Source organism: Gambusia affinis, linkage group LG02 (assembly GCF_019740435.1).
Source record: "Gambusia affinis linkage group LG02, SWU_Gaff_1.0, whole genome shotgun sequence".
NCBI lineage: Eukaryota > Metazoa > Chordata > Actinopteri > Cyprinodontiformes > Poeciliidae > Gambusia > Gambusia affinis.
In genome coordinates, this window is record NC_057869.1 from 14,129,661 (window position 1) to 14,418,018 (window position 288,358).

At 40.3% G+C, this 288,358-nt stretch overlaps 6 protein-coding genes across 10 annotated transcripts; 4 read left to right on the plus strand and 2 right to left on the minus strand.

The window, feature by feature from the left end:
• The first annotated feature begins 14,505 nt into the window (after positions 1-14,505).
• gse1b (Gse1 coiled-coil protein b) lies at positions 14,506-195,133 on the plus strand. Of its 2 annotated transcripts, none has more exons than XM_044137379.1 (18): positions 14,506-17,302; positions 65,908-66,040; positions 166,041-166,238; positions 174,802-175,010; positions 180,778-180,944; positions 181,231-181,431; positions 182,779-182,946; positions 183,065-183,195; positions 183,226-183,381; positions 184,541-184,871; positions 186,114-186,757; positions 187,633-187,745; positions 187,842-188,112; positions 189,042-189,155; positions 189,347-189,721; positions 190,731-191,078; positions 191,556-191,659; positions 191,971-195,133. In XM_044137379.1, exons 1-18 carry the CDS (start codon positions 14,792-14,794, stop codon positions 192,109-192,111), a joined length of 6,315 nt encoding a protein of 2,104 aa, XP_043993314.1. In that variant the 5' UTR covers positions 14,506-14,791; the 3' UTR covers positions 192,112-195,133. The 2 variants fall into 2 exon arrangements, with proteins under 2 accessions (XP_043993314.1, XP_043993303.1); XM_044137368.1 differs by having other exon boundaries at positions 14,673-14,683; positions 14,768-17,302; positions 183,065-183,381.
• A 948-nt stretch (positions 195,134-196,081) lies between these two features.
• Positions 196,082-198,772, minus strand: gins2 (GINS complex subunit 2). The gene is made up of 5 exons (XM_044137393.1): positions 198,558-198,772; positions 198,203-198,317; positions 197,347-197,446; positions 197,123-197,249; positions 196,082-196,462 (listed from the first exon to the last, which is right to left on the minus strand). The coding sequence occupies exons 1-5, from the start codon at positions 198,645-198,647 to the stop codon at positions 196,334-196,336; spliced, it is 561 nt and encodes a 186-aa protein (XP_043993328.1). The 5' UTR covers positions 198,648-198,772; the 3' UTR covers positions 196,082-196,333.
• A 1,379-nt stretch (positions 198,773-200,151) lies between these two features.
• emc8 (ER membrane protein complex subunit 8) lies at positions 200,152-205,606 on the minus strand. Of its 2 annotated transcripts, XM_044137414.1 has the most exons (6): positions 204,269-205,606; positions 202,518-202,732; positions 201,634-201,710; positions 201,472-201,541; positions 201,303-201,397; positions 200,152-201,211 (listed from the first exon to the last, which is right to left on the minus strand). In XM_044137414.1, the coding sequence occupies exons 2-6, from the start codon at positions 202,728-202,730 to the stop codon at positions 201,052-201,054; spliced, it is 615 nt and encodes a 204-aa protein (XP_043993349.1). In that variant the 5' UTR covers positions 202,731-202,732; positions 204,269-205,606; the 3' UTR covers positions 200,152-201,051. The 2 variants fall into 2 exon arrangements, with proteins under 2 accessions (XP_043993349.1, XP_043993340.1); XM_044137405.1 differs by lacking the exon at positions 204,269-205,606 and having other exon boundaries at positions 202,518-203,015.
• Positions 203,029-206,954, plus strand: LOC122843022. 2 transcript variants are annotated; one of them, XM_044137427.1, is made up of 5 exons: positions 203,029-203,163; positions 203,869-203,945; positions 205,664-205,828; positions 206,375-206,506; positions 206,624-206,954. In XM_044137427.1, the coding sequence occupies exons 2-5, from the start codon at positions 203,870-203,872 to the stop codon at positions 206,758-206,760; spliced, it is 510 nt and encodes a 169-aa protein (XP_043993362.1). In that variant the 5' UTR covers positions 203,029-203,163; position 203,869; the 3' UTR covers positions 206,761-206,954. The 2 variants fall into 2 exon arrangements, with proteins under 2 accessions (XP_043993362.1, XP_043993373.1); XM_044137438.1 differs by having other exon boundaries at positions 203,134-203,204.
• Positions 206,955-208,188: 1,234 nt separating this feature from the next.
• On the plus strand, positions 208,189-222,298 carry dusp22a (dual specificity phosphatase 22a). Of its 2 annotated transcripts, XM_044137451.1 has the most exons (7): positions 208,189-208,535; positions 209,331-209,364; positions 210,996-211,078; positions 211,437-211,486; positions 215,748-215,822; positions 216,797-216,968; positions 221,571-222,298. In XM_044137451.1, the coding sequence occupies exons 1-7, from the start codon at positions 208,515-208,517 to the stop codon at positions 221,739-221,741; spliced, it is 606 nt and encodes a 201-aa protein (XP_043993386.1). In that variant the 5' UTR covers positions 208,189-208,514; the 3' UTR covers positions 221,742-222,298. The 2 variants fall into 2 exon arrangements, with proteins under 2 accessions (XP_043993386.1, XP_043993396.1); XM_044137461.1 differs by lacking the exon at positions 215,748-215,822 and having other exon boundaries at positions 208,190-208,535.
• A 3,889-nt stretch (positions 222,299-226,187) lies between these two features.
• On the plus strand, positions 226,188-230,089 carry irf8 (interferon regulatory factor 8). Its single transcript, XM_044137475.1, has 9 exons — positions 226,188-226,650; positions 226,790-227,001; positions 227,256-227,439; positions 227,549-227,649; positions 227,877-227,934; positions 228,387-228,434; positions 228,540-228,932; positions 229,068-229,183; positions 229,318-230,089. Exons 2-9 carry the CDS (start codon positions 226,831-226,833, stop codon positions 229,513-229,515), a joined length of 1,269 nt encoding a protein of 422 aa, XP_043993410.1. The 5' UTR covers positions 226,188-226,650; positions 226,790-226,830; the 3' UTR covers positions 229,516-230,089.
• The last annotated feature ends 58,269 nt before the right edge of the window (positions 230,090-288,358 follow it).

Genomic DNA, 288,358 nt, shown 5'->3' on the forward strand with positions numbered 1-288,358 from the left:
AGCTCTCAATCTGAAGAATGTGTTGGCATATACAAGGGGCGCCACTGAAATGGAACTTTAATTAATTTACACGAAAAGCTGAACAATCGTAAAAGCAGACCTCAGCGCTGACAACTAACAGCTTAGGTAATCCAGGCTGGAACATAGCTTCCTTTAACCTGAGAATTAGACTTTTACGAGGGCTTGTACTTGAAGCCTATTCCTATGTGTAAGAAGGGGAAGATAGCAGCTGAGTGTGAGTGTGTGCCTGGGCGTCAGATGGTAGAGGTGGGCTGTGAATGGGCCTTTGATCTATCCAGCCAAGTTTCCCCTGTGGACAGCAGCTGTTATGATACACACCGTCTAGTAGCAACAGATCCTCCCAAGATGCTTCCCCAGCGCTCCTCTCAACTCTCCTATCCCGTTTTCTCCTAAGGCAGTGATTAATGAAGGGGAAATGAAAACAATAGCCCAGTGGTCGTCCTGCCAACCTGACAGCAAATCAGAGAGAGCAAAACTTTAGGTGAAATCTGTGATGGAGCAGAAACTGTTTAATCTTTTTATGAGTTTAAACAAGGGAGATTTATTGTGCAATCTAAACTGATCATTATGAGGGACGTTTACATACTTAGTATGGTTCTTGTTTGCGTTACATCTACAGAGAGAAAAATGATAGTACAGTTTAATGGGTACATGTTAATACAAGGTGCTCTGTCCCAAGGAACCGCTTTTTTTTTCCCCACCAGGGGGTCTTTTTGTGGGCTCTAGTGTCCCTTATTCAACAGTAAGCTGACAGGAAAGGGGTAAGGAGAGGGGGGAACACATGTGGCAAATGTCGTTGGGTCCAGGAATCGAACCCGTGACGGCCACGTCGAGGACCAAGGGCCTCCAAGCGTGGGGCGCGCTACCCTCTACGCCACCGGAGCACGCCCCAAGGAACCGCTTTTATCGTAAGTATTTGTAAAAGATGTAGCAACTCCAGGATTCATTCTTTCATATTCTATACATTTTTGTGACTTATTTTTTTATTAATATTAATAGTTCAAATACAATATTTCAGACCTACCACTCTTTTCTCTTCTAGCTTGGGCATGACTGGGTCTTCTGAATTGCCAAATTAGTTACTAAGTGGCTTAGGGACTGGCCGTGATTCTTGTAGCCCTTCCAAAGCTCTTGTTTCACTCCCATAAATCTATTTATGGGCAGAGAAAGGTGGCCTACAAATCTGACTCAATTGCACAAGTTCTGTCAGGAGAAATTGACCAAGAAATGGTTCATCAAACTCATGTCATTGATGCAAGTCATGCAGTTCTGTGGCAAAGCTATCTTGAGATAACAAGCTAAATTTTAGGGAGGTTTGAAAAATGTCCAGAAATAATAGTTTATTGTACTGGCATTTTGCAATAATTTCAGTTATCTTACCTGTCTGATTAAATGTTGCAGGTTTCTAAACTCTGTACTTTATGTGTTGCACATCTCCTTCCTGGAAGTTCAACAACAAAAAAATTTTGTGTATCAGCAATTTTTCTAAATGTACTTGTGAAGTTGGCCTGCACCAGTCTGCCGGATTTGCAGATCCTTTGCATCTCTGTGCAACTTTTCCCTGTTTTTCATACTCACTTTAGGGGTTGCAAAAGCTGCTCCAAGCCGCATATTGTGCGCAAGCGATTTGATGGACAGGAGACCACATGCATTGATTTGGTCATCATTTACATCACTCCAAACGACAATATTTTAACCACTGCAGTGGACCAGCGGACATCCCACTGCTACACAGTGTGGCATCGCATGACTATGAGTTTAACCTCGAGCAGCAGCAGCAGGAATACATGCATGCATGATTGTGCTTGGGCCAGCAATGAATTTCTAAAAGACAAAATAGAATAAATGGAGGTATTTTCCTCCATCAAAACCACAAACTCAAGGTTCTCCATTCCTGAATGTTGCTGCAAACATCATCATCATCAGAGCTATAAGACCACAGGTTCTGTGCGCTCACGGCCCGCCCACATTCCTGCCTATGTTCACGGCCACAATAGTGAAGAACAGACTGCAATGGAGATGCTCCAAACTGGGGTAGAACCGAACCAGACATAACCGGCTAGAGTGAGACTTGACAATGAAGAAACGGCGTACGTGTGTCTGTAATGCTCTATTTATCGAATTATTAGTCTCAGAAAAACTAAAACAGTAGCTCACTAAAACAAAGACAAGCATTAACCAATGCAGTGGACCAGCGGACATCCCACAGCGGACATCCCACTGGAATGTAGCATAAAATAAAGATCTGACTTTGATCAATCATTGTAGATTTTAGAGTGAATTAAAATTTGATTTCATTGAGACTTTTCCCTCAATTCCACATCTTTTTCATGCTTTAAAAGTGCAGTTATGTAATGAAACTAAATACATAAACTCTACATAGAGGTACAATAAAAATTTACTTCAATAAAAATTTACTTTAACTTTTCTTTTTGTAATTTTCAAACACTGATGTGCGTTATTATCAAATTGCTTTTAAAATGAAATCTTTGGTTCTCTGTGTTGTGGAATGAAGGTTTGTGGAGCAAACACACGTGCAGTGCAGTGTGGTCAGGACAGGGCCGAACCGCAGGCACCCATGTGAAATGAGTCAGTGAACAAACCTTTATTCCTCCTCTGTGCTGCTCTGCTATTAAACTACCTCAGCAAAACTCCCAAACTGTGGATAATTCACCTTTGCTCATTTATTCTGATGTGTATTGACGCAAAAAGTGGCCGTTCTACCTGAACACTTCAGTCTATTCTGTGACCTTAGAGGGAACTTTCTCAGTGTGGCCTAATGCCAGGCCAAGGGGTTGGAGCACCGTTTATCCCTGTGGTACCTGTCTAGCACGCCGATTGGGTTACTAAGTGTGTGTTGGGTACTTCCTTGGCCATTCAAGAGTTCTGGCTCTGCAGGCGTGTGCCTACAAAGATTCATTAACATGTTCACCTCTCCTTGAAGCACAAGTTTGAGATGAGGTGTGCGTGTACTTTTAAATGTTTGCTTTCATTACTCAAAGAAACCCAGACAGGCATCTCTTCCTGTAAAACAATCACTTAGTTCTAGAACGCATCATGTTCAGTATATTTAAGAATCCACGAGGCGTTTACTGGAGTGGTTCGTCCAATAGAGATGCGTCTTTCTCTCGTGAAGCAAGCCTAAGCATGACAAATGTGTTGTGAATAAATATCGTGTTGCTGGTTCACCCCATCTCTGTGCATGGAGTTCAATGCCTCTCCACTTTACACCCCAAATATACATCGTGGTGCGCGCATACACACAGACACAGCTAAAGCCCCCCTTCGGGCATCAGTCAGTGAACCAATCCATCACGGGACATTTGTGCTGATGTGATGAGGTGGGGAAAAAAAGTGTAGCTGAGTGAGGAAGAAAAGGACAGATGTGGGGTTAAAGATGAAGAACAAGGCAATGGGGAAAACACTATAAAGGGCTGATCACAGTGATGGATGAGGGAGAAGATGGTGGTGGATAGTTACCCTCCTTCATTCATTAAAGTTTTTCTCAAGCAGGAAAAATGGATGTCTGAAAAAAAAGGTAAAAAGAAAAAAACTGGAGAGAGGCTGAAGCCGGTGGAGTTTAAAGGGAGTGGAAAAAGAGAAAAATCAAGACAAGCGAGGTTTCCCCTGCAGGGCTGTGTGGCTGGCTGTGTGCTCCTGTTCTGTTAGGCAGCCGTGGCTGGCTAAATAAACAGTCGTAATTGGCTGTGGAGCCCCACTAGTCTGGGGTTTCACTCGCTTTCATCCTCTGGAAGCTGCTGGGAAGCTGTGGGAGAGGTGAGGTGAGGCATCATGAGAAGCACACATGTGCTCAATCATGCGTGCTCACGGGACCAGCGGACAGATGTGAATACGGTACATAGGTGAGCTCTGAACATAAAGAGGCTGTGGCTTCAATCCGTCCTCGTCCTGTCTCGACATAAATTGTGCCACACTGGAATGTGTCAGTGAGCTGCCACCATCTCTTCCTGCATTTCAGCTCAAAGAGCGCATTATGACCACCTGCTCAGCATGTCAGGGGACACAACACGTATACGGGCACTTCCTTATGTTTCCTCTAACAGATGATCACTCAGATAACATTAACAGCATCAGTGATGGGCATATTCAGAGCTTTAAGGAAAATGATCGAACTGAAATCGACACAGTGGTGCAACAATAAGGCAGACATTTTTGTGGTTGGTGGTTGAAGAGGAAATACAAAGGGAGCTATGTTTTGGTTTGTTAGATACAAATCACCCAAATCGAGTGGAGTTGAGTAAAGTCAAGATGAGGCAAACAGGTACAAATGGGACAGAAAGCCAATTCTCTAAAAAAAGATCTTGGCTTTACTTTCAGCAAGATGTTCCTCTGACCTGTAGATTCAGAGGAGCTCAATAAAATGCATATAACATTTTTCAATTTTCAATTATTTTTTTAAAAAACATTTATTCCTTCAACTTCTCAATTATGCCCTACTTTGCGTTAGTTTTTCACATAAACACCATGATAAAATACAAAGTTTTTAGCTGTAATGTGGCAAGATGTGAAAAAGTTCAGAGTTTGAATACCTTTTTAAGAAATTGTAAGTCATAATAAAATAAATGCCATATCTAACTGCCATGTGGATGTTTAAAGTTGAGACTTAGAAAGACAATAAATTATTAATACCAGGCTTCAAATAATTTTGAATCAACTCTAGAGAATAACAAGTTTTTCTTCCCTCTCTTTTCCCACGGCCAGACTTTTCTCCATTGTTGGTTCCATTTGGTGAGAACCTGCCAACAGAGGGTGTCCTATGAAAAGAGAACACCTATAAATACTGAAACTGCATTCTCAGTGCGATGGAAATGTGCTGTCTTAGTAAAAGAAAGTGGAATATAAAGAGACTCTCACTCTCACCATGCTGGCCCTCGTCCCAGAATGACTGGAGAGAAAGTATTGTGAAAGAGGTTGTCATGGTAGAGAACAGTCTAACAGAATAAAGGAGAAGCACTAGAGGGCGAAGAGAGGAAGATTTGCTGTCTTGATTTCTTTTCTGTGCCTTGTTTTTTTTATTTGGCTTGAAAAGCAAAGCAGAAAGGAAGAGACAACATGACTGATCAGAAATTGCTTTATTGTGTGGCCAAGTTGCACTGCAAACCCAGCACAGGCCTTATAAACAGCATTTGATATAAATTGTTCTGATCTGCAACAAACAATGTCATTTGATAAAAATGTTGGTGCTTTGCAAAAGTTTAACATTGGGATTGTTATTGTTTATTGCCCAAGTCCTTTTCTTGCTGGATTAAAAAAAAAGGGGAAAAAAAAACTGCAGTCACAAATAATAGTGGTTTTATCTTCAGTGTTTTAGATTATAAATCCCAAGCAACTAACTGATGGCTGTAGAAATAATGCAACTCACACATGTATGTTAATCGACTGTGAGAATGCTTCACATAAAGTTGCAAGACTGAACACAAAGTGTTTTAAAAGACATTTTCACTGAGCAGATTATCTCTGTTCCTTATTTCATATAGTTATGACTGCACTGAATTATATGCTTACTAAAACATAAACGTAGACATTTTATATCCACTTTCTATCATTTTAAGTATTGAAATTCACTCTCTGAAAAGGATGGCTGTTTCCCACTGTGTTTCTTAGCATCTCCTGAAAATTAAAAGGTTCACAGTGGGATCATTTTTTGGCACAGGAGACCCTGATTGTAATTTAAGGAGCCGAAGGCGACTCCGGCCTGAGATCAGCACCCCAGCCTCCCTTCATCCCCACTGAACTTCTCTCCCTTCAACTTGTACGACTGCCGACTCTTACATGGCTCCTCGCGCAACCTACACACCCCAGGAATCCACGCGAGCCATGAGAGGATATTCTGTGTCCGAATATACACATGGGCGTGCGTGTTTTGTGGAATCAGTCTCCTTATACAAGCTGTGCATGTGTCAGGCACCTCATGTATCAGACAGCACCTCTGCTTGCTGAAGCGAAATGAAAAAGAGGCAACCGGTTTTCCTATATCTGGCTCATGTATGCCGCTCCAGACCCAGAGACACATGAAGAATCGAGTTCAAAGGTAGAACATGAAAAGAAATTTTTTTCCCTTTGGAAAGCTAAAAATGTACATATGAATATGGTTGTAAGGAGTTGACAGTAAGCGCTCCCCTTTAAGGGCAGAAAATAATTGATTGGTCTGCCGATAAAAATGCGAAGCCACACAGAGAGCGACGGAGGAAATAAGGACGTTATGGGATCGTTATTGAACAGTGAATATATCTGAAGATGTAGAGAGCAGACAAGGTGCAAGATTATTTAATACGGGCAAAAGCGGATGGCAATAACTTTTTCATAAGAGCTCCCTGAAGATGACATTTTATCAGCAATTCCCTTGCAGCATGAAAGAAAGAAAGATGGAGTGGAGAGAGAGCTTCTTCCGAAAGCGGCAGGCAGCCAACAACAACAGCCGACTCCAGTAGGTCGGCACAGGAAGGGGGAGGAGGGGGCAAGAGAGTGGATCTGTGAATGTGTGTGTTTTGAGGGAGAGTGGGGGTGGACGGGTGGGATGTGCTGTTAAAGCCCTTATGTGTGCACCCTGCTCTCCTCAAGCGTTCCCGTTTGTTGTCGGCGAGCCAGAGGGCCTTCGGCTGGACCCGGTCCCGTGGGAGTCGTTGCACGGCATTCCTTTCCCATTATTCCAGGCGTCTCTTTACGAGCAGCACCATCCCCGGATTCGGCCGGCCTTCCCTCTTGCCCCTGATGTCCTGTGTTTTCATCCTTGTCATTATTTGTTGGTTATTAGCTGCTGCTGCCCAGCTGAATGATGGGGATGTGCCAGAGAAAAGGAAGAGGGAGGGAAGGAGTGATTTTACGCACTCTGAAACCTTCCCCGGTGTTAGAGTGTGTGTTTTCCTTTTTATCATTAATCAAAACCGACAGCGGGTCTAGGTTTTACAAGGCCGAGAAAAGCATTTTAAATATGTCTCAGTAACGCTGCCATCCGAACCTACAGCAGTGAGCAGGTGTTCCACGTGAATTTTTTACTTCATCATGCCTTTGGTTCTCCTCATTACCTTCTGTCCTCGGTCCAAGTTCTTCAGTCTTCCTCATCTGGGTCTCGGTGACCTGGCAAGGGAGGAATGCTCAGATCAGAATGTCATGACTTTAAAAAAAAATAAAAAATTTCCACCGGGAGGGGTTAGAGGCCTTGGGCCTGGGAGGGACCTCCTGACTTACGGCTGACTGACAAGTACAGGTGAAAGCAGTTCAGGTCGTCCTTGTGTCAATGAGGACAAACACACACATTCAAACACATACACACATATCAACAGGCTCCAGCCGGGCTATGCCTTCTGTGGGAAAGAGGGGAAAGATCAACCACAGCTGTGACTGGGTTCACTGCACGGGAAAGTAGATGCTTCCTGACCCAGAAGTCATGTGCCGATATCACATGACTAATTTTGATCTGCTTTGATCTACAGCTCTCTCTGTTTTGAATTTACATTAATTTTGCTTCCACGTGGACAAAAAAAAGCAAGATGCCCGTCACAAGGCTCAATGACACGTAACCAAACAAAAAACAAAACAAAGACTGACAAAAAGGGGATTAAACTAGAAGCCAGGGCTTATTTAGCTTCTTCATCATTAGCTTCTGTCAAAGTTAGATAACCCAGGCTGAACTAACAAATGGTTTGAGCAACGGCATACCCACACTGTATGGGTTTTTTTCTTGTACAGAGGAAACACATTCCTCAGCTGCACCTCTGACCTTGGAGAGAGTGAAGAGATCCTGCAGAAATAAAGGAATAAATAAATAACAAAGAGTCCAGGCTTTCCTCCAGATGTTACATGAACTCTCTCCCTCTTGTGTGAGCACAACAGGCTTCATTTGCAGAGAAAAATTACTTGGCAAAACTTTTTCTCTGGCAATTTTGTGATGCCTCCTTTTTCAATCTAGTTGTAGACTTTGCTTGAAGGTTTTTGTAATTGGGAACCTACTCCCAGCTCTCCTTTAAGCAACTGAGCTGCTGTTTCTCTGGGTGGATTCCCTCCTTTGCTACCTCACTGTTTCATGGCATCTGCACCCCGACTTCCTCCATGGCAGGATGCAAAACTGTTGCTGGTAGCTAAACATTGCTGTTATTTTTGGCATCAAAAATTATATTTCGCTTATCACACCCCATCCGCCTTATTCTTGTAACCCACGACAGGTTAGGTGAATTATGTTTGTGACATTCTGACACGTAAACAGATGGTCTCTCACAAGTCAAAAACAATTTTAAAAAAATGGTAGAGAATCAACTTTTACACCTTCATCTTTAGAAGGTCTTTGGTTTCAGGGCCATTGTCAAGAGAAATAAAAACAAGGAAAAAAGTTTTACAGTAGATGGTTCTTAGTGGTAACCTTAAATTCAGATTCTTCAATGACCTTAGTTCTTGGTTCCTGATCGGTTGATAACCAAGAGCAGTGGAACTACGTATCACAGGAATAATGTTCAACCAATGAGCTTGATGAAGTTTTGCTAACTTACGCGCAGCAACATTAAATACCAAACCTTGCATGAATATTTGCGTGAGTTTGTGATTATTGAAACAGACAAATATAAATCAGCTAGAATGTAAATTTGTTACTCATCACACAGCTGACCTGTCTGATGATAGAAACATTTACATGCAGCATCGTATGAAATATGTACAAGCTAACATGCTTCTTCAGAAATTCTCTAAGTGTACTCTTTAAAGGATGTTGTATTCCATTGTATACTGCCCACCTGCGGCAGCATTACAGAAAAAGCAGCATGGATGAACTTCAGGTCGTGCACAATAATGGCATAAGGATGCTGCGTAAGGTGCCGCAATGGAGTAGTACCAGTCAGATGTTTGTAATTGCTATTGTACCAACTTGTACTGCTGTGGTTTGAAACCTTATGATCAAAGTATATGTAGGTTAATAGACTCTGTAAACACAATCATACCCACTTTGACCAACCCTGTTCATGGCTCAGTTAGGCTCTTCTCTGGTTTGTGGAGAAGAGCCTAATGCTTCTTATTTTTATTGTTGTTTTATCTGTTTTTGTTTATTATGGACCATATACGCATATGTCTGACTAAAAAGGCTTGACTGATTGATTAAAACAAATCAATTAAAAAAACAAGTGTGGGAAAATGAGCAGCCATGCCTCTGAGAAACCTTCATTGTGTGAATGGGTGCATGTCTGAAAAGACTTGAAATGTAAACTTGTGTTTCTTAATTCCTGGCTATACTTTGTTGCCATGTACACAGAAAATTAAGGTATTAGCAAGCTAATAATTGAAATGAGTTTGGGGCTTACACTGGGAGAAAAAAAAGGCAAACCAATAAAGGGCATCAAAGAAAAAAAACATGACAGAAAAGGGAAGAAAGTAGTAGAAAAATAGTGTAGCAAAAGGTCACAGACAAGTCAGGGCTGTCAGTCAGGCTTTGCATCACCATGTTGCTTCAAACATGCCAACTCAATGCAAGAAACAGTGAATGCTGCTCTGACATTTGACCTGGGGGAGTACACTTCACAGAAATAACTACTTGGGAACTACAGTAAATACTGTATTCTATGAGCCTTCACACTAGATGACAACTGTGCGGCAGCTTAAAGACAAATCAGATAAAATGTGAGCAGTCTTTTATCTGCTCACCGGGTCTTGGCTAGAATTTTGGCATCATGTTAGGAACAATGTAATCTTCCCCCTTTTACACAGTTTTGAAACGTTCCCCAAGAGAGAATATGGCAGATGGTGTAAGATAGTGTAATGATGGAGTCTTGGGTTTACTTTGTGACATAATACATTTTATACAAAACTAAGGGTGTCCTGATATCAGCCAAAAAAACAGATTTTACCGCTCTGCATCTAAATAGAAGCAATCCATTTCAGCAAATAGTTTGGCCCAGATTTTTTGTTCCAGCAAATAGTCCACCCCAGTGTTTTTATTCAGTAGTGCTTGTATTTCTCATGCAGAGCAGACATGATCACAGCAACAGAATTTGTTATCAGAGTCGTAGATGTCACTAGAGTCGAGGCGAAGGCAGCTTAATGGCAGTACTTTTCCTTAAAGACCAAAAAAGATATTACAGCTGAATGCAAAACTTGTGGCACAAAAAGAGTGAAGCTTAATAAGACCAACCTCATTATGCATTTGAACCAGTGTCAAAAAAACATAGAGTGTGTCACGATGTGTTAGCTGAGTGAACCCAAATGCAGACAGGCTGAGGCGAAGAGTTGATTTGAGGATTTAATGAAGAATAATAAAAAAAAAAAAACCATAAAAATCACAACAAAAAACTCCACAGAGAACACAGAGAGTCAGAGCAGAACAAAACATTCACAGGAACCGCAACAAAAGGGAAGTAAAAGAATTTCACAGGATTAAATAAGAGGAACCAGCAAGGTTGACTACTGAACAAGCAAACAATGGCTGATTAGAAACAGGTTGCAGGTGTGAGGGGAGAGAGAAAGAAAATGGCACAGGGGCAAGGGAGAGTACATAAAGGTCTAGGAAATACATCTAACACTAATGAATAACTACACCTAAGAAATATAATTAAACTACAGTAGCAAGGAATAACTAGAGACAAGGAATAAAAATAAACTGAAGGACTAAACTAAAGTAAAACAGAAACAAGACTGATCGAATCAGAGAAATAGACTATGAATCTAGCAGAGTAAATCTAGAATCAATAAATCAAACTCCAAAACAACTCACCAATCCAAGATCCTAACAGGATGAGAATTTCCGCTTGCACCAGGCTAAAAAAACGAACAACAAAGAACAATCTTTTGCATTACTGGAGAGAGTCAACCAAGGGACGACAGGTATTTTTTATTTTTATTTTTTTTATCACAGCCTTCATTGATGAGCCCTGGAACCAGCTCAGCAGGCTTTCTTCTTTTCTCATAAGCAACTAATTGATGTGCATTACCGCCACCTACTGGAGCCTACTATGCCGTAGTACTTATCTTCAGAAGAAAAAAGACAAAACAAAGTTGACATTGTACTCAGGCTGCAGGGAGAGGAAATGAAGCAATAGTAAATGTTGCCATCAATTTAGCTAACTGGCACTTTACCTCTTGTGGTAGTTTGGAATAATCTTCTAATTCATAGCTGCATCTTCACCAGTCCGAAAGAGTCACGCTTCTGGAAAATTTAATTGGGTGTTTGAGGTGGGATTGTTTTAGAAGTGTGCTGCAAATGCGTAGCACATTCAGAATCTCAAGAATTTTAAAACTTGGCATTTGGCAAATAGTAAGAGTATTGCAGCTTCATGATTATCGCTATAATTTGTTGCTGCCCAGCCATGTTTAAACAGGCCATGGGAACCATGGCATGGTCTCACACTCCTGTGTGAAGGGACTATAAGTGTAAGCTGAACTCAACACCATAGTGCAGATGTGGTGAATTAAGTTCACATAAACACACTGCTGTGTGGCACAGCTGATACTGAAAACCAGTTGCATATGTACCCAGTGGTGCCAGCACTTCTCATATGGATCTAGGTAACCATGAACTCTATGTGACACCACGTGCACAGGATTTGGTTGTCATATTTGATATTGAGAATAACGTCAAGTTAATTAAATGGGAATTGATCATTGGTTTTTAAAAATGTTACTTTGTTCTTTAAAAATAACCACAGACATCTGCTTTTCATGGGCTGCTTGCTGTATTCGATGCTGGTCTCACTAGGAAACTAAAGTTCAAAATGAACTTGGGGAATTAAAACCTCTACAGATACATGCATTTTGACTTTAGCATGTTCCAAATTATGCGGTGCAGTGCTTCAAAGACCATATTATTTAACCTTTATTTTATTTTATTTGTTTATTTGCTCTAGTGGCCTTTATTTGAGAGTGGTCAGACAGGAAAGAAGGTAATGAGAAAGAGGGAAGACATGCGGCAAGGGTCATCAGGTCAGGACTCAAACTTGTGACAGCCGCATCAAGGGGTAAAGCTTCCATGTATGGGTTGTGCTTTACCCCTGCTCCACCACTGCACCCTTTCTGTAAATGTTATAAAAGGTTCATAGGCTTTTTGTGAACTGTTGCTGCTTGATCAAGTCTGTTATTTATATGTGCAAAAGATAAAGTGTCTGTTCTTAATATTTCCTCGGACAAGTCCAATTTTCAGGGGGTCTCTGTGGCGAGGTATGGAGTCCTGTGGTGTAACTGTAAAACAATGCCTCCCATATGGCCACGGAAAAAACCAAGCACATACAGTACCTTGCAGTAATGACTACAACCAGACCCTCAGACAGTGCCTACACAAATTTTAGTACCATGGTCATATAATGTGAAATCAGACCCACTTGTGATTATCTGTATAAGCAATTTGCAAATGTGACAGGAGGAAAACAGTTTTTGTGAATTTTGCCTGTACCTCCTGCCTTAGTTTTGTGCATAGTTATATATGCCAGTTTTTGTTTCAAAATGCGTCTTCATATCTCTTATCTCTGCAAGCTAACTTCCGCATTTTTTATTTTTTTTTTACAGATATGCTAATACCCTACCTTAATTTATCTCTTTTCACACCAGAAGCAAAAGGAACACCAGCTCACTTAAACCTCAGGCTCTTTATTATATAAAAATACAGACACATTTTTACCCTCTGCTTCCAATATAAAATTAGTAAAATAAGTGTTGAACATGTCAATGTTTTTCTTACTAAATATATGTGAAATAGTTCTATTGGCATAACATTTACTCCTAGAAATGTACCTATGTGTAATAAAATGCAACAGTACAAGGAATAAGTATACAACACATTAAGAAATTAGTGTACAAAAAGGTATAGAAAAACAAGAAATAGACTGAAATCTGTCAGTATTTAGAAAGCATCACTGTAGATGTATGCAAAGTGAATTCAGCTAATTTAATGGCTGCTGGACTATTTGTAAAATAAAAATAAAAAAACCTTTGCAAAAGATCTTACTATTGAAAACCATGCAAATGACAATCTAATAGATGACTTTCAAAACTTCTGCACCCTTCAGTGAACAGCAGTAGAGCAATAATCCATGAGTGAAAATAACATAATTTCACCATAAACCAGCCATGATCATGGCACCCCTCAAAAGGTCTCATGTATCTGACCAAAGGGAATGTGTTGAGGAGCTGTGCAAAAGTAAGCCGTGAGAATGGCCCAGTCAATCACCTGACTTATATGAAAATAAAATAAAAATGTCAACAGACATTTAAAAAAAATAATAATATTCAACTGCAGTATGCCACCACAACCCTCAGGTAAAACCCATGACAGCTCTTGTGTTTATAATTACAGTAGTTTGTAGTGAATAACTGCATGGACAAAAGATATGAGCTGTGACTAGTAGAAGATGAGAGAAAAAAAAAATCAGTTGTAACATATCTGAAGCTAGTCCCAAGAAAAACATGAAACTCATCAGCATCTCTGATGTATTGAAATCTGGCATAATACCAAGTTTTGTCAGAGCACAACAGTATTGCAAAAGTGGTTTGATTGTTCATTGTCAGACCTGTACTGTGGCTGCAGTGTGAATTAAAAAAAGAACATGACATTTCAGCATTAAACAGCAAAGCTAAGTGTACTTGTGTCCTCTTTCTACTTCTTTCTAGGTGAAGCGGAAATCAGAATCAGTTGTACTTTGGAATAACTACTGAATTATTTATCAATAATCCAGAATCTAGTAAAAAGGTGAGACAGACTGGCTAGTAAGTTGCCAAGAGTTAGTAAGTTGTTCATAGTTTGGATGTGCTGAACTACGAATTATGAACTATAAACTACTATAATAAAACTGATTGCTGGAATCAAATCAAAAGACGCATCAACAAAACTTCAGTTTAAGGGTATGAAGGTTCCAGCAAGCAAGATACATCACATTTTTATTCATTTGTATTTCTTCTAAACAGCTTTGTTTTCAGTTAAATTGTGCAAGAGAAATGTAATTTTTAATAATTTTAAGTTTTAATGGATTTATTATTTAATATCACATAAACCTGATATTTGTGGTTTATTATATAATTAACAACCATAGATAGATAGATAGATAGATAGATAGATAGATAGATAGATAGATAGATAGATAGATAGATAGATAGATAGATAGATAGATAGATAGATAGATAGATAGATAGATAGATAGATAGATAGATAGATAGATAGAATATAATTCTAAGTAATGTGTACTTTTTTACTGAGCAACAGTTTTCCAACTATTTTTGCTCATCACTCCTTAAATGAGTCTTATGATAGCCGTAAGAGTTTTGTCTGCAGGTGATGCATTGTTGCTTTTATTTGACAGTGATTCTAATCAGGAAATCTAACATCTAAACTAATACTGGGGGGTTGGCTGGGGGTGGAGGTTGTCTTTGGGGTGTCTGAGCGGGTCCCATGAATCGGGGATGGCGCTGTGTACAGTGAGAGTGAGTTTGCAGCCAAAGTTACACAGCGCAGGCAGGAAAGTTTTGCTGGATACAAGAGATCTCAACTTCTGTCATGCGGACGTTCAGAACAAACACGTGGACTAAGGACTTTAAAAAATAAGGACTGTCGTGCAGTTACATGGAAGTTTTGAGGGACTTTCTCCTTGTCCTTGCGGGTGAGAGCAACGCTTAACGGGACTGCTGGCTTCGCTGCTGCACGCTGTTTGTTTCAATGGACTGCCGCGGGTTTTATCACTCTGTAAGTTGGACAAAAACTATTGCATGCTCGGAGACAAGTGTTCAAGACGAGTATGACCTAACTTGTTGACGTTTTGCTATGTAGCCTAGCCTCGGGGGTTTAACAACAATGAACTCTCCCCGCGACCAGGAGCTGGCACCCTTATCTCGCAAACACCGGCTCATGGCTGCATCAATGCCCGGTGAGGACAGCGCGTTGCCCCGTAGCACTTCCAGGGCTGATCGGAACGGATTGGGGGGTCTTGTTCACTGTTTTATATGCGGGAGCGGGGTCACACCTGGGAAGGAATTAAGGCTGCAAGTGACATATCAGAAAGAGAGGTCGCCTTTTTTCCCGTTTCTCCAAAATCAAGAGCCAGCCCCGGGTGCGTGTGAACTCAGCCCCGATGGCTGTGCGCTGGTGTGCGCCGTGTGCCACTGCTTCCTGACGGAACAGTGGAACTCATTTGAGCGGAGCAGGACGCCCATCGAGAAGCGCATGTATTGGCTGAAACGACCCTACCAGTGCGACTCCAGGCGGGTCCCTCAAGAGTGGAACATCTCCTACGATCTGGAAAGGAGAATCAGCGTGGGCAGCCACAACTACGACGGAGGCGCAGAATCTGATTTCTCATCTTTTTCTGAAAACGAGAACCTTTCAGATCAGGAGATGGATCTGGTGGAGAGAGTGGGCAAGGACAAGTGTCTGAGAGCGCCCGTCAAATTCCCAAGAGACAGTAGCAGGAAAAACAATGTCATCAGTATTAAAAGCAGCCCGGATTCACAGCGGGCAGTGCGTTGCGCGGTGGGTGTTTATGACACTCGGGAATTGCCTAAAGCTGAGAGTGTGCAGCCGGCAAGGCGCGGAGCTAAAATTGTGAATGTCAGTCAGTCATCAGAAGCTCCGCTGAAGCCCCAAGAGAGACTCCCTCAGCGGTGCTGTGGCAATTCTCTAACTGACACACCTGTGCGAGACAACGGGGTCATTATGCGCAACAGGCGCTGGTTGGAGGAGGAGAGTGTCAGACATGTGGAGCAGCGTCAGATCCAGCGTGTTGCCGACAGCAGCTGCGCTCCGTCCAGACATCCATCTCTGCTGCATCGAGGGAGAGCCGAGAACAACTCCAGCGCTGCGCTGTCTCCTGTCATCCCCAAATGCAACTCGGCTGTTGCGAGGGAGATCACCTCTGACAACTCCGGAGAAGACGAGATAAACATCACAAGTGATGATGAGCGGGACATTCCTAGTCTCAAACCAGGGCCAACAACTCAGCTAAGAGCTGCGTCAGATCCTTCCGCCAGGAGGGTCTCTCATCACACTGCAAGCTCCTCTCCAGAGGAACGGGTTTGTTATATCTGTGGTACAGGACTCAGAAATAGTGCCCATTTCAAAATCAGTGTTCAAAAACAGGAGAGGGCGCAAGGAGAGCCCTTCTTCCCCTTCCTGTGGCTCCACTCAGCTCCCCGAGGTGCAGTGCCCATCAGCCCCTCAGGTACAACCATTGTTTGTGGCAGTTGCCACTCCTCTCTCATGCAGCAGTGGGAGAGCTTTCAGTTGGCTGATGTGCCTGTCCTTCAGCGTCTCTATGTCGTCCCCTTGAATCAAACTTCCAGTGCTTCAGGTCTCCATCCATCCCAACACAACACACTTGACAGAAGAACTCCAGGTTCCCTGGAGGTCACACCTGAACCAAAGCCCTCCCATGAAGCATGTTTCCTCTGTGGTCAAGAGGGTAGAGGGGATTTGAGGGTCGTGTATGCAAAAGCTGGTGTAGGGAAATCCCGTGCTGTGATGTACTTTCCTTTCATTGGCTTGTTGCCTTGCCCACCTAACGCTCAAGCGGTGAAGAACGGCTGTGTGCACTGTTGCCCACAATGCCACGCTATTCTGCAGGATATCTGGAGCGCATATCGACTCAGCCTCAGTGAAGACCTTATCACATCTGTCAGCTCCTTTCTCGTTCGGTACCATTCCTCCTTGTCCGCCGATGGGTCCGGACCCGTGCACTCTCAGGTGGGGGTGGTCTCTCGCCACAGCAGCTCTCTGTCGATGTGCTACCTGTGTGGAGCTGAACTGAGTGCAGGTGCAGAGTACCAGCTGCATGTCAATCCCCCCAGTCGTTTTGTGGAGAGGGAGCCTTTCTTCCCATTTCTCACAGTTTACCCACCCGCACCAGGTGCTAAACCAGTTGATGCCACAGGCCTCGTGTCCGCTTGTAAACTTTGCTACCACGACCTGCACTCTCAGTGGGCACAACATGAGAGCAAGGCCCTGAAATCCTCCAGCCCTTCTACCTCTGGCTTACCTGGTGCTAACTCTCACCCGCCCAGCTCCCAGTGGGCCCGCCAGTACAGCTGTGAGGCCTTTGTGTGCTTCTTCTGCAGGCAGGAGCAGCACAGGCAAGGCAGGCTGTGCGCTGTCACTGTGGCTCGGCTACCTGTGTTCCTGTATGCGCCTCGCAGCCCTCGCATGCTCCTGGTAGATGATGGCAGGAGGCTGGTGATAGGTTCATGTGTGGATTGCAAAGCGGTGGTGCAGGTGGGACAGAGCATGCAGCAGGATGGAGCCATGCCAGGACATGGAGCCGCACTTGGAGAGAAGAATGATCCTGAATTGGATTCCCCAACACATAGACATAAGGTAAGAACAAAACGAAGTAGTACTTCCCGGGTTGTTTTGTCCATAACCTGCAATAATTATGGTTTAAAGTAGCAATATAATATCAAAACTGCTCACTGCTCTGTGCGATACTTGATTCTTTCCTGGACAGAAGAGTAATTCTCATGTGTGCGTCTCTGACTGAAAAGAAAAGGAAACCAAAATCTTTTTTTTTTTTTTTTTAATCAGAACTCACGTCTGTAAACAAAAGAGGGAAACTATGGGGATCCGGAGGCCATGGCCAGTCCAGTGTTTGCTCCGTTCATGTGTTTATTTGAACAAGCATGACTGAGTATGTGTCACCTGGTGCTAAACAGTTTGTTTTAGTTTGAGCACACTGAGGAGCATTTTCGAGGAATGCAGTTTAAAGCTAACTTTTATTGTATTTATTGTGACAACGTTGAAAAATCTCTTTGCAAGGAGGTGAAAGGGTTGAGGTCAAGTTAATCCTTCAGAAATAAGGCTGGATTTGTACCGTGTCCACATTGTGTGTGCATATCAAAAGACGTTTGGCAGTAATTCATGTTTGACGACAGGCCATTACATCTCAGCAGTTGTTCGGGCTGTTTTCTTATTTTCCTTATTTAAATGACAAACTGGATGCATTTTGGTGAGTTATAAACAACCTTTTCAGAAGTGCTCCAGATGGGCTGGCTCAGTCAACTGTACGTGCACACACTTCCTTTGAGGTTAAATCATTCATTCACTTGATTTTCTTTTTCTTTTTTTAAAACTTCCCTCAAAGATATACAAATTACATTTCAAAACAGATTCTTGATTTTTCCAGCAGATGATTTACAAAGCTGAAGAGTGTGTGGGTCTTTGTTGAGCACACCTTCTGGGCAGTCAGGGATGGGTGATGTGTAAATGAAGAGATGAGGAGTGTTTAGACAACCAGCTGCTCCTATGAACAGATCTCTCATGCAAACAAACACTGACTGTCTAACCGCGCTGGACATGTGAAGAACATCTGTAGACGCCATTCACACGGAGCAGCCTCTGCTTTCACAGCCTCACACTCTTCTGTGTGGAGCTGTCCACTTAGTTCTCCTTCTGCTCCTTAAATACGTGTTGGACAGGACCTCATTTTTATTACACCCCAAGTCAAGCCTTTATTATCAATCAGACTTTGCACTTATAAATTTTTGCTATGATCATAGGACTAGTTATCCATTCTGCCAGGGTTATGGGGCTCATAATAGTTGGGGGGTTTCGGCGGGGGAAGTTTTAAGTGACTGCTTTGGACATTTTTGGCCTGAGTAAGCAAGTGACCTCATAGCTGAAAAAGGAGCCAGTGGTGTTGGGAGGAGGTGCTGCAAAATAGCCGCAGGGCAACAGGTGCTTTAGTGCCATGCTTTTGGCTGGAGAAGGTCTGTCATCGCTGGGGTTTGAGCTGTCAGTAGGGAGATCCCATCTGGTTCCCTTTAGTGCCCTGTGCGCGCACATCCAGGGTTTGGTTTAGGTCGGTTGAGTTCAAGTCGAAAGCTGCACGGCAAAATGTCAAGCGGCTGCAGATTCGGACTTTTCCGAGAGATTCATAAGAATTAACTTTGAAAAATATGACGGTAGAAGGTATTAAAGAAAGAAACATTCAAACATCGATTGAGGCTTATAGTTAGGTTGATGTGTTCACAGAATAAATGAGAGATTCGAAGACAGTGGATTACACGGCCTTCATATTTCCTAATTGTTCATATCAAATCCAAAGAGTAGCACAAGAAGTAGTAGCTACTGACACAATCATAAGTCACTTGTTTTCCTGCTGTATGTTAATTTAGTTTGTTAAAAAGTATAGCTCTAATCATTTCACGTTCAGCTGGAAATTATGCTTAGTTTTATTAGAATTCTGTAAGCAAACACATTTTGAAGGTGTTGAATGTTAAAATAGGAACAGCAAACACTAAAGCGTCCATAAATGTGTATTGTAACTGTTCTGTAAAGACTTTTAACTTCTAATGCCTTCTAACTTATAATAGTAAAATAAATTATTTAGGTATAAATGTGTTAAAGCAATAAAAATAATAGACAAAGCAATACTCAGGATACAGAAAATTGTTACTTAATAAGGATAAATGTCAACAGAGCACGTTTTGTATGTTGAATTAAACATTTTGAAGGAATAAAATATTATTTGTTAAATATTGAAAGACAATTATTAAATTAGTCCTAAGAGTAAACTGCCCAGGACTTTAATTTCTAACTGGCTGAAGTACTATGCTGTAAGCAGGTTTGCGCTTGAAAGGAAAATATTTATTCTTGTATTTATTCAATGATATTATCATGATTGTTTCTGGCAGTGATCAGGAAAAAAAAAAAAAAAAAATTCCCTTTCTGGATTTCACAGTTCTATTATTTTCTGGTTTTACTTGAATTGTTATTTTTATTATTTTACTCATTTGTTCTCAGCATGTGTGATTGATGTTAACGATTGAGATTTAGTCTTCATCATTTAAAGAATGTATTTTATAGTTTCCCTAAAAAACATGTTGAGATGCTTCCAGATTGGCACGAGAAACGGAAAAAAAAAAAACAACAACAAAGAAATTTAGATGTGATGTCAGAAAGGGTGACAAAAAGCTGCCAGGATTAATTATTTGAAGGTGGAAAGAAGAAGATTAGTGGGAGGTAAAAAGGATCTGTGGGGTTAATTGGCTTCAAATTGCAGCTTGAAGAAAATTAAAGAGAGGATTTTTTATTTCATAATTTAATTATTAAAGCTAACAATACAGCATGGAGTATCAGAAAGAATATTTAAAGATGTTGTGGCCATGAATATGATGTTTTGTGTGAGTATGTTTCATAAAAACTGTTTGTATCGCGTGTAGCGTATAAAGTTGCTGCAGCTGTGCTCCGCTCTCAGAGCTGTGGTCTGACAGACGGCCTCGCGTTTCAGTGGGAATTCTCTGGGATTTAAAGGGGTTTAATTTGAAAGCTGTTGAAGGTGGGTTTTGATTAGCTCTCAAAGCTTTAATCGCTCTCTTCCCGCTAGTCTGACTCTGTGCTGCATTCCTGACCACGTCTCAATGGAGAGGTCAGACCATTCACAGAGCAGATGAGACTGAGGTGTTCTAGCTTTTCTTGTCTTTTCTGTCATACCTGACTGGTGGTTTAGCTTCATCCTATACACGAGGCTACCTGTGATAATGCTGGTCATAGTACTAGAATAAAACTCTTTAAACTAGGTGAAGCCTTTGGTTCTGCTCCAAAAAAACGTCCTTCAGGGTTTATATTTTAAGCAAAGTTACATTTCACTCAATAGTTTGTTGCTGTGCAATGTGGTGTCTGTAATTTTTTCAGTACTCACTGTTGTTTCACTCAACGTTAGCTTAAATTGCTATCTTCCAAAGAAGTTTACAGTAAAGTTAAAATGCGACTAAACACAAAAGAAATAAGGTTTTCATTGTCATTAAATGAAAATTTCCTGGCAGACAGCTGATGTTGGTAAATATTTAGGAGAGAGAGAGTGATTAGGTTTTCTGCCATCCTTTGCTTGTTGGTGCAAATTGACATAAAGTATGTAGTGGTGAGTGATCTGTGAGAGAGCTGCTAGGGCAAGGCTGTGTTTAATTGTATTTGAGCAAAAGGTTTTAATTTTGAAAGGAAAATACATTCAACATTGACTGAGGAAGTTGAGGTTTTTGGACAATCTGGTCCATAAACAGACGAAAACAGATTGGCCTCCATCATGAGATTCTGTTTCAGAAAATGAGAATTTTATGATCAATTAGTCCTGTAACCTGGTTAAATAAAGGTTAAATGAAAATGAAATCATCTGCTGTTGCAGAGAAAGCATTCTTTTTACACTCCTATTACACTCTTAGACTTGTAATTGTCACATACAGAGAACATTTGTAATTCAGTTTTAATAAAATGTCATTCAGGTCTCTGTGCCTGCCTGTCTGCATTTGAGCTGATTGTAGACGTAAAGCAAAGTGCCATATGGTTATATTTTTGAGATTTCAGATTGTTACAGTCTAACATGTTGATTTACATCAACATGTTAGACTGTAACATATTGATAGGTTATATTTAACTACATTAATTTTTATTAACACTTTTGTATTACAATCTATTGAAATAAACCTGTAGAATGACTCCTTGCTATTTTCTCTTAGTGAATGACTAAGTGTGGTGAAAAGCACTTTCAAGTCTTTTGGACTTGTTAAAGAACTATGCAAGTACAGGCAATTTACCTTTTAGATATTATTTTAATAATGTGTCATAGGAGGGACGACCGATTTGCTCATCTTCTCATGGGTTGTGGCTTATTATCTTATGCAAAGGTTTGGCATAAGGTCAGTAGGTTATGGAAATAGTTCTCAAATGGACACTTCTCTTCAAGATGTGACTAAGACACTTACTGGTCAGTCAATGTGAGAATCGTTTCCAGAGATGTTGCTTTTGCACCACCCATGCCTGGGAGAAATTCAAAGCTTTATTGCACATTGAGTGCTTCAAGAAAGATCATGGAAAGTAAGGAGGGGATGAAATAACCCGAAATTGAAGAATTCCAAAGTCACCACATGGTGAGAAGGAGCCATACAGCTGGCCTTTGATTCCAGGCCTTGGGGGCTTAGTTACCGGGGTAACTTTCAGGATGGTGTTGGTGTTGGACCAGGTGTGTTCCTGGTCCAACACACCTGAATCAAATAGATCACCTCCTCAGTATACAGTCCAGTTTTCCAGAGTCCTGCTAATCACCTGATTTAGGTGTATGGAAGCCGAGACGGATGGAAACGATGCCTGACACGGGCCCTCAATCCCTGGAGTTAAAGACCCCTGGACTAAGTTTATTACTGTATGACAGTGAGACTGACAGATGTTCATGATTTTTAATAATATAAATGAAGGCCTCTTATATAGATGTTATCTTTATGATCTATGTTAACGTGATAACATAAGACTACAACAGACTGAAGTTCAATGTAATTATGTATAAACACTCAAGCACTCAAATTTCCTCGGTTTAGATTATGCAGATAGTCAAATTTGTACTTTACAGAGCAAATGTTGCACTAAAATAATGCTGTGACAAGATATATTCAAAGAAAGAAACAATGTTCACCTTTTATGATCTTTTCTATTTGGAAAAAGCACTTTTAGCTCATCTTAGTAAGAACACCATATTATCCCACCGGTCACAATTGTGACCGATCATAAAACACACTTTTTCATATATTTTTAAAATTATTTCCCCTTGATTAGTTCAAAGGGGCTATCAATGACATCTGATTTTAATATTTTTATGTCTGGGAAAAATTTTGGTTTAAATGGGTTAATAAAAGACATTTCTTACCCTGGATACTCACTGTTTGAGCTCCTCCAATCAAGGAGACGGTAAAAAATTATAAAAACAAAGACAAATCCCACAGCGGTTTTCACACTTAAAGCTGCGAATACATGGCATAAGATCTGTGAAAAAAAATGCTGTTTGTGTTGTATATGTTCTCATATGCTTTATTTTGTGTTTGTTTTTGTAATGCACTGATTGGATAACAATTTCATTTTATTGCAAACATTACAGAGACAATAAATCATAATTATTTTGATAATTGGTCAGTCTCCCTGAAGCCTAAACAAAGGAGTTTTATGGCCTAGTTGTAAATTCTGATCTTCAATTGTAGAGGGGAGGGTGAGTTCAGCGTTACAGAATCGTCTGAACCCAGCACCAGATCCTCGACCAAAGAGCAATTGTGGTGCATTATTATCCTCCAAGTTCAGTGTGAAGTTTTATGATAAACTTCATAAAATCCCATGAATTCTGTCTTCTTCGTGGGATTGACATCCCTGCTGCTCTGTTCTCATTGAAAGATCACGCAAAAACCAGTGGGGTGCCAGCCTAGGCCCACATTGTTGAATGTCTCGGTGGTTCCTTGTTTTGGATGTGGAACCTGGTTGAGTTAGCCTGGTAAAAAACAGCTATTTGCTCCATGCACAGGGTTTGGGCTCTTGGCTATTGAGAAACAATTTCTTCCTGGAAGTGTGAACTTTGCTGAGGTTTAAAACTTTACCCAATTGCCCCAGATGTATGTAATGTGCCAGTTGAATGCCAGAAATTGCTCATGCTGTGAGCGACCAGCCTCTGCTGAAAAGAATGAAGAGCCGAGCTGAACGAAGTGGCTGTTAATGTTAATTTAATATTTGGAAATTCAGACTTAACGGCTTCGTTCACCTCCTCCACTGCCTTTGCTTAAACTACAGGCAGACCACAATACTAAAAACAGCGCAGAAATCTGTGGTCATTGCTCACAACTTCTTCTGTTCAGATCGGGCCGGTAGAAATCTACAAGAGGCAAACTTTTAAATGGGAAAAAGCCCAGACTGTCTGTGAACGAGATTTTAATCAAGCAGAATACAAAGGAAAGCAATGGCCGGGCTAAGGTTGATTAAAAATTGCAATGCTCAGCTGCTGCGGTGGGGCATACATGGCATGTATGGGTAGTCCTCAATGTGGCCATCACAGGTTTGTGTCTCGACCCGATGACCTTTGCCACATGTCTGTCCCTCTCTCATTACCCACTTTTCTGTATGACCACTCTCAAATAAAGGAGCCGTTAAAAACCTTTAAAAAAAAAAGAAAAAAGAATGGCGATGCTCTTAATGGAAGCCACAAATTAACACTGAACATAAAGGTGGATGGAGGAAAACTGAAATCTGCCAATTTTACACATTAGACAAACATAAAGTAGTTTGTAAAGATTTGTTATACTGCAAAAGTATTGAAACCCCTTGAACCTTTTCACATTATAACCACAAACTTATATTTCATTGGATTTTATGTGATAGACCAAGACAAAGTATACATAACTACGAAGTGAAAAAAAGACAGTTTTCACATGTTCATATTTATGTAACTCCTAAATGAACGGTAGTGCAACTAACTCCATTCAGAACTATGGAATTATTAAATAGGTTCCATATTCGTGCCATTTCATCTCCAGCTGTTCACAGCATTAAAATCAGAGATAAACTGCTATAAACGTTTAAAGGGGGGTCTGGGTAAATAAGAATACACCAAGCTTTGAACATTTCTTGGAGCACTTATCAAACTATCGCCGTGTAGAATAACTGCAAAGCTACTAAGACGTGTTTGTCTATTTAAACTGACAGACTGAGAACAGAGTGAATAAACCTAAGAGGCAACAATGAACCATTTACACACTGAATCTGATCTTTATTAGCAAAAAGAAAGTCACAAGTCACATTTTATGTTTGTTAAAAGCCCTGTAGGGACACAGCAAGACGTTGCTGTACAGTGAGTTGAACCTTTTGGGCTGCATAGAAGAACGATGAGTTTCTGCAATTTGAACTGTGGAACAAACTGAAGATTACACTCCAGAAGGCTGGAGATCTTGTTTGTTGGGAAACGCAAAGAAGTTTGCTTAGAGGTAAAGTTTAGCATAGAACCTATGCACTTTGCGCAATTTGGAGTGGATCTCACCTGGTGGGAAGAGGAAATGAAAAGACAGGAACAACAAGCAAGGAGAAGGAAAAAGGTGGAGGTGGAAAATGAGAAAAAAGGTTCCACATAACCCTAACTACAGTAGTAGTTTAGATTAAATAATATTAATTTGCTTATTGGGAGTACTAACCAAAATCCAAACGGGCAGCTTTGTTCAGTTCTTTCAGTCTGTTTAGTCTTTCAGCACAAAGATGGTGGTGAGACAAACTCTAAGAAGACTTGTAAAGCAGCAGAAAGTGTTTCTACTTTTTTTTTTAAAAAAAGATTGAAAACCACCTACCATTTTTATACCATATATAATAAGCTTTTTCTGGGCATTGTGTGTTGTGGCTGAGTATCCAGTCATTAAGGCTTGAATCTGCTAGAGATGAACAAATGTTAGACTAGTAAGGTGATGACAGTTCCTGTCACATCATCTCTGGTCAACCATGTGATAACTGCTGACCTCTTCCTCCACACATCAACTCCACATATTGCTCCTAATCTATCTTGTGTGCTTCCCTTCTCTTTTCCTCTTCTTTAAATATTCATTGGGAAAAATGGACAAGAGCATTTCTAAGGAATTTACTGATCCAGATAGACACAATGATACAGAATAAATGATTTTTAGTTATTGTATTGAAGAAAAAAAAGCTTTTAGAAGCATTTTTCAAGCCTGTACAGAGGAGAGGCCTAAGTTCTATTTTTTCCGTATAAGCACACTTCCCATGCTGTACATCTGCCCTGTATTATACCCTTCCACTGCCATCATGGACCGAGGCATAATGTGGTGGTATCATAGCATGGTTATGCTGTAAAAGCTGCTTCTGTACATTCCTGTACTCTTTCCTCAGTAGTAGTAAACCCAGGTTCACTGTGGCAATTATAGAGAACAAGGTTAATACAACAACAGCTCAACCTTCCCCCTGCCAGCTGCCATCTGGCCTTAACACACACTTTACACATTGTCCTGCAAATGCATATTTGCAGACTTGCACTCAAATACACATACATAAAAGCTGTGTAACCTCTGCTATTATTGTCATTAAGAACATAAGGACAGCTGCATGCATGTGTGTGCTGTGCATGAGTATGTTTTTTTTTTTTTTCTTTGCACGTGCGTATCTGCCAGGTGGTTAGAGCACTGGCAGGTGTCTGCTCTCTCTCTCTGGGAAACGCAGCTGCATTGTGCCACAGCTGCACATATGTGTGCTCTGTGAGTGTGTGTGGTTCTGCATCTGGACCCAAGCAGAGGATGTAGCTGCACAGTAGCTAGCAGCAGGCCTATTTTCTTAACCAGACATTTAGCATGTAATTTCTGCGCTTGGCTTCATTTTTCATTGCGATTAAGTGCTTTTCATCAGTCATGCTCTGTGTAGCCCCTCCCCAAATGCGGCTGCAGGTTTTTGTGAATGTGGGTTTTCGTTCTTTAGCTACTTTAACCATTATTTGCTTCATTCCACTTTGTTCTTGTGTCGTGCTCCTGCCCTCCTACTTGCCTCTGCTCTCCCTGACTCTTGTGTCAGTCCAACTGGAGGTCAAAGACCAAATATACAGCAGAACCACCAGCTCTCACCAGCCATTTGCATGATCTCTTCACCTCTTTCTGTCCTCCAACCAAAGACGAGCAGAAGATGAGCACTGCCGATGATCTTCCGGGGGCTTATTTTGGCAGAAGAAGACGTTCCCTTCTTGGATTTCTTCCTCTCTCTGTAATCATCCTCAAGCATCGGCCCTGACCTCCACACACCCCTAGCTGCCCCCTTGCCACCTGGTCTCTCACATACTCAGCTTGTCCTGCCAGCCCCAGGACAGCTGGGAGGACTGAGACAGAAGGAGAGTTTAGCTTTGTACCGAGCCTCACATGACACTAGAGACTCTGATGACTCTGGAAGAATGCAGACGATATAGTTACTCTGACTCATTTAGCATTATGTGGGCTTTGCACTAATACACCAAAAATCCAAATTGGAGTGACTGGCTTAGACTTTGAGGAGGTATTGCCAGGGTTTTTAACATTTGTCTTTTGGTAATGTTGATCCTGTTTCCTCAGTGTTATGGCCTCAGTGACTAACCTCTGAACACATACTGCGACAATGAGACTTTTGAAATAGTTTCCAAGGGTACAGAGACATGACCATGCCATGAGTCACAAATAAACTGATACAGTTTATGTGCTGCCGATAGATCCCATAGATTCCATTACTCATAATGTATTCTGTATCCCTTTCAAGTGTGCCATCTGCTGTGGTGACAAGTTATTAATATAGATTTCAGCTGGTCATTCACCATGGCTGCTGATGTTTACAACTTATTGAAAGCAGACCTGGCTGCGCTCGACGCTGCAAGACTTGCTAGCAAGCTCGGTCAGTGCCATTTCCCAACATAGACTTGGGTTGTGTACAATGTGTTAGTTACGGTTAATGTAAAGACTCTAGTATGGGTTTAAATGGCATAAGCAATCTCAAAACATTTCTTTATTGTAGAATTGGCTTCATGGTGCAACATCAAATGACTATCTAAATTATAAAAATCTAGAGCAGGGGTCCTCAAATCCAGGTCCACAGGGAGACACTTTTAGATGTGTCCAACATACCTGAGTCAAATGGCTGATTTACCTCCTCGGTAGGCAGTCGAGTTCTCCAGAGTCTTGCTAACGACCACATTATTTGACTCAGGTGTGTTGAGGTGGAGACACATCTAAACGCTGCCGTACACCAGCCCTTCGGGTCTGGAGTTGAGGACCCCTGATCTAGAGCATAAAATGATTAAGTTGTTATGAGAGTCCACAGGCACAGAGGGGTCCTAGATGTTTTTATATTCTTCTCTTCTCCAGGGGGTTGTAAAAATAGCACTTGGCTCAAGCAGAAGTGTCAGAGGTCTTCTTCTCTTTCTCTCCACTTTTTCATTCTTTCTCATCTTCCCAGCTGTGTCACCTCTCTCCTTGTCTCCCCATCACATCACTCTCTTCTCCTTTTCTCACTTTTCCCCCTTTTATCCCGCTCTCCTCTCATCTTGCCCCTCATCTTCATCTCCCCCTGTGGTATTAGTGGGGCCACATGTTGCTGGCCCTCTCCTGGTGGTGTGAGCTCCATGGCAGGCCCTGGCTCCAGGCTGACGCATAGTTCGGCGTGTGTGTGTGTCTGTGTGTGGATGAGATGGAGGACTGTAATGTGTTCCTGCATGCCTAACAGTGAGTGCGTGTGTGTATGTGTGAGGCCGCTAACACAGTAACCTGATAGTGGTGCGGCTGAGCTGTACACAGAGCGGAGCAGTGCTGTGATTTATCCCGCGGGCCCAGCAGATGGCTGCAACAGGAGTTTGTTTAAGTTTGCTTCAGAGCCGGGCAAGCGGCCAGGAGCATGGAGGAGGCTTGCCAGAAAAATGTTCACTGACTCTGGATGCCTAACCACATTGCTCCCCCCCCACCCCCACCTCTCTCTTTCTCTCTCTCTCTTCAGCCTCCCCCGAACCCTTCCACAGCCCCCACAGTCCAGCACACACACAGACACACTCACGCACACATGCTCTTGCAGACTTTCTGTCGCTACTCTCCTTTTACCCCTCTCTAATTTCTCTTTCCTCCCATCTGCTCGACACACATGCCTTCATACATATGCACACTCTCCTCCACTTGCACACACACACGCACACACGCACGCACACACGCGCACGCACACACACACACTGGTTTTTTTTCGCTTGCTTCTCTGTTCTGTTGGCAACATCCCTGTTGCAGACATGATCTCACACCTCAGGAGGGGGGCACTGAAGACGGAGGACGCGTCCGTTCTGCAGGGGTCCTGTGAGCACAACCATATGACCGGGACTTAGCCTCCCACACAAGATTAAAGATGGATCTCCTGAGCATAAACAGCAACAGATCAACACACGTTTACCACGCACACACACACACAGTAGATGACTTATAAAATAAGATCTAGTTGGACTTTGATTTGCCTGCACTGCCCTTTTTCCTCTCTTGTACAGACGATCCAGGCTCTGTGTTGAAGAAGGTGATGACAGTTCCTGTCACATCACCTCAGGTCAACCATGTGATAACTCCCGACCTCTTCCTCCACACATCAACTCCACTTATCTCTCCTAATCTCCCTCGTGTCCTTCACTTGTCTTTTCCCCGTCTTCATATATTCATCTTGCAGACAGAGTCTAGCCACATGAGAAAAAGGTCAGTGTGACTAAATCCGTTGAAGAAGTGGACATCAAAGCAGAAAGAAGAACATGTGGTGGTGAATAGATGTTTTTGGAGAAGCAGGTTGTAAATTCGTCCATTTACTTGTTGATAAGTTTCTGAGAGGAATGTTGAGCAGAAACCTTTTTTTTGTCCTTCTATTACATATGTAAATCTCCTTCAGCACACTTTAATCTAACACAGCAACACGCTGAGGAGGTGATTCAACCTTTTGATTCAGGTGTGTTGGTACACTTCTTAAAGATGCAGGACACTGACCCTCAGGAGCCGATGTTTGTCACCTTGGAGGTATAGAAATTGTGCGATAAAGAATCCTCAAAGATTATGCTCTCTTTATCTTCCAACCATGTCAAATGCTAAGGTTGGATTTTCAACATTTTTCACAGCAAAATCAGAAAACTGCAATTAAAAATGATTTTTTTTTTTCAGAGCCGTTTCCAAATCTTTACCAGGCATGCCAAAAACATTCACAGCATCTTTATGTTTCTGTGCTTTATTTATTGTTTTGTAAGTCTTAAATGTTGCAACACACAGTAACAAGCTTTGTCTTGTGAATAGATTTAAGAGCTTGCAGTTGTGTTTGTCTTTAGTATTGCTTTGTTAGTATTTTTGTGCTTTTATCTTCACCCACCTGTACACAATACTTCAGCACAGTTCCTTTCCTTCTGATTATTTCTAAAAGACCAGTTTTTGGTGGCTGCTTCCTGTTTCTGTTTAAGTTATTCTTAAATTTAACTAAGCAGGAGGTATGAAAAAGCTGATACATGGAGTATCAAATCAGACATACACAAAGACCATTGAATGAGGTGACATCTTCCATGTGGTTTTCTGTGAGTGCCTGTCAAGACCATTGTGTTTTGGCACAGATCAGAATTTCCTCTAAACCTTTTAGAGGAAATTTTTTCAATTTGGTTTGACATTGAAATGCAATTGTTTAAATGGAATAGCAGTAAAATGTTTAAACTGCTCATTTCATTTGCAAGTTTCTTTGTTCCAATGTCGACTTTATGCTTGTATTTATCTATTACCCGTTTCATATCACTGACATGGAAAAGTATTACAGTTTTTGACGCAACGACAGGAATGTTTTTGCTTGTGTGAGAGTAGTAGGCATATTACTGCTCTCAGGAGGGAGGAGAAATGTCTTTTTTGTAGCAATTAGGATGCAGTGATGCGAAAAAACAACAATTGCAGACATGAAGAACTTTTTATGACAAAAATGGCAACTAAACATACGACAGTTTTTGCATTTTGGAAAAGGAGTCTGACTAGTTAGACTTATTTGTATCACTCTGACTATAAAACTCTTAACTGCTGCTGTGAAAATATTAGCATATTAAACACATGTGTGATTGGTCACCTTTATGTTCAATCAGCCACTCACTAAAATCCAAACAAGCCCATTTTTGCTAGACATTTAGGAAAAAGCTTCTCCTTATATTTAACTGCAGCAATAAATAGGACCACATTTTTTATGTACTTTTAAAATTTAAGACAAAGAACTAAAACACCATGTGAAAAAATACCTGTTATTCTCAAAACTGTATTTGTCAAAATTTTATAACTTGTTTACTTAAATCCCATAAAAAAAAAAGAAAAAATATTCTGAGAAATCTAAAAAAATCTAAATGCTTATGTATGATCATAAGCTTTATATTTTCCAACATAAGCACTGTACACTAATTAATGTGAGGGTAAATCTATATCTATATGTCTGTCTGGATGTAGCATGAGAGAAATGAAAACAAACAGTTTCGGTATCTTAACTTTTTGCTGTTGCTTTAGCCGATTAATGAACCGTATTCATTAATCTTCAACTAACCCCCAGTTTGTTGTCTTCTTCAATAAAAAAGCACAAGTATTGTTGTGATGTTTGAGTCCTTTTCCCTGCAAAAGTGGAGACAGGTGAAGGGGACAATTCAGCCGGCTTCTGCTCTCCTGCTCAATGGCCTCGATGGAGAGGAAGTGAGCGGGTCACAAGTCAGGTAGATTAGCTGCCTGCTGATGAATATTTATCGGTCGAGGTTCCAGTTGGTTGACCCATATGTTGCTCTCCCAGACTCATTACATTAAGTGTGCTCGTGTTCACTCATTACTGTCACATGGCGTTCACCAGCTTATGCCTTAAAATCAACATTGCAGCTTCATTAGAGAGACTCAACAAAACATTCCCCTCTAAAATCCTTGAAGAAACTGTATGAAGGGTATAAGATAATTTTATTGTTATATATTTTTCTTCTATACATTTAGATGCCCTAATTGTTTTCAGATTCATCGTGTTAAACCGCAAACTTCAATGCATTCATTGGGATTTTTGGCTGGCTGAAAAAAATCAGCCTATCAGTATGACAGGCCGAAAAGTTATTGTGACGCAGAAGAAAACCTAGAAATGATTTTAATGTTTAAATCTGTGATTTTCATTTGTTTTAACACCACAGATTCTCAATTAAGTTATTTCTCATCCTTTTTAATGCTGTGGCCTTTATTAGAAAGGGCCACTCAAAATAATCTAAGGGATTCTTTGAGTGATAGGTGACTTCTAAAAGTACCTGTGACACAAACTGAAAAAGCCTAAAGTTTATTAATACTTTTACAAGGCACTGCAGGTATCAAGTGTGAGTTGCAGAAAAACAAACTCTAAAATATATGTATTACAACAAGTTTTGTCTATTTATTGTTATTTTGCTCTCGAATGCCATACTAACTCAAATGATAATGGTAATTTACATTCTCTTGTTGTCGTTTTTAGAAGTTTCATGCCTGTGTCAACAGTATTGCAAGCAGCTGAGCCTCTAATGGAATTACTTTGTAACAACTGAAGCGATTGTGTCATCCCAATCCAAGGTTTTTTAGATGAATTACATTGTGTGTTGGTGCCAAGAACATGGTTGTGTCTGTGGGAACAAAACAATTTCACATATTAACTCCTTTCCTTGCTGTCATGCGTGTGATAGCTCTACTTTTTGCTCCGGACCAGGTGGGGTTCCTCAGGGCCATTTGTCGTCCACCTGCTGGTTTCCCTCCCCCAAGGAGAGCAGCAAGCAAAAAATGTTCTACAGACTGAAGCCTCAGACAGACTGACGCTGGCTGAGCCCTGATCAGATGCTGTTTGACTTCCACTCAATGTGGAACATGTGTGTGCGGGGTTGGACTGATAGCTGGCCTTGGATGGGCTCCCACTCTGCACAGATCCACAGGTGCCAGAGTTGTTCAAAGTTGCTGCATATGCTTGTGATTGTCTGAGAGAGACAGTGGAAGCTATCCACACACACACAAGAAGGTTTTGATGGACGGAGCCTCCTGGAGGATCTGTCAGAATAGATCAAAGAATAGATCTTTCTCTGTTGTTTTCCTGCTCTTGGCTGAGTCAGCTTTATGCAGGCAGTCTGAGTTGCTTTTATTGAGTGTTGCTGAGCCGGTCAGTGGTCTGAAGCTGCAAGCATGGCTATGGTACTGTTGGATCTCTGTGATAGGTTGTTAAAGTTGACTGACGGCTCCGCTTTACAAGCTGCTATACATCAAGCAGTAGACCTGTTGCAGCCGTGGGAACACAGCCCTATCCGTGTGTGTTTGCGTGTACGCGCGTGTGTGTGTGTGTGCACACTTTGGCGGCGAGCAGAGCAGAAACCGGGTCTGCTGCTGAATGATAAGGCCTGCTGACCTCGTAGCCTCAAGCCTGCTGCAATGAGGTCATCTCAAATTACACCCAACCAAATGTTCCCTGTGTGCAGCAGGAAGGTTTTTGGAAGATCCCTATGATTGATGACAGCTTTCTGACCAACTGACTGTCCAGCACTCCCAGACAAATAGACCAAAATGACTAACAAATGCGGGAACACAGGAAAGGACTCATGTAATGATGCTGTCACAATATAATTATAACCTATGACGATTTGGAGGTTTTAAGTCCAAAAGGAAAAATGTTTTTTTTTTTTTTGCTCTATCATAAAACACCACAATAAACAAAGAATTAAGATTTGTCTGATATGTTTTGGTCTGGATTGCCAAGTTGAAAATATCCATATCCATTAAAATATGAAATACTAGTTTGGACAAACTGTGTAGAATCAATAGAAAGAGAAGTCCATTTCCGCTGACTGACCATGTGTACACCTGGTGTGTGTCAAAAGGAGTTATAGTTGAGAGTGAGGGCCGTGTGGGGAGAGAGGGGCAGAATTCCTGTGTGTGTGGCATTGCGTAGCTTAGTCCTAAGGTAAATATTTGAGAACTGCAGGCACCACTAGGAGAGGCTCTGTGTTTGATGGGGTGAAATTGTGTGAGGCCGTGGATGACGTCAGCTTAACCTCGATGGATCGGAAACTGAGGAGAGAGAGAAAGACAGAAGTTGAATTCTTATCTGAGAGAATTCTGACTAGCGCAACATAGAATATGGTTCAATAGTTTTTGTGTGTGTGTACCCTTATTGTCTAAAATGATTCATCTTGCTGTACATTTTTCCACTGGTATCACCTGAGGGTGACTTTACCAGATACAGACATGTCAGGAATAAAGCCGTCAAGAAGATTAAAACTGTTAGATTATAACACAACAAGCTGTAGAGCACTCTTCAATTCATCATGTGAACATGGAAAAAGGACGTCACACATACAAACATAACAAGACATGTTCATCCTCTAACCCAGTGGTTCCCAAAATGTGGGGCACGCCCCCTAAGGGGGGCGCAGTGCCATTGCAGGGGGGGGGGGGGGGGGGGCGGGAAGCGGTGTGGATGAGTAAAAAAAAAAAAATAGTTACACAAAAGTGTTTCACTGTAAAGATGGTTTGTAGTTTGTTTTGTTGCAACCTGAAGTGTGAAATAAACTTCATTGGAGCTTGAAATCAAAATATGTGTATAGGTCTGGTTGAACGATGTGTGTGCCCAGTTGATTCTTTTTTCTTTTTGGGGGGAATTTTATTGTAATCCATTGAGGGGCCATACAATCTTTGGGAACCACTGCTCTAACCTGAGAGCATAAACAAGGAGAACATTAACAGCCAAGAGGCCCGTGGTAACTCTAGAGGAGCTGCATAGAAGAATCTGTCGACATGACAACTATCAGTTCTTCACTGTCCAAATCTGCCCTTTATGAAAGAGTGGTAAAAAAGTCCCTGTTAAAAGAAAGCCATAAGCCGTCCAGACAGTTTTGCAAACATGCGCAAAGCCTTATTTGTGTCAGAAAATTTACTCTGCAACTCAGCGTGACCACACCGTTCCCTCTGTTAAACATAGCGGTGGCAGCCTCATGCTCTGGGGATTATTTTCCGCTGCAGGGAAAGGAAAGCTTATCAGGGTTGAAAGGAGGATGGATGACGCGTGATGTAGGTTAATCCTGGAAAACACACTTTCCAAATGAGCAAAAGACATGATACTAGGGCATCACTCTCAAGGTATTTTTCTTCTGCCTGTTCCTAGGATCACATCAGAAAAGGTAAACGACTACTTTTTTGTAATGGAATAATTAACGAAATAATTAAAATTTTCGGAACTATGTGTGTATGAGTTAATATCTCAAGTGAACATCTCACTTTATACCTTTTGTCGAGGAAATATGATTTGACATCATAGGAAAACCAGACCCACCGTACTCTTAGCATAGGTTTCCAGGATAAGGCACAACATTAAAAAAAATAAATAAATCATTCTTTCTTTCAGCAAGCATCTGATTAAAGTAATTTTTATTTTGTACCCGATTTAAAAAGAGCAGGAGACACCTCCTCCCAAGTAGACAGAACATTTTGTTCCCAATCTTGATCCCCAATCTTTTTTCTTGTCTAGTTTCATTCTTACTGTCAACTCCAAATCTTCCTCCTCCACCTCCTTATTCTTCTCTTCGTCTTTCTCCCTTTCAGCGTGAAGCCAGCCAATGTTTCCGGCGCCAGTGCTGCTTCTTTATTTTCCCCACCGGAGGAGTCAGATTTATTGGCTCACTGTTTATTTTTCAAACTAATTTTAGTTTTTCATTTCTTATCTCTCATCACCAACGGTTGTTTCTCAGTAATCAGTGGTGAAAGGTGGTCAATAAAAGCTGCTCATCGGGTCAAATCTTACGGATCATGTGTTTCTGCTTGTCTGTGTACATGCACGCGTCTGGAAATGAACGAGTGTGTGTGTGCGTGTCCATGCACAATCCAAGCACAGATGTTCTCAAAGGCTTTTCGGTTTTAGGCACCAGTTCTCCCTCTCCCCTTTCAGAAAAAAAGGGAAGTGTCTAATAAAAGGCGGCCGTATGAGACGGCATGAGTCATACACACTGAAAGAGTCGGCTTCCATCGATCTCTCTGAGGGTGTGTGTGTGTGTCAGCCAAATGAGAGAGAGAGAGAGAGAGAGAGGGAGATGGAGAGGGGAAGAGAGTGAGGCAGGAAGCAGGGAGGGAGGCTGTGCCAAGCTGGAACTGAATTCCTGCCAAAAGTCTACTTGTTTGCTCGTCTGGCTGGAGCCAGAGGCTGACCTTATTAGCTGTGAGGGCAGCCGTCTTATTAAAACACATCTGGCGCTCAGGGAGCCCAAATAGTCCTCATATTGTCTTCCTGCTTGCTCCTGACCTTGCGTTACCTAGCAGGAATGCTGACAAGGGCTTCACGCATCTGTTGAGAGTTTCACCAGGGTCTTTCTCCTCCTCCCCTCTCTTCCACCCTTGCTGTCTTTACTGGCGCCTGCACGGTAGCTCTGTGGGACCTGTTTTTCTTCCTCCCCCTCTCTCTTTCCTCTTCCCTCCCACCTTTTCCACCCACCACCCCTTAACATCACCACCGCTCTTTGGCATAATGTCCTAATACCCCCTATGGAGATGCTTTTGCTGTTTAGTTTTTTTTTATTTTCTGCTGCCCTCCAGGTTGCTATGTTGCTACAGTTGTTCTTATGTTTGCTTTCATATAAAAATGTAACTTGTTTGAGCAGCTCTTTGATAGTTGTTACAAAGTGTGTGCTCTGTCTTATACTCTATTTGGAGTGAAGGACTTTTTATGATATACACAATTTTTACTCAGGACAATATGTACACCAAGAAAACTTCTAATGCAAGAACCAGATTCTCTCTGCGAATCTTTAATAGCATTAAATATAACCAAAACAAGTATTTCTAAGGCGATGCTAACAGGTGTTTCGGCTCTGAGAAGATGCCAGGAGAAGGTGGGATTATTGTTTAAAAGAACAAGATGAATATTCAGTTCACAGAGACATAGTATTGTTTGAGTTAAATTCACAGCCCCAAAGTGAACTAGTTCATATTTTGTGATAAATGTTTCATAAGATGAGGTCATCCATAAAATGTTATTGATTAGTGTATTAAGTCTTGTGTTGAATACCATATTTGGTATTTTATCGATGCCTAGTTTTCTCTTTAGCATCCAGTTGATTATCTTCCATTGTGTTCCTATAGAAACGCAGCCCATTAAGTCTACATTTCTCATCGCGGTCATGTTGTAAAACCCACTACCAGCTATAATAAAGGAAACTTGTGTGAAGTAATTTTCATATCTCCTTGTTAGGTTTGAAAACAGACTCACACACCATCTCAGTGTTTTGCACTAAGTTCCACTCTGGAGTTATTGCTTTGCACTGTCTACGTCTTTGGATCTGAATGATTTGCTGGCAGAATTATGCGAAAGGTAAACATTTTTAGTTCAACTTTTGCATAGCATGACTCCCAGTGGTAATATTCTCATGTTGTCAATCGCTGATCTTGGGAAAAATAGGAATTATATGGCTATCCAGAACACCTGCCTGGATGGTGCATCAGACAACTTGATCCCTCCCCAAACATGAAAGATTCGGCAGGTTTTTATGTTCATTGAGTTTGTCCTTAAATCCTTTCAGATTGTAGCCACTCATTCTCATGTGGAATCCGTTCCAGGTCACATTTGTTGGTTAAAACAATTCACCTTTTTTGTCAGTTCAATCAAAAGATATTTCACTTATATCTTGTATTCAGCTTGTTTCCAAAAGCTCATAATTTTGTTTGAGCACATTGCCTTTTCTATGCCAAACATTTCTAGTGCTGTAACCTTAACATCAAAGTGCTTTAATCCATGGTTGTTCTTAAAAAAATATTTTGCGTCTTTTTACACATTTATTTATTTATTTTTTGCTTAAATGTTAGTTACTAACCTTATCACTCTGAGCCTTATTCTTTACTATTGACTGTCGTCCATTTATTAATTACATGAAAAGGTTAATAGGATTTAGTTTTGGTTTGACTGCTTGTAAATTATTAAGATTACAAACACCATTGATACATTTATGTTTCTTCTTAGGTTTTTCATAAGCTGAAAAAAAAGTGTTTATGCTGAGAGCATCAAGTCTGACGCATCTGTTATGGAGTCTGGACTTACTCATCCAACTCACAAACACAATCACTCTTTTCTTCTTTTTTTTTTCTTCTCTCTGCCCTCAAGCTGCACCGGACATCTTGCTTTCTTTCTCATTTTGTTTATTTGTGCGTGCTGACATGTGAAAGCTTTGCATATGCGCATGATACAGCACATGTGTGGTTTCGCTCTGTCTCCACACCCATCAGATCTGCCTGAGTCATTTTTTTCCCCCTTTTCTTTAAAAGCAGCTCTTTTCGTTCCAGTGTGGATATCAAGGGACACTATGTCCCTTGATATGTTGCCTCACCTCATCCATATACTATCTTTATTCTCTGTCTTATATAATGAAGCTATAATGATGCTCATCTGCTCACTTGAGTCTGTTTGAGTGCAGATTTATTTATAGTTCTTGCCTGCTCTCTGACCTGAACTCGATGCCACTCTTGACTGGATGCCAAAAGCTGCGCTGCAAGGTGAACCTGTCTCTTGACAATGACGACTGGGGTATAGCGACACCTAAGCAGCACTACATTTTGTCACTATGCAATGTATCTGGTAAAGCCATTGGTGCTCTTGACCGCCAACTCTTTCATCCCCTCCATTTAACACACACGCGTGCACACCCCAGGGCCACTGGTAAAAGCTTTGTTTTATTTGTTCCCAGGCTGTTAGTGAACTTTATTGCCTGCAAATCTTTTTATGCTTATCTCAGCTGCTGTGTTCAGGCTGTGTGCACGGCAGACACATGCATCATCCTGCAGAGCGGCACCTCTGAGCTGTGCTGCTAAGTAATACCCCATTACATAGTTGCATATGTTTCTTGTGCTTCAATGTGCATAGGAAGAAACAGGTCCTCAGGTGCATAATGTTTCATTATTACCCTCCTATGCATTTAATTCTATGGGATTTGTTATTAGATAACTAGATGAATTAGGTTGCCATGGATGTAAAAAAATGTAAAAAAACCTTTTATATGCCTTATGTGCAACACATGTTCGCAACTGCTAGAGTATTCATACAACTGATACTTAGATATTCCAGCAATAAATGAATAGCAACAGTATTTAATCCCATGCCTATTTACTCATTTGAGGTATTGTCGTCAAATGGTTAAAAGAAGTGAAAAACAAAGAAAATGCATCAGCACCAGTTTCAGGTTCTCCTCATGAATTTTATTGTTTGGCTTTATTTAGGCTCTGACATTAATCTCCAGCATCTGAAATCATACTGGTCTTATACAAAACTGACAATAAACCTACACTTCATTCGACCATACCGTAATAGAGCAGGTCAAACCAAATAACACAATCTAAACAGAGAAACAGGAATAAGATTATTAATCTAATTTACAAACTCATCTACATAACTAAAGGTTTTGCCAAATAAAACATTTAATACAGGGCAACTCAAAGGTTACTGAAAAACAAAAGCAATATAAAAACAGAAAACCCTCCATTTGGTAGAACCCAGTGATGCAATCAGTGACATCATTTAAACAGGAAATGCTGGGCCGGCCCCTCCCATACACCTGCTCAGGCTTTAACATCTAACAAGGAAAAACAATGGTGAGTGAAAAATAAAAAAATTATCAGGAATGTACCTTGCAACAAATAAAACATTCATATTCATTCAAGAGCACCAATGGCAATGGTCCAGAAGTGTTAGCTTTTACTAAAACACTTACATAGATGTAAACTGCAACATAGGTTGCATAGTATCAGTTGTATGAATGCTGCAAACAAACCTGGGACAGTGAGTGAAGCAAAGTTACAAACAGGAATGCTTAAATTAAAGACCGTAGAAATTAAAATTTCTATGGTCATCATGACCAACCGTAGAAAGATTAAATCAGAAATATACACAAACTGAAACACTTTGTCTTAACTCACATTAGCCTGCTGAGTTCTTGAATCTGAAAGTGAAAGCAGCCTTATTTCCTTAAAGCAAATAAATAACTGACAATTTGATGACACTCTTAGAGTATTTAATTTCATGTTTTTTTTCCCCTGAAATATGGGAGACAATTCTAACGAGATTAGCAAACACACAATTGAAAAGTGTGATCGGTTGAGTTTAGCAACTTGACTGTAAAATCCAAAGCAGGGGAGAAACGACAGCTCCTCTATCTACCAAAGGACTGTTTGAACAGATCATCCTCAGACAGACAAACAGTCTTTTAAAAGTTTCTTCTCAAGGTCAGCACTCTTAGTATGTCCTACTAGACTCAGGGTGAAGGCACATAGCTTTTGTGTGTAAGGTTCTCAATGACCACATAGCAAGAGATGAACAGGTCTGGAAGAATACAAAACTGGCTAGATAACTTATTGCTCATGTTAGCTCCTCAGTCATGTTATCTTTTGGTTAGACTAGCATCTGTTGGGTTATAGAGATATAAAGATGGTTGACTGGACAGACTCTGCGTCCTCTGGGTAGATTCCTGACATTCCTCCACTTCCCCGCACACTACAAAGGGACCGTTTTTGAAAGGGCACATCACAGTTCTGCCTTGTTACACAGCGCTAGAAAAACAAAGTGCTCTCTTTGGAGTACGCTCGTCAGAGGTTCAGTGATGCAAACGTTGTGCTGTTGCAAACAAGCAAATACTGAAGCTGCAGCTTATCTAAAGCAGGAAAGTAAGGATGTTTTTTTTTTCCTTTTTGTTTTAGTGTGGTGATTTTGCGTGTGTAAGTGTTTGCCATGGGATGGGTTGAAATGTGGAAGGCTCTTCCTCCCTCCATTGATAGAATAAATATAAGCTCTTCCTCCCTCTGCTTGCAGGCTCTTCCTGTTGTCCCATGTTGGTGTGTGTGCAGGTGTATGTGGAGGGGGCAAAGTACATGCCACTTCCACAGCTCTCTTACTGTCCCACACTTAATCATCTTTGCATCCTTGTATCCCCCTTCTTCAGTCTCAGTCCTCCATTAAACCTTTCTTTTTACATATATCTTAAGGAAAGATGCCCTCACCCTTAAATTTAGCAATTTAGCTTACTAAATTACACACACCCATATATATATATATATATATATATATATATATATATATATATATATATATATATATATATATATATATGTATATACATATATACACACACAAGCAGTGCTTGTGATTATGTTAGCTGCTAACTAATTATACCTGTATGGCTTTACAGGAAATGTGTGGTGTGTGTGTGTGTGTTTTTGTGAGTGGTTTGTGTGTGGTGGCCAGGCCCTCAGCATGGGAACAGCTGTTCAGAGCTGCGTCGGCCACACACACATGTTTCTGATTAGCACTTGGTGAGTCCCCCTCCTTCTTCCCTCCTCCCTCTGCCCTCCCTGCTCACCTCCCTCCTTTTCAGCAGGGGCCGCGGCATGCTGGCGGCACCAATAATTTTAATGCCTAGTCTGGGTCTGCCAGAAACACAAGCTTGTGTGTGTGCATGTGTGTGTGAGAGAGAAAGCGTGCCCGCACACAGACAACGGCGCACACACACACAGCGGCAGTGTTGCCAAGAGAGGGAGCACAAAGCTCTCATGCCTTGATCTGCTCTTTTCCTCTTTCCTTCCTCTCCTCTTTCTGTTTCTCTCTCTGTTTAACCCTGACCTTCCTTTTTCCCTCCTCTTCACCCCTCTCTCTCTTTTTCACAGATGTTCTACCTTAACAACTTTGGAGTTGACGTGTATGGATTTTCACGTCTTTTACTTCTGATCACAAATCCTTTTAGAAACGCTGTAATAATTAGTTTTTCTGTTTTTATTTTTTGGTTGGTTGTTCAGTCTTTTAGTTTGAATACAACAATTTAATGACAGGAATGTTAATTTTGCATGTCAATAATATACGGACATGCAAACTAGAAAAATTTCCTCCTGGATCAAATCAGAGAACTGGTCTAATGTTTTGGTAAACCAGGATGAAGATTTGTGTTGCAGGCTAAAAGAAATAAAGAGGTGGTGAAAAGGCTAATACACTTGTGTTGAAGACCCAACTAATGCAAATTTATTTATTGAATGAAAAAGTAACACAACTTTTGAAGATATGATTAACTTAGAAATAAATATCCCGGAAGATTAATTTACAAGATTACAAGAAAGTCTGGCTTCCCCTTGGAAACAAGGACAGCAGTGATGATTCAAGACATTTGCACGTAACTGCTTCTCTGCAGTTAACTGAGTCTCAATCCTACTAACAGATTAACAATCACGTGATTGTCAACAATAAGAAAATAAAAATTGCAATGTAACGTCGTTGGGTTAATTTGTTTTTATGTATTGAACCAACACAAATGAGTGTACATTTTTATGAAACAAAACATACATTTAATTTTTTTTTTTTTCACAAAAAAATAACTACAAAAAGGGTGGTGCATGTTTCTGTTTGGTGCTTTTGTATTCTGATTTCCATAAATGAAATCTTGCACAAAAAATATCTTACCACAATAGAGGCAAGTGACGTGCCTCTCTTCAGCAGGGATAGGGAAGTTGGTTAGTGTTGAAGACAAATGGCTCTATAAATACAAGATGAAGAAAATCTGCTACAGGCTGCAGGAGACTCAAGACTGGCTTCACTCTCCAGCAGAACAATGACCCTAATCAGACATGCAGAGCTATAAGAGAGCGAATCAGATCACAGCATATTCATAAGTTACACTGACCCAATCAAAGCCTTTCCTAAATCACGTAAAGTGTTTGTTGTAGGACGTGAAATTGTCACTCAGAGATGCTTACCATCTTGGCTGCTTGAGATATTTTGCACAGAAAAAAGTGCAGATATTTCAGTTTGTTGATGTGCGAAAGCTGGCTTCCACAAACCCCAAAACACTTGCTGCTGTGCAGAGAAAGGTGTTTCTACAAATGATTGACTCAAGGTAACTACATACAAATGCATAAAACTCTATTTTTTTCTTTATCAAAATTCATATAGACCCGATGTTTTGTTTTTTTTCCATTGACTTCCCAGTGATGCATAACTCTATGTTGATTTATCATGTAAAACCCCAATGAAACACATTGAAATGAGGAAATGTTTTTAATGGTAGCACAACTTTTGCAAGACACTGTCTTGCAAAAGCGTCTTTTGCAAGACACTTTTACAGATACTGTCACAAATTCAGATAAGGCCAAATATGTATTTATGCACCAAATGGGTGGGTTTCATTAAAAAATGACAGAAAATCAGCAGCTTTTAAACCAATAAATTTTAACTAGTAACACCCAGGTCATTCCCTAGTGCATTTGGTTAGGGCAGCGTGTTTCATATTTTGATACTGATGTTCAATAAACCTACCACTCGTTCTTTATTTCTTCCTCTATCTGTACTTTCATCTCTCCTTTTTTCTGTCTCTATGCTGGTTGTTGTACATTCTGTCCAGAGGTGCCACGTGAATGACAAATATCTAGGTAGAGAACAGATTTTGTATTTTGTGATGGATTCCAGACATTAAAAAAAAACCCGGCGTCAGCCATTATTGTTTGATTTGTTCCAAATGACCACTGTCTGGAAATATTCTCCACTTGATTTCCTTCTGCCTGTCTTGTCTTGCTCGAAGACAAAATATTATTATGTATTCCTGCTGATACTTTTATTACAAAATGATTTAGCACTAACAATGCTGTTATAATTTGTCTAAGAAATCTAACTGTTTTTGTCAGAGAACATCTTTTAGAGTTTGTAATTACATTATTAGCCACCAGATGGTGGCAATGCTCCATTCAGTAGAGGAATAATCTGGATGCAAATAAGGAGATCTGGATCGCCTCTTAATAAAATAAAATTAGAGACAGACGGTGTGCAATAAGGGAGTGGGTCCAGGTACTTTTTCAATCAGATTTTACATGAATTACACCCAAAGGCTTTTCTGTCTCTATTTGTGTTTGAATATCCTTTTACGTGTTTCCAAATGAGCCTACTTGTGCAACAGCTTGAGTCATTCTGAACTACTTAAAAAGTGTGCACAGAAAGTACAATATGTGTGGTTTTAAGAGTGGGCACAAAGAGTGGCTGTTTAAAAGCTTTGTATGATAATTGGTGTGGTGTGCTTGTGTGTGTGGATGTATGTTTTTACATAGATGCATGCGGTGTATGGTGTCATCACTCAGGCTCTGTTGTGGTAGACTTTCGGCTCCACACACCAGCCAAGTCTGTAATTACTCAAAGCAGTGCACACACACACACTGACACACGCAGACATGTAGCTTGTAGAATATGTGGTCCTCGCTTTCTACCGACTCAATTCCTCCTTCACCCAATCCATTCATCTTTTCCCAGAGTTGTCTCGGCTCGGGTTTGGCCATGAGATCTGTATCCTGTGTTTTGAACTCTGGAATGCATTGATGCTTTTCGATAATTCATGTAACACACTTGCATATACAGAGGCGCTGCCAGTAAAGGAAAAATACAAACGACTCTGTTTAGATACCTCTTAAACAGCGAGCTAACACATACCAGGCAGGTTTGGAAACTGTCCGGTCAGCATTGTGCCTCTATGTCAACATGAGCGTGCACATGTTCAAACCAGCTGTCAGTCCAACTCAGGCAGCACCTGGGACTGCAGATGTTTGCCTGCAGCAGGTTTGACCTCTGACCTCCCAGGCCTCAATTTAACACAGACTCCTACAGCCCGAAATATCTTTCTCTAACTCGAGCATCAACATCAAACGCTGCTGTCCGTTGGATTATGCCAGTAGGGGTTGTGCTTGCTTGTGTACCACTAACACCACTGTTTGTTTATGTGTGCTTTGTATGTGTTCCTGTGTGTGTGAGTGTGTGTGTGTGTTTTTCCCAGCAGTCACTGGAGGACAAGCAGCTCAGCCACATCGCCACCAGATTTTGAGCCTTCCTATCTCTGCTTGCACAGACTGTGTTTAGACAAGCAAGAACACACACAGATACAAACTGCTGCTCATCATTTTCAGATTAATTTAAACAAAAACACTCGGTTACCATGCACTCCATTAATCTACATTTCTGATTTTTACCCATTTCTCTTTCTCTATTCTGTATCCTTCCGTTCTCGTTCACACTCGCTCACATCCCAGTCATACACATAAACACATTCCCACTCCCAGGGTGGCTAAACTAGATTAGTGTGTATAAAGGCTCATAATCCCTGCTGCCTCCCCAGCAGGCAAAGAGGAGCCTGTCCTCCAAATTAGGTTGGCCTCTCCAGTGATGAGTGGCTGCCAGCGAGGATTCACCGTATATGTGTGTATGCTTTGTTTTTTGTGCATGTGCTGTGAAGCGTGTGATTGCAGCAGCAATGTTGACGCACGCAGAAGACACCCACTAAACGTATAGGACTAGAAGGGATGTGGCGGGTGCGTTCCAGTGTTTGGTTACCTGTGTTTATATTTGTTCAACTCGAATATCACATTACAAAAGCTGGCAGCTGAATGTGCAACAGATGAGTAGCGGAAGCTAAAGAGCAGGTTTTGCTTAGGGTGTGTCGCAATGTAGTGTCCTCTGGGCTAGCCCATTTCATTTGCTTTTAATGCAAATTATACAGAGCATGCTGGAAAACATGGACCCAGCTTGTGGTAAATGCTATTAGCTAATCGTTTGTCTCTTTCTGCTGAAATAATTTGATGCTGGCATGCTAAGGAGCATTAAGCAAGAAGGACATCCACATGTTCATAGTGCTACTAATAAATATGATTTTTGCGTGATTTTTCTAGCTTAAGTATGTAAGTGTAACACAATAATGTTGTGGATTGTAAAGTCTGTTGCTGAATATCTTCATAAATCCTGTTCCCCACTATGTTGTTGGAAAAGTCCGACCACTCTGTCTTCTGGAACGCAGTTTGTGCTAGTGACGGTCTATGTGGACACATAATTTTATCATGATATTTAGTCTCTCAGTGCTGTCGCCGCCCAGTCAGAGTGCAGGAAATTATCTAAAATTTGAGGTGCGAGAAAATGCGATGCAGTTCTACGCAAATGAGATAGATTGGTTCTATTTATTTTATTTTTTTTAGTTCTTATGAGCCACCCGTTTAATGCTGCACCGGGCAACTGCCCATATGACCCGTATCAGACTGGCTCTCGCTCAGTGTTTTTTTTTTTTTGGCCATAGGTTGTTGGTCTTTGACTGACTGTCACGGCAGTCAAAGACCCACAAACAAATACTGGTGTCAAGAAAATTAGCAAATTGAAAATTTGTTTTCAAATATATCACTTATTGATGGTTGCATAAACCCAACTGTGGAAAAATAGTACCGATTGTGTACCTGCCCATAAGGCCTGTAGACAGACAAGTCTGAATAGATTGCTTTGGTTCCACTGACCCAGTGATGGGCTCAATATGTACAACTACATGTCCAGATCCATGCAGACACACATAAGTATCTTCAGACATTAAATGCTGTTAATTTTTTTTTATTAGAATATGTTATAAAAGGTTATTCAATGCCTACAATAGTACATTATTCTGACTTTTTTAGAGAAGTTTTAACCTAGCCAACAGGATGACTGCATACTATCAGGGCAAGGGCTGAAAGAAAAAAAAAATGAAAGGACTATTTACAAGTGGAATGTCATGAATGCACATTATTGCAGGCATCCAATTAAGACTTTATCATACAGTGAAATCTCTTTAATTGACCTTCAAAGAAAACGTTTTAGTTGTGCTAGAGCAATAAATTGTAGCTAGATTTACTTGCACTTTTAATATTCAAATTATTTTTTGTTATGACACTTAGAATACCGCAAGTGTTCTCCTTGTCTACTTCTTATCATTGTGATTCAGCTGACTGACTCCTGCACTAAGGCTGTATTAGCTGTGGAGCAGCACTCTTTGGGGTCTTTAGTGTGCTAATAGTGAAGGGCCCATAGGGAAGCGCAGTAATTGGTCTTTATTTATGCTGAGTGAAGGCTATGATTAACTAATATCACCCCTGAGTGTATATGCGTGCACATATTAACACATGGGCTTTGTAAACTCGTGCAGCACCGCACACAAACACTCTCACACACGATGTAGTGGCTTTCTTATAGCGTGTTTAGTGATGAGATTGAGAGGAGAGTTGGAGTAATCCCCCGTGGCAGTCAGATCGCTCTAAAGGCCCTGACTGGCACTAAAAGGAAGCCATACTGCAGTTCAACAACATATTTAATTGCATCAGTATTTTAGCATAGCTGGTTTTGGAGTAACTAGTTTAGTACTGAATAATTTGCATAATTTATTTTCAATCTGTTTTTTTTTTTTTAAATATAAGCATTTGGCTTACCCTTTTTTTCCCCTACTGCCGAATGCAAATCCACACAAAGATCCAAAGGATGTCAAACATAAAAGACAAAAGCAGCATGTAAATATGTTTGCATATAGGCTTTCTACCTCCTTTTCTGCCACTGCTAATGAGCTGAGGGCAGCAGGGCCATGCTTTGTCTTTTAAGGCAGACAGAAGGTAAGCGGGGAAAGTAGTGAGTGTTGGGCTGCAGCCTACTAAGCTTACACACTTGACAGCATCGTGTTGTTCATGTTCCGGCTGTGTTGCTTTGTCACCTGTGTGCGTGTGTGTGTGCGTGTGCATGTGTGTTTGCATGCATACTGTCAAATCCCCACAACAGCGGTGCTCTCATGTGTTTACTCCAAGCCCAGAAACTGTACACCGCGGCTGTAATCAGAGCTGTAGAGTGCCTCACAACAACAGTATTCCCTCATTATGGCTCCAGCGGATCACCCTCACCTCCCGGGTTTGTGATTATAGTTTCTTCTTGATGTCTATGCATACAGCGGTGATGCATATGGATGCAGACAAAGGGATGTGTCTGCACATCGAATTTCTTCATCTAGAAGTAATTTCAGTGAAGTGGATTTTTTTTTTTTTTCCTATTTTGATGGTTGAGATGAGAGAAATCAAAAATAAAGTTTTGTATTTTTTGCACACGATTTGCTGATCGCTTAGTTTAGTGACTCTTCAAGCGATAGCTTGCATTGTTTGGGTTGGTGTTAAGTACAGTAAGTAGACAGGTGTTTTGCTTGAGCTTCGTTCTACTTGCTCAAGTAAAACAAAGTTCAAGTACACGTTTTGATAATAAACAAGCCTCTTGCAATGCATAGTACTTATGTAAAAACTGTATAACAGTAAAACAATGTTTTTCCTTTTGCTTAAATTATAATACTCTTGCATTTGATCAAAGTTCTCCTGAAGCTCCTTAAATTTTTCTTTAAGTAATTGTTGAATCTTAATTGAGACCCATTTCTCAACAAGCTGCTCCTGCTGAGCTCTGAGGCACGCAGGCTGCTCAGCATTAATATAAAGTGAGATACACATCAGTTTCATCTGCATCAAACTGATTCCCATTATGGAAATTATAACATGCAGGGCCTCTTTTTTCCCCTCCATCACCACATCTCTTCTTGTTTTCTTATCTTACGAAGACAATTCCTGTGGTCAGTAACGAGGCAGTGACAGATTACCCACAGCGAAGCAGAGGCTGTCAGTGATGCTCAACTTGTGCACCACATGGGAATCATTTAAACGGACTGAAAGGTCATTTTTTGGGAGGTTCCGTCATAGGTGAAAGTCTGTGCAAAACGTCCTACATGTCCTTCTGTGTTTAATTTTCTGGATCTTTGTTTTTGTTTTTTTTGTTTTTCTGGTTCCATATCAGTTAGACATCAAGATCTTGGGTTATTCTGCTCACTTATTATGCGGTTAACAGCACATACACACAGACACACATGGCTTTGGTCTTGTAGTGGCCTGCTCCGCCCTCGGCTCGGCTCTGTCTCCGTGTCTCAGAGCACACATTCATTATCTAATCTTCCTCTATGTTTAATTTACAGCCTTTGCCGCTGCTGCCATATGCTCCTTTTGTCTCTCAGCCTGCTAACACACAGACAAATACACACACACACATTTGCTTGCATGTGCACACTGCTCAGCCCTCTGAAAAAAAAAAAAGAAAAGGAAAAACGGTAAAAACAAACATGTGAAAGGCAGACTGCATCCACCTTCTTTTAGCACCACTTCTTAACCCTACCACAAGCTTGCTTTGACACAGACGGAGGTGTGTGGGTCTGATTATGTCTCCTGCTGCTCGTGCATTCACAAAGTGTTGCTCCGAGGAGACAAACTGACCTCTTTGAGGTGAGATACCTTTGTAATGTTCCCCTTTTTTCTCCTGCCTTCTTTCTCAAGCATGCCTGCTTGCCCTTTTCATTGTCAGCAACCTGAAGAGGGTGTGGCGTTTTGCATTCGGAGCCGTCACCTTCTTTGCTTTTTCTTTTTTTTTTTCTTTTTCTTCATATTTTTCTCTGCTGAAGGAGTGAAATACACACACATCAGAGTGTCTGTATATCTGCATGCAGAGCTCTGTGTGCCGTCTCTATGCTTGCTCATCCAGGGGCAGCTAATGTAGTTTTGTTGTGAAATATAAATGGAGCAAGAGCAGCCACGCTGTAGATGAGCACTCCCAGGCCTTTTTATGCATTGATGTTGTGTGAAGAGCCCCTATCCTTATTCATTTTCATGGCTCTGTACTCCCGCTATTGACTTAAAGTGCAGCAATGCTACCACCTACTCTGGCGCTTTTGGGAAACATAATGAGCCACAGTGAAGGGAATTTAAATGCGATGGAGTGGGTGAGGGCAAGGGATGAGAGAGGCTAACACAAGGGGAGCAAGAGGGTATGTTTGTATTTATTCCCAGTGAATTTCTGCATTGTTCTTTTTTTTTTTTTTTTTTTTTACTTACTTTTTTTTTTTTGCCTCCAGGAGTTTCTCTCTGTTTTTAACATCCCTGTTTCACAAGTAACTTCCCCTGCTCTCTTGGCCAGGAGCACATGTTTTGAAATGACGTATTCACACACTGAGACACTTTCAGCTTGCGTGCGTGCGCGTGCCCGTATGTGGGTGTGTGTGTGTGTGTGTGTGTGTGCGTGTGTGTGTGTGTGTGTGTGAGACAGAGAGTTTGTGGTTTTCAGGGCTTTTTCTCTGGCTCCAGAGACCCTGGCCAAGTCAGTGGTGAGGTTTGGCTCTTTTCTCTTAACACAGTGCACACACAGTCTTGAGCTCATACAGACACACATTTCTTCCACTCTTACACCGCTTTTTTTTTTCTTCTACCACTTCTTTTGCAGACAGCGCGTGCCCACCTTTTCTACCTTCTCACCCTCCCTGCAAGTACAGTAGATCCCGGCTCATTTTAATAGTCTCCCGGAATAAACCTCCGTTATATTGCAGCACACCTCTAAAGCACTAAACTCCTTTTTTCCTTCCCTTTTTGCCTCCAATGCAATAAACGCACCCTCCCACGCTGACACACAAAGAATGCATCTCCTTCCACTTCTTAATGAGACAAAGAACCATTGATTTAGCAAGGAGTACAAGGAGTTAGAGGTGATCGATCTTCTTAGGCCTGTGGACAGACTCACGGGGGCTGCAGGGGAGGGAAGCAGACTGGTGTGATCAGGAGATAGCATCCCTTTAATGTGGTCACAGGGGCTACAATAGGTTGATCTGAATGTGGCCTTCATGACATACATGGCTTCCACCCTGGCAGATCAGGACGAGAAAGAGCTTTGATAAGGTGGCTGCAGCTGAGAGAAAAAGAGAGAGAGACAGAGAGAGAGAGAGAGAGAGAGAGAGTGGGGTGATGAAGGAGGGGGTGATGGGATTGAGATGGAAGTGGTGCAGTGATGCATGAAGTCTCGAGGAGTCTGTGTGTGTCTGCGTGTGGTGAGGAATTTCATGGTGAGGCTGAGGTCTGCCTCTCGTGGTGTGTATGAGAGCCAGCTGTCAGCATTTGTGTCTTCTGAGGTTGTAGTAAATATATATTTGTGAGCTGACTTCCCTTCTTCCCTGCCGCCATTTAGAAAAACATGTGAACAGTCAAACAAATCCCAAAAAAACTAGCTTAGAAATATCTTTAGTTTCCTGTTGTGTTTGGACAATGCAATATGAAGGACACCTTTTTTTTTTTCTTACAAGTTTTATAAAAATGTGAGTCTTTATGGTCTGTGTGATGCTCAAAAACAAAACGAAACCTGTCCTTTGCTTGCAGGTAGCAATAAAGTTTTACCTTTCCCTTGGTGCCACTGACGTATTGGGTACATTTGAAGTTTAATATTGGCTTGTGGTTTCTAGTGACCATTTGTAAAGGTAACCCTTATGTCATTGTTTTTTGAAATCTCTACACTGAAAGGGGCTTTTTTTTTTTAAGTTAAAAAAGGAAACTCCAGTTTTGTTTGTGTGTGGATGAAAGGAGACCAAGAATAACTTCTTGTTTCTGGAAAATGTTCAGCCTAGTTCTGTGCATTAGTTTGCATAAAGGAATGTGGTTTGAATTAAATCCCAGAACACCCAGTTTGGTAAAATAGATTATTGACAGGAGGTAGTCAAAGTCAATCAAACCAGCATCACTTCTGGACATCGTCTCCAACTCTACGTATGCCACGGTAACAGCAATGAAAAGCTATTAAAAAAAAATGTTTTTTTTAAATCTTGCGTTTGACAGCTTATCCTCACAGATTCTGCATTCTTGCAAATAGCCAGTTTTGTAGGATGCCACATCCCTGCCAAAAACTAGAGGAGTTTATTGAACAATCACAACATCGCATTATGTTGTGCGTGATCAGAGCTCATAGCTCTGATCTCGACGGCATTTTGATTTATTCACAGGCCCATGAATGCAGCAAAGTGAGCAGTAAAACACACTCTTATTAATATAAGTGCTGTTGTGATAGCTTAATATGCTCCTTGGGTTTTTGGCAAATATGTGGTCCTACAGTTTTGCACAATATCATAGTTACAGGTTGGACAGATACATTTTATTTGAGCATGGATCTAGATGTTCTCTTTTAAATACTTTTTAAGTTTCTTTGCTGTATGGTTTTTCTAACTCATGATCTTTGTTACTGTAGAGATTTTTAAATTCTTATAAATACCTTTATTTGAACTTCTGCACCTTTGTGCTTCTGTTTGGATCACTGGGAATTTCCCTTCTAGAGACCAAATGAACAATTGTTTTTCATCAAACATACCATGTTCCAGTCCAGTTTTAGATGATATAAGATGATATAATTATTCAGACATCCGTTGTTACTTAGGTCTACTCTGACTAAACAAAGTTGCTTCTCTGCAATCAGAAAGTTGTGGGTTTCATCTAATTGAGCTCAATTAGAAGGTGTGTCCAAACCTTTGGTCTGTACTGTATATCCTCCATCACGTGCTGATGTGGCAAAGCACTGGGACAATGTGGATTTAGGGTGAACATGGTTTGAGTAGTCAATATGACTACAAATAATTTAATTTAACTTAATACACACGCTTATTATTATAAGCGTGCTATTATTATAAGCATTGTGTTTGGTGGTAAGATGTCTTTTTATACAAAGACCAAGAATGAAGATTGGAGGAATGGGAGTGATGTAGCTTTGGAAATGATGGGGAAGAGAGACAGGGAGCTGGTCGTCTCTTTTCTGTCATCATGTTACATCTGCACCTTCATGTCTATAAAACTAACACAAAACCATCTGCTTAATGTCCTGGATGTTGTACTTAACTACACTTTCGGAATTCAACATTTGCTTTTCAGAGCTTTCTCTTTTGCATCACTGTTTGCACAGAAAAATACTGCAGATGAGTGCATGTAAACATTCTAATCACTTCATGGTTAGCCCTGAGAGGATGTCATAATTTGCTGAATCCTCCTCACTGACTCCTTCACCCTGCCGCGCAGCATCCAAATGAGAGACGGAAAAGAACATGGGGACATATGGTACGAGGCCAAATGATTGCAGACGTGTGAGTGAAATGTGTGATACGCTTATTGTGGCTTGGCTCTGCTCTCCAAAAGTGGTTTGGAGGTGGTTATTAGCTGCAGCCTGATGCTTCTCTGTGGAGCAGAACCTGGCAGTCGCTGAAACCGATGACGACAGAGTTCTGCCCAGGCCAGGACCTTGTGACTGGCCTGAGGTTTTGAAGCTACCCCTTTCCCAGCATGGAGACCTTCCTCCCCATGGTGCACAGCTTGGCTCCAGGTTGATTGGCCCTGGACCCCGTTGATATTGCATAATGATCTACACTGAGGTTAATGAGTAGTCGTTCTAATAGATATTAATCCATTTTAACACTTCAAATTTTTAGAGCAAAATATAAAGAAATGATTTGAAACTGACTGAATCAAATAGCTTTGGATTTACCAGAGATGGATGTGAGCATGTTTGTGCCCAGAGACGCACCTAAACCTTGCACAGCTGTTACATGTAACACACACTCACAGACGCGCATCATGTTGAATCCATCATGGCCCTTGTGTCCTGAGCTGCCAGCTGCTCACTGCTGTGATACCACAATTGTCCTGTTGCTACGATACACACGCGTTCACAGAGCGCCTCACCCCTTGTCACACACAGTCTGTTTTCCCCCATATGTTAACAACATGCCACTGATTGTACGCATACAAATCAACACACAAAAACACACAATGGACTCCATGTTGAGCTCCACATGCCTGCTCATATTATACATGATCAGAACTCATGGTTTGTTTGTTTTTTTGTACGACATTTCTATACTAGACTGTTGGTATAACAATCCATATTTCATTTGAAAAATTGAATTTTATATGTTATTTATGACCCTGATTGGGATATTCTGAGCATATTTTTTTGTGGCTCAATTATGACTACATATTTCTCTTCTGCTTTTAATTTGATCAGCTTTTACTTTTGTGTTTGCTGTGTGGTTGTGGCCACAAATCTCTTCAATGCTTGCGAATTTAATTGGGCTGGAGGAAATGATAAAATCTATGTCTTTACGGTCAACAGAACGGTACAGTGGACTAGGAGGAATGAATTAGGCCTTAATAGGAGCCTTCAGCTGGTCTGCATTGTTTGGTCTGGTGTCTCTCAACATCCCCTTGATGATACTTCATAGATTCTCTATTGGCTTTAGATAAGGAGAGTTTTCTGGGAATCAAGCTCAGCCATACATGGACATTAAACTGGTACCTTCAGCCCTGTGTGCAGATGCCAAGTACTGTTGGAAAATGAAATCAGCATCTCTATAAAGCTCGTGAACAAGAGGAAGCACGACGTGTTGCTGGACTTTGGACTTTATAAAACACAATGGACCACCGACAGCAGATGAAATGGCACCAGAAATCCTCCCTGACTGTGGAAACTTCACTCTGGACGTAGGGCAGCGTGGATTCTGTGCCTCTTAGGCTCTGTAGCCTTGGTTTCGAAATAAAATGCACAATTGGTTGTTGAGGCGCTGTCTACGAACTTTTGAATAGACTTTGCTTCACAATTCTTTGAAGACTGAGGTTTTCTATGTAAAGTAATGTTCAGTCAACATTACATTAAGATGCTTCCACATAACCCTGTGTGGAAGACATAATCACAAACACATCACTCTTTGTGCAATGAATCTACATGATATAAAAATGTACTGTTTGAATTGAATCACCAATTAAATACATTACTTCATACTTTATGCTACTGTATTTACATTTAGTTTTTTAAGGTGTGAACATGCAGCCATATTTATTATATTGGAATATGATTTTCAATTAGGCTCCTTTATCAGATTAACAGTACCTCTTGAAAATATCAGCCTATTAGCAGCTCTTAGTCATACTTTTCATTAAGTCCATATTTCTGTATCAAATGTTGTCTGTTTTTGTTGGTTTTGTTGTGATATTCTAAACTTAAATGTCATCTTTTTATGATGAAAATTATCATAATAAACAGAATTAAGTGCTTGGAAACCTCAGCCCAGGCATTTAATCTATCCGTGTTTCTATTAGTGAATTGAGTTACTGAAATAAAGGAACTTTTCTATTATATTGAAAATGGATATCTTGAGTTCAAAATTGTCTGTACTTGCAATCATGGACCAGATGGGGCAGAATTGAGGGCATGTGGTTAGTTCATGACAACCATTAGAGGGTGCTATCTGCCTGCTACCTTCCTCACTGTTCTGGTGTGGCATCACTTTATCCTTATCAGTGGGGATGGCTCGACAGCAGCTCCTGCCTGTCTTCTCTCTCATCACCTCCCTGCCTAGCTCTCCCTCTCTGTTGTCTTTTTATCTCCTGCCTCCCTGCTCTTCCCCTGCTTTCTCCCTCTTCCTACCTTTTTTTCTTTTAATCCTTACCACCTCTCACTTCTCGATGACTACCTCTGCCTCTAGTCACACCTCTGCCAATTCTTGGCCTCTCACATTGTTTTTTTTTTTGTTTTTTTTTTATTCTTCTTCATTTCTTTTGAATGTTCACCTTCCCACAGCAGCACCAAATGAGTGCCCCCCTTTTTCAGAGCCTCACTTTATTTCTTCTTCCCTCCCCGTTTCTGGCTCTCTCTCCTGTGCTCTGCATCGCTCTTGCCCCCTCAGGGCTTTGTTCTGCCTTAATCAGCAGCTTAAGTGTTGCATTCTCCACAAGACAATGTCTGCCATTTAGCCTAGCTCTTTGTAAATAGGTGTGCCCTGTTTGTGCTCCAGCGGGCATGCCATGCCAGCCTTTGTGCGGTAGGGGCAAACGGACCTACACCCCTTTCCCGGCCCCCCTCCACACCCACTCGAAGCCACAGGAGGGTGAAGCCTTTGCATGCTCGTTGTCACAAACACACAGGCGAACCTGCAACAGCATGAGGTTTGGGAGCAGACTCTTACTGAGGGCTGTCTTTGAAGAGCTGCCATACCAAGCTATGTGCTTGGCCAATTTGAGCAGCAGAGTGAGGGATTCTTTTTACAATCAGCCATTCTCGAATTTAGTCTCCCTCAGCTTCTGACATGCAGCCTTAACCCATTTGTTCATCAGAAGCTGCCTTTAGTTTAGTTTACCCGTGTTTGGTTATGAAAGAGCAGCGGGAAGATTCTGCACGCAGGAGACCGGCAGCCCGTCTCCCTGCCACCTGGCACGCTCTCTCTAGAAAACACTGAAGGCCTCTCTGCCCAGCTGGATCATGCTTGCTCTCAGACTGGTGTGTCGTATCCAGCGAGCCAGCTTCCTTCCAGCACCGACCATCTGTCTGCATCCACAGTGACAACCTACCTGCACACAGAGGGAGGAGCAAACGGGGAGGAGCTGACAGGCAAACTGTACCGATGCCTGAGCAGATACACAAAGCATCCCTTTTACACGACATACAAGTCTGTGTTTGTGCACAAAAAAAAAAAAAGTATAGCAAACCATAAATCCTAACATTTTGTTTTTATCTTTCAAATTAAAGATCAATTGGGAACTAAAGAAAACACATGTGGATAACTATATCAACCCAGGACAGGCGAATGCAGGAAGAGGGGAGGAAAGTGAGCGTTCCCGTACTGGTCCATACTGTCCATGCTATCTATCCTCCTCAGATGGCCATTTGGGCTTGTTAATCTATCGCCTGGTAACAGAGACAGCCTATCAACAACAGCCACGCCCCTCTGCACATGCTCATAGAGAGAGGCTCATTTGGATCCTTGAAGAGAAAACATACACACACACACACACACGCGTGCGCGCGCACACACATGCAAAACTCCTCTCAAATCCTGGCCTGTCATTGCTCTCCATTGTGTGGCTGTGGTTGCTTTCTCCTGGTGTGACTGCCAGCAGATGGCTACCATGGAGCTGTCAGAGACGGCCTAGGGCCCCCACACACATGCAGGGACACACACTCGTACAAAAGGAGTCTTATTGCATACAGAACATATGCACAGTGCCCCGCTGAATGGTTCAAGTATTGGCTGTGTAACATTTCTCCAGGTCTGCTCATTCTTTAGTTTTCTACAGTACGCTTTTATGCTGTCAGAGTTTTTGCACACAAACTCACACAGAGGCTTCTGATGGACTCTGGAGCCACAGGTGCCCCCCATGACCCTTCCTCTGAGATGACTGTGTAATCTCATAAAAGGGCCGCCCTCATGCATTAACATGTCAAAAGCCCGTTGTTTTTTTTGTTGTTGTTTTTTTTTCCGTGTGTGAGTGTTTCCACTTATTTTGAGTTGTGCTTCTGCCTCTATCTTTTGCATCTTTGCTTCCATGCATCTGTTCATCCGTATTTATGTGTGTATTCCTCAGCAGTGCCATGTGAGTAGATGGAGGCGTCAGGCCTAATGGAGTCCATCACCCCAGTGTAAAATTCAGCTGCAGCAGCAGGGGGGCTATCTGGAGGTGAAAGGTCAGGGCTGGGGTGAGGAGTCGGCTGTAGTAACACAAGATTCCTGTAGTCGCTAATCATAGCTCTGATGAACGGCTGTAAAAAAGGGGGCAGCTGGTGGACAGGAGGCAGCGTGTGTGGCAAAAGACACAGAAAAGGGAGTGAAGGGAGGGGAGGGGGATGGAAAGAGGAGATCAGGGATTCTTTACCTCGCAAATAATTACCCACACACAGTTAGGCAAGGAGGCAGAGGGAGGACAGACTGTGATCCTGGAGGAGCTGTATATCAGAGACGACCGGCACAACAACAAAGGGTTCTATCAATGTCCTAAACTCCAGAAATATGCACAAAGCATTCACATGTGCCAAGAGAAGCACCTGCATGCTTCGTCACTCCGTCTTCTCCTTTCACACACACATACAGAGATTGTTGTGTCTGCAGAAAGCTGGAACTAATGACAGACTCTGTGTTGTGCGTGCTCACTCATCTGCCCCCTGGACACACTTTACCCACCCAGCAGAAAACAGCTCTGTGTGTTCTTTCTCTCCCTCCTAATTTCTTTTTCTCTCTGTCTTGTTCTCCCTGGTTCCCTACTTTCTTCCCCCTCTTGAGACTAGACTTGTTTTTGCTGTGCTCTACTGTATATATTACCCACTGTATATCTTTTCCTGAGGCCTGAAAACAGATATATAAGTACAACATCGGTTTTGGCTGACACCAGGTATTCCAACCTTCCAGGTCCTAGTAAATAAAGTTTGCATGCAAAAATTTCAGTTAGTTATATATGGGGAAAATATTGAACCTCCGCTGTGATATGGTTATATTTAGCATCTCTTAACGCGTCAGAATTGCAGACAAGTATTGTCTGCAGTTTCCAGGAAACTAAAATGGCAAAATATTTCCTGCTGCAAAACTGATATTGTAATGATGCTAACCATTTCAAGGGCAGGGCAGCATTTAAATATAAGTTGAAGTATCCACTGCTGTGGTATAAATTATTAGGGCTGTCCATTCTTATTCCATTCTGCGTCCATTCTTATTCCATTCTGCAATAAGATGCTGCAGCTTTTTGCAACATTTTGGGCTGTTGTAAATCTCCTAAAGTTGGTTTGTCTGTCATAATAACTTAAAACCTAGATAATAAAATAAAACCCTCTGTTAACATGAACTGTTAAAAGCTGTAAGTAATATAGTCAAAGAACAGGTTGGAAGATTTAGATCATGTTAAGGATTTTTAATCTGAGGATTATTTTTTGTTTGCTTTAGTTGTGCGTGTGACAGGTGTTTTCATTTTGATGGCTCTGCCCTCCATCTTTGTCTTTGTTTTTTAATTACATGATCACTGGCTAGTCCAGTTTTTTTACAAGGACAGCCTTTGTTGGTATATGTCTATGTACTTACTCTTTAGCATGAATGGGCCTTAAATCCGTCTGCTTGTTGATCTTTCTTGACAGTTTTGGTAGATGATGCAGCAGTTTAGCAATTCCTGGCAGGATTTGTTATTGGTACTTAAGAAAATCAAATCTGCCCATTTCAGTCTGCCTTGGTTCTATTCATTCATCATTTCAAAACATTTATTTTTTGCCAAATTATCTGAATATGTTTCTAGCATCACAAGGTTTTAACTTCACTTGTACAGAATGCAAGTAAGAATTGAAGAAAAACATTGAAGAAAAATACAAGTAGTCATACTTTGGGTGCAAAACAAATTGACAAACTCTCCATAGAGTTTTGCTTTATAGAGAACAAACTGTGTTTACCTGAGTTTGATTTTTAAACAGATTCCAGTTCATTTAATCTTAGAGGGTTCAAACCTTTCTAGCATTTCTCACTAAAGACACAAAAGTGCATGTAAATTTGAATTGGCTAAAGTGCATTCTCAAATTCCCGAGAAGCAGAAAATCAAGAGTGATTTATGTGATGCTTATATTAGGTCGGTGGCTGTGTGTTCTTACATTTAGTTGGGAAACAGGCTGAGAAACAGTCAGCTTGTTTCTGCTCACAGCTGGACTTAGCAGGAAGAGGCCAATCGATCGCACTCTCCCTCTTCCTGTTGAAGCTGTTAGTGGACTTGGATGGAAGACACGCCTCTAGTGGTTTCCAGCTGTGTGTGTGTATGTTTGTTTTGTGCATGTTCCTTCATTGTGCATGTGTTAGCAAGAACATATTTTTCTTAAACTAGCATGTTGTCTGAAACCAAACAAAATTACGGACACTTTCCTAATTAATATGTATTGACACATATCCTGGTTCTTTGCATTCACAGTTGGCAGTTTACCTCAAGGTTTTGTCAATAACAGTAGTAAATCCAATGTATTAACCTTGCATTATCTGCTACAGACTGAGGTGTATATGTGACTGTCAGTACAATAATGTTTTGTGTTCATGCAGTTTTAATGTCTCCCTCTTCCTGGTCTGTGTGACAAAAACCTGCCTTGAAGGAGGACACACAAAAACCTTCAGGGGTCAATAAAGTATTATATCTTTGTTGGGTCACTCGTGTCCTTGCATCCTGTTCCCGGGCCAAAACAAACCCAATGAGTGACAAAATGTTCACGATGACACTTCAGATTTAGTACTTTGTATCCTTTGAGCCCAGTCCTTCAGGATACACATGTTTGTTTTATCGACGACATCCCCGGCAACCGAAGGCCGGAATAATATCCAGGGGTTAGTTGCATCAGCTTTCGCTTTGGCTGATCCCCTGACCTCTAGCATCCTGCACTGCTAGGGGGGTTTACTTTAGCTTGTGTACACCACCTACAGTGTATAAGGGTCTGCTGAGTCATTCTGAAACCTATTAGCAATTATAATGTTTGCTAAGGTATTACTTTAGACATGGAGCTGAGGCTGATGATGGTGTGCTCCAAGGTCAAGTCCACCATCATTTATGGAGTTCTCTTGAAACCTGGCCATACTGTATAATCCACTGTGTATCAGTTCTTGTCTTACAGAGGAGAGGCTTATTGAGCGATAAAGTGAATTTTGATTATTTACTATACTTTTTAGCTTTGAGGGTTCTAGTATCTGTAAGTGGGCATGCAGGTCAAGTTGTCTTTCTTCATAAATATTAGAAATTTTACAAGGTTCAGCCAACATTGAAATTTTGTCAGCCTAAGGACAGCTGATAGAATAATACAATAAAATAATTGTATGCTTGTACACTCTTTAGGTTTGTTGAGTTTGTATGTGTCAAAGTGTATCCATCCAGCCAAACCCCGGATCAGCCTCAGTGGAGAGATTGCTTCTGTGGGGCTTCCTGTGCGTCTGCCCTTGACTGACCCAAATGTGACCTGTGTTTGGCCCCTGGGCCTCCTCTGAGCTATTGTGGGGACCTCTGCCTTTGTTGTGAGTGTGCACATAGAGTATGTGTGTGCTTGTGTTGGTGGTGTAATTTGAGTTCCAGGTTAGGACAGGACCGCTGTATGGTTCATCCAGCCGGAAAAAAACAAGACACAGGAGCCTTGGGTAAGGCAGGGAAAGGAGGAGCAAAGTAGTGGGACAGCTTAACGAGTAAAAAGTAAAGAGAAAGGGACAAAGAGTAGCAAAGCTCTTTTTTAACTCTGTGTCTTTGCGAGAGAGATGTCAGTATGTGTCAGTTCGCTCCACTAACCAGCCTGTAGCATGAGAAGCAGCTCACTCCCCTTCCTTCTCACACATTCTTGCTTCCCTTCTTGGCAACTATCTCTCCACTTTCTTCGCTCGTATCTTTTGGTGATAGCTTTTCTGCCTCAGTTGAGAAGAAGCGAAACACTCCGCGGCTCAGGGGAAAATGACAAGACTAAGTTAGAGACCAAGCAGTGAACCCATCATCTCTAAGAGGCTGGCAGTGCGGAGTGCAGGTCTTCTCCCGATCGCTCCATGGCTGAATGGGGAACGGTTGCTCCAATTGCAGCGGGGACCAGGGCCCCGAAGGCAGGGCCGCGCTTCCGGCTCTGCTCCACTATTCTCCTCGGTGCCGCGAGGAGGGCAGCTCACAGCTCTTCAAACACAGACGGGATCAAATCTTCAAATCCCCTGGAAATGTCAGCCACGTTTGAGGAAATGTCAGCAGAGCCGAGAACACACACAAACACCTATCGACCAGAGCATGCACGCACACAGGCAGTCGCGGCCAACGCCATGAAAGAAGAGCACTGGGATATAAGGCATCCATTCCCTGTGGGTAAAAATAAGTCTCATGTCCTTATTTTTTAGAAAGCCCAAGGGAGAACTTTTGTTTGCTGGTTGTTGTTCACAGTTATGCCAAACTTCTAATCTCTAGCACATTCTCATGATTAAACATCTGCTTTAGCGCTCACAAACACCAAGTGATGCAATGCATAAGTCAAACACGTGGCAATACCAGCAAAGTGAAGACTAGAATATTTTACATTAAAGCGAAACTGTAGACAGCAAGACATTTACAAAACAAAAGCATAAAAATGTTGGAAACTGGCAATAATAAACCAACATACTCAATGTATTCAAAAACACAAATATTGTAGAGTGAGGTATTAGCTCAAAAACAGTTTCTGAACACCTACTTCCTGGTTGATTATGGTGATACGAAAGGAGATTTCCATCAAGAGTTTTACCATTTCTGCTCTTACCTTTTCCCATAAAACAAAAATATTGAACACCACGTGAAAATACGGTGAATCAAAAGTCTTCAAACATAGATCTTCAGGTGATCTCATCTTCAGGCAGTGACATCATGCCGGGGTCGTATTGATCTCTCCTCACTCCTGCTGACTAACTTATCGACATCCTCAAGTGTATTTCCTGTCTGGCCTGTCAGCAGTGTTTATGGATGGCACTGCTCCCTGGTGACACACTCACACATACGCACAGAGTAGAAGCTATAACATGGCCCCCATGCAAACAGGAAGTGTACCCCCAAGACTATGTTACATCATGTTATAAAAGCAGAGACACACGCATAGATGTTCATCCCCGCCACTTCTTATTGATGTAGTGCTTGATCCTGGCCTCCTCCTTAATGAATCTGGCAGGTGCTGACCTGCAGGTTCCATGGAAGTATTGACCGACGTGGACCTGAAAGCTTCAGGTCAGAAGGATCAGAGGAGAAAAAGTAATTCTCTCAAGGTGCATGCCTTTTTGAATGATGTGCTTATGAATGATGCTCCATCATTCCTCTGAGGTGGCAACGAGTCTAATACCTAGTTTGTGTGAGCCGAGATGGTGTCAACGCCGTTTCATGCAACTGACAGGAGAAATGTTGGTTGTGAGTGCCTTGACTGAAAAAAACAATATAGAAGACAAAAACAGAAAAAAAAAAAAACAGAATCACGTACATGTTACTGGTGAAATCTGCAGGCTGTCTTGATGATTGTATATTCCTGTCAAGGTCGGCACTCGGCTGCTAATGTCTTGTGATCCTTTAAGGGCACACACAGTACTCCACACCGCTTTTTAATTCCTGCTGGCAGGCTCCCTACATGTAGTGCAGCATCATCCATTACCAGCTTCCTCCTTAGCGATTAGAGAAGATAATGCTGAACTGTGGAATTAACCTCAATTAGTTCTACCTCTGTAGATCTTTCTCATTTCACCTCATGACTCCAGCTCTGCATCTTAAATGTCCCTGGTCTGTTTCTGGTCTCTTGAGAGGGCATTTGTCAGAATGGGAAGTAATATATTAATAATGTAATAATATGGCATTACTTTATTTACTCGATGCAGAAGATAAAACAATACAGATACAAGTAGTAGTTATTCTACTTGCACCTGTTGGGGTTAAGGTTCTTAACCCCAACAGGTTAATATTAAACTTTGTCGCATCCTGAAATCTTAAGTGTTTAATGCCTTTTGAATGTGCATAACAGTTAAAAAACACTAATACCAGTTTACTTTTTAAAGTTCTTAATTGCATTCAATGCAAATGTTTAATTTGCAAACATTTACAAAGCTGCATACTGATGTTGAGTTGGCCAGGGGACTAAAGCCTGAGCTGCTAGGTAGGTCAGAATTAAACTTTTGTAATGAACAGCTGCTAAAATTAATTCCTAAACTGCTTTGCCATGTGTGGTTTAATACAATTCCAATACTATAAAGCAGTTGTAGTAATTTTACTTCACACCCTAAGAATTTTGTTTTTTATGCCAGTAAAGTGAAGATTTCATCTTGATCTTACAGTTTAGAGATTGTTGTCCAGACAAAACAGGACAACAAACAATGATTTTACAACTTGTTAAATTATCCATTCTGAAGTCCAATTATTGACTTTATGACCTGTAGTTGAGGTGACACACAGAAGTGTGTTTTCCTTTAGCAACCACTAAATAGTGGTTGCTACATACATGTTTAATATAGGCATCATGGAGTAATTACATTTCGGAAGAGATGGAAAGAATTTGAATTATTGGCCACATGTAGTTGTAAATACAAGAGTGAGAAACAGGGGAATTTAAACTTTTTAAAATCTTTTACTGAACTACAGAGTGTTTAGTTAATTCCTTGTGCAAATGTGTTCAAGCTGAAAAAACTGAGGGAGTTTCTATGAATTCTCTTAATAGATGCCTGTGTGCAGAATCACCTGCTAATTAGCAAATTAGCATGCTTACATTAACATTTAGCTCAAGTAACTACTGTGTTGCTGGCAAAGCATCTGTTGTGATTCTCATTTTCTTTCGTACTCAACAGGTGTCTGAATATTTGTCACTTTAACAACTCCATACAGGGCTGACATGTTATACCACTGCTAAATAGTAGGGATCCCTACAAGTCAGATGATGCATTAGCAATGTGGATGCTTTCAAATCTCAAATGTGTTACTCTCCACCATCTGTTATGTTGATTTGTGGATACGTTTTGTGGGCTTAAGTTTCTCCTGTGCCAGAACTGCTGTTTAGCAACCGTGTCAGTTTCACTTTTGTATTTTAACCCTTAGAATTTGAGTCACTCATTTGGCACTTCTGTTCATAAAGAAAAGAAAAAGAAGTGGTTGAAAGAGCAGAAGAAAACTTGTAATCAGGTTTGTTGTGTATTTTTCTGAGAGTGTAGCTATAATCCCCTGGGTCAGACATGACTATTTGCGTGAAAGGTTGTTTTTTTTTGTTGTTGTTTTTTTTTTTTTCACACATGAGGATGTAAACTGAAGAGGCACACCCAACCTGTCAGGTGAGGAAGATAAACAATGAAATTCAATAAAGTGGAATGGGGAGTACACTGTCTTCCTGGCAACTCTTAGTCACACAAGAACCCAATAACTGTGTGGCACGGCAATTACAGTGCGTGGGAGAAGTGGATCATTACCTTGTACAAAGGGTGGGTTTACTGTTAAGTGAGGTCTCTTTAAATGCGTTTTAACTGCTGGTGCTGCTGTAAAGCAGCTGTCTGGGCTTGAAGAGAGGGCAGGTGGGGAGGTCTGAAAGAGGCCGTTGAGACAGAATAGAAAAAAAAAAAAAATTATTCTCATGACCAGTTGGTGAATTTACATACAGACCAACAGCCGAAATGCTTGTGGTTTTTTTTTTTTGTGTGTGTGTCACAGTTACGGTTGTGGGTTTTGCCCACTCTTTAACTGGAGGAAGAAGCATTCATATGCCCTGATTTTCACAAACACCTGCAAACATATGATCACATCCCTCCACTCTTCAGGAGGAGTAAATTAGAAATTTGTGTGTGTGATTTATTTTTAGCAGAGTGTGTTTAAGAGAGGTAGTAGAGCCTTGTCAGTCTTCAGGGCTCTCCTCTGCTCTGTAGTACAGTGTTTGTAGCGCTTGCTGAAAGCTATGTATATTTCATAAGCCCAGGGTGCCTTTTTGTCTTAAGATATGATGCACCTCCCCTGCCTGTCTCTCTGCTGATCGTCAGTGGAGGGAGCCATCACAGACTTTTCCCTTTTTTTTTTTTATCTACCCCATTCCTCTCTCTCCATCTTGACAGGCGCCCTCTGCTTTTCATGGTCAGCTTGTCTCTGTCGTGAAGTCTCATCCGGCTTTCCTCTTTCTGTTGTGGAGCATACTGGAGTGGAGCACATCCAAAACGACCGGTTCTGTCAGGCAAAGCCATTCTCTCAGTGTCTCTCTCCATCTTTGATTCTGTCTGTCTGACTATTTTGCAGCTCTGTCACTTCAGGGAAGGGGCACTTTTTCACCTGGAGCTGCATCCCCCTTCAGTTGTTGTCTTTTTATAGCAGGAATCAGAGTGCTTTGACAGTAGCTAAAAATGGTTGCACCGCTGACAAAACAAATCTGCAATTAATGGCTATATTTGCAACATCAGGTTCTATTTATGGTGAGAGATTTTTTTTTTTTCCTTTTTTTGCTGGCTTTGCTTTTTCAGCCCCAATAATGCTTGAAAATCACAGAATCCCAATTGGGTTATTTAGTGAAGGGGTTGCATTTTGAACTAATTTCTTTTAGTACTGCTGATAACTTGCATTACTTTCTGTCCTCTTAGGTAATTTATGCTCAATTTTTGTCCATTTACAGTGCCATGAAAATCTTTCGTCCCATTACACATTGATTTTGTCGCAGTTAAATGTGACACAGTTTAATGCCATAGACAAAAAGCTGTGATGATTTCATTTAATAAACTAAACAGCTATCCAAACTAACCCACATTTATGTGAAGAATATAATATACTATAAGTATAGTAATATAATCATGAAATGACTCCAATTGTCCAGATTTTTTGCTTCAGTCTCACAGCAACACCAAGGCCTAAATTGACATCCATTAGTCAAAAAAGGGTTTCAGAGTAATTTTTGAGGCTTTTAGGCTCGAGCAAACCACTGCGAGAGTCATTTTCCTCAAATGAAGAAAACATGGAACAGCTGAACCTTGCTGGAGTGGCTGGCCTACCAGAATTACTCAAAGAACACAGGAGGCCACAGAACAACACAGAGTAACAACTAAAGCACTGCAGATCTCACCTTCCTCAACTGAGGTCAGCATTTATGATTCAACAAGAAAAAAGAAAACGGGCAAAATGGCAGAGATGGGAGAGATCAAGGGCAAAGACTATTGCAGACTAAAAAGAACACAAAGATCCATATTTATTTTTGCCACAAAACCATCTTGATAAAGAATAGTTTAGAAAATATTCTGAAACTTTTTGAAAGTTTTACAGTGACCTAGTCAAAGTCTGAAATGCCATGGCATGATCTGAAAAGGTCTGTCAAAGTGACTGAATTAAAACTGATTTGCAAAATAAGAGTGGATCAAAATTCCTTCACAGCAATTTGAAAGACTTATTAACTATTGGCTCTAATTGTTGATGCCAATCATGCAACAACCAGGTAATAGGTTTAGTAACTTTTTAAATTTGGGTTAGTTTGGATAACTTTTTATTACATTAATTATCTTTGCTTTTTTTTTTTTTAAGTATTAATTTAGGTTGTATTTGGTTGATGATCAGACACATTTATGTGCGACAAAAAAGACAAAATAAATCAGTGCCACTGATCACACTTTCACTAATGTGGCTAAAAACAAACTTTGGACGTAAGACTTATAAATTGATATTTTCTGCAAACAGGTTCATCTTTTGCACAAAATAACCTCTAATTTTGTTTCTTTATTTTTTATATTTTTCCAGGCCAGTGCTTTGGTTTCAAGTAGCACTGGAGCCACTACAGAGACAGACTCAGGGCCTTCACGACCTGCACGGGATCACACTCCTTCATGCCCTGTGACCTTAGCGCCAGAGAGAGGAGACGCTCCACTTCCCAGTAAGCGCTAAAGGCACAAATGACCTCCTTTTTCCTAAATTCGACCTTATTCATTTCTCTTTTTGCCTGAACTGCATGTTTGGTCTATTTTGTGTTATGTGTTTGCAATATGAATTAAAACCTTTACCACTCAGTGTTGAGATTTTCACATCCTATCAGAGAAAGTTATTTCAAGTTGTGATCCCTGTCGACTTGGCGTTGTTCAGTCCTGATTCTAAAATGAGAGTATTCCAACAACAGAAGAGCTGCTGCTTCTTTTCTGCAGAAGCCTCAGTTTGAGTAGAGAGCCTTTGAGATTTTACTAATTCTTCAAGCAGAGTGGTAGTAAATACGCCTTCCAGAATTGTAGAATCTGTTAGTTTGCATGTTATCCATTGATTTTGCTTCCCTCACTGCATTCCAGTGAGATGATCTAAGATCAACGGCCCACAGCAGATACATTAACATTAGCTTTTTTTTACCAGCCAGAAGCAGCATGTTCTCACTTTAAGTGTTTATTGCTGTGTTGTTGGAACCTGTTTGTATTTTGTTGCCATGACTTTAAAACAGACCTCTCTGCAGAACATGCAGAGGAAGTTGAGTTTTAACCACTACAATTAGTCATATACACACACACACACACACACACACACACAAAAAGTCACTCCCATCAGTTAGCACTTTTCTGACCCAGCTGCGTGGAAACTCAAGAAATTGCGAGTCCCCAGAGAGATGAAGCAACTCAAAAAGTCACAAATAATAGTTTTGACGCTGTCTCCTAGACGTGTGCTGACGTGTCAGCTTTATGCATCTGTTTAGCCACGCTCCATCACCTCTATATATTTCCACAATATCTGCCACTTCCTCAAACAAACTATGTTAACTCAATATGTCGACACCCATCCTGTCTACACTCTGACTCAGGATGGGACAGTAGGGATTTGCCTCTAGTTTGCTTTGCAAATATCTGGTGCTCCTGCTTGTTTAGCCAGCCTTTGACTGCATTGTTAAGCAACTGCTCTAAATTATTACTATTTCAAATCTGCCAAACCAACCACAACACATACAGAAAAAAAAAAAAACAACCCAAAAAAAACGTAACACATCCAGTCAAGCTGTGCTTTTGATCAGCGAAACGTTAGAGATCAGGAAAAGATTACAAGTTAAACTGTTAGCAAGGCTTTATTTAAAATGTATATCAGATTGAGGTAATGTGAACCTTTTTGTGATGCTTATTCCCAACCTCTTGGTTACAAACATGCTACTTTGTACTTCATACACGCGTGCATAAAGGAGTCTGTCTGTGCCGTGGATTTTAAGAGTGAAAAGTGTGATGTCTGTCTCCTCACATCAGTGTTGCTGGATGACTTTTGGTCTCTTTCACTTTGTCTCTCTCTTTTGTGTGAAGTTTAAATTTATTCTCTCCACCGTTTGCTTTTAACTTTGCTGCTTCAACTCTTTTGCTCATCGCTCTCATGCTCAGGCCTCATTTTCCCTTTTCTCTAAGGCTATTTCTGTTTAGCCATGAGGGCCCCCCCTGTAATTTACAGAAACTCATCTCAAGCTCCCTTTTCAACAGATCCCTCACATGTACTGACACACACACAGACACGCGCACTCCCACACATAGGGACACTCTTGCACAACCACAAAGTGCTTGATTAAACAGTCATGACAAAGGGGCCACCCCTCAATAAACAGACACACAGGCATAACACTGAACGATCCTCTCAGTGGTTCATTGCGGGTTTGAAATGGGGTTTTCATGAGTTATTTAAGTGTTCTCCATCATGAGTGTCTCGCTGCAGCTCCCACCGACATGACACGGACCATTTCCCCCGCTCAGGCGAGAAACATGGCATAACGCATGACTGTGGTGTTTGCACGAAGTGGAATAGAGAGGTAAAGGATCCAAGAGGCATAGTTTTATATGATTTAGTCTGTGAACACTGAATCTATAGAAAATATATGTCTGTTGCTTACCATATCATGTATGTTTTTTTTTTGTTTGTTTGGGTTTTTTGTAAGTGAACCAAAGTTGGTTTAAATGATCTGACATGTCACAGTAATTTGTGAGAGTTTTCACGATGGAGCCGCAGCAAACAGATTTGCTGAATATCATTTCAGAAGGTTTAAACCAAAATCCCATCCCTGCACGTTTTATTGACTGTGAAGTAAACCTGGTCTTTACCAACCACACATTTACTCAGCAGTTAATTACTTACCTATAAATAATTATTATTATTATTTTTTTTTTAAAGTGAATCAGCCAAAATGGCAGTGACTCACTTTATTAAAGGTGCAGCATGTAACTTTTACATATTTGTTAAAATTGTCACCATGTCGTGACTCGTGACGGTAATAATAAGAGCAAGTAATCTGTTTAAACAGCGAGCTCCTCCACCACTTCCCTGTGCTACAATTGCCGTTTGAAGACATGTGCCGCTCCCAAACATAAAACAGCCAATCAGAGGAGTGTCGTAGCGCTGTCAATCAACCTCACGCTGCTGCATGCCCTGATGGCAGAGAAACCACTTCCTGCTCCAGGAAAATAATTTATCTGCTCTTATGGATGGCCAGGCTAACTGGCTTGAGCAGTTACGCTCTACTAACAGGGAGAAACTGTTGAAAGTGGGAGGTTGTGAGCAGTGCATACACAATGATGATTGACAGAGCTAAAACCCTCCCCTTGGCTCTGATTGGTTGTTTTCCAAGGAGCGATGTAGCTGTGCAGATGACAGCAGGACCACTGGTTTATTGAACATGACAATGAGCTCACTGTTCTCCAGTAGCTCACAGGTCAGAATTAAATTGCGCACCGTTCACTTAATGTTGAACAGGAGGCCTGCGTAAAGCACCATGCCACAAACAAATCTGATGTAAATGCATGATGTTGTCATTTGAATATAGACCAAAATCTCAGAGGAATATGTCCAACAATTTGTAAACTCTATGCCAAACAATTGGGCAGAAGAAAGGCGGTCCAACTTGGTACTATTAAAATCGCTGTCCGGGGTACATTGTAAAAAAGTAAATGGTTAGGAAAACGGTGCCATTCTGAAGTTCTTTATCTTCACCCATACCTTCATCCTCACATTTAGACATATCAATATTTTCGGTATGCTTGTGTTGTAAATGTGGCCTGGCAGAGAAATCACACATGGCCATGATGTGATTGTCCCGAGTGTGTGTTTTGATTGTTGTAGCACAGCTGGACTTGGCAGACTTGCCAAAGTTAATCACTTGGACGCTGGCCAGTTCAATACAATCGCAATTATCCTCTGCGGGAGCCTGGAAAACCGCTGAAGAAAGGGTACGGCTGAAGCCTGCGGCAGGCTGAGGTTTCATAATGTTTGGCATACCACATCTGGGACGAGGGGTGGTCTCTGTTGATTTAGGAGGTTTGGTAAAAATGTTTAAAAAGAGAAGAAGCTTGGAAATTGGCAAGTTTTGTGATGCTCCAGAAAACACGCAGTGCAGATGTAAAACTTATTTTGTCTGTTGGGTTTAGCTCAGAGCAGCAAGTGGGTTCATAGAAAAATGGGCACAAGGTCCAGGGACTGTGAGTGCAGGGAAGTGGACTTTTTTTGGGATAAGACTAAAGGATGACTGAAGACGCACAGTGTGGAATGCCACTGCTTGATCCCCCTCCTCTGCTCCCGTCTTTTTCATCTTTCCTTTTGTCCCCATCAGTGGGGAAGTGAGGAAGGGCGGGTTAGCCTCCGGTGACACTGACGTGCCTGCGTCGGCTTTCTGAAGCGCAGCAGATGGAGGAGCCTGTTTTTGTGTGTGTGTGTGTGGGTGTGTGTGAGTGATTAAAATGCCGCTGAAGAACATACTGAACCTCTTGGCATCACCACACTTGGCTCAGCATAACCTTGCTACCCTCTTTTTCCAAGCTAGCAGAGTATGCGCGTAGGTGTGCACCTTTTCGTGACAGGTTTTAGCCGCAGCCCTGATGAGCAGATATTAATTAACAGCGTCCCTGTTGTCTTTCACAGACTTGATTTTCTTTGAGTGGCAGGAGTGCTGCATGGCCTGTGTGGCTGTGTCTTCACTTATCTGTTTGAGTAACTCAGTAATGCACTGATCACAGGATTTTCGAAAAACAGACCTCTGTTCTGCAGCGTGGCGCCAGTCCGGGCGGGCATGTGGGAGTTAGTCAGGAGACAGTGGGTTTGGCTCTGTGCCACGGTTATTAGCCACTCACGGGGTGGGCATGGGCTTATGCCTTGACTCAATCACTGACTTTGTTTGTGTTTAATGTGTTTGTTGGTGTGCATGCGTGTGTGCTAGTCTAGCGTTCAAGTTGGGGATTCTCTTATGGTTACACTGACCTTATTGTGCAGTCACTCCTGGTTGATTTGTCCCCTCTCCAACACATTCCTCTGCCTGAAAGGCTACGAAACAGACTATTAACCCCGCTCCCTCCGCTTCAGTCTCCATCTCTTTCTTTCCCTCTCAACTTCTATCACTTTCTCCCATTTTACATCCACATGAGTTTGATTTAGCGACTTTGGTTTGAGCCTTGGAGCCTGGCACAGTACGCTTACGCAGAGGCCCATAGATTCACAGCCAGCAGAGCATATCATTACTTGGCCATAGCTCATCACCAGATACATCAGCAAGTCGGAGCTCTAATAGATGCGAGCTGTCTGCATTCAGGAAGTAATAAACCCTTCATCATCTCATCCCCTTAATTATTTCCTCCTCACACTTTGCATAAATTGCAGTAAACGATGACAGGAGAAAGTATTTCAGAGAGAGTTTTTGTTTGACGAAAGCAAACCACATATTTTAGAACAGTGTTCAGTGTTCATTGCATGAGGTCTGCCTTGCAATGAATGTAACTTATGTGTTACATCTGTCAAATGACCCCAAAAAATATGAGGTCAAAATCATGATGAGCCACCCAGAGGAACAAAAAGATGACTTGCAGTATCTAGTTTCGGCTTCTGCGCAGCTCTTGGCATCATGATAGGAAATTGTAGTAAATTATTTGAGAGATACTTAGAACAACTTACTAGTCAACTCCACAGAGAAACTCTACATAATTGTACTGAGACCAATTAGTGCTGGGGGTGATCACACCTAACCTGATGTGCCAGATGTTTTTTACTCGGAACCATCTGGGAAACATGCTATTGGAAAGTGTCTGGAAAAGCAGTTTTACAGGTGATTGGCTAAACCATATATCACAGTCTATATTAAGCAAACACCAACAAAACAGTTCAACAAACCATAACCAGAGGAACTTGTTTCTAAATTAATCTCCTGTAAAAGCTATTTGGAAAGGAAAATAAAGAACAAACAAGGAAAAAGCTTCCGTTTGGTTTTCAGCCATCAAAATGAAGAATTTCACTTCTTAACATACTTAATGTAGATATAGTAATTGACTGTAGATACTTGTATTGAGTTCTTATTGGACCAGATCACTATTCCTCCACAAGGACGAAACTTCAAGCCAGGCAAGGTGATTTGCTTATATAGATATTTATGCAGCTCGAACAAAAGTCAGCATGCGTCTTTGAAAAGTATTTAACAAAATGCATCTTTGTGCAACAACTTTAATTCCTGCTTAAATGTTTAATTTAGGCTTTGTCGAGCCTTGCTCTGACTTTATCGCTCAGCGTTTAACACCGAGGTCAGGCTGGAGACCTGTCTCAGCAGGAACTCTGTCAGACATGAGCAGTCAGGAGAAGCTTCCTGACTCTGACCTTTGACACCCCTTTCACCAGGAAACAGGTTTTTTAGCAGGATTACTGCTTCCGAGCTTGTAGCTTGCGGCAAATTATGTCACAGCAGATAGAGGAAATTGAGCCAGTTTTATGATGTTGTGATGTTCGTTATATAGATTAGCTATACATTCTTTCTACGTCTTACAAGTGTGGATTAATTTTGTCTAGTGCTTCTTTTAGGCGCTACTGTCAGGTTTTCTTCCTTTCCACTCATCTTGCCGCCCTCTCCCTCATGACTTTATTTCTTCTTCCCCTCCAGCCTCCCTGTCACCTCCTCATTCTTGTTTTGCTGCTTCTGTATCCCTCTCTCCTTCGCCTCCTTTTAAACCGCCCTCCACTGTCAGGCGACTCAGCCGAGACTAAGTGCTTTTTGGTGTCTCTCTGCAGGTGGGACTGTAATAAAGCATGTCAGCAGGAGGCATGGGTCGCGCTGTCACATGCTCTTTGCCTCCCCTCTTTAACTCCCTCCTCCATCTCCCTCCATTGCCTGACCTCCCACCGCCACTCTCCTCCAGCACTCTGCGCTTTCACTTTTAGTCTTTCATTTCTCTGTCTTTTCTTCTCCATTTTGTCCTGCTCTTACTCGACATTGCACTCCTTGACTTGTGTCTCGTGCCCCTGTAGCTCTCTGGTTTCCTTGCCAACGGCACTTTCAGGATGGTGATGAAGAGAAGCAGCAACAGGAGACACTAGTCTGTTTGTAACAAGCACACACAGAAGCGCAGAGAGGCACAGACTTACAGGCAATCCATGTAAATGACCCCAGGTGAGGTTGCATTGTTTGTCCAACTGCCCCTGCTAACACCAGCTCATGATCCCTCATAAAGCAGCAGGTTGCATGGAAATCAGCTTCCTCTACACAAAACAGTTCTTTCTTTTTAAAGCCATGTGCTCACTGTGCGTGCTTGTTTGTCTTATTGTGAATGCTCGTCGCACCCTCACACAGCTTTTATAGGTAACAGCTCATATTCTATTTGCTTGCCGAGTTTCCAGACGGGTTTAAACCCATTTTCTTGTATGAGAAGGCTTTCGCATTGTCTTTCTTGTTGTTGCCACAGGATGGCAATACTGAGCCCAAAGGGAACCAACCGGCTTTCATTCACACACACATTCTCCCACTCACGCACACACACACACACATGTGCAGCTCTCTTTGGTTCATGTTAGCCCGGGCTTGTGTAAGGTGACAGAGCGCTGTGAATAATTTAGTCCTGTCCATGTTAATGGCTGACAGCTAACGCAGCCTTTCTCCTCTGCAGTCGGCCCATTAACAGCACTTTCAGTTTCGCTTGCACTTTCTTCCTCTCTTCATGTGTCATCTTGTTGGTATCCACACATTTTTATTTATTAATTATGTTTCTTTTTACTAATAATTATGCATTATATAACTTATGCATTAGAAGAATATTGAGGACCCATGTTTTATAACTATCACATATGAGTATATTTTAAAACTTTCAAAAGTATGTCTTTTACTTTAGCATAGGGCTGGCCAATAAATCAACGACAACATGCATCACAATAGACATGTGATCAATATCAATAGATAATACGTACCATGGGATTGTCACTAATTTCACTGAACTGCACAGCATTCTGGGAGATGTAGGCAGAGGAAAGGTTGTAGCAGCTCAACCTCTCACAGCCAGCTAAGGTTGGTTGGTGGTATCAAGTAACTCACTCTCTCTTTGGTTACCTAGCAACAACTCACTTACTCACTCTTTGGTTACCTTGCAACAACTTGTTGAGTAACTTGCGCAGCAGGAGTTTAAGGCTTGGCTACAGTCCCTCGTGCTTAAAAATAAAAACAGCGTGGCGTGAAAGAAGAAAATGAGTACGACTGAGTACTGCTTGTATTATGATGCATTTTTCAGCCACATCGTCCAGCCCTAGTTGACCATGACTAAATGTCAGTACGTAGGTAAAGGAAAATGCTGCTAAAACCTTTTTTCACCTTGTTGAACACATTTTCTACTTACTCACCAGCGCCTCCCTATCTCTGCCTCAGTCTAAAGCAGAGGTTCCCAAAGTGTGGGGCGCCGTGCCATTGCAGGGGCAGGGGGGGGGCACAGGAAGCAGTGTGGATGAATGAAAAATATAAAACAGTTACACAAAAGTGTTTCACAGTAAAGATGGTTTGTAGTTTGTTTTGTTGCAACCTGAAGTGTGAAATAAACTTCAGTGGAGATTGAAAACAAAATATGTGTATACGTTTATGTCTGGTTGAACGATGGGTGTTCCCAGTTGATTTTTTTTTCTTTTTTGGGGTGGGGGGATTTTATTATAATCCATAGGGGGGCCCAGAAAATCTTTGGGAACCACTGGTCTAAAGGCTTTTGCAGCTTCTAACAGTTTTTGTGAAAGAAACCTCTCCATTCTTGAAACTTCACCCTCCCCCCATCTTTACCTCTGACCTGTTGGGTGTGTGACTTGGTTTTCATGATGCAGACCATATATTAATTTGTATAAAAAAATCATTTATCATTGTCCTTTTACTTCATAGTTGTTTCTTTGCATCTGTCACATAAATTTCCAGTGAAATACATTTGACTCTTTGCTTGCAACATGACAAGATGAGAGAAGGTTCAAGAGATATGAATACTTTTGTAAATCACTGTGTGTTTATGTTTCTATTTCACTCTGAACAGAACTTTCATTTCAAGAAGAAAGTAAAACTATGTGATTTAACTGTAAACTAATTTAGAAAGAATTTGTTGTGAGAAAGGGGCTTTTTTCACTTGGACTTCTTGGAGCATGAATTATCACATTTTGATCATTGGGTTTAATGCAGACTTAACAAAATCATTCAATTGTCTCATAGACATTATGTATTTTACAGAAACAGACGTCTTTCTTAACTAATCTGACACAGCAGATGTTTTTTTTTTCTTTTTTTTACACTGAACCAACCAGAATGTTGTTGGAAATGTTTTGAAAAAGAGCCATCACCTTCAGATATCTCTTAGCATGTGATTACATAGACCATCTGTCTTTACCTGTCATTTTGAAGCTTTAACCAATCAGATAAATGGAGTGGATCCAGTTGGTATGTCGGAAAAGTTCAAAAAAAGTGCAATGAAGTAAACATAAGCTGTCAGTGTTCTGTACTTTAGTGCTTCAGCAGAATCCATGCTGCCTTTGTACTTTATTTGGATTATATAAGTGAAACAGGACAGATTTCAACCTTTGAATTTCATCTCAACAGATCTCATGAAAAAAATCATGTAAATGTTTTAGTTAGAAAGTTAAAAAAAAACATCAAAACTTTAATCTCTTTTAACATTTTAGAACAAAAATGACTGAAATTTTACAAGTTAAAGTGAGTCCTTCACAATTAAAAAAATTTATAAATAAAGGAAACGGAACATGGTTGTCATTGTGTGTGTGTGCGTGTGTGCGTGTGTGTGTCTTTTCTAAGCGCTTTATTACAATATTGGAAAAAAAAACAACAACAAAAAATGGTATAATCACCATTTTATATTGCCTTATATATATTTCTTATTTCGTTTTCTAAGAGCCTCAATAAGTTATAAGACTCTTGTCTTAGTTCATCACTTCACCATCATCCAGTTGTTTTTATCAGCCATATAGAGATTCACAGGAACAAACACAGTTCTGGTGTGTGTGTCAGGGCCAGTGGGGTGCATGTGCAGGACCGACCGTCAAGCAATATTAATGTTATAATTGGTCCTTTAGGCTTCAACACGGCTTGTTTGTGACGTGGGTGAACAATGTTATGACCCTAACAGTAATGAGATCATATGCACTAAACAAATTATTTCGGCCCCCCCTCTCTCTGTATTTCTCTTTCACCCAGGCCAAATGCAGGGATGATTTTGCATGTGGTGTACATGATTTGCAGTTTGTACAGCCCATGTGTGTTTTCAGAGGGTCTGGCTCACTCCATTTTCCGCTGTGATACAATCAGTGTGAGTGTTTTTGAGGTGGTAGAAGCCCAGCTGAGGCCTGGCCAGGCTCTTGAGGAGTAAAAAGGGATTGGCAGTGACGTTTCTGGGAAGAAACTCCCAATGATTTGGATTTCCCCCCCAAACACTGAGATCAAGATAAAGGACAGAAATGGAGCAAAGCATATACATGTCAGAGATGCACCCATCAGTCTTTTCCTGACAGATTTCTGATTTTCTTTGAGCTCTGACCTGCCTGTTTTAGGTCAGATTGCTGCCGATGTTTTTTTTTTGTTTGTTTTTGTTTGTTTTTCAATGCATGAAACTGATTTAAGAAAAATAAAAAGTTCAACAATATTTTATAAAGAATAGTACTACGAAACGTAATTTTTCAGCCGAACCTGATAGGAGTTCTTGGTTGTGACAAATTTAATGCACATGGGGAAAAAAGGTACTTGACCAGTTTGTTTTCAAGGGACGTTTTGACCAATTCCAATTTAAAAAATGATTTTTATCCTGCATTTTTGCATCGCTTGTATAGATGATACTCTTCCTGCTGTAATAGGGCATCTTAAGATTAAAAGCTCTGACTGTCTTCTTAATATGAAGAGAGAGCAGTTCTCTACTGCTATTGATAAAAACACACTACATGTTCCATTCCTGCTGTTCGGCATCAATGAAAGCTAGTATCATACAGTGCAGCACACATCTCTTTCCTAAGAGCTATGATAAAGTTGCTAAAAATATCAGTATGTATGTATGTTTAGTTATAACAGATGATTTTGCACCAATGTAGTGCACAGGAAATATCTAGACAATATTGCTTATTCCTCACCTGGTACATTTTTCTAAGAAGGGTAGCTTTAGGCAGTGGAAAGAAACTTTTAGTTTAGTCAGAGCTGGTCTCTGTATTCTGGCTGATAAAGTCCAGCTGGCCCAGCAGATAGAAAAAGCTCCCGTCTCCCGTGTTTCTACTCCCTCCGTTTGAGCATCTGTCTGTCACATGGTTGTCTTCTCATTTCTGCAGTCGTTCTTAGCATCGCTCCTCTCAACTCTCCTTATTAGCCGTATTTCTACCCCCCTCCCCCCCCACACACACACACCTCCTCTTTTCTTTTTCCTCCACCACTTAGCACACGCATTAACTCCTCTTCCATTTGTCTCTCACTCTCACACACACGCACACACGCCCGCGTACACGCAACGCACACCTCCAAATGCCTTGAAGAGGGGTCATGATTGAGGCGTGCTGTTAATTAGTCGGCAGTGGTTGTTGTAGTAATGCTATGGTAGGGTGTAATTAATTAGGTGGCATGTGCACAGTGGGAGAAAAAGAGGGAGACGAGGGATAGAGGGAGAGAAATGCCGGCTATCAGTCCTCCTTTTATCCTCTGAGCTTAGATGAGTTCCCCTAATGAGAAAAAATGAGATACTCCCAACCGGGGAAGAAAGCATTTTGTCCCTTACATGTTCTCTCTGCCTTTCTGCGGCTTGTCGTTCTGTCACTGCCTTGTTCCTGTTTCATCTGCCTACCACTGCCTTGCCTTTTGCTGGTAGGGTGTCATTGAGTGGGAGTCTCCAAACACAACTCCTGTAACTCATCCAGACACACTCTCGCAGCTACGCCACCAGGCAAGGATGCCGTACGGTGTGCGAGTTCTCGTAGTGGCGCTCTTCATGTGTTGTACGGGAAAGAGAAGGAGAGAAATACGGAGATGGAGTGATGTCAAAGGGCCAAAGAAGATGTGGGAGGGGAAGCAAGAGGTGCGCAAACACTCAGAGCTCTATTGATCCTCTCCTCAGTTCAACTGTCTCCTTGACCTCATTCTGAAGCACCTCTGGATGCGCATCCTTGTCAGCCAACGTGTCTGTGCAAGACCACATGTCAAAGGCCTTCACATAAATTAGAGTACTGCATCTGTTTACTGTACTAGAGAACAGCACGTGGTGTCAACCTGTCCATTTTCAGCACCACATGAATATGTAAAGGTGCCAGCAGATCCCCACCCTCACTCCTCCTGCGGAGCATTGAGATCTTTTAGTCGACTGAGGGGGAGTTTTTCTTCGTGGCCTATTTGATGCAATGTGATACTATATTAGAATGATTAGCAAACATTTTAAATTAAACAGAATATCTATTAAGCAGTGAAAAAAAATCCTTTAATTAATGAACTTGGAATTATAATTTCATTAGAGGAATATCAAAAAATATGCTTATTGGCTCTGAACAAAGAACACCAAAGTATATTTTCTCATTCATTAAAAATAATCTTATAAAGAGGGGTCTTTCTAAATGTTCATACATGGGAAAATGAAAATTTGGCGACCTTCACTGGAGGCAGTAAGTAACTCATTGTTAAAATAACAATTATGCAATCAACATTGTTTAGGCGCAACAAGGATTTAAACCCAATGAGACCAAAATAATAATGCACAATAATGAGAGCCTGTTATTGCAAACTGTATGGTAATTCAGCACATTAACCCACATGCCAAACAACAAGCTCTTTTTTAGGTGTGATGCTTGATCTGCATGATTGGGTTGGAAAAATAACTAAACTGGACATATGGTGTATTAAAAAAATTATTTTAGAAAATATGCTGCATTTCTTTTTTCCAAACATCCCGATTTGACACACAAACGTAAGAATCACAGGCCTCAAACTCTTATAAACGCGTTTACACACACTGTTTCGTTCCTCGCGTAAACTGATAGTTTAATGGTTGCCTGGCCTCTCCTGTGCCGTGTGACTGAAAGTGTCCAAGGTGACAGATTTATGGACAGCTCGGCAGTGTCAGTGGAGCAGCACACAGCTATTTACAGCCCGGCGGTAGACACTTGGGGCACTGGCTGTTAGCATAAATCCCTTGCTTGGATCAGCTACCAAATAATGTGCATTGTCAGCCATGCTCAAATGTAAATTACTGTATGCACACAACAAACAATCACTCAGTCAGCCACTCTGTCCTTGCTAACCTCCCCATCAACATTCAAAAATACCTCACATGCAAACATTACAGACATGCTGCAGATCTGCATCTCGGTTATTTACGGCTCCCGTCTGGTGTAACGTTAACAACCTCCACTCACCTTTCCTCCTTCCATCTCTCTCCACTCTGTATCACAGCCCCCTCAACTATCATTTAGCTTTACGAGATGTCCTAAAAGAAGCCTGAGGTGAGCATCTCTTACTCTTCCCCTTAATGTCAGAGATGTTGATATCCTCCATAAGTCAGACACACCTCTCTGTGTCACTGAGGAGAAACTGATGACAGAAGGTGAGTGGTACCAGCAGGGAGCTACAGTAGCTGGGATCATATGTGTGTGTGTGTGTGTGTGTGTGTTGGTGTCTGGATTTAAGTGAGACCAGGACTCTACCAGTTGTGGAATTATTAACAGGATGAAAGAGAAGTTAGGTGGATTTCAGCTTAAGCAAATGATAAAATGAGGAAATGGAAAGAGATGGAGTCAATGGACAGATGTGGAGGAGGGGGAGTGGAGCAGATCTGTTTGTGCCTTTATGAGTTCTCTCTTTGTGTGATCCCATCACTATAAACAGAGGTCGACTGAAGTGTGGCCATTTATAAGGTCCATCTCTCAGAAAAAAAAGCGCATCAAAACAGCAATAAAAATGTGATCGGCATCTCATTTTGTGTGTGTTTGTGTATAATCTATCAGAGCCTTTACTCGTGACTTGCCTCACTTTCTAAAGGGTGACAGAACTCATTTTACGTTCTGCGTCACGCTGTCTTAATCTAAGAGGCTTGCTGATGCATGCAGTTGGAGTTGCATCTGCATTATTGGATTTCAAGGCTAACGTTAGTGAAGCGCAGACGTGTAAAGTTGTAATTCTGACTTTGGAAGGCGTTGGGGGATATTTTTGTCTGATTTAGATTTTGGAAAAGATTAACATATTCAATGTTGCTGTCTCTCATCACATTGTATACCTGGTTATGCTCATTCTCACATTTCACAATGTAATCTGTTTTTTTAAGTAGAAACCTTGGAGCATATGGGGTCACAGTCAGAAATTCATAGGAATAGTCCAGCTATTTATCATGAGAGAGAAAAAAATTACTTTCATTCATCAAATTCATATTTTCACTATGTATGTTTCAAACTAAATATTTTGTTAGTCAAAGTTAAATATTTATTTGTAAATCTTAAGGTTGTTTTTGTTGACATTTCTTTATTGTAGCCAAGAATTTCTAACGGAACAGTTGCACACGACTATCAGTACCATGAGGTACATGTGCCTCAGAATGAGAACTTACTTTCACCTTGTACTGTTGGTGAAAGGTTTTGTCATGCCAACCTCCTCAGCAGAGATTTAGCCTCCTCTGATGAGACTAAATGATATAATCTCTGAATGTGCGTATTTCCTTTATAGATTTTCTGTCTGTATTCCTCTCAGTGCGGGAGCATAAGCCTCGCTCTGCACAAAGTGCTGGTGTTTTTCCTTTTTTTATTTATTATTTTGCTCCTCTGGGGATAAAGAGAAGGTTTGTTTGATTAATTAATGCTGTTAGACATGAATGTAAATGATCAAAGGATCACATTTGCATTTTGTCTTAAATTATTCATGAGCTGCGATTGCTCATGAATTAGGACACCTGTGAAGGGCTACTCCTCTGTAGCTCAGACACTCACCCCTGCACACGCACACACACATACACCCAAACACATCCTGGGATGTGACCCGGTGTGTTTAACCAGACCCGCTCATCACCCCTATCTATGTGCCACGCTGTGCACAGGGATCCAGGTCACTGCAGGTTCACGGCCGTATTATTAGGTTATGCAGCCGCTCTGGCCGGGGTTCAAACGTTCTGATTAGGTTACCGCGTAGCGCTAAAGCTCAGCCTGTCACCCTGACTGTATGATTCATCTCCATGGAGACAAAAGAAAAGCTCTGATCTAATTACCCACACTGCTGCCATCTCAGACATGAGGAGAGGGCCGGGTGGTGTGAATGAGAAGTGAGGAGCCACATATGAATAGGCACAGGGGCACAGATAGGGGTAACTGCGGATAAGAGAGAGAAATCAAGTGCGCCAACAAGAGCGGCCTCGGACGCTAACAAAAGCGGGCTTGATAACAGGTATTATTTGTTTTTGCTCATCTCTCCCCTCATCATAGGCAGCATCCTACTGCTTCATAAATGGGCCATTGTTGCCATGGATATGAGCAATGGCTCTCCCGCTCCCCTCGATGGGGCACAGTGATAAATGGTGGGATGTGTAGGAAGTTAATAATTTATCCTGGGGAGGGAGCGGCGGTTCCGAGGAGTGTTACCTAGTATAATGGGTTAAGTGCGGCAATTGCAGCACACCAAGCGATAGACTCGAAAGAGACATTGTATAAAAAATGAATAAAGGCTGAGTGGAGCCTGCTGGGAAGGAATTGTCATGAGACTGTGTTGGGCTCTGTTGGGAAAGGGGGGTTTGTGTTGTGTTTGGGGGAAAAAAAAAAGCTTTGTCTTTTTTTTTTTCTCTTAAATTTATAGGATTGTCAGGTAAAGATCGGTGCTAAATTAATAGAGCTTTCTCAGTCATTCTGTAAAGATCTCCTCCCACTGTACTTTTACTAGAAATGAACAGCTCAGTATGCTTTGGGCTATAAAATATGACAGCAGTAATGACGGATGAAGCTCCTGCAGAGGAGCGGTGCGAGGCCTGGCCGTACATTCTGTGCTGTCAAGATCAGTAATTCACACACACTCGTGCTACGTACACAAAAAAAACCCATTCCTTATAATAGAAGGGAAAAAAAACACTTGTTTGTTTGTGTAGCATTTCACTTTTCTTTGATTCTTCTGACGGCATTACATTTTTCTTCAGCTTTACAAGCATTCATCCAACACCTGCGCCACGTCGTTTATGTGGTGCAGCTCTGTCTTTCACTCCCTTCCACTCTCTGACTCTCTCTTCATCCATGCCATCTCCTCCATCTTTCTCTTGGAGGCTGGCGGTCACTAACCAGGTTTATGCGAAGGTCACACCAGTTTAGAAAATGTATCCAGTTAACAAAAGCTACTTGGAGGGATCTTCTCTGATCACTATGAGAGAAGAAGCGTTGGCTCTGTTCTACAAGGTCCTGCAGCCTTGCATTTTGAGCATGACAAGCTTGTGTTTAAACAGAACAGAGCACAGCATCACCTCCCACTGGCTATTTGATGGGGTTTCTCGATGCTCATGTTCATGTCATATGTCAAGTGTGTGAGTGCAATACCCAGAAAAACAGATGACTGGCGCTTTCTTGTCATTTCTTGATTCTTTCCTGCGTCTCTCTCTGTTCCCTCCAAGACAGTCTAATTCTGTTTATTACATTAAGTGGTCAAAAGTGATCTCTGTGTGGCAGGTCGACTAATTGCATCAAGTCATTGACTTTGCAGCAGCTCCTCTTACTTAACGAGCATGTGGTAGCAGTGGATAGGAGCTTCTACCATTCACCTTTTAACTGTCACCTTCAAAATGTTTGCATGTTATCCAGTGGCTCCATTGGGACAGTTAATGGAACTTTAAAATGTTAGAAAGCTTCAGAAGACAATAAAAAAATGACTCAAAACAACAAAGGGCCAATTAAAACGCATAGAAATAAAATCAAAGTCTTAAAAAAAATTACCTTTCTAAAAAATCTAGTCTCATTGAAAACAATGGGGATTATATTGATGACAACATCAATACTGCCATCCTTTTGGAATGATGACAGTATTTGCAAAAGTTTACTTCTAACCCTTTGAATGAATTTGAAAAGCTGGTGACAGGAGGAGCAATAAGAGACAACCAATAAAAAGTTCATTTTAACATGCAACAAAATTAACTGCCAGACATGTACCTTTGTGGGTTTAACTGAGGTGTTCAAAACACACCAACACTGATTGTAATTTTGACCTATTTCAGATGAGTCCATTTAAACCAGAATCACAGATTTGTGTTGTTATTTTTATGACCTTTCTTCTAATTTTCTAACTTTTACCAAAGCCCTGCAGAAATCCCAAGTTTTTCTGCAAAAATGCAACCTGCCAACGGGTAGTCAAGCTTTACATGGCACATAAACTGACGGCTCCCTAAAACCTCCACCCTGTTGTACATACTTGTGGATGCACACACATGTAAAGTGATCAGCTTCAAACAAGCAAGACATGTACAGAATTGTGCCACCCCCTCAACTCCCCGACCATGGTTGCCTTTGTTCCCAGCATCTGTTTCCCTCCATGATTAATTGCAATTAGCACGAGGTTTGAAGGCCTGTGGACGAACACAGCGAGAGGAAAAACATCAAGATTAATGAGGGGACGCATTCATCAGAAAGCAGAAGAGAAAGAAAATACCGAGAGGGGAAAGAAGGAAGAAAGGAGAAGGGGAGAAAGAAGAATGACATGATATTGCAGGAGAGGCCGAAGGAGGAGGAATGCTTTGGTTGTAATGTACGCTTGATGGAGAGAGCAGAGGAGCGTGACACACAGCGAGAAGGGAAAGTGACTGAACCCTGAAAGGAAAACGATGAGAGCCTGTTTTCAAAACTCAGGCCACAGAGGAGCACCACATGGGGCTGATTAAATATGGAAATGATAATGGCTAATTGACATTTATTAATCAGAGCAGTCAGAGGATGGGGTTCACTATATTTTTTTACTCTGTGTGTGTATATATGTATAAGCACTTAGAGCGTATTTGACTTTATTTTTGCTTCTGTCTGCAAGCCTGTTTGATCTCCTTTCTTTTGTCTCTAAGAGCTCTGTAATGTTTAAGCGCTGCATAAGTGAGAGCTGTGGGTACAGTATCACATGTGTGTGTGCGTGCATATAAACCGGGTGGTAATGAGAGTGTGAGTTTATTACAGAGAGCTTTGGAGGGTCACGGTGGCAACTTGCTCTTTATTTAACCAGATGTGCCATCATTTATTCACACATGCACTCAGATGCTGGCAAGTCCTTTCACGATCTTTATTCCTTTTCATTTCTCCTTTGTGGCTTTTTTCCTTCCTTCCATCCATCCGTTGTCCCTACCTACCTGTCCTTGCAGGATCTTGAAGACTAGAGCAAAAAAAAAAGACTAGTAGGAAAAGACTAGGACCCTTTTTCTTAATGGGTGAGAAGAAGGATACAGCCTAGGTAGGTCACTAGTTCAGCATAAAAACAAGAGAGCAAATAAATATGCACAACCTCATCCCTAAGGGCAGCTTAGAGACAATTTAATCCAGCAGTCATGTTTTTGGACTCTGGGAAACCTTCACACGCACAGGGAGAACATGCAAACTCCATTCACAAGTAGTCCAGGTTTGGCATTGTACCCAGAAACTTCCTTCTGCAAGGCAACAGTCTCTGTCACTGGCCAGTCTACCCTCATCTTTGATTTCTTTAATTGTTTGTTTGTGAATCCCTCACTTTCTGTGCCATTCTGTATTCAAGGCATGCAACCAGAGTTTATCTGCCTTTCTGGGCTCCGTGCGGTTTGAGTCCCTCATTTTATCAGTTCACACACACACACACACACGCACCCACACGCACGGATGTCAGTCTGCTTGCCAGATCACACAGATTTGATTAGAGACTCCCTAAATTCATTAACCCAATGTGATTTAGCCAGCTGTCATTAGAGCCGCATGTAAACTGGTCTGAAGTGGACTGATTTGGTTTGAGCTTGTCAAATGCTTCAGATCCGTCCTGCAGGAGCTCAGCAGGTTTCCATCGTTTGAAATCCACAAATAAAACAGTTACTTCCTTGCCACTTGCACACCTTTTAAAAATAATTTGTTTTTGTTTTTTTGTTTTTTTTTTTCTCCCATTCCACTGGGAGAAACTTAATCATGGAGATTTACCTTCGTAGAGGGGGAGGGGGCGGTGTCTTGTTAACAAAAACAAAAAGAACTGTGTGCTTTTCTTTCACCTGCAGAAGGTTTTTCATGACAGCTCCTGGGATTCAAGGTGGCAGCTGTCTGCACCGCTCCTCTTGTTGCTGCTGCTCTCCCACCTTTGAATTTGTATTGGGAGATAGTCGTCTGCAGCTCTAAGGGCATCTGCTGAGGGTGTCTGTCATTTCTGATCCCCAAGAGACACAGACGGTGGGGGCAGGAGTGTGGAGAACTCCACCCCTCTTAGCCCTGGCTCCTCTAATCCTGTTAGCTCAGCACAAGATCAGACCGCCGTGACTGGCCTTCTACTGCACACACACTCACACGCAGACACACAACCTCAGGGGTTGGATGGGGCCTTGGGGGGCCTCAAAGGGACAATTGTTGCTGGGTACAGAGGTGGCGGTGAAGGGTCAGCAATCAGAAGGGAGGGAATAGGAGACACACATGCCTGAGCACCATCACTATAGCAGAAAAATGCCTATGTAAGACGATAAAATGACTATAAATGAAAGATCTTTTGACTGTCCCATCAAAATGATTTCTTTTTATTTCTCAAGATTAAGATTGGTTAAGAATTAACACAAAAATCAACAAAATTCTAAGTTAATAAGGTTTAAAAAAGGGTGCATTATTGCTTGCATTAGGATTCACATCAAGTGTAGTTAAGAAAAGGAACCACAAATCTAATTAATTCTATTCTAACATTGTAGATTAAAGAAAAGATTAAGGGTGAGGCACTGAACACTCAAAAGAAATATTTTATTTTACTTTGGCAAGTCATGACAAATCGTCAGATAAACTCTCTTTAAGCATCAGAATAAAAAAATTGTATGCTTATCAGATTTAGATTCAGAAGGACTTTTTGAAAAAACACGTAGCATCTGTTCGCATGCCCTTCCTATAATACACATTTGATCACTTTTGTTATGCTGTTTTCTTTTTCACTTTTTTTTATCCGGTTTCTAAGAAAGGAGAAACAGATACGTGTTGACTTCACTCACCTACACACACCTACACACCCACGCACACACGCGCACACACACATGCACACACACAGCTTATGCTGAACTCTCAGCACACAGCAGACTGGCTCAGCCTTTTTTTGTGCATTATTTCTCTTTCGCGCTGTTAGTGAAGAACCCTCCTCTCCTTAGGGAGGGTATCGGGTGTCAACAGAGCAGAGCAGAGCCTCTAAGCCTCGATATTTGATTGTTACCATTCTCCTGCTGCTGAAGCGCACAGCAGTGTCCAGTAGAGGGCTCCTGGCAGAGAGGGAGAACTGGGGTTCCCATCTCTTTTTGTCATGACTGGTGGCTTTACTGCTCACCTATGAAGGAATAATGGCTGAAATCACGCAGTGTGCAATGCTAATGGCATTTGAATTAGAACACTTCTAAATTAATTAGGGAAGTAAAGTATGCAACAATCAAAATGTCACTGCTGATAAAGCTGCGTCCCCGTAAGCATCCTGAGGGAATCGACAGACGGATTTGTTTCGTGTTATCAATCTGGGTTAGGCTTTGCTAGCTCTAGGTTGTTTCATCCGTTTGGATGTGTTAGTGTGGTTACTTTTTTGAGTGTGTGTGTGTGTGTGTGTGTTTGTATTTACCATTGAGTATGGGGAGACAGTTTGATTGAGCTCTGTGTTGTAAAGCTGTCTGTTTGCCAGACGGTTTGTCTCCTGGCCAAGACTCTGCAGTAGAGAAGAACACAATGATTATCTGTCACAAGGCAGGAGCGTTCTTCATCACTCCGGGAAGAGAAGCAGCCTAGACTGGCCTCTGACCACACACTAAATCAGCTTCAAGAGTTGTATAACTTTAAAAAAAAAAAAAAAAAAAAAAAAACAATAGCCGTCAAACTGAAAATGCAAGGCTGTGAAAAGTCCAACAGATCTCTTCCGATTGTGCTTCGCAGTCACATTTACATGTTTCAGATGAACAAACAAGTTTTAAAACCGTTAATAAATAATACAAGTAAATAGAAAATGTATGTTAAATTCAGTTTTGGAATGATAATAAGAAGTGAAAAATCATGACTTTTGGGAAGCTGAGTTTTAACGCACAAGACCTGATTACTGAGAAACATGCAGAATCAAAAAAATCAACAAAGTGGGATGAGATCTCAAAAAGCATCACATCATGCCTTAACATACAAACAAACCAGAAACAAAGTTATTGCCAAGGACTGAAAAGATATTTCTAAGGTTTGGGGACTGACACACCACACTGATAGCCATTAACCACTAATGGAGAAAACATGAAATGGATGAACCTTCCCACAAATGGTCAGCCTTCCAAAGTTACTTCAAATGCCCATTGGTGACTCATTGAGGCGATCACAAAAGAACCAAGAAGTACATCCGAGGCATGGCAGGCCTCTTATGCCTCAGGTCAGTGTTCATGATTCAACAATAGAAAAGAGACTGGACAACAAAGACATATTTGAGAGAGAGTTCTGGGCGGAAAAGCAAATGGAGATACTTATTAGCAGGACAGAAAGTACATCTCTGAATAACAAAAAATAAATAAAAAATGCCAAAACAATTTCAAATCAAGAACATCCAAAACTATTTCCAATCAAATCATTAAAAACAGTTTTCTTTAGTATTTACACAGGTTATATATATTCTGTTATTACCTTGATGATCTAAAACACTGGATAGTATGACAAAACTAAAAAAATAAAAAATAAATACACGCTCTGAAACAAAACCATTTTCACATCACTGAATCTTTTACTTGTAAATTTGTCCCGACACAGCGATCTGACTTTATCTGCAGCTTTCAGATTACAAGAAGTGTCTGTGAGGAACTCCTTCCTTTGTGGTGGTTTTTCCGTGTGTGTGCCTGCGTGTGTGTGTGTGTGTTCAGACAAGAGCGCGAGAGGTATGTCAACAACCTTTAACCTCTGGACCCATTAATGTTGGGAGTGTGAGGTGATGATGTGGTGGCTGGATAGTTTGTGTGTGTGTGTGTGTGTGTGTGATTGTGTCAGAGCAGACATGATTTATAACGTATTGGGAGGCAAAGAGGAGGGGGCCACTGCGCTCAAAAGCCTGGGGGCACAAGGTCTGGTCAAAGATCACGAAAGGTCAGATCGCTGAGTGGATATCAAAGAGCACCCCGGGAGCTAGATATGCCTGACTGGGGACTAGTTAGACTTGCAGGGGCTGACTTTTTTTTAGACAAAGACGAGTAAACACACACACACACATACTGTAGTAGGCTGGAGCAGGTGGACTGCATTGAAGTATGTCACCAGGATCAAACGTCAGAAAAGTTGGTCAGAAAAGCTCAGCAAATGGTTTGCTTGCTTCTTCTACCTCCCTTGCTTGAACAAAACAGTGCCCCAGCATAGGTTACCTCTTGACAGACTGACTGGAAATATGTTCTAAAATACACATCCTAACTGAAGCGTGCTGGTACACCCAAACAGACATGCACAGGCAGACAAAGCCCCACAAAGGCAGCTAATTTCACACTGGCTCTGCTAAGGCCCGGTTTGGGCACGGCTCTGAAGCACAGACAGAGAGACAGATGGTGCAAGGCTGGCAGGGGGAGCTTCTGCTCTTCTCTGCGTGAACAGCCATGTGTGTGTGTGTGTGTGCGTGCAAGCATTTCCACATATGCATTTGGATGATTGTTTATGCAAGCTTCTTGCTGGTGCGCATGCATACTCCTGCGTCTCTCCTGTGCATTTTTCAAACACCACTTTGTTCTCCACACACCGCCAGAGCTGCGGCTTCAGGCTACTTTAGGAGAGCATCTCTGCAACTGCTTCCCGTTGCCAAGCGAGGTGTCAGAAAACCTTACTCCCAGTGTAACCTCTTCATAGGCGCTTCTCAATCCAATCACAGTGCGTTGTAGCAGTCACTTCCTTTCCCGGAGACAGGAGAGCGGAGACGGCGCATAATAACGAAAAGGAGGACCTGTTTGAAGTTTAATGCATCTGGCAGAGAATGAAACGAGTTCTCGTATCTCCGTGTTTCGCTGGAGGTGTTGTTTTCTGTTGCGTTGTGCTCCGCTCGTGCTTGTCTATTTACCTGCGTGTCAGCGTTCATGTGTGGCTGCTTGTAATTGAAATGACTGGTTGCCATGATAGCTTGTGCATAGCCGAAGCTTGTTAGCATGCTTGGCTTGGATGAACTGTGGCCAGAGGGTAAGGGAAATGTGTGTGGTGGGGGGGAGGGAAGTGGGGGTGAAGTTAATAGAAAAGCAGGTAGAGAAGCGAGAAAGAATGATCTTTAGAGCGACGACAACAGCAGCCTTAAAAGAGGTGAGGAATACAGGTGGAAGAAGCAAGCTGTTTTGGCAAATTGATGGGCTAGCAGACAGCCTGGCAAGTGAGGGGAGGGCGAGGTGGAAGGGAGGCAGACAGGCAGTCAGATGGATGGTTGGATGGACAGGCTGACAGCCAGTGAGCCAGCCAGGCAGACAGAGAGCCAGTGTCATCCCACACTGGGAGAACAGGAGGAGGGAGAGGGGATCGTATTCCCCAGGACAGGTGGCAGAGACATGCCACTGCTGCCACCTGGCACTCACCACCATGTGTCCTCTCTTTCCTTCTCTGAGCAACAATATTGTTGTCAGCTCTTGACCTGAACTTCCATCGTAATCCCTGCTGTAGTGGAGCAGAAATCTGCACCAGTTTTAATAACTTGGAACATTTTTGCCCTCCGAGTGAAATCCGATTCGCGATCTCTCTCATCCTGCCTGTTTGGAGGTCAGAGAAGCTTGCGGCTAAGCTCTCTGCCCCCTCATCAGGCGTGGCTGTTATGGGCAGGTGAGGTGGTGGCAGAGGACACCTGCTCTCATTGACCGCTCCATGGACCCGTCTGACCACAGCCCCACCAGCACCGCAAAGGCTAATTAAACTCCGTGTGGCATGTGCAGTTTTACTCCCACTCCCACTGGGAGACGCACAGCGCGCGCCAGCTCCAATCAGCAGTGTGAATTCAGTCACACAAATAGACACACACAAATGTAGAATTACCAACCCACATCCTTTGGATCGTGAGGAGACAAAGTGAGGATTGCAAACATTCTATCACATGGGGATCGAAACAATTGTAGAGCATGCTTATACACAGACTCACAGCGACTTCTCGCTGCCAACAGACTAACCCACTTCGGAGTAGGAGTGTTCTCTCCGGCGTCCGCCCACAGCTCTCCTTTTCACTCCGTCGTTACTGCTGTTTCTCTTCTGATTTCAACACATTTCGTGACAAGACTGTCATTTACGTTAGATGGACCAAATCATCAGGGTCTTGAACAAAACGTCTCTCTTTCCTCAATGCAGACAAAAAGAGTAAATAAAACTAAACACATCACATCTGCACATGGTTTGCTTTGTTGCAGATTAATGCTCCTTCATTCGACTTGAATGTGGAGCTCTTCTCTGACATTCTCAAGAGCTTTTTGAAGCAGCACTTTGAGTTTACTCTTATTGTTCCCACTAGACTCACTTTTTTAGTTTTTAAATTTATTTTCTTGATTTTACTTTTCATAAAAAAACAAGGAATAAGGCCATATTGTAGCTCTGGGGGAGTTCTGGACGCAGAAAATGGAAAGCTGTCTGCTAATCCAGCAGACAGCTTTCCAGAGAAAGCTAACTTTTCTCAAACATATTGGGGAAATGGGAGTAAAGAAGAGGTAAATACTTTTGGGTTGTTTTTTTTCAGGGTGTGTGTGAGTGGTTGTTGGTGGAAAAAAGGAGACAGTGTTGGTGAGGGGCTCTGAGAGGTGTGACTGTTCACTAAACTGATTTAAAGCCCAGGCCTTCCAGGCCCCGTTTGCTTCCAGCGTGCCACGAAGAGTTGTCCCATAATCCTCTGTTCCAGGTAAACAGCTTTCCCCTCTCCAAAAAAAAAAATAAATAAATAAATCCTGTACCCGTCTCCTGCACTCACAGAATCAAAGTATGCCTTCAAGAATCCTTTTTGCTTAAACGCTCGGGGCTCCTTATCTTTAATAGAAGTTAGAATGCACAAAGGTGGCTCTGTAATTGATGCAAACTAGCCCCGTGTTTGTCGATTTGTGGCCGATGAGGGGATTCAACTAACAACAGAGTAGATCAGGGTGAGGCTAATCTGGTGTGTGGCTAAATATTGAGTCACTGATATGCTTTATGGTCAAGCATAAGTGGGTGAAACATGATATTTCAAAGCATGTAAAACATTGCCAATAAATCTAACCAAATTGCAAAGCTGTAGGAGTATTTTAAAGATTTAAGAAAAACAAAATGCTTTTTTTTTTTTTGTGTGTTTTTGCATCTCAGCGGGACCCCAGCATCCCAGGTTTTTTTTTTTTTTTCTTGTTCCGTCCAGATGTGGAGACAAATCTAAAATCCAGCAGGTGACACATGACACATACTCAGAATTAACTCTGCATGTTAGCATTTCTTCCCGCTGATGAGGTTCAGAAGGGCCCTAAAAAGCTGAATCCTCATTCTACTCTTGATTGTGCACCGCCAACCTGCACAGCTGCATGATGGGCAAAGCTGTTTTCTCTCCATCTCCTTCCCCTTTTTTCTGGTGTTTAACAAAGTCTTTCACTGCACAGCAGAGAAACTCCTCTGTTTACACTCCATCACAGACACTTAAACACTATTCCCTCGCCTCTGCCTCCCATTTCGCGTTTAATCTCTCCCTCCTCTCTTTTCTTTTCCTTTCTTTATCCACTCCATTTAGTCATTAGGTCGGCTCTCATCTGCATAAGCTTTCGGTTGTAGCACTCGATTGTGCTGGGCTCCAGCTCATGTTTATTAAATAAGCCTGCTTGTTGTGTCAGCCCCACAGCTTGCCCTGCTCTCGTCCTCTTACTCGCTTCTTGCTTTGCTCTCTCTCGCCTCGCCATCTCTCCCCCTTCTCCTCCCATCCCTCTGTGGTTAGCTGTCCCCACCCCTCCATCTTCTCTCCATATTCCTCTGTGGGGGTATTAAAGGCTGTTTCTGTTGGCGGTCAGTCTTCATAAGCGGTGTCTTGCTCAATGTGTTCGCTCTGTTCCCTGCGCGGGTGCACCTCAGCGCCCCTCAGTGCGAGCTCTCTCTACAGGCCCCACTCAGAATGGAAATGAAGGGAGTCTGTAATGAGTCCCACTCAGCCAGGGTCCCCGACCCTGCTGCCATCAGCCGGTGTAGCAGGACAGAATCACAGAGACGGAGAGAGGGTGGAGAAGCGAGGGGTCAGAGACGAAGGGAAGAGGAGGCTCAGGGGAAAACGCAGGGCTTTTTTTTTCCCTCCCCTTTTTTTTTTTTTACACCCCCAGACCTCTTTTAGTAGCTGGTTGCCAAGCTGCGACAATGTTAAGCTGGCCTTTCTTTTAGTCTGTAGGGAACACTGTGGGATCGCCACAGGAGCAGGAGAGGAGAGAGATTTAGAGAAAGGGAATGCTGGAAGGAGGAGAAGAACAGCGGTGCAGAACTGAGGACAGGACAACAATGTCATGGGGAGTATTTCTACCATCAACATAAGTGTGATCTGAATGAATTAGAACAATAATAGCTACTGAAAATCTGCCCCTTGTAACAAAATGTTTTTATCTCTTAAACTTTTACTCATTTAGCTACAGGACACAAAAAAAAGTTATTGGGATTTTATTAAATACGTTGGTATATCATAGAGATCCACAATACAGATATGGATATTTGTATCGGCCCTGATATTGCAAAAAAGATCGGGTATCATGGCAATTTTTCCAATTCATAAGGGCAGATCTATTCAGTCTATTTCTATGCTTTTGCTTTACTATTTATTTTACATTGTATTTAGAATTGGTAAATTAAATTTCTGAACCATTCAAAAGAATGTGTTTCAGTTTATTTTTGATATGTTTGACCAACCTTACCAACCTATTGTTTTTATCACTTTCAATTTCTTTTTTATTTATTTTACATTGGCTGTTATAGTCCTAATTGGACTGACCGCACATATTAAAGTTGACTTATTACATGTCTGACCAAGCTTGTGAACCTTCTGGTGTATTTATTTATGCTGTACTTGTGCAAAGTTACCAAATAAACTTGTAGTTCAGTATATTTTCAACTCTGTTTAAAAACCCCCAAATATTTTAGATCAATTCCTAACTGTTTTTCTGCATCTGAGCTGTATCAGCCAATACTACACGTCAGATATCTGAGGTGGAAAAAAAGTAGATCACTGCCTCCCTAGTACATCATATATAATTTGATCCACAGCTCCGGTGGGATATTTCACCTGCAGGGCAGCTACTAATTGCAAAATCCATAAGTGTGGACTTTATGACAGAGTGGCAAGAAAAATGCCATCGTTGAAAGAAAGTCAACAGAAAATGTATTTTTAAGTTTAACAAAGACAATGCAGGAAACCCATCAACTATGTGGAAGAAGGTGTTAATTTTTTAAATCTAAATTTCTGATGCACTCCTCATCATCCTTAACACGGTGCTGGCAGTATTATGCTGTGGAGATGGTTTTCGTCAGCGGGGAATCTGGTGAAGGGAAGAATGACCTCAAATTAACAGCCAGAGCTACAATGGAATGTTGTAGCTCAAAGTCTGTGTTGTAATGGTCCAGTCAAAGTCCAGACTTAAAACAAACTAACACACCGACTTCAATAGGCATTTACAGATGCGCTCCATGGACTCTCACTGCTCTAGAGTTTCAAATGAGACATGGTGAAAGATTTTACAACTGGTAAGGAGAGACTCTGGGAATAACATACAGATGTAAATGCAGTGGCAAAAGATTAATGAAAACCATGTATTATGTCCCATATTGATAATTATGCAATACATTGTGTTTGTCTATTATATAAAATCACAATAAAATGCACTGAAGTTTGTAGGAGATTGGAAGCATGTTGCACACAATACTCTCTTCAGTCAGGACAATTCTTCTGGGTTTAGTATAACATTAAGCTCAGGGCCAAAAAAAACTTGGTCACATTTTTGCTTGTTTGTAGTAAGTTTGATGTAGTATTTCAGGAACATGAGGGTTAAAAAAATGCATCATTTTCATGTCATCCAAACTTGGCTCCGTTGTGACTCAAAGCTTCTCTTATTTACACGTAGCTTTTAACCTGTAGCCTTAAGCAGTCGGCTGGAGAAACTAGAGCCATGTCAGCACAGAGTGACATGGCCTCCTGCGAGGTGTGTGCGTGCACATGCAAGTGGGTGATGCAGTGAGAGTTGTGTGGTGATAGGTGAGACACGGCTGATAAGGAGATCTAGGGTTGAAGCAGTCAAACAGTGCAAAGATAGAGACAGGCTCAGAGTGTCCTATCTGTTCCTCTCTTTGTGTGCGAGTGTGTATTTCTTGCTGGGCTGGCTGATTGTTAGGAGGCAGATGCCTCACTGGGCATGACGCCCAGGAATTGTGTGTGTGTGGGCGTGTGCGTGTGCGTGTGTGTGTTCCAGTGAAAGAGGGTAATGGCTGACTCTACACGGCCCCTGACCCTGCTGGGCAGCACAAGTCCTCCTCTGTTTCTTCTCACACTGATTAGAGGGTCAGAGCTTCAACACACACACACACGCACACACACAAGCACTTCAAAACATGCACACTCCATAGAGTGTACCTCACTTGGCTTTGCTGTCAGCACAGTGGAAAGGAGAAAGAGGACATCCAGTAGCACAGAGAGAGCGGTTAGGTCAGAGAAGAGAAGAGAAGAGTCGGTGGAAGGCTGAAGATGAGGGGAAACTCTGCACAACACGAATTTGCACAGATAAGCTGGAGAAGAATAGATGGGACTTGATATAGGCTTAGAGGAGGCTGATATGCTCAAACAAAGATAAAAGAGAGAAGGGCGAGAGCAATATACCTGGTTATTAGAGGCAGAAGAGCAAAGGATGGAAAGTGAGGATGGGTGGAGTCATAGTAATAGAAAAATGAGGTCTGGGGATTTTTTTTCCCCCACCTCTCTCTCTTTGTTATGCCTTCATTTCCTCTGACTCTTTGAAGGCAAATCATTCATTCCAATCCAAATGCCCTTCCTCCATCTTTAAATCTCGTCCACCTCACCTCGGATTTTTCATATCTGTTCATACAGAAAGGAAAAGCAGAAGCACAGCGAGTCTGAGAAGGAAGGAGACGAACATCGACAGTTTTAGCTATTGAGTCTCAGATCCGTGTGTGGGCCACACTGCGGATGCTTCAGCACATATTTGCCGTTTGCATTTATGTGACTGTGTGGACGCGCCGCAGCACTGACCCCTGTAAAGAGATGGTGAGTGTGGGCCTTGCATAATGGATGCCGTTTCTGCCAAAGACACACGAGTGTAGAGTGTCACGAGGAATTCCCATCTCAGCGCGCCTGGCTGAATATCTGCAAGAAGACAGAGAGGCTGACAGACAGACAGACAGACAGAAAGAGAAAGCACTTGTAACATCTAGAACGCATCATTACAAACCACTTCTGTAAGTCAGATTAGGTCTCAGCTTTATCACCTTTCTCCAGCAGCCTGACCCTCTTCTCATTTTTCTTCTTTTCTGTGCAGTCGCTTTCTTCTCCTTCGTGTGGCTCTGATTTCTGTGGCTTTCTCCATGTGTTTCATCCACCCACTAAGCCCTGAGGTACAAAACAGTAAAAAATGCAACCACACAAAAGGGAATGCTATTATTTTATGAAAGATGACAGTAAAAGTTAAAACATCTTGCCCTTCACAGCGAAGTTTGAAAGAAAGCCCGCTTTTGTTTGAAAAATGAATATATTTAAAATCCAAATGTATTTAATAAACCTCCTTAAGTACACAATCTGAATTTTACTGGCTAATATTAACATTTGATAATGACAGCCATTCTTATTTTGAGTAAATACTATTCCACTTACAATATTATTTACGTAAACTGTTCCTTTATAGAAATGTTAGGTTTTAATTAAACAAAAATCACAGGCTTATTTTTCTAATAACCCACACAATTCAGAACAGACGGTGCAAAGCAGAAAGTTTGCTTTTAGATTTGATTCATTGGCATCATGATTCATCATGACCCGGGGGGAAAAAAATGGTCAAGGGAACAAAATCCAGGCCAAAATTAGGCATATTTAGCAAGAGTTTCTCTCGCATAAATGTAAAAATAAAATAATGTTAAACTTTGAAACTCATATGAATTTCCAAGTTACTCAAAGTGGTGAAACACACAAACCTGTCTTTTTTTTTTTTCTCCATCGTACTCGCTTAGCCGCACGCTACAACAAATGTTGCTTCGCCTCTTCCTGCTTCAGTCACAAATCTTTCCTGGAGGAAGACGTTTACCGAGACATTTGAACAAAAGCCTTACATAACTCACCTGACACTGAGTGATTTGTAATTCAACTGGCAGTGGCTTTTAGGAAAACTCACGTTTTTGTCAAGGACAATACGTGCGGTATGTAATTTATTTATTTTTTTTTCTCCTGGGCTCAAAGCTCAAGCAGAGACGAAAACAGGAGACCAGAACTGGAGGTGTCAAAATGTCTGGTTCCTCACAATGAGCGACGGAGTGCAAACAGGGTCAACAGATGAAGAGGAGCTTCTAGCTGAAAGATTAAAGAAAAAAAATAGTCTTTTGTGTCCTTTCTCCTTTCTGCCTTCTGTAAACAAAGGTGACTAAAAATAAAGACAAAATTGGAAGTACATGAGGGGATCTTGGTGTTAGGTAAAGTGAGGAGGAGGGAAGGGGGCTTTCTATTATAATGGTGAGGTCAGCGGTATTGGTGCCATTGCAGATTGAAAGAGGCCCCAATTAAATGACTTTGTAGAGCAGACAAGCTGGAACAATATGTGTGCCTGTGTGTGTGGGGGGGTGTGCGTGTGCGTGCGTGTGTGTGTGTGTGTGTGTGAGCTATCTGCATGTTTCCCTGTGTTTGTTCTGGGTCTCAATGCTTTTTGGAATGTGTGTCTAACAAGTGTGCGTTTATCTGCATGTGCACATGCACTCACGCTTTGTGGTTCTGGGGCCGGGAGGAGAGGGGGGGTACGGCAAGGCGCTTCAAGTGTCGCCATGGTACTGTAATTAGTGAGCGGAGGTCAAAGGTTGGCCACAATTCTGCCGGCCGGGGACAGGACCTCTCTTAACAGCAGGACGGGGAGGGTGGGGGGAGGCCTGGAAGAAGAGATGGCTTCACACAGCAGTGACTGAACACCCCACAGAAGGAAACAGGAGAGAATAGAAGCCATTAAGCGGTGTTAGTTTTGTAACGGTTACCCTGCCTGCTTCCCGCCTGCTGGCTTACATCTACATGTTTACGGCTGAAAGGTGTTTGTTCAGAAAAACCCAGGTTACTTGCTTCCATTGTAGCGTGAATCTATGCTCAAGTTGTTCACTTATTCACTGTAATAAGAGACTGAAGGGCCTTTAATTAATGCATAAGAGAACCTGTTAAATTCTGGAGAAAGGTAGTAAGACTTACTAATATTCAGGCAAAAGTATCATTACCACCCTTTTAAGTTAAATACATCTCATATAGACATTTCTCCAGCCTTCCAGGATGCCTCCTTTGGTACATCATCACCACTCTGCCAGTGTTGCTCCTCGCTGCCATGTTCTGCTGAACTTGGCATACCGGCAATTGCAGCCTGAAAGCAGAATATGAATTACTAAAGCTACAAAAAATGTTTCTCTCATCTCAGAAAACCTCCAGTAAATGTTCTATCAGATCGGTCATTGAAGAGCAATGGTACAAAAGCCCTCAGTGATAAACTGCCACAGGAATAATGCTCTTCATGTTGCTTTTTTGAGTTCAGCCCGCATAGAAAAGCAGTAGTTTCTGTATAGATTTGGTAACACAAGGCTAGAGACGCCAAATATAGGCCACGCCCTGAAAGTTGGCAAAGCATAAAGAAGTGATCATGTATTCCTTATTCATCAAAGGGGTTTTCAAAGGTGCGAACTGTTTCTGTGAGTAAATATAGCTGCCTACATATGGGATTTGCAACATGGAGGAAAATACATCTACGATCACTTAGATGGCACGGTGTGTGGGTGTCAAACACAGAGATTGTCAGTTGTAGGAGACATCAGGCGTCTCTTTTAGTTGGCATATGGTGACTTGCGCACATGCCGTGAAATCTGCCAGTGACATGTGTGAAAGGGTATGTACGTCTCTGTGTGGGGCGAGCGTTTTGCCACCAGAGAGCGGAGTTGGAATAATGTGTTTTAGGACGTTTCACTTTTTAAAAATTGCTATTTTGGCCTCATAATTAAAGAAGACACACATGACACTGAAAACACTTCCAAACTTAGCAATGTTAGTGCTGATAATACAGTAAAGTATTATTGTTATAACGTTCATCAACTCTTGAATAAGAAATCTGTTAAGATTTCTCCTAGTTTGTAGTATTTACTGTTTAATTTGTTTTAAGTTTTTTTCTTGCCTGTGGCCATTTTAATTTATTTGTACATTTCAGGTCAATAGAGGAGTAGTTCAGAAAATGTACATCATGTTTTTTGATTTAGAGTACCGTAATTCAACCGTAGCCTCATTGTGTCATGATTGTTTCAGTTGCACTCTGGCATCCTTAATTTCAGAGAAAATGCTGCATTCTTTCTCTGGATTGTTTTTACTAAACAGAAACAAATTTATGCACAACTGCAAAGTGGAAGGAAAAAAATGTAAGGTTTATTTATTTTTATTTTTTTACAAACAAATCTCTAAAAAGTGAAGTGTGTTATTGTTTCCCACTTTATGGTAAAATTACCTTCAAAGGTAAGCTAGTTGTGTGTAATTTCATCTATCCATAAAGTTCTTCCACAAAAATTTCTGTGTTTTTTTTTTTAGAGAACAATGGCGAACAAACAGCCTTATTAAGAGCAAAGAACACAGCAGGGAGGTCAGAGAATATTTCTGAAAAGTTTAAAGTATGGTTAGGTTAAAAAATGATGTCCCAAGCTTTGAACATCACACAGAGACCTGTTCAATATATAATTTAAAAGTCTAAGTAGCATGGCACAGCAACAAGCTTACACCATCTCCCTGAAATGACAGATACAACAAAGAGGACAATCGAGCACCAGGCCCATGGTAACTCTAGAGAAACGACAGATAATTTGATGACAACCCAACTGTTATTTATTCACTGCACGATTCTGGACTTTATAAAATAGTGAAAAGATTTTTAAACTGTCGACCGACAGCCAGGACAAGTAGTTTACCACCAGCCAAGAGGGGACAGCAGACTTTTGACAGAAGGGGGCTCTGATTAGACAAAAACTGAAACTTTTTTGGTTTGCATGAAAAATGATGTGCACAGTGAACACAGTGTCCCGAATGAAACACGGTGGTTGCAACAGCAAAGGATGGCTTTCATAAGCAGGTTTGACCTGCTTATGAAAGCTCTACAGGAGGCTGTTTCTAAACGCTGCAAAAGACTTGAGAACAGAACAGAAGTTCATCTTTCAGCAGAACAATAACCCTAAAGATACATAGTAACTATGGGATGGTTGAGATAGATGGATAGATCTGCTAGAATCTAGATCTAAATCTAATTGAGCATTTTGGGCAATCCTTCAAACTTAGCAGTTCATAGATTCTTTCTCTCCAATCTGACTGAGTGAGCTATTTTGCAAAAAAAAAACAACAAAAAAAACAAAACATGGGTAAACAATTTCAGTTTCTTACAGTCCGGATCTTCAAAGCTGGTAGAGAGAAAAAAGGCTTGGAATCATAATTACAGTGAAATATTCTATAAATTATTGATCGATCAGGCATGGATACAAATGCACAAGACACATTTCCTATTCATTTTTGTACAAAATGTTTTTACTTCCACTTCACAATTGGTTTGCGAACCTCAAGGATTATTGATACTTCCAGAGGCAAATATGAATGACTTCCCTTCGTTTCTTCCCGTTTGGTTATTTCCCACAAATGTTCTGCCATTCATTTGTGTAACACAGCGAAGATGTTGTGTTTTTTGAGATTTTGAGCTGCTTGTCTTGAATTCACCAAGTGGCTTGAGAGTTGGTTGTGAAATATAGATAGGAGATTGTGTGCAGAGAGGCTCTCACAAGTACACTAAGACAGACATGTGTGCAGGCCTGTTATCTTTATGCATGCACTGTGCTCTTCATTGAGGGAGAGCACTGTTTACTGTGAGCCAGCTGGCAGGAAGCCCTTGGCAGTGAGCTGGCATTCGTGTGCCCGCTCTGCTCCTACCACCTGTCTGGTCCCTGGAATAGTCACGGGTCTCCTGAAGGGAGGGCCTCCTCTGTGGGTGAGTGTGAGGGTGCGATCTATAGAGTGTCTCGCCTGGGAAAGAGGTGTGTTGGGTGTGTGCTTGTGCTTTAGAGAAGACAAGGTCAGGAGGAGTAGCTGGTTGTTCCGTCTCAAGATCTACACGAAGGGGTTGTGCTACAAAGGCAGCCGTGGCCTAGTCTGGGTGCTTCTGCGTCCAAGACCGAGGGAAAATCGGCCTGTCGTTCCCTCGGTCCATCTGTCTGTCTGTCTGTCCATCTGCAACCTGAACTGGTGTCCCCGTCCCTTTGACTGCAGGCTTGCCTCTCTGAGCCCCCCAAAAAATGCCAAGAAAAGGACGGCGAGCTACACTGAAACACTGAAATAATCCTATTTGTCTTATCTTTTTAAAAAAAAATAAAATCATAATTTAAATATTATTAAACCCAAACTTTGTCTTGTCTTGCTGATTGTAACTAAAGTATTCAAAAGAGCAAAAAAGATGGCAAATAAAGGGAGAAGACGAATTCAGGACATTTGATGGTTGCTGTGTGGGGGAGCAGTTCGGTTATCCAAAAACCCTTGTACTACCTGTCAGCGAGGGATTGTGTGAACAAGTACTTGCTCAATAATTCAAATACTGCAAAGAGTGGCTGTGACTAAATAATGAAGGAGCTTGGCACTGATGATCAAGATCATGTGAGCTCATGAAGGCGTGTGTCTGCGTGGATCTGTGCACTAGGGACAGGCCTTTTTCCTGTTCTTATATGACACCAGAGCCCATTATGACCACAATCAAGGCCTAGCTGGCGCGTTTTCATGACAGGAAGAGTGCTGAAGAAAATTATCTGCGTATGGTAATCCTCGGCTGCAAGGCGAGAAAACTCCTCCGTGGACGCCTGCTCTCATGAGATCTATCGAGGTGTAATCAACACGAGCAATCAGCGATATAGACATCTTGGTGTTTTTTTCATTTTGTTTCTGCCTCCAAAATAAAGCGGGATCAAAAAAAAAATCGACTGCCGTATACCAGGGCTGCTGCGCCTCATGCAAAATACAAGGCTGCATCACATTGTGGCCTTGTGCCTTTGCCATCTCCTCTTGTCAGGTTTGTAATTTGGCATTCATGATGCTATTGTGCTGCTGCCTCTGTGTTTCCACTCAGACATAAATCTTCCTAAATTACATAAAAATGAGGACCTTCCACAGGCTGTGGTGACCTTTGGCTCTGCCTCTGCTCAGGCTGCCTGCTTGGGACTCAGACGTGCTCACGGTTCAGGTGCGGGGTTGTGTTTCTACGCCAGCAGGGTGAAGGGTCAGATGCCATTAAAGCCTGCTGTTATCTAGAGGTTGTAGATTGTAGCGAATGGCTTTAGACCACATGTCTGCTCGCTTTGGAGGCTGCAATTTGACCTCTGAACCCTACTGACCTGAATGGTCCAAGCAGGAGGCCAGACTGTCACCAGAGCAAGACCCCTGACCCTTAAATCAATATGGGGCAAAGGTCAAAGGTATGGCTAGCTTGATGGTGCTGTGTGGTCGTGCTAGTGCTCTGTTCTTTTGAATACCTTTGGTATTAATTGGGATCCATGTTTTCCTTGCACACTATAGACCATATGTTTGTTGTTACTGTCTCCGGATTAACAAATGAACAGTTTCCCATCTATCACAGATGTTTAAACTGATCGACTTTTTCCTGATAGTGCACATGAAAAAGTAAAATCCTGCTAATTGTTTACCCCCATGACCTACCTACTTGTTTGTAGTCGTTATTGATACATTATATCGATGTACCACTTCTCTTTACTTGTTTTTTTGTTTTTTTTTCCTGTTATAGACATTTTATTTATTATCTATTAGCTCTATTTTTTGTTTTGAATCTGAAATCTCCACACACCAGCGTTACGAACGCTGTCGCATCACGTGTTTTTCTTTATTGGGCTTTAGCTAACACATGATGAGCAATGCATGAAAAATCCCATCGGACTTGTGTGAACATGTGTGTGTGTGTGTGTGTGGTGGAAGTATCAGCGAGAATGGCTGTGAGAAACTTGGTGCAGCGAGGCTGTTCTCCTATAATGCAAGCAATCCTTCATGTCTTATCTGAGGCTGCTAATGTCTGGGGCCAGCGGAGGCTGGAGTTAGCAATTCATGGCTTAGACCTTGGCTTTGTGAGAGCAAACATCAATAAACTTCCCAGGGTTCAGCTCCTGCTGCATCAACTGCATCATCCTGAATGTGTTCGGATTATGGGTGGGTGTACGTGTGTGTGTGTAAGTAAGAATGCTATAGACAAGGATTAACCAAACAATTGTGCTGAGGGACGGTAGGGCAGTAAGGAGGGTCTGTGCTAGTGGCTCAAAGGAATCCCTTCCCCCCCCAACAAGCTCACATGGTGGAATACATTCTAGATCTTGATGTGATATGTTATCAAGCTGACAATAAACCAGAACATGTTTTGTGCAGTATACTGATATTTTTATAGATAGATTTATGCCAGTGGTTCCCAATTCCGGTCCTCAGGGCCCCCTTGCCTGCATGTTTTAGATGTGCCTCTATACCAGAACAGCTGATTCAAATGATTGCATGACATCTTCTGCAGCCACCAAGTACTGCAGGAGCCTGTTAATCACCCAAAGATTCAATCCAGGTGTGTGGCAGAAGGGAAACACCTAAAACATGCAGTCAGGGGGCCCCGAGGACTGGAATTGGGAACCACTGATTTATGCAATACTTCCCTTGCGTAATTGGTATTTCTACGAAATTCATTAGTTTCAGAAAAAACTTTTCCCACTGAAAACTTTCCCCTTTCATTTCTTCCTCAAAAACATACAGAATAATCAGCAGTTGTATGATTTTGTAAGAACTTACAAAGAAAGCCCTTATAATCACAAGATTTTCTCCACACAACTAGATATAAGGAATTTTGTTGTTACAAAAGAGCTTTACTAATGACATTCCATAAAATAGACATAGACATCTCTTTCTCTCTTGCCCAAGTCTGTCTGTCTGTCTGTCTGTCTGTCTCTTTCTTAAAGAGATGAATTTATTTTTAGTTGTTTATTTCCACTCAACAAAAATAAAATGCTTCCAAGTTATTAAACCAAAACGAGGACATCAACTTTCTTTGTACCAAACATAACATCGATCGATAAATTCAACAATTATGATGCAGTCAATACACAGCCTGATACATATTGCTTAGTGGTCTCAGAACTAATATATAACATGTTCTGTTTACCACTCATAGACCTGCTGCGGTTGTTTACAGACGAGCAGAGACAACAAAAAGCAAACCAGACACGGCTCAACTGACGTAGTTGTATCATAAAAAAAAATATTAGCTTTCACATTGGGTTTTTTTTTGTTCTCAGTGTTTGCTTCAGCCACTCAAGGAATATGTACAATAAGCATGACAGTAATAAAGATCCCATGTTGTGAAAGCATGTTAATGCATCGATTAGACTCAGCATAAATGGAAACGCATTGAGAGAAAGCTGGGGAAATGGATTCATTAATATAGCATTTGTTTTTCTAAATGAAAAAGGAGACAAAGCACTTAGAGACAAAGAATCTGGTGCATTAAACAGAGGTAAACATCATCTTCCTTTCTCATTAGTCTGTAATGTAGCCCTTAATGCATATTTTACATTTCTTTTTAGATCACAAATTATGGTAAGCCAATAATGTCATGAAGTAAATATGGATAAATGAAGGACAGATTAAATGATAGAGAATGGAACTGCAGTGAGGGACTTTAGACTCCTACCAATTAGCATAAATACTATTTTAAATGCAAATATTCAAGGATTGGCTGAAGAACAATTGCAATACATTTCCTTGGTGTGTTTCATACGCACCAAGGTAGAATAATAGTGTCACTAATATATTTCCTCTTTTTGCAAACTTTTTGTTTGCAAAAACAGCAAAACAAAAAGTTTTTATTCAAAACTAATTTTCAAAAGCAATCAAAGCAAATACCCAGAATGCAATTTCTTTCATGAAATTACTTAACAATGCTTTTTTACAGAAGAGCACATATATTTATGTGTGTGTGGGTATATAGTTTTTGCTGAGTGGCAAACGAGAGGAAATGTCACAAGAGACGCTTTTTTGTCTTTGAAATGCTCTCATGCTAACTGATCCACACTGATACATTTTGTCAAAAGGCTGCGAAAGTATCATGTTTCTCTGATTGCAGGGAAAAAGTGATGCGCCTCTTTCTGCTCTTATAATAAGGTGACATTTTACTCTGCACAGCCTCCAAATAGGAGTCTAGCTTTTTTACTCTCTTGCTGCTTCACTGCAATTGCTGTTCTCTTGACTTTTCTTGGATTTCTTTCTCTCGGTCCATTTAAAGGTTGCTGCCTTCCCATTTTTGACTGGATCGACCCGGTAATGACAGTCCTGTAAACTAGAAAACCTTGTACAGATTATTACTGCCAAGCAGCTTTCTAAGAATTGACAAACCTTTAAAATGTCTTTTAGATTTATCTTGCTAAACAAGATATCACTTTTTCTGCAAAGCTGATTTACTTCTCATATTCTCATCTGTATCAAGAGGTTGGTAAGATGCTGTACATTTTCCTCAAGACAGCATACTAGCACTTCGTCCTCTACTACTGTAGCAATAAACACATTATTCATCCTCGTGCCTCTTCATCCGCTCCTTTCTGTTTTTCCTCTCGCAGCCATCCATGTGTGCAGAAGACAAAAAAGGGAGTTGTTTAAACAGAGTAGCACTCAACCCTCTGCCCCATTAATTAGCTGAGTAAATGCTGGAGAGAATACAGTAAGGCAAGTGAAGCATAGAGGTAAGTGAGGGATAATGAAAGTGAGTTAGAGAAACATTATGGAGACAGAATAAAAAAAAAGTCTTAGGGCTTGTAGAGAAGCAGATACCTTCTGATTGGGTTTTTACACCCAAGAGGGCAGGGGAGGGACAGAATGAGTAGGAGCTGAGAAAATTGAGGGTTATGTGGGTTGAAAAAGCAGGATCTCTTTTCTCTCTCTCCTGATAGCATATGTGTATCTTATTAAAAGAATAATGAGAAGAAAGACACCAAGAACACATGGTGAAAGCAGACTGATTTATGCCTCGGCTTTAGATCAATGCACAGCCTACACTCCAGCCTACGCAAGCAACCAATGCCGTTGTGAAGATTTATCCTTCACGCTGCTACGTGCAACGATATTCCCAAGGAATTGTTAGACACTTACAATAAGGTGTTGGCTCCATGCTGTTAGGATGTAGAGTCATTAATTAAATGCAAGGCTAGCTTCCAAAAGGTTAACTGGCTAGATATTTCTAAGTTGTTTAAGCCTTTTTCACAAGTTCTTAATCACGAGGCTCGTGGTGAAATACTTGTGAGACATCATTGTCTTGTTGTTTTTGCCTAGCAGCAGCACCAAACTATTTGTTTTCTCCTTCACTATGTTATGCAGGGTCACCTTCAGAGCATCCTGTTTTCACTGGTGTACCAAGACAGTTGCTACTGGTTTAACCCCTTAAGCTATTGGCTATTTTTTGAAACTCCCAGCTGACAAAGTAACCTCAAATTGAAGAAATTCTGATCCAGCTCCACAGCTGTGAGGCCAAAGAGAAAAACACGGGGTTCTACAAATAAAGATACACTTGGGAGCATTCTTAAAACAATAAGCATCAGTATCCTGTATAATCAGACCAGAATGAAGTTGTAAAGCTTTTTATATATAGTTTGAAATATTGGTGATTCTAAGCCTTACAAAAATCATATTCACCATGCTTCAGTATTATAAGAGAAATAATGTACCATAATTATTTCAGTCATACTTGCCAGAAGTTGCTTTTTTAATGTGCTAAGACTAGAAGCCCTTGTAATCCACTTTTGAATTGTAGCCCTTTCTTCCAGATGAGGCATGCTGACAATAGTTTTATGCAAGTTATATTAGAAGTTTAAAGTTTATATTAGATAAATTTTAAAAAGGACATAAAGGCCCTTTAGGCATTTAAATGTTGAAATTGCACAGTGGTTATATGTTCTGATTTAAATGTACTTTCATAAATCCGCTGACTCTGAAGGCACTGCATTTTATTTAGAGGTATGTAATATAGCTTTTGTATTTTAACAAATTTAAAACAATTAAAGAGAATGATCAGTTGGGGAGAAAGTGACAAGACTTTTGTTTCTGTGCAGCTCCACTTCATTTTCCATTCTTCAGCTATACTGAAGTGAGCGGATCTCACTTGACCTTCATTAGTTCGGATCAGGCTCGTCATCATAGTAGGCAGCAGCCTCCACAACTGGGCTGTGTAAATGTCAACTCTATGCAAAATAATGATGTTTTCTTGCAAACATACCAGGTAACACATTCTGAATACTGTTTTGCAAATAGACATAATCAAAAAAAAAAATAAATAAATAGAAGTCCTTTGAATCCTCTGATACTAAAGACAGTAATTGCTAATGTTAGTCACAGTACATGCTTATGTTAAGGTACAGATGTTGTGTTCGACATGCTATGTGTGCATGTTTCTTTCGTTTTAATGCTACATATCCCTCATGCTCCCTCTTTCACCTCAGCTCCTTTGAGCAACTTGCACCCTCTCAGCTCTACCTGCCATTATGTGCAGCCGAGGTGTCTCTAATGGCCCGTGGCGCTCCCTTCCTCCACCTTTCCCCTTTCATTTTCTCATAACAAGCCCCCTGCCCTCTCTCACTGGAGCTCAGACAAGATTATCCCTACGTTATTTCCACCTTCCACTCCATCCCACACTTCCTGGCTCAAGCATGACCCCACAGCAGCAGGAAATGGGCATTTGCAGCACTCGTTTCTCTCTTCCTCGCTCTTCCTCAGAGCGCACACACTTGGAGCAGGTCACAGATCATTTCGAGCACCTTGAGTGTGGCGAGGCAATTACTCTCCCTTCTGGTCACCTCCAGCTCCCCGCCGCTGCCACTGCTTCCTGCGCAACTACGAGAGGGCTCCTCCGCTATTATCTTCCATTCCTCACACGGTGGGAGACGCCAGTAGTGGTATCAGCCCACATCTCTACTACTGCTGGTGTTGCAACAGCCAGACTATCCGGCTAAAGATCATCCTTCTGCCTTTGGTTTGCAGCGGCATTATCCACACATGCCACAGTGTTGGTTATCTGTTTCAGCAGAGCGGACAGGAAGATAGAGGGTGGAACCAGGAGACATACTGCCGTAGCTTATGTTCATCTCAAACTGGCTCGTTGAATGAACAGAGTCATCCGTCATCTGTCTCCACGCTCCGGTTGTTTCCCCTTCATCACAATCCTTCTTTGAGCCGCTCCTCATCATAAGTCCGTTGCAAGCAGACAGCCACATTTGTGTGTTTTTGTTTGCATGAGTCTGATTTACAGCAGGTATGTTTTCAAGCAGGAACTGGTAATAAATCCGGTGACATCATAGCAAGAGGGGAAATCGAAATGCTGCTGCACTTACTCATATCTACTGCGCTCCAGTCTTCTTTATGGCGGTTATTATCACCGTCACTGCACAAAGGCTTACACACACACACACACACACACACACACCTAAAGACTGCTCTGGAAATCTAATTGAAGGTGTGATCGTTGAGGTCTGCTGTAAATCCTGCTGCACTGGTCACAACAAAACGGGCTTTGACCGATTTGGTTGTTAGTTTTGTTTTTTTTATTGACAAGGACAGGAAATCACTCATACACACACATCTTGTGCTTCATTTATCTGAACAGAAGTGATCTCAGCCACAAAGCTTTAAGCTTGCAGAGCTCCATTCATTCATTCATCCATCTATTTTCTATCACCTCTTTATCTTTACTCTATGGGGATCCATGGGGTCTTGTTTCCTTCTCCAACGGTCAGTGGTCAAAAAAGCCACAGAAACCAGGTGATATCAGATTAAACCTATAATTTATTAGAGGTAAGCTAGAGGGAACAACTTAATCTCTTTTTTTACCCCATAATGCTCTTTTTTTATGCAGCTGGAATACGCAGTTTTACATTTATCAGATGCATTGTAAAGTTACCCTAGCGGATAGACTCTGCATGTATTAGAACAACTGTGCTGTGACTATTTGATGAAGTCGTATAATTTTTATTACTTGCTAAGAGTCTGATAAGAAAATTTACCCACTAAGACAAGCTATTAATCATCTTTCAGTTAGAAATTAAGACCACTTTGCCACTTGGTGCCGAATGTTCCTTGATAATTCATTCAGTGAGACCGATCAAACAAATTTTGCAGAAACAAAGTCATGCAACAGGAGCGGCTCTGTTTTATCGTGCCCACATTAGTGGAGAAAAAAGGAAAATAAAATCTTTGCAAGACTTTGATGATCGTCTTTAACCAATTTGAGAGGTCCCTGCTATGACACGCAAGCTGTTTCCATCTCACTGTCAAGAAAGATTTACACACACTGGGAGGATGCTGCCAAACAAGTGAAATAGATGTATTTCCATCTTACGGGTTGTGGTGTTAATCAGTTTCTGGAAGCGGAGTGGATAAGTTGTTATTTTATAAATGCTTGAGGAAGAGAGCACATGTTAATCTAAACAGTCCTAAGATGAAATGTGTGACATAAAATGCAGGCTTGAGAGGTTTATATTTTACTTTGTTGCTGTTCACACATTCTTTGCTTCTCTTGTTTATTGATTATTTCAATAATTAATGGCGGTAAACAGCAGGATATTGATGTACTGTGAAATTAATTGAATATCACAAGATGCTTTTATGTATGCCATGAACTCCCGACTCGAGAGGTCCCCGGGTAGCAGCCCTCCTTCACACATTACACAAAGCTCTGCAGAAGGTCTGTTCCCACAGTGACCAAGCTTTGTAGCACCATGGTTACCGCAAAACCCTTTAAACCACCTCGGGCCCCCCTTTTCAGCGTCCCTTGATCCCTTATTCCCCCTCCATTACAAATCTTTAGCAAAGGAGAAATGTTTCGACCCCTTTCTCAGATGATCATGGTCTACTAACAAGCAGTAAAACCACTAAAACCATGTCTTTAGAAAGTGCAATCTCCTCAGTATAAACTATTGTTTTGTTTTGTTTTTTGTCACATTTCTGCTCATGCTTTGGCTCACAGTGGCATGTGTGCAGCAAATTCAGGTTTGACCGTTCACTGATCAAAGAGCCACATTTATTCCCATTTGGGTTTTTTTTCTTTTTTTTGTGTGCATCGAGTCGCTTCGAGAGGCTTTGCAAGATTTATCTCCTTTTTCTGTCATACATAAATGAGCCGCACAGAGCATTTCAACACGGCAAGCGCAGAGATTTATATGGCTGCCGGACAGATTAATCTGCGGAAAAATACAGAGAGGAAAAGCAAGAAAAGAGGATTCTTGGAAGGCCTTTTCTCCCCAGGCTGGTAGCGGACCAAACAGCTCTCTGCTCTACAGGATGAGTACATTTTATGTCAGGTGACTACCTCTCCCTTTTTTTTTTTGATATTTTCTTTCTATAAATTTCTACAGAAATAACACCCAAATACCCACGGCTCATGATTTTCATGTTTGAAACCAGAGGTGCATGTAAATCTTTATGTTTTTGGTAACATTTCACAGCTTATGTCAGAATAGTTTAATATGAAAGGGATTTGCACAAGAACTGCATACATTTTAATTGATTTTTACTGCATCCCAGTGCTCTTTTGGAAATCTGCATGACCAAAGCGGCCTTGAGATTAAGATCATGAACTGATGGTTGACATTCTCCTGGAGGTTTTTGTCTTTAAATAGCAGAATTCACGGTTCTATAGGTTTTGGCCAGTTATCCAGGTCTAGAAGCAGCACCAGACTGTTACACTACCATCAACTCGTGTTTTCTGAAATTCTGCTTTAGTTTTTTTCTCAATGTAACAGAATGCACATTTTGTGTTACGACTTGTTTATTAATGCCTCTCACTGTGATTCACTGGAGTTCAAAACCTTTGAAATGGCTTTTTAATCCATTACAGAATGATAAATAAGACTACATTTCTTTCTCCTTTTTCATTTCTTTTCTTGGCCTTCTTCATGTACAAGTTCTGTGTAGGACTGCAACTAACAGTTATTTTAATAATTGATTATTCTATTGCTTATTCTGACAATTCATCAGCTAATTGAATAAAAAAATGTGCCCATTCGGCAAATTTTTTATTTAGCCACTAAAGTAACTTTTAAACAATATTAGAAATACATGAAAAGATCCAAATAATCTTTTTTTAATTAAGAAAATACAATCCTGCCCGAAAGGCAATGAACATTTGAAGCAAAGCATGCATCTGGAGCTAAGAAACTGTCTACTAATCTGTTTATTTTTTTGTTAATAAGTGGATATTAAAAGATGCTTATAGGAAACTCTTACTACAGAATTTGAACCAGGTGAAGCTAAAAGGATACTTGAGGAGTTCTGGGTTACATATAGGGAATGTTTACATTTGTTCTTTCAGTAAATGGCCATTTTTAGTCTGTATACTCCAGTTAATGATTAATCGATTACTGAATTATTATTAATTTGATAATGAAATTAATCATTTCAGCCTTAGTTCTGTGTAAGGAAATTTTATATTCTGTAGTATTTAAGCCTTGGAGTGAGTTGTAGAACTTGGCAAAGAATTTGATTAATCAGAGTTAATTCATGATTAAGATAAGATATAAAAAACACTTTTATCCAGAGTGACTCACAAATAAACATGTAACAATGTAATCAATATCAAAGCTAATAATGTCATGTAATAGTTAACATTTAAACCAAAAACAGATCAAATCTGTCAAATACTTTTTTACATTCCGGTAAGAATGTAAAAAAATAAAATAAATGTAACCACACACACATCACCAAAACAAGCCAGTGAATTTGAGGATGTAAGCACTTGTTCTCATGTACGCATATCGAAGTGTGTGTTTGAATGTATAAAGGCGCATCCTGCTGCTTTGGCAGGGGATCACAGATTCTTAATTCAGTTGTTATCCGTGTTTGAAAATGGAATTGGCTGCAGTGTTTGTAGAGCTATGGTTGCTGGTGTGTGTGTGTGTGCGTGCGTGTGCGTGTGTGTGCGGATGTTTGGCAGCAGACTGAAAGGTTGCTGTGGGTCTACACTGGCGTAGTTGGAGCGGGAATTTGATTGGTGGGGACAGGAGGCCAAAGGCCGCCCAGGCTGGCGACTGCCACTTGGTAAAATGCCCCATCTAAACGCACGCCAGATCTGAAGACATTCCTCTTTCCTTTCTGCCCATCTCTTATCTTTAACATTTAATCTTGTCTTTCTCATAAAAAAATGAAGACAAACCCTCACTAAGAGCGGCTGCTTTCCTCTGAACCTTTTTTCTGTAATTATATTCCTTGTTCTAATTACAATCAGGCAATATCACAGCCAGTGTTGTTGCTCTCATCAATGAGAGGGCTCCTACTTAAATGCCGTAATGTAAAATGTACTACCACACAGAGGCAGTTAGAAGCTATTTGATTCCCCTCTTAATTAGATGTTTACTTTTTACCTTAGAGTACCCTTGTAAACTGGCAGTCTGTTATTTGAGCTCGTTATCCAGTGATGGGGTTGGGGGGCGGGCATCATCTCATCGCCAGAGAGAAAACAGTCAAATCTATGTGCATCAGCAAGCTTTGAAGAGAGAGGAAAAAGCAAAAGACAGAGGGATGGAAGCAAAGTGGAAACAAAGAGAGATAGCTAGAGAAGAGGAGAAAATAGAGGGGAAAAAGACGATTAATCCAATCAAGCCTCTTAGAGTTTCATCAATAGGCATTGTTCTAAGATGGCCGCTTCTCTGAGGCTTGGGCTGTGGGCTGCAGCTAGGCTAACACCCGAGCTAATCCCACAAATAATACAGAGACGAGGACGACACTGAGGATAGGGACTGTACCGGCAGATTAGCACCAGCAAAGGATTCACACAAACAGGGGAGAGGCAGTCACAGATTGAGTTAGGTGCCTATTGGATTGTACAGCTTATAGTTTTATCCCGTGTGAATGTGTGCTGGCGTTTTCTGTTGTCGAGTGTGGCGGAGCTGAACTGAGCTGCTGGCGATTCGCACAGTGCGGCGAGGTCATGTGTGAATACATCTGTGGTCTTTCACATGTGTGCGTGTTTTGGTTTGAAACTTCATGTTTCTTTATTGTTCAAAAATGGGGGTCTGAGAAGGGATCCTGAAGCAAAAGGGAGTTCATGAGTTGGGTGCTCATGAACTTGGTTTAAGGCATTTGAATGTACAACGCATCGTTAAGATGTGCTGCCATTTAAAAGATGTGTTTATTAAAGGCAAAATATTCACTTTCTCTTTTTTTTCTTCTTTTTTCCTCGTCGCTCGACATTTCCTTTTTCATTCTTTCCTGTGTTATCTACTTCCTTCGGTCCCCCTGTCGATTTCCCTCCCTGCTCCCCCTCCGCCCTGCAGCATTTTCTGAGATGACAGAAGGGTGTTTTTCCTTTGTTGTGGTGCTGCTTGCACATCCTCTCCTCTGTTGACAGGTAAAAGACATGAGAGATACTAAAAGACTGAGCACGATGGAATCCTCTGGGGAAGAAGAGAAGAGGCAGGGAAAAAGGGAGGACTGATAGCAAAGTGAGAGAGCAGGAGGGGAGGAGTGCGTGTGTGTAGGGGGGGGTGGGATGCAAAAATGACTGCCGAAGCTTGGCTAAAGGTAAAGCATTTAGTGAGAGAAAAGGAAGGATTGAGTCAAAGGAGGAGAGCAGGGAAAGGGGAGGAGGGTTTGACAGTCTCTGACCTCGGGTAAGTCTCTTCGACTGTGTGCTGATGCGTGAAACCTGAGCACACGCAGTATTAGCACGCCTCACTTACCAAGCACAGCAGAGGTCTGACACAGGGCAAGGCAGCTTTACACACACACACGCACGCACACACACACCAAACACGCACTATTAAAAACACACAGCTTCCTCAACATACAGACATTACAGCCACTCATGTTCACTTGTTCAGTTCTTACAAGCCTCTCTCACACACACACAAAGCTGCAACCTTGCAGAAGAATAGCATGTTAAAGCGGCGTACACAGCGAAGCGTGGTGAAGGTCAGTTCAAGCCCTGCAACGAGCCCCGAGGTGCCGGTGCCGTGCTGCCCCTTCAGCTGCCCTCTGCTGCCTTCATACATGTGCAGTGTGTGTGCTGGCTTGGCGTCCGGCCAGGGCCCCCGTGTTTGTTCCCTAATACAGTTGTGTGATTCACATCCCGCCTCGGGCAGGTCCAACTGTAATCCAGCTCTCTCTCCAGCTTCCTTTCTTTCTGTCTTTCTCTTGTGCTCCTCCCCGAGTGTAAGTTAATGGGTTAACCATCTCTGTCCAATAAACAGGGATAATTGAGACAAACAAGCCAATGAGGAAATGTCACAGGAGAGCACAAGTCAGGCGAAAAAACACACTGCCAACAGCTCTTTGTGTGCGTGTGTGTGTGTAGATGCAGCCTTGTGTGGATGCGTGAACGTGATTAAATATTAAATGCAGTGTATTGAGCAATGCACGTAAAAAAAAACAAAAACAACAACAACAAAAAAAGTGTGCCGTGTCATTAGCTTTATTCTGGCATGTTGCTGGATTTTCCCGCTGGGTTTGCTCCCCAGGCTTCCCGAGCTGCGCTCGCACACCTTACACCTGCCCCTGGGCGATTACACAAACGCACAGCCACACATGGCAGAAGAACACCCACCACATATGTGTACACACATTTGTTAATCAAATGAGTTCCGCTTTTAAAGATCCCCCTCCTTAAATCTTCTGCGGTTCATTATGCCGTGTCTGGTTCTCTGCTCTTGCTGTCTAATAACAACGGAGCTCGCCGAGATCTGACGTGTTTGATGCGGAGACAGATGAAGAGTTGGAGGATGCAGCTAAGAGAGCTGAGTGACAACAAAAAGCCTAATCAGGGCAGAGCTGTGTGGTGCAGTGTGTTCCCTCAGCTGTGAGCGGGGACGCTTCTGTTGTCTGTGCTAGAAAGCAGGTGTGCCACAAGGCATGGTGGGAGTGGATATGATAAGACTCCACATCAGCTTGTCAGCTTTGGCCAGCTCTTCCTGCACCTGGTTCCCTATTCTTCTTCTTTCCCTGCTGTCTGATAGTGTTGGAGGATGCAATCCACATTAAAACAGGAGGGACGGGAGCTTGATGAGGGATGGCAGCTTGATTTAGAAAATCAAAATGTAATTTTTAAAATTAGAAATTAGAAGACGTCCCTTTGGTTTTTGAATGGAGTGCTACTCGAGCTCGACTTCACCCTGAGTCCGTGTTCACTTCCCAGTGCTGGTGGTAAACAGTACTGCATTTTATATGCGTTCAGTTTGCAGTGATTCATGCTAATTATTACCATGAACTACTGCATTAATGCAGCACAGCATGGAACTGATCAACCTGTCACTCTGCTGAACTGCATTTTTAGGTCTGGTCTTCCTGGTGTTTGTCTTGGCAATATTCCATAAATTTCCTACAGGATTTAAGACAGGCAGGTTTGCTGATCAACGAAGAACAGTAACATCATAATAGATAAAACTGTTACTGGCACTAAGGGCAAATCCTGCTGGAAGAATAAAATCAGTATCTCCATAAAACTTCTCAGTCGAGGGAAGCAGTAAATGCTCTTATACAGTATTTTCTGGTAGATTCTGTAGTAATCTTTGGACTTAATAAACCAACACCAGCAGATGATATGGCTGCCTCATTCTTCACTAATTGTGAAAGCTTCAACTGTCTTGAATTGTGTGCCTCTCCACTCCTCCTCCAGACTCTGAAACCTTCATTTATCAATAAACGCACAACTTAATTTATTTTAAAATAGGATTTTGGACAGCAGAGCAAGAGTTCAGTCATTGTTTCTCCCTAAACCAGCTTCTGACATGATCTCTAGTTCACAAGTATTTAAACAAAAGGAAAGTCACTGTCAGAGCCGCTGTCTTGGCGTTGTGTCTCTTAAGACACAGACTCAAGCTGGAGCTCATAACTCTTTCGTCAAACTCTTAAATGGACTTTACTTTAAATTCCTTTCAAGGTTGTGGTTTTCCTTTCTGCTTGCCCACTGTATTCCACAACACTTTCTTCTTCTACTCAACCTTCCATTAATATGCTTCGACTCCGAAGCGTAAACCTCTTTTGCAATAACCTTCTATTAGGTTTCATTCTATCTGCTGAGCAGCTGTCAAGTCAGCAAATCTTCCCTATGGTTCTGTAAGACGTGTCATGGCCTCACATCACATCATTGTTAGAAATTATTTTTTTTTAGTTTCCATTAGCTGTAAATCAAAATGAACAGCAATAAGCATTTCTACTATGTTTTTAATTTAAAAAATCTTTGGAAATTTGTATTGGAGGGATTTGGATCAGTTATTTAGAAGTAAAAAACTCAACCTGAATTTGAACTCTCTTCAGAATCACATGCTGTTCAGGAACATTGAGTGCTTTTACGTTACTTTTTTGTGTGTCATTTTAGTTGATGCCCCCAAAAACACTTCTGAGTTTCTACCTGCATTGCGTGACCACTTTCTTTCTCTCAAACAAATTCCCTTCTCCTTTCTCCACTCAAATAATTGTCATGCAGTTTTTTTTAAAAGGCAGAAAAGCCCTATTTGACATCTTTCAGATTTCAAGGTCAGACCTGTTGAATTCTTAGTAAGTTAAAGAAGAAGCACCAAGCATTTTTCTTTTGCTGTTTTTGTTGTCACACACTACGTGTCTGCACCGGGTGACGGGGGGGCCAGCGTCAGAGATGAGTGTATGTGCAAAGTGTTGAGGAGTATCTGTGACAGCAGCACGCTCCGAGATGACTCAGTGTCCTCCAGCAGCAGACACAGAGACGTGTGACTGAGCGAGAACCAGATTAAGTTTTCCGGCGTGTGAAGTGGACTTGGAGAGCAGGTGGTTTGCAGTTATGAAGTGATCGAGCAAACATTTAGCCTTACAGTTCATTTGATCTTTAGAACGACAAGCGATTCAGACATGATGTTTTAGGGCAACCTGGTAATGAGCAGTAATTACTCCCTGACCACCTGACAAATCACTCAGCTGCTTTTGTTACAAGTGTTTCATTTTCACTACGTTAAGTGCGAGACTACAAGCAGAAGTGAAATAATATCAAGATAAACATACATAAATAGAAGTTTGCCAATTTCCCAATGTTTGAAGATCAGATTGTTGTCAGCTTTTCAGAATGTCGTTCCTGTTTGTTTGCTGTTGCAATTATTAATTGATAGTAACGGCAACAACAGAGACATGAATGAAATTAAGGGAAATAAATGCTGCAAAGAAAGTGTTAATGGAAACAGTTGTGATAAACCAAAGTTGCAAAAGATTGAGAGAAAAAGTGCTAGAATATTTGTATAAAACTTTTTTGATAGCAAATCAGGAATTAAAATAAATAAAAGTATATAATATTTTTGGAATTAAATAATATATATACGCATTTAAGGTAATTGACACATTTTGAATAGATCATAAAAACTGGCGAGTAAATAATGAAAACAATTCAAAGATTTATATTTTGTGACCATTTTGGCAAAAAGAATCAATATTTAGAAAATAGATGGATCTTTTATAAATACAGAAAACAAATGTAGATTTTAAAAAAGCGTTGCATAACTGCAGGTGTTTTTAAAATATATTTCTGAGTATGTGAATATGGTACTGAGTCCTGTGCTTTTATTGCATAAAATCAGCATCTCTCCTGATTCGGACTGTTCAACGCATAGCATCTGGGTTTTAGATTTTTTTTTTTTTTTATTTATTCTTGGTTGTGTATGCCATAGAATCAGTCCATTCTAAATATAAATTTACAAAATCATTATAGGCTGTAGAAAAACCCTTGGATAATAAACAATACAAGTCCTCCAGCTATACAAGAATACATACAGACGATAACAACTTCATGTCTTTCTTTTGTTTTCTTCCATGTTACCTTTGCACCATCTCTCGGCTGCCTGTCTCCCCACGTCTCTTCACAGGTAAGTGCCTGAACTCTTGCACACACATGCACATTGCTCAACTGCTTTATCTGCAATCTGAAGGCTCTGTGTGATGCTGTTGGAGTTCTTAGCGAGGCCACACTCCTGGATAATGTTGCTTAGAAACAGAAGTGAGTGAAAGTGCGCAGCCGACCTCAGTAGCTGTCCTATTGACATGGAGGTGAGGGGCTGTGATTAAACTGTAAACACTCTGACTATACAAAGAATTGTGTTCATTTTGTTCACTCTCTTCCTTGGTTGTAAAGTGGGATGTTGCACTTCTCAAAGTGTAGCTCATATTAGAGCCTTTTTCTCCCCTGTTTACCCCTGAAGAATCTGCGTGTATATAATGTGTTGGCGTGTGCTTGAGAGTGTGGTGCTCAGCTGGCCAAGCGCGAGTTGTGTAATTGCAGGGTTATTGCTGCTGAGCCTGATGGGTAATGACACATTTGCAAATTAATTCTCAGTGCAAGGCTGTGATTAGCATACGGAGAGAAGCATTTTGCACACAAAGAGCGATGCACATGCTCACACATTGCGCGGGCCTCTAATCACCAGTGAGAGGTCAGGTTAAATGGGTGTGTGTAGCGGTGGAGTGGGTGTGGGTCTAAGCAAATAGGGGTGAGTGAGGGGTTACCAGATTTTATTTCTTATCACTTTTGATAAATGCATTCGCACGGAACTCCAGCTCATTTTTTTTTTAAAGGAAAATCTCTCATATTCTCTGTGAAGGCCGTCTATTTGGTCTTTTGCAGAGGCCGCATGAGGTGGACCGTCTCTGAGTGCTATATGTAAATCTAAGCTGGCTAACGATAAAACATTAGGATTTGTTCTCTTTCCTAAATATCACGTTGTTAATGTATTCTTGTGTTTATGTTGCTATTGTGTCAGAGTGCAGCACGGACAGGAAGATAATAGTGATGCTTTTGTCTTTGCCTTCCCTGCTGTTGAGAAAAACACCGTTTCAAATCCCTTCACATGAATACACAGCTAAACATACACACATTGCTTGAGGGCTGATCATATAGGGAAGACAACTGAAGTTGGCATGGTGGGTTGTTTGTGTGTGTGACTGTGCTGTCCCACCGTTTTCATCCCTCTTTAACATCCTCATTTCTCTTGTTTCGTTCTCCTCTTCTTTCCTTTAGTCGTTCATCAGTGTTTTCAGTTTCACACACAACCTTGGTCTCAAAGGGGCATTTTAGAGAGTAGGTCTGAGCTGTGTGTTTTTAGGCCTGAGGATGTGTTTATGCTTCTCCACAAACCACGTCAAATGTGACTCCTTACATTACCTTAAATAACAAAGGACAATGGCGGTCTTGTGTTTTCGGTGTCTTAATAGACACAATCTCTTGAGAAATGCTTCAATTTTTTTCATAGTTTGGATGATTATAATTTACAATCCAAAATTTAGCTTACATTTATTAGAATATGAACAAATGCAATGACCATGTAATGACCTACACCATCAATGGAAAACCTGTTGACTCGACAGTTCCAGTAGAAAAGAGATTCATTCACACCTTTCATGGCAAAAAGTTTCTACAAAGGCAGCTGCCTGTTCAGAGTTCTGCATCCCAGCATATTAATGGGGTAAGTTAAGTGCAGATTTTGCCTTTCTTTTGGAAATTAAAGTGAAGTTTCCGCAGTCAGAGCTGATTTAGGGAGCCTTATCATCTGCTGCTACTGGTCCACTGTGGTAGCCGTCTATCAGGTAATCTTAGAGCTCCTCATGCTTTCATCTGCTAATAAGGTTTACAAAGATGCTGATTTAACTTTGACACTTACCAAACAGTACCAGGACCTGGTGTATCCAACATGGGATCACTGTGCTTGATTGGGCAGCAAACTTTCTTCATCTGAACCCCATAGAAACTTAATGGAAGATTGTCAAGAGAAGGATGAGAAACACCAGTCCCAACAGTGCAGACAACTACAAAGTCGCCATTAAATCAACTTAGGCTTCCCTAACACCTCCACAGAGCAACAGAATTAGCTGTAATCCCAGAAAAAGCAGAATTGACAAAATAATGAGTTTTCATACAAAAGAGTCCAAACACATTTTCATGCCTGTAGAGTGCAGTGACTTTAAATATTGAGATGCAAAATTAGTGAACAAAATCATTACAGATTGTTTTTGTACAAAAATATTGAGCATGGCCTTTAGCAGAATCACACTCTAGCACGTGATGAGCACTGCTAGATTTGTGCATAGTTTTCATTTTTCTTGTTTTTAAGATACTCGCTGACATACAAAAGGACATCTATTCAAACTTTCCAGACTCATGCATTGACAATAACAATAGGCTTGGGGCTTTCAATTTAATTAAAAAACTGAAAACAAATTCAAATATATTTGCATTAGCAAATCTGTTCCTTTTGACTGAGTTGTTCCTCTCAATGTAATGAAATACATGCCAGAAAATGTTTCTGAGCTTGTACACCAGGTTCTCTTTGCTGCTTGAATCTTTTCAAAACTTGCTCCTGGCTTCCTGTTCTCATCCAGTCCACCTTGCAGAAGCAGGATGCTGTTCTTTCAGTTGTCTTTCTGTCCGTCTCTGTCTGTCATCGTGTCGTCAAACCTGCAGTGCCTTGAGGCGGGAACTGCACGTCACCTCCCAGCCTGTCCAACAAGGTGCGAGACGCTTCGACACCTGCCTCACACACTCACCTGAACAAAGCGGCACGGAGGCACGCTCATACCTTTGAGCGATGATAATGTGGGCCGTTAGCACTCATTCAGCCTCACTGGGGAGGTAGAAGAGAATGCGTTGAACTGTTTCGCTTCATCTGTCTCTGTGTTGTGACGTGCACACCTACTCGCTGTTGCCACATTAAATATCTGCTGATTTCTTTGTATTACTAAAAAGGTCTTTGTTCCTAGAATAACTACCCCTCATCCCCTTCCCTGCTTCTATCTATATCGCGATTTGTGGACACCCCCATCCTCCTCCTCCTATTCCACACTTGATTTCTGCTCGTTTCTGTCTCCTTCTCAAGTCATCGGTCCCTATTAGCGATTATTTGCCCCATTTGGTTATGAGCATGCCTTTCACACTCCCACTCACTCTCGCTGTGCTTGTTGTGCTCGTGGAATGTGTGTTTTAGTTTTTTTTTCCTGTCCTCTGAGTCTTCCTGAAGGCATTGGACCCCCTCGATGTGCCCCGCCACCCCCTCCTCTTCCGCACTGAACTGCTGCCAATCTCCCATGTCCTTCTCCCCCATAGAGTTTTCACAGAATGGATTGGAGAGGAAGACGAATTGTCCCCATCCAGTTCTTTTCCCTCTGTACCACTCCTGTTATTTTGTGAGCCGGCGTGTGTTTGCGTGTGTGTGTGGTTTATCATGGACGCTTCCCAGCAGATAGTTAACTCCTCACCCTCTAACTGCCTCCATCTCAGTAAGGTTTGTGTGCAGAGCAGGCGGTGGAGTAACACAGGATGTTTGTGTGTTTATTTAAGATTGTGTGTGTGTGTGTGTGCTCCAGCATTTCTCACCTTGTGAGACCCATTCTTCCAACAAATATTACCCTGTGAGGATCCACTGCTCTTATGGGGCCCAAAGGCTGGACCCCATAAAAAGATGTGATATTTTCGGGTTAGGGGTTCAGGTGTAAATTGAGCTGAGCAAAATGGTCAGGGTTAGGCTGTAGAAATGAATGGAAGTCAATGAAACGTCCTTGTTAAGATAGAACGACATCCTATGCGTGTGCGTGTTTGTGTGTGTGTGAAGGGAGAGAGAGAGAGAGAGAGGATGGGGGATAGTCGGCTGTCGGAGCAGCATGGTGAGCAGTCTGTGCACCAGCCTGCACTAGCCAAGTTTCCTAGACGGACACACAAACGCACCCACACACTCGCAGACCGAGACGAGGACTCTCATTTTCAGAGAGGAGAACGGAGGCGGGGGATCTTTTTTATTTTCCTCCTCCAAACACGTAGCTGTTCTATTGTGAGCTGCCCTTGAAGACCCACAGCCCTATCTATCTCTTTCTGTCTTTCTCTCTGTATGTTTGCTGTCGGTCAATCCTTTCCTACTGTCTGATACAGTGTGAACAGATGCTCTCTTGATAGTCGTTGGCCTCTCGCTGTCACCGGGGCTGTGCAATCAGCTGTCACCCTGACTTCAAATTGAACTGTGACCGCTCTCCTCCTCGGCTGAAGCATCAGCCCTGGCTGGTGGTTCTTTCTCGTCCCCCCCCCCCCCCCCCTCTATCTCTTTTTCACTTTACCTCCACTACTCCTCTCACACAAACATACACACGCGCACGCACACACACAGACACACACCCTTTCTCGCTTTCTGCTTGTGTTGATGCCTGGAGGGAGTTCATTCTGCCCTCCTTCCATCCTCCTGTCCTCCACCTCCTTCTCTCTGTTTCGACAGAGAAAGAGAGGGAGGGAGTAAGAGGGAGGTGGAGAAAATCACAGAGCAAGAAAGGGAAAGAGAGATAGTTGCAGCGGTAGCGGAGGAAGCATCGTCCCTTTGATCATCTTTCTTGGACAGAAGGATAAAAGACAGTCCCTGGAATCAGTGGCTTGCTCCTATCTGCTGGATTTACCCAGCCTGGGTTTGTTCCCCCTTCTACCTCTGTTCTCCTCCTGGCTCTGGACCTGCCTGCTTTTACATCTCTTCCCCGACTGTCCCGACTCTCTGGGTGTGTGCCCGTGTGGGTTTATGAAAGAAAAGGCGACAGAGAGCGAGCTTCCTGCTGCCGCTTAGAAACGGACAGCGAGTGCGTGACCCTTTCCCGGGGGGATCTGGGGCGAGAGCGAGCGGGTCGAGAGTGGGGGCGTGATCGGGGGCTGACCCTTGCACCGCTCTGTCTGTGTGCATCCGTGTGACTGTCTGAGGGGGGGTTGTGTATGTGTGTATGTCTTCTTAGCCGGCTGGGCGGTCCCAGCCTCACGCTTGGTTAGCGAGGACCAGAGAGCAGGGATGACAGGCTGAGCTCCAGCCCAGCCTCACCACACACAGAGCCTTGTTTCTGGGTGTCTGTGAGGGCACCGTACCTCTCCTGCTCACTCATCCAGGACAGGATCGGTTGCCTGCATGTTTTAAACAAGTTGCTCTCGATACATGACACGTAAACAGTGACAATGTTCGGACTAAAAGCACCGCTTTACTATTTACCAGGTAAGCTAACTTCAGTTTTTGCACACTTATATATACTTCAGTGTATTTTAGTTGTTTTCTGCTGTGGGAAAGGGTGATGAAGCTTGTGAGTTCATGCAGTCTTGCGTCTTAGACACATTCTTCTTTGTGCTGACAGTCTTGAGGTCTGAACCTGAGCACTTGTAATGCTGTATGACAGGAGCACTCACTCTTTTCCTTTACACCCTGAGCCTTTTACCAGAAGTCAGCAGGTAGACAGGAGTCTGACTGACTGTGTGTCTTTTATGCAATACAGCCTTGCAGCAAGAATCACAAAGGCTAATGTATGGGTTTTTAAATGCATTTTTATCTGTTGCCTGTTTTTTCCTGCCTTTGCCAGTGAGTGTGCATGCGTTCACACATGCTCATGTGTAGATCTGTGGTTATCTGCGTGTGTGTGTGTGTGTGAAAAACTGAGTGCTAAGGCGGCGTGAGGTTACCACCGGTCGGTGCTTAAGTGCGTGTCACGGCTCACTGGGCACTGATTGTGGAGAGGAGAGCCAAGAGAGAGGTGGTGAGGGAGAGAACGAGAGAGAACAGACTTGAGAAGAAATGGAGAATCAGACAGAGATCAACTTCATGGAAAAAAAAAATGTTTTCTCTGTCAAGCTGTCTGATTTACTTGAAATTTGTTCCTGCTTTTGTATAAGAAAATATCCATAAATGTGGAAAAGCCTTAACTGTTTTTGATTGGTATGTTCGCTGTGCACACCTGTTAAACGAAAAATGCATTTTGCATTTGCACTCTACGACAGCCAGCTTTGTTTTTGGTCTAAGCTTTTGATCCAAGAGATGCTTAATATAATTTACAGTATTGAAATATTTGCTTTAATTTTCATTTCCCATGTAAGCAAAGACACAAATCCCAGGTAACATGCTCTTATTTATATGTGATTGTCTGAGTGCGCACTTTGCTCTTTAGTTGTGTTGGATTGCAACGTAGCAACATATTAGGAAAAACACACGACTGCAATTTTAGTGTTGAAAATTGTCAAGACCACATTGAGAACATTTTCCTCAGTCTTCTCTTGCTATTCCATTATCACAACTGGTCCAAGAAACTCAGCATGCAGCTCCAGAATACAGGGAGCCTTAGCTTTCCCTGCCCACCCAATGTTGCATCCGGCCAGGTCTTCATAATTGTGAAGTGGTGAAATTTGATGCTCAAATGTCGGCTGAGATTTGATATATTTTGCAGCTCTTGATCACAGGCTCTGTTGACCAAACAGACCGTCAGCCTTTTCTGACAGATCTGGCATCTTTCAGAGCAACAAACTGCTTTTATCTGCAATGTTTTACGTCTGAGTCTTTGCCATGTGCTTTTATGTATGTTCTGTAAAATTAATCTGTTACTTTAGATCAGATTTCAATTACATCTTTTTTTTTTTTTTTTTTTTTGCAAAATTTGATACACTATTTTTTTGGTACAGAACTGTGCACTCAAACTGCCCATTCAGTTGAGTTACAGTATTTAGACTGAATATGAAAATTATATAAAATTATATTAAAGTAATATATTGTACTGCTAAGAGAAAATGTTTTTTGTTTACCTCATAATATGTTGCTCCGCAGAATAGCTATTTTTATGGCAAAATCAAACTATTTCAAAGAAATTGAAGTTTCTTTAGTAAATGACATAATAAGAAGTCATGAAAAAGACAAAATCCATAGTTATCATGTGTAACATATTTGAGGAAACTTATTGCATAACTGATAAATCACTCACCAGTGCTTAATATTACAGCAGGATAAGCCAGCCAATCCTTGTCTTTTTCCAACTTTTTGAGCTTTTGGGCTTTTTTATTTTTCTTACGGCATGCATTCCGAGTCCTACTTCACATTTCTGTTTTTCAGAAAGGGGTTGGATTGGGGGAGGTTTAAATGGATATTTGCTGCTAAAGGCCACAGAAATCCTGCTGTGCAAGAAATAAAGACATAAAGAGTCGTGCAGAGGTGCTAGTGTCAGAGGTTGCAGACAGGGACAAAGGATTGAATGCAGCTCTCTTCTACATGTGTCTAACCCTCTGGGCAGACTGCTCTTTACCCTCAAGGTACTGAATACTCAAAACAGAGTGGTGTAGAAATCAGTAAAGATATAAGTATGTATATGGTATATGTATGTATAGAGTAATAAAACTGAAAGTGAAATAAGAAATGTATGAGTTTGTTTTTAGATAAAATAAACAAATTTTCCATCACCTTAGGACTTCTACACCTCATTAACTTCTACATCTACCTCTTCTAATCCTGCTGTTTGATATCTATAGCCCCACAACCCACTCTTTTTTCATCTTTTTTATTTTGCGTAGTGTGTGTAAACCTGTGACCCCTCAGCCTTCCACACCAACCTGCTGTAGGAGAGCCACACAGATTAGAGACACAGAGAGATGGGTCTCCGTTATGACAGAGGCCAAAGCTAGTCAGGGTTGCGTGTGGGTGTGTGTGTGTGTGTGTGTGTGTGTGTGTGTTTTTGAGAGAGAGTGAGAGAGAGAGACCGACACTGTGGGTTGCTTCTTCTCTTCCCCCTTCTTTCATTCAACCACTGAATGAGCCCCTGCCTGCCTTCCCGTCTTAACCGCCGTTGCCTTGGAGACCATGTCAGACACATGCTAGTTCCCCATGATTATTTGACAACAAAAAAGGTTGGGTTAAATAAAGAGGAATGGGCTGTGCGTGCATTTGTGGGAGGAGTGGCCGAGGTTTTGATGGGAAGAAAGCGGGCGGAATGCAGAAAGAAATGTATTAAGGTCGAACAACGACGCGGGGCGCAGAGATAAAGGTGGAGAGGAGAAGCACTTGAACTTGGGTCGCATTTACATCACAGCTGAGGGAGAGCAGAGCCAGAGAGCAACCACTTCAAAATGGAGGTGGTGTCAATGTTTCGACGTATTTCTCAACCTCACCTTTTCACACTATTAATGTTTTTTATTCTTTTTGCTTTAGATTCCACCCACTTCATAGTGTACTCAAAATTCTCTTTATTTTCTCACATCCATCCTCCACATATACCTTTATTTGAACCATCCCTAGATGTGCCAGCTCCTTTTTTTATGCGTAGTTCCCTTTAAAGTTGTTTGTTTGATCAGTGAGAAAGAGAAAAAGAAGTAAAGAAAACCATATGGAAGTAGGAGTAGATTTCTTTTCATTCCTTTTATTTTATTTAATTTTTTAAACAACATGCCACCGAAGTAATAAGTAAAGTGAGGTACAAAGCAAGAGGTGCTGGTGTCTTCTTACAGCAAATCACAGAAGGAAGTAATGACTTTGAAATGATATCCATCAGACTTTTTAAATCAAGTCTAATTTCATATAATCCGATCCTCTTGTCAGAATTGCATCAATCAACCAGTCAAACTTTATTTTTATATTAGCTCCCATTCAAAGTTGAAATTTTCCTAACAACAAACAAAACATTTAAAAGTAATTGTCAGAAGACATTTCACTGTATGAACTATTACACTGACATGAGAAGAATAGCTGTGAAAGATGTTGTAATTTATTTCAGTAGAATATACTAGAAAATAAAAAAGAATTTATTTGTTAAAATAAACAAAAACAAATTGAATATAACATATTAAATGAATAATTTGTAACTAGTAAATGAGGCAGTGCACATAGATTGTAAAAAATAATTTAACAAATATATAAAAATAAGAAAATAAACAAAAAATCTAATTCAAATGAATAAAAATATAGAAACATACTTTTTAAAAAGCTGTAAGAAAAGGAATATTTTGACATTTGCAATGCAATAATGCATGTTTTGCATTATTGTCAACATTTTTCCCTTCTGTTTACTGGAACTCCCCAAAAAATCTTAGTTTTGCATAAAAACTACTTGTCAAATTAGCCTGCACATATTAAAATTACTGACTGCAAGGTGCACATACAGCGTACTTGGGGTTTGCACTGTTGTCTCATAACAGTAAAATCCCAGTGAGGTAGTTGTAAATAAAAAAGTTATTTGGTGTACTGTGGGCACACAGAGAAATTCAAACCAGGTTTACATCACTTGGCCTACAAGTGTGCATCAATCTCCAGAGCATCATGAAACCTGAGAGTTTCCCTCACATTGCTAAACTCTGATCAGGCTTAGTTGAGTCTGGTGATGCAACATAACATGCACAATAGAAAATGAGAAATAAACATATCAAACATCTTTTAAAATGCACTTTCCATGCCTAAAAATGAAGCTAGGGAACAAGAAACTCTGCAGCCAACCCACTTTCACTATTGCTGTGCACCATGTTCCTACCTCCCTGCCTGTCTTTTGTAATCAATTCGCAGAGAACCAACAAGATGGACAAAATATCTTTCTTCTATGTCTAAGACAAGCTCCTACCAGGGTAATCAATATGTGTGCGAGCGATGCTGGGTGTTAAGCCCTGGATCAGAGAGTGGACTAATCACTCATGATTCTCAGCTGAAAAGAAAGAAAGGAGGAAAAAAACAACAACTCGAGTATTACGTGTTCATACAGTGTAAGGGTGAATCTGAATGTGCTGGTAACATTAGTCACAGGAGAGATCCCATTGATGAATCCGCCAGAGGAATCCATACTATGTTAGAAGATTATCTGTGCAGCAGTGAAATCATTAGATCCAATTAACTACAATATCCTTCCTTCCCTGTATTCCTAACTGAGACCATCTCCTCCAATCAATTCCCACAAATCTCCTTCTCTGCATCTTCGGCTCTCTATGCAAGCATCTACTCAAGTGTCGGCCATCTCTCTGTGTCCTTCTCCTCCTCCCACTATGCTTTTATCCCTCACTTCACTCTATCATTGTATCCATTTATCTGTTTTACCCCCTCTCTGCCTTACTGTCCTGCTATCCTTCCATCTCTCCCGCTCCATGTGCTCAGACAGCTCTGTCATTAGATGGCAGGAACGGCAGTAAAGCAGTCACAATGATAGACTACCAGCTCCCTCACCCTTCCTCCTCGCCATCCTCCCCCCTCGCCTTCTCTCTCGCGCTCTCTCTCTTTCTCATCCTGCCCTTGCTATAAAAGCTCTGACCCATACACAGTGTGGCATCTGTTCCACGTCAGTCCGCAGGTGGCACTGCCTCGGTCACAGCTGTAAAGGTCGACGGTGGCTCGTCACACCGGCTGCCCCGTTAACCCCCTCATAAACCCAGAGCTGTTAAACTCCGACCCTCCAAACCTGCAGCCCCTGAACAGTCTCTGGGCACAAGTCACCACCAGAAACTGTGTCGGAGGAGATCCAGAAACAAACACACACATTTGTGTGAAAACAATAGATACGCATTGATCTTGTTTTTTTTTGTTTTTTTCTCATTCATGTTTTTGCCGATAATATTTCTGACCAATTCTGATTTTCTTTTTTTTTTTTTTGTATTCTAAGAGCTGTGAGCATTTAAAAGGCAAAGTAATCCACTGTTGGGTGTTTGATAGACATAGCAGTTTTGAATCTAGCAAAATCAAAAAATTTGTAAGATTGATAAATAATGCATTGAAGCATTTGTCTCTGACCTTAATGGATGTTTTTAAATTAACTCACAAAATATGAGGACATACCCTCTGATTATCATTCAGTGTCTGTGCATTTGATTGGTGCATCTCTAAAAATAACTAACACAACAAAACTTTTATAAACAACATATCCTATTTGAACAACCTCAATGACAACGTTAATAAAACTTAACTCCATATATATAGAACTGATGTCTTGGGAAGAAGAACAGTTTCTGTATTTGCTTTTGGATGAGAATTAGAGGGGAAAAAAAATGTCATGCCCTGCCAAAAGGTACAACAAAGTCGCAGCACATTAAAACCTCATTAAGATCTCACACCTTTCTTCTTCTTTTACTGGACGACTACGAACAATCAAATATTAAACACGTTATCCTCTCACTGTACAACTTTTTACTGGTATCTTTTCTGTCAAGACATTGAATCTTTCTGCACAGTGAAAAGGGGAGATTAAACAACTATTTTAGAGTTATCATTTACTGTGGTAACAGGTGGGGATCTGTGGGGGGGGCAGTTAGAGCGGGAACATGGGGGGGGTAAATACTGGTATCACAGCAGTGACTATGATTTATGGACCACTGTCAGTCCTCCCTCTGCCTTTATGTTCCCTGTTGTAGTCTTGTCAATTTGGCACCAGGGAGACGCAATGCAGTTTGTGTAATGCATTGTGCTGCATGTGGGTTTGTTTGTTCTGTTCCTCTGCGGCTGTGGACAGAGTACACACACACACACACACGCACACACGCACACACACATTCAGATGTATAGACGGATCAGCACTGGGCTGGTAGACGATTTATTTTTTTTTTGCAGCCGTCTCAATGTGAACATATCACATTTGGCGTGCTTGTCAAACACTTGGACGCTCACCTCTGCTCTTCTGGGTTGAGTCACTGTAAACTCTCGTGAACCCCCTCGAGTGAAATGTGAGAAACCAGAATGCAGCCTTTTAATATGTGTGTCTGTGTGTTTGTGTGTGTTTTGTCACTTCTCTGTTGAAACATTATTCCAGCAGCAGAAATAACTGAGCCCTAATTGCCTTCATCTTCTTTCACTTCCACTAATCAAATTAGACTATAGAGAACACTAATTAAGCCCTCCCTGCATGCAATGATGCTCACACTTACACACTGACTCAATGCAAATTATTACATATTAGCACATCTAGATGTACTGTACAATTTGTGTTTTTATTTGTGACCATCTTAGAATAAAAATGGATGATAATAGCGCCTACTGTACATTGAATAGTAGACATGAAGTGAAGACTGATGAGGTGCTAGTGTCTTTTTTTTTAGGTGAGAACATTTTATTGATTTTGACCTGCAGCACAGTCACTGCAGAGAATCTCTGTAGGATGCTTGACACTTTGTTCCCCAGTAACACCAGGTTCAACAAAACTCTAATGAGTGGATGTCAAAGTTAGACTGAGGATGGTGGATGCATGTCAAACAGACTATTACCCCAGACAGACTGGGGCCACAGTCCTCTCCATTCATTTGTCTGGCATAATAAATGAACATAACATAAAGAGGCCATGCTGTATATGCCCTTATCTTCTGTAAAATGGGTGTTGTCTTCGTCCTATACTTTTACAATCTATATTAGACATATGGTGTTTATCTGATCTGCTTCTTGTATGCACAGGTCACATCCTGTGGAAAACTTTACTTTTTTTAATCACCCATCAGCTTTTCAGATAACTTGGCCTATTGCATGTAAAAACATTAACAAACAAGTAAATACATACAGCAAACAAGGCGAGTGAGTGATGAAACTGAATGGTGCTTTTGTTTTATAAATTTTTATAAATTTTAGAAAACCTCTTGACATTTTCAAATAATCCTTTAATCAAAAAACATTTCTTATTAAGCCTTGTATAATTAAATATTACCTTGACAAACTACTAGACTTTTTTATCACTTAAATATTTATATTTGTTGTTCATATTTGAATATATTCAGATGCGAGTCATAAAGCCTGAGTGGTTCGACAAAAAAAAAATATATATATATATATATATATATATTCCTCATGTCCCTCCTAGCAGACGTGTGTAAAGATGACTCTGATTATGCATAAAATTATTATCAATAATTCCGTGATGATCCCCATTTTACTGGAAAAACAAACATCCCAGACCCATCAAGACATGGCCTCCACTGCACCCCTGAATGTGTGTCCAGGCAGTTCCAGCTTGGACGCTTATTGTTGCTGTTTTGGCGATACAAAAGTGTCATCTTGGGCATTCTGACTGGTCTGGATCTGCACAGCCCCAAACTGTGAACAAATTGGCATAAACTGTGTATTCTGACATCTTTTTATTAGAACCAACCTTAGCTTTTAGAGCAGCTGTGTTGGTCACTCATGATCACAACTGTTCCTCCTTTGAACCAAGTCTGAAGATACTGACCACTGCAGAGTTGGAATCTCCCACAACAATTGCGGTTTTTGGGGGTGTCCTTAATTGAATGATTACATTTGCCCATTTTTCCTACTCTGAGCAGAAATTGTTCAATTGATGCTCATAACGATGATCATTGCCATTTAATTCACCCATCAGTGGTCATAATGTTCTGCCTGATCATTGGATGTTCCAGCAGTTACAGGTTAAGTGTCCTTTGCTCTGCTACAGAGCTTCAGTAACATTTTATTCACTTCCTCCCTGGCAAAGCACCTGCTGTCCAGACCGGGGCCAGGCAGTTAAGTCGTCACGCCTGACCGTTTTAATAAAGCCTCTCTCACTTTAATGTGAGCCCTCTCAAATCAGCACACACTCCAGAGCTGACAAATGTTGATAAAATTAGATCTCCCTTGCCCTTTTTTTTTTTTTTACTGCACAATAAATGAACCTTCAGTTGTGAAACAAGCACAAAAACGACATAAATGGGATATAATAACTAACTTCCTGTTGTAACTAGAGTGGGGTTTTGACAGAAGAGAAGTGGTATTTTTTTTGTCTTTGTATATAATTCTTATTCTGATTATGATGATGACACTTGCCCTTTCAAAACCTGTCCATCTCTATTCTTTCTCCTTTTACAGATATTCACCCATGACCTCTGTATACAGTTTATGTTTTCACACCTCCTTCACAGATAACTTTCCACTGTCTTTGTTCCGTAATATCCAGCCTTTTGGCCATTTGACATATGATAATTATTGATGTGGGGTGCGTTGAAGTATCTAGAGTCTATAGGAGGAAGCAGAGTGGGGGCTGTGGTGTCTATAGATGAGTTGGTAAATGCCCATATCATCATGTGACAGTGTCAAAATGGGGTTAAAGCGAACAGCCAAAGACCTCGTTGTATTAGCGAAAGGTGTAATTTGGTACAGTCATGGAGTGTAATGAATGAATAACCTCTGTCTCCCACTTAATTTGCAGAGGATGCTGCTGTCTGAGTTGTGCTCTTGTTTGTGTGGATGATTGGTGCCGAGCTACCATCCTTTCGGCACACAGGAAGTGGAATTGAATCATGGGAGGCAGATTAAGAGAGCGGCTGGAGCTCATCACATCCTGTTAATGACAGGAGATGACTCAAGGCGAGGTCTCTCTTTCTCTCTCTCTTCTTTACCCCCTCTCTCAATCTTCTCCTGCCTCGTCCGCATCTTCCTTCGCTCACTCTTCCTCGCTGTCTGTCGTTCTTAGATGGTGGCTTTGAATGGGGCAAGGACTGGATTTAATATCCTATCAGAATTAGTGCTGCACAGGAAATATGCGTTCGTGCTGAGTGCGAGGCCGAGGCCGAAAGGCTCGACGACGGATGGTAGAAGATGGATGTGACCTGAATAAGACACTCTAGAACCGGCCAGATGATTTTCTCAGGGGGAGACGGATGGATAATGAAGCGAAGGCAGAGGATTACAGCTCTATCATTTTCTGTTTATGAAAGCTTTATAAAGCAACCACAAAATAAATAGCACAGCATCAGGAACTACATGTAAATCTCACTCACTGCATTATATAAAATTATAAAATCTTGCCTCAGAAATCTAAAAACAGACCCTCTCTGGAAGAGATAAAAGGAAAGTAAGTAAATAATGTTAGCATGTAGCACATTTCACAGATGAAACCACAAAATACGTTTCAGTAAAAGGAATATATTAAAAACCTAGTCAAGATATAAGAAATCACATTTGTTATTGCAACAAAACTTCACATAAAAAAAATAAATGAACAAATTTACAAATGCACACAAAAATCCACCTACATCGACACGGTTTTGCAAATTTCTGCTCCTGTTCTGACCAGAATTTTTATTTTGTTGTGTACAGGATTGCATCAGCATAATCCTCCCAACTATTGTGCCACTGAAATAGCCTGTAGTGGTTATGCAAGTCTTGCTTCTCTTTGTTTGTGATAGTCAATACCCACCCTGGAATCATGCACAGAAGAGCTATTGTTGGTGACACAACACGTTTTTCTTTTGTTGGAAGTTTTGATCCAAGTTGTTTACTGGTGTCGGTGCATGAATACAAACACACTCTCCACCTTGCAGTAATGCTGTGGGGTTAGCTGCTGGTGACAAAAATCGGCCTATGTCACTCATTTGGAAGCAGATTTCCAAGTAAATCCCAGATCACCACCAGTTGAGGGATTATGTATCGATCTGACACTCACTTCTCCTGCACTCCTGTTCAGATGGATGTGGATCCTCAGCCTGATTGTGGCCGCTCTAGTCCCTGAGTCTCATGTCAGTGAAGGTCTCAGAAAAGAGCTCGACAACTGGAGGCCGGAGGGATACTCGAGAGAGTATTGAACATCAAATAAGGGTCAGAGAAGTGCAGTGTAAGGTGAGAAAAGGGATAAATGAGGAAAGATGTCAATGAGAGAGAAAGAGACACACAAAAAGGCAAGAGATGAGTGTGTGTGTGTGTGTGTGTGTGTGGAGGAAGGGAGGACAAGTGGTGGGGTGCATGAACAGATTTGGGGAGGGCCGGCCAGCTGAATCCTAGTGGGGAGTGGCAAGAATAAGCTGGCACTGCGGAGGCGGGCATATGGAGGGCAGGTTGGCACTTTGGCTGCCACCGGAGTGTGCACCTGCCGGCAGAGGGAGACACTGCCAGGAGGGAACAGCGAGGGAGGAATGGAGGGAGAGCGTGTGTTTGTGGCAGCGAAGCTGAGTTTTGGGCTGCTCTAAATGGCCTCTGTAGCGTTTGGCTGTTAATGAGGGATCTTAACTGTATCCGACAACTGCAAATACCCTACTGTGCATTCTCACATTCTCACTTTCTGTACAAACAGCCACACCTCTAAAACACACAGAGCTATAGATGCGTGTTTAGCTAGCTCTCAGTCAAAGATAAACATGGTTTCCTTTTATCCAATGTTAGTCAAAGTTTAGAAGCCAGGTTTAAGTGTCTCTGCAGGTTGAAGCAGTAATATATAGCCTTGATTATCAAGCTAGTACTTAAAATGTGCAGTTCCTTACACCACAATACACACTTTAATTGGACTCAACTGTTTTGCTTCTAACTAGCTGCTAATTAAATCTGACTTTTTCCTTCACTGCTGGTTCTCATATTTCTTCTAACTAGTTAAATAGCAAAATGCACAAAAACAATTCTTCATATCGCACAAAAAGAGTCAACTCTATTATTAAAGCCTAAGAAAGGACAATAACGGTATAAAAGTTTTGAAATGCTTGTGTGTTCTTGCAAACTTATGCTTTTGCCAAGCTGCGTGTTTGTCTCTTGGCACCTCAATACTGAAACAGATGCGGGACCCACAAGGTAATGGCCTTGTTAAGCCTCTGTCAAAGAGGGTTTCTAACAGCCTACTGGACCCCATCTGTATTCTAATACACGGATAAACACACGTAAAAATTAGTTCATGTGTTTTTTCTTCTCATCATGTTTTTATGCGCATTTCTAAAGCTGGATTGGAATAGAAACGCTTGTTTTGAGTTGTAAGTTTTCTTTTATTTTTGTTCAAATACAGTAGGAAAAGTGGAAGATTTCATTTAAATGCTAGTAGCCTAAAGAGAATAAAGGGTTTGGCATGGTTCCCATACAAAGTCATTGGGACTTTGCCAACTTGCAAATGCTTGTATGTATTCGTGGTCAGCTGGATCAGACCGCATAGTGTCATAGGGCAGCACTACAGTCTAACATTGGGGTGGAAAACTCATTTTTTGCAAAAAGTCCTGTCAGTCACTGTGGTCATTATTCATTTTAATACATTGGTTGATCTCAATTTATTCAAAATATGTTTGATGAAAGACTCAAACAATCACTATTGGCTGCTGTAATCATACTTGTTGCATATGAATAATGATAAATGAAAGTATTTTATTTTGGTTATTTTGATATTAATCACACACTATTGTTTCTGAGAACAACAGAGTGTTCCCCACTAAAAGAGCCGCTGTACCTTTGACTTCAGTGAATAAAGACTTTTTCAAGAGGATAGCTGTACAATAATAGAAAACTGAATTAAAAACATTGTTGCTTTTAGTGCTCTCTGTGGTCTTTAAAATCATGAGTGCTGTCATCTGTGCCTGGAGAGAGACTCCACTCAGCAGACCGAATATCTTATTGATGTGCAAAATGTTTATTCATAAAAATCCAAAATAATAACTGATAAATATTACAATAGAACCAGCCCTTTGCAAACACTAATATTGTGATTATAGATTAAGCAGTCCTTGCTGCATTCTGTATCAGAGTCTCTTTTCATGCACTTGCACACACATAAGGATATTAATACAGCTACCCAAGCAGGGGAATGACATCAGTCAGATTCAGCATTATTTTTTTGGATTTGCATGTGAAATTAACAATTTGTACATGTTTGTTCATGGATTCTCTTTTGGCAACAAGCTAAAGGACCAGGGTCTACAAACTGCCCAGGTCTAACAGGTGGCCATAGAGCACCTAATGTTTTATTTTCATTGCTGTACTCATAGTTCTACTTTTTTGGCACTTTTTTAACTGTAATCTACTCATCTCATTGTGTGCAGTCTGCTACCAACCATGAAGAGACCCAGGAATGTAAATTACATTTATGTTTAATTCAGAAGTACACTGTCCTGAGCAGGTGACAGACTTCAGTATGGGAGTACTCAAACCAATGACTGACTTTGTAATATCAAAGTCCTCTTGCACACACTGGGTTGCTATTTTGACTTTAGTCTGTGAATGTTTATGACAGCATCGTGTCTCCTGTTTAGATCTGACACCCAAATGCATCCCAATGGAAGAAAACAGAAACATTTTAACCGATATTTTGGGATTATTTGAAATTGCGACTCAGAGCAGATGTCTTTTGTTTCTCTCTGGCAGGAATCCAGAAGAAAATACACCATGTATAATGACTAAATAAATCCTGCGTACTATTCTCTTATCATCTGTAATAAAATCTATAACTGAATAATTATTGTAGTTGTTTAACAACAAGTTTGATCATTTCTTTTTTTGTTTTGTTTTGTTTTTATTTTGGTTGGCAAACAAGCTTGAATTTATTAAACTTGCATGAGATTTTTTTTTTTTTTTTTTGCAAAATTTAGATTTTCAAATTAAACTGATAATTAGTTTAATTTGTGTGCTTCAGATGAATGCTGCTCCTCCTTTATGCGTTATTGTGGATGAAAGTGCTTGTGATGTTCTTCTCTGATCAGTCACCCTTGCTCATCGGAAATCCACAGAGGAGGCTGTAATGGGGGCAGCAACACTATGGCCTTGAGGTGTTATCTCTGCCCCTCGTTGTGTTGGAGTGACTGTAGATGGGATCTAGAGCACGGTGAAGAGAAAAGGGCCGTGGGGCTTGACTGCAGTGCAATCCGCTTCTCTTTATTATTATTTTTTTTCCCCTTGGTGGAGCAGGATGGCAAGCAGATGGTCTTGTTACCATCAAAACAAAAAAGAGCGCGGAGAAATTTGCTCGTGTTAATTCCTTGTCCCCCAGGTGAGATGTCGAGGGTACGCCAACCGGTTTGCATGCATATCGCCGACACATGCATATCGCCGACACACAGGCAGAGACTGTCCCTGCTGGTTTTAAACACACCATCTGCATGGGAAGAGTGTGTCGGAGGAGTGTGAAGTGTGTGCTTGGCTTGAAGAACGTGTTTCCAGTGTTCGTAGCCATAGCTTATGTTGCTTTGGAATGCAAAGTGTTACAAAACACTTCATGTATCAGTCGTCAGTAACCCAGTTGTCCAATGATAGTGGGTGTTTTGAGGGCACACTGACTGAGCTGAAAAGTGGGCTGAATTGGCGATCAGAGGCAAAAGGGATGCAAGAGTCTGTTCTAACTGAGAGGAGGAGATGGCATGTTCATCCTTTAGATGGAAGCTAAATCCCTCCATTCTCTTGTCTTCCTCCCTCCCTCTTTTCCCCTGCTTGCTTAGCACCGAGACGAGAGCTTCTGCTGTGTAACGTCTGCTTCTTCATGTTTTTTGTGTATCAAGGATCTGGACTAGCCCTTAGCTTATCCCTTTGAGTATGTGTGTTCTGCAGGGGATAGAAGCGCCTTAGCCTCCCTTATCGTCTTACAGTACCGTTCTCACTTTGCTGCCTGAGCCCCTAGGGAGAAGGGAAGTCAGGCAGGGAGGGGTAGTGAAAGGACATACCTACACCAAATGTACAGTTTCCTTATCTTTACACGTGCTTTCAGCTTTTTGGAGGCACTAGGGCTAATTTTGCTTGTAAAAGCAAATTTATAGTAGCCCCTTTGCTAGTACTGCTAGCTCTTTGCACAGCACAATGTAAGTCCGACATTATTATGTTCTGTTGTATGGTTGTGTTTTTATCAGTTAATTAATTCAATGTCTCAAAAGGAAGAAAGCAGCGGGCAAAAAGATGCTTCCAATAGCTGGAGGAAAGATGCTTTACCCAGCAAATGGACCTTCAATATTTAATTAAATGCAATAAAAGGGGCATAAATAGATAAAAAGTAGGAAGTACAGGTAATGGAATAGGCTTAAATTAAAGAAACTTCTACTTTTTTCTTAAACTGTCTTTGGCCCTGAGCAACTTTAAGGGAAGGTCCTGAAGCGACCTCTTAAACAATACACCATCTACAAATGGTGTATTTAGTGGATTATCCTTGAAACTGATTGTGATACTAATGAATCCAGATGCTCCCATATTGTGCTTATATAGTCACGTCACAAATAAGGTATGGTGGAAAACTCTGTGGCCACTTCTTGTACTGCAGCATCATGTAGATAAACTCTAAACTCGTGTTACAATTCTATGTATGCATAGAACATACACCAAGTGTCCCTGTAGTGTTAACAACAGGTCACTGTACTGCCCACACAGAGCATTGTTAATGAAATGAGAAAACGCTTAGCAAATACAAAGTAAAGAAAAGAAATACAGTGAAAGAGTTGTTGCTGGAAGTCTCAGAAATTTCTGGAACAATTTAAGGTATGGGTTACTTGTCTGTGTTTTTTTTTTTTTTAGTTTTGTTCTGCTGTTAAGACAAAAATAAGATTAGGAATCTGATTTGTATTGAAGTAGAACTAAGTGTTCGCCGGGTTTCACTGTAGCTGTTTTTAATGATTTTTTCCCCTTATCCTTCTTTTCTCTTTAACGTTTCTTGCATTTCTTCCCCATTTGTGTTTTCTGGATTTAAATAGCTTTGTTTAGCTCTTATAACTATGTACTTTTAGATCCCCCCTTTTCAAATCAGTTTGCTCTAGTTAAAGGCGCTATCCAGTTTTACATTTTTCACTAACAAATGTACAATCACAATGAAAACAGTGTTTAATCAATTTAAACTGCAGGATTTAAAAAAACTGCCTAGTCCTAAAACGGGTCAAAAGCTGATGCTGCTTTCTTTTTATTTAGGATGATGACATCACAAGGGCACAGGAATAAAATTCGTCCTCTTGCACTGGTGAATGTTATAGTAGAAGAGAAATGTTTGAGATATTTTTACAGATTCTAAAGCATTGGAGGATTTTATTTTTATGTTTTAAGTATCCCAACCTATCAGTTTTTGAAATGGTTTGACTCTAAATATATCTAAATATTGTAGGGACTTAAAAATCCCTTGAATGGAACTTATTGATCAGACTGTATGGATTTTTTTTTTTATTTTTTTTTTTTTTTGGTGACTTCGCTCAAGATGATATCCAAGTATGGATCCTGGGTATTGAAATCTGACAACTCATGTCCACTTCATAGTATTTCAGTATTGTGTCTAAATCCATACATTGTTGTCCCATTGGCTCAAACCTCTACAGCCAAACAAAATACAAGTGAACAACTTTAAAAGAGAAATTTGTTTAGAAATATCTGAACAAAGAGCAAAAAACAAACAACATAAAACTATAATCTAACGAACTCTGATCAGAAGCATTTTAACTCTTGTGATGTCATCAGAACCATTTGTGCCGTGGAAACATGTTTCTAGAGGGTAGATTTCACCTTAATTAACAAATTATTAAGAGCAAAATTAAAAATTTCCGGAAACACTCACAGTGACATGTGAAAAACTGTATTGAAGGTGAATCGGGTTGATTTTACAGAAAAGTCTTGCTAGTAGCTTTAATAATCAACAATTCTTTTCTCAACTTGCAGAGAGAGTGACATACATGAACACATGTACAAACAGGCCCAGGACATCAGTAAAGTTTGACTAAATATTTGGTGCCACAATAGTTTCAGTTTTGTCCATGTTTCTGCCGTTCATAAAACATCTTCTTTTTAATTTCAAAATGTGTTCTATGCATTACTGATCTCTAACACGTTGTTACAACATTTCTCATAAGTGGTCACCTTATGTAACATCTGCATGGCACATTTGATCATTTTCATTCCGTTAAACCATTAAGTAACCACTAATAGCTTTAAATGTTTTTTTTCTGGAAAGGAGTCACTCCCATCAGAAGAAAAAGAAATACAAAAAATAAACATCTGCTGGTTGTTGGTATTCCCTTCAAAAAATGAGTCACTGGATCCACATTTGAGCAACGTGCCTCCCGCAGCTTAACAAAGCTAAACGACCTCTTATTGTAAATGTAATCATACTAGATCTACACAAACTGCATATGCTCACTGATTTTTTTTTATTTTTTTTTTTATTTTTTTTAGTTTGTTCTCTGTCTTCATCAGACTAAATTGTTTTTCAACAACTTACCTCTGGTACATGCATTTATCTCTGCCATGAGGAGTTTACTTCTGAAAACCTGCAATTTAATCATTCTGTAATTTCCACAATTACACCCTGCATTGGCATTTTCATTACACTAAGGAATGCAGTGCTTTTGCTCATCCTTACACAATGTTTTCATATTCATCATCGTCAATTAGTTTGGACTGGTAACCACATCAAATGCTCCCGAAGAAATGTACTTCAACTGACCTCACTGACACACCCAGTTCCTCAAGGTTTTGTTTAAAGTCAATTCCTGGTCATCACATATGTTCTGTCTGCCATATGTCTTGCAAATTTAGAATCAGTTTTCATTTGTATTCTGAAAACACCCAGCTTCTACACATAAATACAGGAACAGAGTGACAGACATGTATTAGCCTGGAGAGGGTGCCAAACCTAGCTTTATATAGCTTTATATATATATATATATATATATATATATATATATATATATCGTCCTTAGCTGCCAACAACGCATCACTTGAAAACCCTGATACTCTTACTCCTATTTTTATTTTGTTTTGTGCTTGCTCTTTATGATTACCATTAGTGTTTTGCAAAGCAGATATTTATTATTATTGTGTTTCATTTTAGACAGTATTTACAGATGTCTCTTTCATAGATCCAAATGCAACCGTTCCAGATCCTGTTCAGAAACTAGACAGACAAACAGTGACAAAAAGGTTCTGCCATCTGTGCTTTAACATGCAATAAAATTTACTGGACTTAGCATTTTATGACTTTCGCAAATCTCTATTACATTTTAACTGGTTAGGTGTACTATAATCAAGCATGTAACCTTACATATATATGAAAGCATGCACAGCAATTTATCCAGGCTCCTCCTTTTTTATGACAGATATGTAGGTACAAAACTCTTGTGCATGCAGACTGACACTCTGTAACTGTACACAAACAAGCCTAAAACATAATTTGTACACCACACACAATAAAATCTACCTCATCTCCTGCTGCTCTTTAACCGGTGTGGTCGGTTGTAGGATTCGTCGGAGTCCTTTATCTGTGCAGAAGAGTGATGATGAGCTTAATGCACTCCGTCTCTGTCCTGGACGTGACCACCACATTAATATAGTACTAATGCAGCGCACTGTCTGCCGCATGCTAATTGCTTACTCTCATTCTCATGCAGTCTCTCTCTTGTTCTCATATTGCCTATTGTTGTACAAAGAAAAGGAAAGACGGACCTCTACAGTGTTACTAAATCAATGCTATCTGTCTAATTCAGTGGTTTTCCATCTCTCATTACTGCGACTCTATGATCTCCTGTGAAAAGTCCTTCAAGGGTGAAACACACCTTGACCTACAAGTCATAGTTTAATGTTAACACTTGTAAGGCTTTCAGTTTTCTTACACTTTGTTCCAAAAAAGACCCGGCTGACCTTTCGTGGCACCACACACAGGCACTTCTCAAACTGGATGAACTCGGGGAGCCACTTCAAAGCAGCTCAGTTCTCAGGCCAGATGGCGGAAAACAGTTTCTCCTATGAAGGAAGGAGAAACTGTGAAGCTGGAATGAAAAAGGACGTAGGGATGTGTAGGCATGACCACTAATAATGGCCTAATAATGTATTTGTCTGTTTTGGCAGTTGTGAGAAGGGTGAAGAGGAGCAGGGTGTTGAGGGAAAAGGGGCTGACAGCTTGTCACAGCTGGTTAAAAGCAAACTGGGAGAGGAGGAAGGGGTGGGGGGTGTTTGCAGGACTAAACGCTGTAAATAACATCAGAGAGTGCAGCTAAATGGAAATCAATGCAATTACCCTATTAGCATAGGCTTGAACTCACCCTGGCTCCTGCTACATTTATCTCTTCCTCCCTTTCTTCATTTCCTATGTATTTACCACTCTGTGCTTTGTATATAATAATAGACAGAGATTGTGAATATATCTGCTACTAAATGATGAAAAACACCACTTACTATGCTCAGCCTTATGATGTGTAAAAGGTAACGTAAGGTGACTCATTTACTTTGCTTTGGCAGGTTTGTCTTGTAGACAAAGGAGACCAACATCTATTTAGATGTGCAAGTAAAATAATCACATACATAAAATACCACAGAAGTGAAGCTAAAATACTAAGCTACTCATAGAGCCTGGACATTTATCTCCAAAAAAAAATAAAAAATCCAATAAATGAAAATGCTTATAGTCAAAAAACATTTGAGTGGAGTTGATTTACCTAACCTCAAGTTATCTGCCCAACATGAATACCCAACCTAGACAGTACAGCGGATTATGCTGCTAAGTGATAAGTCATAATTAGACAAATAATTGGTCTGGTTTCCATCATCCCTGTGCCATCTGTCTCTGGGTAAGTGGGCCTGTGGGAGTGGGTGAGAGAAATGGGGAGTTTATGTGAGAAGGTGGAGATAATTGAAAAGATCTGCAGGTTTTATGGATTACATATACATTTTTTTTTAAATTACAAAGGTTATCCTTGGGGGTTTACATAACACTCCGTCTCCTCTGTCTCATCCATTATGGTCATTAATTTAGCCTTTCTTGAAATCTATCGGAATAAAAGACAAGAGCATACTTTACAAGTTATTCTTTACAATAAATGTTTCACCACTTACAGCTCGTTCATCTTTGTCTTTTTCTCTCTTTTTTGCTGAATTGTAAGCATTTTGTGCTGCATCCATAAAACAAAAAACATCTGAGACACACATTTCTTTTCTGGGCACCTCCTCTGTCTTCAGAGTTTATTTTGGTCCTTTTTTTCTGAAACCAGGGCACATCCATTAACATTGAAAGTTGGAGCCTTCCAGGTTGCTGCCAACCCTGTGGTATTTAGATCAAAAAATAACTTAAACAAACAGCAAATTCAACAAAGCACCATCAACAATTATTATATTTTTTTGTGGTAGTAAAACCAAAATATTAATTTGATCCATCATAGATGAGGACAGAAATAAACAATCATGAAGAAGAAAGCAGAAAAAGTTGTTAGTATCTTTTTTGATTGATTTTTTTGCCTTTGAAATCGGTTTAATCCAATAATTTAACAGTGATCAAGTATAACTTGATAGTCATTGACAGGTGAAGTGAAAAAAAATAATAAGAATTTCATCATGGCACCTGTTAATGGGTAAATAATAGGTAGTACATGAACATTTGATCCTCAGAACAGATGCGCTAGAGGCAGGAACAATGAACAAGCATAAGGGTTTAAATGTGTTTGACAAGAACCTAGTTGTGACGGCTAGATAAATGGGTCAGAACATCTCCTCCTTTGTGGTGTTCACAGACAAGCTGCTGTAGTCTAAATCGGTGAAGAAGTTATGTAAAAAGGTGTATGAGTGTGCAGTGCAGTGCAGCTCGATGCTTGCAGCCACGCACCTGTCAGAATGCCCAGGCTGAATCTGGGCATGTGAGATTGGACCACAGAGTAACAGAGGCAGGTGGCCTGGTCTGATGAATCACGTTTTCTTTTATATCATGTAGATGGCTGGATACATCCCATACCTGGGGAACACATGGCACCAGGATGCACTGTGAGAACCAGGCAGGCCAACAAAAGGGGCTGTGGCACTTTGGGTCATGTTTTGATAGTTACCCACTTGGATAGACATTTCACTGCTAGCTCCAGCCTAAAAGTTTTGAAGACCATATATACATAGCCTTTCATATAAACTGTATCTACTGAATCCTGCAGGCTCTTTCAGCTGGACGATGTGATATAGCACAAGAAATGTTCAGGAATGGTTTTGGTATCGCTAAAGTTTAAGTATAAGGTATTGACTTAGCCCATCCAGGATCACTCCCCAGATCTCAATTCAATCAAGCAACTGTGGAATGTGCTGGACAGCTTCAATCCACTTTGCAGCCTCCATCTGCTTCCAACATCTTGGCATCAGACAGCACAACACACCTTCAGGGGTCCCATGGAGTCCATGCCTTGATGGGTCAGGGCTGTTCTGGCAGCAAAAGGAGGGCCTACGCATTTAGGCATGAAGGGGTTTTCTGGTCAGTGGACATGGCTGTTGAAATGTAAAACACGAGGTTGTTATAACCTTGCTCCCAACATTTGCTTAAGTAAGAAAATTGAGTTTATTTGCATAAACATAACTCAGCATTTGCATGAAGTCCTCCTCTCCCTCCTCTATAAATTGTCCTCTTCTGGTGCCTGTCAGGTGTGTTCCTGTTGTTACCACCTTTTTTATGGCATGGCTCTACGTCTATCCTTCCCTCACAGTTTTTACTTTATTCAATTTTTCACAGCATAAAATCTGGTACCTCACCTGCTTTACTGCAGCAAGTGATGCTTTATTTATGCCATGGTGATAAAAGCAATTCAGTCTAATTAGCAGCTCATAAAGACTTTTCTCTTAACCATCGGCTATGATAATTAGAGCACAACCTGCATCCAGGTACATGTGAACAAGACAAGAAAGTGCAGGAAGTGTGTTAACACAACGTACTGTAAACCTCTTCTGGCTTGTGCTGCATGTGTGGACAATGTGCATAGAGAAGGGTTAAGGGTGTCTGTGTGCTCTGAACATTCACGATGACAGCTAACAATTAGCTTATGCCAGCGTGGCTAATAGAGGAGTGTACATTGTTAATTACATCACGGCAGACTGGTGGAAAGGTGAAATACATTTGACTAATATGACGAATGATATAACAGGCATTGTGATTCCTAATAACGGATATTGGTGTGTCCACTCTGACCCAGAGGCCTGTTGATGAACATTCAGGAAAATTAAAGACACAAGACCAACCTGTCTTCCTTCTGACACACACACACACACAGCAACACCGATCTGTGTGTGCCTGAGTAGTGTGCGCCTGCCTGGTTTTCCAGATCAATGATGTGTGGTTGGGTGATCGATGTGAGGGCTTAGCGGACTGGAGAGAGCTAATGGGCAGGTCAGTGGCTCAGACACATCCTGGCTCCCCATGCCTATTATCGCTACGTCTGTTAATAGGCCTCACCACACTCCCCTGTTGCTCCCACACACATATATATATACACACACACACACAGACACGCAGATCGTTGGACACCGGTGGGAGGGAGTGCACATTTTCACTCCACACAACCTCATTCTCGTTCCTTGTTAAACTCGCATCTTTGTTGCACTTCTCCATATATCTATCAGGTTTACTTCCTTATTGTTCTCGTTGTGCTATCTCTGCCCCGGTTTAACAGTAAGCCTTAGCCTGCAGAAACACAGCATGTGTTTGCAAGTAAATAAGGCGAGGGGCAGATAAGCAGCATTTTTACAGCCATGTAAAATAAACATGAAAGAGATTACAGCGCGACACTCATCTAATCTCCTCAAAGACGTCTTGAGCACACACAAGCTTGGAGACGACCAGTCCTCTGCTATTCTGATGAGTTGAAGCAAACAGAGGTGACTTCTGATTGGCCATGTGTACTTGTCAGTTAGAATGAACCTGGGGGGTGTTTGGTTTAGAGGGGGAAAGGTCTCGGTTAAATCAGTACAAAAAAAATGTGTATTAAAAATGTTTAATACACATTTTAATACAAACTGATTGTTTGTATTAAAATAAACAAGATATAAACAAATTAGTAACAACATTATTCAGACCATTTTAATTCCTCGTGCATCTGTGTAGGACTGCTCTGCTAAGATGTATGATATCAAAAGAGTGAGCAACAGTGCAGGTTGTTCTTCTCACTGTGCTGCCTCTGTTTTCCAGTTAACCTGTTACATCTTCAGACCCTCTTCTTTCTTCAGTGCAACATCTGATCTGCATGTTAATTACCTCTTTCCTCTCTCCTTAATTTAATATCAGGCTGCATGAAAAGAATTTAGAACACGTTCCTCATAGGTATTGCTTATGCCTTCCAGCCCTCACTCACACAATCTATTATGCACACAGCTGCTGGTCTTTGCTTGCAAAACCAGCACATCTTTCATCGTAAGTTATCTATAAAGGGGGTGGATGAAGTCCTTTCTGGCCTGTCCACTCTGCCTTTGCTTCCCCTGTGGCAAAGGCTACATAAGCTGCCACTTGTCAACAGCATAATGGAGGCAAGAAAAGACGTAAGGGGCCGTTGTTCTGCTTTTTCTTCTTTTTTAAAAGATTCAAAAACATTTTTGGCAGGGAGTGTTTACTACGTCAAACACACATTGCTTTCTAGAGCCATAATCTTCGATATATGTACAAATTACCCATGTTGACAAAAACGTGTATTCTGTGACAAGCTGCACAGTGACCTTTGCTAAACATGAGGTTTTACCCGCCAGAGCACGAGGCAATAGAGCAAGGAGCATGATTCTGCTGTGGCTTTAATAATTAAAAGCAATATTAGTATAACTTCCCCTTTCACACAGACACACGCCAAGTACACATACACATTTGCTCCCCTTCTCAGCCATGCAACAAGGCTGTGTCTCTGGTGGCTGATAGATTGTAATGAATGTAACAGCAGTCAGATCCTTGAAAAGCCTCTCAAAAGCTTAAGCCCCTTTATTAAATTAAGCTAACGATGCCTAAGGCCAGGTCCGCTGCTGAGAGAGAGGGAGTGAGCTGGGGAGAGGAGAATAAGGGAGGTGGTGCAAGAGGAAGCAAGGGCTGCAGAGGAAGAGGAGGAGGAGGGAGCAGTGTTGAGATTATGTGAAAATGGCGAGTAGTTAAATGAATGAGGGATAGGACGGTAGGAGTGGGTTGGAGGGTGGAGATCAGTGTCAGACGAAGAAGGTGGAGAAGGTGAAGAAGAAAGGCTTATACGGGAGAACGCGAGGAGGAGGAGAAGAGGAGGAACACCCTGCAGATTCCTGTAGTTAGACAGCAGTACACCTGCAGCTGAGTAATTAAGCTGTGAAAGATCCACAGTTTAAATGTGTGTTTTTGAAAGTATGCCAGAAACTGTCGGCAAAAAGGCAAATGTTTAACCACTCGGTATCTAAATGGGCCAGGCATTTCAAAGCTGTTTTCACACTCCTTTAGTCAAATGTTAATTACGCTTCCTGCTAAATGCTGACTCCTTGCAGTTATATGCAGCGAGAAGGAAAAACTGCACAATAAAATCAGGGAATGGGGACAATTACAGATGCAAAATCACACTTTGGATTATATAAACCTACACTGTACTTCTTAATGAAACTTTTTGTCTCTGCTTGGTTTGTTCCGGGATTGGCAGCTAAGCTTAGTGTCACTGTATCTTCAAAAATGTATTAGTAAATATAATTGAAAATATAATTATTTCAGATTATTAGCACATTTATGCATGGTGATTTGACACTCCTCATACAGCAAAATGTGGTAATGAATTGCATTGTGATGCAAGAGATGATAATTTAGCATACATTCCTGACAGAAAGATCTAATTAAATAACTGAAGGCTAATACAATGTAAGCGATTTGTAATATAAAAGAAGAAACATGCATGTATACAATTGGACAAAAATATAAAATATATGCAATATTTGTTTTATATGTTTACCTCATTTTTGGTATCTTTGAGTACATAAACTGAAGAGGGAATTTTATTTGTCACTACACTGAAGGTCCATCAGAGCTCTCAGCTCCATTTTTATTTAGGATGTCTTGTTGCAGCTCTTTCTGTCACTCAGTTCAAGTGGAGGTAAAGGATATTGTACAAAAGCTGGGAGAATCCAGAAGGTTCAAAACGGATGTGTGCTGCGTTAAGAGGATTGCTGTCTTAGTTTAATGATGTTTGCCTATCTCCTGCTGTGCTCGCAGTAAATTCATAAAATTCTAATAGGCCAGGGGACACAAACAAAATGCAATTAAGCTCACATTTGATCCAATGCATCATGCATTTAGCAAATACACCAAACAACGTACAAAGGGCTTCATCCCACCTCCTTACTAGTCATTACCTGCTTAATCCCTATATTTTCATCCTTGGCATTTGGACAAAACCCTGCATTTAGTGCTTACAAGTGTGGCTTTGATTTTACAGCCTGTGCAGTCTCTGCTATCTAATCCACAGGAAAACAATTGATAAGCCACACAGAGGTTCAGACTCAGTTGAAAACTCTGTGCTTTTTATAGCAGACTGTCCCCTTGTGGACACTTACCAGAACTACGCTTTCCTTTAAGCTACTCTATTGATGGCTGTTTGTCCTTATCTGTTACAAACCAGGATATAACTTTAGGATCAACCCAAAAGTGATGTAATTTCCTGTCATCCTCACATCATTGTTGTAGATGTCCTTAATTCTGTGGTATCCCATGGTATTGATCACAGTTGATAGCTGGATTGTGGGTTTGAAATTCAGTTAAGTGTAGCAAGATAAGGATAAACCATAGACTGGATGTTGGACATTCTCACAAAAACGAACACTCTTGTTTACAGACAGAACACAGCCGTAAGTCTTTGGTTGGAGGGAGCATAACTTCCTCCCCCCCTTAATTACAACTGTATTAAAATATAATAAATAAAAAATCGTCCAAGATCACTGTTGTAATTTCTGCTGGTATGCTTTTGGTTGGCACTGCCTGCGTGTTGAAAAGCATAAAATAAGCAAAGCATAAAATATGAGGATATAAACATAAATAATTAATGTTGCCTGTATAAACATCGGTAGAACACACATGCACTTTTAAATAATTCACCACGCTTGATGAATGTGAAAAATTTATTTCTTATGTTTCCTGTCATTTGTCATTAGGAAAGCCTAAACTTAGATTTCTTTATTTAAATGTCCAAGAAGTGTCTCTATTCTTTCTGGCTTTACATGGGTGAGGCATTTTGTGAATAAAATGATGCGGGAAGAGCCCTGTGGTCTGGGGAGGGGCAGCAGGTGCTTCAACCCTGCCCCCCCAGAGCCCGCTCCGGCCACCGACTCGTCTTGTCTCCCATGAGTGTCCGGCCCCCGCCGGAGCGGAAGCTCCACCTCCCGGCTCCCAGCAGCCGGCCGCCTCTCTTCTCCTTTCCTCGGCGGTCTGCTGCGCTCTACTCAGTCCCTGTGGCCTCGCTGGGCGTTGGAGCTTCTTGCGTGACAACAATAAGTCCCGAGTGGTTGTTCTCGACGCGGAGCAGATGGATCCGAGCTTTGACTATTAACAGGAGAATTTTTGTTATGATTATTACTATTTTTGTCTAATTTATGAACACCGGCGGAATAACCCCATATTTGTTTGCGGTGAGTGATTCTGTGTATATCTTGTTACTTGGGTTGTGTTTTCTAACCTGGAGGTTGTTCGTGTGAACGAGCGAGCATACGGCGGGGGTTTTGTTGAGGAAGTCATTACTATATCGAGGAAACGGGTGTGTGTGTTTCCGAAGGTCGGTGCATGAGCCCTTGTCGCGCGCGCGGTCTGACGTGTGAAAGAAAGAGAAGCGATAAAAAAGAAAGAAAGAGCCGCTCCAGTGCCTTCAGGTGACCATTTACACGTTTATATTTGACGTTTTTCTGTCTTGGCGCTGAGAGTTTTCATGTGGTCGTGTTTAAAAGCGCAAAAATATCTAAAAGGGGTTAGAAAGAATAGCGGGCGACCCCCACCCTTCAAATTAACTTGTAACAATGTTACCGGTGAACTGTGCCGATTTATATGTTAAGCACCAGGCCAACGGAGTGTTTTTTGCCTTTAACTGTCTGTGCTTGTTCGTGTAAAAACTGTATTGTTTGCCTTCTTGGTAGCGCGGAGACTCCAGTCAGGCTGGCTCCATTTAAATTGTCTGGTCTGAGGTGCTCCCACAGAGGAGACGGACAGGGGCATTTCCTCAGCGTAATTGTGACTGACTGTTTCAGTGACACGTTTTGACCATTTGGTGCTCCCAGGATGCGGGATTTGACACTGGGGGTAGAAGCTGTGTGTGCGTGTGTGTTTGTCAGGCGCGTGCGCGTGGCAGGTGGACCGTGTTGAATCACTTCCCACGCGCTCCTTCACTTCTTTAGAGCCGCAGGCGCGTTCAACAGCTGCTTCTGTAGTGAACACACACCGAGAGCGAGAGACCCCACCACTCATCAGACTCGTCACACACTCCAGGTTTAAAACACGGACTACAAACAGCAGCGAAGCAACAGGCGTTACTGAGTACACTGAGTTTTCCTGCAGCCAGGAGGAACTTTATGTGCTTTAGCTCCTCCAGATGTGGAAATTGGAGCCTTTTCCTGTAGGATTTCAATAGGTTTGTTAACAATATTATTAAAACGGTCTTATGTTTGTTATTTTTTGCTTAAAAGAGAATTAAAATAGCTTTCAAATGTTGCCAAGCTTTCAAATGCCTGGGCTACAAAATATATCAGGTTAAATGCTGAAATACTTGGATAATTTAATTTAATAATTTTATATTTAAACTTGTAAGAAGTTGCAACCAAAACTCCCCCCCACCCTCAAAATAAAATTGCTTTTCAAATGAAGGGGTTTATATATTTTTATATGTTTGATAAGTTATGTGGTTTAGTCACTGGAATAAATGCCAGTTAATTCAGTGGTTCCCAAAGTAGGAGTTTGTGTTGCAAATCAGTACATGGATTGGGATCTAAAAGTTCTGCGAAGAAATCAAGTTGCGGAACAAAAAGTAAGAAGTATATTCATGCTAAGAAACGTACAAGTTATATTTAAAAGTAACACTAATGAAAACACTATATTTGTATTTGACGGGGTTTGTACTGTCAAAATACCCCTGTTAAATTTACTTTTTAGTATTACTTGTATGCTCTCAAAAAACACATCTTACAAATCTTTCATTTTGGTGGCTAGAAACTGAAAGGTGTGGCAACCACCGTGACTGACTTGTAAAAGCCGTTTTGCTTAGTGAAAAGTCACTTTCATTATTGTAGAATATCATAGTTTCACCCATGCAAACAGCAGCTGGGAATATTCTTTAACAATAAAACCTGGCTATGTTGCTAACAGGAATGAAACAAAAATAATAAAGAAAGGTATTCTGAATTTTTGAGGGCACAATGCAATCAGTAGCATAATCACCCATCAAGTATTTGGAGCATAAACAAAACACCTATCACAACGTCCTATTGTCATCCTCTTTTCTGTTATACCTGATGGGATTTTGTGCTCTGATTTTATCTATCATTTTGTAAATGTACCTTAAATAATTTTACATCCTCCTTTTAGTCAGAAGCATGAGGTAGAGAAAGACACATTAAAGGTGAATTAATAAGTAATGAGGCGACACCTTTAATACTGACAGCACACAGCGAAGGACGATGACAGATTTCCTGTTTCATCTGTTCTAAGTATAAAAGTTCAACATTAGAATATTTTAACTTATGCTTTAAATATACACATATATAACATACATGCATTATTGTTATCAAAGGAGCCTTCTGTTGTCATTTAGCAGTTTGTGGTGTTTCAGTGTGAATTTCAGTTTTTTATTGACACCTATCTGTGGTATGAAGAACTTTATGAAACCATGTCATGATTTATTTGCAGATGAGGTCAAAATTTGATATTGGTTCTCCCCTTTGCCACAGAAGTCATCCGGTGGCCCTGCTAGATTATTTTGTTTTCTTTCACACAGGAAGTTCCTCATATGATAAAAACACTGAACCTGGCATCTTACACTACACCAACAAGGTGATTTCTTGATAAACATCTTTCTGGAAACTAACAGCGTCTTAAACAGTCTTTAGAAAAGTAAGTGGAAGCCATTTAATGAGTTTGAGGAAACAAACTACAGTTTTCTACCAGCTTTATTTATGTATTGATGATATTTTGTTGTAATTGTTTGTTGGAATGGAAGTCTCAAATTGTGATTTTGTGGATTCATGTAGTTGGGGTTCAGTTTCCAACTTTATATACATACACAAACACTGCATTTTAAATCCAAAATTTTCATATGCTTGTACAAATATCACCGTTTAATCACATTCTGTTAAGTTTCTGAATTATTAAATGTATCAAAGCTGCTACGATACATGAAAGGTGTAAGTAAACCTACAAAGCTCTCTTGTTTTAATCAGTGTGCTACTGCTGATGATATAGTGTTACAGTTTTTGCAGTTTCATAAAATGGTTTGTTGATAATTTTGATGCCACTTGAATTACCTGTACCTTTGCCACATCTTTGCAGTTGTGGTAACTTTGTAATCTTTTGTGCTTCCGTAGGCAACGTGGACCAACTTTAGATTATCATGTTTGAAACATTACAGGCTTGTTTGTCTGTTTCATTCTGCATATTTTATCACTAGTTTGTATTTCATGCTATTTGCAGCATATCCTAAAGGCCAACAGTCCTAAATTGCATCTTAATCAAGAGTAATAATATAACTTCTCTCTGCAGCAAAGTTATGACCCTCTTCCGACATTCATGAAGCTTGACCTAATTTTAGAATATGATCACTTGATCATAGAAATTACATCTGCAAATCTTTGAAACATATACTTTAACTTCTGCCTACATTATAACTGGCTGATTTCTTGAATATCATCTCATGTCAAACTCTTTTGTCCTGTCCTTCTGTCTCTTAAATGAAAAACATCTATGTGCTCTTTTTAAGATTGGGGATTATTGGTTGGAAGATCATGAGTCTGTCTTTTGGATTCGTCATGATCCAAGGCCTGAGTCACAGTCTTCCTCACAGATGTAGTTCAACTATGTCTATTAGTCTCTTTAACTTAAGATTCAGGGGCTCACTCACAATATTTAGCATGTTTTTGTTTTCTTTTTTAAACAACATGAACCCCCTCAGCTGCAGGTCAGCTGGTGAGGCTCATGCCACCTAGATATGCACCAATCTGTGCACAGAAATTGAGATTGCCTGTTTTCTCTTGATACACTCTGACTGTTACTGAAAGTTTAGACATTTTTCTACTACCAGTTTGAGATTTAAATGGACATATTCTTGTATGTTCTTATTTATTAGATTTAAATCCACTCCTCTTATTTAAGAACCTGCAGCACATTTCTCCTCATGCGTTTATATACCTTTGGGTTTAAAAAATAAAACTGAACCTGCACACCAGACTTTAAAGAAGACAGGAAATCAGTGTTAATCTGGAAAAGCCAGATTCGTGCATGTCTAATATCACTGCTACCTCGAAGCAGCAGTATTTGTCTTCTGTGGCTCGTTATTTTATAGAGCGGTAAAGCTTCTGGGAAAGTCAAAGTAAGGGAGTTTGGAGCTCTCTTTCATTTATGTAATGATGGACTTTGTCAAAAAGTCAGATCAAGATAAGTGTCATCTGTATATCTGCGAAACATAGTTATGAACTGAGTTAAATGGTTTGAGTTGAATTTCTCATCTTTCTCGTCAGACTTTCATGCATTTGCTAGGTCTGCATGTGAGGAGAGTATAAGTAAGATAAATTAAGCAGATTTTGCACAGAGGTGCAGTTTCCTACTAGCAATCTGCCGTTTGAAGGTTTTTTAACCTTTAGCACTGCAATGCTGCTTTTTACAAAGCTGGCATGTTTTCAGGTGTCGTCGTGCTGTGGTAGCCTGTGGTGCTGTGATGTCTGGGGGCTAGACAGCAGCTGTGCCGAGCAGAGTGTTGGTGACAGTTTGTCTGTGGCAGCAGCACCTGGCTCTGTTTAGAGAGTGATTAGGAGAGTCCCAAGCAGCTCCCTGTTCTGTTTACACAAGGAGCCTGGAGTTAAAGGTGACCCACTTTGCATTTTCTTATCAACAGCCCACATTGATAGCTTTGAATAGCACAGACTGTAGAAGGACTTTTGCATGGGTTTACATAGCTCTCAATTGGAAAGAATGGGATGTGTTTGACTGGGCGAGGCTTGGCTTTGACTACTATTATAACAATGTCCTTAGGTGGTATGAAAATGTGGGAGCGTACACTGCTCTGTGTGTGTGTCATCTCAGGGTTTCTGTGTGGTCTGGTTGTGTGTTGGAAGAGAAACCACTGTAGGATGTTTATAAAATGAGGGTTTTTCCTGGTCAGCGTGTCTCCCTCCACCTCTGCCATTTTTTTCTCTCCCTCTCTTGCTGTGCTTTGCCAGCCAAACCTTTGTGCTTTGTGCTGCTAAATTCTGGTTGAAGGCATGATATGGTACATTTGATTGGATTTGTGTGTCTAAGAATCCTCATACTGGGTGTTTAAAAAGAATAACAAAAATAAATGTAAGCTGTAAATGTAATGACCAATGAGGACAGCTGAACAAATAGATCATAAAATATTCAACTGAGGGGAAGGCAAACAGACAGTTCAACAAATGGAGGGAAAAATAGCTGTAATAGCTTAGAGAACTTGAACATTATTTTGTGTTTGTTTTCACACCTTCCATGTTTTGCTTCTTATGTCACTGATAAGGCCAGTTAACATTTTTCATGTCTTGTCTGGATGTCAAAACAAGCTAAACCTGCTTTTCATCAACCTTGACTGCACAAAATAAAACTGATAGTCAATACCCCCTTTAGGAAATGTAAAGAAGGTCTGGTCGTTCATGAAAGTGCATTTACAATTGGCTTATACTCTTGCTATTGTTGTCTGCGTTTGTTCAGATTTAGTTTAAATCAAAACCTAGGCACAAAATTTTATATTTTGGCTGTTCTTTGTGAGGTTGTGATCTACATGGCTACATAGTCTTCATATAATTTGGAGAAGCAGGAAACAAATAAATTCACCAATCAGGCTTATTGTGATCAGCCCATTTATGGTTTCCTTTTAAGTCTGACCTGTCAGTTGTGATTTTGACTAATTCAGATTTTTCTTTTCCTCCAAAAACTGTCATAATGTAATTTTTGATGTGGTCCTGTTTTAACTAGTGCCAAGTAGATTGAGATCAAGGACTTGGGATTCATAGTGTTCTGCTCTGTCAGGACCAGGTACATTTCCTGTGCCATTACATTGCTGTTTGTTCATTTGTAATATTTTACTTCCATAATAAATAATTGACCGGCCCTCAAGTTTTAGGATACCTGTTGTCTTAAGTCACCAGAAAGGAAATAGTGTTAATTCTCATGTTCAAGCATCCAGCATGTAGAAGTGAGTGAAGTGCACATTTTGTTGTTTTTGGGTCATCAGTTTGATGTTTGACTTGCAGAAATATGACTGACCTGTTGATCTCTGATTAAAGCCAGTCAAAGAAAAAATTAACTGTAATCTCAAGTCAATTGATTCATGCATTTCCTAAAAGAAACTTTGATAGATCATGTACGTTCACAGCTACTGTTTTTACTCACAACACTCGGCCATTTGTTGAAATGGCCGAGTGTTGTGAGCTGATGTTTAAACATATACAAGATATTGAAGCAGAACATAACATACAATACATTGACTTTGCTTGATTGTGTCTCTTCTTTTGTAGGGTCCATTTTTTCCCCCCTTTCCAGCACATCCAAACCTAGATCCTTTGAACAACATCAGAGGCATGCAGCTTTTTTCTCCAGTGAGTTTTCTTTTATAAAACAAGGCATAGTTCTCAGCAGTGGGCCTGAAACTGTTTTCCGTAATGTTAACTGAGCTATAAATTTCCTAAGAGAAGCTGAAAACGTAAAATGCCTCCTTTCACACCACTCGGTCTTGCTACAACCACGCCACAGAACCTCTTTTTGGATAACTTTAGATTTTGTGTATGTTTGTGTAGCTCAGGTTTGCTGTTGTCGTTGTCATACCCCAGAACTTGATAAGCGCTTGCCAAACAAACAGAACACGGGCAACATGAGAGCAGCAGATAAGCGGATCACGCACACGGTCAATACTGACCATACTTGACTATTGCCCTAACAGTGTGTGTCTTCTTTCATTACCAATTGTTTTATGTGTGTGTATGTATTTCAGCTTGACTCATATACTTTGTGTTTATCAGTATTGTCTCTGTACGCCCTGCAGTCTCACACTCTGTTATAACCCAGCATTGTGCCAGGGGGCTACTTTTCAACAATCGCCTTTTCTTTTGCTATCACATCATCATCTCTCTTTTGGCCTCTATCTGTCTCTGCTTCCATGTCTCTCCTGTTTCCCCTGCTTCTCTCTCGCTCTGGTATCTGCTACATCAGCTGACTGTCATATTGTATGTGTCGGTTTGTTAGCTTGCCTCCTTGTGTATAAGAGCAAGGTCAGTCATATGCCTGAAGAAACTAAGCGGGCTTCTGTGGCCAAGTGTTTTAATCAGTTCCTGGATAGAGCTGTGTCGATGCTCTGACAGAGGACATGCAGTTGCCAGCTAAACTTGCTTCATGTGGCTGATATTTGCATAGCTAAAGAGCTTCTGTTTTGGACTCTTTTTGTGTGTGTGTCTGTTTATATCTTTGCTTCACATCTTATTTGCGTCGTCTCTTATCTCAGTTTCACATCAACCATATGGGTTTCCCCTGTGCGTTGCTGATGACTGCCATGATGTGCAATAACTCAGTAAGCAGAAGAAATGTACAGTAAGGTCGTGTTCTGACAGAAGGATGTTTGGCATTCTTCTATCTTTTTAAAGGAAATTTTTATAAAACATCTCATGTTTTTCCTAAAGAATGGGTGTTATTTAATTATTTTAAAAGGAGATAAAAATTAATTTAACTCAAAATTTATAAGAAAAACAAGAAATTCTGTAGGAAAATATATCAATTACTTTTTGAAATAGTTTGTCTTCTGAGTCAACTAAAATCTATCATAACTGAGGAGTAATTTGTATGTTAAATGGTCATTTATTTTTTGATTATTTTGTTTAACCAACTTATACTAGACCCAGAAAGGAGAATTACAATGTTACTGTGAAAATAAAGCAGATTTTAGTGTTGCAGATTTTAGTGTTATCCAGTTCTATTAGAGACTAACCAGTTAATCATCAGGAAGTCGGGATCAGACAGTTGCCTTTTGATTGCCTCAGATCAGTGATCACTTGGTCAAATACAAGGGTAAAGATCACATTCAGTAAAGTAGTGGCAATAATTACCACAATTTTCAGTCTATAAACACATCAGTTAGCATAATTTGAGGTTTTCCACTTTTAGTTTTGTAAAAATCCAGTAAAGGTTAGGGAAACATCTTTGGGCACGTAAATGAGTTCTTATTTTGAGTTAGACTCAAACCTCAGTGGGGAAAAAAAATACACAGCACTTTTTTCCTACGTCACAATCTTGAAAAAAGAATTATCTCAAGCACCATCTGGTGAAACTTGATTGGTTTCATTTCTAAATCAAACCGTTGAAAAAAGGAGCACCTCAGGTCTGAGATGAGAGATTAACAAAGTTTGCACTTGCATAGCCACAAACATATGCGGGTCAGTTTTTAATGTTAGATAAGAGAACAAACAGGCTGGTGGAGCATTAATCCAATTTACATCTTTAAATCTAAAGATGCAAATTTTAGAATAAAATAAGATGATCCTTGTAGAAAAGATAATCTTACAGTAATCAGTTTGGTTGCCTATATTTAGAATGAATCTGTACAATGTATTGAACTGCAATCGTTACAGGAATGTCATAGGTCTAGTTTGATGCAATATATGGTAAGCCATTATACACTCATTGACCACTTTATTCTCTATACGTGTTCAATTACTGACCATAATAGGTACTCAGCCTAACAAATGGCAGAAAATCAGTTCATAAAGGTGTCTAGATGTCGTGAAGTTCAAACTCTGAATCAGAACAGGAGTAAAAGGGATTTAAATTACTTTAAATGTGACGATCTTTGTTTCAGAAACTGCTGAATGGAGATTTTTCAGCAAAACTATCTCAAGTTTACAGATAGGTCCGAAAAAGAGAAAATATGTTGTGACAGTTGTGTGGATGCCTTGTTGATTTCAGAGGCAAAGAGGCAGATTGATTTGAAATATTTGAAAGAAAACGTTCAATTAAATAACCACGTCTTACATCAGTCCCTGAATGAATAGCAACACATCAAACCTTTAATCTGACGGACTACAGCATCAGAAAACCATACCAGCTGCTTTAGCTTTAGCTTAGAACTGGAAACTAAAGTTAAAGTTCAAACAATTTAATCAAAGGTGGAGGAAAAAGTCAAATGTGTAAAATCGCTACCCTGTTTGATGGATCTCTTTATCTGCTGTAACATTCAGCTGGTACCATCAAAATTTGGTATAAACAACATGAAAGCATGCTTCCATGCCTTCTTATATCAATGATTCAGTTGTGGTGGTTCCTTAGTACCAGACCAGCATCATATAAAACACCACAGCCTACCTGAAGATTGTTTCTGACCATTTCTATCCCTTTACATAAAATGAGTTTATCATCATCGGATAAACTCAAATTATCTCTCAGAAATGCTAAAACACCTTGTGGAATTAAGGTAGCAAAGTTCTAAACGCAAAAAGTGCTCAGCTAATGCATACTATTGTCTCCAGGAAGAGTTTTTCCAAGAGAGATGCAGTCATTCTTTGCTTGCCAATGATATGAGTTGGATTGGCTTTGACTACTTTTGATGCCCACACCTGGTACATATTTCAACTCAGCAGATGTTAAAGCTCGAAGAAGGTGGTAGTTTTGCATTAATATAAAAAGAATAAGGGAAACAATGGTTTTTTGTAGCTCCACTTTAGATCATGAGAACACCTTTCATACCTGCAGTTATGTGAATGTGACAAGTGTGCAATGAATTTTTTTTTGTGGCAAATGTAGCCTACATGCTAGCATGTTCTCTTGACTTTCAAACATGCCATCATACAAAGTTGAACTTCTACTAAAGCTTCTGTGCTAAATACGAATATAAAACTGCTCTGTGGCATATGCTTTGGCATTTTTAACAAAATAATTATTTTGTGAAGAATTAGGAGATATGTGGTCATTGTAATGTCAAGTGCCCACATGAAACCAATTCACTCATCAGGCATGCGCACTCCTGGACAAGCACATGCATGTATGTGCAGGAACACACTCCGATTATACCAATTACAGGATTATAATAGGGTAACTCTCAACAACTGGACCCAACAACGGAAAGTCAAGTGAACGTCTGTGTCTGTGCGTATCGGTGTGTGTGTGTGTGTGTACGTCTGTGTCTGTGCGTATCGATGTGTGTGTGTGTATTTGGTGGAGCCACTTGGGAGTCAGGGCCCATGCAGAGCACTCGCAGTGCTAATTAGGCAGCTACAACCTAACTGCGTATATCACAGGGAGGAGGAGAGAACAGAGCAGAGAGATGGGCTGAAGTGAGGAACGTGTGCAGGGGAAGGCAGCAGAAGCACAGCTCATCTCCTGAGGTGGTCTGTGGAGGGAGACAAAGAGAGGGGGAGAGAGAGAGCTTTAAGATGATAACAACCAAAATATGTTACATGCAGTAGGGTCCCCAGGCACTGAGAGATTTGCAGTGCAGACTTGTACAATTCAGCCAGGTCTGTGCGACATAAAAGCTGGCCTGTGTATGCGTGGCTAGGTGCGTGTGTGTGTGTGTGTGTGTTTAACGTTTATGTGGCGTAACGTGTACCAAAGAACACCACAGGTGCAGAAACCACACAAAGATCCTTGGCAGGTCTTTGTAGAGTTCATAATCTGGAACATCTGTCATTTCTCCCTCTTCTTTTGAAAAAAAAAAAACAAAACACACTGCCACCTTTCTCTTCTTCTGTAACAGATGAGGTTGATGGAAAAAAAGAGAGTTTAAACAGGATATGGTGGCGATTGTGGTGATAAGTGAGAGATGAGTCCCTCCTCCAGGGAGTGGTGGCCCTGTAGTCTTCCCCCTCGGAAAGGGACTGTGAAAGGCACATCCATCCAGGCAGCAGCTTGACTTCAGGGGGAAAAGGACCACAAAGAGCCAGGGACACAGACAGGAGGCTCTTATGTGTGTTTGTGTGGCTGAGTGTGTGCCTCTTCATGTGTGGGTTCACACTCTCTAAGCAGCGTTGTGAAGCGTAACCAGACTGTTCTGTCATACGCCCACGCTGGTGTCTCAGAGAACACAACTACACACTCCCCAGATGACATGCACGCACATGCACACAACCACAGCCCCGGCGAGCCGTACCACAGCTGATATGTAATTAACAGACAGAGGAAATGGCCCTGTTGGGGTGGGTTAGGCAGGAGCAGGGTGGGAGGGAGCGAAGAAAGTCACCTCAGCTCGTGCCTGCCCTCAAGACACACCGTTCCTCTGTAGCTTCGCTGTGTGTGTTTGTGCTGGAGGATTGAAAGGAAGAAGGTGAGAAGAGGGAGATGGATGGTGGCTGGTCTTTTGAATTCTCTGTTTTTGTTGCAAGCTGCTGTCATGCCGGTTGTGGGTGTGGGGTGGGGGTGACGGTGAAGAAAAAAGAAGTGGGAGGTGAGGTATGAATAATAAGCTGTGCACATTCGCATACACAAACTTGTCAGTTGAATTCACACAAGCTAAAAGGAAGGAGGACAGCTCCTTTTGGTTATTGCAGACATATTTTTGGGTCCCTGCGTTGAGGACAGTGAGAGGACGGTCGAGTCAGGAGGTGGTGCACTTTGTTCTCCAGCATAGCGCCATAATGGAGGCCTGCTATATAATGACAGTTCAGACAGTGGTTAAACTCTTTTGTCTTCCCAATTGATCTCTTCCAAGCACAGCACCACTTTTCTCTCGGCATCTTTGTCTGTCTTTTGCTTTTTCCCTTATTCTCCAGTGGAATTGCTTCCTTTGATGGCGTCGCTTTGCAGCCACGGTGCGCCTGTTTCAGGATGTCTCTGATATTAGGGGTTTTGTCTTTTGTGTGAGGGTAACAGAGATGGCACTCGAAAGGTGTGCATTTCCGTGCAAACACACACACACCGATACGCGTTCGTTGTATAGCGCCTGAGGGTGGATTGCTTTGACATCTCATCTCAGAAGTCAAACAAAGCTGGAACTACCAGAGCAGGTTTATCCTGCAGTGCCCCAGGATACGTCTGTATTTCTACGTGCGCTCAGGACTGAGATGATCACAAACATCTAAATGTACAGTTCGTAGGCAAGATTTGGTATTTTTGGGTCAAATCCATACTCAACATCATCTTTGTAGATGTGATTACATTATTGTTTGATTGCCATTGTTTGAGCTGATCAGTCTTTGTGCACACTTAGCAGTTTCGTTTTATTTATTTATCATGATAAAACCAGCTGAGCTTAATGCGCCAAAGTGTCATTTGATTGTTTCCTTGTCCTTTTCAGTGAACTTGTTCTACAGCTATGTATGATTCATGGTGGAATATTTGGATAGTTGTACTATAGTGTAAAAATTTTGACATTTATATGAAGATGCTAATTTAATTTAAGAAATTAATATTTTACAGAGGAAATTTAATCAATTCAGTTGCTAGAAAATGAAAGCAGCAAATGTTTTATTGTTTAACAATCAGCAGAAAAAGTAATAACACCTATATTTGTCCACACAACTTGAAAATCTTCCCTTTACTCTTCGTTACAGCTTTGGTACACAAGTGACAGTTATCAGCAGTTTGACACCCAAGTAGTTGATTTTTGTCAGCCACAAAGTTGTGCTTCCTGTGGTTATTCAGTCAGTTATAGTAGGTGTGACTTTGGCCTGCGTTACATCTCATTCTGCTCTGTTGGTTTCATCCACATCTCTGTTTGGCTGGTTATTTTTAGACGCCCTCATTTAGTTTTTCTCTGTCTTAAGCCTGAAGTTTCCTTGATGATCACTGGACTTCTTAAATACCTTTTTCTCAGCCCTTTTAATCCCCTGTCAGCACATTCTCAGCCAACCATCCTAGCTGACATGTTCTCACCAGGCCGACTGTAAAATCCCTCCTGCAGTCAGGGACTGAGTGACTCGCTTTCAGCAGAGAGCATGACGTTGCTCCTCCTGGATGAGGAATGCTTTTCCATTTAGTGACGCTTTTTTTTTTTTATGCTAAGAAACTGTGACCTAAAACATAATCATGAGAAGTTTGTGTATTTGCTACGTCACATCATGTTGGATGTTGGTGTAATGTTACCTGAAGCTACTCAAATAATGAGTTTAGTCTGGAAAGGCACAAATAGGCCAAAGATCGGAACGAAACAATTGCTACTCTTAGTCTAATATAAAAAAAATCTGAAAACAAAATTCCATTCATGTATTTCCTCAAAACATAGATACTCCCATCGCTTTTTGTTTTTTAAACCACGTCATTTGTTGACCCTTTTTTAGTTTTTTAGTTAACAATCCAATAGAGGTTCCAATTGCTTGAATTCATAGACAGGAACGATCTTGTAATTCTTTCATTTTTAGCTGCTAGCTCTATTAAAAAAAACACCTTCACATGTTTTCTGTTTGATATTGTATTAACTACAGGTATTTTACAGACCATAAGGCAGAAAAGAAATGCTTCAGATAACATTTGAAGGAGCAGTAAATGTGTGGGGTTTTTTGTTGGGTTTTTTTTGGGGGTTTTTTTCATTCTGGCAACTGCAGCTCTGACACTACAGGAAGGATGATCAGAAAACAGTGATCAAGTCTCGTGTTTGAGGAAAGTAATTACAGGGACGTAGGTGTGGAACAAAGCAACAAAGCTGCAGAAGTATTCAATGCTCGAACTAGTTTATTGCCAAGACATTTTTATTGCTCATTTGAGGGCAGGGCACTCACCGGCTTGGCTCTGTTCCTAAGCAGCGCCTCAGTATTGGAGCTAAAGTGTGCTTTTCTAAGCCTCTATAAAATGGTTTATCTATGTTGTGTGTGTGCAATCAATACACAGTAGCTAGAGGTGGTGCACTTTTGGTCCGTGCAGCGTTAGACTTTGTCAAGCCATCCTAGTGACTGGATCGAGTTGATGGGCCAGCTGCACTGCGCTGCTAGTTTTAACAAGCTGATAGGCAAATCCCTTCCTGGTTAAAGATTAACCACCCGCTTGAGCTGCCATTGCATTATCTCTCAACTGGCCAAGGCACACAGGAGCCAGGGGGATTTACTTTGTGTGTGTGTGTGTAAGAGAGAGGGAGGGTAATCTGCATTCCAACCACAAAAGGGTGGAACATAGTGTGTCTGTCAGTGTGTTTGAAAATGGGAGTAAGCGATCAGCTTTTCTACCAGCTGGGTGTTAAAATGTTAAAACTGTGTGTTTACTGTATGCAATTTACCAGTCAATCTGCTATTGTGTGTGTGTGTGTGCGTGTGTGTGTACTTGTTTATGTTACCTATTGAGAACATTCTCTGGTAAATTCATTAACCTTCTGACGACCGATGAGACTCATGAGGGCCAAAGCCTGGTCCAACACTTACCCTTCCATAGGGTAAGTGTTGGGTTTAGAAGTATGATGTCAATTGAGTTTTAGCTAAGGCTAGAGCTAGGAATAAACTGGTAACTGTTTGGGTTCAGCATGAATGACGTGACTATAATGAATGGAAGTTGATATGGAGTCCTACATGTGTAGAAACACAAAATTGTTTGTGTATAAATTTACCGTGTTGTGTTTTTGGGTGTATCCTGTTTACATGATGTCTGTTGTAATCTAACTTCTTCTTTCAACGGATTATTTTGTTTTCCCTGAGGGCGTAGCAGCACCCAAAGAGTTAATTGCATCAGGAAGACCTCTGATTAACCCTTAGGTTGCCATGAAATTATTATTTCATTTGGCTTCAGATCCAAAATATTGTATTTATGTGAGCTTTGCATTAGGATTTTTAGCTGTGGTATTGGATTTGCCCTTTGTCCCTTGCAAAATCCCCAACAGTATCATTTTTAATCTGTTTTTCCTTTTGTGTATCAGTAGCTCTGAGGTCTGTGACATATGCTGTGTAGCTGCCTGATTAACTGTAACACAATGCCATCTGCTGGATGCTTGAAGAACAGATAAATCCTCTGACGTTAAAACCTAAATATTTGCTCACTTATATAGAAATTCCTTAGAAAGTTTTCACCATATGCTGCATCATGTCATGCATTTCCTCATTAGTTCTAGTGAAATAGCAGCTTTCGCTTGAATGTTGCTTGCTTCTCCACTTTTGAAAGAGAAATGATGCAAGGTTTGCTATTGTTTGATTGGTTGAACCATTATTCACTCGTGTAGTAATATTCTTCGGTGTTTCATTGTTAGTCCTGTTTGAGGTTTATTGGGGGGGTTGTATAATTTTCTTGTCTACGTTGTGTCTAGACAATCAAAAGCTGACAGGAAAAAAATAAAGGAAACCAGTAAGAAACTATCAGGTACAAGCAAAAGCAATACTAGCACTATGCAGTCACTGGTGTACCTTTGCTTTAAAAAGTTATTTTATCCCATAATTGTTACATTATAACATTCGGGTAGATGTTTAAGTCTTTGTAATGAGATGCCGGATGAAGTGTTGGCATTTCTGGATCTGTCCTCATGTGTGAGGCATTGCAGCAGAATGCTTGCTGGAAGTTATTAACCATCTAGAATTAGATAGTTATGATGAGCTGAATAACAGAAAGGTATATCATTCTGACCTACAAGCACCTACAAGGATTTGAGAAAGAAAATAAATTTTAGAATTTTGTTGAAGACTATGCCTCAAAATTGAACTAAAAATTTTAAAGAAGCAGTAAAAGTTTCTTTTCTATTTTAATTAAAAGCACTTAAATTATGTTGTTTTTGATTTACACATTGAGAATGTTGTTTAAATGAAGGCCTTCATCAACTAAATAAGAGCTAAGCAGACACTACCTTAACCTTTAAGATTAAGGTGTAAAGATGTGAAGCACGATGGTGTATTTTAAAGTGTTTGTCTGCAGTGCAAACCTGGTCTGGGTGTCTCTATCTGTATCAGTCACATGCTCTATCACCCTTCTGAGAAAAGCAGCAAAGTGACGGAAGGAGGAAATGACTAAAGAAACAACTCATTCTCACCCCTGCAATAACAGCAGGACCCATGAAGGGGAAGTTTTAACCTATGCTTTCACCCTTTTTCCTGAGCCCTCTGCCTCACAAACCCTCACAAGCAATTGTTGTCAGGATGGAGGAGGCTGGTGTGGAATTGTATCAGTATCTTTTGTTGTGTGTTGTTAGATAGCCGGTCCACATTTTTGACATAGCTTCCTGGTTTGAGTGTTAATTTGGAGAGAAATAATTTCTTGGCTATTTCCAGGTGGAGTTGGGTTGTTTTAAGAGATGAATGCTTTATTACAAAAGGTTTTCTTTCCCAAGCAGTCAGGCTTGACACAGGTCAAGACATGTCATCTTTTTTTTTTTTTCTTTTCTTTTTTTTCTTGTCTTGTTGCTCCATGTGGGGCGGTTCACATGTGTAAGTAACCTACCGGCTCCCAGCCATACACGTCTATGCACACCACCACCCATTCTGTGTGAGACTCTCCCTGGCAATGGGGTCACATATAGTGACCGACCGAGTGCCCTCCCCTGACTTTTCTTCCCTCCCCCTCCTCCACTCTGCCATGGCAGGGCATGCATGCCTGTGTCTGTTATCTACAAATGGCTGAGGAATTATAGGTTGAGAGGGGAGGAGGAGGAGGAGGAGTGAGGGAAGGAGGGCGGGGGCGAAGGGATGAGGTCATGTGACATCGCAGCAGCTGCTTGCCTAAGAATTTCTGTTTTCTCACTTGGGGAGAGAGCTTGAACAGGGAGGGGAGAGATAGGCAAGCTGTGTAGTGTGTTGCTTTGTTAGATAAGCTTTTCAAACAGTCTGCGAGAGGCAGGAAGGCAGGCTGGCAGGGAGGGTGCGGGTGGATGGCTGAGAGAAGATAGAAAGAGGAGTGCAGGAAGATGGTGTGTGTCCTGTTGGCGTCTACCGGCGTGTGCTGGGATGGGCTCGACGTGAAGATGCAGCCGTGGGGGATCCAGGCGGCTCCACTTCTTTGTGCAGTAAGAAGCTCCCACCATCCGCTTTTTGATCTCACGGAGGGATTCATGAACCGCTGCCAGACTTCTAGATGTGTGCATTTATCAAGCTCTTGTCTGTGTCATTTTTCTCTCGCTTTTACCCTCATTTGCCTGTCTGTGCTGTGGCTTGATGTGTGTGGTATATTACTCTGTGGCTTGTTAGAGTCACAGAAAGTTGAGGGTAGATTTCTCCTCCTTCCGTATCCGGCTTTTTCAGACAGATTCTTTTGCAAGAGAAAGGAGCCTGAAGTGCATTGTCTTGACAAAGTCGGGCTGTTAAGCCGAGTCTGGACTCAGCACTGCTGTGTTTGTTCTGCAGACAGTAGTCATTGTTGATTCCATTATTAATTGTTTGCTGGGTTCATTCAGAGTGCACTGGGTAACTGGGAGGTTACGAGCAGGACAACTCAAAAGGTGTTAGGAACGCTATTTACCATCTCATTCCTGACTTGCTACTGTGTGTGAGTGTGTGTCCAAACACTCACAAGGTGCTGAGCTTCTGCTGTCTTCTCAGGAGGGAACATGATCTTTTTATAGCCCTCTCAACCCCTGGGGTAAACCCAGATATAACTCCTACTAATCTAATTGTGCTGTTGATAAACCTGCGGCCCACTTTTTATTCTTTTATGAATGTCATATTGCTAGTGAATGATGATTCACCACTTTTTTTGGGGGGGAGGTTTTCTTGAGTGATTCCCAGGATATGTGATTTGATAATACTTCTGGCTTGCTCAACCTGATCTTGTCTGAACTGACATTGTCCTCTGAGCCACCCCTATTTGTGTGTGTGTGTGCTTGTTTTGCCTGAGCACGTAGGGCTATCAGGCTCTGCTGTGGCATTTAGGGATTCCACTGACAGAGAGGCTGTCAGCATGGTTCGTTTTACAAGACGCACACACTGACACACATCATATATGTACAGGAAGAGAAGGGATAGCTCTCCTGACACTGTCACAACCCTCTGTCGGCTGCAAAACTTGGTCTTTTTTTCAGATTTACTAACATTTTCCTTTTGACAAGTTAAAAATAATTTGAATGCACTGTTTAATTTCTTGAATTTGTTTTTAAATATTTGTCTTTTATATGCACATGCTGGATCAGTTTTCATACAGTACTTTTAAAAAGTGACACTGGAAGGTATTCTCCATTGTACCATTACTGTAGTTTTAATGAGACGTAAGAGAAAGCGCCCAGGAATTTCCTCTGGGTGTTTATAGAATATTCCCTTCCCCCCACTTGTTGCTGTGCATTCCATTTAAGCTGCCTGAAGAAGGTAGTTATTACATTTTTCTCATCTCTTATCAAAAATTGCATCTGACTGATCAGTCACATTGATAAAATTTGTTAGGGTCCAGGGCATATGCTTTGATGCAAAAATGTTGAAAATCTGTTTACCTTTTCTGGTGAATTTAAAACTAATGCCTCTATCAATCTACAGCACATCTTTTTTTCTTTATCACACTTGCAGATAGGAAGAGTTGGGCTGTTAAAAAATTCAAAATAAAACTACGTGGACACTTAGAGTTCCATCTTTAGCTTAAAACTTCAATCGCAAGCTTCATTCTTTCTGTTAATGTCATGTTACCATAAAACCTCAATATTTTTTACTCAGACTTTTTTCTTAAATAATGTTTGTTGTGGAGATCCACTGCTCCTGGATGTGAATTTTCTCACATTTATGGCTGCGAGAGAGAAAGTCAGGTTGGTATGGAGCTTGCTCAATAGTGTAAACTGTGACAGCAGGCCTCTGGTGGCCATGTGTGAATACTACTGAGGGTTTTTTTTCTGAGCAAAAGAAGAGTGACCTGCCCTTTTAACCTTCCACCTCTGACCGTAGGACGTATGACCCTGAATCCCCATCCTCTCCAGCTGTCACAGACACCCACCATCACAATCTGCCTTGACTCTGTATCAAAGGAAACAGCCAAATGCCTTTTACTTCTCGCTCATGTTTATCTGCATTATTCCTCTAATATTAATTTCCATGGAAGCTATTTTTGTCTGCAAAGTAGTTTTTGTTTAACTTGAGAAAGAAAGTTGCAGATTTTTTTAATTATTATTGTTTAGTTGTGCACATAATTAATACTTCCCACCCTCCTTTCTTTCTGTTTGCGTTTTTAGGCATGAGCCATGAGCCAAAGTCACCATCATTAGGAATGATCTCAACGGCGACCCGTACAACGGCGACGGTCAGCCCCCTCACCCCGTCACCTCTGAACGGCTCCATCGTAGCAAATGGAAGCCCAGCTGCCCAGTCATCCCACTCTGGATTTGCCGCAGCTCTCCGTAAACTGGCAAAACAGGCAGAAGAACCTCGAGGTAAAGCTAAAACCTGGTGCGACTACGATCGATTCCTGCCTTGCTGTAATGGATGTTTGAAGTTATTTCAGGTGGAAAAACAGATTTCCATTATTGAGAATGTACTGCTAATATGAATCATGTGGCATCCCTGCTGTATTGAATTTGATGTTGTCCCTGGAGATAGGTGGGGTGATGAGGAGCCACTCCAACTGACCCATTTAATTTGCTGTGTGCGAGTCCATATGCTTGGATGCACTTGTCACTGTGTCTCTCGACTCTTCAGTTCATTGTCATAAGAGACCGTTTGTCAGAAGAAGGCAGATTTCCCATCTAATACTTCTATAAATAAGAAAAACTAGATGTATATAAGATTTCCATGCATCCCTTTTGGGTTCACCTAACAAACAAAGCATTGAGATTAAGGGGTTTTTAAAAAGTTGGTGATGAAACCAAATTGTTCCATCCATCATTGTTCCATCATCAAGAACAGGTTCTTGCAGCTCAATGTTATTTTTAACGAGATTCCAGAGAAGGTTCTGGCCATACCTTAAGGCACCGCTAAGAGGAGGCTACCGAGTTTTTCTCTTTAGAGATGCGCTGATCAGTCATCCAGAGATGGAAATCAGTCAATTTTCCCTTGATCAGCTTTGATCTATGATTGGGGCATGAATACTAAAAAAACATCAGATTTTCTTTTTAATCCTGTCTATGAAGTCCATCAAAACTAAGAACTGTATCCAGTATCAGGCTATAAACCGTTAACAATAAGCCTTTGAGCAATTGGGACCATATTGTGCATTTTAGCGATGCAGAAACGTGGGATATTCTGTTGGATTTAAAACCACCACATCTTCTAAAACGTCTGTTATAACTCTGATCTTAAAGGTAATAAGAAAAAGTCTGAGCAGTTCATCATTCAAAGAATTGTGGAAATATTTTAGGTGCCTTCTGAAAAGGAAAATCTTTGCTCCATTTGCCTTGGCACCATTATTCCCGACTTTGTTGCTGCTCCTAAATCAGAAGGACCCCTCCCAGTTTGAAGTCCCTGGACAATTTGCTCCCCAACCCACAGAGGTCTGGTACCCAGAACCTCTAAGATGATTTATTACCTCTATAGAGCCGGCTTCTCCTTACCTCCCTTTCCATCTTTCAGTCCTTTATCTGTCCTCACTGCTTTAGCCTCGTATGTCAAATACAAAAATTCACCTAGAAAATTCAGTCTTGCACTTTACTTTTATAAAGAACCCATTTCTTTTCATTCAAAATGTTCCATTTTAGTTCTATTGCATGCCCCCTTTTTTGTAGTAATGACTTTAATATTTTGTTTTACACTATGTGAGGTGTGCACAGCGCTATTGGTGATTCAAAAGTGACTGAAGAAAGAGGTGCCTTTTTTCCCTTTGTTGAATCAAGAGCAGATGTAGCTCATTTTTACTAAAAGCACATTGCCTTTGTTATCTCTGAGGACTACCCAGCCTGGTTGGAGTAGGTAGTGAGGTGTCAGTGAGTCAGCTGTTGGGCATACAGCAAGGTGCAACTGCCTGTGTAGGAAGCTTTGTGTTTCCAGGGTGGGCAGAGAGTCATATGGCTCCTGAGCTCAAGTCATTTTTCTGTCTACAGTCTATATTTATAGCCAACACACACCCAAACACCCCCACATGTATAAACAGTTGTCTTTGCAATGGTATAAGCTTTGTGATTTCTTTGCATGCTGCAGCCTGCTATCCTTTCATTACCTTTTGACTCAGCCTCCTCTTCTCTTTCCCACCCTGTGGTGTTTGCTTTCGGGGGCAATATGTGTATGTGAGATGTAATGACTCACGTTCTAAGGCTTTAAAGAATTAGCTTAGTTTGAGCACTAGTATTGCAGCGACCAGCCACTGAACTGATTTAAGACCCGGAGCACGGCTGCTGTTTATATACACACCCACACACACCCGTGCGTACACGCACACAGTTGCATACATCGTCACTTGTCTGAGGCAAGCATAATGAATAGCTCTGTGTTTTGAGAGCTGTGTTGAAGAGGGGAGGTGATGGATAATGAGTATCGGAGCAGCATAAAGGACACTCTCATCCAGCGTACGCTCACATGTGTAAGCAAATCTGCGCAGACTCAGCCAGCACGCTGCCTCAGAAAAGCAGACCTCCTGATATCTGATTAATTAAGCCGATCTGGGTTTAATCATCTCGGTTGTTTCTTCTCCGCTCTCTGCTTAGACACACAAACACGGAAAGAGTTTTACAGCTGGAGAGAAAATGAAGTGAGGGGGAATAAAGGTATTCAGGGTAGATGGAATGAACCGAACTGGCTAGATAAAAGGATTAGGAAGTAATTAGTAGATTTGTGAAAACCAGAAGTGTCTGTTATAAAGCGTGTGTGTGTGTGTGTGTTGGAGTGCATGTGTGTGGCCAGAGGCTTCCCTTGTTTCTGGGAGCTCAGAGCATGCTGGGACAGTGGGGCAGTGTGTCGCTGACCTCTCCATCTGGAGCCTGCCTGGAGCTTGCACTGCCTTGCTGTGCTCAGTGTATGCGGGCGTGTGGGTGTGCGTGTGTGTCTACTGTATGTGTGTTTCTCAAAGGCAGAAACCCTTCAGGCTGTTACTGTCCCTGAAACACTCACAAACCAGCTCTTTTCCTTTACCTTCCCTCTATCTTTCTATGCACTCTTCTCATGAGTAAGATCACAAATGAGGCATTATTAATCTGGATGTACAGTTTGTACAGTCAGCAGAAGCCACTATGTATTGCTGCTCTTATTTCCTCCCGCCATCTTGTACCATCTTCCTTTCTCTCACTGGCACAGCAACACACATACTGTGTGTGTGCGTGGGCGTGTGTGTGTGTGTGTGTGTGTGTGCATGCTCTCCCCTCCCCCCCAACTCAGTGATGCAGATTACAGGCTTTGTGTTGTGTTGTCAGAGCATGTCCAAGACTGTAGTAGCAGGTGTGTGCAGCGTTTGTGTGCATTAGCATGTGTTTGTGTGTTAGGAGTGCACGTGTTGAGGCTTGTGCTGGTTGGGGTGGCATATGGATGCAGGGCTGGCTGGGCACTGCTATGCACACCAGGTGTGAAATGGACTGTTTAATTAAGTGCTGATGTTGTTGTAATGCATGCTGGGAGGGAGGAGGTGGGAGTGAGGAGGGTGTGTTGGTGGAGGGGGTGGAGGAGAGCAGCCACTCTTTGGCATGATGAGACGTATGCCTGCCCGGCCGTTTCGACAGAGGTGATGGTGGGTTGGGAGGGGTTGGGCAACATTAAAGCCCTTTTTGTGTGTTTCTCTTTAGATCCTATCGAGGGACAGGAAAGTCGGTGTGTGTGAATGAAAGGACCCACTGAAAACTCCGGGCGGCTTTTTTTTTTTTTTTTGTACAGGGTCACTGGTTAATGTAAAATGTATTGGCTGTGCAGGGACACTTGGCCGCTGCGTCCGACCACAGATTGCTTGGTTTGTTTATTGCTTCTGCTCCCTGATTGTGTGTGTGTGCATGTGGATCAGCTTGAGCAATCAAGTGAGGAGGCTCTCGGAGAGAATGGGGTCTGGTAATAGAGGAGACGATGGAGAAAGGAGCTTCACATTAATCATATAGAGCTAGGTACTGAGACAGGATTCTCCTTTTATCTCTTTTGTTCCTTTTTCCTTCTGTCTCTTACTGCTCTATCCCTTTTTCTCTCCCTGTAACCCCCCTCCAGACCTCATCATCACACAACATGCACCCCACCATATCAAGGAAGTGACAGTCCCATTAATGAAGTGCAGGTTGAGAGCTGATGAGCCCGTTTTAGACTCTAGGGATGAAAGCCCTTGCTCCATTCCTCCTCTTCCAGCTCTCTGCAGGCCCAGCATGTGTGGCCATCTTCCCTCTATAGATAGAAGGGGAGGAGCATATGGCAGTGACGAGACCATGCTGATGCCAGTCACATGTCTTGCGTGCCGGATTTTTGCCTATCACGTGGTAGGGTGATGAGAGGGAAGAGGAGAAGAGGAGGGCTGATAATGGTCCACAAGGAAATCTTAAAAGGATGGTAAAGACTTGAGTCATGAGAAGTGTGTGGAAAGATAGAAGCAGAAGGTTGAAGAAAGAAAGAAGCTTACAAAATCTTCACTTTTTCATATGTTACATATGAATCATAAGCATTAATGTATTTATTGGGCTTTTATTTTATACATTAAAAGTCTTTTCCAAATAAAATTCTGATTTGTGGACCTTTCTATAATTTCAACTTAGTATAAATAGAGATGTTAAGTGAAGTCCTGACAGGCTCTTTTAGTTGGCTCTCAGAAACATAAGACACACTAAACAGAGAGGACCACAGTTGGTCAAGAATAATATCTCAACCTTAACACATATAGAAAATATGAATATAGCATAACTGCAAACATACCAAGCAATGAATCCACCTAAGCTAGGTGGAAAAGGAGAGAATTATTCAGAGGAGCAGTATATACTCTGGAAGGACACTCTGCAGAGATCCAGTCCTCAGATAGAATATATTGACTGGACAACTATTAGAGATGGATTCCACAAATCTGGCCACTAGGAATGAGTAGAAAGATACTTTGTGCACTGTTAAAAAATAAAGTTGTAAAGTTATCAACATGCTTTGGTGATGCTTCTTTTTAGCAGAAATAGAAAAGCTGGAATGGGTAGACCAGTAGATAATGTCCATCTGGCTGAACGTGAGCTGTTTTGCTAAGTAACAGCTCAAATGAGCTAAAATGAGCAATAATTTCAGTCTCTAGATCTATAGTACTGGTAGAGACCCTTGCAACACTAATTGGAGCAAAGTCTAGATTTTGGACTGCATTAAATCAAGGAGCTGAACATATACATGATTATATTTGTGACCTTTATCTGTAAAGTAATCTTTAAATCATTTGTCCTCGTCCTTTCACGTCAACGTGGTTCACAAGTATATTAAACTCCAATAAAATTACACTTCTGGCTGTTAAGTGAAAAAATGTGACAGTTCAAGATGTGTGGATCCTTTTGGTAAGACACTGCCTGCAAATGAATGCTGTAATGTAACCAGTTTAACAAAAATCTTAATAAATAGTATTTTATTGTGTATACATATTTTTTAATTGAGCTTTAAGGCTGACAGATCTTTGTCTGGTTGGCAGGCTCCGCGTCTGAACAGAAGGGAAATGAAGTAGGGGGTATGAAGAGGTGGTATGTAGGGGTGCTGTTCAAAAGGAGGAGGTGGAAACGATAAAAGAATAATAGCTGTTGGTGTGTTTGTGTTTTTCTTCTCGGTGTATAATGCGCCTGCCCATTGAGGAAGGATGCTTTGAAGTATACGCAGATTCTCCAAGCTGCAAGAAGAGAATGAAGCTGTTGGTTGAAGGCTGTTGGTTGAAGGCTCTTGTCTCTTTTATTTCCACCCTTCCCTTACCTGCTCCCCTTCCCCTTAATTATTTAGTCTGCCCTGCCTCTTCTTTGGTCTGTACTGCCTCCACGATGAAGAGGACAAGGAGATGGAGGGGGGCATCAGGCGGAGGTGGGGGTAGATGTAGTGCAGCGCTGTTGCTTAGCAGTAGAGTATCAGTGTGAGCACCCCCCACTCGTACCCTACCCTCCCCACCCCACCACCACCTCTCTCCAACTCCCCCATCCCTGGCTTTATTTGCTTCCCCATCCTTGTGTATGCCAGTTGCGAGTGTGCATGTGTGTGTGATGACTGAATAGGCTGTGACACTAGAGCTGTATTAAGTGTAGCTCTGTTCCCCAGGCTGAGTGGGCTGCTATTGATTGGCCTAGTCTTGTAGGGGAGAGTAATGGCTCTCCGAGGTGAGGTGGGGAGGGGGGGGGGGATTAGGCCACTAATTGCTATTGTGCAGACAAGATATGACTGCCCCATCCACCACTCACACATCTGCACCCCTTATCTCTGCTTTCCTCTCTGGTCTCTCTCTCCCGTCTCTTACCTTTCTCTTTTTTTCTTTTTCTTTTTTTTTTTTAAACTAATCACTCCCCCATCTCCCATCATTTTTCATTTTCATGTCTCTCCACATGTCACCTCCATCTCTTCATCACACGTCTTTTCTCATGCTGTCCCCTGCCAGTCCTGCCGCTTCACCACTCGCATAGATTTTTTTCACTTTTTTTTTTTTTCTTTTTTCTTTTTTGAAGTTAGAAATCACCTCGATGCTATCATTGATCCCTTCAATAGTAAAATTCTCCACCATGTCTTCACGGCACCTACCACGAAATGACGACGTCTGTTATGGTTATGTTACCATGGAAACCAAAGCAGAGAAGAAATTTGGATAGAAGGCAGACCTGAAACCGACCCGGGGTTTCTGCTCCTTATAAATTTAAAATAAGCACACTGTTGCACGAAAACGTGCTACCTGCACACCAAAGCTCTCATCTCTCATTGTCCTTTCGGCAGCGCCGTCCCACCGAGAGGGTTGTGACCCAGTTTGACTGTGTAATGCTGTACTTCCTCTGAGAGTTGGTGATATACAGCACACTGCGCTGTCATAAGAAGGGGGAGAGAGGCTTGTAGAAGAAGAACAAAGACAGCTTATCAGTAAAAAAGCGGGAAGACAGGAACGTCAATAAAGGAAGATAGAAGGATACGAACAGTAGAAAGAGAATGTAGTTGGGAGCAACAGAAGGCTGCCGGAGCGGAGGTTAAGGCTGTTATGGTTAGGAAGATGAAAGTCTAAACAGAGGCATATGAATGTGGGGACATCATATTGGAGGTTTTGTAGCCAGGGAGAGAGAAAGCGAGATGTGCTGAAAGTGAGGCATGTGACCAGTCCGTGACCCCGCGCTACAGGGTTTCCCTGGAGGGCTTTGTTAATGTGGCACAGCTACATCACAGCAGAGGAGCTCATTGGACTAGCTTTTCACCACCTGCTGTGCATGTGTATGTATGGAGAAAAGGAGGGAAGGGGAGATGGGCACATATGTGCCTGTAAGCACAGCATATAAATACAGTATTGGTGTTGACAACCACACAGTGTGTGCTTATAGTTTTATGTCCTGCAAATCGTGATCAATTAAAGTGAATCAAACATACCCATCCAGCTTAAAAAGAATATAGCATCTCTTGCTAAATAATATCCCTTAACTTTATCCAGATTTGGTCAATTTGCAAGCAAAAGATTACATTTAAAATTGGGCTTTACACAGAAATGATCTAATAATTATGAAGTGGGAGACAAGAGATACATGCTTTTCAACATTTTTAAGATAAAACATTTGAACCTTTTGACCTGCATATGTGTTCCAACTGCCTTTAGATGTTATTTAATTAGTAAACAGTCTAACTGTGTTTAATTTTGCCTCTGTATAAACACAGTCATTCTATGAAGACCTCAGAGGTTTGCTAGAGAACATTTCTGAACTAACATTCTTGGGTTAAGTTATGATCAACTTAAAGGCAGGTTTTGGTTACAAAACAGTATCCCAAGTTTTGAACATCTAACAGTTCAATCTATCATGCAGAAATAGAAAGAATACTGTGTAACTGCTAACCCTTCAAGGCTGGGCAAGGATAGCATAAATCAGAACATCAACCAAGAGGCCCAGGATACCTGGAGGATTTTCAGAGATCCACTGCTCTGATGGGAAAATCTCTTGACAGGACAAGTGCTAGATGTGCACTTTATGGCTCCTACCCACCTTTCACCGTTTTTGTTGTTGAACAAAAACTATAGTCTTGTATAAAGTTTGTCATAAACTATATAGGGCACACAGTAAATGTATAGAAGAAGGTGCTCTGGTCAAATGAGACCAAAGTTTAACTTTTTGGCCCACGTGCAAATAATAAAACAGGGTGATCGTAACATCGTTCTTTTGGTGGATGCTGTTCTTCAGCAGAGAAAAGGAAGCAGTTCAGAGTTGATGGGACATTTGCTGACAATTCAAAGAAAAACAGTTAAGAGGCTTCAACATATTTGCCACTGGGGTGGAAATGATCATACAGCTAAACACTCAACATACATCTAGAGGTGCAATGAAAAAATTCGGATCAAAGCATATTCACGTGTTAAATTAGTGAAATCAGAACTAAAATACCATTGAGAATTTGTGGAATTTGGAAATCCCACAAATTTCTATTTGGACACTCTTCAGTGAATCTGAGTCACCCTGAGTTATTTTGGAAAGTAGAGTAAACATGTCTGCCTATAAATGTGCAAAGCTGGTACAGATGTTCCCCAAATGACTTCCCACTGCAACTGCAGTGAAAGGTGGGTAGGAGGCAGATCTGAAACTGGCCTGACGAATAGTATCGACTCCATGCATCAGTGAGGCTGAATGCATACCCATATCACATGTAAATGCTATGCATATCATTTTCTATTTTAATTTTTAAAAACAATGTAAAACTATGCATCAATTTCCCTCATCTTCATAATTTTTTTTATCCCTCTGTGTCTGTCTGTCATATAAAGTTCAAACAAAATATGTTATATGGATTTGTTTATGATAAATTTCATGTCAGGGTGCAACTTGTTTCAAGTGTTACATCTGGCTTTTTTTTCATTGTTTTTCATAGGAAAAAAAAAAACCTTCTCAGCAGGTGATAATTTTCTGACTTTGTTTTGTTTTTATTTTTCTTCAGCTGCATCCTCCATCAGCAGTGAGTCATCTCCAGTCTCTTCTCCGGCCACCAACCACAGCTCTCCAGTCAGTACACCCAAGAGAGGTCCTCTTGGTCCAGGACCTGTGCTGGTTCCCCCAGCAGGTCACAGTGTGCCAAACACTCCACCTGTAGTCACCATAGCTCCTACAAAAACAAGCAACGGCCTGTGGAGGAACGAGGGCCGGCAGGTAAATTAACATTTAAAAAGCCTTTCACACTGACATTGAGTCTATCCGGTTTTTCTTCCCCCATATTTAGTTGCTCTAGTTTGCCTCAAATGCCTTTTTTTCCTGATTCTTACTGTTGTGTTCAAATCTTCTCATTGTTCAGCTTGCCTTCAAGCACAATCTACACACACCAGCTGGACTTTTCAGGCTTCAGTGGATTTTCTTGCAGCATGCAGCTCATGAGGTGTCAGTATATACTTGACATATGTGCCTGTGACATAGCTGACAGGTCTATGAGTGTAGCTCCAACAACTCACTGGCTTCATGCATTAAACAATGTCAGCTGCCACTGGGACAGTGAGGTGATGGCAGTAATGGCAGCCAACATCTGTGCCTCTCTGTGCCCACTCCCATTCCATCCTTGGATCAGTCTCCCTAGTGTTAGGGTTAAGACTGGTAATCCTCCAACCCAACCCTCAGCAGTCAAAAGGATCCTTAGCCCCATCAACCCGACGCACACTCTTAAGTTGCATTGTGGAAGAGAGAGAAAGTGGGAGAGCTGTTTGCTTTGATAAGAAGTGGATTATGGATTATGGCTGCACTTTAAGGCTTCTTATCTCAGCTCGGGGCTAATGGTTAAGGCCAAGTGCACGGTCATGAACAGCACTCAACAACATGCGGAAATTCTCTGAGACATTTAGATGATTCCCTGGGGACAGACAAAAGAGGGACAGTTAGCGCTGGGCAAAGAGGTCAGTTAACAGCAATTCACAGTGTTTGGGCCATTGTCCTCTCCCCTGAATACCAATCTGAACCTTGCAATCTGCAACCACAGCTTTGTCAAAGTGACCTGTCTGCAGTTCAAGGGTCAGTCAGTGCAAGGAGGTGCCGGATGAATGAAGCTGTCATTAGGAAAAAAATCATAATGTTTGCCATTCTTGCAACAAAGCAGCTTCACATAGGAGTAGGAAAAAATATATCATCAAAAGCTCCCATCATACCTTAAGCAGTGTATGCACTGCTTATGTTTCCGAACCGTATGCATATGTGTGTGCTTTGATTGGCTGTGATGGCTGTGATTGTATATCTTAGAGGTCACACTGAAACTGAAGAGGTCAGGACACTGGGTTTGCGCTATCCCCAAAAGCAGTTGAAGGCCACGTTGCCAAAGAATGAGGAGGTTAAGGGAGGTGATAGTGGCAAGAGGTTAGGCTAAGAGGTCAAAGGTTGGGGTTGAACAGCAGGGGAGATGCATCGTGAAAGCCGGCATCATGGCATCTATGACATTTTTGCTGCAACCATTAAGTGAACCTCAGGACTATAAAAGCACACATCACAAAAATATTTTTTCACAAAAAAGATGGTGTATCAGGCTTTTTTAATACAGGGTAGCACTCTATGGTTACAGAAAGACGAAATGGTCTCATTCAGAGGCACAAGTGTGTTTTCTGCATCCCTTGTAAAGTGTCTGATAAAAACATTTTTTTTTCTGCGGGCAAAAATGTTTGTGTCCTCTTTTGTGCAATAGAAGGGTATTTTAGGATCTCTTGCTGAGATACGAGTCTTTCAGAGGTGGGGGTGACAGGCAGTGCAGTGAAGTAGGGAGGCCTTGGTGCGTTGGCATTTTGCTTTAATGACTGCGGGAGTCTGCTCCCGCTGCTGCCTGTAATTGCTTTATAATTGGCAATTTGGATTCATGGCTCCATCTGAGAGGCATAAACGAGCACTCTACAATGCGCGGGGTCTCCCACCCTCGCTGAGGGTTACAGGGGCCTAGATTGCACGGAGGAAGAAGGTTGTTAATGGATGTGTCTTTGGAGTTTGAGTGCTTGTGTTTGTTAGTTAGTGTGTGCAAAGTGATGGACTACTGGTAAAGAGTGCATTTTCAATAAGAAAGAGCTCAAATGGTATGACTAGTTGGAAGTATAGGTGCCTGAGTGAATAAGTGCTGTGGGCCTTACCAAAGGTCTGACCTGTTAGACCTACGCCTTTGCATACCCTTCTGACTGTGTATCTACATGCATTCAGCAGAATCCCAAGGACCAAGGTCAGGAAACGGAGATGAACATAGTCTCAAAACTGTATTGTAAGGAGATATTATAACTAGGCATTGGTCAGTTGTTTGAATCATGGTATACCAAGGTGTTTAAAGTGGATGCATATACAAAGTATAGAGAAATGCTGATGGATGCTCAGTATAAGGGATTGTCACAATGTTTATGACTCGATGCAATCAGCTGTTTGCTGTCTGCACATTCCTGCAAGAGGAATTTCTGCAAAGATAGTGACTTAATATAGTTTCCTAGTGTTCCTTAAGCAAAGTTTTACTAATGACCATGATAATGACCACTGCTTTAATTAAGTAAAATGCTTTAAAACTACTTTATCAGTGAATTGGTGCATTACAAAGAAACTGAACTAAAATGTATGTATTTAATGCAGGACTTCATGCCCCCACCTGTTGCTGTGCACTGACAATCAACTGGGTGAGAAAAGGTTCTTAAACAGTTTCTCTGTTTATAAGCAAGACAAATTTGTCTGTTTGAAAAATATTTTCCATTGCAAAAAAGACAGTGTGACAGTGTAACATAAATGTCACTCTAATTAATATAGGCTATTTTAAAACTGCAGGTAGGCTGCAACCGATGTGACTAACATAGACCACAAAGCCCAGATAATTAACCAGGTAATATAATTTTGTTATAAATAATACTAAAATTAATGCTATTTTTACAGCAGGAGGATTGTATGTTCTCTGTTTAAAACATTTAGCATTGTGTTGAGATTTTTCAAAAAATTTTGTTTAAACACTGTTATATTGTGAAAATCTTAGAACAATGCTTTGTTGTAAAATCACATTTTGTTTCCATCTTCCATGAATGATTGATTGGCTCACTTCTAGTGGCCAAATAGGTTGTAAAACAAGGAACCAGCTAATATGCTTAATTATTGCTGTTACATCTTCTGATAAGATTTGTGTGAAAATAGTTGAAAAGGAACACTTGATTCAATTTCAGTGAAAATTTGTGTCTGGAAATTGGACCAGTTCACAGTAATTGCATCACAGCTGTGGTGGTGAAGAGATGCCTCTGTGACGCACTCACAGTGTCTGATGTGGAACACAGTTCAACGTTTTCATACCAATTGCTGGTTAACAGATAGTCTGAGGTCATCTACAAAATGGCTTCATTAGCAGTGGAACTTAGGATGTTAATTCATGTTTGCTATGATCTGGGTGGATTCAAATTAATGATAGTTAATAAATAGTGTATATGTGACAAGAATGAGGCAAAAAATAAGTAATGTCATAGATGGGTAGGTGTTTCCTTAGCATAAATTTGAATAATAGTTTCAGTGATGTAAAAAAAAAAAAGCTATCAGCTCACTCAGATCTATGAATTGCAGCCTCATCTGTGTCTAAAGTACAACTTGTTTACAAGGCACAGTCCATTAGGTATGGGTCAGTATGTAATTCTGACACTTAGATAATCTTCAGTTGACGGAACATTTTATTGGGCATGCCAACAAAGAAAAATGTATAATCAACATATTTCAGCTAAAAAATATTCCTGCTGCTGCAAAATATTCTCACATATTTACTAATGCATAAAGCTTTCCAATATATTGATTTGCAGTCATTACTTCTACCCGAGTGTGTGCATTATTACAATTGCAAAAGAGCGCTTTGATGTAATATTTGGGAGACTCAGTAATTTCTACTGTCATGTATTAAAGTGCTACTTTCAGGTACTTTAAACCGCAATTGTTTATGGTTTTGAAGCCATAACTTCAGTGCTAAATACAGGGAAATAGAGCTAAAAATAGAGGGAAACACTGTACATTGTTGCATAATTTAAGGTGCAAAATTTGGTTTATAATTTGATATGATTTACTTTTGAACTTCTCATTTATCATGGCATAAAGTTGAATGACGTTTTTGTGCATTTACTGCTTTGTGGTTTGCAGAGTCATATTCTACTCAGTTCACTTTTTCTCTAACTGCTCCTAAATGTTTCTTGCATGTCTGTGTAATCAGTCTACTGTCTGATCATTCTTTTGGTAAACCAGTGTAGCGTAAAACATCAGCGATAAATGTTCTGCTCATTGGTGATCAAGGTGTAAAGTAGTCATCATAATATTTGCACTCTCTCTGTTACAGCTAACAAAATCTGTCTTACACAGACCTTGATGTCTATCAGACTGGGCAAAAATAATTGCCTTTTAATAGTCCATTCATAAGAAAAGACAAATTGGCACCAAAAATATTGCCATATTTAATCAAACTTTGGAATTGGCAAGATATACGATACAGTTTTAATCTTTTGGCATGATTGAATCAAAAAGTGAAGAATAACTGAAACTTTTGCCAAATCCGTAACTATTGGGTGTTTTCAGTTCTTGTCAAGTTTGTTGTACTTATCTGCTTCTTCAGACACAATACCAGTCTGAATATTGTAGGACTGGATAAAGTATCCATAAACTGCTGATACCGACATATTTTGACATATGTATCCCTCTTTTCCACATGGCTGCTGAGGCCCTCGACGGACGTCCACCTTCTCCCACTGCTCATAAAGCTTTTTAAAAGGGATTGGGCTGGGGTCGAGGAGACTGTGCTTGCTTTGGGGGGGAATAAAGTACCACGTTGTTTAGTGGAGCGCAGCAAACTGCTTGGAGTAAATAGCTGCATTAGACTACTGGAAAGGGCGAGAGGGGCCTTAAACAAAGGGTCATGTTAGGAATCTGACCATTAGAGGCATTTAAGATTGGATGTTGGCGCATCAGTGTCAGCCTGGGTCAGTAGCTGTGGAGTTAATGGTTCAGTAAATGGGATTTGTTTTATCAGAGGCAGTGGTGAGAGAGGCGGCAGTACTGCTGTAAGGTCTTCTACTCCAAGGGAACCCAGAGGTTAATTTAGTGGGTTCAGGAACTGCCAACTCCTCCTGCTCACTGTCTTTATGGCCTCATCTTGTTTTTCCCTGTCTCCCCTCTTTCTCCTCCTACTTGTTCTCTTGCCAATTTTAAGTCTGGTTTTGCGAGATGTCTGATAAATGCTCCTTCTTTCCCAGGAAAACCTTGACAGTACGTCCTCCTTTGAGTAATTTCTTTGTAGAACTCAGAAGGAGTGTAAAAATCTCTCCTCTGCTCTTGCGTTTGTAGGCCGAGGAAAACCAAAGCTTCAGAAAACGCACTCCCACTCCCTCAGCGGGATGTCTTTTGTAGCTCTGAAACGGTGTGTGCGCTTGCTGAGTGTTATTGTGTGTTTGTTGTGGGATTGAAGAAGTGAGACAACGCTTGCTGCCAAAAGGAAAGGAAGAAGGGATGGAGGTGAAGGAAAAGAAAGAAACAGGAACAGAGGCACAGGGATTAAGCTTTTTGGACTTTGTTGTGAATACAACCACAGACTCATACTCTCTTTATCTCAGATCAGTCATGATCATTTGCAACATCACCGTTCTCATCGATCATACAGATGTCAGCTCTTGTTTACATTTAGTGAAAAAAAAAGCTATTCTTTTCTTTGCCTCTATCCTCTTGCTTCTACTCTTTTACATTCGCTATTAGAAATGTTAAGCCGTCTGTTTTTAACAGAGGGTGCTGTGTAAGAAATGTTCTAAAAGTGCCTGAGGTAAGCAGACTGGATGAGGGAGACTGCCACTCCATAAACAGGCCTATTATTTCTTCTATCTCCCCTCTCAAAAGGCTGGCTCCATGAGCTGTGACAACCATGACGGTCACAGGTCCCAGCGAACAATGACCAAGATTCTTTCCCTGTATCTCTCTGCAGGCTGACTCGGGGTCCCGTGGGGCCAGCAGGGAACGTCTGACTGTAGAGGGGACCTTCTCCCAGGAAAAAGGTGGCCCCTCGGTCCCTGCTCACCTCCTGGGAAACCCCTATGCCTTTGGTCTCACCCCTGGTGCTGTCATGCAGGATTCACGGTTTCCGCCCCTTAAGTAAGCAAATAATTTTTCTCACCTTTATCAAATTGCTAAATCTGTGTTTAGTTTTATTACAGGAAGTCGCCGCTCACTTGGATGTTGTGATCAATACCGTTTCTGATATCAGACTCTCTGGAATAAGCAACTACAGCACACATTCATCTTTTTGACATTAGTGCTGAAAGCAATTAGTTTACGTCGTTTCTTATTGAATCCTGATGAATTTGCACAATTATAAACGGAGAATAAAACAAACTATATTTTTCCTGCTGTGCCTTGCTCCTCCACCCGCCCCCTCCAGCCTGCCCAGACAGTTGTCTAATGCGGTGCCACCTGGTGCCATACCAGAGGAGTACCTCCGGAGTTTTCGGCCCTACGCCACAACCGAGGATTCCCTGAGGATGCAGTCTCTGCCCCTTGGCCTGGACCCTGCAGCAGCAGCGGCTGCAGCCGCCTACTACCACCCCAGCTATCTGCCCCACCCCTCATTCACGCCGTACAGGTCAGCATCTTATTTAATCCTTTTGTTGACTTTGCAGTTTCTCTCTGATTATTTATTGTGCAAAATTATTGATCAATATGTGTGTGTTGGTGCACGAATTATGAGCCTGCATACTCAGTGGCAGTGGTAATGCAAGCTACATTAAACTTGAACACAAACTGCTGTATTCAGTCATGCAAACAAGCAAGTGAAGACTGAAAAACTCCATTCTGGTACTGAGCCGTATGGTACAGGTACAGAGTTCAAAATGATATATACAGTATATAATCACCTTCACTGGACAAGCTGATGCTAAAAGGATGGTGTTGAATATTTCTGGGTTTGCATTATCAAAATGCACTTAGGGTGAAGAAACATATCAATTAAGACTGTGTGCATTGTATTTAGATACTTTCCTTACCCAGATGCCATAAGCAACATTAAGACATAAATAGTTGTTTTACTACCAATGTATGTTTGAAGGTTTGTATTAAAGGAATGTCATAAAATAATTTGCTTAGTTTTTTGTTTTTTTAAATTAATAAACAAGGTGTTAATTTTTCTTAAATATTTTATTTGAATTTTCTAAATGAATTCCTATTTAAAAGTTGCTCAGTATATCAAATCACTGCAATCAGTGCAATGAAGCATGTGCAATATTCCCAAAGACTGCCTGAAACCATTTTTCAGGATCACATTTAGAGTTCATTCACACTCTGTCATCCAGCAGTATATTTGTCTAGTGGCTTCTCTTCCTTTGGTGCCCATACCTGATATAAATTTTAGTGTGTGAGATGTGAAATCTCTGGAAAAGCTGCCGAAACATTTTGATTACAGAAATGAAACAGAACAGTGGAGAAAAAACTGGCGAATTGCAACGAATGTCATCATCGCAATCTTTATATAAAATGTTGTAATTGTGCATTTTTCCAAATCTTGTGCAGCAACACTTTTAAATGCATTTCCCTCATGATTGTGTGCATGCTGAGAAGGACTTCTCTTGCTTTAGGCTCTCTCACTGGCTGCATGCCCCTAGTCTGTCATCTAACATCATAGGACTGCAGTACCCATCACACACACTCCTCCATAATGGATTTAATGAGGGGTGGGCTGTGGATGTCACACACGTACACATAAGCTGTGCATCAACCTCCAGCGCTGTCTTTTCATGGTTCTTGTGTGGTGATGGAGCTTAGCTGACAGATACTGCTGCCTCCTGGAAAAGATGGAAGACCCAGGGAAGTCGCTTCTTTGGGAGAGGGAGGCAGACAGGTTAATGAAAGTAAAAGCTGCACTGTCACATCACATGAGGAGACTGACTGACGTTCTTTTTCTTTCCTTTTTTTTCTTGTAATCCTCGTATCCCAGGATGGATGACCCGTTCTGCCTCTCTGCTTTAAGGTCACCTTTCTATCCACTGCCAGCAGGGGGAGCTTTACCCCCCCTCCATCCTTCTGCTGTTCACATGCACCTACCTGGCGTCCGCTACCCTGGAGATTTTGCACACCCTTCATTATCAGCACTGCAGTCTGAGAGGTAAAGTCCCCCTTGGTAAATGCATAGAGTATATCTCAGCAGTATGTCACAATTACGTGTTGTCTTCTTCTAATTTTGCTGACATTGTTTTGTTTCCTTGTACAATTTGTATTTCCAGACTCCAGCTGGAAGATGAGCTGCGACAGCGTGAGAGGGAACGCGAACGAGAGCGCGAACGTGAAAAAGAAAGGGAGCGCGAGGCTGAGCGAGAGAAGGAGCGCGAGAGGGAACGCGAGCGGGAACGGGAGCGCGAGAGAGAGCGGGAGAAGGAAAAGGAGAGGGAGAAGGAGCTGGAGAGGCAGAAGGAAAGAGCTCTGAGAGAGAAGGAGCTGCAGGAGTCCAAGGCCATGGAGAACCACTATCTGGCTAAACTCCACTCCATGAGAGGACAGGAGGAACGAAGCAAGCCTGAGAGGCTGACCCCTAACCGGGCTGGTATGTCCATGCTCCTCGTGTCGCCTCCAAGAGCTGCAGTCATGTTGCTTATAAACACTGAAATAGCTTAAAACAAATGGAGATGCTGACCTCTGAACTGTTACTCAGACAAAACCAGCTCACAGATGGACTTATCATTTATAGTGAGGAAGAAAATTTTAAAAAATACATATTTTAGCAATTTCTTATTTTGTATGGATTTATTACTGAATAGTTAGGATCTCGCAAGCAAAAATATTGTTTTAAAAACAAAACTTACACATCAAGTAGGCCACTTCATACATCAATTACAATATAGAACATAACACTTGGACTGTACTAAATCACAGTTAGAAGGAAGCATTTATTGTTGCTGTCATGGTAGCAGCAGATGTTTTTTTTGCTGTAAAATGGAAGTTGTTTCTCTTGCCATATCCTCTGGATGACAGATTTCACAAAATTCTCAGCTAAGCACAATCTTACTTACTTAATGTTTTACCATTGGGTATATATGATCATATCACTTTGTACTTTTACTATATAAATAGGTTTGCTGGAATGAATCAGATTCATTTATACTGAATTTGGATTCATGGAGCTTGATATAAATTATATTTATTTGTTTTCAGATTACATTTGTAATTTAGTTCTACATAAATTAAACTGAGGAGTTAGGGAGTTTAACTAAAGAGTAAAAATAGTTGGAACAATTGCACCATCTGTTTTGGATTATTCTCACTAGATGACTCATTTCAATCAAATACCTATTTTTATCCGTTGCCCAAAATGAAATTGCTTGTTTTAAATGTTTGCTTAAGCAGACATAGTTTCCTCAAATTAGTGAGAACAAATATGTAACCCACAAATCTTTAAAGTGGCCTGATGATTATATTGATTTTGCTTCAACATTTTGAATTTTTATTTTCATTTCGGATGTGTTGGTTACTTTACAGGAATCCACGTGCCAATTATGCAAATGAGATGCATGGATAAATGACAAGCTAGCAAAATATGATGAACTCTATTTTTTTCTACTGATAAAAGATCATGACTGTGTAGCATGAGCAAAGCACACTTTATTAAATGAACTAAAAGAGATTATTAAGTAGTTGCTCTTTGTATGAAGCAACAGATCATACAAAATGCAAAATTTATATATTTCTTACTGTCCTTGCTGCAGAGAAACCCAAAGAGCCTGCTCTTCCAGCGCCCAAACCAGTACCACCTGGAATCCACCCATCAATGGTCCAACCCCATCATCACGTTTCCAGTCTGATCTCCAACCATGCCCTCTACATGGGCTCTGGCGCTGTGGGCACAGGACTCACTGCCTCAATGATCACGCAGAGGGCCAATGAGGAGGAGAGATGGTTGGCACGGCAACGCAGGCTGAGACAGGAGAAAGAGGATCGCCAGTCCCAGGTGTCTGAATTCCGCCAGCAGGTTCTGGAGCAGCATCTGGACCTGAGCCGGCCCGCTGACGTACCGGATCACAGAACAGACGCTCACAGGTGAGCTAACACTCTCAAGCCACATGCCGTGGCAGTGTCTTCCTGATTTCTTTCAGTGATTGCACAATTTTTTTTTCCCCTCTTATCTGATGAAAACAAAGCGTTCTGGGATCTGTTGCAACAAAACACACAAATAGTGAGATTTTCGTTCACTTCTGTCGGCCTGTAGGGAGAGTGATCGCTGTGTTCTGCAGTTCTAAATCCAGGCTGGCATTGAGTTTGGCTTAGGCAGTTCCAGGAAAAAGATGAACCATTTCTGGAACATGACATCTGCTCTACTTCCCTTTAGACTTCTTTCTAGTGCTGCAATGACGAAAAAACTGCTATGCATAGGAGCTGATGACGGTAGTATCATTGAATCTTTATAACTTCTGTTTATGAGCAGGATTTGATAAGGGTTTCAAACATGCAGGGAGTCAGACTACTTGGACACACACAAAGGCTAATCCTCTCAACCATACACAGGATTAGCCTGGTACCTACCTCTCATTGTGAGGGTGGCTGTGTTTGTGTTGCTCGTGATTCAGAGGTAAGGGTTGTGGTTAATGCTGGCAGGACTGGAGAGGCACACACGCACACACACGCATGCTATCAGTAACCCTTCAGTGTAATCACATAATCACAGCTCAAAGGCTGCAGATTGCAGATAAGACGCAGTTTGCTTATTCACATACGCCCAAACATAGTGTATAGATAATTAAACTAGTCATGCAGTGTGTGTAATACTTCCTCATTTTCATTTGAAAATATACTTGGAAAAAAATATCCATCAGCCAACTGTTCTTCCTTCTTGCCTCTTACCATTAATTTAGCAGCTCCATAGCAGTTCTTAGAACGGTTATAATTTGTTTGTTGTTTATAAAATATATTTGTTTTACCATTCATGTGTTGAGGTTTTCTTCTCTGGCACCTCATCAGGAGGACATTTCCACTGGCCTCTTCTTTCATACACAGCTCTCTGCTGTGCATGCCACACTACAAAGGCCTAGCAGATAAAAAAGCAGCCTGTGTGTTGGGAGGAAAGTGTGTGCCTTGGCCACATCCTCACTCTGCTCAGGGCTACTCTGTCTAGGTTTGATAACGTTGCAGTGCAGACACACTGACAGGGCTGAGAGGAAGCAGGCACAGCACATGGGCTCTGCTGTATGTCTCTGTTCTGTGTGTTTGATAGGAAATACTTTTTTGGGGAGAGAAATTGTGTTTTATTTATGCATTTAACGTCTTAAAATTTCCTGCCTGCAGGTCCATGCAAAACCACCACGAGCCAGGAAGCAGAGAACATCACCCCCACTTAGGCGCCCCTCCACCCCTCATCTCGCCCAAACCTCCGCAGCCCCCACGTGAACACCACCCGCCACCTCCAACCACCCTGTGGAACCCCGCCTCGCTCATAGAAACTGCCTCAGAATCCAGACGTAGCCACGAGCCCTCAGGGATGGGCCACTTTGAACTCAGTCGGGGCCCCCAGGGGCCCTCTAAATATGAAGATGGAACTCGAAGGAGAGACATGGCGGTGATTGAGAAATACCCCACTCACAGAACTCCTCTAGTACTCTCCGAGCACGGAACCTTCCTTGCTGATCTAGAGAAATCCACCCAGTCCCTCCTCAGCCAGCAGAGGGCGTCCATGTCTTTGCCGAGTCAGTACGAAATGGAGGGAAGCTTAAAAATCCATGCTGGACTGAAGAACCTGCAAGGACATCCGGTGCACAGCAGGCACGGACAAGGTCTTGGAATGGCGGCAGGAGCTGGGATCGGACCACTAACTGCTCAGGGGCTGGGCCCAGACACGGCGCTGATCTATGATGAGTTTCTGCAGCAGCACCGAAGGTCTGTCAGTAAGCTGGACCTGGAGGAGAAGAGGAGAAGGGAGGCCAGAGAGAAAGGTATTCATCACAGGAATAAGATCAGATGGACCCTGCTTGGAAGTAGAAGAGACTGGGATAAGATGAGCCATTTTTTAGATTTATGATCACACATCAAGGCAACCTTAGTTTGATCTCTAACTTACTTATATTGTGGATCCCTTCAAGCTATCAGAATGAATGAACAGATGGCTGTTTCGACAAACATAACATGTCCAATAAAGTTATCACACAGCATAAACACACGCTCATCAACTCATCCCCACCAATCATGCATCTCCTCCTACCATAAATAAGTCTGTCTTTCCCATCCTGTGCATTTTATTAGTTATACACAATTTATCAGGTTCAATAACTTTTTCTTCTTGTTGCAAATTACTGATAAACAACTATTTAGTAAAATAAAATAAAATAATTGTTTTATTGAGCTTTGGAAGCAAACATTGACATTTAGAAAGAAAGTACTAGAACTGAATCCTTGTTCCAGAATCATTGTTTCTTCCACTGGCACAACTTACCCCAAAGCCACCATTTCAACTTTTTCTGCCTACAGCTACTATGATATACTTTTATCTTTAGCTTATGACTTCGTGTTGTAGTAAGACACATTTTAAAATATGTATAATGGTCTAAACACAATTCTTAGAAAACTTATGATGCACTAAATGTTTTTTTTTTAGGTTTTTTTTGTAAAGTCCAGCAACTTTAACAGTGTGGTTCTTTGCTTCACAGACTCAACTATTTGGTCAAACGATCTGTTTTTATATCGTTTCCTAGTAACAAGGGGTCGCTCTGCTTACCTTTTGGCTCAACTTGCCCCAGTCTCCCCTACGTCTCATCTCATAGTCTGACATTTTTACAAGAGGCAGTAAAATATTGTGACACTGTTTCTACAGGTTACTACTATGAGCTGGATGACTCATATGATGAGAGTGATGAGGAGGAGGTGAGAGCCCATCTCAGGAGGGTAGCAGAGCAGCCCCCACTGAAACTAGATGACTCCACAGAGGTAAAATATGCTTTCTATTCTTTAACCTGGCAAATGAAAACACAAGTGATCATAGTACAACACTAAGTACGATCCGTGTGATTTGCTTCCATACAGAAATTAGAGTTTCTGACCATGTTTAGCCTGACCACCGTGAGCCGGCGTGACGAGCTCGTGCAGCAAAAGAGAAGGAAAAGGAGGAGAATGCTCAGGGAACGCAGCCCTTCACCTCCTGCTTCACAGTCCAAGCGCACTCCCCCACCCCCTCCTGCTCAGCTCAGCACACGCTTCACCCCGGAGGAAATGGACCGAGCACCAGAACTGGAGGACAAGAAGCGATTTCTCACCATGTTCAAACTCTCTCATGTCACCGTGCAGGAGAGAAAAGGTCAGTCTGTGGAGGAGTGACACTTATACAACTCTTTTTAGTTACCTTGTTATAATTAAAAATGAATCTAACAAGTATAAAATAGAGTGGCAGGATTTTTTTTCATTGGTCTTTTTCAAAATTGTTTGGCAAAAGTTTAAAAATAAAATAATGACAAAAATGAAATAAATTTGTGCAATTTATAAAAAAAGTTGATCTTAAATTAGTCAGGTAAACTGTACCTGTTTTGTTTTAGCTGTGCTTTTATATATTTTCAGAAATAGTTATTTTAGAGTTAAAAACACAGGACAAATTGATTCGGGTCATTAGCCTGACCCAAGAAATCTACATCAGTTTCTTTTGTTTTGTCTTGGGCATCTCATTTCAGCAGAACGATACCCATTTGGATCTTAAAAAGCAGAAGTCAGTTGCATTCTGTTCTGCAGTCTGCTGATGCTTCACTTCAGATGAGCTCTGTTGGGCTTATTTGCACTCCACTCTCATGAACCTGCTGACTCAAGCCTCAAAGGAAATTATAAAAGGGTCAAAAAATGATGTCAACTACATATCCCTACATTATATGCAACGTGTATTGAGCAGTGTGTGCACTATGACTAACTTTTGCTTTGCCCCAGTTAAATGGGAGGACTTTGCAAAAACGGTTTGCACACACATGTTTGACAAATTACAGTTCTAAGCCTTTTATTTATCAGCTTTTCTTTAATTGTTCCTTTGCATTCAAATGAAGAATTATCGTCAAAACCTTGCATTTTTTTTAAACTGTGTCCAAAATGTCTTTAAAAGCTTAAATGGTTTTGTTAAAGATGGTATACATGCCTGAACTAGGAGTTCAGGCTGAGTCTGTACAGTCACAGATTAGGCAGACTAACTATAGTGTAGCGGTAAATGAACATCACAGACATGAATAATGTTAAACTGTTTTCTTGCAGACAATGAAAGAGTGGTGGAACTGCTTCAAGCCATTAAAGAAAAAAGTGTGACCTTGGATACAATCAGACATGCACCTCATCCTCTGTGCAAGAGCCCTCCAGCACATGTTTCTGGTAAGATGCTTGTCACTGAATAATCACTCACTTTTACATCACTTAAGTATTTAAAAAAGTTTTTTCTACATATTTGAATAGCTTTAAATGTGAAGTATTCATGTACGGTAATAGTCTCTGAGTGCGGAGCCACAGACGTGATAATGTGGATCTTGACCTCATCTTGATAACATTTGCTGAAACAATTGCAGATCCAGCATTTAGTCAGCACTCCTCTGAATCTGAAGACCACCATAATGTCAGACAGCATACTCCTCCGTCACATTGCCCAGCATCCCCCAGTGGTCATCCAAAACCCGTTGGGGATACCTTGCGGCCAAAGGCGCCCCCGTCCCCAGCTGTCTACCCAGATAAGGCCCGGGGGCCCGGTGAGGGACCCATCCCGAAGAGGAACTCCAGCTTGCTCAACAGCTTGCGGCCGCCGCTCCCCCTGCAGGCTAAAGAGGGACTTCACAGCGTCAATGGCCGCACAAAACCTTGGGACAGCTTCACCCCGGAGGAATTCGCCCAGCAGTTCCATGAATCTGTTCTTCAGTCCACTCAAAAAGCTCTGCAGAAACACAAAGGTAACAAGCTTTGTGTGCGAAAGTAATTTTAATGCACAATGCCAGTTCAGTAAAAATCTGAGGCTTAATTTCATTTGCAATGGTCACTTTAATGACTGAACACTTAATTCAGCTGGAACCTAAAATATGAACATCATAAATTCTCACAGATTTGTAAACATACATGGTTTAATATTCTCATATTTCTAGTAATTTATCAACAATGTGCTATCGAAAACTAGTGTGTATGAATATAATATACAGTTTTTCTATAACAACAGATTAAAAGTCTAATAGTCTTCAAACATGTTTGGCTGCCTGAAGGTTTACAAAGTTATAAATTTAACTTTGTGCATCTATTTGACACGAGTCTCAAAATACATCAAAATATTAATGTTTCTGGTTTTCAGGTGTTTATTTCTGTGACAATATAATTTTAAGCTGAGAATTATTCTAATACCGGTACTTTGCCATTCTGATGGTTGCTGTAGTTGCAAAATGTTTAAAATTCTGAAATATTGTAACATTGCTGCTTAATGCTGCTAAAAAATAGCCAATAGCGATTTCAAATACAATACATTAACAACTTCAAACTAGTCGTAGTAATTATTTTGCCATTAAAAAATGTTAAGCCTTCAGTTTAAATGTGATAATACATGTTGTAGGATTCATATTTTACTGAAGTTATAGCTTTAAGCTTGAGTCTCAACAAAATGTTCAATAATGCTTTAAATATTTCTCAATATTTTGTGCGAGAAATCCAATAATATTTTTAGTACTAAATATAAGTGAGTAGTTGTGCTCTCACTTGCAGCTCAAAACAAAAAGATTTGTATACATAGAAAGGATGTGGTGTTTGATGTACAAAAGAGAAATCTGTTTGTAAATTCTCTGCATAAAATGTTAGAAATACTGTCAAATTACCACTTCATGAGTTATCCTCTGGCAATAAAGAAAACAAATCTTATTGGAAATGACTCATTAGTTGTATTTTTGTCTCCTGGTTTTTTTTTTTGTTTTTAATCTTCAGGAGTGGCAGCAAATGTGTCAGATTCATCTCACCTCCAGGAGTCCTCGGTCCACTATAACATTCCCGAGCTTCAGAATGCCCCTAGCCGTCCGCCTCAGCCACTTTCCCAGCCTCACTCGAATGCACCACCATTTCCTCTGCCCCTTTCCCACTCCCTCTCCCACCCTCAGCCCAATGGACAGCACTTTCCAATCCCCCTCCACAAGGAGGCAGCAGTGATGAGGGAGGACCTGTCTGGTCCAGATGACTCAGAAGAGGAAGATGATGATGAGGAGGAAGATGAGGCTCCGGTTCCCAAGTGGCAGGGAATCGAATCTATATTTGAAGCATATCAGGAATATGTTGAAGGTAAGCAGCAGCATAACATATACAGTGATGATACTGGTGACATAAAATCTCACAACTCTTCTTAAAGTGTATAGATGAACAATTTTCAACTTTTAAAATCAGTCAATTAAATCCCTTTTATATCGCTTATTAGAGTACATTGTGGTATTTTCTCTTTTAACCATATGTAAACTGGTTAAAAGGTATAAATTTAGAGTTCAGCTTGCTGTCAATATATTAAAAATTCTAGAAATGAAATAAAAATATGTGCTCTGTCAACATATGTTGTTGTAGCATTCCTCTGCCAACAGAGGGAGGTATTTACTCTTCAGGTGTGTGTGTAGCTGACACATTCTCATAGGTGGTTTCCTGTCACCTTTAAATAGAAAGACTTGCACCTACTGCTGAACATAGGAAACTTTTCTCTGCCCTTCTTCTTAACTTCTAACTGTAACACCATTATCTGTTTCTTTCTCCACATCCTGCTTTATCTGACAGAGCAAACTTTGGAGAGACAAGTATTACAGAGCCAGTGTCGAAGACTAGAAGCTCAGAACTACAACCTCAGTCTGACTGCTGAGCAGCTGTCTCACAGCATGGGGGTAAGATACACACACACACACACACACACACACACAGAAGATTATGATAATGCCCAGGATCTACTATTATATTAGTTCTGAACTAATATTAGTAGAAAAGGACAGAAAGGAGGTAGAAATTGGTTATGAAGGGTTACTGATTCAGAGTCAAATAAGGATGCAGAATATTTTTACATAAACTTGTAGTGCTACTTGGAAAAAAAAACAAACAATCCTTTCATTCAGTAATGTCTTATAGACCTGAATGAGTGACTTTCAGTTTTTCCTTATCTGCGTCCTTTGTAACACTTGACTCCTCCTCTGTTGCTCAGGAGCTGATGTCGCAGAGACAGAAGCTAGCAGTGGAGCGGGAGAAGCTACAAGCAGAGCTGGAGCACTTCAGGAAGTGTCTGACACTCCCGCAGACACATTGGCCGAGAGGCAGCCATTACAAAGGATATCCTCCAAGGTGACCCCGACATGCCAACCTGAAGACCCCCCGCTCCCGGCCGCCTCCCCTTCAGACTTAGAGTTTATTTTTTCACGGTCTCGTCCTTGTGGCTTCGTGGAGGGGAATGTGGCTGGCTAGATAAGATTAGTGAATTAAATGGCTTGAGTGAATGAATAAACAGGTGAATGCACAAGAGACAGGACCATTCATTGAAGGACAGTTAGTCTTTGGACTGTGGCTTGCCAGGGTCTGCTCCAAAAGCCACTGATGCGATGCGTGCCAATGTAGCCAACCCTGAGATCAGCAAGGCAGGAGAACCTGAAGATCAACACACAGTTACAAGCAAATGCCTGCTAGTCATATTCTTTAGCTCCTGCTGCTCTGCTGTTTAGTTCCTGCATCCCTCACCACCACAGCCACACAGACAATCCTGCCAATGAAGGAGCAGCTGCCCCCCTTTGCCCCTCGAGGGGTTTCATCACAAGACTTGAAAGCTCCAAATCTCCAAACGAAGGCTTCCGGCCAGTTGGGACAGATTTTTACCACAGCGGCCACGTGAGCTTTTGAACTGGAAATGCACTTAAGAATAAAAGCTGAAGAACTACCTGTTGGTACTGTGTTACAACAAAGAACTATTAAAATTAGGGAAAACCTTAGAAAATGTACATTTAAAAAAAAAAGAAAAAAAAGAATTAAGGAAATGTTTTATTTCAAAATAGAAAGTTTGAAAATAAGAATTTTAAAGGGTGCTTCAGCCTTGTATTGTACATAATATGAAGACTTAAATGAATTTTGTATGTTTTTATTACTTTAATCATTGTTCTTTTAAAAGAAAAGCCTGCCATTTTTATATGTTTATGCTTTTTTTGGGGGGGGGATAGAGGGGGTTAAAAAAAAAAGCCTTGCTCTTAGAGTTTGTTTTTTTTGTTTGTTTGTTTTTGCTGCTGCTGGCCAGAAAAAGCTCACTCTGAGATGTTTCACAGATGGAGTGGACGCAGGACGCGCTCCTGCGTTCTTCCTGTCCGGACTCAGAGCAGCTGAGACCCAGCCACAGCCCACCTCATCTGGCCTCTGAGCTCAGCAAAGCTGGCTCAGAGACCCTGAGACACGGCCCCACCATGCTGCACAGCAACATGCCTGTGCTTCCCCCTCCTCCTCTGCTATGTGTCACTGCTGCTGGCATGACTAGTCAGTCATATCTACACCCATAAATCAGACTCGCAGTGATGTACAGGTGCATCGCAACACTTTATTTTACAGTACAGTATCTGCACTCAAAACTTGGTCAGGGCTCCTTTTGCTTGAATTACTGTGTCAGTGCAGCTTGACATGGAGCCTCTGGTTCTGATGAGGTGCTCAGGTTTGCTTTGGTAGGGGCCGTCAGCTGGTGTGAATTGTTGGGTCTCCCATCTTCCTCTTGACAATACCAAAAAATATTCCCTGTCCGATTAATGTTCAATCTAGTTTGCTGCTCAGTGAATCACAGTAGTAGTCCTTAGGCAGATACAGGTACTTCACTCAAGGTAGGTGCTACGTCCTGCTGGAAGATGAAATCAGCATCTCCAAAACATAAAGTGCTCTAAAATTTGATGGTAGATGCAGACTTTGAAAAAAAAAAAAAAAAAAAAACAGACCAACACCAGCAGATGCCATAGCAACCCAAATCATCACTGGGGCGCCATTACTATTTTTGCTAGCCTTTTAAATACATTACAGAAATAAACCTTTTGGTGATGGTCTAAATTTTTTGGGATGCACCTTTACAGTTCATATGTAAGAACTATCATAAACAAATATAAATTGACTCATTTAGTTTTTAAGACGGAACATAGCTTTGAAGCCACTTTAATAATTACACCTTACAAAATTAAGCCCTTATCAAACAGCCATTAAAGGACACGGTGCCAAAAAAAAATTTAAGAATTTTATAATCTTGACTTTGATTCAAATTGTAATTGGAGAGCCAAACTTTCCATCAAGAATCTTCCATTTCTCTTGACCTTTTTTTGAAGGATCCCAATGCTGCCCAAAGCTGTCGTCATGTTCTAAATATCCGCCACAAAATCACACATGTAATTAAGCTGGACCTGATTACAAAGGGGGTATTTTTTTGTTTGTTTGTTTTTTACGTTGCATACATGTTTACAACCTCTCCTCTGCCCTGAAATCTGTCCAGTAGTTCACCGACTGCTTTCACCATCGGAATCATTCGGCCTGAGTTTTAGGGCTGAATGTGCCATCTGAAACCCTGGAGGCCATCACTGACATGACTGGTTTTTAAGGTATTGATGTAAAAACACGAAGCCTTTCAAAAAAGGAGAAATAATTTTAGATGTACTAAAAAGGGGATTTTTGACTTAAGACTGAAGCACAATTATGCCACACGAACCCTATATCACGTCCAAGTGCCTCAGTGATTTGGGAGCATGTGAATGAGTTGCAGTCCACACAATGAACATTAACAATCAGGGACTTTACATCTCACACCTTCAAAACAAGACTTGAAGACGACATTAAATAAATTTATCCGATCACTAATTACTTCATTCAAAACTGATTGTTTTTTGGGGGGTTTTTTTTGTTGTTGTTTAAATGAGCAAGGCCTTAGCTAGATAAGAATTAAAAAGTGCAGTCTGTTACTTTTCCACAGCAGCAAAGAGCCACCCCCTGCAGCCTATCAGCAAATGAGGACGCATGCAAGCTGAGGTAAGCTGCCAATTAGCTGGGGAGGAAAGTGCAGTAAGATAAAGCTCTTTCTCAGCCTCCCTGGGTCTCCATCTCCAACCCACGCACGCCCATGCAATAGCCCTGTTACTCAGTGGAGGATGTCTAGATGCTGTGAAATCCTGTTCTTGTTTTTTTTTTTTTTTTTTTTCTTTTGGTTCTTTTTTTTTTATTATTATTATTATTAATGTACTTGTTTAAATTCATCGTAATGTAATATATTCTTTGTTGAATGTAGTAATTAGGTATTTATGAATATATGGCTGTGATTTCTGACAAAAACGAAAAATAAAATACTTCAAAAATGTCAAACATTAAAATGTGTTATTGTTTGTCTTGGGTGGGAATTCTCTGAGGAATGGAAAACCAAACGGATTCCCAGATCTGTGGAAACTTTATATGTTTATGAAACTCTGGTAAGAATTGTTTCTTACAGCTTTTAAAGTATTTGGCCCATCTTTAAAATAATTTAAATTATCAAACAATGAGTAAAATATGAAAAAGCAATTTTCAAATGAGCTCATTGATGAGGGAAAGCTGCCCAAGCCAGCCTGACCTCATGTGATTAAGTGATTGACACAACTTATGTTGAGTCGCCCTTGCACCCACATTTGCTTCTACTCTTCTTTCAATTCATCAATAGCCTTTCAGTTACATTAGAATGCAGACTTTGACTAGGCCACACCAAAACGTTATTGTCCTGCCTCTACCAGAATTCATGGTCATGTCTATTGGGGCAAGTCAGCCCAGTCATGGAGCAGGAAAACCGACCCGGACCATCATTCTACCACTACGTTTCACTGATATGGTTTGGCTGAAACACTGTTAGATTTTTGTCAGATATCCTGTGGCCCACATCTTCCACAGAGCTCCACTTTTGTCTGAACAGACCACAGAATATTTTTCCCAAAGTCATGGGAATCAAGACTGTCTGCATAGTCTTTGACCTTAGATCTTTCCCATGGATGTCAGTCTCTTTGATATTAAATCATGACCAGTTGCTATCACTGGTTCACACGAATCCCAATGGCTTGTAAAATTTAGCATCAATCACAATGATTTTCCTCAGATCACAGCAGGATGCGATTCTTTTTCAGATCTTTTAGCCTACTTTCAATTGTCAGACTTGTTCTTTTGAAGTGATTAATTCTACAGGTCAGAAATACTTCAGTTTGTCGGCAGACTAACATGTCTCACACTACTGGAGATGTCAGATCAATTACTGAGGAAGTGAACTGCGAAAGCACTCAAACACCACAGCACAGAAATCTACTCAACATACACACGAGCGCATTTATTTTGTCACATGGTAAAAACGTACATTTAGAAACAACAGCGTGTGAGTTTCCACTATTAATCACAAATAATTAATCCATATGAAACACATGCTTTCCATAAACTCAAAACTTCTTCACAAATGAAGTGCGATTCCTTAAAATGAAACGAAAGAGTTCAAAGGCTGAAGTCCGTCCAGTCTTCTAAAAATTCAGAAAACATCCAAAAGACCTGGGTATTTTGGATCAGTAGTCTGCAAACTGGCCCTTAGTGGCTCCAGGCTGCAGGTTGGAGCGCAGCTTGTACATGCAATTGAGAGAATCGAGAAGGAACTCCCTTATGGTGTTGATCTCCATCAGAGTCAGGTTGTCCAGCTGCAGAGCAAAGCACAGGATGAAAACACTGATCTAGCACTGTGACACTTGCCAGCCAATGTCCTGATCTAATATAAGTATTTACTATTTGTAAATGTGTAACATTCACGTTTTTTAAGAGAAAATGGTTGTGCTTAAAGAAATATTACATGGTTTTGTCAGACGTTGTACTACAGCTTAACTGAGAGGCAGGTTTTTATTCTTTATAAAATGTTCAGTTTGTACACCTACATGCCTCCCTCGGTGGGCCTACAGACAATGATAATTGTTCAAAAATATACAGAAAATATTTATTGACTTTTTATGTTACACTGGGGCACCTTAAAGTGTAAGGTGCCTCTTCTCTCAAGAGTCTGTGGCAAAATCAAAGCAAAACAGGAACCAGCCGAGACACAGGCTAAAGGGATAAAAGGATAATCCGAAATATTCTGCAACACACTGTGACTATGACTGGTAATCCTGTTAAATTGGAAAAACAGGTGCTGCAAGCTTAAGTTTGCCTAATTAATGTGGATCACCTGAAGATGAGCCTCATCGTACTTTTCTGCACTCTCCTTGTCGTTTCACGTTGGGTTTAGTTTGTGTTCCGGTTAGTTTTACACGTGCGTCCGTTCTGCTCGTCGATGAATCTAACAGCGTTGTGGTTCATTCCCACGTTACCTGAGCGTGAGCCTCCTGCTGCCTGATGAAGCTGTCGGTGGACAGACGCAGTTTAGCCACCCGAGTGTCCCAGATGTCTTTGACCAGAGTTCGGATCTCATCAGCTTTAGGAATGTTGTCAGACGCGCTAAAGAGAGACAAAAACCAGCAACGGAAGGTTTTGGCATCACCTCGACAAAGAGCAACGCGGGATGCAACGCAGCGTGTTCATGTGTGTCACTCACTGGTTCAGTAACAGTTTGGTCAGCTCCATGTAATATGGGCTGGGTGGAGGAGTAAAGGCGTCTTCTTTTCTCTCAAGCTCTCGCATCTCCTCTAGTTTCTCTGCATGATGGGAGAAGGTGTTTAGAAGTAAACAAAAAAAAATCCTTCTTTTAGTTTATATTATAAATAGGATGTACACTTTATAGAAAAATGTACACATTTTTCATTGAATTAAGAATTGTGAAGGCATTTATTTCAAAACTAATACTGCTAGATTGAAAAAAGTTGTGTCGACAATTTGTTTAGAACTAAAACACTAAGCAAATAGTAATGAGAAATATCATCCGCTTAAATAAACATGCAAAATACTATAAATACCACAGTATTTTTTTATGGAAAAAAAAAAATTTTTGCATTTAATAATGTTTAAAAAAACGTACAGCTTGGCATGATCTTTAGTATCAGGGTAACGTGAATTATCAGTGGTAAGAATTGAGTTGAACGTTTGTGGTTCAGATCAAAATATATATATTTTTTTAAAAATGGACCAAAGTCTTGACCTAAATTAAATTGAAAATCTGTGGCAAAACGTAATAAAAAAATTGCTTGTCACAAATGCTTCTGTGTGTGTCTGAGTTGGAGCCATTCTGTACAGAAGAATTAGCGAAAATCCCAGTCTTCAGCTGTAAGGTTGGTTTAAAAGATTTGCCGTTATTGCAGTGAAGGTGGGCAAACAAAGCATAAACTCAAGGGCGCTGAATATTAATGCACGCCACACGTTTCAAGTTTATGTATGTAATACGTTTTCAATAAACAAACCCATGTATCACTTTAATTTTGCTTCACGAGTTAAGTGTATTCTTATGGAAAACCTACCGACATCCATCCACTCAGGGGGAAGAATCCTACATTTCTGTCTCTGCTTTAGGTTTAGGGCCAACCACACGGGGACATCAACAGAAAGTCCCGGGTTGAAGGGTCCCAAATCGCCCTGAAGACAGAAATTAATATAAGTTTTCAGGAAAACATCAGAATCAAAACAAAATTTATTGCAACCTGTTTTCACACAAGGGAATTTGTCTTGGCGTCTAGCGCAGACATAAAAATGCGCGATATGTAAACAAGTATGAAGTGAAAAATATGTTTTGACGTATCGAATGAAAAAAGATGGAGGTTAAAAATATAATATACAGTCTACACACATCTGACGCAGTTCTCCTCACATACTTACCCCGATTAAATAGATCTTGTCCAGGCTGAAATTTGGTATTATTTTCACAAACTCTTTCTCAGCTAGAAATTCAACCTCTGAAGGATCCATAGCAAATCGTTACTGCGTTTTCCGTGACTTTTTCATACCAACACTCTGACTAGAGTTCCCGCGCTATGAGCTGTGAAAAGCCTGCACAGGAAACGAGGAGAGGACATCTGCGTCATCTCCCGGAAGTACGACACACAAGTTGAAGGCTATTTATCGTCGTACCCTGAAATATGTTTAAAACATCTTTACAGTTATTTATCATCATGTTTCCTTTGAACAGCTGGATCGGATTGATTAGAAAAATAAAAAATAAATTCATGAATGACCAGTGCCGTATGAACGTAGCCACAGCTAAGGACCGCTAGATGGCGATGTTTTCAACCTTCCTTTATTCTAATTTTATTGAACCTGAGGTTATAGAGGACTGAAACGGAAGACCAGAAACGATATATATGTTTTATTCAAGAGCATATCGCTTCCAAATAAATGTATGTATATATACACATATTTTCTTTAAGCTTTTCTATGCAAAAAAAAATTAAAATGATTTCTTATGGCAAGGTCTGCAACGTTAAATAAAAAGTTCTAGAATATGGTGGCATATTACAGTAGCTCTGATGTGTTGCTTAAGTAGACTTGTTCAAGATGTTTTTGGTTTTTTTTTTGTTGAGACAGTGAACAACAAAAAACACAGCATTCCCTCTATCTATGGAAGCTGTGCAGCTGTAAAGATTTTTGCTTGTACTTTTACGCTTTCGCACAGTTATGATGCATAACTATGACAACAAGATCTCGTTTTTACAACTAGGAGAAGCTCATGAGGATCAAATACTTCCAAGTACAACCCCAAATCGAAGAAGTTGAAAAAGGCTTCATAGATTCAGAGCAGCACCAAAGAGTATAGACAGAAGGAGGAAGTTCAAACCATCTTCTCCATTGAGCACGCTAAGCAGGATCAGATCCCAACTCCAACGTCTCTCTGCCAGGTTTTCCAACCATGTGACAAGATAAGAGATTTGAAGAGGAGTGGCAAAAGCAAATGAGGCAGCTTAGCATGTACTTGCCATCAACTAACAGAGTCATCCAGGACAGGCTACTATAACATATAATTTCTGCTCCCTGGATACTGAATCATTAGCAAGTCATGACAGCTATGAAATTGTCATATAACAAATCTTTAGTCAGAGGCCTCTTCAGGTTTGTTGCAAGACTGACTGCTCCTGGAGATGCTTCCTACACACATCATAACCAACCATGACTGTTTGAAAATTCTAAGTATTAAGAATTTTTAAATTTAATGTGTTATTTGTATTCAATAAAAAATGTCAGGGTTTTGAGCTAGCATCACTGATTTCTTATGATTATATTCTAGGTCGCAAAAATGCTAATTTGCTGTAAGTGATTACAACTTAAAACACAATTCATTTCCAGAAATAAAATAAAACTTAATAAAAGAAGGAATTGTGCAGAATTATGAGATTAAAAGATGTGGACTCAACACAAGTAGCAGTATCTTAATAACAAGAAGCCTTTTCTGATGCAGTCTTAAAAATGATTAATACAGTTGAATAAAAGACTGCAAATTTATTTCACAAAAGAAAAAAAAAACTTCAGCAAGTACCTTGACACTTTAAGAAACCAATTTCATTTTACATTCAGTTCATAAAGGTTCGGTAAAAATGTCTCAAGTTTTTAAACAAATTTAAAGTTAACTCTGGACAGTTTTATCCAATACGAAGGCAGCTCTATAACGTCAAAATCTTTATCTAATTCCGATATTTAAGTGATTTAGAAGTCAATTAAGAACACACAGCTTCAAGCAAGTTATTCAAACAAGCATCTAGTGAAAAACAAAATCCACACATTCTAATGGCCCGTTACATTTCAGACATTTTAAAAAGTACGGTAAATTTAAACCTATCTGTAGCCAAAACTAACATTCAAAAACTTTGTGGAGAGTTATAAATAAGAAAGTTTGTTAGTATGAAGCATTAAAGTAGGTCAGTGTAGGTTTTTCCAGCATCAAGGTACATTTACATGTGAATTTTGTTTTAAACCTTAAGAAGTAACAATTAGAAGTCATCCCTATAGTTTTATTCTCACACCTTCAATTAGAAATTATTACGAATGCTTTATTAATAAGTTAAAACTTGATTTCGGTATGGCTACTACCTTTTCAATTTACAAAAGTCAAACATTCTAGATCTTTTGCACGCATCTGTAGCAACAATTTCACAAACCAAAATAACAGAAATGTTTCATTTAAGAACAAATAACTTTTATCACCTCAGCGTCACCTTGAAAAGGTGGACTGAGGCCAACTGTGCTGCAGTTGAGAGACTTCAGTCTGAAAGATCAGTGCTCCACCAATTCGTTCAGTGCAGGAGGTTTTTAATGTAGCATCATGCGAGCAGAAATGGATGCAAAATTCCACGCGGCGCTCCAAAGATTTGCACTGAAAGTCTTAACAGAGATCCAGGACCGATTTGTTAATGGTAGGGTTGGTCCAGTCATTCCTGAGATCATCCAAGTGGTTGTCAAAGTCAATCAAGCTCTCATAGGACCTGCCCACCAGCAGGGCGGACGTGATCTTCTGTGCTTCGCTCCAATCCTCAAAAGCATCCCTTGAAAAACATCCAAAAATATCCACCCAGTAAACTTTGGTGAATACACTTCAGTTTTAGTAAAACAGTTGTTTGTGTCTCGGGTACTTACGTCGTGACTTCTCTGACTTTCCACTTGTTTTCATGATGATCGTGGATAAACACAATGGGCTCAAAGCAGCTCATTGTCAATCGGCTGCTGTCCACCTGTAGAAATCACAATGAAATTATTTGATGCCATGCATAAAAAAACCGTGCTAGCTTAAATGAGAAAACATTACCATAACAATAGCGGCTTCACTGAAGTTCTCCAAAATCCTGGCAGCCACTTTTTGAGCAACCTGATTTGGTCTGAACAAAGACAAAATGATTCATCACTTTGATTAAATGCATTTAGTTTCACTGAAAAAGCAGGACTGTGATTTTTATTTACATCTTTGTACCTTGAATCCTTTGTCTGTTCATTGGCTTGATAATATCCGACAATAATGTAGTTATTTTCTTTACACCAAGTATCAATCTGACATAAACAGAAAGGACGCAAACAGGTAAGGTCAGAATGACAGCTGGGATTAGATTATGAACATTTTCAAAAGACAAAGAACAAAACAATTTTCCTTTTACTAAATGCAAAAAGATGAAAATATTTTCACCAAAATTATGGCTATGTTAAAATTATATTTTATATCTGTGGACTTAATTTTAAGAGCTGCAGTGATATTTCGAGGATCTTAAGAATTAATAAAGAAAAAAAAACTAGAGTGGGTAAAAATTGGAATTGATTTCAAACAAAAATTTAAATCAATCAGGACAAAGCTGATTTGTGTATTTGATAAAAACATCATAACCCCAGAACTTTTGACCAACCCATATTTTAACCCCGAAATTGTTTTTTTAAATTTATTTTAATATAGATTTTATGTAGTCAAAATTTAACAACAACTGAAAAACCGGTCACATTTTGTTTAGAAATTATCTGTGGGATCACAGGAGAGGAAGTTTCATTAATGACCGCACACTGCAACCATCTCTCCAACAATCAAAACATTAATAACAACAAGGATTTATTGTGAGGATTCTTATCACCAACACCTTTTTGTAAAATCCTCAACATCAAGTCGAATAAAGAAAAGATGGTTGCATTAATAGAACTGACATAACTTCAACAACTAACTGAAGCGCAAATTAGCTTTAAATAAAACTAAACCTATACACTGTACCCCCCCTTTTTTTTAAGGAATACATTACTCTCAACCTGATCTGGCACATAAGCCAACAGCTGCATGTAGAGTTTAATTTGTAAAAGAGTAAAGGAAAAAAAACTTACCAATGTCAAAGCTACTTCCAGCATTGGTGCCAGAGCAAGAGTACCGTGGAAAAGAGGGACACAGTCCACGCACAAAACTGGACCACTGTGACCGTCTTTCTTTTTCTCTTTTGTCTTTTCTGCCACCAGCAACCCATTCACAGCACAGTGAGGATATTTGGCAGTATGTAAAAGCATTTTACAGTACGCCTGACTAGTCAACTGAATAGGCATGTCTGTAAGAAAACAGGTGGACGGACAGTTCCTTTTAAAGTGTCAGAGTGGCTAGTTGCGGCGAAGAGCGACTGCTGCTGCTAGCTATCGTTACCGATCATGCCAGAAAAAAAGTAGAAATCCACCTCAGCAGTTTCCTTAATGTCTGAACATAGGGAGTCTGCTATGTATTCAGATTGGTACATATACTCTTTGTAGTTATAACAGTATTTTCTGTAAAATGGGTAACTCGTGTCCAGTCAGAGAAGCTAATCTTACGTCCACCTTCTATTGGTTTCTGTAGCACCCGTGGAGCCGTAAATAAGTGAAACGTTGTCGTAAAGTGCCTACGTTCCAATCGAGCTGCAGCTTATGTCTGCGGAGGCCTTACGTTCTTCCGGCGATATCCAGTTCTTTTCAGACCATCGGCGGACAGGAGAAAGGAACGGTGCAGGTCGTTTATCTGTTATTTACTTACAGCTCTTTGATTGTACGGTAATACAACATAGTTACAGTTTATTTCACAATGTAACTTTACGGCTACAATAACATACAATGCCTCCTTCGGAACGGAAGTTTAATTCAGTTACTTTGTAGAGCGACTCTGCTAATTTTCCGGTTAGCTATCGTTAGCATTCACAGTTACATTTTGCACAGATTGAAGATGTGGATGTAGAACACGGTTCACTGGTCAGACATTAGCTTAAGATGATAATTTTTTTGTACGTAAAAAACAAATAATACTACAATGTTGTTTTAAACAAACAGAAGGTTTTTGTGATATTTTTTTCCGGGACACTGTGACCTTGTGTTTGTAGCTAACGCTAACTTTAGCTTGTCCTCACAATGAGCAGAACACCTTTTAGTTTGGTCAACCATGTAACTGCTTCCATTTAATTTAAGTGACTTTTATTAGTGGTGGCCGTACGCAAATAACAATTATAGACCTGATGTATAAATAATTTAATTCAATATGAAGTATATACCAATTGTCATATTTTGCTATCTACAGCAAACTTTCTTCTAGTACTTGATGCATATGCAGTTTATCACTGGGTCTGTGAAAAAATAGGCTGCTTTTTGTCTTAAGTTGAAGTATAACAAGATGTAAAGTTCCACAACTTGTTTTGGAAATTGTATTGTCCTATTATTTCCACAGAATGCTGGCATCAAGAGCCCTCAGCCTTATTGGCAAACGAGCCATTTCTGCATCTGTCTGTGTACGTGGGGCACATGGTGAGTCCTGGTGCCAAGATGAAATTAATATTTCCCTTTTCTGGCTGTTGATATAACAATACAAGGAGTTGGTTCCAGTTAAAATTGAACGGCACTGAAACTTAATTTGAAGTAACATTCAAAACTAGAGTTTATTGATCCATAAATGCGATTGTCATCACAGAATGCAGCTACAAAGATTCCTGCATCCTCTGCATTTCTAACAAATCATCTAATTCCTCATCTTACGTTGTCTGTGTGTAGTTTGAGATTTATCACTAGGAACCCCTTCATTAGCAGATTATTTTACAGTAGGCGTTCTAATAGTACAATCATTCACTTACACTAGGGATCTCCAAATCCAGGCCTCAAGGTTGTATATCCTGAAACTTTTTGGTGTGTCCCTGAATCAAATGGCTGAACTACCACCTCACTATGGAGTCAAGTTCTGCTAATGACATTATTTGACTCAGGTGTTTTGAAGCAAAGACGCAGATCGAAACAAGTAGGAGTGTAATCATAGTCAAAGTAGAAGAGTGACAAAAAGTGAATACTTGGCTGGTTGGTTGGCTGTTATTGCTGGTATGCAGCTGTTTGATATCCCACATGTGTGGTTCTTAATTATTTATGCAAAAATTTTAGACATCTGATCAGATTGTTGTAGTGGTAGAGATCAAGCAATGAATGCTTTATATTCTTGTGGTTTGCAAAGCCTGCTGCATTCAGATAACTGTTAAATATGCCACCAGGGTTTAATAATCCCATTAAACTATAAAATAAACATCTCCAGCGGTTTAGTTACCTGAACCTGGAGATGTAGGGATGATTCGTTTAGTGATATGCAATGGGAATAATAACTCAAAAGCCACACATTCTTTTTTCTGTTCTCTGTCGGCTTTACTACACGCAGACTCGTTGCCATAACAACTGACAACAACGCAACGTTTTGTCTTAGGATTCAGAACTAAAAACACTCAAACATTGCCCCCATATAGAGCAGAACATTCAGTTTGTTACAGTTTTATGATTTTAGACTTGTTGTATGTTTTGCGATTATTAATAAGCGATCACTGTTGTAGATTAGCTGCCTGCTAATAGCCAAGCTAACACAGCTGTGGCTGATTAGCTAATTTAAACACCTGCTTTTCTGATGCTCTGTCAGTTTGTGTGTGGGTTGCCTTTTTATTTTTAAGCTGAACCAAAATACAACTTATTCTGCTACACATCTGTGTTAAGCTTTAAAAGTCAAGCATAACTGAACTACTTTTAAGTTTTTCACAGTTAAAACTTATTTCTCGCCTTGTTATCTAGTCATAGTGTAAACAGTTCGTAGCAAAACACTGCATCCCTTTTTATATGAATTTACATTTAGGTCTAGCAGGGAAATGGGGGCGGGAACTTTGAATGGGTGACATCATGCTGGAAGGAATATAGTTTAAAATGACATTGGAGCTCATTTAAGAATATTGTGATACATATCGTGATATAGCAAAAATATATCAGGATATTAGATTTTTCTCATATCCCCCAGCCCTACTTTAAGGTAGAAAAAACAAGCCTGAATTGTTTTGAAACAATCCAGCAAGGGTTCACAGGAGCAGATATGGCATATCATATCTATTATGTGTGTTGTTGATGTCAGAAGCTTGTTACTTTTGTATTTAATCTTAGAACACATATTTCGATTTGAACAACTGTGTTCGGTTTAAAATTTTACAAAAGTGTGTATTTTTCTGCAGGCGTTGCTAAGGTGGAGGACTACACTCTCCCTCCCTACTTTGACAGGAGGGAGATCCCTCTTCCTGAAGTGGCTTATGTGCAGCAACTTACCCCAGAACAGAAGTCCCTGAAGGAGAAGGAGAAGGGCTCCTGGGCTGCTCTCAGTAATGAGGAGAAGCTTGCATGTAAGACTTGGTGACACACAACCTTTCTTTGCTGGTCAAAACCAATTTTTAAAACCAAAGATATAAAGTTTATTGTGCGGTTCCTCAGTAAAGCTACATTTACACTGTAAGCATCAACTTCTCAGCTGCCCACTGTGTTCAGTCTATCTGCTCACCTGTATTAATACTTCTGTAGCGCTCTTCTCGCCGTTCGCTTTCAACCAGCAGCTCCCAGAGGAGAAAAGTTGCCGTACTCCAGGCATCGTGCCAGTCATTTTAAGGATGCTTACTGGTCCCCCAAAAACCATGAAAACCTGGGCATTATCACCAATCAATAAAATCCTCATGGGCTGAACTTGAAAATGGGACGTTATATTATTGCCAACACTTAGCTTTTGTCATCAACTCAGAGGCGGAATCAGAGCTATGCGTTACGCAAATAATGTTCCAGCCGGAATTGGTGCGCTAGGCACATTTTCCTCGAGGAATCGTTTCAGCCCTTATATATATATATATATGTGTGTGTTAAAGAATAAATTTAGATCTTTGTGTCTTGTCTGTGTTCAGTGTACCGCATCAGCTTCAAAGACAGCTTCGCTGAGATGAACCAGGGATCAGAGGAGTGGAAGACTGCGGTTGGTGGCATCTTGTTTTTCATTGGTTTCACTGGCCTGCTTGTTCTTTGGCAGAGGAAATATGGTAAATAAGGAAATATTTATTTGTAAATGTCATTTTATCAACAATATCTTAGTTTTCAGAAGAACAAAAATGGCTTTCTTGCCATCTATTGATCAATTTTATATTTTCTACTTGTAGTGTACGGACCTGTCCCACATACATTCGATCCTTTGTACAAGGAGCAAGAACTGCAAAGGATGTTGGACATGAGAATCAACCCAGTCGAGGGCTTCTCGGCCAAGTGGGACTACGAGAACAAGCAGTGGAAAAAGTAATGGGTTTCTACCATTACCTCCTGTGCTTAGATCCAGGCAAATCTAACTTGAGAGATACAAGAGTACCTATATTTCTGGTTTTATCACTTGTTCAAAATACTGCAATCGGTTCATTGTGGAAGACCACTTCCTCCTAAGGTTCCTGTGTATAATAAAGTAAAAACATGTTCAACCAAATAAAACCTCTCCAGTTATTTCTTTGCTTTGAGTCTTTTTTCCCCATAAGGAATCCATAACCTAAGAACAAGGAATACATTATGGTTATCTTAAATATGTTTAGCTTAGCAATATGTATTTATATAAAACTGTAAAAAAAAAAAAAAATTAAATTTAATATTTGGATGGCCATATTAACAGATGTTTCTGTTGAAATTGTCATTGCATATGACTCGGCTTCATCAAATATACTTTAGGGTTGTTTTACGGTGATGACTGGATTAAATCAGCTGCTTTGGCACAAAAAGCTAGTCAGGATTCTTGATGAAAACGTAAAGGTCCCTTAGCTCCGTCAAACGCATGACAGCTTTCTGCTGTATTCCCGGGGTTTTTGTATAACATACCCCATGTAGTTGGCACAATAATTCTTAATTGTACCAAATGTGTCGAATTTCAGACCCATCTGTCTTGGAATAAACATTTTTTGTCCTTCTGTGTTGACTTTTGCCTATTTCCACAGCTCTTTTTCCAGAGCCATATTTCCTGTTAAGCCATATGCAACAACTTAGATCTGCAAGCTCATTTGTAATGTTATATAGGTTTTTATTTTGGAAATGCAAATCACAGGTCGATAACATATTTTTTCCTACATCATTGAGTTTGTAATTAGTCCTCCAAACTGACCAATTTGATATTTTTTGTAATTTAAAAAAAGTATGTGCCATTAATTACAAAAAACCTTCTGCATGGAGTTTGCATGTTCTCCCTGTGCATAGTGGGTTCTCTCCGGGTTCTCCAGCTTCCTCCCACAGTCCAAAAACATGACTGTCAGGTTAATTGGTCTCTAAATTCTCCCTAGGTGTGAGTGTGTGTGTGAATGGTTGTTTGTCCTGTCTGTTTTCTGTGTTGCCCTGCGACAGACTGGTGACCTGTCCAGGGTGAACCTTGGTTCTAAGCTCATTATGGAACGGTAAGACTTTCTGGTAGATGAAGTCATTATCCATTGTAAATTGAACAGATAATTATATGAAGATTAAATTGACTTTTTAATGGTTTCTACAGCCTTCGAATTATTTTTCTTGTGCGTTTGCATTATGCGCGGTTGCTTAAAATGCACTGAAGGTTTCAAATATATTTTTTTGTGGAACATTAATTACTGTATATTGAATTACCATTAAGTAGCTGGAATGCCATTATTAATGTTTGGAACAACGACAAAAGATTTATTGTAATTTCTAATATGTATTACAACGGCCTGCCACAAGCAGCGTCTGAGTTGACTGCAGCATGCTGTGATGCCACTTCCCGGATGAACAGTTGTTTCACGTCAAAACAATCCGGAAGACGGTAAAGCATGACGGAACTGCTGCTCAGCGGAGGCGAGGTCAAGGCAACGGTGATCCCAGATGTTCATAGAAATATAATCTGCTGAACCTGTGGGTTATCATGTACAATAGGTGTCGGCAATTCTCTGCTTTATGAGCCAGGACTAACACACTCCAGTGTTACGGTTTGCACTGCAGGTCCATGCTGACATAGCGCAGCTTTTCCAGGTTTCCGAACTGGTGTAGCTCACCGTAAACAGGTCCAGCGACATCATGGGGAATGGAATGAATAAGGTCAGTCGTGCTTTTGCTTCACTACTCAGGAGTCATGCTGTTTGTGGTCCCTCTAATGTAGCTGTGAAAAGCCTTCCTGTTCTATCCAGATAGTCTGACAAGTCACTGTCCGTCAGACTGAGCTGATTGTCTATCGACTTAGACCTCCAAGGAAATGCAAGTTAGATATGGAGTAGGCTTCTCTGGTACTTTGGAGATTCTTTAATGATTTCTAATGTCAATGCGTATTACCTCTTAGCATGAATCATTACTGAAACTCATTTGTGATCAAAATGCATTTGGTAAATGCTAACTAAATGACTATAGCAAGGCTCAGCTCGCTAGGTAGGGGGCGCTGTTGCAGTTACTCTTATAAATTCTTTAGATTAAAAAAAAAAAAAGATAAATAAATAATATATCTCCCATCACTCTTGGAAAATACATTCACTTCTTGAAATCCTGTTATTAGGAAGTTTAGCTACATTTGAGGAGATGATAATGTTTTATTTAATGACACACAGTGGGAAAAAAACCCCATCTTCACTGCTGAGAGGATATTAATGTTTATTAATATTGGGATTCCCCTTTTTCTGAGGCAGTGATGACCTTTGTGGTCCAGAAGCAGCACTCTGGTGCCGCTCATCACTTTGTCCTGCATGGCCGCTCCAAGCCTTGTATGGTTGTGAGGACATTGCTAAGTTCTTAAGCCTTAAATCCAGCCTTGCCTGACCTGGAACGAGCAGAGTTCTGGTCTCTGAGTTGGAATGGATGAATGAGTGATTGTAATGCAAGATGTCTGTGTCTGTTGCTTCACAGGTTGTTGATGGACTGTACCTGGGCAACATAAGAGGTAAGACAAACATGTTTCAAAATATGTTAACGCGTTAAGTTTAAGCATAAAGAACAGACAGACCATGTTAGACTTTCAGTCAGCATATTTGCGTTGGATAACTGTTAGCATAGCCTATTTAGGATTGTTTCTTATAGATTGATGCAACACAGAGAGTCTTCCATTGAATCCTTTTTCAAGTATTTAGTTTCATGTCGGTGTAATTTGGAGTGTACTTCCACATTTAAAAGCACTAGTAAATTGTATGCTCTTTGTGGTTAGTAGCACAGAACAAACCAACAGTTAAGCTGCATCAAGCTGACATCTTTTTTTTGGCCGCTTTTACAAACTGATTTCTGTTTGTGTTTCATTGAAAGGATAAGTATCACGTAGAAAGAGCTGCTGATGAGTTTGCAATAGGAATCAGTAATCATGTGAGTGTTATGATAGCCGGTTTGGCTAGGTGCACACCCACAGCCCAGCTAAGCTGGCATTTGCATTTCCACTAATTTTAGCTCCTCCACCCGATTGCAGTGGCATCACATCTAAAATTAGTCCAGCCGACAGGATCAAGTGATCATAGGACTAACTATTGCAAAGAACCTGTTCTCACCTCAGTCTCAATTTGAACCTTTAGCACCATTGCTCAAAGCTATGTTTATTTCGTGTAAAATATTAACCCAGAAGTATGCATCTTCATTTTTACAACCTGTCCTTTACAGTTGTGTTTGGGTGGGAAGTTCACAGTAGTTCTGTTCATTTTATTGAAGAATAAACAAAACAGCAGTTGTGAATGAAGCTGAATGTTGCCAAAAAGTGAAGAATGTTTGAGATGCAGAACTTTGGTATCAAGGCAAAAGACAGTGCCTATCCAAATGGAAGGCACAGACAGCAAAGTCTACAGTTCGAGTGCAAACTGAGGAACTAAAATTATTTCTGAGCATTTATCAAGTAAGAAGGTGATTGTCTGATTTGGATAAAAATAAAAACACTACAATTCTGTTTGTAATCTGATAGACACTGACAATAAAAGGTTGAGTTCTCAGTGTTACAAAAGTGACTATTTTAATCTGGCTGTATTATGACAGCAACATTACAGTATCAGCCATCAATGTGTATACTGACCTAATCTAATCCAGCTCTGGAGCAGTTTGTGTACCAAACTTCAGTTGCATTTATTTCAAAAAAAAAAAAAAAGAGCCACCACACACTGATTTTCTTTTGTCTTTACTCTTTAATGATATTTATTCTAGAGGCTAACAGAAGAATCATAACCACTGTCTTAGTATCTTATTGCCTGTGAATGGAGTTCTGGATTTTGATCCAGACGTCACAAAGAAAGGGAAGCTGTGTGGAACCAGCCTCTTTGCACACCAGACATATCTATACAGGATTTAAAAAAAAAATTTTGCTGCAAGATTTCTCTGAAGAAATCCTTTTTTCAGACTCGGAGTTAGCTGAGGTTATTGTTAGATGATAGCTATCATCTAACAATAAAATTCAATCCATTTAATGCTCTACTTTTTTGTGAATATTCTCAGCCTGTCTGCACATTTTGTTTCTGAAAGTAGAACTTAGTGTTGAGCTCACAACATGTAAACACAAGTTGAGCATCTGTTTGACTGATGTGTTTCTTGTTTTTCCTTTTGCAGATTCGGAAAACAGAGAAGGTCTGTCCAAAAACGGAATCACCCACATCCTTTCAGTATACAACAACGCTAAGCCAGTGTATGAGGTTAGTGAAGAAACCAGCCTGGGAGGTATTTTTGGCTGTTGCGTGGTGTGTTTTCAATGCATCAAACCAGTGCTTCCTGTGGAAAATTTTATCTGGTGATTTTTCTAAAGGCTTCGGTCTCTTTAGTAAGTGTAGTTCAGCCTGTCAACCAGCAGGGGGAGCTAGTGACCTTTGATTCATGTAAAAGAGTTTGTGGCGTCAACTAAAGTGTAAATTCAGTGTGTTTACGGAGGTTTAGTTTAACTAAAAATGCAAAGCTCGTGATAAATAACTTACACCACATTAAACAAAGATTTAAAGCCAGCTTTAATCACAATCTGAATTCTGCAGTTGACTGCTTTTATTCCTTGTTTTACAGGACATCACGTACCTTTGTATTCATGCGGCTGATGCTTCCAGTCAGAACCTGTGAGTAAACAAGTGGGGTTATTTGTACAGTTATTAGTGCTTGTTGTTTTTGTTTTGTAACCAAGACTTAAGACTGTCTTGGTTAATAATGCTAGTGTAAGAATTAAAGAAAAGTTGATCCACCTCATTGCTAATAGTTCATTACTATTAATCTTCATATTTTTAGTGAAAGTTTTTTTCTGTTTTATTAAATTTAGCTCAAATCAGCTTTATTTATAGTAAGTTCTCAAGTTTAGCGTATTATGAAATTTTGGAGGAAGAAACATCTTCATCTAAATGGGAACTTGAGATGAAGATAACGTATTACTGTACCTCTTTTTTTTTTTATTTAACATAAACAAGGAATAAAAGGTGACTTAATAACTTATCAGTCTCTCATATTCTACACTCTACTGTTTTTGCAAAGATTGAGCTGACCATCATCTTTTGAACGGATGTTTTCACATTTTTTTGCACGAAATGGTCACTTCCTTACCATGAGCTCTCCAGTACCATACCTTACAGTTAATCTGGGATGTTTTTGTTTAGTGTAACAAGGTTGGTTTTCACCTGGTTTTCACCAGCCTTGTTACTCTGGGTTGTTATCTGGCATCTAAAATTTGTGGTTGTTTATCTAAAGAAAATGCTATTTTTCCCGAAAGGTTTGTGGTTTATTTAGATGCAGTTTTACAAATCTAATTTGAATTAAAATGTTTAATTTTAAAGAGACCAGGCTTCCTCTCAGAAGCCTTTTTAAAGTAACCACACTCTGTCAGCTTCCTTCTCTCTCTAACTTCAACATGCTGATGGAGGCCTGTGTTGTCACAGGTGGAAGTCTTCAGTTTGCAACTTCTCTGAGAATCTCATGGTCTGACCTGGGTGTGAACTTTACACTTCTGATAAAGAACAGCTGCTGTCTTGAATATTTTCAACCTTTTTATTTACGTTCATATTCATGTTGCTTAGGGGACACTTTCACCCTGTCATACTGCTTTGATGGAGACCCAGCATCTCGATCCGGGGCATGACAACATGTGGCAAAATCGAGGATCAAATTCCTAACCTTATCAAAGATAGATAATCCTTCTGTTTCTGATAAATGGTGGCGTCAGCCATCACAAACATCTACAAACATGTAGATGTTTGTGACTGAAATAGTAATTGGTTCGGAAGCACTAACTCGTTCTTTTAATTTCTATTTCAGCTGCAAGGGGGAACTTTGTTTTGCATATGCTTCTTCTGCAGCTTGTAATGCCACAAGGTATTATGTCATATGAGTTTGTTCATCTTTGTCATGTGATTTAAAGAGATATGAAAGATGAGGTGTAATTATCTGACAGTTCTATCATACCATTCCTTTGGATTAAAGTCAATTTAATGAGAGTGTTGCCTGTTGCTGCACACTGCTGGTGAGCTAACTGAAATGAAAGCAACTGCTTGTTTTCTGTTTTGTACAAGAAAGACGGACTGAGCTATTCCCTATTTAACATGTAAAAAAAACTATAGGTTTTAAAGTTATTAGGCAGTTTTATTTACTTTGAATGAAATGCTTTCAGTATTTACTAAACTGGTTGATAAAGTCTTTATGTGGTTCATTTAAAATTTTCTGCGTATACCGAACAAAAAACAATTAGCGAGTGCTTTGCATGGTGTCTTTTTTTTTTCTCTCTTACATTGAACCATCTTCTTTTGATAGTTTTTCAAGCTTGAGTTCTTAATATTCCAAACAGGTATTACAATTTTTGTGTTACTCCTGGAATGCCTATATTGTTGACAGACTCAAGAGTATCAAGATGATTGATCAAATGAGCTAAAAAAAAACCTACATTGGATTTTCCAGCCAAATGTTCGGGCGGAACATATATCCTCCATTGAAAGAGTCAGTATTATTTACCGGATACATCATTTTTGATATGGGTGATCCGGATCCCTTTTATTATTAATGCATTTGTAGCAGGTAGAATTATAAGTTATAAGCTACACATAAGACAGAAAGGGATTGAGTGTGAGGCGTCTTTGACCCAAACTATGATCCTGTTCCAGAGAAGTAGAGCCTGAGAGGAAAACGCTGCTTTTCTAGTAACAGTTAAACCAACCACAGCAGGTTATATCTTCTATGTGTTTTGGAGGGAACTTCTGTGTTTTCAAGTGTCATCGGCAGCCAGTGTTTGCAGAGACATGAGCTGCACCTCCACTCTCAGCCGTTTAGTCATAGCAGTAACATGTCCTTCAATTAGCTCTGTGACTTCATACGACACTGTTTGTTTTAACTCACAATTAAACACCGTGCTCAAAGAGAGGACACAAAAAAACCATTGGTCTTGGTCAGTAGTTGGGGCATTAATGAGCCGTCTGCGTTGTTACAGTGCAAACTGATTTTGAGATCAGGTTGAGAACTGCTCGACTCAGTGCTCTCTGTTTAGAGCTCTGGGCTGTGTAATTTATAGGGTGTTAGTGATGCTTCTGCCAGCAGAGCCGACGTGTCAAGAGTGACTGAATACATTCCCGAAGACAGTAGAGAAGCATTGATCTTGCTAGGTAATAAAAGAATCTCAAAGCAACAGAGTCTCTCTGTTTTAACCTCAGTTCCAGCGTTAGCAGGTTCAGTTATCTGGGCTCTGAAGAGGAACTCGCTTGGAGTAAAACTCTTAATGGGAATTTAACTGTTGTGGCTGTTTGGCTGTTCTTGATTGGGCCAGGTTGGGGTGTGGTGGTGGAGTGGGGTGTGGATGTCTGACCTCCACTGTCGCAATCAGGCGTCCTTCCCTCTGGCAGCAGAGGAAGGAAACCTCCCAGTGACATCTGGCTGTTTGCTTCGACCACCCAGGGCTTTATAATAAACCCCCTCTGTCACAATCACTGGTCTGACTGAGGAGAGGAGAGGGTGAGGCCAACCGCCGTCTTGCCTTGCTTGCCATCACACAGGGGCCCCTACGGTCAGACCTGATGGCCCTTCTTATTTGTTCAGTACATGACAGAAACATGAATGGTGTCTTGGGCTGCTGATTTTATCTGGTTTAAGAGTGACAGCTACACTGCATTAGCTACTCTTTATGAATTTTCTTCTTCTAATACAGTCTGTATCAGAAGTTCATCTTGTTTTTTATGGGCATTGGTTTTAATGCATAGAAATCACAGACCATGAAGGCATCAACTGATTTGCATCAGCCTTTGCATTTGTACAAGTCGTCCCCAAGTCCAAACTGGTTCCAAAACTAAGCAGATCATTGTAATTTAGTATATAAAAAAAGGAAAAATCAGCATAACATATACCAAATGTACCGCAGATTTGCAGAAGCTCGTTATGCATTTCAAACATACAGCAACTTCTATCTGCTCCAGCTCTGTTTTTACCCTTTTTCTGTCTTCTTAAAACCTCAAACTTCTCTGTCACAAGTTAGTTTTCTGCACATTGAACAAGTACCGCCGGAAACCTCTGTGCTAGACGAACAGAGCGAAATGCTGAGGGAGACGTTTTAAAGAAGGCTTTGGATCTCAAGGAGGAGGAAAAAAAAAAAAAACGAAAAGCGACAGTCAGTCTATTTTAGCTCCAGTCTGTTAGCGAGTCTGCTGTTGAGTAACCAGCATCTGCTCCTCCAGAGACACCGTTATCAGCCACGCACTTCTTGATTATGCAAAAGCTAAAGGATATCATTGTTTTCAGAATGAATACACAAGATTCCATTTGTCACACAGCTACACCGACTCTGTCCTGGTGTCACTTCACCAGGGGCTGTATTTTGTTGTATTCATTTCAAAGTGATGTAATTTTGCACATAAAGAAAAAGGTAGACGGTTACTTCCCTTCTCTATCCCTGCTGTCTGTGCCCTGGTCTACCACAAACTCTCTGTTTGAGCCAACCTAATGCTTTTCTCACATGACATGAGTGGAAGAGTAGAAAGAGAAAAAAAAAAACTCCAGATAAGCAGTTTCTTAGAAAAGGCTGAAATCTATTCAAACAGACTCATGCTATGCTGTAAACCTCTCGGAGTGCATTTGTAGTTTCAAGTGTCATAGTCAGGACATCATCATAATTTCTGAAACAAATTGGACCCGCATCGCTCTGGCCTTTACAGGGGGTTTCAGTTCAAGGTGTCTTTTCTCAGATCCCATTTAGCGTAACCCATTTTTAGCTCCACTACCTGCATCGCTGACAAACAAGATGCTCCTCTCCCTTAATTTACGAGTGACTATATTCGGCTTTTTGCTTTAGACATTATTGCATGTTGCACATTTCCTATTTTTCTTCTTGTCAACATTTTTCTTGTGTTCCGTTTCCAGACTGCAGCATTTCAAAGAGTGTATCGGCTTCATCCACCAGTGTCGCCTCAACGGTGGAGCCTGTTTGGTTCACTGGTAGGTTTTTAAGATTTGAGCAGTTTCCTCATGGCAGCTCAGTGGGTCAAGTCTGCTCTCTAAATAAGGGGTATGAGGGAAATCTCTTTCCAGATTAAAGCATTGTCAACAAGTGTCTTGCTCTTTGGGTCTGAAGTTTACATGCTGTCAAAATAGGCATGTTGGCCTTTTTAATGGGGCGTCAACATTTTTTGCCATGGTGTTTTTGCTACACAAGCATCTGGCAGAAATCCTGCTGCATTTGGAGAGTTCATTTGAATATTCCTGGCTCAGACTGCTGCTGTTAAGAAGAGCCCACAACATCTCAATGAGGCTGATGTTAGGGCCATTTCTGAAGCTCCATGGAAACCTACTTTATCCCAACATATGGAGTGGAAAACACCCCATTGGCTTTCAGATTCCTCCATCTCTCACCCCAAACACTGAGTTTGACTTTAATATTGAAACTAAAACTGAAATGGAACTGAGGTTATTTCTCTGAGTTGATCTGATTTTATTAAATATTTCTATAAATAAATGAAATCTGTATTTGGCGTTAAGAAGCTTGAGAGGGGACTTTTTGTGAGTTGTTGCTATGGAAGTTGTTTAATATAATTGTTGCAACAGCTTCATCTACAATGTAGTAGGTTTTCATTAAAATATTCAATAATATGCAATGGCTCGATAAATAAACTAAATGGAAATGCTAAATGGAGAGGGAAAGATTTAGCTCTTAGTCCACAAAAAAGAGCTGCAACTTGCTGAGGGATTTTTAACCAGGTACTAATGATTATGTGAATAGTCTGTATGTATAACTTTGTGCCAGTCTGAATGTGATAAAGAATGCAGACATATGCACCCCGCTTTTTTTTTTCTTTCTTTCTTTTTAAGCAGTGAAAGTAGTTTGTTGTATCATCATTCCAGTGCAAATGCATCAGTGAAACTCTGTGACATAATGCTGGTTGCTGAGTTACGCAGTTCCTGTCTTGCTGTAGTCTTGCAGGTGTGTCGCGCAGCACCACCATGGTGGTGGCCTACCTGATGACCGTCACCCACTACAGCTGGGAGGAATGTCTGACTGCAGTGAAGGCTGTTCGCTCGTTTGTCGGCCCAAACTACGGCTTCCAGGAGCAGCTGCAGGAGTACCAGAACACACGCGTCTCAGAGGTAAACCTGACGAACCCAAAAGCAGAGAGAGGCAAACGCTTTGGTGGTTTTAAATGTTGAAACTAAACCCAATGCGGTTCTTTAGTTAAGATGTTTTCACCGTCTTAAGAACTGCAGTAATTCAGCGCTCTGTAAATAGTTTCAGGTGTTAATTGTGATTCAGTACTGAGGCCGGGACAGGATGTGACAGATGCAGCCATCACATGCAGACTGTGGTTAACCTGTCAACTGTTAATCGCAGCCATCTCACACACACTTTGAGCTGTCTCCCAAAGTGGGTTAATTTCTGTCCCCTGCAGAGGACAACGAGTAACTGTGATTGGTTACCCTGTAAAGACTAGAGGTTATAAATGCAAACCAGTTCAATAAATTCAAATATAACTTAACTCTGCTTCTCAGCTTTACTTTATATGCATGACACACTTTTTAGATTTTTCTTGGTAAAAAAAAACCAAACAACAAAAAAAACCAAAAATGAAAACGCGACTGTTGCAGTTCACAACAGTCGGGGGTCTATAATGGTCTATCTCCCAACATCCCAAAAATATGAGATTTTTGTTTGTAATGTGAAAACATGAAAATGTTTAAGGGATTGGAACACTTTTGCAAAGCATTAGAAATGTAGAAATTTCAAAGCATTCTTATCAAAAATTCTTCGTACCAAAAACAAAGTAAAACTAAAATCTGAAATTTGAAGAACTCTGGGATATTTATAGATCGCATTTCTGTTTCACTACATTTTCAAGACAAAACAACAGTATACACCTCTGTGTCTGAATTAAGTCATTTTACAGTCATATTCAACAAATTACAACATGTAGGTATCAAGCAGAGGTTCTCATTAGCTTCACCTTTCTGTGTAATTCTTTTTAATTGGTCATATTCTTGCTTTCTTCAGCTGCATCCAGAAAAATCCTCATAAAGTCTTGAAATCATCAGTCTGTATGAATTTAATGTGTTTCACTTAGTGAAATGATTTAGGGAAACAAATGAACTTTTCGGTAATAAAGCCATATATTATGATGTGAACAACTTACAAAACTCTGTTCACTCCATCATCTGAAAATGGAAACGGACACAACTGTCCACCTAACATGACAGGAGGCGACCATGGAGAGTTTTATTCAGAGAAGCATCCAAGAAGGCCACGGTGTCTCTGGAGGAGCTGCAGACGACAATCTAGATTTTACTTTAAACGAAGTAGCAGTTCTGTTTGGAGCAGGGATCACACCAACCGTGTGAAAGAATGTGCTCTGGTCAGATGAGATCAAAATTATTGACTCGCTGGAAAATCACTTTGTGTGGTGGAAAACTGACACAGCACATCCAACTGAAACCAACATCGCCACCGTGGAACATGGTGGTAGCAACGTCATGCTGTGGGAAAGCCTTTCTTCTGAAAGGAAAGGAAAGGGAAGCTTGTCAGAGTAAAAATGCTGTTGTGCATAAAGGCCAGAACTACAGTGGAATGGTTTAGATAAAGTGCAAACCTAAATCCAAGTGGAAATCTGTGGAAATACTTAAAAAGTAACATTTATTAGTTAATTTAAAACAGAGTCGATTTGCAAAGTGACTAAAAGATGTTTTACCAGACTTAGCTTAAGCTAGTTTCCATCTGTTGTCCCAGAGCGGATAAGTTAATAAAACAGTCTGTTATCATAAAACATGCATTTGAAATCCCCATCTACTCTAATAATAACTGTAGAAAGTCATAAAATTACAATAATATAAACAATACTAAACGCTAATCTTCTGCTCTGAAAATTGATGTTTGCTGATGCTCTTCATTCAGTCTGACTGAGGTTAAGCTATTTTGCCGAGTAGAAAAATGAAAATAGTGGAGACAAGGTAATGGTGTTTCTACTAATTATTGACTCAAGCAGCTCAATGCCATCCTTTTCAGGCTTTTATTTGTAGAAAATGTTGAAAACTCGTGTGATTTTCATTTCACTTTACAATTCGACAGTGCTTTATGTTGCTCCGTCTCCTAATTACCAGTAGAATGAAGAGATTTGGGGGTGTGAATACTTAAGTAAGGCACTGCACATCTGATCTGGCTTTGACATTTTTCAAGGCAGAAAAACCCAAGTCAAAGTCCAGGAAAATTGCAAGTAAATTTAAGTGCCGGATTCAAATATTACTGGTGTACAGTTTGGTCCTTTCAATAAATTTTCTTTAATTCATCTGAAGGATATGATCCGTACTGAATCGATCACGTCCGACTTGAGCTTGCAGCGGCTGGCTCTCCTCAGCCTGTATCTGTTGCAGAAGACACGCAGAGTGTGTGAATCCATGACCGCGCCGTGTGAGAAGGGGAACTGCAGGGGGTTTGCTTGGATTGCATTAGCCTGGGTACTGCTCATCACGTGTTAAGCATTATTGTCAGCATCTTGCAACATAGCATGACTTCAAAAAAATAAAATAAAAAAAATAAAAACCTGCTCATTGTTTGAAAACGTTGCAGTGATTTCTAGGATTTAAGAGGAAATGTGTTTTCTGCATCTATGATTTTCCCACGTGTGTAACAGAGAAAGTAAAGTGTCAAAGATCCCGCAGACCTGAGCAACCTTGAAGGTTGATAAAGTTATCAGATCATTACAGTTTAACTAATCCCTACCTTTGAACTGGATCATTGTGTAATGATTAAAACATTTTGAAGGGTTAACAGACATTTTAAAAGGTTTGTTAAATGTCAAACAGTTTTATTAACTATTTTATTTGAAATGAATGGTTAGCGCCTAACAATGGAGTTTTGAAATGTCTGGAAAAGTATTTAAGTTACTTCTATATGGTAATTTTCCAGCTCTATATGGTTGAGGAAAAAGGAAAATTAATGGAAAAATATTCAATTTTCCTTTTTTTTTCTGTCCCTTTCTAAACAGAAAGATAATGTTGTTGTGTTTTTGAATCGCTTTATATGAAAATGCTTTCTCTTATGATTTCTCATTGCACATTGATTTTTCAATAAAAAAAAGAAACATTTTACCACCTATTTGGTCTCTAGAGAACTTTCAATTCAAGTTAAGCTGGACTTGTGGTTCCTAAATTGGGCCTAAATGTCAAAGAAATCCCTCAAACTGATTGATAGACTTTTCTCCAAACAAGAAAAAAGGTCATTAATCAAAATCAACAAACATGTTTTACAGAATCAGCATTTAGCCTGGGAGACTTTCTTCCTTATTTGACATGTGTAACAGTTGTAGATTTTGAAAAACGGCTACTAAGCCAGAAGCCACTAAAGCGGCGGTCCATTAGCACACTCTGAAAGCCAGCCCATCAATTTAAGCTTTAATATTTTATTATCTGTGAAATCTTCTGATCGTAAGGCTTGGATACAATTTAAACAGATTCAGAGTTGAATGCCCAGAATCTTTATTATTATTTTAAATAAACATTGTTTACATTTAACTCTGGAGAACTATAAAATAATATATAGGCGCATATTTATCAATATGCTCCCGTTTTTGTTCAGAAGCTGCTGGGCCTGAGTTGTATCATTTTAAACAGATGTGACTTATCCTGATTATACTTTGTGGCTTTTGTGGAGTTCTAAAATATTTCAAGATGACACATTAACATTTTGCTAGTTTCTTTTGATGTTATCTTTACTCTGGTTTCATCTTCTTTAAATGAATCTCTCTTACAGCTGGGTTAGTGTAATGAGTCAGTGCTGTGATGTTTGGCTCTTTGGATGAATGTGAGAATACTAATTTAAGGAAGATGAATGTATTACTTTCACAATGACTTTCACTTCAATTTATTCTTCAAAGAATATGTTATGGCACAAGTTAGTGGATAAATCCTGACTATCATTTTAACTTTTCTTGATGCTAAAGAAACTTTTTAAAGAAAGGCTCAGATATGTAATTAAATCCAAAGCCATGTAAGCTGGACAGTAACATTAAGAATAAAAAAATGAAACCAGATTACAATCCTTTCATTTTTTATTTTCACTCTGTTAACAGAATTCATGTTCTACCACAATTTCACTAAGAAGTTACATTATTTGGTTATTTATTATCTGTTATATGAGATATCTATTCAGCTCAGATGTTTGAAACATGGAAACAATTGTTCCAACAGAACAATGATCCCAAAGACGCATCCAAACTGATTTTTAGAATGCATAAAACAAGGTGGCAACATTGGCATTTCTCAACCGTGGATGATTTTTCTGCTTTCTTTAATATTTTAATATTACATCCCATCCATAAAAAAACAATTTTTAAAAGCAGAAATGTGAGCTTAATGAAAAGCGTTTGTATACCTGCTTACAGGTTATTTTCAAAAGGTGCTTTTGACAAACGAGACTCATCAGGAGATATATTTATTAAATATGATTGTACAGCCAACCGTTTGTGGCCAGTTGGATGTTAAGGCGGGTTGTATGTATTACATGTAGTGTTGGTGTATAATTTGAATGCTTGGTGGATTTGTGATTTAAAAAGTCATGACATTTTCATGTTGTGTTGTTTTTCACCTTTGAGAAATACAATAAAAATGTTTTATTTGTTATTTATTTTTCCTGAGCATGGCTCACCACATAATTATTTTAGGGTAATGAGGGTCTTCATTGCTTGCTTCTTCTTCTTATGTCTCCAGTACCGAGCTTGGCTCCAGTCCAGTTTCCGTCCCAGTCCGTTCAATGACCAGCAGGAGGTGGAGGCTCTGTTAAACCAGTATGCTGAGCAGCAGGAGAGCCAGGGCAGAGCGGTGGACCACAGCTGGACGAACCGGGGAGTAGACGCTGGTGACGCTGGAGGCGACGGCTAAAGCTACAGCGCCGTACCCAAGTCAGCCCCCATACCGAATGCAACTTTAGAGTGTGGATTAAAGAAATATGTTTTTTTTTCTTGTCACAACTTTTTTTCAGCTCTGGATATTTATTTAGAAATGTGCTACAAACTTTAATTTCTTATATCACTGAGCACTGCCATTACTATGGTTTTGGTGACGCCTTACAATAAACGGCCCAGCACTTTAGCCATAATGAGTAACTTCCATGTTGCTTGTTGTTTTTTTGTTTTTTTATTTGTTTTTAAATTTATTTTTTTTTACCATTGACTCAGCAGCCTTAAATCTGACTGATTAATGCTGTTTCGATTAAAAACTGTTTGCCTTTTTGAAAAATGAAATGCTCCAGTTCAGCCATAATGTCTTATTTTTACGTTACATCCCTTCAGTTTCTCCAAAATAAACTATTTAACACTGCAGCTTGTAAAATCATCATGCGCATTGGACTGGTGCATTTTTCAAGTGCATCTGATTAATAGATAACGAGAAAGATTTTTTATTTATTTATTTTTTTTATCACAGTACACAGACCAAAATGCAATACCTGGACCCCACAGTGAAACTTCCTGATTTGATGGAAATAATGATGATGTGTAGTAGGTCACATAGTGTTGCACAAACTCCTACTTTCCCTACTCAGGAGGGAACTTTATGCTCCTCATCAGGCTGTAAGCAGAAAAAACAGAAGAGTTAAACAATAAAAGCAGGAGGTAACATTTGGTGATAGATTGCTTAATTATTATATTATAATAATAATTTATGGTCCTATAAACACATTGAAAATGTTTTAACATTTAGAAAATGTTACTTGAGGTAAAATAAACTCAATGAACTTTGAAGAGTAACCACCCTGTGATTTCCAAACACTTGTCTTCCTTTTAATGCCTCTTTGTAATGCAATTGTGGATTTTTTGTTTTTAAATATTGTTACTTTTCTGTTCTGTTTTAATTATGTGTATATAATTCATTTTATTATGTTTTATAAAGAAATGCAAAATTGTTAATAAATCTGAAGCTCTTACATTGAGTGTATAAGCCCAGTTGAATCATGTAATACTAAAAGAACTGATAATTACAATGAAACATGTCAAACATTTACTTCCTTTTTTTTAAAAAAAAACTTAATTATGCTATCCTTATTATTCATGAAATTCTGAAGAGATTGCAGACATTTTACATGCTAGTCTTTGATATTTCCAAATATACCAGAAGGGATTCCAGAGCGGTTTGAAGTGAACAGCATTTACTCTCATGCACCAGTATGGAGTTTGCATGTTCTCCCTGTGCATGCATGGGTTCTTTCCGAGCACTATGGCTTCCTCCCACAGTCCAAACGTTGAGCCCGAATTTCAGTTTTCTCAGAAAATTAAGACTTGAGACTAATAAACAATCACCTATGATACATCCTTGTGCTGAGCAAATCCTAAACCAGAGGCAGCACCAACAGGATCTTACTTGTAATAAAGCGGAAAATATCAGAGATCAAAATTTCTATTTTCAAAGGAAAACAAAAGACGACGAGAAATGTTGCGTTTCAGTTGGGAATTAGTGTCTGGAAGAAGACTGGAGACATTCAGAATCCAAACGGTGGCCATTTACGGAGCCATGTCACTTTTGTTCCACTGATGAATCAAGTCTAGTCGGTGCGCCCATCTGCCAGGCCGTTTTAGAGTACCATACATCATTCTTCCTTCTGCTGATAAGCTTTATAAAAATATTGATTCCGTTTTCCAGGAGGACTCTGCACCTGCTCACACTGCTGAATGTACAAGTGCTTGATTTGATGGCCATGATTTAACTGAGTTTTATTGGTCGATCTGTGGAGTATTGTCGAGAGAAAGATAAGACATCAGATTGAACAATGCAGACAAAGTGGAGGACAATATTAAAACAACCTGAGCTTTCTGAACAGCAGAGTTGATCTCCGTACTACTAATCACTGATGCAAAGTTAATTCAAATATTTAGAGCAAATAGTGTTTCTTTTCATTTATCTTGTGTTTTATTCACATTAGCTGAACAGTTAGCTATAAACCCTAGTGGTAAAATTTAATAGAAACACTGTGACTCTAGTTGCTAACGTGTGATCAGGCTACATAACACACAAATTTCACTTTTTTATTTCTTTCACTGAAATAAGCCGACATATTGATTATGTTTCAATTTATTGAGATGCTCAAGAAATGGCTGTGTCTTTTGCCTTTAAACTGACTGTGTCAACATTTGTATGGAGACAGTTGGACAGGTTTAGGCATGCAGCTTCCTGGCAGGAAAAACAAACAAACATACTTACAGTAAGTCTGGCAAGCTGTAGAAAATTCCCATTCCACCGAGTCCATCTGGTTATTTCCAGATTTTAAGCTATCGATAATAAATGTTCTCCGTTTACTGGAACATAACATGGTCAAATAATTTCAATATCATAGGGAAATTGCTCATTTTGAAACCTGGTGTGAAGATAAAGGTCTTATGTTGAACTCCAGCAAAATTAAGGGATCTCATCTTGGTCATGAGATGTTCAGTGGAAATATTATTGAAAAAGTGCTCATCTTTAAATTTCTTGGCATCATTACGTCCAATACTTTGAGCTGGAGGGATCATGTTTATTATCTCTGCTCTAAATTAGCTCAAATACTTCATTTCCTGCAGAGACTTGGGTTGTTTGGAGTCCAAGCTAAGATCATGCTGACTTTCTATGATGCTGTTTTCGGGAGTTTAATTAAATATGGCAGGGGCTTGGTTTGGCTCGCTTACCTTGAAGTCCAAATCTAGACCTGCTGGCGTAGTGAAAACCTGGATGAAAATAAGTAGGACAAATTCTCAACCTCTTCCACTGCAGTCTGTCAATGACGCTGCAGTAATTAGACAGGCAAGAAAGATCTTGATGGATCCGTTTCATGTTCTGTTTGGTGACTAATAACGTCAGGAAGACGTTACAGAGCCAATGTGTTGCAAAACCAACTGGTTCAAGCAATCCTTGATCCAACCGCCATCTCTCTTCTGAGTAAATTGTGATTGCTATTTGGAGGATGGCAGGGAAGGACTTTGTTGCATTTCAAGTCGTTGTATCTTGTACATTCATTTAATTATTTATCTATTTGTTTTTCTTTTTGCTGTTTTATACGGCACTAATGGCAAAAGGTCAAATTCAAAATGGAAGTACCCATGATTCAGAAGAGGCACCAAACCCTCCCAACACCACTGTTGTGATCCTTCAAGGATAATGAAGGAAAGACAATGAATGGATAAGTCAGAAGTTGAACCTTGGAAATGTTTGACATTTTGCTCTGGATATGAGAAAGCCTGTTTATTCAGACAGAAAGATGACCTTTGCTGAGTGTGTGTGTGTGTCATTAGTAGTGAGCTAGACTACTCTGACACAGTTGCATTAAAATAAAATCTTATTCTAATACTTGGTTTAGTAGGAGTAGTAGAGTGAGGGAAATCCAACAGATTAAACAATCACGACATGCATGTTTTTTTATTTTAATATAAGGTGACCCTCACCCATTTTATGATTATCTTAAAATCATAAAATGGGGATTCCAGAATGTTTTCAGAAGATCATGCTTTGATTAAAACATTGATTAGACAGAAGAAAAGAAAATAATGTAGAAAATAAAAAGGCTGCTGAGCTAAAATGACAAAACAATGACAAGGACTGAAGATGTCAGACTTATCTCATACCAGGGATCATGGATCACTTTGAACACATTTAAATAGTAAAAGTGTTTCCCTCTTTGGGAATAGTGTTACCTCATCCCAAAGAGGAAGTGCTCCTGAATTACGTGCTTCAACAAGACAAGGACTCCAAACACACCTTTAAGTGAGCAGACCAACAAAATGAGGAATGGAGAGGCCAGTTCACATCTTGGACCTTAGCTTATTAGAAAAAAAAAAATGTTGTGTGACATCAAGCATGTTGTCTCAGACAAAACCAAGAAATTACAGAAAAACTGTGGAATGTAATTCAGTCATTGTTTTTATTTATTTTTGTTTTTATAAAAAGCAGTTTAAAAACAGTACAAACTGGCTAATTTTTCTTTTTTCCTTATGTAAGATGATACAACTGACCAGTTTTTTTCTTAGAGTTTAATTTTGTGTGGCCTTTTCAGTGTTTCAACGTAATGTATATAAATAAATGCTGTTAAACTGCTGGGTTTTACTCAGTTTGCTACGATTGAACAAAACTTTATAAATGACCAAATGTTGAATTATTTACCTCTGTGTTGACCTTAATATTATCTCAGACATGTAGCCTGTTTTGGAACTAAGATCAGAAAATGAAGATAGGTGATTTATTGCGTTTTTAACACAAATAGTAATTCTGAAGTCTATTTCTGATGCGCCCCTTGTGTATTCTCTGGTTCTCTATTTCTATGGTTAATATCATGCAGGTGCATTTCTGAAGAAATCTGGAGCCTGGCTTTGGTCCACTCTATACAAAGCGCCACTGTGGCAGCACAGCCGCTTTTTCTTTCGCGGTTTCACATTAGATTTGAGTGGGCGCGGATAGGAACGCACAACCTCCTCGTTCTGTCGCACAGAAATCCCCCTCTTCACACAGTAACTTGTGACTTTACGGCTTTTAATCAGTGCTCTACGTCCTCGGAGCTTTCGGCGTGGGCAGCATCTTTACAACCATCGCTTGTATCAGGCCATTTCTTGTAAATACCCGCAGTTCAGAGAAAGAACCCTTCCTGAATGGGTCGTCGGAGGCGCAGCCATTGGCTGGGGGCGAGGCAGCGTTGAAAAGCCCCTCCCTCCTGTTTCATTCATGTAGCACAACAAACTTTATAGGCAGCTTGTTCAGGGGAGCGCACTTGATTTATCCTGAGGCATAAATCAGCATCTCACACAGAGCCAGGAGCTCACCAGCCTGACTGACTGTAAGTGATTTTACTTTTGGTTTAGCTGAGACCGCTGACAGACTCGACTTACAATCACTCATTTAATAGTTAACTTGATGATGCCAGAAAGACTGATGGGAATAATTTAGATGTTTTTATTGTTATTATTATTATTTAGGTAAAAGTGAACAATCTGAGGTAAAAAGACTCGCTGTCAAGATGTCAAACTCGGGTGGTCGCAGACTGAAGCAGTGGCTGATAGAGCAGATCCAAAGTGCGCAGTACTCTGGGCTGCAGTGGGAGGATGAAAGCCGCACCATGTTCAGAATTCCGTGGAAACACGCAGGAAAACAGGATTACAACCAAGAAGTTGACGCATCGATTTTCAAGGTTTGAGTTTCCTGGAATCTGTTTTTTTTCCCCTTTCTGTTTGCTTTTTCTTGAGGGGCTCCAGCTAAAACTTTAATTGATATTGAAGAAACATTTTGCTTTATGTGATAAAAAAAAAATCTTTCTGTATTTCTCCTTCCTTTTCTTTCTGTTTTTCTTTCTCTCTTGCTTTTTTGCTCTCCTTCTATCTTTCCTTTTTTTTGTTCTTTTGACACCTTACTTGATATTTTTTTTGCTTCTCTCCCTCTCCACAGGCCTGGGCTGTCTTCAAAGGCAAGTTTAAGGAGGGGGATAAGGCTGAGCCTGCAACATGGAAGACCAGACTCCGCTGTGCCCTCAACAAAAGCCCTGACTTTGAGGAAGTAACAGAGAGGTCACAGCTGGACATTTCCGAGCCGTACAAGGTGTACCGCATCGTACCAGAAGAGGAGCAGAAACGTGGGTTTCCCTTTGAACCTGCTCACTTGTCATGATAATACATAATTAGGTTATTTCTGTAAAATCTCAACAGAATCATAATAAGTGTTTGGTTTGTTTTCACCCTCAGACGGTAAAATACCAGCGATGACCATGACGGGTACCACCAGCTCTGGTGACCACACAGACATGGCCTGCAGCCCTACAGAAATAGAGGAGCTCATTAAGGAGGTACAGAACTGCCTTTCATTTGAAATAGCTGATCTTCACAATTGCTTTAGTTCCTTGATGCTCTCAAGTTCATCACCTCTTTGTATTTTTCGGCTTTGGCGACACTTTTTCGCCTTCAGTGTCACACTGCTGTTGTCTCCTTCAACACTTGTTGCATTCAGCATGCATGCCCTCCTGCCTTGTTGTTCACCACAAGCTGATGCAAACTGCTGTGTGTCTTTTTGCAGGAGGACAGCTGCAGCATCCAGGCCAGCCCAGAGTATTGGCCCCAGAGCAGCATGAATGGTAAAAAAAAAAATAATAATAATATAAAATGGCTCTCGATGATTATTTGAACCGTTAGCATTTCTCTATGTGTCAGACATGCAAATATTTATCTGCATCTAAATTTGGTTCCAACTTTGTAAGACTAATTAGTATTTCTGAGACATTGACTTTTTCAAATTTCTTTCCATTAAAAATAACCCCAGTGGAAAGCTCTGCCGTTTGTCCCGGCTGCTGTGGGTGCTACATACAAGCTGTTTGCTTGTCTGTCTGTTGAATTCTGCAATGGAACAATTGACTAATATCCTGTTTAAGTCTGCTGACTAAAGTGATTATTTCTCTGTAAATCGTGCTAAGGGAATGTTATTTCTGATGATGCAGCAAAGAACAGACGTGACACTGAGGTTGAGTCCACTACAGTAAAACACAGATGAATTACAAGAAAAGTCATGCCTTCTTTTTGTAATTCACAGCTTTCTCTCTGCATCAGGACCCGATGCCATCAGGCAACGTCAATTCAGGTATGAAAACATTTCCTTTTTCAGGCGTTCTTTGAAATTTATTAATTAAAATAAGTGCTATCACATATTCTGTACATTTCTAAACTTTTTTCCTTCCATTTCTAGGTTTCTCCCAGTTGATGATCTCTTTCTACTATGGAGGGAAGCTGATGTACAACACACTGGTTACTCATCCAGAAGGCTGCCGGATTTCCCCCCAGCAGCACCTGGGTCGTGGCGCCCCCTACAGTTCAGACAGCATGCAGAACGTTCACTTCCCCCCAGCAGAGCTTATAGAGTACGAGCGGCAGCGCTACTTCACCCGCAAGCTGCTGGGTCACCTGGAGAGAGGCGTGCTGGTCCGTGCAAACCAAGAGGGCATCTTCATTAAAAGACTGTGCCAGAGTCGAGTCTTCTGCAGCGGGTTGGGGGACGGCAGCTCCCAGTACGGCTCCATGCCCTGGAAACTCGAGAGGGATTCTGTAGTCAAGATTTTTGACACAGGAAGGTTTTTTCAAAGTGAGTCTCAATGTTTGGTAAACTAAAATCAATGGTTAAGACTCGTTTTCCAAGCAAAGATGTGACGAAGGAGCGATGACACAATATTGTGGCCTAAAGCTCTTGTTTTCTTTTCTTTTGTCATAAATGTTGCAGCTCTACAGCTCTATCAGGAAGGTCAGATTGCTGCTCCGGATCCCTCGGTGACGCTGTGTTTTGGAGAAGAACTGAATGATGTTAGCAGTGCCAAGAGCAAATTGATCGTTCTACAGGTAAGACCTGTCGACTCGCAACAGAACAGCTGAGTAAATGTGAATCTGTTGAAGAGACACAAAAATCCAACAAAAACAAAACAAACAAACAAAAAAAAAACCTTCTCTCCTTTCTTCTCCTCCACCAACAACAGATCACCATGGTGAACTGCCAACACATGCTGGAGTCCCTGAACATGCGTCGCTCGCAGCCTTACACCAGCAGCCCGAATGTGGAGATGAGCGATGATGTGGCCACCGAGCAGATGGCCAGAATCTACCAGGACTTGTGCAGCTACAGTGTTCCCCAGAGGCCGGCCTGCTACAGGGACAACATGCCCATCACTGCCTGACCAGCTCAACCAGATTCACCCAGAAACATATCAGACATTCCATAGAATTCTCATGCGCACCAAAGAAGTGAACAGAAAGTTACTGAGGATAAGAAAGCACCATCTCTTCTCTGACAGTAGGACTTTTAGAGGGAGGCTCAATTTCTAAAGCTTCCATTTTGGTTTTGCATGGAATTTCTGTTGCATCCATGCAAGACAGATAGCAACTTTATCAGTTTAAGATATTATGTTATGACCAGGGATTGATAAATACTTTATATTGCCAAAGCTTCATTCAAACTAGGTTTATATAAGTAGGCACTTATGTTCTCAAACTGGATTTTACTTGTTTTTTTTTTTTCACAGTTCCAGGAGCTTAGATGATTAATTCTTGTGTGTGTCAAAGTAAAAAGCAGTAGAATAATATCTCATTTCATACTATCGTATTTTCTACAGAAAATGAAAATATTTTTGTATTAGTTGACAAAAATTGCATAATGTTTTGGATGCAATGTGGCATTAAAGTACAGATAGGTTTTACTATCAAACTGTTCTCTGAGTAAACTGTTTTTCAAATAAAGAGATTTTACAGAAATGCGCGTGTGCTTGTCTTTTAACAGTTATCAAATAGTGTACAAGTTGAGTTTTAGATCAACTTTTCAGACCGTTAACAGGACTAAAATTAAAATTTTTTCCCTTATTGTAAAATTTTACATTTCTTTTCACATTTGTTGCTTTTACAAATTTTACAAGACAAATTTTCTGTCTTGGTAACTAACCCCACCTATAAAACACAAGGCAAGCTTTCGTGTTAAAGCTTTCGTCTGTGACATGTTAGTTTCTGCTTCTTGAAGTCTTTGTTTAATCAGGTGTGAAACCAATATTTAAAATTTAACTGCACAGCGGGTCAAGCACATTTCCTCCCTCAGTGTCAAAAATGCATTTATTCGATCTAAGATATTCCTTTGTTATAAATAAATAATAACTATTTTGGATGTTCCCTTTTATGTCAATATTTTTTTCTAAACGGCACAATGAATGTTAAATTTTGCGGCGGAATCTGAGACATTAAGACATGTGCTTCATATGATGGTTGGCTGCACAAAACACTAATAAAGATTTATCCCTAAATTAGAACATCACTGAAAATGTTCAGTAATTCCATTCAACACTAATATATAGGTTCAATAAACTTGGCTTGCAGCTATATTTTGAATATTACATGAGATCAATAATTAGAAGGAGTTTTGCTACAGGAAAGTCAATACATGCTTGCAGCGTGTTTTTGTCTGTGTTACTGCATCAGTTCATTATAGCAGAGAGCAGATCAGCCTGTGTCGATTCCTAGATATTAAGGCTGTAAATTTTCATCAAATTCTTAAATCAGCTTTGTTGCAACTGCATCTGTTCCTACCACATTTTTTACTTTAACTCAACTTTCCAATGCAGAACTCAATATAAAACTCATCAGCGTATTTATGAAAAATGTTTTGCTGCACACTGTCCCTGAGGAAGAGTGCCACTGAATATGCTGTTTTACTGCTCTGATGTTGTATTGAAACGTCTTTTGAAACCTAATTTTGGCTTTTCACTAGTGAACTCAGGAGTTTCACACTTTGAACTTAGTTACTGTCCAAATAAAATAAATTACATTTATGATATTTTGATTTGTTTGCTGTGTTTTTTACATGTGCAGTCATGTAAAAACAACGGACATCTGATTAAAAGTTGACTCAATAGTATCTTGTTTCATTTTTAAAGAAAGTGTTTTAATTTCAGCAGCAATTAACATTGTTTTACTCTTTAAACTAGAGATATCAACACAAATGTATTTTTATTCAGTGAAGTACTTCTTTGTGCTTTGAATGCCAGCTATTGGCATTTGTTTTATAAATCCTCCACTTTTAGACTTCTTTCCAGACAGTGAAATTATTGATTTCAAGCTCATTTATATCTTTGAAACATTCCAGACTCATCAGCTGCAAAAGTTGGTTTCTGACAAGTTTCAATCATCGTCAGCACTCAATATGATTTTAAATTTAAATTTAATCCTCTCTCAAAAAGGCTAATTTTCTATTGTTTTCTTATGTTATTTAGCAATTAGCAATTATCCATATTATCTAGAAATGAAAGAAAACATTTTTTACATCAGTTTATGGTGGTTTGAAAAGAACACCACTTTCACATTTAAAATTAAATAACTCAATTCTCTTCAAAATATTTGACCAAAAGTGTAATCAGAGAGAGCAAGAATATTTTAATCACACAACAAAAGTAAATTCAAGGGGGGATTTCTTACTATAAATAATTATAAAGCTTTGCTCCAAGGGAATTCCTTCATCTATGAGATATGCATTACTTACTATGAACACATTCTGTTATTCACCCTGAGTTTAAAAGGATGAAACTAAAACCTAATTGGAAAGTAAAAGAGGGATCTAGACAGGGAAGCTTCTAGACACTTTTTCCAGATGACTAACAGAGAAAGGACAGGAAGAGAAGCGACCAACTGAAGCTGAGTGATTCTGTGACTCAGAGTGAGATTCCTTCATCTGCTTCTCCTGCTTTTCTTGCTGCTGCTCTTTGTGAGGAAGACATGATGGCATTAACCTAAAGGCCAAATGGAAACACTGTAAGAGAAGTGTGTTTAGGTTATGTGTCATGTAGGGACACATACACACACTCCCACACAGAAAAATGTTTTCAGAGCTGGACTTGCCGGTCTGTATCATTGACCTGCTGTATACTCGAGGTTAAGGGCAAAAACTAATGACCTAACTTTCTTTTTCAACATTTTCTGACAGAGAACACAATTCATGCTTCAGTTGGTACCAGAAAGTCATCCCGGTACTAAACAAGCAGCAACAAACCATGACACTACCAACGCATGTACAATGTTGTTTTCCTTAAATACTGTAGATTTATGTCGGATATAAAAGGACGGCACATCTTTACATAGTTCCAAATGCTTTGCTTCCTCAGACAGCTGAATATTTTGCTAAAAATTTAGAGCATCATAAACATGTTTTTGGTGAGCGTATTTTTGGCTAGCAGTGGTTTTAGCGTTGGAACTCTCCCACAGCTGCCATTTTTGCCCATCGGGGCGCTCTAGGACTCTGACGTATTCATCACGGCGACATCCTGGGGAAGGAAACAGCTTTCTGTGGTGACTGGTGTTTTGCAAATGTTTTTGCACTCGCTAGCTTCAACCTAGAGGTAAATGTCTAAACAGTTTGTGTCCAGACTGTGTGAGGTTTACAGAGATATTAGCTGCCTTTTTCCTAACCTCTGCAGATGTAATTGATCGTTGCGCTCTGGATCTATCTGTCCTGTGTTATTGATGAATGTCCTCAGGACAGAGTGAAGAATGGCAGATATGTGTGTGTTTCTTTTCAGCAAATGCCCTGCTGCTGAAATGTGCTTTAAAAATAAAATTTGATTGATTGATTGATTGATTGATTGATTGATTGATTAATTGATAATGATCAGCAGATCCTGTGGAAGGTTGTGTTTCGTAAGTCGAAACAGAAAGTACAACAAAGGACTAACAGTGCCAATAATTACCATCTTAGGACTTATATATCTTTTAATATATTTTCATCAGTACATAAGAACTACATAAAATAACATATGAATACACTTAAATGAGATTTATTTGTCTGAAAGGTACATCAACCTTAATATTTATGCTCTGCTTTTTGAACATGAACAATTTTTGCCCATGTCATGAATGTTAAGTCATGAATGTTTATGTGCATGTAAATGCTTGATGATGTACCAACTTCATAAAAGTGTCCCATTTCTAAGTATTCTTTTTATTTATTTATTTTTTACTATATCTAAGTTTAGTAACTCAGGTATAGTAAGTTATTATATCTTTATTTAGTAACTTATAAAGGTATAGTTACTATCTTTATTTCAGTTTCACAAGTGTTTTGTAAACACCCTGAGTTTACACTGTACTTCTTATTGAGTAACATGTTAGCTATCTGAAAATCTCATTCTCCAGTTAGGCAGAATTGCCTTTATCGCAGCGACGAGATACCAAACAGTGACAGTTTAAAAATGACTCTCTGTCTGAGTATGTGTGTGTTTCTTTTCAGTTCCCATTACAGAAAAGGCTTTGGTTTCTACAGATCATTTTAACACTTTTTGCTACTACTTAGTGAAATCCCAAATAAATGAAAATCCAGCTTTCAGTGAAACTTACCAGGGTATTTGAAAAAGTTCTAAAAGTATCGGCTTTGTTTCAAATGAGCTGATACTCCTTTCAGAAGCAAGACACATCAATGTCCATGCAGGCCTTTCCAATTGTGTTCACACCGCTTAAACTTTTGCTCATTCTGTCCCATTATAACCACCATCGTTAGTAGTTTTTACTGTGATTTAATGGGATCAGCCAACTCAAAGTAGTGCTGGTGGTGAATCTGAGCAAAAATGATATCGATATTTATAGTGAATGCAAATCTGATGAGGGTGGCTTAAAATCTCAGCCCTCTTGAGTCAATAACTGTATGGTTAGGGTCAGTGTCCTGATGGAAGATTAGCCTTTGCCCCAATCTCAACTCTTTGACAATATCTGATTGATTTGACAGTAAAGTATTAACTCACACTCATCTCTCACTTAATCAGATCAGTTTTCCTCTACCTACTTACAAAAGCCACCTCCACAGCATAATACTGACACCACCGTGTTCTTTTCTACAGATGATGTTCTCAAGTGGAAGTTCGGATTGAGACTCTTAGCTGAGGCTCATGGAGTTATATGTCGTGATTAAATCCTTACAGGTGGACTCTACTGGCTATTTAGGATTTTTGCTGCAGTGGATTTTATGTAGGTGTATTAGATGAAAATTATCCACCACAGGTTTTAGATTGTTATTTACAGTTATAGGACAAGAATGGTAGTACTTAGGGTTAGTCCATCATAAAATATTTCAAGAAAATACATTGAAGTTTCAGGTGGCAACATGAAAAAACTGCAATGCAACTGCAAGTTGGTAGACATTTATTTTTAAACACAATTTGATGTGTTAGAACAATCTGTGTCTAATTATTTTTTAACTCAATGAGTCACAAAAATGATCTTGTTAAAGAAGTCATGTGCACTTCATATGACGTCTCTGGATAATACCTGTCACTTAAATTAGAATACTGAGTGAATGGTTCATTGAACAAAAACACAGATGGAAAAGGGGGTCTCACTCCCTCTGTGTGTGTGTGTGTGTGGGTGTGCGTTCGTGTGTGTGTGTGGTATTATTATAATGAGTCTGTACTGTCTAATTTCCGCAGAACAGGAAGTTCAGAAACAGTCACAGAAAGCTGATTCTGTCTACTCTTGAAATGAACACAGTGTGTTTCGATGTAGCTGATATCTCCAGTAAATTCTATGAAACAGGCTAATGTGACCTTAGCTGATAATTTGTGCTTAATTCTAGCATTAAACACCAATCAGGAATGTGTACGAAATCAGAACATCAGACTCCATCAACTTTTTGTCTTTTATCATTCTAATAGGAAGGTGATCTAAAAATGATTTACAGACCTCAGAAACATGTCAGGTATTTGGTTCTTGTTTAACTTTTATATTATCAGAACCAGCCTTTTTCCAGTCATGGTACCTTTAAATTATGTTTACATTCTGCATAAATAAGACTCTTGTATTGGATGGTTTGCTTTGTCTATTTTAGACTGACTGTCTGGCCCATTTTTATTCTTGAAGCAATTATTGGTCCTCTTACTTTTAGTCACTAACCTATAGTCAACAAAGAAGTAGAGGTTGAAGCATTTTTGTTTCTTGTCACTGACAGCACCAGCAGTTTAATCGGAGTTGAGAAAATGGCATTTAAATAGAGTGAATTTTGGAATCAACTTCTGATGCCAGCTACTCTAATCAGCCATGTCATTGTTTAGGAGGGTTGCAATTAATTTCATCACAAAATCTCATTTTTTAGTGTGCCTTGTTTTTTTTATTTCATCTTTGCAGGGAACTTTTGTAATTCACATGTGTGTTTACATGTGTTTCATTTTATCTGTCTCGATCTGGGAACTACAGTAAAGGTGTTATTTTATGTTAAAGCCCTATTTTTTTTATTTTGCATAAGGTGTTATTTTATGTTTTAATTTAAATAGGGGAAAAGAGTTAATTGAATTTAGTTTGTAAAGTGGAATAAAACGAACTGGAATATTTGTATCCGATGCTTTTAGGTGTCCTAATTGCAAACAAAAGGTTAGGGTGTCACGACTGGTTATAGGACAAGCGTGCAACATTCACAGAGATAAAAAGTTGTTCTAAAGATGAACAAATCTCAACAGCTGTTTACCAAACTTCTGTGGAGAACCACTAATAAATCAAGAAGAAAAATGATTTTAAGCAGGCTAAAAAGACATTTTTGTTGTCCTAAAAGTTTTCTGTTGTGAATAAATTAAACCAGTGCAGTGCAATCTTTGTTGGAATAACAGCTGTAGCTTGAGAAACCACCATGTTGCTGTCGCTAACATGGGCTTAGAAAAAATAAACATCCATTATGAAAAAAAACTGCAATGAATAGAGCTGGACATATAGGCAGTACTTACGGAAAATAATTGAAAACTTCATTTATTTCAGTAATTCAATTCTCTAACTAAAGCATTATGTAGGTTAGCTACACACAGATGGATGTTTTTTAGTATTTAATCTTGTTATGATGATTTTCTGCATATATATATATATATATATATATATATATATATATATATATATATATATATATATATATATATATATATATATGACATTTTAATGGAAAAAGTATTCTTAATATCTCCTTAAAGGTTGTTGTTATCAAAAGAAAAGCATACTCTAATTTATTGAGTTTTGAGCGTTAAATTAATCATTCTCATTTTATTTTGTCACTTATAGAAAAACGTGTCATGGTCAGTATTTCAGGTTAAACATAAAAACTAACCTCCAGCTTCTTAAAGGCTCAAGGCGACAGTTCGGCATTCTTTCATTTACATCGGTTTTTCTTAAATAGTTTTTCTTTATTCACATCTTTCCAATTAACTTCCTCTTCAGATGTGTTTGCTTGTTTACCACTCATGGTGTTCACTATAACACCGGCTGATCACTTACATTTTTGTGCCTCACGTGACGTCACTGATGACGTCAATCTGCATTTCACTGTCTAGTTACGTTTTACAATTGTTTTAAATTCCTTGGTAGGAAAACAAGCACTAATTGGTAGTTAGCTAATTATATAGAAATACAGTGGATGAAAATACTGGAGAAAAATCAGAGCATGTTTAAGTTTTCATCCCTCCATCCATCCATTTTCTTATCCTATTCTGATCAGGAATAGGATAAGCTGGTGCCTATCTCCAGCTGTCAACGGGCGAGAGGCGGGGTCACCCTGGACGGGTCGCCTGTCCATCGCAGGGCATTTAAGTTCTCATGTCCGACACATATTGGGTTGTCCTACATAATCCGTTCAAAAGCAACGAGCTGCAATCAAGGAGATATCCCATCCATATAAGATTGGATTTTCAAAGGCCATTTATTTATTATCCATTTATTTATGTCCATTTATTATCTTTTAAGCCTAATAAGACTGCACATGTACTTGTACATATAAAGAAGAGAAACATACAGTACAAGTTGATAAACTGCCTTTCACAAAATCTTTTGCAGTGTAGTGATGACGTTAGTTTTGTCAGTAACGTCTTTTTTTTTTTTTATCGTAGAAAACTTTCATTTACAAGAAGGGTGCTGCATTCATTTTCATGCCAAACAAAACAAAAAATAAAAACAGGATCATCTGAACATGGCATAACATTTTCTCACCAGTGACACTTTTACTTTTGACACCTATTTCTTAGAAATGGCTCTTTACTTTCACTTAAATTAAATTTTTAAATGAATACTTGTAAAAAAAAAAAATATTGTAATGCTTGATGAATGTAATAAAGGATTATATTTTTCTCAAACCTCAGAAGGGGAAGGAACTTAACTAATGCTTGTGTACATATCTGCTCACATTCAGTGTCTGCAATCTGGGTCTCTTTGTGTCGCAACATATCTCTGCGGCGTCTGAGGCTTCCCACAACAAACCATCAGAGACGCTCAACAAACAGAACTAATGTTGCCATCATACGCAACAGTGGCATTCTGCTCCAGCGTTTCAGCCGCCTGTCTCTCTGCAGGGACGACTTAAAGGAAGCACTTCTGATTTTTCAGAAAAGCAGCGCTTCAAGGAAGCCACCCAAAAGCGGAATAGCTATAATTTGGAAGTCTTTCCCACCCCCCTTTCAATTCAGTAAAAGGAAATACTTTTTAATGTGTTTTGATGTTTCAGGATTTTTATGTTATTGCTGACGCCTCAGTTATTGTCCCGGAGTGCGGCTGCAGGCTCAGCACTGACCTTTCTTTGAATTTGCCAAGTTAGCTCAAAGCGCAAATTCTGAAGAAAAAGAAATTAGATTCCATAAAGGAGTTTAAGGCGCGAATGATTCCGAGGCTCCGTTCATATCAAACTGGGCAAAAAAAAAAAAAACGACTGCAAGTGTAGAGAATACGGTGGGAAGTTATGATTTACCCTGAGCAGCTTGTGTTATGCAAGCTGAGGCGGTGAAGGCGTTGGTGGGGTCTCTGGGGAGAACTTTGGTTGAGAATCTGTGGCTGAGATCAGAATAGGTATTTAGAGAGGAACTGGGAGAAAGCTGAGGACGCTGACACTGGAGAGGCAGGTGGGACACGAAGCCCACATCCTGGGCCACCTAACCACACACGTTGTGTACCTACACACTCCTAGCAAGGTACTGAAGCCACTGACCAAGGATCATATCCTCTAATCAGTATCAGTTCATGTCCATCACACTAGAAGGTCCTTGTTGCCTTGCACTCCTTGACGACTTCTTCAGGGTTAGCTGTAGACAAACAGCAGCACGATGCACAGACATGAATGTTGGACTGCAGTAAGAGCAACAGCAGATTAATTTAGACATTTGTAATCAGGAAAAGTTAATGGTGCTGGATTACAAGACGAGTGGTTAAAGTTTGACGATTTGAAAGCGACACATGATCACTTTAAAGCTACATGTGTTTCACATATTCAGTTTACATTGTGCAAGTAGGATAAAGGCTTTGTTAAAATAATAAATATATTTAAAGATACAACCCAGTGTTGTTGTTTTTTTTTTTAAAGTACAGTGGCAAAACAAAAGCATTAAAAAAATAAAAATAAATATATGTGCTTATTGTGAGTTTGGGTCAAATATGCAATAAAATACATAAGAACTTGGCTGACCAGCAGGCCAGCGAACAACTTTAGGAGATTTTGACTCAGATTCAGAATATAAATTGGACTTGAGAAAAAAAAAAAGGAGCTGATGGTGGAACTGAAGTCAGGAATATGTAGAACATCTTCTGACCTCTTAGTGGCCAAAATGTTTTGTTTCTTTTTATTCACCTAATAATCAGCTCATATTCCTCTTTTACATTTCACATCCAGCTGTTTTCTATGCATTTCCCATTAAAATGTTGTGGTATTAAATGTACAATGGCACAAAATGCTGCCTGAACTCATGCTACTTTAGCTCAAAGAGCTTCTTTCTAAGTGCTGAGCTTTGTTTGTTTGTTTGTTTGTTTGTTTGATTTTTTACATCTGTATGGTGCTGATTAAAATGGTGGACATTGTGAGTTTGCAGATGCATGACTGGTGGGAGCGCTGGGAAGATTGGGATCATTTGAATTCTGTCTGCCTGGTGATCATTTTTGACCGTAGTTCTGTAGGAAACCTGGACCTGCTCTTTTTAAGCTGAACCAGTGGGATTTTTTATTTTTTTTTTTTTTTTTTTATGAAATTGATTTGAGTAACTATTGATTAGCAGAACTTCAAAAAGGTCAAAGAAGCTAAATGAAAAGCTGAGGAGGAGAGTTCCAAGCTGCCATCAGTGGTGCATTTGATTTTCCATAACAAATGTTCAAAGACAATACAAACCCATCAGGGAAGTGAAGTGCGGCTTCCCAAGCAAGGCGCACTTCAAAATAAAATAAAAAGTGTTAAAAAGATAGAAAGTGTATTGGAATAAAACCCCAAAAACTTCAAATCCTGCTGTTATGACCTCACAAAAAAGGTCAAAGTCAAACTGATCAAACCATCTTCGAAGGAGGAATTTGATCAAGAACATGTGAGTAAAAAAACGTGGAAGATCTAACCTGAAATGAACTCTGATCTGTTCAAACTTGCTTTTGAAGGATGGCCGATTTTTAGCTTGATTAATCTAAAAAAGATGACTACATTTTTAAAGTGAGCAATACTTGAACCCCTCAAAGCAAGTGTAAGAGACATGACACCGGATGTACCACATCTCAACGAGTGGGTGAAGGGACAGCTGAAGATTGCATCAGTCTAAGCTCTTGTTGCTGCACTCTTTGACAACAGTGATCCTTGACCGCCTGATTTGTCTCTGGACAGGAAACACAGGAAGGAGCCCAAAAAGGAGATCCAGTACACAACTTCTGCCCTGAAAAGAGGAACAGTTGGAACAAGGCCCAGTTGAAGAGTTGGACTGTTTAATCCTTGTTTATAAAATAAAAACAATAAAAAAAATAAAAAAAAACTGTCTTGTTTATCAAATGAAACTTTAGTGAGCAGAAGGGAATCCACCTGCCGGATTTCTATCGTTGGTGTTTCTGACTTGTGATTAGAAAGTCTACCTCAACAGGCATGAACAGACTGCCTCTTAAAAATAAAAACTTCCATCCATTATGTGAGTAATTTAGTATGAGAAAGAGCTGCTCTGTTTCATATTTGAGAAAAACAAAACCTATGAGATGAAGAAGGTTCTGGATGGTGCAGGGGAAGAACAGGGGTGGGGTAAAGGTCTCAGAGGAACCCAAGCAGGGGAACGTTAGAGCTCACACCTCAGTGCTCATTCTTATTACATATGTGTGTGTGTGTGTGTGTGTGTCTGCGTGAGCGTGCGTGTGTGTTTGTGCATGCAAAGTGCCAAAACGACAGGATGTGGGTAGCCAAAAAGGTGATTATTATGAGGTAAATGAAAGATACCTGGTAAAAATGGGTATTTTAACATTTCCTCTTAAATAAAAGCATGTTAAGTTAAAAGTGTTGAGAAAAAAAAAGAACTGTTTTGAAGGAAAGTTGGGAAGCAGTGGAATGTGAGGGTAAAAAAATAACTTAAAATGTGAGGTGTTGAAAATCATTAAAAAGACAAGCAAACAGAATAGATTCTGAAAATGGCAGAATTGCATGCTCCGTGCTTCAGAAAAGTTATGATGGGGGTTGTGTACCGCAGTGTCACTTCAGTTCTTCTTTTAACAACTAAACAGTGTTTGGGATCCGAGATTAACTTGTGTTGATTTGAAAGTGAAAATATTTTGTTTGTTTATATGATTTTGGCCTCCACAAGCTCTGGCCTCGTTTGTTTTGCCTTCTGTTTTCTTTTGTTGAAGCTGCATGCTTTTAAATACAGAACCCCTTAATTATGTTACTAGAAAATTAAAACAGTATTACTTGAAAAAAAAATTCTTTACACAACAGCATGTTTACATTTTTCTTGGTACTTTTTGAAATGTGCAAGTTTTTCAGATCATGCGCTCCAATTCACGCCCACACACTGAATGAGGCTCTCTTGTAAGTGAGAGTCTGTAATGCTGATGACAATTCAGATATTCCCCCTCCTTCTTCCCTGGAGGTGGCACTGTCCAATAATGTCCAAAAAGGAATTTCTACATTTGGTTCATAAGAGCTGGGGCATTTTTCCACTCCACGCCATTCCCCCTAACTGCAGAGGTGGCAAAGTTCACAGGAATCTCAGAAGCAAAACAATGACTTACAGTACTGAAAGGAGCCATTTTTATTCCAACCAATTTAGTTTACAGTAACATAAATCAGGGAAATTTCTTTGGTGGCTCATTTATTTATTTACACAAATTTTCCTAAATGTCATGATTATTTTATAGCACAGATTTTTGAAACTTTAAGCCACCTCGTAGGTTACTTTGTTTTATATTTGTACTGGGTTTATATTTTTGTTCATAACTAACTAACTAACTAACTAACTAACTAACTAACTAACTAACTAACTAACTAACTAACTAACTAACTAACTAACTAACTAACTAACTAACTAACTAACACATAAATAAAAGTTTGAGGAAGTGTAAGAGAGTTCAAATTCAAAACAAAAATCTTTTCAACCACTGACTTTTCCAGTTCTCAAAATTCAGTTCTCATTATTCGGTTTGATACACAGAATTAAACATTTTCTTCTACACCTCCGGACTATATTTTAATTTCTTTCTCTACATTCCCATTACATCAATTTCCTACATAGTTATTTTATGTAAATATTTCTTACATGACCTTGATTACTTGTGTGTATTGTTGCTCGTGTGTTCCTCACAACTGGTGAATTTTTGCGCCTAATTCATAGAGGAACAGAATCCTTGTGGCTTTTCAAAACTCTGTTTCTAATTATAAGGAGTGAGTGAATAGATCGGATTAAATATGCAACCTGTCTCTGAGTTATCTGCCATGACTCTGGCAGCAGGTGTTGATGGAATTTTAAAATTTGCTCTAAATTGGTCGCAGTGCAGCTGAAGGAGCTGTCGACCACAGACCTTAGCAGAAAGTACAGTCACGTTGCATACTTCCTCCTTTAAAATACCAGGCTCCAAAAATGACCGACACATGATCATGGTGGAATTACCTGCTAATACCATCACCTTTAAAGCAGGAGCTTTGTCAATAAAATCAAAAATGAGTTGGGCAATCTGAGCCTGTTAATTTCTTTATGCATGTGGCCTGGGAAAAATCATGACGCCCCAAAGAAATGTATTTTTATTTAGTAAAGTGCATTTGGAGAAACATGCAGCTCTGTCTTGCTGAGAGAAGAAAAATAGTGAAAAATTTACTGCAACCCTATAAGCTGCTGAAGTGTATTTTTATCTCTAAATTTGCATGTTTCTCTGAGGGTGGGCCGACTTGAAGAAGAGCAACGGTGGCAGTCCATAAAAGCGTTGATGCAGAACTTCTATGGCTGGTTAATCATGATAGTTCTCATAGTTTGTCGTGCACATCAATAGACGGGGGGAAATCCTACTTTTGTAACTTGGGGGTTGGAAAATATGGACATATCATAAGAGGGTATAAAAAACACAACAAGGGCAAAGTGAAACTTATAAAAAAAGGGGAAATACCTAATTCATAAAACTTGGTCTCTGTGTGAGGAATTTTATTTATCTTTAATTTATTTTCTTGCACAAAACATTTTCAGAGTGAAAAAAATATTCAATTTTAACTGGCTGCTGAATTGTTGTGCAGCACAACTTTGTACTGCCATCTAGTGGCAAAAGATAAAAATTTAAAATCTGTTCCTTTATGTCTTTTTCTTTCCTTTTTCCGTAATACTTCATCCATTGATTTTATCCTGTTTTTATTTTTCACTTAGATTTGAAAGAAGCCAACAAATGATTGGTATGCAAAATAAATAAATAAATAAATAAATAAATAAATAAATAAATAAATAAATAAATAAATAAATAAATAAATAGAAAACGAACAGGATCATATTTTTGCCGAGAGGAGGGTTGTCATTATGAAAATATATCAATGGCCTTAAGTTTTAGCTGAGGAAAATCAGGTCATATCTGTATCTAGTGTAGTCATTTCTGCAGCAGTCAAAGAACAGAGAGGTCACACATGTGACCACAACAACACAGACGTGTCTCACTGTCAGCCATGATGCATGCACTTTACCATCTGTCTTACTTTAATTGACTGAAACTTTTTACTTATCAAAATGATAAAACAATTGATACTGTATATTTTTGGAATAGCTGAAGCACATTTTCTTTTTATGTATTTCCTCTCTGTTGGTGGTTTTGTTCATATTTTGACATTTTCAGCTGCAGAAATAACTGAGACTCTGTTTGAAGGTAAAACCATCGAGGAGGAAACTCAGTTTGTGGTTTTGTGGGTTCTCAAGTCTGATCTTATCTCCAAACCAGTCATCCCATAAAACCACAACTGATATGAGAAAAATTGTCATGAATCAGTACTTGAATCTTTACAAAAGTGAATATTGAAACCATTATTTTACCGATGAACACAATGTGAGGTTTTAAGACTTTTGGACTGAATCAGTAAATATTTGCCAAACTTTGACTGACTCACACACCTTACTGATGCTGATGCACAGCTGTTGGAGTCTCTCAGTATTTGTTTACTAAATTTCTAAGACTTTCCATAATTAGCCCAGCCAGAATTGTTACCTTATCTATACTGAATGACTCACTGATCCTAATTGAATAGTTGGCAGAGAGTGCTGGTGGTGACAATGTGCACTCAGTCCATAAACCATCAGTCACGGTTTTTAGTCCCATTAGACACTCTATACTGTCTTTACACAGAAAAGTTGAATTTATTAATGGATAACCTTTACCACGTGTCCTCGTCACATCTGTGTGGGAAAAGTAGTCGCAGTTGTTTTTTCAGTGTTATTTGTGGCATGAACTGAAGAGTTCCTTCAAATTTTGGGGATGTGAGACTACCTTTTGTGGTACGAACAAGCATGTTTCTATGAGAAAGGGGCTTTTTTGCTTGTGTCTTGTGTGGAAAGAGATTTTTTATTTTTAGTTTAGTTTAGTTTTTTTATTGCAAAAACAGTTCAGTCAAAAACCAGTAGGTGTAATTTCAGCAGGGTCTTTTGTTTGAAGAAAACAAAAACATTTGTCGAATGTGCCGAATAAAATGCAATGGGATATAGATATGACAAGCACCAGAGCCTGCGAGGATTATCAAATATTGATAATGGATGTATTTATGGCTGAATGGACTGAACACAATCATATCTCCCTCATCACTTAACAATATTTATCATGCTTTCTGACTATAAAGAGTGACTGTAACTTTGTTTATGAACTGTGCTGAGATCTAATCTATTTACCGTCTTACTGAATTTTTCTATTTATGCTTTCTTGTCAAATGTAAATGTTTCATTTCACTAAAGCAAATATAATTTCAGACAAATAATCTTTTGAGAGTGTAAAACTCCCCCACCCCCAAAAAAAGAATTTCATAAGTGAAGTGAAAAGCTGTTCAAACCAACCTGGCACCATGTGAAAAATCCCCCAAGAAAAAAACTAGAACAACATCTAAAGCACCGCAGGCTTCGCTTGCCTCAATGTTCATGACAAAACCATATGAAAGTGGCTGGAAAAAAGTGGCATCGGACTCCAAGGTCACTGCTGATGAGAAGAACATAAAGACTCGTCTCACACTGGCCAAAAAAACGTCTTAAAATATTGTTTGATCTGAGGAGACAAAAGTAGAACATTTTGGCAAGTGTGTGTTGCGTTGCATCTTGTGTTTCAGAGAAACAGAATCACACAAATCAGCAAATTTTGTGTTGAAAGTGTGACGGTGAGGGGCTGCTTTGATGTTTGAGGACGCGGACAAAGTGAAATAATTGCTGAAACCAAGAGTCTTGGTTATTCTACCAGAAAACCCTAAAAGAGAATATTTGGTCTTTTGATGGAAAATCCATCAAAATCCATCAAAATGCCCACCTCTGAATATCAAGGGCTTAAAGTGGCCTAGTGAAAGTCTGAACTGAAATCAGTTTGAGATGCTGTGGTATGACCTTAAACCCTCTACCAATAGTAAACAGGCAACCAGAAAGAAGGAAGCTGAAAACAAGTTGCCCTCCATTGTGTTCCTTAGTGTTGTACAACTCTGGAGGAGAGAGAGCTGTGTCTTTTATAAATTCAAACCTCCAATCCTTACAGTCAGGCCAAAGCGGCTGATGGGGTTGTCAACTTCCTCAATCAGCAGAAATCTACTGCAGAGTAGAAAAAGGATCATCTCCATCCTGCTGAGGCCCTCTGGGGGGCTGAATTACGATTTCCTGAGTGACGGCGAGGCCTGGGAAATTGGACTGAATGGCCATGCGTAAGGGTGTCTGCATCCTCCAGAACAATGTGGTGACCCCTGGGAACTAAGAAGGTCAGACGAAGGAAGGTTTCCACCCTCATGTTCATACACATATATCAAAAACATACGCGCTTCACACACAGAAACGCACACACACAGGCAAGCAGATACACAAAAGCACACTTATAGGTAGTCTAAGTAAAAACAGAAGAGATAAAATCTCTTTACCTTGGAAAAGTCTCAACAGACTAACTAAAATAAACCTCTCCAAAAGGAAAAGAGCTAAAAGAAACCCACTCCTGCTTTTATGTTCCCTTGTTGTGTGATACGGTTGTCTTGGAGACCACAGATAGCCTGAGCCCCACAATAAACTGATCCAGTATCAGGCTGCTAGTCGTTAAGCTCCGCTGTAGGTGGGAAAGTTATAAAGTTGTGCGTAGACTAAAAGATGAGATTTCTCCGTATCTCTGTCTGGAAACCTGACAGATCTGGATTTAGTCTGACCCCAGACCTCCTACATGCATGTCTTGCTGTTTACCGCTCCCTGCCTAACACTCCTTTCTCTGCACATCTATCATTTCAGCAGGACCACACACACATGCATGACATACACAAATACAATTACACACACTCTTGATTAACCTCACGCAAATTCAAAGTCATCCCTCTGAGGTGGCAGTGACTGTGAATAATACCTACATTATTTGCGAAGATGGAAATGAGACTAACGTTTTGTTATTCAAGTAGCACACTTGAGAAAACATGCATTCATTTGGACAAAATGTCTTCTCTGCGGGATATTTGGTGCCTGTAAAACATGAGTGCAGCTCTTACGTAAGTAGATCAACTCACTCCCCACTCACTAATTGTGATCTACATCACTGGGTTTCCCTCCACAATCCCCCTCGCAGTACAGATGTGTTGCAGAGAGCCAGACTGGTGGTCATTCCAAACGCAATTTCCTGTAATAGAAGAACGGTTTGAGACAATGAGCTCAGAGAAAGCCGATGCCAGCCAGAGATACCCAGCGCACCTGGGAATTCTTCCCTCGTATGACCCCCCCCAAAAAAAACCGCTTCTCAAACATATTCACCAACATTTGGGGCTTGTTTTCTCCCTACTTAATGTGAAGACTTTTAAACAACAGTGAAGCTTGGGATTGCATTAAGTTAAAGTTTTGGCTGCATAAGTTTAAGGATGTGCTCATGACTGCAGATTGGCTCTTTTGTTGGTAAAGCAAGAAAAGAACATCTCTTTGATTGCTTTTTCTGATTTTCTTTCTTACATTGAGCATTAGTCGGACTGACTGTAGCTCCAGACCTGCTCTAACTGTGACCCCTAACAGCTCTCACCTTTCCCACATTAAAAGATCTCCTTCTTGTTTTTCTCTTCTGTGGCTACAGATATATGGATCAAAACAAAAGACAATAATTCATAATAACCTGTTGGCCAGTGCAGAGGTTCACCGTCCAACAGGGCAACACAATCTAAAACAGCGAAACATGAGCTACAATCAAATGGATTAAAGTATTTTCAGAATAGTAGTTTTTCTGCTGTACAAAACTGAAAATCAGTGGTAAAACCTCAACCCTTGATGTTCCCAGGTGCTCCTCATCAAACTAAGCTTGATGTTAGTTTTTTAACGAATAGCAGAATTTATTTTATTTTTTTCTAGATTGCAAACCCGGTAGCGACATGCCAGTTGTCACTGCACAGAAGGATAGCAATTATTGCCACACTTTTCAGGCTTTTATTTGTAAACAATTATGAAATTTATTTGTCCTTTTTCTCTTCAGAACTATCCTGTATTTTCTGTTGCATAATCACATAAAATCCTGTTAAAATGTAAAGAAATTGATTGAAACAGGACAAAAGGTAAAAAAAAGTTCAAGCTGAAAGAATATGTTTGCAAAGGGCTGTACTGTAGTTGTATAATATACCCTCTGATTAGGATTAGAGGAGTGAAAGACTAATTAACATTTGTTTCAAAGTTATGTCTGCTCAATAATTTATGAACCAATCTGCTCAATCTTCCTCCTCATGGTGGAGCTAGAGGAAAAGTCAGGGAATAATGAGTGAGTTGAAGAGATCTTTTGATTGTTTACTAGGTTTTTCTAGACCTTTGAACAACTGTTGAAAAAAATAAAACATTTCTGAATGTAATTGAGCTTTCCTTGGGAAAAAGTGTCTTTAAAAAAATGGACATCCAAAAATTTGAAGAGAAAAAATTTCAAATTAGTATTTTTTGTCATTTAGTGTTGACCGTCTTCAACGTCAACCTTTCAAGTGTCTAGATTGCATCATTATATAGTGCTTCAGTCCTCTGTGCGTGGGAGCTCCATGACGAACACAACCTCAAGTGTTTAGCCTTCTTGTTCTCCTGGAGCCATCGGCAGAGCCAGCAGATTACCGTCTTGCATAACCTTTAGCATCAAGTCACACAGACAGGATGTTGATAACATCCAGCAAAACTCCATCTCTCTCACTAAGGCCGTGCATTTCTTTCTTTCTCCCTCTACCTTTCCACCCACACACAGCAGACGGGGCTTTGGCAAACAAAAACTAACACACGATGAGAATGTGCGTCGGTGCATTTCGTAATGGGCCACAAGAATAGCTATAAATGCCTGCTGCTCTAATCACCCTGAGGGATTTATTGCCAGCAGCACATAATCGTCATTATTGGAGTGGGCAGGATGACGTCCTGTCCTGATTGCTAAAGAGTTTAAGAATTTGAAGAAAGAAGCAAAATATCCAGGATCTTCTCTTCAGTTTGTTTGACCTCTTTCTTCAATAGTGCAGTGAAAGAAATGTTTGCACCCTTACAAATTTTCAATAACCCTTATTAAATCATGATTTATGTGTGATTAGTCACATTTTCAACTTCAACAATTAACCTAATCTTGATTACCATCAATCCCACAGAGTAAAGAAATCACCTAAACTGAACTTGTCTGAAACTGGAATTTGGCAAAAATATTTCAAAATGTAACACGATATTCAGCATATACTCCTCAGTCTGGAAAAAGCTACAAAGGCTTCAGCACACCACAGGGAGAGCCTGTAACCACAAAATGAGAAGAGATACAACAAAGGTGAACAGTCCCAGGAAAAACTGCCGTGCCAAAATTACTCCAAGAGTGCAACAATAGTTTTTTAGAAAGTTAAATAGAATCCAATACATCTAACGCTCTGATGAAGATGACTCAACAATAAGAAAACTACTGGGGAAAATGAATTCCAATGCCAGATCTACAGCTGACTGAAAGAAGCAGAAAAGGTTAATATTATATTATTACAATTTCCAAGACATGAAGGAAATTATTCTGTGGTCTGATGAGACAAAAAAGGAACCTTTGGATCATCTGCCATAAAACAAACAATGCCTTTTAGGAACAAAAGATAAGGGCAGTCAAACTATGTAGTAGCAGTGATTAAATGGGGCTGTTTTGTGGGTTTAAGGTTTAGTAGATTAGCTGTAAGAAACGGAACCATGAATTCTGGGCTCCACCAGAAAATCCAGAGGAAACATGCGAGGCCACTATGCAGTCAGTTCTTCACCATAATCTCAAGTGTTACGCAGCAGGACAATAATCCAAAGCCCACTTGAAAGTGGCCTCAAATAAAACAAAATTAATGTTGGGAAGGGGCCTAGTCAAAGGCTGGATTTATATCAGATTGACCTTTAACAGCCAATTCACAAAACTCCCAAACTTGTGGATCAAAATTCATCCAGAGCAGTGTAAGTTAAAAGACTTGTCACCATTTGTTGCAACCACTAGATGGCAGTTTCTATGCTTCGAGGGCATTTACATTTTCCAGATGGAGAAAGTTTAGTTTCAACAGCTTATTTCCCTACACAAACTGAATTATCATTTCGAAACTTTTTTTTTAGTATTTACTCAGGCTATCTCTGTTCAATATTTACATTGTCTTTGATGGTATATTAAGTCTTAAAAAAACGTATATATATAAAATATAAATATAAAAACACTGGGGAAATTTCTGAGGGGGCAAATATTTTTTTTCACATCTCCATAACCAGTTTTTTGCCTTTGATTTAAGCAGAATAAAATCTATTTTTAGGTGTCAGCATTAAAGTCCAGCTCGAAGCTAATTAATCATGCAGGTCATCGGCTCTCAGCAGCCACGTATAAATTTGTTCCCCTCTCTCTGACATTAGATGGAGTGTGAGGGTTATTCTGCGTTTACTCGTACGCCTCCCGCAGGTTGGCAGCTGTCCAGGACTGCTCAAGCCCTTCGTCAGGTCCGGGACTTTAGGAAAGATCTTCTAGGCCTGATTACAAAAGTGTCACAGAATGACAGATGAAGGCTCTAAAGAGCTCTATCTTTAGCTCTGGGTAAGGCTGTCTCTGCTCCAGACTCCACTTGGCTCTTAAAGGCAGAATAGCAGGACGAAGAGGAAAGGAAGGACAGGGGAACCGATGGGGGGAGAAAAAATATGTCACTTCTTGGGAAGAAAGTCGCCTCTATGAGTGTGGGGTTTTTGTTGAATTAGTGTTAATCAAAAGCAAACAATTAATGCATCAATTAAATGTGTAGAAACAACAGCAACAGATTTCAAAACGGAAAATCTTTACTCATGACCGAGTGTTAATAATGACTAATCTATGTACGTGTAAAGATTCATCCATATTGTTTCTGAATAAGACGAAGCAGGATTTCCCTCCTCTGTCTGTCTGCCTCCCCCCGCCATGCCTCTGTTGGTTTAACCCTGGTGGGCAGCAGGCAGACCTGACAGCACCCAGACACTCTCATGTGATTTATAGTGTGCTCTGAGAGTGCAGAAGAGATGACCACTCCGATTTGACCCCTGCCATCTTATCAGCCACTCATCAAGAAGCAGAAAACACTCAGACTCGTTGTCGCTTACTCATCCAACCCTCGTACGGAGGGAGAGCTGAACATTGTTAGGTTAAAAAGTTTGCATCTCTTCTATTTTGTCCTCTTGTAAAGGACCTTGGAACAATGAGTAAGATGGAAAGATTTTGCAGTCAGATTTACACAAAGTGTACTTTCCCAGATTTTTACGAAGAGTGTCACTTGTAGTTTCTGAAGCTCCTTCAAAATTCAGCTTGTGCATGATTTCTTTTTGTTTTCTGTAATTTACTGAATCATTGCGAAGCATGACTCCGACAAGGGCACCCAACTTAAGTTTAGAATTATATTCCTATTTATTAGTAGCAAAAATAAGAATTTAACCATTTTTATTTTTACCAGAATTCCAGAAATGCCAAAACAGGAGGAATATTTTTGGATTGGAATCTTGTTACTAATTAATGATTTTTTTAAAAATGATGGTATCGTTGTCAGTAGAAATTCTCAGCCACTAACATATTTCCGTTGTAAAATCCATTGCAGGCTGCTTCTCTTTCCGAATTAAAATAAATGTTGCCCACCTTTCTGTAAAGTACGATAAATTGCATTACCAGTCACACACATTGTTTGATAATGTGCCAAATCTGTGTTTTCCGTAAATTTTTTATTTATTTTTTATTTTATTTTATTTTTTTATTGTAACACTACTCTTCACAATAAAGTGAGACTATTGGTTGCTGGAGAACTCAGATGTTCCCAGCTGTCCCTTTAGAAGTGTGCAGAGAGCAGCTGAAACACCAGCAAGTAAAGTTTATGATGTTCAAAGTAAAGTTCTATGTTCATGATGCAGGAGAGCTATTTTTCTTAGCAGATTTGTCCATTTGTCTTTAAATGAACCAGCACTGAAACATGTTAAAAGCCAGATAATCCAAGAGTATGTCAAAAAAGGAAAGGAAACATCCTAACATTAGCTTAGCAGATCAACAGACTGCATTAGATGAAAAAATTATCCTCAGGAGTTGACTGAAGATTTTAGCTGCTTGTGTCTAATATGCACCTTTCAGACAAAGACTTACCCTGTGGTCTAATAAAACTAAAATTTAAAACAAAACTTGGTTGGCCAAAGTGACGAGCACATTTTTTAGAGGCACAAGAGGAAACCTTGTAGACCTGAGAACATCATCACAATTGTGAAATACAAATGGCAGTTTCAGGGTTTAAGTGTGTCTTATGAAGGAGGGACTGGTGCACTTCACAAAAGAAATAACATCATGAGGAATTAATAATGTGAATGAATTAAGACAGAAACCAGGATGTTCAATTTTGAACACAAATGGGTATTCCAAAAGGACGGCTATGCTAAGCATCCAGCATCATTAGTTACAATGTGATTGAAGGACAACAAAGTCAATATTTTTGGAGTGGACATGACAAAATGCTGATCTTGGCCCAATAGAAAATTTCTAGTCAGAGCTAAAAATATACGATTTTACAAACGTGACTCAGTTTCACCAGATCTATCCAGAGGAATGAGCCAAATTTCCAGCAAACTGTGGGAAAAACTTGCAGAACGAAACCCAAAAGCAACAAGCCACGCCATACTGTTTATGTAGTTCTACCAAAAACATTATGAAATAAAAATAAAATAAAATAAAACAATAACAAAAAAATAAATAATAATAATAATAATAATAATAATAATAATAATAATAATAATAATAATAATAATAATAATAATAATAATAATAATAATAATAATAATAATAATAATAATAATAATAATAATAAAGATTTATTGAAAAATATTCCTCTCATTCTGTCATGTGGCAGTAAATAATACTGGTAAACCTTCAGACTGAATAGTGTCTGAAAACAGTGAAGCAAATATCTGCAGTTGCATGGTGTTGATTTTAAATGAGTGCCAGAACTGAGACTCAGTACTGTCAGATTCTTATAAGAATCAATAACAATAGGGAGCCCTTCAAAACTTGCAAAATGTATTTTAGTGTGAAAGACCAGCAACCTCTGTCCAGCAGGGGGAGTCATACCCAATGCAATGAAACTTCAAACCAACTAAAAACTGCATCATCCCATCCAAGAACAGCTTTGAAAGTTCACTGTCTTTTCTCCTTTCAGTCATTCTACAATAATAATAAGACACTAATAAACAAACTGATTAAAAATTAACAAAACAAAACATTTGGAGCACAAAAGCTGTCCAAAATTAGGATTTATAGTTTAAACTGCAACCAGAGTAGGTCATGCACCTACACCTGGCGTCCTCTATTCCTAGTCCAACGAAAAGAAACATTTTTCCACAGAAATCACCTCAGAACATCTTTCAAAACAAGCACTAAGTTGGGTTTGAGGTGACGTAAACACAAATCTGTTTCTGTGGTTTTGGTACACCATGGATTTTTTTTTTTTTTCTTGGAAAGGGAAAAGCAGCCCAGCATTACAACAACGGAGGCCACACAGACAGTGGTGTTTAGTACCTTTTTCTGGATACATGGACTGTCAGATGGATAAAAGCAGAATAAGACAGAAAGGAATAATTCAATGTTGTATGACTTCAGCAGATAACCAACGGTGCAAATGGCAAACAGGAGTAAAAAAGCAATGTAAAATCTGCTCGCTTTCAAGTTGGCGTACATTTACACATAACTGACTTGAGCAATGCATTAAACTGCAAGCAAATGCAGCGACATCAGAGTTAAGTACAACACTTTCATTCTTTCTTAAAGATTTTTACATTGCCTGGTCCCATAACAGAAGAAAAAAGAAGCAAGAGAAAAAACTATTTGGATTGCAGGAGGGGAAGAAACGAGCCAGATCACTGTGGTAAAGTCACCCTGACACAGAGACAGAGACCAGACAAAAAGCTCCCCCTCGTAAACTCCAGAGTTAGTCTTCAGTGATCTGGCACAAACAGCCATGGAGTGACACTAGCACAGATGCCTTCATCGACACCGAAGCGTTAGGCATTTTGATGTACGCATGAACTCTGAGTCAGAGAGGAGGGGAATTTAATCTGTGGGCGTATCTGAGCTCATTTTTATCAGCAAGTGGGATTTTTTCTTTTTTTTTCTTTCTGGTCTCCACCATGCAGGGATCGATCAGACAGGAGACAGCTGAGGTTCAGGCGTCACCCACACACTCCTCCTCCTTCTCTGTGAGCCTTGGCCCACCCAATTCACTGCATCAATCAATGCACTGGCTGCCAAAAACTCTCTTCCCTAATTCAACAGGCCTCCCTGCCTCCCCAAACACACAAACACATCAACAGATCTTTGCTCACTTGCACTAATGACCACCTCTTCAAGGAGCAGAGGTGAATTGAGGGTGTTGTGGAGAGCGAGGCTTGCCACATATACAGTTCTGTGAGAAAGTATTTGCCAGTTTACTCATTTCTTCTGTTTATGCTGTTTTGTTGACCTGAAATGTGTCATCAAAACTAATTTAAATATAAGGCAAAGATAACAGGAACAAAACCAGGTGCTTTTTGACGTGAAGGTAGAAAGCCATAGTTAATCACAACTAAATTATTACTGACCACATCCGTACCTAATCTTCAAATAGGGTCAGGATTGCCTTTTTCCCCTAAATAAATGAAATAATAATTTGTAAAACAGCTTTCAATAATATTTAAATGGCTTTTAGGATATGAAACACTTAAAGGGATGTGAGTTTCATCATCGGAAAGTCAACTAATTTCAAATGCTTTAGAGAAATGAACAAAATAATAAACAATAATTGGAGCTTTTCAACATGAAAACAGATTTTGTTCATATTAGTAATATAATAATCACATGTCAAAACGCCTGCATGCTGTTCTCCTCATCCCTTTCATAAATGTGTGGGAGATGAAGATGAAGAGCAGATGATATTTTGTGAGTTCTCAGTTTAGTTCAATGTCTACAGCAAATTTTTTGCGACAAACCTCAGCTGAAACTAAACAAGTGAGGTTAGTCTGAAATAAAGATAGCAGAGTGAGTTCCTCAGAGAAAGCAGTAATAAAAGCTAAACTGCTCTGTGGGGGTTTCAGATTACCTCCCATTCTTATTCCTGGTATTCTTCCACAGCAGAACCAGAGGTTGTTTGTAAAGGATTTGGAGGAAGCTAAAAATGTTTCCGCCTTACGGCAGGCTGACGGAGACTTACCCGCCACACAACCATCATCAGATTCCAAGACAGATAACAAGAACATTAACAGTGACATCATCCTCACACGCAGACGCCACTCGTCTCTTGATGCCCCTGAGTAAAACAGAAAAATACAAACAATGGCAACAAGAACCGCAGAATAACAATGTGCACAAAAACGGGAAAAAAAACCACCATCATAACAGACTAAACAGAAAGTGGGATGGAGTGAAAGGCTTTGTTGACCCAGAATATCATGAAACAGACACAAAACCTGTTGTTATTGTTACAATATAATCTTAGACTACCTGGGCTTAATCAAGGTAAAGCACATCTTCTTATTTTCTCTTTTTAGTTGACTATTCTAGCATTATAATAAATAAGTATGCTGTTTTAAATAAACTTCTCTCGCCTGGAATCACACATCAGCCAGTGGTTGAAGTGGCCTGACCAAACAGCTTTAGCTCTCTAAATGGTCACAAGCTTCTGTGGAAAACAAGAACTAAAATCCATTTAATGAAATATTAAGTTTTTGATGTCATTATCAAAAAAGATGAAACTTTTTAATGTTCAACAGCAATTGTGATGAGCAGAGTTTTATATCAAATAAAGTGCTTTAGAATTATTATGTTAGAACTATATTGTTTTAGAGTGTTGTGAGCAGCATGTACAAGAGGGTGATTGACAGCCCTGAGACTCTCCTCCTGGCTCCGATTAGTTGTTTCTGATGGAATGGTGTATTTGTTCAGACGACAGCAGGACTATAGGGAGACGGCAGAGGAACTTGATATGTTCACAGATTGTCTGTCCCAAACTGTACTGTCATGACAGAATGATAGTTTTAATAAATATGTAAAAAAATATATATATCTTTTTAAAATAAAAGTTACATGCTGCTGCTTTAAACCTGCTTTTTGTGTGATCATGACGCACACTTGTGACATCATTAATCAGTACCTTTGGCTGACGCAACACAATTACCACCGCTGCTTTGTATTTGTTTTGGCCTCTTTGCTAGGACTCCCTAGAAAAAGAAACTTTTAGTTACCATGGGTTTTGATTCTGGTAAGGTTAAATAAAGTAATTTTTAAAAAATTAACATTGTTCCATCTTCTGTGAATCCAAAAAGCCAAAAGAAGATGGCTGGTAAAAACCTTAAGCCTTCTTCAAGTTCTCAGTAGCCTCTGTTAAAATGTACTTTTCATTCTTCATCCATGTTTTCATTTTTGACAAAAAGTTTTGCAGTTTACATAATGAAATTTGGAACTATGAGGGAAAACAATCTAATAGACTAATGCCAGATTATGCTGCATGCATTGTCTAGTTGTGTCTGTTCAGATTCATGTGTTTTTTAAGCTATGATGTACATGTGTTTGTGTTAAACTGCCACTGCTTGCCTACTTTTATTTCCCCTGCAGGGATACTGATAGTCCTTCAGATAAGCTCCAACTCCATTTACAATCACAGCTTCTGAGATTGAGTCTTTCTTCTCTAATAAGTAAATTACCTCTAATACCTTCTGCGATGTACTTGGATGCTCTCAGTCTGCTCGGACACTCATCCAATCCAGATGTTAGGCTGATCTGCAGGGGAATACATGCAGCATCTAATGTATGGGAGAGCAACAGACAACCAAAGGCTCAGGCATATACATGTCGCCAGTAAATGTAATGGATAGCTCGTCTTTCTTTTGCTTTCTGCTTCAGTCTGAAATGAACCCCTCTGTGTTTGCAGTTTTATATATTTTCTTCCTCTCAGCTCTCTTTATTTTTCCCTCTTTTGTTGTGCCTCTTGTTCGCCATCAGTGCAGCCAGCTTTATCCCCACTGGACTCGTTTCTTTCGCACAATAACAAACACAGGTCTCGCATTAGTGCTACAGTCCATTCTAGTTGGCTAATGAGGATATCAATCGATCTTAAGGTGTAACACCGCAAACTGATGGGGGGGAGGCAATTTTTTTGCTGATTAAAAACCCCACCTGGAAAACATATTTATCCACTCTGCTTGTTTGACATTACTCAACAGCTGTGTATCAATGATGTAAACACAGCGAGGCTGCTAACTATTGCTAATGATATATCCTTAGTTTACAGATGTATCCATCATTGGTGGATGATAACTTCTGGTTTTGGACAGTGCAAAAAAGATTAAAACTGATACCACATGGGAAGTTCAAAGTATGATGAGTCTATTTGTATGTTGGAATGTGTGTCTTTAGCGGTCAAGGGTGGGAGGGCAATGTTGTGGACGGTCGCTCTCACCATCAGAGGCCTCCATGGTGGCTGCCGGGCCATGTGTGCCAGAGGACATGGCTGTTTTGTTTCATGTGGTTTCCAAAAATACGGAGTTATGGAGACACAGTCACCCCACACCATCGTCACCACCTCCACCCTGCACAAACACTCACAGAACAGAAACAGTGAGAAAGCAGAGGGTGATCCAACATGTCTGCTGTTGGCCGTGACCCGTACCTGTTTCTGTGGGTTTTACAGGCAGCTTCACACCGTCAGGTCACGCATCGCTGCGCCGTAAGGTCTCTGAACACTGACTCTTTGTGCAGCCACAGCAGTGCGTGGGAAGAGCCTTGTGCCACACACCACAATGTCTTCAAGACAAAATGTGTCACTACTGGGATATTATAAGTACATCAAGTTCATAAAGTAGATATTTTAAAAGTATTTTAAAAGGAGAAAAAAAAACCCATCCTTTTGCATGACATTCCCCACTGCCGACTTTAACAATTAAACTTGATACCAATTTCATCTGACAGCTCTCCAAAATGCATTTACTGACAATTTCTAAATGTTAAGTGGAGAAATTGCCCTGCGACAGACTGTCCAGGGTGACCCCGCCTCTCGCCCAGAACATTAACTGGAGATAGACACCAGCATCTCCTGACCCCTCTAAGGGACCAGGGCGTAAGAAAATAGATGGATGGATGGATGGATGAAGTGGAGAAATTCAGAGGGGAACCTAAAAACTACTTGTGAGTAGGTGAGATAAAAATGCAATAAAAAAAGGACAATTGGCATTTCATCATGAGAGCCTTATAGGTCCAATATGATAAAAAATTAACTGTCAGGAGGAAAAATACTGGAGAAAAGTTTATCTTTATGATATGAGAAGATGCTGTGGAAGGAAACAATGGATATTCTTAGCCTCCAAAAAAATCTAAATAATAAATATAAATAAAACCTTAACAGATTGTAATTACTATATGAAATTATATAACTAGAAATATTTCTAAAACTTTTTTTGTTAAATATGTTGGAAAGAAAGCTTATGGATAAACTTTCTAAAATAAAATGATATCTCTCATATGTTTTAAAACATTTCCAAAAGTTTGTGATGAAATTTAGTAGAATAATAAAATAAAAATGCAAGCATGGTTGAGATGACATCATGTTTTGAGTCGTTTTGCTTTATATGGGCGACATTATCGTTCGGTTATATATTATGTGCATCTAAATTTCATATCATGTGTTCAATGCTTTTGTTTTAATAAGGTGAATAATTGCAAGATGATAAATCAAAAACAGTAATAAACACTTGAATCTAGTTTAATAACATTAAATAAAGCTTTAAAATTGTTACACAATGGGTTTTTTTTGTTTGTTTTGCTTTTCAGCATGCGGAAAGATGCTGAGAAACATTTTTCAGGATGTAGTTATTCTGAGTCCTCCCTGCCTGTATGTCATATTGGACTTTGCTTTTTGTGTTTGTGTCTGAGTGCATCTCCACTGGAGAACAGACGCCCAAGCTCTGGAGCAACACAGGCCAAACGAGGCCCATCTGGAAACCATTGGCAGAAGCTGGAGCCCTGCGGCTATGAGAGCTTCTGCCCACTTTATCCGTGTTTTGTCTCTCCTTCTGTCTTTTTTTGTCTTTCAATGCATCTTTGTTTTTCCGCAAGTGTACATTTAAAAATGAAGGTTTGCAAAGTAGACAACCCTTCAGAGGGATGCGTTAAACAGCCCTGCATATACAAAGAATGACTGACACAAGGACTGAACACCCAACGACTTACATCCTGGTAATGGGCAGCATCTTTTCCATTTTGATCCCAGAGGGAAGTGGTGGAGATTCTTATCATTGCAGCCCCAGAGACACTGAGCTGATTGTGTGTGTTTGTGTTCGCATGTCCACATGTGTTAGTGTGTGTGCTCTCAGGGCCACGCTGTGTCCTGAGAGAGAGGTGGATGTAGCAGAGCCCTGAGGCCACAGGAAATCCACAGAGACAGAGAGACTGAGAGAGTGAAGGCTGTCAGATGGCAGAGGAGACGGTGACATAGATGGCAGAAAAGCAAACTGGTGAAGCAGGATCTCCAGACTCTGCTGCAGTCCACCATAATGGAAAAGTTCAGGTTACAAGGTGCTGCTTTTCAACAGTTTTATACAAGTTAATCTGTAGGTTGCTTTTGATGTTGATTTTTCATTCCTGTGCTTATAGGATTTCGTGTTCCAGTACATAACCAACGTTCTTGGTCAAACTTTCCAGTGAAATCTATTCATCGTTTACCTTTACTCATTTATGTAACTTGTCTCTCTTTAGTCATGCTGTGAGTCAGACTCGTTTCCCAGTTGCTCCTTTAGGTGGTCGCTGTTTGAGTAGCATCAGGTCTGCTACAATCCTCTCCGACCAGCTATTTCAATCTATTGACGCTTTTTTGGGTGAACAAACTATCTCATGCATGTTTCCCCTAATGAAAGAGTTGCTGTGTAGAGGAGACCTGCCAGACTTGTTCACAGACGTCCACCATGTATCTGTGGGACACTGTTCCCCACCCCCTCAACTTTCCTCCGTGTAATTTTTTTTTTTTTTATCCCTTTCATTTCGGCATATTATGATTTCATTCGGGCTGCTCCTGTGGCCTTTAACAGTTCACTTCCATTTGCAGTGTAGAACCTTCATGGCCCTGCATTCTCGTTTCAGAAGACCACCCACGTACCCACACATTCATCCGCTGCCTCACTCGCTCCCCACCGCCTGCAGGCCGCTTCATGAAGGCAGAAACTCACTGTCCAAACAGAAAAATAATCGCACTTGCATCAATATTCCTGAGAGGAAAATAATCATATACAGGGAGAAGAAGGGGAAAAAAACTGGAACAAAGAGTTAATTTAATATCCAGAAACTTTGTGTGCTTTCCTCTCCTGTGGATTTATCAGATTAGGTGTTGTTGTCAGTTAAATTTTTGACAAACTCTTTCATAGCCTGTATTTTCTGGCGAAACATATTTTTCTGTATTATCTCAGCTCAATCAGCATCAACATCAGAAGAAAGTGCGCTATATGTTTGATGCTGTCCTGCTTGAAAGGAAAGATTCACTCCATTTTCAAGTCACCTCAAACCATTTTGTAGCCTCTACATTCCTCATATTATGATGCTGCCACCACCATGTTTCAATATGGGGATAGGGAGATGTCCAGTGTTATCCTTTCCTTTGTTCATTTCGTTTACAAGTTCAGTTTTGCTCTTATTTGACAGAAACACCTTTTTCGGAAATGTTTTGTTTTTTTTCTGGACTGCTTGTAGAAACTCCTAATGTTCCTTTTAATTATTTTTTTTTCAACAATGTTTTGCTCTTGCTGCGTTTCCACAAGGAATGGATCTGTGGAGGGCAGCTCAAACAGTTTTGGGGATTATTGTTTTATAAAGCAACACTGCTTCAAACGTCTCCAAAAAGGTTTTTTCTAGATCTGCCAAATTTAACCTTTTTAAATTAAAAACTGTAAACAGTATTTTAACAGAAACACAATTTAGGTTTTATAAACTGACCAAATTACAAAAAAAAAAAACTTTTTAGTTTATCTAAGCTTTCTTGACTTGTTAAAAGAATTTGATTAGATTTAGTTAAGTTAAATTCAAGCGAGGTTACCCTTTTTCCATTAAGTTTTTTGTGCACATCAAAGCATGTGGCAGGCGAAGGGCACACACAAGCACATGTTCAGCCACCCACAGAGGATTTAAGAGACACAATGGATATCAGATAGATGGCAGATCCTCTAAAGCTTTAAAACGAAGCTCACAAATTACCTTCACCTCCTCCACTTCTTCAGAGGCATGTCCGAGTTCATTCGGCCCTACTCTCTCCTCTCGCCTCCCTCGTCCTCTGTCATGCTGCCTCTCGTGTTACTGTGTGTAGATTTTGTGGGGTTTACAAGACAGCTGAGTCTGGAGAAAGCCCAGGAACAGAGACAGGAAGACCAGAGAGCAGTTCCTGAAAAGGCTTTTCGGTGACATTGTTTTTACTGGCAGATGAGTGAGGGAAAAACGTTGCGCATGTACAGCAAGGTGTGCAAGTGAAAAACAAAATCTGAATGATTGTACATAAATTAGATTCACAGGTTCTGCTCTATTCCAAAAGGGAATATTCCCACAACGACAAAAGTACAAAAAGTTGCACAGAAGTTTGTTGTAAAAAAAACAACAACGAAAAGCAAAACATGGGCTGTAAAATATATGCATATACAAAATAATAAACATGTTAATGTGCAAAATATGCTATATTTTTCTTGACAGGTACAATACCAAATAAAGAACATTTTATTTATTTATTCATTTATTTATTTTATTTTTTCTCCAAGGTGCTTATTTCATAAATTGAAGTAATTGCCGCATTGAGGAGTTTAATATTAAGAAAGTAATAACGATTTTAATCAAAACTACAATAATATCTGCATTATTTGCATTTACAGATCATTCTCAGTTTAAAGAAAAAAACATTTCCTTGTAAACATTGTGCAATTTTCTCCATTTCATACTGAACATGTCCTATAAATATACATGTATTCTCATGACAAATCTAAAAATTTCTTCCGTTGTGCACCTGTATGTATTCAAGAGAGGAAGTTTTGTGCATGCAGTGAATCGGCATGTATGTTAGTGTCATTTGTATGTTGCATGGTACTATGTGTGTCTGCTTGGTGTATACGACTGAGTCAGAGGGAAGACATAGTGAGAGCACCTTGTTAGGTAAACTGTTTGACATTCGCATGGAGGATGTGATAAACAGGAAGCAGGACCCCCCGCAGTGTCCCGCAGCCACACGCCAGGGTCACAGCAAACATCCCCAGCATAAACACGTCCGAAACGTAGACATTTATAGTTATCAAGCCTGTCAAAACATCAAAGGAAAAGCACGAAAGTTCTCTCCTTAGATACAGAACCAGATTCAGTGATGTCAGTCCCAAGCTTTGATAGCTTTGTTTTTTCCTACAGTTTGAGGTTTGACTTGCCAGATGATAAAAATGAACAGCACATTTATGACAACATGCAGTGTTTATCCAGGGTTCTATGTTAAAAATCTGGGGTTTGTGGATTCAGTTCTTTTTATCATACACCCCGCTCCCCCTCGCTGTCTGACCTCTGAAGTTTCTTGTGTTTTGTTTTTATTTTTTCACTACTGTTACAGTGAAACTTGAGGGCAGAGTCACAGAGCGTGTATTAAAACAATTGTTCCTGTCTGGCACTGATACATCACTCTGCCAGTGATGTGGTAAATATTGTGCTTCCTGTCTCCTTCTAAACTCTCTGGGTAATTGGTTTGTGTTAACCTTGTGACCCAGTTATTGCAGGTCCTGGCTGGGCTTACTTATTCTAATGTGGCATTTGTTTATACTCAAGAAAACATATTTGCATTTTTTCCCCCATTATTTTATTTCAGTAAATAACCAAATGAATATAATAGCATTCTTTTTTAGTTATTATATCTGTTTAAAGTCTTGAGGAACAGATTGAGTGTCCTTTCTCTTTTTTTGTACCCGTCCAGGGGGTCTTTTGTCTTTTCTAGTGTCCCTTTTATGAAAGTAGGCTGACAGGAAAGGGGGGAAGACATGCGGCAAGCATCGCCAGGTCCAGGAGTTGAGCCCGCGACAGCCATGTTTTTTTTTATGGGTCGCGCCATCCCCTACACCACCATGGCACGCCCCGTCATTTTCGTTTTTAACATTGTTTTTTTGTTTTACTTGGTTTATTGCTTCTGTTGCACATTTTTGCCTAAAACCTTCATAAATCAAATTTTGCACACATCAAATTATAACCGTGTAATAAAATTTAAAATACCACATAGAAACTCTAATGGAATGTGTATAAAATAATTCTGGTACAGAAATAAAAGAAATATAATTGGACTAATGTTGGGTTCTGGTGAATGCTTTCATTGAATGAAAAGGAAAATAATTAGCTAAAAGTGAAATGCAAACAAAGATGGAAAAAATAAAAGGCTAATTTTAGAAAAACAGGGTGGTTTTGGTGCGCAACCAGACAGTGAGGCTCGATACTGCACTTTGTGTCAGTCTTGTTCGTGCATCAATGCTCCCTGTGGTGACTGAACGTCATGGAGGAAATCCAGTTCAGTGAACTCTCACCCTCTGCAGCAACTGAAACAGCAACGCTGTAGTGATTAAAAAGAGAGTTTGAGGTTATATCTTCTTGCTTAGTTGTTCAAAAAAAATGTAGGTCAGCAGCATAAGAGTTAAAATTAAAGAGGGTTACTGTTTTCATATAAAATATAATATATAATATAATATAATATAAAATATTGCAACCCAGTCCTATTATCAGAAGCAAAGGAGTTGCAGTATGTGCATGCATGTGTTTCCAGGTTAAAGCTGGACCTGGTCGGTGCTGCTGGGTGGTTGGAGGTACAGAAAAAATGAGCCATTAGGAAGCTCCTCAACAGCTGATTAGATTGCAGAGACGTGCTAACAAGCAGGAGTGTTAGAAAAAGCTGATGTCCTCTGGTTCCTCTTTGTCACGTCATTTCTTCCCATTACAATTGAAAGTTTCTGACCAAAAATCTAGTTGTAAAAAAACAAAAGTAAAATCAAAGCTAAACAAGTATTTAAAAAAAAAAAAAAAAAAAGAAAAACAACACTCCTCAAATTTTTGTCTTTAATAGGAAAGGTATCAAAACTGTAATTTTAACAACACTGTTAGGCTTTTCTTAATTTTAACAAAATAAATTCCTTTGACAGATTTAACACCTGCAGGATTAATACAGGGTCCAGAGGCAAATGAATAGCTGTCCTACGTCTTGTTTCAGATTTTTATATTTTTATTTAAATTTTTACTAGAGTGAGAATAACATTATTTTCATACATTGTGATGCATGAAAATAAAACTTTTAAAAATGTCAAAGACAGTAAAGGATTTTTCATAAGAATTTCAGCTTCATAACTGGAAATATTCTGCAGAGCGATCAGAGTGGTGGAAATATTTTTACATCGGTGTTATGAAGTACTGAATATTTTCTGAAGTGCAATATTTCCCAAAGGAAAAAAACAAATAAGTTCTCTTGTTTAAAAAAGAGGGAAGCTATATATATATATATATATATATATATATATATATATGTTTTTATTAAAACATTGTTTTCGATAAAGTTAGAAGCTTTTAAGATTATATATAAATATATTTCTTCATCTTATATAACTTGAATGCAGCTTCATTGTTATAATTACATTAAAATAAAACAAAGACCAAAGAAATTTCCTCTTTTCTTTTTACACTCCAAGCAAAGTTATTCCTAAACTGATGCACAGCCTGCTTTTGCTAATTCTAAAGTTGTCAATTGTGCCTTTTCCTAGCTTCTTCTCATCTTTTAGTGCAGTAAAATTTCACACAATAAAATGCTACTAGAGTAGCATTTTATTCAAGCAGCAAAAATTTATGAACATAGCCTCCTTTTCTAAAACATCAACTCCATCTGCACTTTGAGCAACTGCACAGCGTTGCACTCCAGATTTGATGTTTCCAAGCAAAAACTCTGGTTGCATGTGTATTTTTGGAACAAAGTCAACATGACAAGTGGCCAGCAGACCAATTGTGAGCTCCTCTAGCCGTCCTCCAATTTGGACGCCTGCACTTCCACTCGCCCATCTGGACCCATCGCAGTCAGACACGTCCAGTCCAAGCACAACATTTCTTTGTTTCCACTGAAACGGACCCTTTGAAAGTGCTGGCCTCTCCTCTATGAGCCTCGCAGATTGTCTACAGACAAATGGTGCTTGTCCAACGTACTAAAACTAATCGGAATTTTGCCACAGAGAATAAAAGACATAGAAAAGACCATGAGACGATGTCAACAACCTGTCAGTACTTTGCTGCCTCCTCAGCCAAGTCTCCTAAGCACTTCACGTCTGATATGCTTAGGAGGCTTTTTATTTGGAGTAGTGAAGAAAATGAAAATGAAGAAATGAAAATGAAGAAAGAAAATGAAATGAAAAAAGAAAATGAAGCATGTCAAATAAGACATGCTTTATTTTCAGGCTGCACCAGAAAATGAAAGGCATGTCCTTTCATTCAAGGGATGTGTCACAAGGCTTGTTCAAGGTATCTACTATCTATGGTAGGAAAATGATGGGCTATTATGGACCCTCCCTGGGGAGTCGGTCAAGAAAGATATGAGTGGTATCTCCAGTCACAGAGTCCATGACCTTAATATGTAAACAGTGGGAGGGACGGTGATGCAGAATTGTGTAGCCAGTCTGGCAAACTCTGCTTTTAAAACACACAATCACCGCCAAATGTAACGTAACCTCATTAACTATTTTGAAGTTTTTGACATTGCCTACATATTTTTTATATTTAACACAATTCATATGAGAAAAATTTTAGAATTTTTTTTCTACAGCACGTTTTGTTTATTATGAATTCAAAAACTGCTGTAACTGTGTAAAGTGTTTGCAAAGTTATGCTCAGTTTTATAAACAGAAGATATTTGATACTGATAAATGAAAAGGAAATATTTTAAAACTGATCAAAATTCTCATTACCTAAATTTCATTGAATATTTAGGGATTGAAATTTTTTTTTTTTTTTTTTTTTGAGAGGATCCAGTTTATTTGTAGTCAGAAAGTGAGATTGGAAAAGTTTGGGAAAGATTGGAGTTAGTTTTTTAAACACCATGTTGCATGTTATAATGTCCATTAACAGGTTCATTTAAAGATGAACTAATTTAGGATCAAAATTTAAGATTTATTTAAAAAGTAAAGTGACACCTCTATTACTCAGGAAAAGGTGCATGTATTCAGAGAATTATATTTTGGACAGAAAACTATTTGTAGTTTTCAGGGGGGGGGGGGGTCCACAAAGCCAAATAAGAAAAGTGCGCTTTCCAATTATGATCAAACTCTTTAAATAAATTACACCGACGTCCAGGATGTAAGGTGAAAAAAGGTGTACAGAATATGAAAATGAAATATGTATTTGCACTGAATTTTTTCTCTCTCTTTAGCCAGGCTGCTTAGACTCAGTGGCATCGGAAAGAATACGACACAAACGCTGGGAGAGGTTGAAAAAGTAATGGCAGTAGGACCACTTCACCTCTCGCCTGGGTGGTCCTTGTGAGGAGAAGTATAGAGGACAAGCAAACATTCAGATGTAAACTGTAAACCAGCTCCACTCTAAAATGAGCCAAATGCTGCCGGCACTGGCCACAGAAACAACATGAGACTACTGCGCTGACATTTGGGGAAAGACATAACAATAATGAGAGAGAATCTGACACTAAACCGTGGAGAGTCATACAAACGTGATGAGTCACTGAAGTTCAGAAATAGATTAGCACGGGGGGTTTGCTTCATCGTACTTTGAGGAGCAGAGTGGTTCTTGTTGCTGTGAACTTCAGATACGAAGACCATTTAATAGCCTGCGAACTGTTGACTCTTTAACGATACCAGACAGCCACGTACACTTAAGTGCACACATACACATCAGGTTAGAAGAAGTAGGAAATGACACAATTTGCTTGTGATTCCAACTGTCAAACATGAAAACGCTGACCCTGGCTGAAAAGGAGCAGAATAATCTCACAGCAATCAACTGTATGCTTAAAGCGGGCACTTTGTTGAGTCCGCACAGCAGCAACTTAAAAGCTAGGTGAGCCCGAGGACTAGATGCCGCCCAGTTGGGGGGAAGGGAGTCGACTTTAATGACAAATCCTCTCAAGTAGATGAACCAGAGAAATGTGCGTGTCTGGCTTTCTCACAGCCTCCTCTGGTACTTTGAGAAGGAGGCATGTTAAACTGGTTAGAGGAAACAGGAGAGTAAAAGCTGGCAAAGCAGGCCGGCAGGCTCTCGTCATCCCTCACCACAGGAAATTAAGGCAAACAATCAAGAACCTATATCCTGTCCAGGAGACCACACCGCACTCCGATCAAAATAGTTAGCAGCAGCGTGTGTTTGTGTGTGTTTGCGTGTGTTTGCGTGTGCACCTAAGAGTGGGTCAAAACAGGGAAGCCTTGAGTTAAATTATTCAAATAAATCAGAGTTCTCCAGTCTGTTAAGAGTGCAGTCCATGCAGTTGAATAAGTAAAATCAAACAACAATTTATAAATACGTGCAGTGGACTCCCACCTATTTGTGGACTCACCAGAACCTGACTCTGAATTATTTGTTGTTTTCATATGGTAAATCTAAATTATTTGAAAAGAAATAAAGCACATGTGTGCAGTGCTATTTTAAGCTAGTGTTTGCAAACCAGTCAATCTAGGAGCTCCCTTTATTTTACACACACAAAAGGTTTTAGAAACCGGACAGAATATGCGCTTTGCTGAACTGGAACTACATGCACGCCGCTCTGCAACTACTCCTGCCTTTTCAGCCTCACATTTTCATCCCGATCCTCTCCTCATCGCTTCCTCTTCACCTTCGAGTCCTGCCCCCATAATCTGTCCACTTCCCCTGGATTCTTATGTCCTCTGCTCTTCCTCCTCTGCCTCCCCCTCGGGGTTCTCAGGTTACCACGCATCGCTGCTCCAGACAAGAGAGGGATTCTTTCAACGAGCAAATTACAGGCAATTAGGAGCCAAAAGGATAACATTTAGTGTGCAGGGGAAGGTCGTAGCACGAGGACGGAGGGGCGTGATTTTGGAACACCCAGGACCTGCATGGAGAGAGAAGGGCTGAGAAGAGTGTGTGGGAGTGTTTGTGTTGTATTAGGTGTATGTATACATGTTTAAGCAATGTGCAGATAAGAACTGCTCAAATCCTGAATCATGCGTGGTCATCCACCAACCTCCTCGCCTGCATCACAGTCTGCAACTGGAAGAAGTTGAGAGAGTGACTGCAGCAGACTTATCTAAACTCCAAGATCCTTCACAAAGTCTTACAGCTTTATTCCAGTTTGGATCCAAGTTTTAGAAAAGATGGAGGTGATTAGATCTGAACTAGCTGAATGGAAAAATGCACGTCAGCATCTTTGCCAGGCAGTGATTCCTTGAGACTTCCCATCCATCATATGCACCACTAATCCTTGCAGAGCAATCACTGGAGGAGAGGCAGGGTGTGCCGTGGGCCACCAGTCCATCGCATGGCAGCACAGAGGACAAACAATGACAAGCGCAAACTCACACCTAACGACAATGTAGAGAGACGAATTAATCTAAACGTTATGTTTCTGGACAGTGGGAGGGAGCCACAGTTCCCAGTGGAAACATGCAAACTTCATGCAGGAAGATGCCAGGCCAGGATTTGAACCACAACCTTTATGCTGCAAGACGACAGCACTAACGACTTTTCAGCCCCTGAAGCATCTCAAACCAGTCCAGTTATGCTCCTTTAGCTGTGAATAAATTATACATTTCGTTTGTGCTCCTTCAGAGATAGTGCCCTGGTTATGTAATTCAACCAGACTACTTCATTTATAACACGGACTGGAGAGTTAACAAACAATTAAATGTCCGAGCTCCACTGCACAATCAATGTTCTGTCTTTGAAATGAACAGATGCACTGCATCAACATGGGGTGGGGGGAAGTACAGGAAAAGTGGGTGAGCGTGTGCAAAAGCTGAAGCAAAAATGAGTCCTGGAGGAGCCAACATTTTAATTCCAGGCCCATCATAATCACAGCTCCATCACAAAATGGATTTTGTCAGGGCATGCCAAGTCTACTAAGAGCTGCTGCAGTTAAACATTGAGCAGCAGCTCTTGCCTCCAACTCTCTCTACATCACTGAAACATGCAAGGTAAAACACACACATGCATGCATCAACAACATCAGCACACATACAATGCTTTGCAGAAGCTAAACATTGGTTACGTTATAAAATATATTGAAGCCTAAACGTTCAATATATTTCATTAGAGCTCTATGTAATATGTCCATATCTTTTGGACAGGTCGAAATTAACATTTTTGGCAATTTTCTTTGCTAAATAGCTCTAACTCAGTCACTTCGGATGGAGAGATTCTGAGAACATTTCAAGTCTTTTCACAGATTCCTACTTATTTCATTGTGGTTCTGGCTAAATCTTTAAAGGGGCACTATTTTGGAAATTCAACTTTCTTGAGCTTTACATCATGTTCTGTTATTCCCTCATCAAAATCATACTTGGAGTGTTGCCTTAATGCTTCCAAGTGTGTTTCAGAAATGGTTCAGTCTCCCCTGGTAACCACTATGTTTGCAGAAATGTTTGCCCTCACTATGGTCACGGCCTTTTCCACACAGCTCCTCAGCTGAGCTTCTGCCTCACAGAGCATCCTGCCCACACTCAGCTCCTTCAGACTAGCCAGCAGCAATTAGCAAACACCTGGTGGAACTGCACATCTGCAGAGCTCATCATACAAACCACTTCTCAGTAAAATGCTAAAGGCTTAATAGAGGAATGTTGCTGTGATGACTTGCTTAAGACGGGGTTTTTAAGAGAGCAGGAGCTTTTAAAGAGACAGAGGCCCAATGTCAATGTGTTAACTTGCAAATTCAAAACATCATTTTCACAACTACTGAAATGATGTAGTTGTGAAATGACTACATTGTGTAACACTATTGTGTTACTCGATTGTGTTACACAATCGAGTAACACAATAGTTACTCGATTGTGTTATAAAATTTCAGAATACTTGCTTGGAAAATAGATAATACTGCCCCGTTAAGGTTGTTGTTCCAGTGGAAGGTGAATCTTCTGTCCAGTTTGAAATCTTTAGCAGCTTCTGTTTCAGGACTGGCCTGTATTCAGCTCATCCATCCTCCTAGTAGTTCTGATCAGTTTCCATTTCCCTCCTAAAGAAAAACAAACCCACAGCATAATGTTTCCACCACCTTGTTACTCTGTTTTCAGACTAATAAGCAGTATAGGCAATTCATCTCTTGTGATGTTATATTTTTGTTCATTGTTGTGTGCAACTTTAGTGCTTGTGTCTGCATGTATTTCATACGAAGTGTGGAACTAGTTGGATTACCTCTGCATCTCTTTTACATCTAACGGTGGTGACATGTGCTGCAGTGATCTGCATTTTGCAGCAGCTGCTCATGTTGCGTTTGCGCGTGAACTTGTTGCTCGTACCTGCAGCCTCTCTGCTGGCTGGGAATGCTGAGAATGCTCGTCTCTGACCCAATGCCTTCCTTGTCCTGAGTGCCCCGCCCAGTCCAGAGGGACATTGTTGGGGAGTTGTTGGGGTGGGGGTGAGCGGTTAGTGACAGTTCAGTTACACTCACCAGAACCCGCCGTGTTCTGTCGCAGAGTGGCATCGCCCACCCTCAGTGCCAGAGAGGAGAGTTTATTTTTTTAGGTCCCTCTCTCCTGAGCGCTTGCTGCAGAGGACCACCGAGTGCGGGTCCCTCTCTCCCTCTGGCCTAAGCCCCTTCTACTCCAGCCGGAAATAGATTTATTGGGGATGAGGGGAATGAAAGCAAAAAAAAAAAAAATACTTGTGACCCCCACTTAACTTGAAGTAAACACATGACTGTGGAAGTTCAATCAAAAGTGCTCTCACTGTCAGAGCAGCGGGGTTATGGGAGTGTTGTACACAGGTTGTGCCCTCTATAAGATGGAAACAACACAACCAGACACTTTAAGATTTTCCTTAGAAATAAAATAGAATCGAGGCTCAAATGTCGTCTCTGGATGAGTAAGTTTGGTGTAAGATTGCATCATGCCGTGTGTTGAATGATTCAGAGGGTACAGAATGTGCTCCTGCTGAGGGATTAAAACACACCAGAAATATCCCACATTTGTTTAACATCACATTTATTTTAAAAAAATAAAGCCTCAACTGCTTGTGTGGCATTTTTAAGCAAATACTTTTTGCCAATCAATTGGCCCATGTTTCAGCTGTATTTTATTGGATATATCCAAAGAAGATTGTTGTTGGTAGATTAATGGCATTGATGACAGCAGCAATCAGTGACAGGCTCCTTCATTCATTTCTAATCATTTTTAATGAATGAATGCGTCACCGTGTCTTTGTTGAAGCACAAGATGATAAGATAACATCCTTTCTAGTTAGTCATATTAGAAGAATATGTGAAGCTGAGAAGCTGAGTCCTACATAGTGAAGGGTAGATACAATCAAAATGATTACTTCATTATCAATAGTTACCTCTAAAAAAAAAGTGCAATCACATTGAATTCATTAAAACAGGCAATTTGTGTTTTGTACGTGAAAATCTTTCCAGGTTAAAAATAATGGAAATTATTTGTATTTGTTCCAATTTCCCATCTTTATCACCCAAAACTGCATATCACTCAAAATGTATTCTTTTCAGCATAATAAATACTATATATTCATAAATATGGATGGATTGTAACTACAATCCATCCATATTTTTTTTATGCAATAAAACAATAAGCCATACAAATGTGGAAAGAATGATTCATATGAATTTTATGTATTTTTCCCTTAATAGCCTTTGAGACTTGATTTTTGATGTTTCTAGTATTAAGGTCTTTAATAGGCAGGTGAACGATGATGTTATTAAAACATGATTAAATCAATGAATTCTCCTAGTTTTGGACAATGTTTTAAATTTAACAACTTCTTCTCAAGTTGAGACTCCAATAATTCAGAAACATCCATCCATTCGCTGTTCTTTGAATTCTATCCAGCTTCCTCCAGGTTGCAGAACAATACAATAACAATAACTTGGTTTTCAGTGGCACCTTCCTGCTCTGCTTCTCTGTACCCTGGCCTTCTTCTGACCTCTTCACATCCTCCTGTTTCTCCTCACTTCCTGACATCTTCCTGGTGATGAATTCAGTCAACACAGAGCTCAGTGTGGACGCAGACAGATGTCCTGTGTATCTGAAAAACCACACTGACCATTTTACAGAAAGGTCTGAGGATATGCACATACATCACTGGCCACCATCGCCACCAAATAAACAACCTCCTGCTCCTCAGGGGTGATGGCAAACAAGCTTCAGAGGTTTGACCAGCTCCGCTCACAGGGCAGCGGTTGTGTGGGGCCTAAGACCGGCCTTCCTGTCTAGACCTGTGGAGATAGAGTTAATGAAATTCTTAACGCTGTCTGAGTGTTGGCTGCGGCATCCATCCTCGGTTCGTTCCTCCCGAAGCAGACCATCTCACCTCTGCTTACACCTTTGTCTCCTCCATCCCACCCCCTCACTCTGTTTCCCTTCCACCCTCTGCTGCCTCCAAACACTGAAATACCCGCTCATTGCAAGTCTGGATTTCTTCTCCCACGTTCTCTTACGCTTTCACGCGTCTTTCCATGGAGGAGCACCGTTTATGAGACAGTCTAAGAATAAATAGTGGTCAGCAGTTCAGCGCTTTGGCTCTAGCAGCTCGGTAAATATGGATGACTGGACCCAGGCAGGGGGAAAATGTGTGAGAGTCTAAAACAGCGGGCGCACAGCTCTGCCAGCGAGAGCACCTGGACGGTGTTAATCACAATTTAACATAAACAGCACTTCAAAACAACTCTGCACACACGCGACCAACTGCGCATGTGTCCAAGCTTTTCCCGTCTTAAGTAAGGAGGCTTCAATGTTGGCCTGCAGAGCACTTCAATAGTAAAATGTGCAGTTATTAAGACCATAAATAAACAATTTTTTGTTGTTGTTGCCTTCTCTTTTTTCCCCCAAATAAAAATGGTAACATTTCTGAGGATTCATAACAGAATTCATAATGACTGACTAGTAAAATTGCATTTAAATACTGTGCTAATGGGCAGAGGACCGGTCATTACAAACTTTTGCCACTCAAAACCTTTCAACTCTGATCATTTCATGTCAGATTATTATTTTTTTTTAATTAAATATAGTCTTCTGCTGGATGTTTTATACTGTCTACCTTGATAATATTTGATTACAAGACATATGTGGTGTGATAAGTTACCATAGTGTGTCACATCTTGGAGAACTCCACTCACGTAAATTTGGATTTAAACCAGTTTTAAAAGGATCTAAAATGTAATTAAAACATGGTTACTATTTATCAGCATAATTCATGAACCTATGTTAACTACATGAAGAGAAAGTAGTTTGCCTCCAACTTGAAAAATTACAAGCAAGGTAAGAATGTAAAAAAGAGGTGTTTTAATAAGAAAAATAATAAATTCACATTATATTAAGAAAATCCTATTTTTCGAAGCTGGCTTTGTTGTTTGTGCAATAACTTTAGATTGCAACATTACTCTTGGCACAATTACTTCACAGTTTAAAAATAAAAAAAATTAACTGACTGGAATAAATTTGCGCTCAATAATCATGATACTAACTTTTCCTGCCACTATTTCCTTACGATGTGAAAATCAGCCATCTAAGTTTAGGTCTAATATTTAACTGCTCCTCTTTTTGAATCAGCTGACACTGTGATAATCAGTGCGCAGATGTTGTAAACATACAAGTACAAACAAATGCTTGCAGCCACACGTACATTTAAAGTGAAGTGGGCTGATTCCACTGCACGTTTTTCACAGGAATTCCTCTTTTTTTCTGCAGCAGAGCTTTTTAACTCTGTCTTGTGGCACTTGGCCATCCAGTAATTTATCTCTGTGGATGTTGGACTCATGCACACTGTCACTTAACATACAGCCAGCACCGTAATAAGTAAACACACGCTGTCAGACATCAGCCCAACAGCTAAACGTCTCCAGGCCCTCCAATGCGGGGGACTCTTAGTCTGACTCGAGCATCAAGCTGGGTCTGCTCGAGTGCTTGTCGAGTGAAGAGGAGCTCTGCAATGACAACAGCCATGCTTTATTGCCCAGTATCTGGCCTGTGATAAACATGGAGGGCGGGAAGGGTTTTCTATGTGTCTCTGTATCAGTGTTTGTGCTTATCAGTCAGAAGAGAAAGATGTAATATCTGTTTAAAGCCTCTCGGTGAAGGCAGGCCACACAGCTGGCCTGCTGGTTGCTTCATTTAATCTTTCACAATCTGGCTTCCCTCTCATAACTGCAACGCTTAAATTTTTTTTTTAAATGTGCTAAAATTTCCATTCATATATCAACTTTATAGAATGACATAATACTTCAGAGTGAGCTGCTCTTGAACAGGAGATTTTTTTATGTGTAAAAATTGATAGATCATTTAACAAACGCACAGCTGTTCTCAAGCATCCTTGTATCACTGATGCATTTTAGTAAGAAATTATGAACATTTTAGGATTAAAGCTTTTTGTATGAAGCTTCGTTTTGCTGTCAGTCGTCATAATTTGTGTGGCTATGTTGGTTATTTAATTTTTTCTATGATATTCCCTTAGAACAGTTGTTTTCATTCTGGTGTTGTAATCCCACAGTCTGTCAGCGGCAGTCTACAAGCTTTAACCACAACAGGTCAAGTCTTGGTTTTAAACATAGGCTCTGGTTTTAGCACAGGAGGCTAAGCTGATGAAGTGAGAGCAGTTTAAAGAGATGCATCGTCACCAGGCTTGTAGATACAGGGAATAAAGCACTGTTAAATAATTTATGCTCAAGTAGGTCATGGTAAAAGAAGAAACTACTTCATCTCTGAAGGAGCTACAAGTATTTTCTCTTTTTTTCCCCTCATCAGATCCAGTAGGCATTTTATTTTATGCCCTTTTACAGAGAAACTTGGAGTGAACTTGCAACCTTAATTTTATGGGAGGCACTGCAGTGGTCATTCTTCTCCCGTGGAGCCAGCTGGAGGAGCTTGACTGCAAGCCCATTACCACTCAGTACAGCTGTGTTTCTGCCAGACAACAAACCTGATCCATAGCACATTTCCAGCTCCCCCTGACTCACTTTTTATCCTTCTTTTGCAAGGCAACACACACTGAGCAACTGCTTACTGCAAACCCGGATTTTCAGTGACTGGCTCATACGTAGTGACCTGTTTAGTTGTGAAACTCCAGATCTTCCCCACCTCGCTCACTCATTGATTAACTCAGAGAGTGTTTGGCCATTAGGGTCTGATCTGCAGAAATCAAACCAATATGTGAACTTTGTGATTAGTGTCAAAAGTATTGCAACGCCTTTCACTCAGAAGCTAGGTCTCAGTGCATTCCATTCCTGCTCCCCATATCTCTGGCATGAAATACAAATACCCTCCAATAAAGGAGAAATGCAACGGAAAGAAACAAGGTGGAGGTTATCGAGCGCTTACATATTTTCCGAGTCATTTTGAAAACACATCATTGAGGAGCAACCTTTCTTCCAGCTTGAACACACAACCTAACACACACATTCAGTTGTAAAAATATTTCTCCATCGTCAAATATTTGGGTGCTGTTAGGGAAACATGAGCCTCCCCAGCAGAGAAAGATCTGAAGAGCGGTCTGCTCTCTACCTGTTGCTCTGACAGACCTCCATGAAACCCAGCAGCTGCCATTCACCTGTATAGGCCACCTCACTGCGTAAATATAAGCCAACGCACCCAAAGGGACCTGGACAAAAGCCTTTTTCCCAGAACAAACTTTGACGCTGAGCCCCAGCCAAACAACTAGCTACTGTATCATTTTCACCACCCAAAAAATGTCAAAACCAAGGACAGGAAGGAGGAGGGACGGCAGGGTTACAGTACAATGGCAGTGGTGTCTGAGTGACGGGGAACGAAAAGAAATGACTTTCACCACACCGAGTGGGTGTCTGGGACGGGGAGACAAGCAAGATGGTTGTGCTGAGTTGTCTGCTTTCAGTCTTTAAATGAAATTATGACATGATGAAAACTAATTACAGTTACCTTGTTAGGAGGAATTCTTAAAGTAGCCTTCATGGGAATTAAAATCAGGATGCAGCAGTTTTATCCAGAGAAAAAATACATTACTAACAACTTAAAAATAACATTATTGGAATTATATTCTGCTGGGACGAAGCCACTGAATTTAAGCAGAGAGCTCAGGTGGGACAGAAAGAAAGAGAGAAAGAAGGAATTTTGCATATTCATTTTTTTTTCACTTCATTGCACTTAGTACTGATTCAGTAAGCATGTGTTACGTTTGTTCACTTTCCACAAAATGCTTGATGTTAATTTCCTCTTCATATCGTATATATTTTTAATCATGTCAATTGCCTGTGAAACTGCAGTGAAGTTAAGCAGTACCCCTGCCTCTCCGAAGAGGGCGACCAAGAGCCCCTGGTGCTAAATGCAGCCTCTCCCTAGGTGGTGAGGATAATGCTCCTCTACTGTGCAGAGACGGTTGGTAAGCATCAAGAACTGACTGACTTTGTTTAGTCTCAATTACAAAATACAAACAAACTCCATCTAAGCTCACAAATCTTAACAGGACTTGCAATGTAAAATTAAATTGAAAATGATGGGACTAAAATGAAGGAGACTGATGCATCCAAGGATCCTGGAGAGTGATACCAGGGTGTAGGGTCCCTCTATAGCAGTACTGAATGCTAAATCTGATACAAGAGGAATGAAACAAGTAGTCCCAAACTTTAAAGATAAAAACCTCTACATAAACACAGCAAAACACCTGAAACTCAATCACAATTACACATAATCTGGAGAGTCAAGGAAGCAGCATTTCTGACTTCAAATTAAAATTTTGACGTAGCAATTTTTCCCTAAGGACAAAGAAAACGAAATAATCTAAATTACAGCATCACAATTGAGATACGATATCATGTATCTCTGAAGGCAGAAACCAGGCAGGAAGTCTGCGATAGGAGTAAATTGTTATAAGGAAGGAAATGTTTAAGTCCAGAGGCATGATAGCTGCTGATTCTGTCATAGCTCTCCTCTCAAGACAACTGAAGGGAGTCTTAAAATTGAGCTGTGCTACTTCTTACTGTTTTGAGATTTTCAGAGAAAACAAAGCTGACTTTGGAAAACATATGGAAGTCTGTAGCTAAAATATAAAGCTTTTCTTTTTCTACTACAGTGTATGGGGTCACTGACCGTCTTTTAAACTTCTCTGTTAAAAATAAAATGTATGCTAAGGTTAAGAGCAAACAGAGGGTTCTACTCAATGAAATCATAGCAACTGCAAAGAAAAGCATTGAAGAAAAATATTTGGTTGACGACAACACTCTTTGTTTTATTTTGTTATGTCTTTCATTATCAAAATGCTCACACCTGCTACAATTGGGTGGTGACATGTGGACACACGAGTGGAGGATACATTCCTACCACAAAGTAAATGCAGAAGGTTTTTGTGAGACTTATTTTCGTGTTTGGCTTCTTGTGTTTTGGAAATTAGATAACATCGAGTTGCTCACGTCTGTGGAAACAAGACAAAGGAAGGCGGGAGTACGATGGGAATAATTTGTCAAACAAGATGTAAAAATGTATCAACATGTTGCTCCAAATATAGTGCTAACCAAGACTCACAAAAATTGATAATTGGTCATTTTTGTTGTTGTTGTTGAGAGGATTTACTGAATTTGGATTGTTTAGGAGCAGCAAAACGAAATAACCAATCAAACCCCAGTTTCTGAACAAGTTTTGCATCTTTCCATTGAGATTTTAAAGCATTGATCTTTGGTGATTGGTTCCAAGTCGTTGAGTTTGGAAAGACTCCTTGCCATTGCACTAATGTTCTTCCACCTCTACAAATTTACCATCATATAGGACTTTGGCTCTGGGCTTACTTCCAGTCAAGAAAAACATGATAAAAGTTTACCTAAAGCCCGGATCTGCAAGCTGCACAGATAAACCTAGACTTAAACGTATGTTTGACCTGCACTGACTACTTGTTGAAAATATAATTTTCTCACTTATTTCTTAAATAACATCATTAAGTATATAATGACATTTAAAAAAAACTTAGAGAAAGACTTAGCCAGTCTCTTCACTTCTTTATCTTGAACAGCTTAATCAGAGACAACCTATTTCATTCTCTTTTGGATGTGAACCTTTAATGCCATAACTCAACCCATTGGGCTAAAGGTTTCATAACTTAATTAAAAACCACATGAAAGTGAATTCCAGTTTAAATCAGGATGAAGTTTTGAATGGAATTTCATGAAAAAGTACAGGTTCAGGCAGGGAGGAAAAATTTCTGTGACTCTGTCATCTTGATGAGCCACATCTGTACCTCCACGGCCATGCCTTGAGATCACCAAATATGGACATTTTCATGCATTAACATGTAGAGTCCACTTCTTTGCAAAGGTTCACAAAGTTACCTCCACCCAAAACTAAGTCCCAACGTTGCAGTAGAGTTTTGCGGACATACTGTTTTAAATCTGAGTTGTATGTTTCCAAACTGACTGAAGAATCAAAACCATATTAATAGGTCAATTGAGCAAAGGAAGAATTAAAATAGTTACAATAATCTTATTTTTAGCAGTATTTTAGCATTATTTCAGTTTTGCAACAATTAAGGCAAACATGGAAATATGTTTTAAAATTATTACCATCTCTTAGAGCTTTATAAGTCATATTGCGGTACAGTACCAACAAAAACTTTGAAAACTACAGATGTAAACAACAGACCCCTTTAGGAAAAATGCCACATTCAATGAAAGAAAGGCATTTAGGAAAGATACAAGGAAGAAATATACATACAAGTATTTGCTTGTTCCAGCAATGTCAAAAATAAATTTGACAACTTATTTGATTGTACTCCCTGATCCAGGCTACTTAAATCAATATTTGTTACAGTTCTGAATTTACTTTCAGCTAAGCTGTAGTATTTCACTCCAGAGTAAAAGATGCACATGTGGGCTGGAGTCCTGCAGAGGTCTGGAGTTCCTCTCTCCACAGATTTAGTCTACAAAAGCAAAAGACAACAGACTCCACATCTGGACTAAACCACCATTGGTGTCATCCGCTTGGACACTGATCCAAGGCACATCTATGCCTGTGTGCCATATAGGAACAGGTCAAAATAGTGCAAGTGGAAATAAGGACTGTGGCAACAAAAGACAGTATATCTATAAAAATTCAGATTTCCAATCCAACGATATGCTTGAGAAGTTTTGGTCTAGTTTTAAATCCCACCATAACACATGAACAGCTATTTTTAATGATGTGCTCTGAAATGTGGGCTCTACTAGCGCTGCTCTTTAAGACCTCACAGCTCTTTTTGTTTTACCTCGTCTGGAAATGTTTTTGGGCATTCAGGACACTGAACTCCAATGGTTACAGTCATATTTGTTGAAAAAGAGCTTCTCCATTCATCTTGGCCAACATTCTTAATCAGCATCTTCTTTTAGCACCAAAAATCTTTTTACCGCTGAGATAAATAATGAGAATGCATATTGGCTCCCTTCTTTTCTCATAATCAACAGATCTATTTGCTCATTCAAGCTGATAACTCTCCTTCAGTCCATTCACTCCAAAATACATTCACATTTTACACATTCAGTCTTAAAAGGAAATAAATGTGTTTATGTTGTCAACATAAACAAAAATGGAATATTAATAAATTATTGTATTGAGTTTTATATATCTTCAACAGGGTTAACAAACCCTTAGCTTATTTCTGTCAGTAATCAGTAAGATACCTTGGTTTAATTTTTTTGTGGAGATTGTTAATGCAGACTGGTTTCAGCTAAGGTCACTGTCAAAGGTCAAGGTCTATTTATGCTTTCAGGAATTGGAGACGAGGTTTACGTTTTAGCTTTCTTGCTTTCAAATTTGTTAAAAAGTCAATGTGAAACTTTGTTTTTGGTTGATTATGTAAGATCACACCACTAATAAATCACTGATATTCTCAAATCAGCAACTTTTGCAAGTTCTTAGGTCCTTTTCAGCTCTTGTACCCAAGCATTGGAGAATTTTCCATTTCATGTGAGATCGGTCCAGGATTATGAAGCGTTAAAACACGTCTGAATAAAAGACATTACCCAGACACTTTTGCCTGCTTTGAATGTAATAACATGGCTTTAAATGAATTGTACAATAATTTAATTGCCTATTGATGTTCATACTTGTATTTTGCTGTTGATCAAGTTACTTTTAATTTATTGTGCTTAGACCAAAATATTTCTGTTTAATATTTAAAACATATCTTTATGCATAGGTCTGTGACTTGTTGCAGTAATATTGTGACGAGTCCTGACAAGGTGTTAGGGGGTCGTAAACAGATATGGAGCAGAACGGACTCTCATGGTGCAGCTCCTAAAAGGCCGTTCACAGTTCACTTCACAGAACACCCCAAGTCCCGCTTCCCTTTATAGATTTTTGTTCCTCTGCAAGTCTCCCACAATCTCCTCCGTCTCCTGCGAATTTTCAGAGGGGTGACTTGCGAACGTATTCAAAACTCTTGAACTTTTTCACATTGGGTCAATGACAACATGAAACACTGATGATCAACTGAAATATCACAAAGAACTGCATGGAAGAGAAGCTGAAAATAATGCATGACTTCAAAGAGAAATTAAATGTAACTCATTAATTCAAGATTCTTCAAGGAGTTATTGAAGAGAACGGCTGTGGCTGTGGGAAGGAAGGGTCTAATGTAGTGGTCTGTATTACAGCAAATTTGAAGACGCCTCTGACTGAAGACATTCAGAAGTCACCTGGAATCTACTTTTGAATAATCTAATCTCATGATTAACCAAATTGCTTCGTGAAGGCCTCACAGGTTTGCTAGAGAATTTTAAGGAACAAATAGCATCATAAAGCCTGAAGGACATCAGACAACTACGACAGACTGGTGACCTGTACAGGGTGTACCCCGCCTCTCGCCCGGAACATTAGCTGGAGATCAGTACCAGTGACCCTCCTGACCCCACTGGAGACAAGGGTGTTAGAAAATGGATGGATGGACATCAGACAAGTCAGAGATAAAGTTGTGAAGAAGTTTAAATCTGCAAAGATCTGCAGCAAGCCGTAAAAATTGGACAAACACTGAACGAACTGAACGAACTTGTTTTTATGTCATTTGACCCCTTTCACATCCACATAAATTCCCATAAATTCACATTGGTTTCGTCAGGTTATGGTAAGGCTTCGATGTTTTCCGTCACCTGTTTTTCCTATTCCTGACTGTGACAGATGAAACGTGGGAGCGAAGGAGCATCCAAAGTCGCACATGATGGCAAAATTCCATCAGCTTCACTCGGATGTCCCCTCTTCCTGCTATTCTATATATGTCACCAGGACCTCCACACAGGGTGCTTGTTGGCGAGAGACTTGTATTGCCACACTCACACACACTCTGGTTTCACACAAACACCTAAGCACTGGAGTAACACACATGCTTCACAAACTGACATTGACATCTAATGGGGGATCATTCGCAGCGTCTGCGTTTGGCTGACCGAAGGGCTGCGGTTGGACACCTCTCGCTGTCTGCGTGTCGCTGTCAGCCATGGGAAACACAACGGTGCAGGAGGGCTGTGGTCAGGGAGTGACGTGATGGGGCAGCATGTGTTTCCAGTGGAGAGGTTCAACCATGCATGCTGTCATGCTCAAAGACCTGTGGAGGAAATTCTCAGCACCCCTTGGCCTCTTCGTGTCCCAGGTTTTAGAAAAAGTGTGATCCAGATGGCCAAACATGCACATATGCCTGGAATGTCATATTCAGTTCAAACTGTTAACATTCAGTGTTTACCTGATCCGTCCTCCTTATTTGGCTTTTATTCTGTTTGTGCAAACACTCTTTGGCAATCTGTTGGAGCGACAAAATTCCCCGTGATTTTCTTACAGCTTAATAACACCAGCAGGAGTGATTCATTCAGTTGAACTGCAAAGGTTATGACTTCCTCCTGCTGCTTTCTAAATATAAGCCTGTGATAAAATCATCAGTCATTTATATTTAAAAGTAATCTGCGTTTTAATTGTTCCCATTCCACCACATGTAGGTTCCCTCTGACAGATATTATGAATGACTTCAGTGCTTAATGGACTGTGACAATCCTTCTGTCATCATACAGCGATACGTCTTTCCATTCTTTCTCCTTTTTTCTTTCCTTGCCTCTTACAGAGTGTTTATTTCTCTCCCTGTCTCCGACTCTCCTCCCCACCCTGCTTTTTGCCCTCTGATAGAATTAGGGATTATATGAACCGTGGAAATCGCGCTTCCTAAAGAAACTACTATTAAACAGCCGTCGCTAGAAAATGTAGCATGGAATATACCAAAGAGGTAAAAAGGCTGTTTACTTGTAGTTCTGTTGACACAGCAGAAATTATCCATGATGTCAGTAGGTTGGTGAGAGAGTTTGGGGTCAGTTGGATGTCCAGGTTCAGATTTCTGTAGGACATCGAGATATAAGCCATCAGGTCCTGACTGCAAGAAAACACATATATAACTGGAGGATCTGTACTAGATGCTTAATGAGGACAATGAGGAAAGAAGCCAAGATTAAAACACTGTTTGGCTAAAAAATAATAATTTGAGATTCATAACATCAAGAGCTATCTGTGGAAGTAATTTAGATTCATTATCCACTAATCCAGTATTTTCTCAAGCTTGAAATTAACATTTAAATTTTGTTAATTTGAACAGAATTCTGTGCAATACAACAACTGTTTGCAGAATAAATGAAGTACATTCCAATCAGACCACTTTAACTGCTAGGTTTGTTTTTAAGTGTTAATTTTATGAATTTAAAATAAATGAAGTAATTATTCTGTTCACGTTTATGTACATTCATGCACACAAACAATGAAAATGGAGATTTGCAGAAGCTACAGAAAATGCCTCCCTGCAGTGTGAGAATGCTTTTCTGTCATTTCTGCTGTTCAGAGCTGAAACAACAAAGTTTTCTTATTTAGAAACTTGTCTCCACTTTTACATTTCAAAATACAAATTGCTTGCTTGCATAACTTAAATATACATTCAGATGTTCCACTCTAAAGTCTTTGAGTTTAATGAATTTTTATGTTAAATCTCTTAAGTGGTATCTCCCAGTCTACTGTCATTTTAATTTTGTACTGTTTCTCAGTTTTATTCTGGTGCTTCATGAAAGCAATTTATTGAATTTGTCAAATTAAAGATTTGTTTTCCTGGAATATTTTGTTGATTACATTTATTTAGAATGCAGGAGCTTCCAGACTGATGTATTTTACAATATATTTAGGAAAATCAGCAGATGTTTGCGATGGTTGCTTTGGGCAAAACACTAAAACACATTCTTTAGTCGTCCTTCTTTTCTATCACTGATGCTAGTTCCTAAAGTCCTTTATTTTTCCTCACAACAAAGTTCTTCAGAACAAATACATACTGAAACCAGCTGTTTATTTTTGGAATGGTCTGTGTTAAATCTAATTTGTGTAGGATGGGTGCTGGGAGACCCAGGAATCCCCTGCAGCTTTGGAGGAGGAAGAAGAAGAATGTGACCCTCAGAGGTCAGTGGTCCCCTCTCCCAGGTTACAGGGGCTCTTGCACTCGGACTGGACAGGGGGTCACAGGTCAGCAGGCTCACTCATTCAGCTCTGCGCTGGCGCCTGGCGGCACAGCCCTCAATTTGTAAAGCAGGAGAGGGTGACCCCAAAGGGCCTCTCCTGGCTTCCCTGGCCAAACATAGGTCTTAAACACTACCAGCCTCCCCCTGATGCGCCTCGTCTGCCCATTAACTCCCTGCTCCAAAAACCAGGACCCATCAGTCTAATACACACGCTCAACACCAGCCCAGCCTTAATAAGAGGAATTACCCCAGCAGGGGCTAAAAATCCAGGAGAGGGGGGGGAAGCATGTACGCTGTCATCCCTGCCTCATTACTTTGTGAGTTTACGTAGGATCATATGCTGCTTGCATAGTGGCATAGTGGCGGGTCAAGGATGCTTAACTCCTTGACCCGCTCTGTAAATAATTTGATTTAGATAATGCAAAACTACCTTCTTACACCACCAACTAAAACTACAGGATAAAAGTCAATTTGTGCTCAGTTTTAATGTTTCTGGTAAGACATTTTCACTTTATGAAAAAATACTTCCAGCACATTTAGCCTCTTGTGATAATGGATCCCCACGGTGATGCTAATCTCTGCAGGACTGCGCTGTGGAAAAAGCAAAAGAAACACTGAGTATATGACCGCCTGGTTCTGAGTAAGCTGCCAGTCTGTCTCTTTCCACTGATGAGGCAGACTGAACTGATACTGACTGTTACAGAGAGACCAATTATCCTGACCAATGAGAACGGGCCTCTGACAGCATAATTACAGGCAGCTTTGCCCTGCAGCAACCATATGCCTGGCTACAGCCACCAGTTACCCAAAAGTCTGGAACCAGAGTCAACAGAAAAGTAGAGATGGGACAAGTGGATTGGCCTCAATTAATTCACCAGGACCAAGTCTCCTGTCTTGTCCTATACATGAGGGCTTCTCCATGCTCCGCTATTAGCCTGAACTGGGGCCTGATTTGGCCCAGCTGGAGGAAGCAGGCCATCAGAGTTCAGTTGGTGCAGACAGAAGTAAAGTAAACAGCCGTGGTCACTGGGCAGGCCGTTAGCAGGCCTCGGACAGATGAGCAGGGGGCGGGAAGACCACACACATACACTTACAACCAGACCACACAGGGGCCAGAGCACAGGGGCCTATACACGCTAGCACACGCCCCATCGGCAGGGTTCCCCTGTGGGCAAAAACACGCTGCAGGTCACAGCGAAGCGGCACGGAGAAACAACAGACTGGCACAGACCTGGGCTCAGAGAGCCTGGATGAACCCTGACACAGGCCTCTGCGTGAGAGAAGAAGAGGCTCGCCCGACCCGCTGACTGCAGACTTAATCCCTTTTAGACAGCAGCGCCATAAACACAAACAGGAAGAAAATCACAAGTATGCTGCTGATTCCCAGCCAAATCTTAAAGGGCAGCGTGGAGAGTGAGTCCACCTCAACGGTGGAGGAGCATTTTCAGCTATGATGAAACACACATCATTATTAAATCGTCTTTGTAAAACTGAAGTAGAGTTTTTCTCCTGTCATTAATATGATGTATGTAACATTATGCTATTAAGCCTAAAATTTGGACAAAACGTAACCTTTTTAAAAACATCTGTTTTAATGAGTAGCCTTAAATTTGTGTAAAAGAGACATCTTTTTTTGATAGTAAAAAAGTACTTTTACATTTTTTTAACGGAAAATCACATTGACTGTAAAGAAATGAACCACGTAGCTGTGATGTAAAAAGCCAGGCTGTCGGAGATGGCAGAAAAAAAAAAAAAGCTTATCATGCTTCACAAATCTTCTGAACGCACAAGTTAGGAGTTTGGCAAACATATTAACACTCCAAGGCTAAACCCAAATAAATAAAGTGTGTACCACACAAACACACCCACTCGCCTTCTCTTACACACACACACACACGCACACGCACACCCTGTTTCTCTCACTTTCCTCAAGTCCACATAACCATCAGTCTTTTTCTTTATCTGGACAGTGTCAGAATGACCCATGGGAGAGCCTGTGCATGTGCATGGGTGTGTGTGTGTGTGTGTATATGTGTGTATCACTCTGACATAGGGTGGGGTGAGGAGTAGTGCTCTCAATCACAATTACTCCCCGCTGCCAACAGTCATGCCGCCTGCCTCACATCACCTCACCATGTGAGTGCTCACGCTCGCAAACAAGAAAAGACAAGGTCAGCGTTTCCACTGGAAAGACAAGATGTTCTGTGAGTCCAAGCTCACCTCCACAGAGGATCCAGTGCAGCTGTCAGAAGCATCAGGCCAAGCAGCGCCGCACCGCACCATCTGCTCACTCACAACACGCCGCCCTCCTGTGCAGCGGTAATCCTCGGCACCCTGCCTCCTCTTCTTTCAACGCTTATCTTCCTCGTTTAATACCACATTTATGATAACGAATGACAGGTAGCTTGGGCTGCCTTCTCTTTGCATCTGGCTTTTATCTCATGAGGGAACAAGCTGCATTTTTTGCGCTATCGCCGGAACCCTGCAAGCCTTCAAAAATCTTGATGACTGGGTGGGTAAAGCGCTCAGGAGAAAGATTTCCTGGCTTTTTAAGAACACATGAGAAACGCAGCAGATGCATTTGAATTCACTGCATTTTATTCGAGATAGTTTTGGGTTTTATCCAGTGATGCAAAGAAGATTCTTTAAGAAAATTTCAGTAGTTCTCAGCCCTGCAGATGTTGACAGTTTTTATCCGGGGGTCAAGCTGGACAAGGACGCGGATGTGGTTCAATGTCTGGACAGGAAGGGTCAGGGGCAGCCATTTGGGGTCATGGTTGTATGTCGGAGGAAAAGAACTGGAAACAGTTTGCAAGGGTGGAAGGTGGTGGGTGATTTTGGTGGGATGGTGAGGCACGATCGCAGTTATGGGGAGTCTGAGGACAGAGACTTTGAAGAGAGATGGAGTCTTTATGTAGGGCAAGGAGCTGGAGAAGGTCATGCAAGAGTGAAATATGGCTGTCTGTCTGGCAGAGGGGAAGAAAAACACAGACTCTCTCCTTCCTGCACTGTGACAATCATCCTTACCATTCACATCTTCATCCTGCAAAATAATTGAAAAATCAGCTAAAAGTGAGACACAGTAATTAAGAGAAATATAATCACACAATTTTGGATGAAGAAGACTACATAGAAATGACTATTTTTTGCATTTTAGTTAGTATACAAGTAAATCAGATGCCTTTTTTACCTGAAATTCAAGAAAGAAATACAGTTGTATTCTATAGATCTTGGCCAAAATCCATCCAATGGCAGATTTTTTTTTCCATTTTCAGGTGAGCAAGCTTCTGGTGAGACTGTGATCCTAATTAAATGACTGGAAGTCTTTGGCTCCGATTCTTCCATTGTTCCTCCAGACAGGAGAAATCCTGACATCTCTAAATTAGTCCTTAATAAGACTCACGTAGGCCACTTCCTCTTGACCCCACACATCTCAGGACTTGTATCTTGGTTCCTTTGCGGAAAAAGGAGTACTGGTGAGGAAACCCTGCAGCGGCAGTGGAGCTGCGACGCAGGAAGGCACTGAGAGGTGACTCATTTGATGTCTGGAAGGATGGCATCTGAGCTCTAAAACACTTCAACACATTTAGTGCTTTGCTGCCAAAAGGATGTGTCACATGCAAAAGTAAGAAAGCATGGATCATTTTTTCTATCATTGTTATTAAACAACAACAGTAGCATTTTTCCCTGTTCAGCATTTTTCCTCTGTGGTCAACCTTCAGCGTTTTGCTTTTTGATGGATGGAAAATGCTCTGTGTCTGGCCTTGGGAGGCAAAAAAATAACATCAAACTTTTACAGCTTTCCAGATGACAGAGGCTTTTTTTTCTGCTATGTTTGCTGTCTAACATGCCCACCACTGACGGCGCCCCTGTAGGATTATGACCAACACATTTAGCATAAAAACATTCAAGCCCTAAAAATAGCACACCTAAGACTTTCTTTTTATTCTGCCGCACAGTGAAATATGTAAACCTGCACAATAAGCATTTTAGAAATATATTTCTAATTACGACATGTAGTTGTTTTTTTGTGTAACTTGGATGGACTCTTGGAGTAATTTTGGTAGAGTGGCATCCCCCAGAAAGATTCATTCGTTGTGATTCACTGGAGCCCCAAAACCTTTTAAATGACTTTCTGATCATTTTCAGCATCTTTCTTTCTCATTTGTTGTTGAATTTCTTTAGAAGTTCTTTATGTGTTAGTTATTGAGATCATTCTATTTAAGCAGTGGTTTAATTTGACAGTTTGGGCAGTAAAATACCACTAGTGATACTGAACTCAGCTTCCATTTTTTTCTTAATATCAGAGATTATCTTGTCAACTTTTTACATTTCACCAGCTGTTACACTTACTGTTCAAACAATTAAAGTCATTGCGCCGAGTCTGATTAAAGGTATTTTTACTTTTTCAGCTTTTGTCCATTACATGCAATTCTTGCAAGTGAAATTCACTGTGAAACTCTTAATTTCTCACAAAATAAACCAAAAACAGTGAAGTTTACATTTTTGTGGGGATGGATTTTCAAAAAATACCCTAAAGAGAAAGTAAAAATAAATTTTCTGTTAATTTTCCTCCAATATATTTTGTTGGACATGTTTTTAATTAGATATAACTGTAAGCCCTTTTGAATAAAGCTCGGCATTGCAGATGTGGATCGACAGAGTGCAAGGTGTGCTAATAGAACCCTCTAGATGGCGTCAACATGCTGATCTGTGGGGTTTTGTGTGAAAACAATTGACTACATGATAGCAAAAGAGAATAGGGAACTGAATGAGTCACTGAGACAGCAAAATGAACAGATTTAACTTTTATAGTGTATTTATTTCAAAAACACACAATGTGATGTTTTGAGAGGAGAAAAAAAAAGAAATATTTTAAAAGTTTTAAACCACAGAATGTCCACTTTTCTTTCTTCCACAGACACTTGTACACACAGTAACCAGGTTTTCATGGTTGTTGCCTTTTCACATATTTGCACATATCTGTGGCACTAAATACTCATAATTGTTTCATCGGTGTGTCAGCTGGCTGCATATGACTGGGCCTAAATCGTCCCTGTGAAGAGGTGGGCCGTGGTGGGAGCATGAAGCGTCATGCAGGCCTCTTACATCTAATGATTCGGGGGTCCCAGGGTCCCAGACTGTGTGGTCCTGCACAGACACAGCAGACTCAGTGAAAAGCAGAATGCCCCCCCACCCGTTCTCCGTCTGGGACAGAAACAACATTCATTCTCTGGATCAAATGGCAGCACAACACGCCAGTCGACGTCAGAAACAAAAGAACTGTTGTGTCAGAGCATTCGGGCAACTTACAAGGGCAGTGTCAACAAAATGACGTGGTTTGAGGAAGTTACATCAATATATTAATGTTCATAAACTAATCAATCCCACAACAGATTACAAATTATTTGGTCTCGTAAAATCTGACAATTTATTTGTAGTGTTTGCTATTAATAGAGATATCAGATATTTTGTTTTTATCTCTTAAA

What these genes read in the sequence shown, in the direction of transcription:
- gse1b (XM_044137368.1), top strand. Translation starts at nt 14,792, where the DNA reads ATGAACTCTCCCCGCGACCAGGAGCTGGCACCCTTATCTCGCAAACAC. An exon ending in AACTAGATGACTCCACAGAG is followed by an intron (nt 187,746 to 187,841) that starts GTAAAATATGCT and finishes GCTTCCATACAG; the next exon opens with AAATTAGAGTTTCTGACCAT. An exon ending in CCCTCCAGCACATGTTTCTG is followed by an intron (nt 189,156 to 189,346) that starts GTAAGATGCTTG and finishes AAACAATTGCAG; the next exon opens with ATCCAGCATTTAGTCAGCAC.
- LOC122843022 (XM_044137427.1), top strand. Translation starts at nt 203,870, where the DNA reads ATGCTGGCATCAAGAGCCCTCAGCCTTATTGGCAAACGAGCCATTTCT. An exon ending in CTGTGTACGTGGGGCACATG is followed by an intron (nt 203,946 to 205,663) that starts GTGAGTCCTGGT and finishes ATTTTTCTGCAG; the next exon opens with GCGTTGCTAAGGTGGAGGAC. An exon ending in TCTTTGGCAGAGGAAATATG is followed by an intron (nt 206,507 to 206,623) that starts GTAAATAAGGAA and finishes TTCTACTTGTAG; the next exon opens with TGTACGGACCTGTCCCACAT.
- gins2 (XM_044137393.1), bottom strand. Translation starts at nt 198,647, where the DNA reads ATGGATCCTTCAGAGGTTGAATTTCTAGCTGAGAAAGAGTTTGTGAAA. An exon ending in CCCTGAGTGGATGGATGTCG is followed by an intron (nt 197,447 to 198,202) that starts GTAGGTTTTCCA and finishes CCCATCATGCAG; the next exon opens with AGAAACTAGAGGAGATGCGA. An exon ending in ACCAAACTGTTACTGAACCA is followed by an intron (nt 197,250 to 197,346) that starts GTGAGTGACACA and finishes GTCTCTCTTTAG; the next exon opens with CGCGTCTGACAACATTCCTA.
- irf8 (XM_044137475.1), top strand. Translation starts at nt 226,831, where the DNA reads ATGTCAAACTCGGGTGGTCGCAGACTGAAGCAGTGGCTGATAGAGCAG. An exon ending in TTGACGCATCGATTTTCAAG is followed by an intron (nt 227,002 to 227,255) that starts GTTTGAGTTTCC and finishes CCCTCTCCACAG; the next exon opens with GCCTGGGCTGTCTTCAAAGG. An exon ending in TAGAGGAGCTCATTAAGGAG is followed by an intron (nt 227,650 to 227,876) that starts GTACAGAACTGC and finishes GTCTTTTTGCAG; the next exon opens with GAGGACAGCTGCAGCATCCA.
- emc8 (XM_044137414.1), bottom strand. Translation starts at nt 202,730, where the DNA reads ATGCCTATTCAGTTGACTAGTCAGGCGTACTGTAAAATGCTTTTACAT. An exon ending in TGGAAGTAGCTTTGACATTG is followed by an intron (nt 201,711 to 202,517) that starts GTAAGTTTTTTT and finishes TGTTTATGTCAG; the next exon opens with ATTGATACTTGGTGTAAAGA. An exon ending in GTGAAGCCGCTATTGTTATG is followed by an intron (nt 201,398 to 201,471) that starts GTAATGTTTTCT and finishes TGATTTCTACAG; the next exon opens with GTGGACAGCAGCCGATTGAC.
- dusp22a (XM_044137451.1), top strand. Translation starts at nt 208,515, where the DNA reads ATGGGGAATGGAATGAATAAG. An exon ending in GATGCTTCCAGTCAGAACCT is followed by an intron (nt 211,487 to 215,747) that starts GTGAGTAAACAA and finishes TTCCGTTTCCAG; the next exon opens with ACTGCAGCATTTCAAAGAGT. An exon ending in AGAACACACGCGTCTCAGAG is followed by an intron (nt 216,969 to 221,570) that starts GTAAACCTGACG and finishes TTATGTCTCCAG; the next exon opens with TACCGAGCTTGGCTCCAGTC.